The following is a 288,358-nucleotide window of genomic DNA, read 5'->3' as shown; positions in this document are numbered from 1 at the left end:
CTATTTCATTTGGAATTAAGCGATTGATGGATTCCATCATCCTAAATGACCATTAGACCAGTCTATAATCCAGCATCAATTCCCTTAGCGTCATAGCATTTTTCAAGGACAGGGATAGGGTCTGAATTTGTGACTTCATTTATGTAGGAATTTCCTACTGAGGAACTCCTCTTCCCATGCAGGTTGATCTCTGAGAAAAGTTGCTTGGGAGTACAGAGGTTAAGTGACTTACCCAGCATCACACAACTAGTATGTGTCAGAAGCAGGACCAATATTCCCCAAACTCATGGGATACCTGACTTTTGCCTCATAATACAAACTCACTATGTCCTTAATAACAAAAGATCAGAATCTTCCAATACTGTCTAGATACCTTAAAATTTTCTGGCACCCAAATGGGATAGCCATAATAAATAAAAATATAAAATGCCTATATCTCTCCTACTGTTGGTGTCACTTTAAGATAGTAACACAAAACCTGTATTATTGCTCCAAACAATGAACCTAACAACTTTAAATCATCAGTGAGTATCCCACTCTTGTTTATCACATAGCCATCACCATCCAGGTTTCTGTTAAAAGCCTATCTCCTGTGTTCTCCAGGGTCTGGTGTAAATGTGTTCCCAATTTTCTCCAGGGGTTCTAGCACTGTCTTCTCAAGCCCAAAAAAGGTGGGAAACCAAATAAGGTTCAGTCCACCTGAGCTGCTCTGAACTAATATGTCCCAGGGATTTCTCTGACATACTGCCTTACTCATTTTTTATCTTCTGCCATTTTTTTTTATGCCGCTGCCCTCTTTAAATTTCCATGCATATATTCTCTAGTAGTTTTGTTAAGTCTCATGATTCATTCCATTGGTTATAATTCTTCTTTACAACTGGACTATTATGTAAATAAGTTCAATGTGAAGGTAAATGTAGAACCTATGTTGGATTACATGCTGTCTTGGCGGGGAGGGGGTAGGAGAGCAAGGGAGACAAAATTTAGAATTCAAAAACCTGTGGAAGTGGATGTTGTAAGCTAAAAATAAAAAAAATAAATTTATATTTTAAAAAAGACTTAATCTTTAAGAAAAGATTTTAAAATACAAATCACACACACATACACACACTCATTCATTCATGGCCAGTAACTTGATTATTGCTATGCAACAAACAACATTACTTTCTACAACAAACAATTACAACAAACAATATGGCTTTCTAAAAACAGTTGGCTTTATTTGACTAAGATGAGAAAGAAATATTTAATGAGGATTTGCAAGCACATGGAAACGCTTGGTGGAAAATTTCTAGCCCACTGTAAGTAGACAAATCCATCAAATATAACTTCTAGAAGTTACAAATAAAATAATAAACATTAAATCTAAAGATACAAATCCAGATGTATTCCTGGATGAAATCAGATTACGTCTCAGGGGCATAACTTGATACATGGCCATGTAGATTTTCTGGCTCCTAACCAAGAAGGGAGAAAGGGAAAAAAGACAAGGAAAAAATAGAGATTAGGAGAGAGAGAGATTGAGAAATAGATATATTTCTCTTTGTTCCTTTTCTTGTCAGGAAAAAGAGACAACGGTGCTGTTGTCTATTGTTTTGCCTACAGGAAGCAGAATCTAAAGATGCTTTTTTTCAAAGTCCTCTTGCGTCTGAGCCATTTCTACTGCTACCAAGGTCTAGTCAGTTGAGTGTAATTTTCTTCCTTTTTGATAGTCTCTTATGCCCTATTCCATAGTTTTCCCTGAGGATTGAGGTGGCATCTCATATTTTGATTTTTAAGTTCTTTGCCAGATCTGAGATAAGTGTTGTCCCTTTTTATGGGCCAAATTAATTTTGAACCCAAGGTCCATCACTGTTGACAATGGAAAAGCTGTCTTCTCAATCTAATCAGATGGCTCTTTGGGGCCCAATTTTTCAAGGCCAATTATAAGCTTAGGGAAACATGAATCATTGTGCCTCCATCTACATACTCTCACAATACAGATAGCTACAAGGTAAAACATCATTGTTAGTGTAAGTAAGGTGGATTTTAGTGTAAGTTGGATTTTAGTGTGTGTGAAGTGGATTTTTGTTATTCTTTCTTAGAGTTCAGTTTCCCAGTATCCATAGCCATAAACAATCTCTTGTTCCCAGGTATTAGATGTGAGTTCTCATGATTATGGTTCAAAACATCTCCACCATGCTTGCGCAGCATTATATAATGATAAATAATATAAACATTTGTGCTTAAATTGTAAATATCTACTGCAACTACACAGTGAGATATAGGGATGAGGTGATGTAAACTTGTGAGGCTATTGCTGGCAATATGCCTTCTTTGTCTGTTGCCCTAGAAAGCAGGTAGGTACTGTTCAAGGAGTGGGGAACCCTTAGGGTTAAATGTACAAGCTAGAATGCTATGTGTGCCTTGATTGGCCCCTTTCAAGGCTTGGGGGAATCTGTGTTTGCCTCAACTGCCCCCCATTGAAGCTTGAAGGGATTTAGGGGAGTGCACAAGCTGTGCCTGTCTCAATTGACCCCATCTAGACATAGGGGTAGTTGCCCCCTGCTTGTCACCAGCCCCTGCAAGAAGGGTGATTAGATAATGCTATAGGAGTGCTCCCATTATCAGCAACCCTTGTGAGAAGACTAGACTAGAAAAAGTAAGATTATTAACCCTTTCAAAGCTGTCTTCCTGTCTGACCAGATCAAGAGTGAACTAGTGCTAGCAGCGCTCCTGTGTGCTAGTGTTATCTGTCTTACAGTTGGTAATTATAGTATTGGCAAGGCTAGATGAGTAGGCAGGTTCCTAACAGTAATAATTTTTGGAATGATAGATTCAGGATGGCATGATACAATAAGAAGACTGTTGGGTTTAGAGCCAAGATTCAAACCCAGGTCACCTGACTACAACAACTGTGTTACCGTGAATAATTTAAGAATTTAACATCACTGAACCTAAGTTCCCACCTTAGCAGAATAAAACTGATAGTATTTGTATTACCTATCTGATAGGCAATGAGCTATTATGAAGAAACCATATTAAAGCACTATTTAAGCATGAGCCTTGAGAACTTCAGTTTCCTCATTTGCCAAATGGAAATATCATCCTTAGTGACAGGGCACTTAAGAGAGCTAGGTAGGTCTCAAGATTCTTACCTAGAGCATCCCAAGAAGGTCAACCCAGTTCCAGGTCATCCCTAATCCTGAGTTCTAACTCCATTTCAAGAATTTGTGATGGGCCTTGAGGGAATTGTGATCACGTTTCACTCAGTCTTCTCCATAAGTCAAGCAAAATTGACTTGAAGTTTTGGCATGACTCATTATCAATGCAGCTATCTGAGATTCTCTGACATGGGAAATATAAGGAGACAGAAGTGACCATCTAAGCTGCTGAGATCCCACCAAATCTTTGTTTTTAGACAGGATTATACCAAGGAATTTTTATGCCTCTGGAAAATCTCCTTCTCAAGGAAGATATAGATTCTTGATGTCTTCCTAATACCAGCAGGAGGCTCAGCCTCTAAGGAGAAAAAGAAGTATAGACAATCTAATTCCATTGGAAGGGTCAAGAGAGGGCCTGGAGGAGACATGTTTCCATGTATGTTGCTGTCATCATTATATTCCTTCCTTGTTGTCTTGTCAAGGGTGTAGAGAAGTTAATGCACAGCCAAGGTGTAGATGAAGTGGGAACAAGTATTAATTAAGCATTTTCTATGTACCAGGTTAAGCACTTCACAATTACTTGATCTTCACAACAACCCTGGGAGATAGGTACTATTTTTACCTCCATTTTACAATTGAGAAACCTGTGGCAAACAGGTTAAATGAGTTTGTGGGCTCACATAGCTAGTGAGTGTCTGAGACTGGATTTAAACTCAGGTCTTTCTGACTCTAGGCCTAGCACTTGAGAGAATGAGCCACCTCACTTGCCTGCTAACAAGGTTCTAGATCACAGAATGCTAGAACCAATTTGAAAGTTGGAAGGGACTTCAGTAACCATTAATTGCCAACCCATGCAAAGGGAGAAATGTCACTATAACAACCTGACAAATAGTCCTCTATCTTGTTTGAAGATCCCTAGGGAAAAGGATTCAATCAGCTCTTGAGTCAGACCATTCTACCTCTGGGTAGCTTTAAATGTTAGGCAGTTTCTCCTGAAGTCAAGCTTGAATTTGCTACTTCGAATCTTCTATACTACCCTTAGTTGTGCCCTCTGGATCCAAACAGAATAAATCTAATCCTCTTTTCACATGCCATCCCTTCAAATACTTCTTGGGTCCTCCTCTCCAAGCTAAACATATTCACTTCCTTTAACTGATGCCCATAAGACATGAACTCAAGGTCCTTCACCATCCTTTTTGCCATCATCTGGATGGTCTACAGTTTATCAGTGTTCTTGAACCATGGGGCCCAGAACTGAGCACAATACTCAAAATTAGGTATTATGAAGGCAGACTATAGTGGGACTATTACTTTTCTATTATGGAAGTTATGCCTCTAGCATTCTTAGGGGCCATATCATACCACTTACTCTTTTTGTAACTCATTACTTAGTTTGTTCCTAGAGGGCAGCTAGGTGGTGTAGTGGTAGAGCACTCGGCCTAGAATCTGAAAGGTTCATCTTCCTGAGTTCAAATCTGACCTTAGACACTTACTATCTGTATAACCCTGGGCAAATCATTTCACCCTGTTTGCCTCAGTTCTCTAAGCTGTAAAAATGAGCTGGTAAAAGAAATGGCAAACCACTCTGGTACCAAGAAAACCCCAAATGGAGTCATGAAGAGTTGGATTTGATGGAGCAACAACAACAGAAATCCCCAGATATTTTTTCAAAACAACTGCTGTCTAATGATGCTTCCCCCATCTTGCACAGAAGTCTTTGGTACCCAAGTGCAAGGCCTTGCATTTATTTCTATTGAATTTCCTCTTATTAGATTCAGCCCGGTATTCTAGCTTATCACTATATTTCTGGATCCTGACTCTTTCATTCAACATGTCAGTCATCCCTTCCTGCTTTGTGTCATCTTCAAATTTGGTTAACATGTCATCTATGCCTTCATCAAAGTCATGGATAAAATTATTAAATAGAATAGAGCCAAGCATGGATCCCTAGAGTACTCCACTGGAGACTGACTACCGTGTTGGTACTGCACCTTTAGAAATGATTTTTTGAGTTCAGCCATCCAAACCAGTTCTGAATACATCTGTCTATTACTGTCTAGTTCATATCTTTACCTTTTCTCCCCAAGAATAATATACTGAAATATTTAAACAAAAACTTTTTTGAAGTCTAAGTAAACTATATTCACAACATTCCTCTCATCTACTAATTTAGTAATCTTTTAAAAAAGGAAATTAGGTTAGTGTGGGATGACCTGTTCTTGATGAAACCATACTAGCTTTCAAAAATGCCCTTTCTATGTGTTCATCAACCATATCTTTAATGATTTGCTATAGAATTTTCCCAAGAATTAAGTTTGCTGGCCTATAGTTTTCTTATTCCAGAAGATCTTGGTACCTCAATCATTTCTACAGTCTTTTAACTGCTGTTGATGGTGGCTTAACAATCATATCTGCCAGTTCTTGTCTGAAATGAATGCCACAAATCTTCAGCTGTCATTGTTGTTGAGCCCAAACCAAGTAAGTCAGGGTTGAGAGATGCAGAGTGTTGATCAAAACAAGTGAGTAATTTTTGCTGTCTGGTTTAATGATAAGCTGAGATGGGGAGGACAAAAAAGGGCAAGGGAAAAAACAGGGAACCACTTTATTTATTTACTTCAAAATTTTTCATTTAAAAATTCTTAATTTAGTGAAAATCAAACAAAATTGTGAATTTCCATCATATACAGCTTGCTTTTCTTTTTAAGTGCATAATGAATTCAACACATAATTTTCAAAACTATTCTGTTCATCTTGATTTCTTCTGGTCTTCTTTCATTCTCTTTTGGTAGCTCGCCTTTTTTTCCAACTTGCCCCCAAATTGAAAAAAAAAGAAAAACTATAGTGGCTAACAAAACCATATAGTGAAACAAAACAAATTCCCATGTTGTGCATATAAAACGTATCTATATACATATATATGTATATATGTATGTATACATACATGCATGCATAGAAAACATATCTATACACATACACACGTATGTATGTACATATATACACGTATACATACATAAAATACATAAAAATTTTACATCTGGAATCCATCGTCATTGTCATGATCATCTCTCTGTCTCTGGAGGTGGGTAACATGCTTCATCACTTCTTCTCTGAAATTGTAGTTGGTCATCATCCATCAGAGTTATTGTCTTTCAAAACTGATTTTAAAATGTTGTCATTGTATAAATTGTTCTCCTGCTTCTGATCGCTTCACTTTGTATCAGTTCACACAAATCTTCCTAGGTTTCTCCAAAACTTTTTTTGTCATTTTTTATGGCACAATAATATTCTGTTACATTTATTAATACATAATTTGTTCAACCATTTCCCAATTGATGGGCACTCCTTTAGTTTCCAATTCTTTTGTGTGTGTGTGTGTGTGTGTGTGTGTGTGTGTGTGTGTGGTATGTCTTTTATCTCTTTGTGATAATTCTGTGTTGAAGTTTAGTGATACACAGTTCCAGATTGCTTTCCAAAATGGCTGGACCAATTCACAGGTTCACTAAAAGTGCATTCATGAGCTAGAAAACCACTTTTGGATATTATGTCAGAAGACGATTACTGCAACAACTGAGTGGCAGGATTTGGAGGTGGTATTTTCTTTCAACCCTCATGTTTTCATGAAAGAAGTAAATAAAGAAACAGAAGAAAATAAACAAATAAAGCCTCGTTTGTTGGGCTCACAAATAAGCAATCTTTTCCTACAGGATTTATATGACAGGATCTTATGTCTCAGACCAAGAGACCTTCTCTCTGCCCCCAGTGTTTGCCATAAGGCTTACAATCATGAAAATGAAATGAATGGCAGTGCCCTTTACTGGTGTCCAAGCTAAGGACTATAAAAGCTTTCCTATCAATACACACTGATTTAAGGGTAACATAGAAAGAATAAATGAGAAGGTATTTGGAGAGTGAGTGATGAACCAGGATGAAATAGTGAGAATGGGTATGTGTGTATATGTGCTTTATATCACTAATTAAAGCATTGATAGAAGGGATGTTCTTTATCTGTGGCATACAGGGGAAGCTATTGATGCAATAGTGCTTCCCTGATTTATAGATAACTATTGTGACTTTAGTCACAGACACACAAAAACTAATTGTTTTCTAAATCATTCATTATAGTGATCTTTGAAAATGCACTAGTCATGTTGGCCTTCTGGGATTCAAGTGCATGTGAATAAACAAGTTTTTTTTATTTTTTACTCAAAGACAGTGATGGGAAAAGAGTCAGAGTGCTGAAAATTAATATCAAGTTGTCATATAAGAAAATGGGAAAAAACTAGCTAATAATTTGTTTTTTTTAAAAAAACCACAAATTTCAGAACACAGGCCATCTTTTACATAGAACTTCTTTTACGGTCACATGAATCATAACATTGCTACTTTAAGCTTGACAGTGATAAAAACTACCAATGGCAAAAAGGTTTAGAATCATCTGAGCCCTTTCTAGAATTGCAAGTTAGCAGGAAAGTGTGCCAAGTTTTTAGCTAGGCATTGTGGGAGTCGGCAAAATTTGCTTCTTTTGCTTCCTAATATGCAGCCATTGCATTGCACCTTGCTTTTTGGATTGTATTATTAATAGTCAGTGTAATCATGGCGCTCCATTTGATAAAACCAAACCAAAAAAATAATTGCATTCTCTGTCCTGTCTGATAATTTGGGTTTTTCTTTTTCAAATGTAACTGAGAATGGGCCTAGGGAAAGCATTGTCTTATTTGAAAGAAAGCTTTTATTTAAGAGCTCTTGAGATTTCTATGAGATAATGGAGAATCTTTGCCTGAAACTAAAATTCAATGAGATTAGTACATTAGTCTGGAGGCTCTCAACCATGCTTTGAATTAACTTTCATTTACCTGTTCCCTACTCATCTTGGTGTCTTTTTGTTGTTATTATTGTAGTTGTTGTGTTGTTGTTAGTGTGTGTGTATGTGTGTATGTGTGTGTGTGTGTGAGAGAGAGAGACAGAGAGAGAGACAGAGAGAGAGGTGGTGGTGTGTGGTGAGCATATGAGTGTTTAATGACTTTGTGTATAATTCTTCTGGTTGATAGTGATGGGCTCTGACATCCTCACTTAGGAATCGGGACACTGTGCTCCAATACATTATGCAATCCTGGTTTGCGGACTTTCTTCCTTGCCCCAGCAGAATAGGCACTCATTCCTTCTGGCTGACATATGACAATACAGAACTTGCATTCGTAGCACTTTTCATGTAAAGTTTGATTGGCAGAACTGGGAAACAAGTTGTGCTTTCTCAGTGCCATAGTTCTTCAAGCAAACCACCATTAGCCCTAAGTCTTTAAGATGACATAAGTCTGTGTGAATGCTGGTTTTGCTTACTTTTCAGTCATGGCTTTGGGGATGCAAGGTCCTGTTTGCTGACCCCCTGAGATTTTCCTTTGCTAGTTTTTGTTGTTGTTGTTGTTTAGTTGAATAGTCATGTCTGACTATAAGTCCATTTGGGGTTTTCTTGGCAAAGATACTGGAATGGTTTGTCATTTCCTTTCCCAGCTCGTTTTACAGATGAGGAAACTGAAGCAAACAGGGTTAAGTGACTTGCCCAGGGTCAATCAGCTAGTAAGCATTGTTACTTAGCTTCTCTTTTGCTAACTTTATGAAAACTAAATTCTTTGTTAATAAACTAAGCTCCTTTTTTGAAAACTAGATGAAGGAAAATGCTTCTTTTCCTTAGACTGAGAGTTTCCTCTTTGTCTCAAAAGAGGAAGCATAGCAAAATGACAGAGTGAATGGGGAGCTGGTATTCAAACTTGAGTTCTAGTTCTGATTGGGCTCTATTAAAACCATGTTCAAAACCTTGGTTCTTCAGTTTCCTACCAGGAAAAAAATGGCCTTAATAATATTTACTCATAAAATGCTTGGTGAACATTAGATAATGTCAAAGGAAATTTAGTATTAGGCAGTATTCTCTTGCTATTTTAAGTAGCAGATGAATATGGAAAGGAGAAGTGTCATGTACCTCATGCAGGCTGTTAAATGGCATTTCCTTTGGTACTTGGATTTGGTTTGCATAAAACTTGCCTTTTAACATAGCTGAAGGTCAAGTTTGGATTCTTTATTTTGAGTTTACAGGCTAGAGATATGTTAAATGAGATCAATGTAACTTTACTTAGCAGATACATGATTGCTGCCTTCAAATATTTAAAGGGCAGCCATATGGAAAAGGGATTAGACTGTTCTGCTGAACCCCAGAGGATAGGACTAAGAACAGGAAGTAGAAGATATTGTGAGGAAAATTTCAACTCAACATAAGCAAGAAATTCCCAGCAATCTGAGCTGCTGTGGAATGGGCTGCCTTCATAAGCCTGTGAGTTGTCCTTTGCAGTTAAGAGTATAGCTTTCCACTGAGAATGAATGACCCCTTGTCAAGCTTGTCAGGGGGGAATGCATTCTTCAAATAGAAGTTGGACTATTGCTATCCTTCGCAAACCCTCCATTCCATTCCATTGTTAATTCCCTATATATAATGTTCTTCCTCCCACCTCTCTGCCTTTGCGTAAGTGGTCCACCATTTTGGATCACATCTTCACCTCTACCTCATGGAATTCCAAGCTTTCTTTAAAACACAGCTCAAGTGCTGCCTCCTGCAGGAGACCTTTCCTTATTCCCTGTATTTATTATACCTCTCCCCCTCTGCCCTCTCTCTTTCTCTGTCTCTCCTCCTTCTCCTCTCCCTCTCCCTCCCCTCCTCTTTTTTTCAAAAAAAAATTATTGGCATCTTTTCTTTTTATATCATTTTCATTTTCCAATGTATCACTTCTCATTCTTTCTCACATAGAGCAATCCCTTATAACAACAAAAAAAAAAATTAAAAGAGGGAAAGAAGTTCAAGAAAATGAATCAACTTATTTAAAAAGTCTGACATTATCAAAATGTTCCAAGTCAGAGTTCTGTACCTCTGTAAAGAAAACAGGGGAAGTACTTTCTCATATATCTTCTTTGGGACCAAGTTGGGTCATTATACTTTCTCAGAATTCAGTTTTGGTTATCTTGTTGATATCATGGGTCTTTCCATTTCCATTGTGGTAGTCATTGTGTGTACTGTTTTTCTGGCCCTGCCTACTTCACTTTATATGAAAAATATAAAAAAACGTGGGCAGACTTATACTGAATATTCTGTGAAGCAGTATCTTATTTACTTACTAACGTATGTCTCATATCTTCCCAGTATAACGTGAGCTCCTTGAGGGCAGGGACTGTTTCATTGGCTTTTTTTGTCTTTGAATTCCCACTGCCTAGCACCATGCCTGGTATACAGGAATACGGACTGGGCCTGTAATTTCATTGTTATAGGTAACTCCAGTTTTTTAGGAGAAAACTCTCTCCACCAATGTAGGTCAATCAATCAATTAATAAACATTTATTAAGCACCTGCTATGTACTAGGCTGAGACAGCTAGATGGCTCAGTGGATAGAACACTGAGCCTGGCGTCAGGAAGACCTGAGTTCAGATTTGACCCCAAACACTATCTGCATGACCCAGGGCAAGTCACTTAACTTGTTTGCCTTAATCCATTGGAGAAGCAAATGGCAAACCGCTTTATTATCTTTGTCAAGAAAACCCCGTGGACAATATGGTCCATGGGGTCATGAAGAGTCAGACACAAGTGAATGGCTGAATAACAACAACATATATAGCAGACACTGTGCTCAGTGTTGGAGATACAAAAAGAGGCAAAAGACAATACCTACCCTCGAGGGGTTGTATTGGCAACCAAAAATGGGCTCCTTAGCACTTAGTCAACAAGTGCCCTTGACTAGTTTGGCTTTTTCCCCTGAACTGAATGCTGTTTGTATCTTGGACTGGAGTAAGCTTGTCGGCCCCTTCACCTTGCTTCCCTTGCTTAAGCTGATGGAAAGAACCTGTGCTTTCCTGGTCAACCCCTTCACCTTGCTTAAGCAGATTGAAAGAACCTGTGCTTTCCCCGGCGTACCTTACACCCCCGCAGAAGCTGGATGGTTAAAAGCAGCTCCCGTTGGAGCCAGAGGCTGCTATAGCTACAGCCACAGCCACAGCCACAGCTGAAGCAGGAGCTGCCAGTAGCAGAGCTGACCTACGGGAGGAAGCTGAACAAAGACTTCAGGCCAGTGGGTAATCTTTTTACCATAGAGGGGGAAGCATGATTTTGCTTTATGCAATCATGCTTCTCTGTAGCCTCCTGGTTACTCTTTCAAGGCGTACTTATTGGGCCTGGAAGCTTTTGATCAATATATCGAAATGGGGTTGCTGGTTCATGGGTTGGTTACTGTGGAGCCTAAATATATGTTTTGATTCTTCTGCCTTCTACTTTGAGAGTTTCTTATATCCGGCGGTTCCGAACCTTTCAGACATGTTTATGATCCTCTTTGAGATTATAAACTCTGCCCTCCTAATACAGGGGTTTACAATCTAATGGGGGAGAGCTCAGCACTTTCTTTGTAACTTAACGTCTTAAGGAGTCGCCCAGAGAGCTAAGAGGTTAAGGGATTTGCTCAGGGTGATAGTCAGTATGTTATAGGCAGGTCTTCCTGGCTCCAAGGCCAGCTCTGTAACGACTATACCACACTTCCTCTCCATGGCAGATACTGAATTGCATGTGATCTTTTTCCCTCCAAAATTGAGATGCTATGACTCTGATATATTTAAAGTGACCACGTACATGCCTGATTTGTTCCTACCTGGGAACATTTGTTGTTTCGGAAGGATCTTTTCCACTGTGGTCTAAAGGAGTTACTGAATTCTTTTTAGCCTGAAACAAAGAAGGTTACAGAACTATTTACTTTCTGCAATCGAGTTCACCAAGGATTTTTATTGGGGTGACTAGCTCTTCTCTGAGAAGATAACTGGAAAATCTTGGTTAAAACCAAGAGAGATTTCAGATAGATACAAGAAAAACCCTATTACAACAACATCCATAGAGTATCTAAATTATTTTGTTGTAAAGAAATTTTATTAAAAATTGATCTATTCCTAAAAGTCATATTCCATGCTGCAGGACCTAGATATGAAATGATACTGATGAAAAGAGCAATCAATCAAGTACTCATCGGATTTAGCACTGGAAGAAACCTTAGAGATCATTTAATCCATTCCATCAATCAACAAGTATTTATTAAACATTATGTGTCAGACATGGCACTATGGAAAGAAGTGGCATCAAACTAGAATACATAAAGTCGTGGAAAGTCAGTGATTTTGTTTTGTTTAATAATCCCCTGCATCTAATACAGTATCTTGTTCATTAGTAGGCACTCAGTAAATGCTTTTTGAATTGAATTAAACAGTATTACCCCCATTCCTTTCTTCCTCATAGTTGTACTTTTGTGGGGAATAATTTGGGCATTTAGTTGGGAGTTAGTTGGGTGAGGGACAGGATCTTTTAATCAGAGAGAAATTGCTCCTCAATGCAAGGGTAAAATTGTACTAAACTTCATTGGCTACAGCTCAACTCCCCTTTCATGCCTATGAGATCAATAGTTATCATTCAAATTCTTTTCCGATTGTGATTTCACTTGGGCAAGGACCAGGGAAAGTACTTTTAAAGGATAAATCATGCCCTGTAGGTAGATCAACAAAATATGCCATGGACCATCTTTTGAGATGTGGAAATAGCTTTCTGCATAGAATAATTCTTTGCAATGTTATTTATTCATTGCAATGCAATTTTATCTGTATAACAAGTTGTACATCTAGGACGTTCATTCTTAAAAACTGAAACAAAGTACTGAGGACAGTTGGGTATTCTATGATGAGCTTTGAGATCCATTTACCTGTGATGATTAATACATATTTGTCCAGTCAAATTGGCCTGCTCAGTGTAGTGTTCTCATCCTACCTACTTCCCTCTCTATGATCTCCCTTACATTGTGTTCTATTTTTGGAATGGACTCCCTATCTCCCATTATGCACCTACTCCATTTCTGTTTTTTAAAATCTTCCATTCCTTCAATGCCCTTGGGTTCTACCTTCTCAATGAGCCTGCCCACCCCCCACCAAAATTAATCTTTTCCTTCTTAAATTTCTCTTTTGGCTTTTGTCCAGACCTCTTTTTTGCACTTAATTAAATGTTGTTTTATACCATAATTACCTACCTACTCATTCTTTTTATTAGATTGCAAGTCTCTTGAAAGCAGACTCTATGCCTTATTTGACTTTTGAGCCCCCAGTACCCAGAATATTGTATTACAAATAATGGGTACTTAATAATTGTTTATTGCATTGAGATCTGGGGAACTTGGCCTCTGAAGGATTTTTCTTTTGTTTTGTTTTTTAGTACTATTGTTCTTTGATTATACTTTTTAATTTTTTAGAATTTCAAAGACCTAATTTTATTAATATTGGGATTGAGTAGACTGTCCTGGGAGGTAGTGTTTGAAAGTAGCTATGAACAAAAAAATGCATTGCCCTGGAGCCAATATAATGATGAGCCTCTCCTCACTTAGCTAGTCTGGTTTTCAGTCAGGCCTCTCCTCTAGCTTAGTAGTGCCTTTCAGAGTTTGTTGAATTCGAGATCTGCACCATGATGAGGTATTGCAATAAGACTTTCATGAAGGTAAGACATTTAAGGTTTGCAAATTATTCATACTCATATCCAGTAGAAATCTGAATTTTTAGAATAGCTATTTGTTTTTCACTGGCTCAGCTCAGAATTTATAGAATTGCCTTTTGTTGTAGCACCAGGTGTGTTATTCCACTCCCATTTTGTGATAACACCCGTCATTAAAAACATATTAAATAGTGATGCATGAAATTCAGAAATCTATAACAAATGATAATTTACATTGCTAAAATATTTAGTGAGTGGTTTAAGAGGAGCTATGTACCTGCTAACCTTTGATTTATTATTTATCATCTGCTGTTTGGTTTCCATGTCTTTTTTAGTTACTGAAATGCAAAATGGACTCAGTACAGTGGAATTTCCTTATGTTAGCTAAATTTAACCACATATCCATCTCCTACAAACATTAACTTATTTTAATGAGAATAAAACAAATTTTTATAAGATGAAATATTTAAACCATAGTCTGATGCTGAACTTTCCATGAGCTATTAATAATATTCTCTTTTTAAATAAAACACACACACACACACACACACTCACACATACAAATCTGTGTATTATCATAATACCAAAAATGTAGAAAATCCTTTTCCTTCGACATTGGGCAGTGAGTTTGGAGAAGAATAAAACATGATCCATTTATCAAATGATAGATGATCCACAGGGTCCAGTTCTTTCCTCTTCCCTTGTGTTTTCACTGGCTTTAGGTAGTTTGTACATTTCCCTCTTTCCAATGGTCAGAGTTCTGGGGCTTCTTTAAATACAAAATGGGGTGCTTTTCTTCCACTATCCTTTCTGGAAAATGTTTGGCTCTTCATATTCACTGAATCACCCTTCCTTAGTTTCACTCATACAAATGGAAATAAAACTATTTGAGACAGATGGAGAGAGGGACACAGAGACAAAGACACAAGCAAAGACAGAGAAATACAAGATAGAACAGAGAAAGCTGGGGACAGAGATGATGATAGAGATTGAGAGAGGCAGACAAGAGGAGAGAGAGTGAGACAGAGGCAGAAGGAGAGAGACAGAGAGACAAAGGCAGGAGAGAAAGAGAGAGAGAGAGAGAGAGAGAGAGAGAGAGAGAGAGAGAGAGAGAGATTGATTAACCAAGATTACTTTTTTCCAGGAGGTTTTGTTTGTTCTCTGTCAACTTAACTGCTTTTTCTAATCAACAGCGTAGTCCTTACCTTCATCATCAAGAAACACAGTCTTAGACTAGGTTAGATGTTGTACAAAGCAATGTCATCATTCTTTGGTGTTTAGTTTCACCAGTTATTTGTACTATAATTGCAATTAATTGAAAGTTTTTTTGAGTTTTTATCATTGTCACTATGACTGAGGAAGTTCTTCTAGACTTTGGGAGGCGGGAGGAATAGATTTTGCAAAGATGAATAACTCATTTAGAAGAAGCAGAAATGAAATTACTAGATACACAGAGTACATAGTACAAAGAGATCAGCTCTCTGTAATTTCTTGCTCAGCTAAATTAGATTAATGACCTGTCTTGTATTGATTTATTAGTATGCATTCTTCTTTTTTAGTATCTCCTTTTATCTATTGCAGACACACATAAGTGTACACCAAGTACTTTCTGGGTTGCCTGTTATTATCTATTGCACTTATGTGATGGCTAATTTCTATGAAAGAATAGCAATTTATTTTTTTAATATTTTTTTATTTTTAGTTTACCACATTGAGTTCCAGATTTTCTCCCCTCCCTCCCTCCTCCCTCCCCAAGATGGCATGGAATGTCATATAACTACCATGTATAACTTCGCATTGAATTAATTTATACACTAGTCAAGTTGCGGAGAAGAATTATGACCAATGGAATGAATCATGAGAAAGAAGAGACAGAACCAAAAAAAAAACCCAAAAACAAAAGAGAAGAAAAAAGGCGAGCATGTAGTGTGCCTCAATCTGCATTCAAACTTCATAGTTCTTTCTCTGGATGAAGATAGCATTCTCCATCGTGAGTCCCCTGGAGTTGTCCTTGCACCTTGCGTTGCTGAGAAGAGCGAAGTCTGTCAGGGTTAGTCCTCACGGAATCCATATATCTGTGGTTGTGTACAATGTTCTCCTGGCTCTGCTCCGCTCACTCAGCGTTATGTCATGTAGGTTTTTCCAGGTTGTTACGAAGTCCGTATCATCCCTATTTCTTGTGGCACAATAGTATTCCATTACCTTCATATACCACAAGCTGTTCAGCTGTTCAACCATTCCGAAATTGATGGGCATCCCTTTGATTTCCAATTCTTGGCTACCACAAAGAGAGCCGCTATAAATATCTTTGTACATATGGGTCCCTTTCCCTCTTGTGTGATTTCTTTGGGATACAACCCTAGAAGTGGTATTGCTGGGTCAAAGGGTATGAACATTCCTATGGCCCTTTGGGCATAGTTCCAAATTACTCTCCAAAATGGCTGGATCATCTCACAAGAATAGCAATTTATAGGTTCCAAATAAATAGCTTTCTGTGAGGGACAACTGAAACATTTCCTTCTTTCTTACCTTTCTTCCTTCCAACTAATTTTACTATAAATATTTTCAACATAGAACTCTAGTAGATACCGTCTTCCTATAAATCTTTGTATGATGTTGTTCAGTGCAATTGTCTAATTATATTAATGTCAAAAGCAAACTGTTATATTGAAACACAAATAAATAATAAATATTACAGAATAAAATTCTCATGTATTCACAGCATCAAATTCAATTACAATAAATATGTAGTATGGTGAAACAAGCACTGGACTGGGAGTATGAAGAATTGTGCGCTTGTCTTGGCTTCATTACTAGCCAGTTGTGCCTCTTTGGTCAAGTTACTTTTCTGAGCCTTCATTTTCTCATCTATTGTTGTTGTTTAGTCAATTAGTCATGTCTGATTCTTCATGACCCCATTTGAGGTTTTCTTGGCAAATATACTGGAGTGATTTGCCATTTCTTTCTTCCGGTGATTTTACAGATAAGGAAATTGAAGCAAACAAGATTAAGTGACTTGCCATGGTCACACAGCTAGTATCTAAGGCTGAATTTGAACTCAGGTCCTCCTGATTCTAGGGCTGGCACTCTATTCGCTGTACCAGCTTTATGCCCCTATTTTTCATCTGTGGATGGTGTAATAGCACTAGTGCTGCATCATAAAGTTGTGGTAAGAGAAGAATGCTGTAAACCACTGTAGGCATATGACTTCATCAGAGTATTCTCAGAATAAGATGCAGAGGTAACTGCCCAAGGTGCTGAAACTAGGACCAGTTACTAAAGGAAGCCTAAAATAATAGGAGGGAAAAATCCTAAAAAAATTTTCACTTTCATGATTTTGAAATGTAAATATTCTCTATATTTGGCAATTGAGGACTGTGGGGAAAATTCACTAACAATGTTTTCAAAGGCCTTTACAAGTATAAGGAAGCAATCTTGTTTTTCCTCTTTAGGTGGTACAGTGCATAGAGCACTGGACCTGGAATTAGAAAGACTTGAATTCAAATCTAGCCTCAGATACTTACAAGGCACGTGACCCTGACCAAGTCACTTAACCTCTGTCTACCTCAGTTTCCTCAACTGAAAATGGGGATGATAATAGCACCTGCCTCCCAGGGTAGTTGTCAGGATCCGATGAAATATTTTATAAGATGCTCTGCAAACTTCAAAGCACTACTTAAATGCTATTATGATTATAGTTATTATTAAGCATGTGCTTAAGATCCTAATAATTTTTAAAATGTTTGTAAGCTTGAATTTCATGAAACTTCTAGATTCTTTTAAACTTTACACTTAACTACACATAGGAAAAGGTCAGTCATATTCAGTCTAGTAATTTACACAACATGCAGTAGACTAATATTGAAGATCCTTTTCTTTTTTCTTCCAATTTTTAAAATTTTAAACAAATATTAAAACTCAAATACATAACAAGAAAAGAAAAAGAAACGTTATATACTTAAATATAAAAATAAAAAAGCAAAAAAAACCATGTCATGTTCACAGCAGAACATAGAAGAGGATTCAGAATATATAGCAATAACTTATCATTTCGAGAAAGCCTATATATTAAATACTGTGTGCTGTGTTGAAAGCTGTCCATCTTTTCTTTGCTTCCTTATAGGTTTTCTTTTGTTTTCTGCTGTACACTTTTTACTTTGCTCTTTTTCCCCCCTTCCTTCCCCCTACTCAACACCCTAAGGCTACAATTGAGCATGGCTATATTTATATATAGATATATACATACATATATACTTATATATATAGTACTTTTCTTAAGAGATTCTACTCCTTATCTTGTTTTTATGTTTGTGCTTGTCTCTTTTTTCCTATCTCTCCTAACTCCTCTATTTTACCCTCCTATTACTTAACCTAGCCCCTCTCCACCAATCCCTCCCTTATTCTCCCATTCCCCTAAATCTAAAAACCTTTTACGCATCCCTTTGACCTATTCTGTCTGCTTCCCCTCTAAAACTCACTCCCTTATCTTCCCATTCTCCTAAATCTAAAGACATTCTATATCCCCCTTTTAACCTATTCCCTCACCCACCCCTCTAAAGATTGCTCCTTTATCTTCTTCCCTCTCCCTATCCCTGTAGAGTTTTATTTCTTTCTAAATTTAGAAGACTTTTATACTCTTCTAAATCTATATGTATTTCCCCTCTCAAACCCATTCCCAATGAAAGTAGGTTTCTGGAACTAACAGCCCCTCTCCCCCATCTAATTCTTCTTTATTGGTTTTTCCTCTTGCACCTCATTTGTATAAGATAATTACTCTTTTAGCTGTTCTTGAATAGTTTTACTTTTTGAAGTCATATCATACTCAGGTCTATCCAGTATTTCTTATAAGTTACCTAATTATTAGTAACAATCTTAGACATAGGTTTTATATTCTCCATACATAAAAGGTAAACATTCTAACCTTATTTAGTCTCTTGTAATTTGTCATTATTTTTCTTGGCTCTTGTATGTCAAATCTTCTATTGAGTTCAGGGTTTTTTTTAAGAGAGTCCCAAAAATCTGACAGTTCAGAATTATGCTTAGCTTTGCTAGGTATGATATTTTCAGCTGGAGGCCCAGTTCTTTTGCTCTTCAATATATAGTGTTCCAAGACCTGTGATCTTTTAAGAGTGCTAATGCTAGATCTCATGTGATTCTAATTGTGGTACTATCATATACAAATTGTTTTTCCTTGTTGCTCATAATATTTTGTCCTTGATCTAGGGATTTCAGAATTTAAGTATAATATTTCTGTGAGTTTTCCTTGTAGGATCTCTTTTAGGTGGTGATCATTGATTTTTTTTTTCTATTTCTACTTTCTCCTCTTGTTCTAATACTTCAGGACAATTTTCTCTAATTATTTCTTGTATTATTGTATCAAGATTGTTTTATGATGAGAACTTTCAGGTAGTCCAATTATTGTTATGTTTTCTCTTCTTGATCTGTTCTCTGGATCTGTTGTTTTTCTTATGAGATGTTTCACATCCTCTTCTATTTTTTTCATTCTTTACATTTTGTTTTTTTTTTTATTTCTTCATCTCATAACTTTGCTGGCTTTCCTTGCCCAATTCTGATTTTCAAGGAGTCATTTTCTTCCTTAAGATTCTGGATCCCCTTTTCTAATAGATTGACTTTCTTGTCATAATCTTCTTGTTTTTCTTTTATTATTCTTATTTTTCTTTTTAATTTTTCCTCCATCTCATTTGATTTTTAAAGTCTTTTTTAAGTTCTTCAATGAATTCTTTTTGGGCAGGTGACCATTTGACATTACTCTTTGGAGTAGAATAGGGTTTCTTTGCTTCAGTATCTTCCTCTGAAGATGAACTCCAGTGTTCTCTATTCCCATAGTAGCTGTCTATGGTTGGATTCTTTCTTTTTTGCTTGCGCATTTTTAAAAATAATTTAGTTTTTATAATAACCTCTAGTCCTCTGGTAAGGGAGAATGGTGCCTTTGGCCTCTGTTCCTTCAGTTTTCCCCTCTGACCTTGAACTCAAACCAAGACTTCCAGCCTCCTGTAAGTGCCCAGAGCCAGTGGAGTCCCTGCCCCACAGCTTCTGCACTCATTAGGTAGTGCTGGTTCTTTCTCATCTCCACCACACTTCACAGCACAGCTGGGTCTGGCATTCCTTGTCAGCAGAGGTTCTCTTGACCGGGCTCAGACACCTAACTCCCCTTATTGTCCCAGGGGTAAAAGTTCCTGTGGCTGGGGCAGAGGCAGCCTTTCAACCCAGCTAACCCCAGGGCTTGCCACTAGTTGTTTAAGCAGCTTGCTTAAAGTGGACCCTAGCCTGAAGGTGTTTACTCTTCACAGGGAGGAAATCTTGTCTTGGGATTTTTTTTTCAGGTCTTCTCTGATTGTCCCAAGAGAAGTCCTGTTCAGCCCCTAGTCTTGTTTGTTTTCTCAGCTCTATGTTTGCCCAGAATGGCTATTTTATCTCTTTTGTGGAAGAAAATCTTGAGAGCTTGAAATTTTCTGAGCCACTCTGCCATCTTCCCAGAATCTTCTCCCAAAGATCCTTTTCTTTTAGTGTGCTTTTTATTATAGTGTTGGAATGAGGATCAAAGGATCTTTTTATATGAAAAGCCATAGACCTATATTAAAGAAAAAGCAGTAACAGTGAAGGATCATATATGCTAAAAATTGACTCAAGAAATTTTTAAAAGATAAAAAAGAAATACATAATGTTTCATTAATTGTTTTGTAAATTAAGAAGTTGACACATAAATAATAATGTCCCTATCATACTCTCGTACTGAAACTTTTGGATTGTTTTACTAGATTCACTGAGAGCTTTCACTTTATCAATTACATAAACCACTTCTCCAAATCTCAACAAATATAACACTTTATCCACAGACCAAGCAAAAGGCAAAATTCCAATAGCGAAATACTTAATTAAGACATAAAAATAATGTAGATAAGAGAAAAATAAGTAGTAGACACATTCACTGCTTCCACACACAAATGGCTGCAGTCTCCTAAAAATCAGTACTTAGTAAAATGCTTAGCACAGTACCTAACACATAACAGATACTTAATAAATGTTTATTGGTTGATCGATTGATTGAAATCCCAAGGTATTGGAGTAGGAGGGAGTGGCAAAAATCTTATAGATAACCAACACTTATAGATAGTTTCTGTATGTGAGTAGATCAGGTGAGGAAATTGTCAGTCTTTTTCCTTTCTCTTCTAAGCATTTTCACACTGACTCTCATGGAGATTTGCTATAGCCCCTTGGTATAGGTTTCAACTTGACTCTCCTGGATTCTTGCTTGCCATATTTAGAATTATTTCTTTAAAAAGGTCTTCTCTCCATGAAACTCTCCATCTTCTCTCCGGTTTATACATCTGTACACAATCTGTTTTCTAGACACAAGTCTCCTGGTATTCTGATGTCCTAGAGCTTCTTTCAGTGAATAGCATCTCCTTTGCCTTAGTCATTACTTTGCTTTGAAGCCAGGAAGAAGTTTTCCTTTGGAGACAATACAACAAACCCCTATAAAATATAAAACTCTTTGAGAGATTCTACAAATAATAAAATAAATGTGGTTTATGTAGTCATGCTAATTCAAGAGATATAAGGGGAACAAGAAAGGAAACACAGAGATCAAGAGACACAGAAAAAGTAACAAAATCAGAGATTCTAAACATCGAATGAGATATCATAGATGTTCTAATAAACTTATACTTGCTCAAAAATCCTTTCTAGAAATTGTCAATAAGTGCTTATCCTGCTTCTGTTTGAAGACCTCTAGTGAGGAGAAAGCTGTTACCTGTCTCCAAAGGTGGCTTATTCTGCTTTTAAGAAAACTGTAATTGTTAGAAATATTTTATTTCTGCACAACTCAAATCTGCCTTTCTACAACTTACCCTCAGTGTTCCTAGTTCTGCCTTCTGAGTCCAAGCAGAAAGAAGTCTAATCCTATTTCTACACTTTTGGATGACAGCCCTAAAGTTCTTGAAGATTATTTTCATGTTCCCTCATGTCTCTTCTTCCCCAATTCTGTCAATTGATCATCATATAACATGTCTTTCATTTCTCTTGTCATCTTGTTTGCCTTCTACTGAACAAATTTTGTATGTTTATGGCCTTCCTAAGATGTGGCACTCATGAGGGACTGGCCAGGTAGACAGGGCTTAGCAGAACTGGAATTTTCTATATTCTAGCCTCTTCTATATACAGGATATTCTTAAAGTCTGGACACATAGCAATTGAATGCAATGTGGAGTTATTGCATGGAGTTCACATGAATCTTGCAAAACCCATCAACCTTTAGATCACAAATGATGGAAATCATATTGAAGATGTTATTTGTTAATATTCCAATTAAATAAAAATTTCATTGATTGCATTTCTTGAAAATATGCATCTTTGCCTATGCAAAAATATTTATATTTTATGCCTCTTTTATTTTTATTTTATTGTTAACATTTAAAAAATGTTGAGTTCCAAATTCTTTTCCTCCTTTCCATGCCTTCCTCACCCACTGAGAATATGATATCAATTATACATGTGAAATCATGCAGAGCATATTTCCATATTACTTCAAGCTGTCCTCAGAGTTCATCAGTTCTCTCTTTGGAGGTGGATAGCATTTTTCATCATGAGTCTTTTGGAATTGTCTTGATCCTATGCCCTTCTTAATGCAGCCTAGGATAGCATTAGCTTCTTTGGCTACCATATTGCCCTATTAATTCAAAATGTACCTACACTAAAACTACTACATAATTTTTTTCCTAGAACATCACTGTAAAGTATAAAAATGTAAAATTCAACATTTAGATTTTTAAAAATAATCTTTACAAGTAGAATATTGAGGAGTTGTGACTAGGCTTAATTGGACTTCCTTGATTTGTTTCATAGTTCTAGGCTATTATAATTTATGATTATGAGTGAGTTAGCTATCCCTCCAACATTCATGCCACTTGAAAATCTGAACACTGTAGTTTCTTCCAATCCATAGATAAAAATGTTAAATAACAAGTCAAAAGATTGATCTCTGGTATGCCAGACTACCTTTTGAACTGAAATGGCTCCATTAACATCTGCTCTTTCATTATAGTCATTTAACCAATTCTTAATCTACCTAACTTTCCTATGATGTCAGCCACATTTCTCCAAATTTTCCACAAAGATAGAATGAGAGACTTTGTCCTACGCTTTGCTGAAATTCAATCCTATTAAGTCTATAGCTTTTCTTTGATTTACTATTCTTATTACCCTGTCAAAAAAGAAAATGAAACTTTTTTAAGAATTACCTCTTAGTGATACCATGACAGCTTTTAATAACCAGAATTCCCTTTTCCAAATACTCAAAACCATCCCTTTAGTAATATATGATGGAATTTTTTTAGGAATATAATTCAAGCTCACTACCCGAGAATTTGCAGACTCTATCCTCTCCCTTTTTTGAATATGGAGACACTTGTTCTTTTATCAGACCAGTCCCAGTCCTATAATACCTGTTCTGTTCTTCAAGATCTTTCAAATATTACTGGCAATGTCTCAACAATCACAAATACTATTTATTTCACTATTTATTTCAGTACCTTAAGATGTAGTTTGGGCAGAGTGATTTGAACTGGAAGGCAGCTAAATATTGTCTCACCATTTCATCATTGACCCCTTTCCCCCCAGATATTCTCTTTGGACAGAAAAGTAGAAAAAAGTGTTGAGGACTCAGTCTCCTTATCACTGTCCATTATTGTCATCCCATCTACCCCTAGTTACAATCTTTTTCTTTCTTTGATTTTCCTCGACATCATTTTTTTTTAAAAAGCTGTCTTCATTAACATTCATCCCCAGCCTAAGGTCATTCATTATTCTTAGAGGACCATACTCCTCTTTTGTTTTCATCCTCAGCTATCTAGAGTTGCTCTTATTCTCTATGTAAAATAATGAAAATATAAGTTGGTTGATGAGTTTGCTGTGCAGCCATATTCATCTCTTTAGACAGATTTTCTCTTCTGCTTCATTGTAATAATTTCTGCTGGTATCTAAAAAGTCTTCCACCCTTCAACTCAACTGATTTCCCCTGTGGAATATTAGGCCACAGGATTCCACAGGATTACACTTATCCTTTCTCAAATTTTTGAAATCGATTAACCCAAAATTCAGAATGAGTATTAGAGTACAGCTGGATTTCAACTCCTCTTCACAAACTCCATGATGAAAAAGTCACTCGCCTCCAATATTCCCACCATTTTGACTTCGGCAATCAGTTCTTTGTTCATCAGAATCAGGCCCAGGACAGCAATTTCCTTTATTATTTTGAAGGATAAAATTATTATTGGGTCAAGTCACAAATTTTTGGTTGCTCTGCTTTTGGCAGAGACTATGCTCCCTTAAATTCCAAATTTGAATTTCTGTGCCAAGTTTGTGATCTGTTTCCCAATATGATTCCTCCTCTTGTATTGGTGGTCAATTGTATATTCCAAACTCAATATAATTTCTGTTTCTCCCTCAGCTGACCTGCATCCTAATTTTTTTCTCCATATTTCCCCTTCACATTTTTGGATGTTTTTCGCGCAAGGAAATTTGATCAATGTACAATGATCCTCCATTATACCTTCTGTTTATTCAGTTTCTTTTTCAAAAGGTCTGAATCTACCTAATTCTTTCTATTTTGTCCAGAAAGATAGTAAAAGAGACTTTATCACTGCAGCCAAGTTGCTCAATGGATAGAGTTTTGGGCCTGGAGTCAGAAAGACTCATCTTCCTGGTTTCAAATCTGACCTCGGCACTTAACTGGCTGTGTGACCCTGGGCAAGTCACTTAAACCTGTCTGCTTCTGTTTCCTCATCTGTCAAATGAGCTGGAGAAGGAAATGGCCAACCACGCAAGAATCTTTGCCAGGAAAAGCCCAAATGGGGTCATGAAGAGTTAGACAAGACTAATTGATTAAAAAACAACATTGTTATATGCTTCCAAAACCATTTTCTGGTCATGAGTCTTACCCCATGTAGTGGTAATCAGGGCAGGATTTTTTGCTGTTCTTCTCTTAAGTGCCTTTAATGAGTCCAGCCTCTGTTTGAATGGGGCAGGTAAAGTAGGATCTTTTTTGTCTTGGAATATTTCTCAGCACTAAGACAATCGAGAGTCATTGAATTATAAATAATGTGGTGCTGGTGGTTGGAGCTTTCTCACACTCTGGTTTTAGTGATTTCGCACATCCTGAATGGTGAGCCTTGAGCCCTCTGGGTGCTGAACAGGGTATATGTACTGGAAGGTTAGTGTTTGACTTTTGGGGGTACACTCATTGAAAGAGCATGGGAGATGAGACTCTGGGCAAGCCTTTGAAATAGAGCACCCCCCCTGCCACTGGCTTTGATAACCCAGACAGATTTTGGTGCTTCTCTGGTAACTACGTATTACTATGGATAGACTGGATTGTGTTTTTTGATCTGTTTATATAATGTATGTGATTTGTAATTTCTGTTTGCCCTAAAGTTCAGGGGACTGATCTTTTCCCCCTGAACTAAGTGAATGATATATGTATGTTTAATTAAACTGAGATTGTTAACCCCTTAAAGTTGCTTTCCTTAGAAAAGCAGATCAAGGAACCTGTGTTGGCAGCCCTTCCTATGTGCTGTTGTTGTTGGTCTTACACCTCCACAGCAGCTGCTAGCAACATTGTTGTTTCACCCCACTAACTGTCTCAGGAGAAAGGAGCTTCTTGTGTTTCAAGGCATAATGAAGTAGAGCCACCAGTACATAAGGTGAGAAGTTGTCCAATACAGGCAGAGTAGCAAAAAATGAGTAGTGGAGGTTAGTGACTTCCTGCTACAGACTACCAAGGTGAGTATTTGGCAGTCTGACTTAAACAATAAAGAGGTCTCAGACTTTGGTGGGATAAGACTCATGACCGAAAATGTTTCAACTCCTACACAGGAAGTACTTCATACCTACTATCTAGTTCCAGATCGTGAGTGGTCCTCATTCTTCCCTTTCTTCTCTATGTCACATTCTTCCAACATCCACCAACATCCTTAATAACTTACATAAAAAAACTGGTTCTTTCTATCTTGTACAGGCTGAGTGTATAGCAGCAAAACTTAGGCCTGACCCCACTGCTGACTGGCAAGGAAGCTTTTATCAGTTCCATTTCTGACTTGGGTCAGTCTGCCCCTCCCTACACAGCCTGGTGGCCCCCTTCTTCCAGGCGACACATCATATTGGTGCTGGACTTCATGTAGCCACTACAGCTCAGAACTCCTGAACTCAAGTGATCTACTGGCCTCAGACTCCTCAATAGTAAGGGTTATAGGTGGACACCACCACACTGTATTTTACATTACATCTCCCCTATGGTATATATCCCCTTTATATCCTTTTTCTTTTTTGTTTCTTCTTTGAAATATTTATTCCATTCTTTCATGGACTGCTCCATTCTCCCAATAACCTTGAGGGTAAAGATGTGTTTCTCCAGTCCTTTTACCTTCTTCTCTAGGTAGAAGACCATTGGGTATTTTGTATGTATACAGAAACATAAGCATTTCATACTCTTTGCAGGTCCCTGAAAAATTTTCACTTGCTTTCCATATTTGCTTGGAACAATGTACTCAATCCTTTGTCTTTTTGGTAATTTCCTTAGCTAACCCTTGTGGCACACTGCTGTGAAAACTGCATATTTGCCATGTCTGCCCATGTGCTAAGGATTAAGTTGCTATGGACTTCTGGCAAGACATTCAATTTACATCAGACTTTCCATACTTTTTGGTGATAGGATAATGCAATCCACTCTTAAATAACAGCACATGCTTACCCTGCCCTAATGCAGACAGAAGAGAACAAAAGCTGATCCATCCAGAAAAATCCAATTCTGTAATTCATCTACCCAATCTCTATATATTTCCCCTATATTTTCTTGTCTCCATCATTACTAGAAAGGGAGGCTTAATATACTTAACACAGAGAAGAAAAGACAAAACAGAAACATGAAAGGCCTAAGACACAAGCATATGGAAACCAATCCACATGAGGAATCTAATGATACAATTAGGTCTTTTTACCTTCTTTCCCCTTGATATAGATCTCAAGATATCTCACTGTACTTCCTTGGATCCTTGGCTGTCTGTTCCCACTTAGGGACAAGGCTTAATTGTTTAGCAGGGGGAATCAAACACAAAATAGGCAGAGGCAAACACAAGAGACAAGCTCACAAGATACAAAATATAAATAGACTCAAGTAGTCGGAAGCAAACAGATAATATAATAGTGGAAGGTCATGTTCTTAAAAAAGGCTCTGATGTCTACTTTTCTTAATAGAAATTGCCACAAAACAGTATTTAATGAACAATACATGACATTATAGAGTATAAAGGTTTTTAAGTCTACAAAAGACAACTGAATGGAACAACGTAGTAATTACTTACATAAAATAAAATTATATTTCACGTGGCAGAGTATCATTCTATACTGCACAAAGCTCTTATCTTTCAGCTTTATAATATTTACTTTATTTTTACCGTAATAGATCAGAAGAAGAAAGAACACCAGCAGGGCCATAGAATTTGTAAGGATTTTTGGGGTCAATTTTAAGATTTAGGTTGTGAAACAGGGCCGCTTGAAGGCTTTTTTAAAAAAGAAATTTGCCTAAGCTGTCTTTTTGATGCTTTTTGTTGTTGTTGTTAACTTTGGTAGAAGGCAAGGGTGTTAGAGATCAGTTGTGGTTCTTGCTATATTTGAAAGCATCAAGTTCCTGCTTTCTTAATCTCCCATTTCAGCAGTGCTGGCACCCTGGACCTGCCTGCTATGATCATGCTGTGAACATCGGCCTTTAAAGATTATATAGTACATATCTGTAGGGGCCAGTTCTCATTGGTACCAAATTTTCCCTTCTTTCATGCCTTATCACCTTGAAACTTCCTATTGTAAAGGAACTTTAGTTAGAATAGTGGCCAAATGAGACACATAACACAGTTTGATTTCAAATATGCAAAAACCACCTACAAATCCTGTTACTTTGGCTTATAATACTGTATTGCAACCAGCACTAGGGGGCTGTTTTCCCCCCTTCTCAGCCTTTTAAAAGGGCAAAAATTCAGGCATGCCTTTCAAGTTAAAAGACTAAACATTTTTGCAATCATTGCAGAATTTATGTATCTATGGGAATTTTGTCTTCAAAGTAGTTAACTTGCTCCAAACATCTTTGGTTGCTGTCTGACATTGCCAGTTTACAAAAAAATCAGTTGTTTCATTACTTTCCAGTTACAGAACATTCACCATTGGTCTTACAATAAGAATGAGTCACATTTACATGGCATTTTAAGGATTACAAAGTACTTTCCTCATAACAATTCTATGGGCTGTCATAGTATAGGTATTACTGAATGTATCTTACAGAAGAGAAAATTGGAAACACAGGCAAGTGACTTGCTCAGGGCCACACAGCTTGTGAATGTCAGAATTGGAACTCAGGTTTAAGTCTCCTCACTCAAAGACCTGTAATCTTTTAAATATTTCTACCAAAATACCTTTTCTTCCTTTCTTATTTGTCCCTTACATTTATTGTAATGAACTCAATTTCTTCTCTCTGACCATTTCCAGAATGGTCATTTCAGTCCCATTGGAAAGCTAAGAGGTCATTGTCTCGCCTCTGTGCTGATTTGGCCAGAGTAGCTGAGCCAATAGTTCCAAGACTCTCAAGAGGGTTTGTGTTGCTACTGACCAAGAGCTAAGTAACCCCAAGCAGAGGAGTAACAGGGGCTAACTAAGGCTAGGAGCTCTGGAAAAGTCTTATGTGGAACATGTCAGAAAGCAGACTGACCAACAGTTTCATGCAGTACAGGCATGACCATGTTCCCTCCCTACCCAATAAACTCTATTAGCTCTATATTACCTCCAAGATCAACCACAAAATCCTATGTTAGGCATTTAAAGCCCTTCACAGCCTGGCTTTTTACCTTCTGGCCTTGTTGAACCCTGCTTCCCTCCATGTGCTCTATGCTCTAGCTCCCATGGCCTCTTTGCCCTTCCTTGCACACAGCCCTCCCTGTCCTCACTCTGTCTTTGCACTGGCTGTTTCACATCCTTGAAAAACTCTTCCTTCCCACCTCTGCCTTCTGGCTTCCTTAGGGACTCAGTTCAAATCCTACCTTCTGCAGGAGGTCATTCCTAGTCATCTCAGCTGCTGGTGCCTCTCTTTGAGATTACCTTCCATTTACACTTTATTTATCTTGCATCTACACAGTTATTTACATGTTGTTCCCCACCTTAGAACGTGAGATCCTTGACAGCAGGGTCTGTGATTGTTTACTTTCTTTGTTTTCCTAGCATAGTAACTGCCACATAGTGCTTAAGTAATGCTCATTGACTGATTGACATCAAAAATCCCTTCCTGCTCTAAATCTATACTTCTTTGATTATGTTATGATAGCAGCAGAAAAAGTAGGTTTCTTGAAAGGATTGATATTGGCCTTTTTATGAGGGTTTGGAACCACTATGTGTGAATTTTGAAAGGGGCTGGGGAATTGAATAGAGCCTACTGACAATGTTTTGAGTAATAAGTTTGTTTTTTCTCTTACCCTCCCACACTGAAAATTTCCATCAAAGTAATTCCTTTCTATGGAAATGTTCTAATTAAGCTTCATCACTCTTGATGGATCTAAGAAGAAAGAGAAAAACATCTTTATATAGACCATTATAGGCAATGGCAGGAAGAGTTTACATCTCAGAGATAACATCATACTAATTTACCTTCCCAGAATCAGACTGAAGAACATCAAACTAATTGGTTTTTCTGGCATCAAACTAAGAGCAGGGTAGTAACTTCTTCCATTTTGTCCCTTCTACCATATGAATCCAAGTATTCTGCTATATGTCTCATAAAATGTTTCATTGTTTGACGAGTATTCTCCCCTAAATGAATTCAGTCTTAGGAACATGTTTTCATCTTTGAATCTCTCTCAGGGAGTCAGCTGTCAACATTGTCATTTCATCCTTTGGATATTCTGAGGCTTTCTGCCCAGACCTGCACTGAATTATTCTATACTCTCTTCCCTGGTGTATGGGATGTTCAGGAAGACCAGCACCTCTGGTGTGAGGGCTTGCCGAGACCTTTTCAGGGCTGCTCATCCACCTTTGGTGTCCACCTGCCACTCCACTCTCACCTGTGGCTCCAAGAAGTTGTAGCATATGCAGTAGCTCTACTTTGGTAAACTATCTCGGCAGACAGGCTAAAACAAGATGAGGGTAACTGATGGGCCTCAAACCTGTCAGTGAGTTGGTGGGGATGGGGTGTCTAGTCCAAGCACATGAAGACTTCCTCTGGTTGGATGGGTGAATTAGAACTATTTGTTCCAATGACCAAATGCAGAAGCAGGTGCTGTGGATTACTTGGAGCTTGGTCAGACATCAAAGACACCAAGGTCATCACTGCAATCCAGGCCATTGCCCGTTGTCTTGACCTTTGTTTTACCACTGGACTTTGATGACTTCGGAAGAGAGAGAGTGAGGTTGATGACTTTGTGCAGCTCTGACTCATGTAAATCCAATTTACTGGCAAGTCAAGACCTCACCCCATGATGTCATTGATCCTCTTTGAAAACAAAGGACAAACAACAACCTTCTTTCCTATTGCAGATTGATAGTAGGGACTGGGGGCAGAAACAGAACAAACAAAGGAATTGTTTTATTATCACAAATATAGTCATGATTAAATCTTGTAGTTGGGCCTAGAAGTGCTGTGCTACCAGAGAGTAGGAGAGAAGATGTTGGTTTTATCATAACACTACCTTGAGGGATGAAACCATCTTATTTTTATCTTTTTCCCTTTATTGATTTCAATGGGGAAGAATAAGTTGAGTTGATATTATCAAGGAATTGTATGACAAAAATTTTTAAATCTTGCTGTTTCTCTGGGGTTCTTTAATCCAGTATAATAATAAAAAATAAAAACCATGCTCAACTGGGAGTTAGGAGGCCTGAGTTCTAGTTTTGACTCTATCATTAATTAGCTTTGTAATCTGAGATGAGTCACAATTTCTCTATTTCTGAGCTCTCTTTCCATCAGGCACTTATTCCTTATTGTATTTTTGATACAACAGCTCAGAGGTTACTAAGCAGGAAAGTTGAGAGATTATGAAAACAGTAGGTCTTTCTGGGCATCAGTTTCCTTGTCTTTTAAATGGGGGAAGGGAAGAGAAATAAACTCCAAATTGCTAGTAATAGAATTAATGCAAATTAAAGCAATTCTGTAGTTTTACCCCACACCAAGATCATAGATCTAGAGCTGGAAGAGATCCCAGGGACCATCTAGTCCAGTTCCTTCATTTTATACATGAAGGAATTGTGGCTCATGGGGGTCAAGTGACTTGCCTAACGTTGCACAAGTGATAAATATTGGGGGTAAAATTTGAATCCAAGTCTTCTGATTCTAGTGCAAAAGAGATTAGAACAATGTTGGTGGGAGTATAGGAATAGAGGCATATTGATAATTTGTTGGTGGATATGTGAATTAGCCCAGCATTTAAGGATTTTAATTTTGATTTTTGCAAAAAAAAAAATGACCAATCTGTGTATACCCTCAGAAAAACTCATTACATTATTGGGAATATATCCTAAGAAAATCCAAGACAGAAACAAAGGTCTAATATATACCAAAATATTTAGCACTTGGTAGTAGCAAAGAACTAGAAACAGCGTATGTCACCATCAGTTGGAGAATGGCTGAAAAAACCCAATTTTAGCGTATGACTATAATGAAATATTATTGTGCAATAAGAAGCAATGAATATGAGGAATTCAAAGAATCATGAAAAGATATACACAAACCAGTACAGAGTGAAATGAACGGAACCAATGCAAGAATACATACAAAAACTATAAGCAAATGAACGAAAAGATCATAAAAGGAAGTTAAATTCTGAGTGATTGAAAAACTAGTGAAGGTCCTGAAGAAGAGATACTGAAGCATGCCTTCTTCGTCGTGGCAGGGAGGTAAAGGTCTACTAGGACAGACTAATGTATACAGTGGTAGACAGGGTCTCTATGAGAGACATTATTGCTTAATTCTTTTTCTTTATTACAAGGACAGTTCAGTCTTAAGAAAGGGAGGGAAATGACTGTGATTCAAAGATAAAAGGTATCAGTAAAATATAATTTATAAAATAAAACAAAAAACAAAAAAATGAGACTGCTAGATAATATGATCCCTCAGGTACCTGCCAGCTATAAGCATGCAATAGAGCATGGGGTGGGTATATGTAGCAGCATGCCAGCACTTCTTGTCCTGCTTTATAAATGTCGATGCTACTTTTTTCTTTTTTTGTTTTGAATTTTGTCATTTTTATTTAATATTTTAGTTTTCAACATTAATTTCCACAAGATTTTGAGTTACAAATTTTCTCCCCATTTCTACCCTCCCCCCATTCCAAGATGGCATATATTCTGATTGCCTCATTCCCCAGTCAGCCCTCCCTTCTGTCACCCCACTCCACCCCTCCACCCCCTTTCCCCTTACTTTCTCATAGGGCAGGATAGATTTCTATGTCCCATTCCCTATATATCTTGTTTCCCAGCTGCATGCAAAAACAACTTTTTTTGATCATCTTCTTTTAAAACTTTGAGTTCCAAATTCTCTCTCCTCTTCCCTCCCCACCCACCCTCCCTAGGAAGGCAAGCAATTCGACATAGGTCACACATGTATCATTATGTAAAACACTTCCACAATACTCATGTTGTGAAAGGCTAACTATATTTCCTTCCATCCTATCCTGTCTCCCTTTATTCAATTTTCTCCCTTGACCTTGTCCCTTTTCAAAAGTGTTTGCTTTTGATTACCCTCCTCCCCCTATCTGTCCCTCCTTCTATCATCCCCCCTTTTTATCCCCATCCCCTTACTTTCCTCTGGAGTAAGATACCCAATTGAGTGTGTATGAATCCTCCTCAAGTCAAATCTGATGAGAGCAAGAGTCACTCATTCCCCCTCACCTGCTCCCTCTTCACTTCCAACAGAACTGCTTTTTCTTCCCACTTTTATGTGAGATAATTTACCCTATCCTATCTTTCCCTTTCTCCCTCTCTTAATATATTCCTCTCTCACCCCTTAATTTAATTTTATTTTTTTAAATATCATCCCTTCATATTCAACTCACCCTGTGCCCTCTGTCTCTGTATATGTATATTCCCTTCAACCACCCTAATACTGAGAAAGGTCCCATGAATTACACACATCATCTTTCCATATAGGAATGTAAATAAAACAGTTCAACTTTAGTAAGTCCCTTATGAATTCTCTTTCTTGTTTACCTTTTCATGCTTCTCTTGATTCTTGTGTTTGAAAGTCAAATTTTCTATTCCGCTCTGGTCTTTTCACTGAGAAAGCTTGAAAGTCCTCTATTTTATTGAAAATCCTTATTTTGCCTTGGAGCATTATACTCAGTTTTGCTGGGTAGGTGATTCTTGGTTTTAATCCTAGCTCCATTGACCTCCAGAATATCATATTCCAAGCCCTTCAATCCCTTAATGTAGAAGCTGCTAGATCTTGTATTATGCTGATTATGTTTCCACAATATTCAAATTGTTTCTTTCTGGCTGCTTGCAATATTTTCCCCTTGACCTGGAAACTCTGGAATTTGGCAACAATATTCCTAGGAGATTTCTTTTTGGGATCTTTTTCAGGAGGTGATTGGTGGATTCTTTCAATTTCTATTTTACCCTCTGGCTCTAGGATATGAGGGCAGTTTTCCTTGATGATATCTTGAAAGATGATATCTAGGCCCTTTTTTTGATCACTGCTTTCAGGTAGTCCAAAAATTTTTAAATTATCTCTCCTGGATCTATTCTCCAGGTCAGTGGTTTTTCCAATGAGATATTTCACATTGTCTTCCATTTTTTCATTCTTTTCATTCTGTTTTACAATATCTTGATTTCTCATCAAGTCACTAGCTTCCACTTGCTCCAATCTAATTTTTAAGGTAGTATTTTCTTCAGTGGTCTTTTGGACCTCCTTTTCCATTTGGCTAATTCTGCCTTTCAAGGCATTCTTTTCCTCATTGGCTTTTTGGAGCTCTTTTGACATTTAGGTTAGTCTATTCTTTAAGGTATTATTTTCTTCAGTATTTTTTTGGGTCTCCTTTAGCCAGTCATTGACTTCTTTTTCATGGTTTTCTCACATCACTCTCATTTCTCTTCCCGATTTTTCCTCTACTTCTCTTACTTGCTTTTCCAAATCCTTTTTGAGCTCTTCCCTGGCCTGAGACCAATTCATATTTTTCTTGGAGGATTTTGATGTAGGCTCTTTGACTTTGTTGACTTCTGGCTGTATGTTTTGTTCTTCTTTGTCACCAAAAAAGGAATCTAGAGTTTGAGTTGGAGTCTGAGTTTGAGTCTGAGTTCATTTTCACTGCCTGTTCATGTTCCCAGCCAACTACTTGACCCTTGAGCTTTTTGTCAGGGTATGACTGCTTGTAGAGTAGAGAGTACTTTGTCCTGAGCTTTAGGGTCCAAGCACTGCTGTTTTCAGAGCTGCTTCTACTCCATTGTCACTGTAAGCTCTGCCACAGCAGTGCTCCTCCTCCCCCAAGAACCTCCAACCAGGACCGCAATCCAGCTCCAAGCAGGGCACAGTAGGAGAACCAGCCTCTGTGCCCACAAAGCGCTCCTTGCACTCCTGCTCTAATCCACTGCTAGATTCCTCCCACTGTGTGAGCCAGGGACTGGGGAAGCAGCTGATGCTGGAACTCTGGAAGCAGCCTCAAGAGCTTCCTGCTGCTGCCACCACCACCACCACTGCTCCACCACTTTCGCCACCCCCAGGGATGGGGCCAGATCCCTCTCACCTCCATCCTGCAGTTTCCCACTAACCTGATCTTTGGCATTTGTGGGTTACGAAGTCTGGTAACTGCCACAGCTCAATGATTCATGGCCCTAAGGCCTGTCCCTGCCAGCTAACTCCAGGTCTGGTCTGTCCTGGTGTGGCCCACGCTGGGCTGCTTTCCGCTACCAGCACCATGCAATAGACCCTTCCCAGTGACCATCCAGACTCTCCTGGGCTGGACACCTGCTTCCCTCTGCTATTTTGTGGGTTCTGCAGCTCTAGAATTTGTTCAGAGCCATTTTTACAGGTGTTTGGAGTGATTTGGGGGAGAGCTTAAGCAAGCCCTTGCTTTCCAGTTGCCATCTTGGCTCTGCCCAATGATACTAGTTTTTTCACTTCATTTTCTTGGGGTTTTTTGTGTGTGTATCTTTTCTTTTACAACATGGCTAAAACGGAAATGTGTGTTGTATGACCACATAGATTTATGATATTTGCTTGCCTTCTCAAGATGGGGAGAAGTGGGATGGAGGGAGAGAATTTGGTACTCAACATTTAAAAAAATGAATGTTAATAAATTTTTTAAAATGTAATTGGGAAGCATTTAATGAAATAAAAACATATTTTTAAAAGATAGGAACTCAGTGTGTGTGTATATATATATATATATGTATATATACATACATACACATACATATGTCCATGCTTCCAATTCTTATGTTCTACACTTCTGTGGCTTTTTTTCATAGTAGAAGTCACCATGTGGAATAAGAAAGAATCTATATGGCAAAGGAGGGAGATATGGAGGAGTTGCTATTGAAGATAAACTTTCCCTACTTTGTAAATTTATCCAGGGCCAGCCATGCTTGGGGTCTATTCCTCCTTCAGCTCTTCTTGCTTAGATCCACTTTAACATCCTTTTCCTCTCTCCACAAACAAAAATTAGAATCTAGTTAAGATACACAGTCAGCTTCTTCTAACTATTCATCTAAACCATTTTCCATAGATGGAAAGCCTTTGTTCTCTCTTCTCTCCCCCTTGCTACCTTTCGCTGTTTTATTCTTCAGTGATTCCTTGATTTCTTCTCAGATTTCTGAAGTGTTCAAGAACTCTCTCTCTCCCCCTCCTTATTTCCCTCCCTCCTTCCCTCCTTCTCTCCCTCCTTCCTTCTCTTCCACCTCTCCCCCCTCTCCTCCCCCTCTCTCCCTCTCTCCCCTCCCCATTTCTCTCTCTTCCTCTCCCTCTCTCCTCCCTTCTTTCTACCTTCATTCCTCTCCTTCTGCCCCCCCCCCACACACCCTTGCCTCTTTCACTCCATTCCCACAAAACATTAGTTTTGTAGCAGGAAAGATTATCTTTGAATTCAATGAAAATTGTAATTTTTTCTTATTCTGTTTTATGTTCAAATGTGGTAAATAAATTCACACCTTAATTCTTTTGTTTTTCAAATCTTTCCTTGAGAACTTTGTTTTGTGAGGTGGTAGAATGCCCTGGCCTCTAGGACTCACATACACTTGCAGCTTCCGGGTCTGTTGGAAAGCTTTAATGAAGTCTCTGGTGTGCCATGTAATACAGAGGAAGCAAGCCCTGGGCCCTGATAATAAAAAGAAAACAATGAATGGGGAGCATTGCTTGGTTACCAAGGCCCAGTGGATATCATCTGTGCTATCAACGTGCAGAAGAAAGCAAGGGCAGCTGTTTTTGCAGCTCTCATTCGAGGAACTCTAAAAAATGACATATTTGCTAAGTGAAGAATGGGGGGAATGGGGAGAGGGTATATTTAATTTTCAGGCTTAAAGGAGAACCCTGCAAACAATGGGGGGTCTGCTCCTTTCCTTCTGTTGACATCAGTGGAAGCGAATGTCGTGCAGAGAATTGTGACTAAGAGCTAGGCAGAAATGTCCCTTTTTCTTTTGGTAAAAAACAGGTAAATGAAGGGCTTTAAAAATATGGCTATCCATATTTTTAATTTCATTTAAAACTGTAAGTATAGAAGTCCTAGTCAAATTGCTCATTTCCTCTATAGAAGAGAGTAGCTTTCCCCACTCCCACCTCACAAAAAAGAAAGAAAGAAAGACTCTCCTATGAGTTTTGGTCATGTGCCTGGACAATTCTACAGGAAGAAAAGGTCTACTTTCTCAAGTCATTTAGAGGCTCCCCATCTCTTTGGTTGTGGTGGCAAGCTAGGTAAATGAGCAGATAGACTTCATAGTCATTTTTCAGTATAAAAATTTTTTCAGCATCACATTTCTAAATAATGAATGTTAATATTCACAAATTATAATCACAACATTCATTGTGCTCCTGATTTAATTGGATGGAAGAGTTTCTACATAATCTGATAATATTTCTATTTTCTTTCCAGACTGCACAGATCTTTCCAATATGTCATATAAGGCAAAAATCTAGACTTTGAATCTTAAATTGAAAAAGTACAGTAAAAACCTTTTGATTTTACTCCCCAGTGGCACCTGGGAATCTCTGCTTTGCATATACAAAGCTTAATATTACCTTCAGATTCATTTAGCAGGTCTAAGACACCTATTGACCTAAGATTGTTATGGTGTCTTGTTTATCAGAGATAGGGTGGGATGGACATGTGCCAGCTAGGTGGCACAGTGGATAGAGTGTGGGGCCTAGAGTCAGGAAGACTCATTTTTCTGAGTTCAAATCTAGCCTCAGACACTTACTAGCTATGTGTCCTTGAGCAAGTCATTTAACCCTGTTTACCTCAGTTCCTGTAAAATGAGCTGGAGAAGGAAATGGCAAATCACTCCAGTGTCTCTGCCAAGAAAACCCCAAATAGGGTCATGAACACGACTGAACGACAAGAAGACATGCACCTGTCTGAAATAACTGAGTTCTGCCTAGAGATAGAGAAAGGTATTAGATTATTTCATAGAGATTATCTCACTACTGTGGTTCTCTAATCCCTTCAGGGTTGGGGAACCTACCCGTGTGACCCTCTAGGTCCTCAGCTATGACACTTTGAGTGAATACAAACTTCCTAGAACAAATCTCTAAAAGAAGTCTGGATTCAGGGGCCTCAAGGCCACAGGTTCCTGACCCCTGCCTTAGGCATTTAATATTTAAAATAATTCGAAGAGGTAATAATCCTCCTTCTAGATTATGTAATCCATCTCTTTCTGTGCAATTTTTGGGCATTTTAGTATTTATTAGCAGTGATGAGCAAGCAACTAAAACTCAAACTAGTCTGATTTTGCTGCTTAGCAACAGATGTGTGGGGAAGATTCAGTAAAGATGGAGGTGAAAAATATTAATCAAAAAATATTTGTTGAATATCCACTGTGTGTGAGGCACTCCACTAACCTTAGCATAGAATGTTTTTGGATTATATAGATTTTACGTATGTAATCTTTTTCACTTGTTCTAGTAGATAGTGACTGAGTTAATAGTTTATAGCATTTTTTATCTCATCATATTCTTTCTTGCCTGCAACCCAGAATTTACTATCTTATTCTTGATTTGTCTTGATTCATGCATGAATCCTAGCCTCAAATGCCACCCTGTTCAATTCAAGAAATATTTGTCAAGGAACTATTGTAAATTCAGCATGGAAGGCAATATAGCTGAACTGTGGGGGAAGGAAGGCAGCAGTCTCAGAAGATGGTCCAGAGTAATGGTTCTGCATTTTACATGTAGGTGCTACCTGCATCCTACACACATAAGCAGAAGGAAGCAAGGTTTCTATGACTGGTAGACATCAAACCTTTAACATTCCATTCGTGTACTCATTTAATATTTGGAATGAGAGAGGGATGGAGACCAGATGGACCTTATCATAGCAGAGTAGCACAACTTTAAAAGGGATACAACTTATATAGTTATTGCTATATATAAACTATACCCCCTAAAATACTAGATAATTTGGGGGGATGGGTACTTGTAGCTGTGAAGATCAGGAAAGGTCCTACCTCATGTGGGAAGAGTCATTTGAGCTCTACTTTGAAGGAAACCAGGGATTCTAAGACAAAAAGTTATGAAGGAAGTGTATCTCAAAGCAACCTCTTGGGCAGTGGAGATGGTAGATGGAATAGAGGCATTATAGGAGGAATAAAAAGAAATCCAGTTGGATTGTGCTAAAGAGTCGATGTATAATATACCTACAAAGGTAGGTTGGAACCTGATTGTAGAAGACTTTAAAAGCAGTATCCCATAAAAGAAGGATGACAGAGAATCTTGAAGATTCTTCAGGCTGTTCGTCCTTGGGGAAAGGAAGAGACCCTGTTATGCCTGTTTTTATTTTATTACATTGTGATTTACGTTTAAACATCATATATGTCCAATGTCAATCTATCAAAGAAATTCTATGATGGCTGGCTATGGTCCTTCCTTTTAATTTCCATCCCAGTGTTTCCTGAAGGTGAACCCTTTAGCTGTAAGGTACGTTTACTTATAATCTCCTGGAGCTCATCGTATGAAAGTGAACCTTCTGTGTTCCTAACTTTATGCCAAATCACCAGATCATCATATGCTTATGAGTTTGGCCAGCTGGGATCCAAATAGTCTTGCCATTTCACAAATGGAAAGTTACCCCTTTGATCAAGTAGTGTTGCCTAGTGTTTCAACCACTCTAAAACTTTTTGCTACTTTAGCTGCCACCTAAAGGTGAGTCATCAGTTAGCTGAAATGTAATAAGGTATTAGCAGTTTTAGGAGTGTGAGGTTAATAGTCTCTAGGTAGGAAGCCTTATAACATAATTCAATAGCCCTCTGTGGTGCAACCAGGGGTATGCTGGTAAATATTTAGCAATCAGCTCTATGGAAAAAAATGTACACTGAATACACTTTTAAATTTAATCTGCATTATTAACATTTTCTTCATCTCTTTCTTAGGTCTAAACAACCAATAAAACAATAAATCAAGCTCTGATTTGTTGCATCTGCCAATTTCTGAGATATAAATGCTCACACTGAAAATTTAATGATCAATTCTATTGAACACATTCAAGATGGCCCCAGCAAACCCCTAGAAGCAATGCATCATAATCCTAGAAATAAAAATGGGGAATTCCCTCCAGGACTATGCCTTTAATGGCATTTTGTAAATCGCTAGGGACTTTTCCACATTTAAAATTAAAATCCTTTGCTTGTTCTTCAATTTTTTCAATGCCCATAAATTTGCATATGCAAATTTAGACATACATTTCACTAATGCACAACTTCCAGGCATGTGAAACTAACAAATTACTTCTCTGAGGGCAACATGTAACGGCTGTGTACAGGATCATATGCACCATAGATTACTTCAATTCAATTCAATGACATTGGGATGGATAATCTATACTCTGTAGGAAGGTACCGTATTCAGCAGTTTACTTTAGGCTGTTTGAATAATGAGACTGATTTTGTACAGATGCATATTGTCAGTCAGCTCCATCTTGGAGAATTTATGCCTGTGAATCAAATTTCTTGGACAGAAAAAAAGTCCATTCCTTATGACGAATTTGAAAAGTACAATTACCAGACATATACTCTGTCCAGATGACTAGATAATATGCAGCACACATGCCAATCCACCCTGTGAGGTACTCTGGTAAATGCCAAGCAGCTCAGCAAAATCTTCAGCTTAGTGGAAACTAAGTGTAACATTAATTCCTTACCACTAGAGGGTGGACATACAAATAGCTGGCTTAGCCTTAAAATGTACAGAATTGACTAAAAACATTTTTAAGAAATGCCTGCTGTGTGCCGAGCACCATACTGCTGTTATTGTTGTGGAGAATTACAAAATGTTCATTCTTTGTTGTTGTTGTTGTCTGTCCTTTGTTCTCAAAGAGGACCATGACATCAGGAAGGTGATGCCATGATTTGCAAATGAACTGGATTTAAGTGAGGGAGGGCTGTGCAAAGTCACCAGCCTCACTTTTTTCCTCCCGAGCCATCTGGGTCCAGTGGCCAGATATAGATCAGGATGAATGGAGATGATCCCTTCTCTGTGATATCAAGAACTGGGAAAGAAGTCCTTATGGGTAGTGGCAAAGGGGCAGAAGCTGCAGCAAGTGGGAAGCTTGAGGTGCTATGTCTAATGTAGCAATGAATAGGAGTACTCACTACTGTGGATAGCTTTACTAAGGTGTGTGAGAGAGGACAAAGGTACTCCAGGCAGGTCTCATCAGGGAGCAGAAGAAGGGATTCGAATCCTGCTAGCAGCAGCAGCAGCAGCAGCAGCAAAAGGTTGAGAGGAAGTGTGCCCTCCATTTTTCTGTAGTGAGCACAGTGAAAAGGGTAATGTCCCCTGAAGTAGGCCAGCACAAGAGACAGGATTGATGGGACTACCCAGGGATAAAAAGGGCTCATTTAGAGGAAGGGCACTGGGGCACAAGCGTGACAGTAAGAGCTGCTGACCAGTCTCAGAGAAGTAATTGTTTCTGCTTATTCCCCAGAGTTACTCATTAAGAATGGGGCTATTTAAGGCAGTGTTAAAGCCAAGGCTGACCTTGGTGACCACAGTCCTGGAGAAGCTACAGCGATTTTATTATACCAAAATGAACCATTATATATCACATTGACTTGGAGTTAGAGGGAACCTCAGAAAACACCTACTCCTCATTTTAGATGAGAAAATAAACCCAGAGAGGTAGGGTGACTTGCCCATGGACACCTAGGTGTCTAATGACAGAGTCAGAATATTCCACATTCATATTCCACAAACATTTTAGTTTACTTTAATGGGCATTTTGCAAATCCACAGGGGCTTTTCCATATTTGAAATTAAAGTCCTTTGCTTGTACTTCAATTTTTTCAATGCCCCATAAATTTGCAAATGCCAATTTAGACATATGTTTCACTAATGCACCACTTCCAGGCATCTAGGGTATTTGTAAAGAAAATAAGTGCAAAAATCAAGATGGGGTAACTGTTAACATTTTCACAATATTCAGTGAGATGTAAGTTTCATTGAAGAGAAAGACAATGAGGGAAGGTCCAGTGGGAATGGTAGAAAGTGTAAAGTAAGGACTATTTAAAAAGAACCATTTGATTAAAGTCACTCACATAGAATAACTAATTGTATTAATCCTCGTCCCCTGACTCTAAAGTCAATGCTACTTCCTTTGAATCTCCATGTCTTTCACACAGCATACTGAAGGGATCATAGATCAAAGACAGAAATAACATGAATATCAGACTGGGGCAGAACCTTCTTATTGTAGTCTTTTCAGTTTACTAGTGACCACATAAATTGGCACTAAGACCATAACTTCTTTTTATAACTTGCCCTTTTTCATATACTCACATTGCACAAAATGCTAATTCATCTTTTATGTAAGTAAACTGGGCTCTGCAAAGCTGTCACATCAACATTTCTTGCTGATAGGACATGATGCTTTGGATACATGATTTAAAATTAGATATGGAACCATAGACTTTTCCCTGGACAGTCCTGATTATATTACTTTATTATGTAATAATATACTTTATATTTCAAGTACTTTTCTCAGGACTTGTAAAAAATACACACGTAGGTGTACTGTATTATGCACATATTTATATAAATAAAGAAACTCAAGCATAAAAAAGTAAATCCACTCTTACATTCATGGTGGTCTGAGGAGTCCATCTTTCTTTGTGCTTATCTGAGAGTTGCATCTTCTGTCAAGATTTCCTTCTTTGGGGTTCAAAGCTGAGGGGGTTTGTTCTGTGAATTAGTGCTGTAAGAAATAAGCTTTCTAGTGGGGAAAAAATCTATATATCAAATTTCTCTGATAAGGGTTTGGTATCCAAGATATAGAAGCAATTAGTAAATATATATTTATAAATTTATAACAATAAATACATATGATAAACATATAATAATATAAATAATAAGCAAGTACATATAATAAGTGCGTATAATTGCCCCATTATACATGGATAAATGGTCAAAGATATGAACAAGCAGTTCTCAAAAGAACTAATCACTAATAACAAGAGAAATGCAAATCAGAACAGCCCTGAATCTTCATTTCATGCATTGTAAATTGACAAAAATGTCAAAAAATGGCACCAGGCAGTGTTGGAGGGGTTGTGGAAAGATAGGCACACTAAAACATTGTTGGTGTAGCTGTGAAATGGTACAGTCATTTTGGAAAACAATTGGGAATTATTCAGACAAAGTGACTAAAATGTCCATCTCCTTTGAACCAGAGACTCCATTACTGAGCTTATACCTCAAGGAAGCCATTAGTAAGAAAAAAAGTCCCCATGTACTCCAAAATATTTATAGCAGCACTTTTTGTGAAAGCTAAGAATTGGAAACAAAGTAGATACCCATCAATTCAGGATTGGCTACACAAATTGTGGTACATGAAGGTATTGGAATATTACTGTACTGCAAGAAATGATATGTTTGAAGTATGCATAGAAGCATGTAAAGATCTTATGAATTAATGCCGAGTGAAGTAAGGAAAGACAAGAAAATTATATACACAGTAACTGTAATAATGTGAAAGGAAAGAATAATAACCAAAAAAATCAAAAGTAAATGTAACAAGATTATAGAGATCAAGCAGGACTCAAATGAAGAGACATGAGAAGACACCCCCAACCAACCCCTTGGTGGAGGTGGGAGGTCCACAGGTGTTACACATTTGGACGTGTTTCTGGACTTTTTCAATATATCAATCCGCTATACTGACTCTTTTTCCTCTCCAAAAAAATAGTTTTTGTCCCATGGATGGCTCTCAGAAAGTGGGGAGCAGGAAAGATGCATGGGATGCTATGGTGATATAAGAAAAAGAAAATATCAATAAAAATCTATTTATAAAAAAAGAAACTATGAAAGGGACCTTTTCCACTTCATCTTCCTTGGGCTATAGTAGTAGTCCAGGGTCACTCTGCCATCTCAGGTGGCAGAGAAAACATTTTGTGATGTAGATTTGGCCCTAGGCCTTGTTAATCAGTGAGTGTTCTCCATATGTCAGGCTTTCCCTACTATTAGTAGAATTAAAATAAGTCTCTCTAGATATAGAATCAGTATGTTTCAGGAAAATTATTGTAAAGTAGAATGTAAATTTTTTGAGGACAGGGACTGATTTGATGTTTTCCTTTGTATCCTTACGTATAGTATAGCACAGGTTGTAGGGCTATTATCCTAAGCTCTCTTTTGTACTGGCAGACTGAGTCCACAGAGGGAGACAGATTACTCCTCCCTTTAGGTTTCTAGGGGCAAACCTGAGGGTTTGGGGGTAGTTTTCTAACACTTTAGTTCATAAACTCTCACTAGTATACTTTTCTCCATTAATTGTTCAACTAATTAATTAACTGTTCAGTTAGCTAGCCAGACTTAATGAGCTTTTAGAAATGTTTGCTTGTGGGGTACTAGGTGGCACAGTGGATAGAGCACTAGCTCTAGAGTCTGGAGGACCTGAGTTGAAATCCAGCCTCAGACACTTACTAGCTGTGTGAACCTGGGCAAGTCCCTTAACCCTGATTGACCTTAAAAAATTGGTTATTTACTAATGGTATAACAGTTTGGTACAACAAATGGATAATGGTTTGGTACAAACATTCCCCTCCAAGCTGGAGGCCCACTCTCCCACTAGTGCATACAAAATCCAGGGGAAGGAAGGCTCAAACCTTAAGAGCATATGTGGCAAAGGGTGAGTTCCCAGCTCCTGGTTGCTGGCAATCATTTCTCCCTTTTGTCAAGCACTCATAACATCTCCCTTAAACATGGCATAGCTTTTTTTCTAGGTTCCTTGTAGAATCCTGGACCTGCCTTTCTTCACTCTAATTTGTCTTTGTCTCTTAATGTAGACACCACCGCCAGCCACTACTTTTCCAAGGATGCTGCTAGGATGTTGATGAGAAGTCCAAAACTTCCGATACTTCAAAGTTCACAAAGTCATACTCTCATCAAGAGTGGGGAGTGGGCTAGGAGGAAGAGACAAAGGGCTCTTCTACCTCTCTAGCAGTTCTCTCACAGGGTCTTGGCTGCAATTGCTTTCAAGCATACTTGCTATTTTATTTGAGCCCCACAGGGCATGACTCCTCAGCCAATTCCAAATATACTTCCTGTGTATTGTCTTTTAATTTCATATGATGGCTTTCAGCTACTTCCAAACTGATCGAATACTTTTTGCACTTAGTTGAAAGTCTGATTAATTCAATAGAGGTGTTCTTACCTGATTAGGGAGGTAGGGTGATTGATTGTTTCAATTCCACTCTTATGCTACACTGGCACATTATATTTCATAGAGTAAATGCTTAATAAATATTTCGTGAATTGAATTTGATTGAATTGAATACCATTTTCCACTGTTTTATATTGGGAGGTGAGTCTTGGAAGAACCTTGGAAGACTTTTTGCCTTGTTAACTACCATTCATTACTGATATTCATTCTCGAAGCCCTGGTTAATTAACTTCACTGGATTCTCAATGTAATCAATGTTAGACATTCTGTTATTGGGAGAGATTACTGGTTGCTTGGCATTTCTCAAGCTGACTCACAGAAAAGGTTTAGACTTAACAGAAATCATTGAGAATTTTATTATGGATTTGGTCATATAGATCTGTTGCTAAGTTATCAAAATGTGTTTCAGCTTTACATGTTTCTTTATATGGAAAATTCTGCATTTTTCCTTCCAATTATTTGGTATTTAAAAACTAGTGATGGTGTTTTACCATTGGCTATTTTTACCCTGGATGTTTCTTCCAGTTCTTTGATCAGTAGTGTTGTTAGCATGTATCATTAGCAATTCTGAGATCAACACGTTAATTGTGTTTAGGAGCCAAAGGAGAGAATGTGCAAGTTAGTATAAAATCACAATTCAATCTTGAGATGGGCTTAAGTGTTTCGATTCGCCAAAACAAGAAATGAAGGAAAGGGAAGTTTTAAAACTTAAGAAAGATTAGACAACTGAAATATAATTCTAGACAATAAATGCAATGAATAAAAAATTATTTCAAATATTACACACAATGGAAACATGTGTGCGCATACAGAAGCAGGAGAATGGAATTGGTTTTTTTCTCTTTCTCCTCCCTTCATTATTATGGCCTTAATTGGCCATAATATAGAAATGAAGTATGTTTTTTTAAATTATTTGTGAGTATCTGGGTGGATAGCTTCCTGATGTTAGGGTCAGGCAGAGCTAAGTACATGTTCTTTTAACTTCTCCATACCCCCAAGAAACTCTCTGAGACCAAGTTAAATGAAAGTTGATCTGGATCAGTGAAAAGAATTTCCACTCTAGGTATTCCCTCCACCAAAGAAATCGCGGATCAGGATTATAAGAGACCATTTTCAACTAGGTGAGTTTTCTTGTCAAACATCTTAAAATTTATAATGATCTAGCTTCTGTCTACATAACTCTTCTGAAATTGTTCTCCCCAAGGTTACCAATAGCTTTCTTATTTCCAAGTCTAAGGGCCTTTTCCCACTTCTCATCTTTGAACTTCGTGTATCCTTTGATGCTTTTGTGTACCCTCCCCATCTTCTGGATAATCTCTCTTTCTTGAGTTTTCTTGGCCCTGCACTTTGATGGTTTTCTTTGACCTCTCTGACTGCTTTTCCTTTTTTACCTCCTACTTCTAAGTGTTTGGTTCCATACTGAGTTTTCTTCTGTCCCTTGGCAGTCTCATTAGCTCTCAATGATTAACTAAATACTTTATCTTCCCTGAGATCCAGACTTCTATTTCCAATTTCTAGCTAGATAGAATTGCTTGCCTGTATGCAGGTGATATAAAATTAATTTCTCTATTTTTCTTAGTGGGGCCACCATTTGCTGAGGCAACTAGGCTTGAAGTCATCTCTTGCTCCTTTTTTTCTCACCCCTCCACACAGTAGACTATGAAAGGATATAAGGAAGCACTGAATTTAAAATCAGAGGACCTAAGGTTTAAATCTTAGCTCTGTAACCAACTCCCTGTATGAGTTAGAACAAGTCTAGGTCTCTTTTTTCCCTTTGTAAAATAAGAGTATTAGAATAAGTCAGGAGTTCTTAATCTGGAGGCTATGAACTTTAAAAATATTTTGATAACTGTATTTCAATATAATTAGTTTCCTTTGTAATCTTTTATAGTTTTATGCATTTATAGAACGTTATTCTGAGGAATTCATAGACTTCACCAGACTGTCAATGGCACTTATGCCTTTAAAAAAAGATTTAGCACCTTTGACTAGATGGTACCTAAGATCTTTTCTAACTATAGATTCTTTCCTTTCTTTTTCTTCCCTTTTTCTTTCCTTTCCTTTCCTCTCCTTTCCCTTTCTTTCTCTTTCTTGTTCCTCCCCTCCCCTCCCCTGCCTTTCCCTTTCCTTTCCTCTCCTCCCTTTCCCTCCCCTCCCCTCTCTTCCTTTTCCCTCTTTCTTTTTCCTCCTCTCCCCTTCCCTGCCTTTCCCTTCCCTTCCTTTTTGTTCCCTTCCCTTCCTCTTTTCCTTTCCTCCCTGAAGTGTATACGAGTCATTATCATGAGCCTAACACCAGACCAGAGGGAAAAGACAAATAGAAAAGCCAGCTGTCCAGCAGTTTACCAACCAAGCTGGATCCTCTAATCCTGGATGCAAATTATTTTCTCTACACGAGAGTTCTCATACCTAGATTCTTCTCTACATCCACTCTGTCTTAAATTTCATATTCCAGGGATTATTTTAAAAGTTTAAGAATCCCATTACAAATACTTTTTATAACAGTGGATATATCTAAATGACCAAATTAGTGGTTGATTTATGGGGTTTGAATTATAATCTAGTTTTCCCAATGTAATTATCTATTAAAATAGCATGCCTGTGGGTACTGTATGGAGATAGCTCTAGTGTTAACAAACCTATCCTTGGAATAAGGCACATTTAAACTATGTGAAAAGATGTGTGGCTATAAAGAAAATAATTACTCATTACTATGCATTCATTTTTAAGTTTAAGAGGAAAAAGCTATTGAAAAAAATTTTAGTTACTAAAATTATGTTGCCTTTCATGCTGTACATGAGTTACTGTGGCTTAGGCATGGCTTTTGCTGTCATTAGTCTTGGCTTCCTACTTCATAGTATTTGGTTGTTGATATGTTTGTCACAGGACACAGTCAATGTACAAGTGAGTTACATGCCGAGTACCTGTTTTGAGGGTAGCATAGGAGATGGCACCTTTTATTCCATTGTCCTATTTTATTACATGTTACTGGGAAATCCTTTCCCGTCCCACTAACACACTTATATATAATATTCAATTAGATTCCACAATCATTTATTTAGTGCTTACTATGTGTCAAATGCTGGGGATACAAAGGCAAAAATGAGACAATTCCTGCCCTTGATGAGCTTACATTCAGTTGTAGCTGTTGCAGTCCCCTTCCCCTATTAGTCAACTTTTCTTTCCCTTAACCTTTGTTTTTGCTCATCTATCCAACATCCCCTTCCTTTCTTGGTCTTTCTCCTCCTCTTCTTACTAGTCTTTTCTCTTTTTCTTTTTTCTCCTTCCTTTTATTCCTCTTTACTTTCCTGAAATGAGTAGGAAGAGGAAAAAGAAAAGCACATTAATTATAGTATTAAATTCTGATTGGGTGACCCATTGTTCCTAGATCTGCTTGTTGATCAGTGTTGGGGGAGGCATAATCTGATCTGCAGCTTTTATACTACTTGCTGTTCCTCATGTAGCAGGTTACCCACTAGCTGTCCATATTCAATAAGCATCATATACAGGCAGTGGGGGAGGAACTGAGTTGTAATGGCTCATTCCCTTTTGCTGACTTGGATGTGTCTGACTTGTCTTTATCTCATTATGAAAGTTATCAATAAAAGCTGGCTCTATCTTGAATCCCTTGCTGATCTCTGCTGCTCAGTCCATCAACATGTTGTTACCTTGATATATTCTTAATAAACTCCTCTTAATTCTCTTTTTCTTGAGTTTTGCCTCATTAATCAAGGAGAAAGACTGAATAAAGAATTTTCCTAAAGCTATCCACATCCAGAGAAAGAATTACAGAGACTGAATGCAAACTGAAGCCAACTATTTGATCTCTTTCTTTTTTTGTTTCTTTCTTCTCATGGTTCATTCCATTTGTTCTAATGTTTCTTTTTTTGCACTTTTATTTTTAAAAAATTGTCTATTTAATATTTTTAGTTTTCAGCATTGATTTCCACAAGAGTTTGAATCACAAATTTTCTCCCCATTTCTACCCTCCTCCCCACTCCAAGATGACATATATTCTGATTGCTCTTTTCCCCAATCAGCCCTCCCTTCTGTCACCCCACTCCCCCCCATCCCCTTTCCCCTTACTTTCTTATAGGGCAAGATAGATTTCTATGCTCCATTGCCTGTATATATTATTTCCTAGTTGCATGCAAAAACTTTTTTTTTGAACATCTGCTTTTAAAACTTTGAGTTCCAAATTCTGTCCCCTCTTCCCTCCCCGCCCACCCTCCCTAAGAAGGCAAGCAATTCAACATAGGCCACATGTGTATCATTATGCAAAACCCTTCCACAATACTCATGTTGTGAAAGACTAACTATATTTTGCTCCTTCCTATCCTATCCCCCTTTATTCAATTTTCTCCCTTGACCCTGTCCCTTTTCAAAAATGTTTGCTTTTGATTACCTCCTCCCCCATCTGCCCTCCCTTCTGTCATTCCCCCTTTTTAATTTTCTTTCTCCTTCTTTCCTCTGGGGTAAGATACCCAATTGAGTGTGTATGTTATTCTCTCCTCAGGTCAAATCTGATGAGAGCAAGATTCACTCATTCCCCTTCACCTGCCCCCTCTTCCCTTCCAACAGAATTGCTTTATCTTGCCACTTCAGTGGGATATAGTTTACCCCATTCTATCTCTCCCTTTCTTCCTCATTGACTTGTTTTTCGTGGTTTTTTCACATCACTCTCATTTCTCTTCCCAATTTTTCCTCTACTTCTTCTCTAACTTGCTTTTCCAAATCCTCTTTGAGCTCTTACATGGCCTGAGACCAGTTCATGTTTTTCTTGCAGGCTTTTGATGTAGGCTCTTTGACTTTGTTGACTTCTTCTAGCTGTATGTTTTGGTCTTCTTTGTCACCAAAGAAAGATTCCAAAGTCTGAGTCTGAATCCGAGTCCGTTTTTGCTGCCTGGCCGTGTTCCCAGCCAACTACTTGACCCTTGAGTTTTTCGTGGGGGTATGACTGCTTGTAGAGTAGAAAGTACTTTGTCCCAAGCTTGAGGGGCTGTGCTGTTGTTTTCAGAGCTATTTCTACACAGCAAGCTCTGCCACACCAGTGCTCCTCTTCCCCCAAGAACCACCAACCTGGACCATGACTCAGATCTTCAGCAGGCTCTGCAGTCCTGCTCTGATCTGCCACTTAATTCTTCCCACCAGGTGGGCCTGGGGCCTGAAGCAACTGCAGCTGTAGTTCCTCAGAGCTGCACCACCTCCCCTGCCCCAAGGCAGTGGCTGAACCAGAAACTCTTTTCACTCTGTCCCTGCAGTTTTTCCCACTAACCTTCTCTGTTGTCTTTGGTGTTGGTGGGTGGAGAAGTCTGGTAACTGCCACAGCTCACTGATCCAGGGTGCTAGGGCCTGTTCAGCCTGGCTCCCAGTCTGGTTGGTCCTGGCACGGCCCACACTGGGCTCTGCTCTGCTCCGCTCCCAGCAGGGTGAGATAGACCTTACCCAGCAACCATCCAGGCTGTCCTGGGCTGGAGCCCTGCTTTCCTCTGCTATTTTGTGGGTTCTGCAGTTCTAGAATTTGTTCAGAGCCATTTTTATAGGTGTTTGGAGGGTCCTGGGAGAGAGCTTTAGGCAGGTCCCTGCTTTTCAGCTGCCATCTTGGTTCCACTCCCCTAATGCTTCTTTACAACATAACTACTGTGAAAATATGTTTAATGTGAAGGTATATGTAGAAACTATATTGGAATGCAACCCATCTTGGGGGGAGTGGGGAGGAGAGAGAGGGGGAGAAAATTTGGAACTCAAAAGCTTGTGGAACTGAACATCATAAACCAAAAATTACTTAATTTAAAAGGAAAAAAAAAACAATAGCCAAGCCCTGGGGAAAAAAAGAATTTTCCTTTCAACAATAGCATTAAGGAAATCCCCCCCCCACCACCACATGCACACACATTAAGCCTTGTGTTAATTTTGTCAGCTTTTAAGCTATAAGCCTATTCAAGACAGGCCACATTAGTGGCACCATGGGATATTACAACTGAAAGGAGCCTTAGATATCATCTAATTCAATGTTTTCATTTTACAATTCAGGAAATTGAGGCCAAGAAAGAGAAAAGACTTGGCTGAGGTACGGCAGAACCAGAATTATCATCAAGGATTCTTGACTTGCTGTCAAGACATCTTCCTTTTGTGCCAGGTAGTGCAGCTGTGTTACATACTGGGAACTTATTTGGTGTTCAGAGAAGAGAAAATATTTTTGCATCATAAGATGAGAATGTAGATTCATCTTTTTATTGTGCTTGCTTTAAGACTGATTTGTATATTGTTGTTTGAACATTTTTAAATTGATGTTTTAATAGTGGTAACTGCAAAAAGTAGAAAATGCTGTTATATCTTTGGATTGTTTCATATTTTTAATTTGGTTAGAACTAGATGACTTGAAAAATTAATAATGGGAAAGAGATTCTTTCCCCTCTAGATGCGTTATGACAATCAGTTTCCTCACCCAGAATAAGAGGATAATAATAAATGCATTGCCTGACATGCTGGGTTGTTATGGGAAAAGTTCTTTGGGAACCTTTAAATATTATTTAATTGTGAATTATCATCATTAAAAAAGAAAAAGATAAAGAATATAGAACATAGAATATTACGGCCAAAGGCTGATCAATAGCTTGTGTCAAATCAGCTGAAGATTTGTGTCCATTTCCTTCTAAGCAGACAATGATGCCCCCAAAACAAGTCAATGTGAGCTCTGAGCTGTGTCAGCAGAAAGGGCAAAGATGGAATGGGTAGAAAGAACAGCCTGTCTATTTCTCCTGCCTTAGTCGCAAAACACCTGGGATAGGAAGAGGGGAAAATCTGCTGGGAACAGAAAGTAGTTTGATTATGAGAATAAATATGTATATTGATATAAGCCATAATTATTTTCATGTTTCTTTATCAATTATTTCTATGTGGAAATAACCTCTCTGTGAGAACTGATCTTTCATCACCAGCTACCTGGTGGCCATCTCTTTCAGGATGGCCCACTAATATTTCAAACTTAATGTGCCCACAATGGAACTCATCATCTTCCCAATTAAACTCATCCTTCTTCCAAACTTCCCTGTTTCTGTTGAGAACCTTTTTCATCTTTGAGTCATCTTTGATTCTCTCATTCATTTCCATATCCAACTTGTTGCTGTCACAATTGGAATTTAACAAAAGGATAAACTGAGACAAATCTTTGGGCAAGATAATGTTTATTAACAGGGGCATGCTGCCTGCCAGTAAATGGATCAGTGGTTTACCTCCATTAATGCCAAAGACTCCAAGCAAAAGAACACTTCCCCTGATATGGGTTTGGGGGAGCACAGAGAAAAGAACAGAAAAGGGTAGATGACATGGGGTTTTGGGGTAACATGATTATCACTGAGCTGAGGTTCAAGGAAAAACATGATTGATTGGAAGTTTGGTAATGGGGGCTAGCAACAACCCCCCTTCTTTTTTCATGAGACTTCTTAAAGAGGTCTATTCACTGAATGGGCATTACCTCACTCAAAGTGAGAAGCTGAAAAGACCTTAGCCTGAAAGGGCCAGGGTCTCCCATTGCATCCTGGGCCATCTCCAGTCATCCTGGTGGATATCAGGTCACTGGACCCAGATGGCTCTGGAGGAAAAAGTGAGGCTGGTGAACTTGCACAGCTCTCCCCCACTCAAATCCAAGTCAACTGCAAGTCATGTCATCATTTCCCTGATGTCACAGTCCTCTTCAATAACCAAGGGAAAAAAGAAGAAGTGCTCATGGTTTGAGTTCAGGTGCAAGATAGCAGCCCAGCTTTCAGACAGCAAACCAGACATCCCTGAAGGATAGCTTAGTGGAGAAGATATCAGGCCTAATCCCTTTCTTTCACACACATTCCCAAAGGTTAACAAAATTTCTTGAAGCAAACCCATTATAGATCCCTGAACTATGAGTTCAGAGACAAAGAACCATGACTTAAACAATTACAGGACAAACACAGTTACAGCACAGAATTAATTACTTGGGTTTTTTTTTGTTTTTTTTAAATTTAAATTTATTTATTTAACATATTTGGTTTTCAACATTGATTTTCACAACAGTTTGAATTACAAATTTTCTCCCCATTTCTACCCTCCCCCCCACTCCAAGATGGCATATATTCTGGTTGCCCTGTTCCCCAGTCAGCCCTCCCCTCTATCACCCCCCTCCCCTCTCATCCCCTTTTCCCTTCCTTTCTTGTAGGGGCAAGATAAATTTCTATGCCCCATTGCCTGTGTATCTTATTTTTTAGTTGCATGCAAAAACTTTTTTTTTTTGAACATCTGTTTTTAAAACTTTGAGTTCCAAATTCTCTCCCCTCTTCCCTTCCCACCCACCCTCCTTAAGAAGTCGAGCAATTCAACCTAGGCCACACGTGTATCATTATGTATAACCCTTCCACAATACTCATGTTGTGAAAGGCTAACTGCATTTTGCTCCTTCCCAACCCATCCCGCTTTATTGAATTTTCTCCCTTGACCCTGTCCCCTTTCCAAAGTGTTTGTTTTGATTACCTCCACCCCCATCTGCCCTCCCCTCCATCATCCCCTCCCCTTTTATTTTTTTTTATCTTCCTCCCTCTTCTTTCCTGTGGGGTAAGATACCCAACTGAGTATGTATGGTATTCCCTCTTCAGGCCAAATCTGATGAGAGCAAGGTTCACTCATTCCCCCCTCACCTGCCCTCTCCCCTCCTCCCACAGAGCTGCTTCCCCTTGCCACCTTTATGCGAGATAATCCACCCCATTCTATCTTTCCCTATCTCCCTCTCTCAGTATGATGCTCTCTCATTCCTTAATTTCATTTTATTTCTTTTAGATATCTTCCCTTCATCTTCAACTTACCCTGTGTCTACTCTCTCTCTTTTACATATATGTATATATATATATATATATATATATATATATACACACACACACACATATATATATACACATACATACACATACATATACACATAGATATATACATACATACACATTCACTTATATATAATATACATAAACATATATATACATATATATGCATATTCCCTTCAACTACCCTAATACTGAGGTCTCATGAATCATACACATCATCTTTCCATGTAGGAATGTAAACAAAACAGTTCAACTTTAGTAAGTCCCTTGCAATTTCTGTTTCTTGATTACCTTTTCATTCTTCTCTTGATTCTTGTGTTTGAAAGTCAAATTTTCTATTCAGTTCTGGTCTTTTCACTGAGAAAGCTTGAAAGTCCTCTATTTTATTGAAAGTCCATATTTTGCCTTGGAACATGATACTCAGTTTTGCTGGGTAGGTGATTCTAGGTTTTAATCCTAGCTCCATTGACCTCCAGAATATCGCATTCCAAGCCCTTCGATCTCTTAATGTAGAAGCTGCCAGATCTTGGGTTAGTCTGATTGTGTTTCCACAGTACTCAAATTGTTTCTTTCTGGCTGCTTGCAGTATTTTCTCCTTGATCTGGGAGCTCTGGAATTTGGCGGCAATATTCCTAGGAGATTTCTTTTTGGGATCTATTTGAGGAGGCGATCGATGGATTCTTTCAATTTCTATTTTGCCCTGTGGCTCTAGAATATCAGGGCAATTCTCCTTGGTAATTTCTTGAAAGATGGTATCTAGGCTCTTTTTTTGATCATGGCTTTCAGGTAGTCCAATAATTTTAAAATTATCTCTCCTGGATCTATTTTCCAGGTCAGTGGTTTTTCCAATGAGATATTTCACATTGTCTTCCATTTTTTCATTCCTTTGGTTCTGTTTTATAATATCCTGATTTCTCATCAAGTCACTAGCTTCCACTTGCTCCAATCTAATTTTTAAAGTAGTATTTTCTTCAGTGGTCTTTTGGACCTCCTTTTCCATTTGGCTAATTCTGCCTTTCAAGGCATTCTTCTCCTCATTGGCTTTTTGGAGCTCTTTTGCCATTTGAGTTAGTCTGTTTTTTAAGGTGTTATTTTCTTCAGGTATTTTTCAGTATTTGGGGGTCTCCTTTAGCAAGTCATTGACTTGTTTTTCATGGTTTTCTCACATCACTTCTCATTTCTCTTCCCAATTTTTCCTCTACTTCTCTAACTTGCTTTTCCAAATCCTTTTTGAGCTCTTCCATGGCCTGGGACCACTTCATGTTTTTCTTGCAGGCTTTTGGTGTAGGCTTTTGCACTATATTGACTTCTTTAGGCTGTATGTTTTGGTCTTCTTTGTCAGCAAAGAAAGGATGCAAAGTCTGAGACTGAATCTTGGTGCGTTTTTGCTGCCTGGCCATATTCCCAGCCAACTAACTTGACCTTTGAGTTTTTCAGTGGGGTATGACTGCTTGTAGACTACAGAGTTCTATGTTCCACGTTTGGGGGGGAGGTGCCAGCTCTGCCACACCAGCACTGCTCCTTCCCCAACCCCCAACCCGAACTGGGCTAAGATCTTTGGCAGGCTGTGCACCCCTGCTCTGATCCGCCACTTAATTCCTCCCACCAGGTGGGCCTGGAGCCGGAAGTAACAACAGCTGTAGCTGCCCCACCTCCGCTGCCCCAGGGGATGGAAGCTGAACCACGAACTCCTTCTACTCCCGCAGCTTTTCCCACTAACCTTCTCCGCAGTCTTTGGTGTTTGTGGGTCGAGGGGTCTGGTAACTGCCGCAGCTCACTGATCCAGGGCGCTAGGGCCCCCTCCGCTCGGCTTCTGGTCTGGATGGTCCACGCCGTTCAGACTGGGTACTGCTCCACTCTGTTCCCAGCTCCCAGCTCCGTGTGGGATAGACCTCACCCAGAGACCATCCAGGCTGTCCTGGGCTGGAGCCCTGCTTCCCTCTGCTGTTCTGTGGGTTCTGCCGTTCTAGAATTGGTTCAGAGCCATTCTTTATAGGTTTTTGGAGAGACTCGGGTATGGAGCTCACTCCAGTCTCTGCTGACCAGCCGCCGAGAATTAATTACTTGTAAAAGAAAAAATGAAAAAATGATACGGGATTGATCTTAATCTTTGTCACATTCTGTTGATTCTATCTCCACAGTCTCTCCTATTCTCCTCTTTCTCTCCATTTATTCAGCTAACAGCCAAGTTTGGGTCCTAGTTGGTTTGTTTGATTCCTTCTCTCCTTTCTCCTATCCATCTTTCATACTGTTGCAGTGATACTCATCCTAAGGCACTGATCTGGCCATGTTACTTTCTGCTCAAAATCCTTCAGTGTTTCCTCCATTTCTAGATAGTTTGGCATTTAAAGTAACTTACAATGTAGTTCCTACTTGCTTTTCCAGGCTTTCACTGTGCTCTTCACATATTCTACATTTCGGTCAAACTAAACTCCTGTTTCCTAAGTTTGACATTCTTTATCCCACTTTCCTGCATTCATCCACTTTGTCCTCCATAGGCAGAGTGTACGGCCTACTCATCTTACCTCTTTTCACTCTGATCTTCCTTTAAGACATCATTTTCTCTGTGATCCATCCTCCGATTTGCCCAGTCACTACGGCTTTCTTGCTTTTATTCCCCCAGGAGAATCCAAGCTCCTTTAGGGCAGATATGATTTTGTTTTTATTTTGTATCACTACTATCTAACAATGTACCTGGCACATAGAAAATGCCTAATAGGATTACAGATTTAGAACTGAAAGAAGCCTTAGAGGCTATCTATTCTGACCCCCAGATGTTGATGTTGTTGTTGATGATTTTGATGCTGATGATGATGGTGGTGGTGGTGATGACACCACCACCACCACCAACAACTAGCATTTGTGTAGTGCTTTAAGGTTACAAAGTGTTTTACATATATTAGCTAAGGAATGAGACTATGTGACTTGCCCAAAATCACACAGGTAGGAATTGAACCCAGCTCCTGCGACTCTGAGCTCAGCTTTCTTTGCACTACACTAGGCTTAAAGTGAATCATGAAAAAGCAGGCAGAGACCTTGAGCTTATACACTCTGCCTGTGGTACATCTTTTCCATCTGTGAATGGTGCCCTTTTTCCTCTCCTTAGGTATAATTTGAAGTGTTTCAGAATTTGTTAGATTCACTTGAAAAGTGTAATATGACTTCTTCTATTTCAAGGGATAATCCCTTGAGTAAGATTGAAAGCACTTTAGGTAAAAAAGAATAACAAACCCCACACCTCTAGCTACAAACTGAGCTTTGTGAAGAATCCAAAACAATGTTCGTCTAAGCAAATTTCACCCAAAGGTGAAATTTGAAGATGATTGCTTGACTTCTTGCTGTTGTTGTTGTTCAGTCATGTCTGACTCTTTGTGACCAATTTGGGGTTTTCCTGGCAAAGATGTTGGATTAATTTGCCATTTTCTTCTCCAGCTCATTTTCCAGATGAAGAAACTGAGGCAAACAAGGTTAAGTGACTTGCCCAAGGTCACACAGCTAGGAAATGTCCGAGGCCAAATATTAACTCAGGAAGAAGAGTCTTCTTAACTCTAGGCCTAGTGCTCTCTCCACTCCACCACCTAGCTGCCCAATTGCTTGACTACTAAAATTAAAAAGGATTTATTTCTATGATGTTCAACTTTTTTGGTTGTAGTCAATCAGTCAACAAGCATTTATTAAGCACTTAATTTGTGCCATTTGTGCTAAGTACTGGGACTACAAATACAGTAGCAGTAGCAGAAATAAACACAGTTCTGCCCTCAAGGAAAAGACATTCCTATGGGGAAAGATAACACATAAAAGGAAGCAGAAAAGGGGTGGTGAAAGGGAGACATGCAGGGAGTGGCATGATAGAGTAAGAGAGGGATGAAACATGGTCAGCCTGGATAACCTCCTTAAATAGAAAGAGTCATCAAACCAGAGGGAGAAGCCACAGTGCAATCAATGTGTGAATTCCAGAGCTTCCAAAGGGCAGATGGGAGGGTTGGGGCATCCATGTTCAGGAACAGTAGACATATAAAAGAATAATAATTATGTTTTCTCTTGATTATTCTTCTCTTGCAGTTTTGTTTTTGAACCTAAAGGGGACCATGCTTTCTGTACACCCCAACTGACATCAGGCCTGGGCCAGATTGTGTTCCACGATCAGTCTACATCTTCTTACCTGCCACAGGTCACCAGAAGATGGAAGACTCCAGCAGGGATAGGACATCCTTAGTGAAAGGGGCTAAGGACATTGCCAAGGAGGTGAAGAAACAAACTGTGAAAAAGGTGAATCAAGCAGTGGACCGGGCCCAGGACGGCTACACACAGAGGTCCTATAGCCGATTCCAAGATGAAGAAGACGATGATGATTATTATCCAGCAGGAGAAACCTATGATGGGGAAGCCAACGATGATGAAGGGTCAAGTGAAGCAACAGAAGGCCATGATGAAGATGATGAAATTTATGAAGGCGAATATCAGGGCATTCCCAACCTAAACCAAGGGAAAGACAGCATCGTGTCTATAGGGCAGCCCAAAGGTGAGGAGTACAAGGACCGGACTGAATTGGAATCCGAAAGAAAAGCTGATGAGGAAGAATTAGCCCAGCAGTATGAGCTAATCATTCAAGAATGTGGTCATGGACGTTTTCAGTGGGCCCTTTTCTTTGTCCTGGGGATGGCGCTCATGGCAGATGGCGTGGAAGTGTTTGTGGTGGGCTTCGTACTGCCAAGTGCTGAGACAGACATGTGCATACCAAATTCTGGATCTGGATGGCTAGGTGAGACAAGGCTATATTTAAATTTATTTTGGTGACCATGGTTATTAATCTAGTGACACTAATTCTTTTAATTGAATCTCTGTGTGTGTATACATATATATATATATATAAAACATATATATATAACATATATATACATACACACACATAATATATAGAAGGAATATGCATTTAGAGTGGGCGTACTTTAAGTGGGATCCATGAACTTTTAAAAAAATATTTTGGTAACTGCATTTCAATATGATCAGTTTCCTTTGTGATCCCAGAGGGTTTTAAAAAACAAAATACATTTAAAAACATTATTCTGAGAAGTGGTCTATAGGTATGCTAATAAATGTTTAACAACCAGCTTTCTGCCCCCCAAAATGTACACAGGACACATTTAATTTGCATTATTAACATTTTCTCCATCACTTTCTTAAGTCTCAACAATCGACAAAACAATAAAGCAAGTCCTGATTTGTAATGTTTGCTTACATGGAATATTAACAATCATCTTTGAGCTGTAAGAGCTGTTTTGTGCATACCATTGTAATAGGCTTCCCTCTACTGAGGAAAGGGTCTGTGAAAAAAAAAGGTTAAGAATCCTTGATTTGGAGCAATATTTTTTTATATATATTATTATAATACTTGGATTTTTTTTCTTCACCAACAATGAGAGGGCATAATTACTATATGAAAATAATATGGTAGGATTTTTTTTCTCCAGAAAGACAAATAATTACCAAGCAGGTGAATCAAATCTGATTTTCAAATACTATATTTAATTTGCATGTTATAATAAGCAAATTGTTCAGTATCTCTGAGATTCTGCAACTTTCAGCATTGACCACATGACTATATGGTTTTATTCCCCTCATAATCTCTTATTTCTTTAGTTTAAAAAAATTCTCTTAAAGATTTCACTTTTGTTCCTAAATAGGTGTTGTAGAGCATACCTTACTTAGGCCAGTCTGGGAATTCAGGTTCAAGATTTGAATAAAATGAGACATCTGTAGATCATGTAACAGTTAACGAAAGGAGACTTACTTAATCATGTCATAGAAAGAATAGTTAGTCAATTAATCACAGGCCAGGCACTGTGCTAAGTGCTGGGGATACAAAGAAAGGTAAAAGTCCCCGCTCTCAAGACTCTCACAATCTAATGAGGGAGACAACATGCAAACTGCAACGTACAAACAAGCTACATGCAGGATGAATCTGAAATCATTCAGGAGAGGGAAGACACTAGAATTGAAAGTGTTTGGGAAAGACTTCATGCAGAAGGGAAGAATGTAGCTGAGTCTTGAAGGAAACCAGAGAAACCAAGAGACAGAGATGAGGAGGAGGAGCATTCCAGGCATGGGGGACAGTCAGAAAAAGTGCCTGGAGTTGGGAGATGTGGTTTCTTGCAAGGAGGGTGTTGTCATTGGATTGCAGAGTACCAGGAAGTGTAAAAGGTGTAAGGCGTAAGAGGACTGGAAAGATTGGGTAGGCAAGAGGTTATAAATGACTTTGAATGCTGAACAGAAGATTTTATATTTCATCCAGGAGGTAATAGGAAGCCATTAGAGTTTCTCATGATCAGTCCTGCGCTTTAGGAAGATCACTTTGACATGTGAATGAAAGATAGACTGGAGAGGGGAGTTATTTGTGCCTGGAAGACCCACCAGAAGGCTGTTGCAATAGTCCAGGCACGTGGTGATGAGAGCCTACACCAAGGTGAAAGTAGTATTGGGAGAGAGAAGGGAGACATATATGAAAGATATTACAAAGATAAAATCAATAAGCCTTGGCAACAGATTAGGCACTCAGCAAAGATAAAGCACCTGTTCCAATAGAGGTGGCCTCCCTCATCTCCCTATAGAAATTAGTCTGGTCAGCAGGGAAGAATGTGATGACTCTCTTGCCAAGTCTGAGGGTCACTGACTTCTCCTGGGTTGGTCACTTTTATACCTTTCATCAACCAGGAAGCTGAATCAATGGCTCAAGTCCCTTTGGACCAATTAAGTCTTGAGGACAGTTTCAATACTTTTTAAGGAGAACTAAGCCTAGCTTGCATGAGGTAGGATCCCAGAAAGAGCTATCTCAGCTCACATGGTAGGGCCCTAGGAAATGTTGTTCCTACTAGAACAGGATAATACATTATATTGTATGTATATTCTCTCTAGTCATTTTTCAAATTCATTTCAATCCTTATTAGAATTTTGGAGTATCCTGGCTAGGCTTGACTATTTCTCTATCAGGTCAGCAGTGATAGATGACTGGTAGAACCACAAGGTAGAGACACACAATGACAGAGACACCATTAACCAGAATGTACCTTTTTCTGGCTTGAATATAAACAGTACATTTGTGCAAACCCTGAAATATCTTTATGCCAGACTGGTGACTTGGTGGTCCAGAGTACCAGCCTCTTTCTGACTACCTTGTGACAAGACTGCATAGTTCCTGGCTCCAAATAGGGCTATGGAACAATATGCGGTTTCAATTCCACAGAGGCAGACTAAGGTCAGAAATTAAAGTGGGGTGGGGTTATGTAAGTGCATGTCTCCATATGTCCTTTTTATTTGAGTGTTCAGGGGTACTTTTGTGCAATTAATAAAGTCAGTTATAAGCTTAGCAATCAGTATAACAGTATTTCTGTACCTTAATTCCTAGACTGGACTGGTGGCCTTAATTTTGGACAAGTACATATTTAAAATATATGAGGCAATGTGACATAACAGATAGAGAGATGAGCCATCTCACAACCAGAAAGACTTGGATTTTAGTCAACGTCTGATACATACTGGATATGTGACTCTGGGCAAGTCACTCAAATTCTCATTGCACTAGACACTCTTTCAAAATAGAAGTTACAAAACAGGTGTCAGTCTGAATCAGAAGAGGTGGAAGAGAGAGTTACCCTCCCCAAAAGTTCTCTGTACCAATGAAGTATGTGTGTGTATGCGTATATATACATATATATACATGTACACACATATACATACTGTGTATAACTGTAACTGTATGCATATGTATATGTACATAAACATACTCACAAAAACACATACACATATAATCTGTATATATCTATAGAATATATATTACATATACATACATATATACATGCATATACGTATATACACATACATATACACATATACACAATACACACACACATATATATGGAGGAAGAGAGAGAAATAATTCCAGGAACTTTATAACAGTTGTGTGTGTTACATATCAGTGCCATAAACTCAAGGCGTGTATTTTTATCTGGGCAAAGTGGTGTACACTTGGAATCCCTGCTACTTGAGAGGCTAAGGCTGATTGATTGAGCTCAGGAGTTCTGACATGCAGTATGCTAAGCCAATTGGGTGCCTTACTGGGTCCAATACCAGTATGGTGAGCTCCTAAGGTCAGTGGACCACCATTCTGACTAAAGGGGGCAAACTGGTCAAGGTCAGAAACAGAGCAGGTTAAAGCAGTTGGATTGAGTCCATGAGCAGCTGCTACATTATCAGTCTGGACAAGATAGGGCTACCCAGTCTCTATAAAAAGTGTATTTTTAGCAACGTTCTTAAAGGCCGTTGAGCGTATGTGTGTGAAAATGTTAATCTTGTATGTAAGCAACGTATTTATGGTTCTTGCATATTATGCTCTATTACTGGCATGTGTGTATACATACATACAAATATTATATTAGGAAAGTTCATTGAGCCATCTGAGGAATGTATAACATGGGAGCCTTTGGAGGAGGGTTGTCCGATTATATTTTCTCATGCTGGGCACCTTCTAAAGTACAGGTTTCACTGATGGGGGCTGCCCCTGAGATTTATTGTCTGGCTTACACTGTTGGGGGACAGACTGTTGAGAGAAACCACTCCATTGCGCTGTCTTACAAGGGGAGATGACAAGCTCTTTTCCCTTTTGTTCTTTCACTTTTTGGCTGAGTAGGATCAGATTGAAGTCCTAGGGAGCTCACCTCCAGAAGCCTTTAATGATTGTTTGGAACAAGGCATATGGGAGCCACATATCTTCACCACATAGTAGACGTATAAAGGGGAACCATGTGGTCATGTGCACCAAAGATGGTAGCCTTTTGGCCATAGAGAAGGCAATAACCAAGGCAGAACACCTTGGCCCAAACTTGAAGAGACATTATAAATGGCACATATCCTCTCAACTATGGAGAAGGGAGCAATATGTTCTGAATGGTGAGAGTTCCCCAACTCCTACTTCTGGAAGGTGAGAGTTCCTCCTCAGGGGTTTGGCTCTCTAACAATCCTAACTCCAAGAGTTCCAGAAAACCTGCCTTCTATCAAGCAAGGGGGAGCCAGTTTCTGACTAGAACCTGATGCTGGAATTTAGCCTTCTAACAAAAGAAGTTCATAGAATCATTGCTATAGAGATGGACGTAACATTAAGAGTCATCTAGTCCGGTTACCACCTTTTACAAACGAGAAAACAGAGGCCCAGAGAAGTAATATGGCTTAAAACCACACAGGTGGGATGTGGCAGTCAAAATTCAGACTCATGATCTGACTCCAAATTCTTAATCCTACTGAGCCTAAGTATTGCCGCATCTATGCACACAAATATTATCTACAGCAATAAATACACACCAACTCATACACACACATACACAGAATACATATGTATATTATGTGAGTTTATGTATATTTAATACTATAGATAATATTTGCGTATATATAGTACTATAGATGTATTAACATCTAGCTCTCTGAAAAATCAAAATGTACACAACACATTTTAAAGTTTAATCTTCATTATTAATATTTTCTCCTTAACTTTCTTAGGTCTAGACAATCAACAAAGCAAATAAACCAAACACTAATTTTTATACGTATATGCATGTGTTTGTGTGTATATAGTACTGTAGATAATGTGGAAAACATTTCCAAAGTACTTTCCTTTTGAATTAATTCATAGATTCAATCAACAAACATTTATTGAGCACCAACTGTGGACAAAATACTGTGCTAGATGTATTGTAAAACATATGGTTCCATTACAGATGAGGAAGTGGAGCCTGAGATAGGTTAATTGACTTGCCTAGGGTCACAAAAGTAATAAATGTTAGAGGCAGGACTCAAACCCAAATCTTTCTCTCCCAAAGTCCAGCAATCTGTTCCAGAGGCTCTAGTGTCTTTTTAATACATTCACCCAAACCTCACCTCTAAAATCTTTTTCTCTTTGGTGAGAGTCTATTCATTGCAAAGCCTTGGATAAAAGCCTTTATCACAATGATAAAAAAGAAACATTTCAGCAGAACATTTTAAGTGAAGAGAACCAAGACTACTTAGAATCTCATCTGAGCAGTTTAGTATCTTCAGACAAATTGTGGAATAAATATCTTTCCACATTGGTAATGCTGGTGAATATATTGCAATGTATTAAATTCCAAATTCAGTATTAAAAGATTAACACACAAAAGGAAAGAGGAATCTGAGCTAAGCTCTGCCACTGCCTCCTTATCTCCTTCAAGCTGTACCAAAGCATTGTAACACATGAGGTTCTCTTATCAGCAGGTCCCACAAAACCTAACGATATTACCCACCCCCAGGTGATATTCCAAAAGTGTAGATAACACTGCAGAACAATCGGTACAGAAATATTTCCATCCATCCATAAATGTTGTTTGCTTTAGTGAAATAAATGTGTGTCCCCAGGAATGTGTAGTTTGCTCCATGTTGTGAGAGTCCCTGATAGAAACACTTAAATTGCATCATAACTAGGCCTTCCAGACTTGCATTTCAATTATTTTTTCCATTGTAATTTCACTCATAATTGCATCCTAACTGAGTCTTTTTAGACAGGCATTTAAATTGTTTTTCCATTTCCATTTCATCACATAATAGCTTTGTAATATAATTACCACACTGAGCCATTGCTATGGGACCAAGACTTTAAGAAAGAAAAAAAAGAGGCATGGCCTACATTTAGACAATTTGGAAAACAGATTTCCAAAGTACTTTCCGTTTGAATTAATTAATTCATAGATTCAATCAATCAACAAACATTTATTGAGCACCAACTGTGGACAAAATACTGTGCTAGATGTATTGTAAAACATATGGTTCCCTTATCAACAGATCTCACAAAACCTAATGATATTACACCTCCCCAGGTGATATTCTAAAAGTGTAAATAATATTGCAGAATACCTGTTAAGTAAAACTAGGCCCTGGGGCTGGGGGATTTGTAATCTAGAAGGACAGGGGAAGTGAGGGTGGGTGGGAAAGTAATACATAGTAACTAGTACTAATAAGATACATACTAATAATAATAAGTTTAAAAGAGATGCAAGCACCATGGTGAGTGCCTATAAAGATACCCAGTGCAGAATAGTCTCAATGAAAAAGTATGCATCTTTGTCACTTTCTTCCTCTCTTGGTCTAGCAGAGACAAATTAGTATGTGCTCTGAGACTCAGCTTTAATAGGGAGGCCTGAACTCTTTGGAGAAGTGGGTTAATGCTGCTGTCCTGGACAGGGCCCAATTTCTAACCTAGTAATTTTCTTTCCAGAAATCAAATAAGAAGTTCAATTTTCAGATGACCAAGCCATCTCTTTATTTGCTTCTTTAAAGCGCAATTTATTTTGAAGTATCTTGAGACTAATAGCAACATAATTGGAGAGGTCACAGAAAACCCTTCCAGAGCTGACTATGAAAAGTTTCAATACAGTCCATTGTATTATTACCTTTGAGATTTTCCCAGAAAATCAGTTAGCTCCCACTTTTTATGTTCACACTTCCTTCTCAGGTGACCTATAGCCCGAAAGAAAACAAAAGAAAAAAAAGATTTCAGAAAGATATACCACTTTCTCTAACCTTAGTCAGTCTTAATTTTCATCATCTAATTATATAATCTTCTATTTCCATTTTGTGGGAGGTGTGGCCCCCAAAGTAGCCATTTAGGGGACAGAGAACAGTACTGCTTGAGGAGGAGCAGAGCCCCAAAAGATAGTATGTTTTATCCCTAGTGTTGAATGGAAAATGAGGGGGTAAAGGAAGGAGCATAAAATAAGAAACTGGACAGATGGGTGATAATTGCAAAGGAGCAAATTTATCCTTCATGTAAGAAAAAACTTCATCCTGATCAACTAAAACTATTTTTAAAAATGAGAAATAGGCTGCCTCAGGACCTAGGGGATCCCCACTGCTGGAAATATCTAAGCAAAGTTTGTATAACTACTTCTCAGGTGTATTGGAGAAAAGATTCTTTTCAGCTAAATAGTTGTAAGTTCCCTTCCAATTCTGGAATTCCATGATTTGGCAAAATATTCTCCTGAGTGGCCCTTCATAGAGTTGCTTCATCCCCACCCATATTCCAATGTAAATAATAAAATACATGGTCCCACAGACAGTGTCTGAGTCTGAGTTCACAGCTGGCTTATTTTAGAGAAGCTTATTCTCAGTAGGTTAGTCATTAGGTGATAATTTCTCTAACTATGGCAAGCCATGAAACAGGCAAAAATACAATATGCTCCTTTGTTCTTTATGGCTGCCTTCTACTTCCTTAGTTACTTTGGCAGAATGATTGAAAAGGAGCACAAAGTGGTAAGAATCACAAGTCCATCTATTAACATTAACTTAGCTCTTGGCCGTTTGTATGTGATACCTTCATCCTATGACAATATTAAAGCAGGGATTCTTAACTTGTGGTCCCTGGACATTTCAAGGTGTTCTGTGGATAAACTTTAGGGGGTCCATGAATGTGGATATGAAAATATATATATATGCACATATATATCTTTATTTTTACTTAAGTCCAATTGAAATTTCACGACTCCTCCAATTAGTTAAAAACAGGATTCTGAGAATGGGCCCAGAGGCTTCCACATATTGCCAAGGTGAGGTCCATGATAAACAAAAGGGTTAAGAGACACATATTAGGGAAAAACTAAACTATATCAAAATTGACATTTTCACCCTAAACGAAACCAGAAGGCTTAGGAAAGTTTATACTTAATGTCAGGATGTCACACTTCAGAGCACACATGTCAAACTCAAATATCCTGGGCTGCATGAAGTGGTAAAACTCTCTTGTGCGGCTCAAACCGGACTAAAATATAATTAGAGAATTGTTTAACAAAGTAAAGAAAAATACAGTACAACATAGATAATGTTAATTTGTGGTTTTCTAAGTCAATATGTGGTGGCAAGGATGATTTCTATTTGAGTTTTACATCTCTGCCATTAAGCAAATAAAAGAAGTTGAGTAAACTGTACAATAAAATAAAAGAAGTTGAACAAGAAGAAAATAAAGGAGTTGGTAGATTTGGTTCCTTTGTATACCCAATGAACATGAGTTTGTGGTACCCTGAGTCATGTTGGCAGATGAGTATGAGTGTTCTTATTATCTCTGTTTTACAGATGAAGAAACTGGGGTAAATTGAGATGACTTGCACAGGGTCATATTGCTAATAGTATTTGAGGTGGGATTTGAATTTGTACCTTCCTCACTTCAGGCCTAGAACTCTGTCTCCTGTGCCATCTAGTATTTGTTTTTGTTTTGGAGGGGGGAAGGCAGGGCAATTGGGGTTAGGTGACTTGCCCAAGGTCACACAGGTAGTGAGTTAAGTGTCTGAGGCCGGACTTGAACTCAGGTCCTTCTGACTCCAGGGTCGGTGCTCTACTCACTGTGCCACTTAGCTGCCCCAGTGCCATTTAGTATTAAAGAGTTCACAGCTTGATCTAAGTCAACTTAGATAATATAGGTTAAAAAAATCAATTTGGGGACACCTATCTCTGCCTCTCTTCATGTTTTCACAGACCTGACTTTATCTGCTTTGCTATCTGTGTGTGTGTGTGTGTGTGTGTGTGTGTGTGTGTGTGTGTTAGTGTCAGTTGTCTGAGTAGGTCTTAGAGTCTGGTTTCCTGCTAATACATGGCTTTGAAGAGCAGCTTGCCCGTGAGGGAAGATGCGTCCAGAGATCTATTGCTAAATTGTTGGCAGAAATAAACCCAGTGAATGTAAGACAATTTTACCAAGTGTTCAAAGAATCCATTAACACAGTGACATTTTCTAACAGCCTGACACATTATCACTACCCTGGGTGGTGGTCCTGATTGCCAAAGATTTGATAAATCTGATCCCATCAGTCATTTAGAAGTCCAGCATGGGGCCTGTAGGTCAAAATTTGAATTTTTCTCTATCCAACAAACTTTTATTAAATGTCTGCTACATGTATTAGACCACTAGGTGACTCAGTGGATAGAGCACTGGGCCCAAAATGAGAAAGACCTGAGTTCAAATCCAACTTCAGACACTTACTAATTGTGTGACCCTAGGCAAATCACTTAACCTGTTTGACTTAGTTCCCTTGTCTGTAAAATGGAAATAATAATAACATCTCCCTCCCATGGTTGTTGTGAGGACAAAAGTAGATATTTATATTATTATATTATTCGTAATATTCAGCACGATTCCTGGCATGTAGTAAGTACTATAAAATGATCGTTATTATTATCATGCATGGCATATGATGTCTGGGGCAGCGAGGTGGTGCGGTGGATAGAATGCTGGGCCTGGAGTCAGGAAGACTCATCTTCCTCCGTTCAAATCTGACTTCAGACATGTACTAGCTATGTGACCCTGCATGAGTCACTTAACCCTGTTTGCCTCAGTTTCCTCATCTGTAAGATAAACTGTCAATGGCAACTGGAAATGACAAACCACTCCGCTATCGGTGCCAAAAAAAAAAAAAACCAAATAGGGTCACAAAGAGTCAGACATGACTAAAATGACTGAACTGGAAAAATGATGCCTAGATGAATTAAAAGGTACTTGTCTTAAAGGAAAATCCAATGTTGTTAGAACCGAAAGAATCTAGCCTCCTCATTTTTATGGGTGAGGCTCAGATAGGGTACATACGTAACTTGCCCAAATCACACCTAGCTGGCTGAGAGATGGGATGTCCTAACTCCCAGTTCAGTCCTAGCTGCACATATTGCATTAGCTCTCCATTTATAGTCTAGTAAAAGAGATAAGAACATAGACTGTTTGCTGTAGGGTATTATAGTGAGAAAAAAAAGTGAATTTAGAATCTTAAGATGTGGCTTCAAACTTTGGCTAAAGCCAAATGTCTGTGACCTAGAGAAAGTCATCTCACCTTTATGGACCTCAGGTCTCTAGTCTGGTAAATGAGAGGATTGGACCAGGTGACCTCAAAAATGTGAGTTACGAGACAAAGCCATAGGCGGTAAGTGCTGTAAGTGAGAGTCAGATGAGAGCTGGAGGAATGAAGAGATGGAGGAATAACTTGTGGCAGGAGAAACTTCTAATAATTTTCAACTGTATTTTCCAAGCCTCATTTCTTTTAGAGGCAAGATTAACATATTCCAGGCAGCAAATCAATGGGATGAATTTGTATGACTGGCGACTCTTAGACAGAGAGAAAATGATTGAGGATCCCTAAGCTGGGAATGAAATGTTGTATAACTTGCACTCTATTGTATGCCTGATAAATTCTCCAGGGGATCTTGAAAAACAGCTTGGTTGTTACTCACATTTGGTCATCAATTACCTGAATGTCCTGTGAATGTGAGCTGTAAAAAAAGTAGGAGAAGGGCATTCCCCTTTCTTTCTTTCTCTGTTAAATATCAGTGTCACCTTGGCCTTAAGCAAAAGTGGAAAATTGAGGGTGTGCCCAAAAGTTGTTTGAAGCCAGGAGCTGTTCTCCCCAGTAATCATTGTCCTAGCAACCAACGGCATGTAGCAGAAGGGGCCACAGCCACCATATTTCATAGGTCCTACTCGTTAGATTTGGGACAGTAAGGGACCTCAGAGACTATCTATAATTGTAATTTGGATTTGAAGATCTTTCCCACCCATTAATAGGCTGTGTGACCTGCTTATGTCACAGGAAGCCTAAGTCACATGTGATAGGATATATACATATATATATATATATGTATATACACACATACACATACATATACATATACACATATTTTAAGCACTAGTCACCATGCATGCTAAGTGCAGGTCAGTATACACAAATAAGTTTGAGATGCATTCTCCTCCAGGAACACTTAATTTATTTGCTTTTTGTGAATGATTGTGTTTTGTTTGCAAAGGCTAACCCTAAAGTTCTAAGAAAAGCAAGAGTAAACACCAAGGTTATCCAAGCTGATTGACCCAAAGATGAGTCTTGATAAAATAAAATAGATATTAAAGGTGCTTGGAGATGCAAAATAATTAATTAGGAAGAGAAAGACTATAAAAAATAGGTTTATCAGCCAAGGGTGGTATTTTAAAGAGGACAGAGAGAAATAGTAGAAGAGAATGAAATAGCTAAGAAGCTAAATAAACAGATTATGTCAGCTTTACATCTCAAAGATGATTTATTGTTCAGTCATTTTTCAGTCATGGATAACTTTTCATGAGCCCATTTGAGATTTTCTTGGTACTTCCCAAAGTTCTTTGCCATTTCTTTCTCCAGCTCATTTTACATATGAGGAAACTGAGGCAAACAGAGTAAAGTGACTTGCCCTGGGTCACATATCTAGTAAATGTCTGAGGCCAGATTTGAACTTGGGAAGATGAATCGTCCTGACTCCAGGCCTGGCACTCTATCCACTACACTACCTAGCTGCTCAAAGATGATAGAGACCTTATAATTACACAGATGCTTTGTCTGGCGGATAATTGTATAGCTTATGCAAAGATGGGCATCTATGATACAATTTAAGAATAACTTAAGAAATGCAAAGCCATCATAGTGAATCATCACAAGTCTCTATTGTATTGATCTGAATTTCTGAAGATATATCCTTTGAGGCTTCAGACAAATTAAGATGAGACGGAAAAGACCTGGTATTTTAAGCTATAATAGTCATTCAGTAAGCATCAGATAGAAACATTTCACTAAGCCATCATTTTTGAAATATCACCTTATTAGTCCTTTGAGTAATACATTTCATTTTATATTTTAAAATGCTAGCTGATCTGTAGCAATTTATTTGTTGACACTTTGAATATCAAGTTGATAGATCTGCGAACTCCTTAGCATTGATACTCTACCCTCCTCCAGCAGTACATATTGAAGCCTCTTCATGCAACTTTATTTCTTAGCATTTTATACAGATGAAAGAAATATACTTTAGTTAAGTAGCTGGGTGGCACAGTGGAAAAAGCTTTGGGTTTGGAGTTAGGAAGACCTGAATTCAAATCTATCCTCAGATACTTGTTAGCTCTGTGACTGTTGACAAGTCAGGTAAACTGTTTGCTTCAATTTCCTCAGCTGGGAAATAGAGATCTCTCAGGGTTATTGTGAGGATCAAATGAGATAATATTTGTAAAACACTTAGTACAGTGCTGGCATATGCTTGTTTCTTTGCTTAGAAAATTTAAGCAATGAAAATCTAGAATTAGAGAAAAATTAACTGGGGAGAAGGCTGTGCATTATTTAATTCATTAATAAATGTTTATTATGTTCCTACTATGTGTCAGGCACCATGCTAAGCTCTGTGGATACAAAAAGAGTCAAAAGACAGCCCTTGCCCTCAAGGAGTTTATTATCTATCGGGGGAGACAATATATAAACAAATATATACAAAGCAAGCTACACATAGGATAAATAGAAAATAATTAATAGAGGGAAAGTACTAGAATTAAGAGGGGTTGGGAAAAGTTTCCTGTAGAAGGTGGGATTTAAGATGGGATGTAAGGGAATCCAGAGATGGCAGTGGGCAGAGTAGAGGAGAGAGAACATTCTGGGCATGGAGAACAGTCAGAGAAGATGCCTAGAGCTGAGAGGTGGAATATTTTGTTTGTGAAACAGCCAGGAGGCAATGTTGTGTCATGGGATTGAAGAGCACATGTTGGTGAGTAAGGTGGAAGAAAGTCAATTAAGTAGGAGGGTGCTAGATTGTGAAAGACTTTGGATGCCAAACCTCTAGAGATTTTGTATTTGATTCTAAGGTTGATAGGGAGCCACTGGACTTTATTGAGTAAGGGAGTGACATAGTTGGACTTGCGCTTTAGGAAAATCACTTTGGTGACTAAAAGGAGGATGGATTGAAGTGAGGAGAGACTTGAGGCAGGCAGACCCACCAGTAGGCTATTATAATAGTCTAGGAGTACGGTGATGAGGGCCTACACTAGAATGGTAGCAGTGTCAGAGGAGAGAAGTGGAGAGATGTTGCAAAGCTGAACTCAATAGCCCTTGACAACAGATTAGATATGGAGACTGGGGCATGAGAGATACTGAAAAGTCTAAGATAACTCCTAGGTCATAAGCCTGAGGGATTTTGAGAATGGTGTTGCCCTCTATAGTAATAGGGAAGGGAGAGGAGAGAGAGTTTAGGGGAAAAGATAAATGAGTTCTGTTTTGAACATACTGAGTTCAAGATGACTACTGGATGTCCAGTTTGAGATGTTTGAAAGACAGCTAGAGATGTGTGATTGGAGATCAGCAGATTTTGGATCAGGTTAGGTAGATTTGAGAATCATAAGCATAGAGATAGTAATTAAAGCCATGGGAGCTGATGAGATCACCAAGTGAAATAGTATAGAGGGAGAAGAGAAGAGGAGCCAGGGCAGAACCCTGAAGGACACCTATGTTTAGAGGTGTGATCTGGAGGAGGATCCAGTAAAGGAAACCAAGAAGGTGTGGTCAGATAGGTAGTAAGAGAACCAGGAGAGCCTTGCATCCTGAAAACCTAGAAAGAAGAGAGTATCAAGGAGGAGAAAGTGATAACAGAGTCAAAGGCTGCAGAGACATTGAAGAGAATGAGAACTGAGAAAAGGTCATTGGATTTGGCAACTAAAAGATCATTAATAACTTTGGAGAGAGCAGTTTCAATGGTTTAAGGTCAGAAGCCTGATTGCAAAGGGCTAAGAAGAGAGGCACCTATTGTCAATGGCCTTTACAAGGAGTTTAGCTCAATGAACAGAAGAGACATATGATTATAGGGGGGATGGAAGGGTCAAATGATGGTTTTTTCAGGATGGAAAAGATATGGGCATGTTTGTCAGCAATAGGAAAGGAGTCAAGTAGAGAGTGAGAGGTTGAAAATAAATGAAAGAATGGGGATGTTGGAAGAGAGGGGATGGAATGGGGTCACTTAAAGAAGTAGCCTTGGTAAGGGGTAAGGACACTTTTTCATGTGAGACAGGGACAAAGGAGGAGAGAGTGGCAGAAGGCATCTGAGTGATGGGAGATGAAGAAGGGCAAAGAGAGAATGGCCTTATGGTGAATGGCCTTATTTTTTCCAGTAAAATATGAGAAAATATCCTCAGCTGAGAGAGTGGGGGAGAGGAACAATGGAAGGTTGGAGGAAGAATGAGAAGACGTGCAAGAGCCACTGTGGAGAGTGTGATGGTGAGCTGATAAGGGAGGTACAGTAGGATTGCCTAGCAGCAGTGATGGACCCAGTCGAGGTCATGTAACATAAATTTGTGATGGACCCAGGCAGAATAGTTGCCTGATTCTGCTTTACAAAAGAATTCACAGTGGCATTTACTTTAAGTAACAAACTCTACTAATGCATTTAAAGTGCAGTTAAAATCAACTAAGTGGTAGAGTGGGTAGAATGCTGGACTTGAAGTCAGAAAGTTGAGTTCAAATCCTGCCTTATGTACTACTTAGTAGCATGAACCTAGGCAAGTCATATTACCTCCCTCATCCACAATTTCATCATCTGTAAAATGGGGATAATAGCACCTCCCCCACAGGGTTGTTTTGAGAATAAATAAAATAATGTAAAGCATTTTGTGAGCCTTAAAATTGTATACACACACATTAGCTATTTTTATTATTATTCAACCATTTTTCAAGGAAAAATTAGTTTCCATATAACTTCACAGGAACATACCTATTATACATAAAATTAGCTACAACAACATTTTGTATAAAAACAAACATATTCACTAATTTGGAGTACTTGAAATGAAGACTAATTTGAATGAGAGGCCCTTTCATATGATTAGTAAAAAATAATAACCAATATTTATATAGTGCTTCCCATGTGCCACATACTATATCAAGCACTTTACAATTATTATCTTACTTTATCCTCACAACAATTCTCAGAAGTAGGTATTATTACTATCCCCCCCTTTTACAGATGAGGAAATTGAGGCAAACAAGGGTTAAGATTAGCTGCCTAAGGTCACACAGCTAGTAAGTGTCTGAGGCCAGATTTGAACTTAGGTCTTCCTGACTCCAGGCCTGGCACTCTATCTGCTGCATCACCTAATTGCCTCTGGTTGAAAAGGCTTTAAATTTAAAAGGATGCAGAAGGGGAAAAGACTGCTTATGTATATTCCCTAAGTTAGATACTATACAGAGTAGCCGTAAGGAAGAAGTGGAAATAGCACTAAGATACCTAGAAATTCAAAGGAAACAAAAATACAAGAAAAGAGTAGTAAAATCCACAGCCTCCCATGCTTACGTAAAACTATCCAAAGTTTAAACAGTAAGCAAGAGAGACTAGAGGTCCTAATGCAAGAAGGCAAATTTGACTTTATTGGTGTCACTGGGAATTAGTGGGCTGAAGGCCATGACTGGACCATGGTTCTGGATGGGTATATTTTATTCAAAAGAAACAGGATAGACAAAACATGACTGGAGGTTGATGGTATGTTGAGAAGGTCTATGAAAAAAGGTATAAGAGGAAAACCTGAAACCAGAGGGGTAAAGCATTTTTGCGTGAAGGTCAAATGAGGAAGAGACATAAGTGAGTTGTCTCTGAAGTATACTACAGACCGCCTGGACAAAAGGAAGATGTAGATATAGAGTCTAGGAAACTGCTAAGAAGCTGCCACAGAAGCATGCCACAGAAGTGATGGGTGACTCCAGTCATCTTCTGGAGCTCTTTATCTCTGCCAAAGGAAGAACAGCTGGTAAGTTCTTGATTTGTGTCAGTGATCATTACTTCCTTCAAAAGGTGGAGGAACCAATGAGGAAGAATTCTATTCTGAATCTGATTCTCATTAATAGGAAAGCAATGCCTGCCAGTAGAGAAATTATAGTCCAACTGAACAAGGATTAGGGGGATGAATTAGAATGTAGCCATATGAGTAGAGAGAAGAGGACAGATATGACATTATGAGGCATATTTAGATTTAATGTCAGGTAACATTTCTTAACAATGAGACCTGTCCAAAAGTGGAAAGTAGTACTTGGGAGGTAGTGGGTTCTCCTTCATTAGAGTTCTTCAAACAGACACTAGATGATCATTTGTTAGGTTGTGTTGTAGTGGGGACTCCTTTTCCAGGATGGGTTGTTCTAAACAGGTCTAAAATCCTCTGATTCTATGTTGTTAGGGATAAAAATGCTAAACCTCACCATAATGGGAAAGTTATTAGAGTAGTGTTTTATGGAGACTATGTTTAGCTTTCTATTGTCACTTATGATAATTTATTTATTTAAAGATTAATCTCCTTAATTGATTAACAGTGTTTTTCAATAAAGTTTAGCCTTCTTAAGTTTCATGAGCATGGGTGAATTGAATGTTGTAGCAGGAGTCTGTTCTGAGTCAATATTTTCAGAGAAATAATAGTTTCAGTAAGACATGAAGTTTTGTCTCAACCAAGAATTGATTCATGCATCATAATATAGCTACAATAAGACCCCAATAAATTAATTCATGGTAGACTCACTGTCATGTTCTTGAATTGTATTTCTTTGAGCCCCCTGTAGGAAAGCTGCATTATGCTGATCTCTTTGTATTGTACCATTGCTTGTATCATCAGATCACCATGGGCAGCCATGCTGAAAACATGAACCCTGGTAGGCCCAATATGATTTTACCCTTGGAATCAAGGCCTCTGACTGACCTCTAGTCACCTATTTCTTGGTTTTTTCCTTATTTCTTTTCTCTTGTCCTGGGCCTGGGGCTACCAACATTGCCACGCCGGATGCTATGCTAGAAACACATACCCTTATAGACCTTTCATGGCCTATTCACCAGCACCTCCCTCTACTCTCTGTCTGACACAGAGCATCCATCACTTGGAATGGCTCCTCCAAGCTTAGCATTGTCCCTTTCAGAGAGTTTAACATGTCAAGGTTACAATTCCATTGTAAGCAGGCATAGCTGTTTCTTTCCAATCTTGCTTCCTGCTTTCTTCCCTGGGGATGATGAGAAGGAAGTGGACTGAGCTGGTGTGATCAGATCAACAGCCCCAAGCTGAATCTGATGCTTGCTGTTAGCATCAGGCTCTTGAGCCACCCAGAACACCTGGCCCCACATGGACACCTGGAAACACTCACACAGACCCTAAAGAAGGCACAAGGATAGAAAAACCAGGACCTCCAACCCTATGGAACATGTAGACAACTCATCTGAGCCTCACCTGGCCTTTAGACCCATGTTCTCCCCAATTATCTCTATTCACCGTCACAGATAGACAAATCCAATAAAAGATGTACTCACTGGATCCTCTGGCTCAGGATGACACCTGTTTATCCTCTAGCTAACTAGATGAAGAAACTGAGATAGGGAGCAGTTAAGTGACTTGCCCAGGATCACACAGCTAGTAAGAGTCTGAGGCTGGATTTGAACTCAGGTTTTCCTGTTTTCAGCCCAGTACTCCTTACAGTGTGCCACCTAACTGCTCCATTCAAGACCCTTGAGGGCAAGGACTGTTTCTATTCATATGTGTATTTCTCACACTTAGCTCAGTTCCTGGCATGTAGCAAGCATTTAATAAATGTTTGTTGACTTGCTGTTGACTCTGCTATATTGGCATGCAGTTTTGATGGGGGTAGAGGACAGCGAGTGCAACTGATGGGCTGGCCACCTTGTTTGAATGCCAAACGTATGCTTGCCAAAAAGACTATTTTATGGAGAACTCACACAGGGCAAGTGCTCACGTGTGGTCAGAAGAAGTGATAAAAGGACACTCTCAAGGTCTTTCTTAAGAACTTTGGAAGTGATTGTGTGATATGGGAGACATCAGCACAGCATGGTGTGCCTTCATTAGAGAAGCTGCTGTGTTCTATGAGCAAAGCAGAATTGAAGTAGCTCAAAAGAAATGCAAGATGTGCAAATTTAGAGGATCCATCCCAAATGTTCACATGAACTATTTGTGCCTGACCTGTGTAGAACATTCCAAGCTCATAATGGTCTGATCAACCACAGGCAGACACACAATAACTTGACCCTAGCATAGTGATATCATTTTGGTTCTCTTCGAGAATGAAGAACAACAACCAAGCAGGGGGCTGAGTGAGATAGATAAATCAGGGGTAGATGCCAGAGAAAGGACCATCACACATTAGTATCTCAAGTGTCCCATATTCTGCTGGGTAATAGCAGGAGAGAGGGAAGATAGTTTCAGGAGTGTCTAGATGCAATACGCTTCATCTTTAGTATTCTTCAGAAATAAGCAGCTTTGGTGGTCCTTAAGTTCACCAGCCGGGTTCTTTGCCTGAATGCTGTTTGCTAGGCTTGGGAGGTGGGGGTGGGGTAGGGTGTGTAATGGCTCCTAATGGTCCCACTATTTTATGGTCCTGTCAGCCCAGGCGAGCAGTTGTATGTTAATGAATTAAGCAGTAGTTGGGGATTCTATTACAGCTTTGTCCTTGGTGCTTCCCGGATTATAAATGTGCGCTCTGGATTTCAGGATCAAAGACTTCACTCCTAACCAGTTTTCCTATGGTCTTGACACTTGTCTTATTATCTCTGATAAAAAGATGCTTTGGGGAAGACTGGGGGGTGTGAGGGGAGGAACTGTATTCATTCACCCAGGTTCTGTTTAGCAGTTTGTGTGTGACAGTGATACTATTTAGCATTAAAAGGTCTATTGTCTTAGAGAGTATATATCCTGCCCACAGACACTAGCAACATATCATTTGGATTCAGCACTGCCACACTGGAAAAGAAGATTCAATAACTTATTGCCATCAGAATTCGTGGTGTCTTCTTTCCTCTCAATTTTCACATTCTTGTTCCCAGTTCAGGAAGGTGGGAGAAGAACCCTAGTGTTCTCATGACTGAAATCTACCATAAATGAGTGTCCAGGCACTGCGTGAACACACTCATATTTCCACTGTTGTGAAATGTAGGGAGCAGACAGGTCTCCTCCATAGCGTGGTGTGAACTTCTTGAGATCAGTGGCTATTTTTAGGTTGTTGCCTTTGTGTCCCTAGCACCTAGCATAATGCCTTGCATATATCAAGTGCTTAATAAATACCTGTTGAAACATTTATTGAGCACTTATAATGCATGAAGTATTGTGTTAAGCCATGGGGATTTAAACAAGCCAGTTCATATCTCAAAGAACTCATTATAATAGGGAGAGACAACACATTTAGGAGGCTTCAGGGGCAGGTCAGATGGAAAGATCCAGTTGCCATGAGCATGAGAGTTCTTGATCCCAAAGAACTCTAATATTAGGGGTGCTTTTGAGCCCCTTTGCACTTCTAATTCTCTTATTGTTAACAGAAGTTAGTCTTGGTCCAGTGTAAGACTGACCTTACAGTCACCAGGGGGCTGATCATTTGATTAGGTTTATTAACTTTAGGGATTTGGCAATTAGGGGATTTGGACTAAATAAAGCACTTAGTATGCATAGTCTGTTGAATAATGTGTGTGAGTCAAGCAGCCACAGTACAAATATTATAGTAAATTATGGCATTTGAAATTTAATTTTTGAGGTATAGAGAAACACACACATGGATTCTGTTGTGAAAAGCCTGCCATTTCCCAAGCATGCCCAGTAAATTGGTAGAAATTAACATATCGGGGCTGTGTGACCCTGGATAAATCACTTAATCCAGAGGTGGAGAAGCTGCAGCCTCGAGGCCACATGTGGTCTTCTAGGTCCTCAAGTGCAGCCCTTTGACTGAATCCAAACTTCACAGAACAAATCTCCTTGATAAAAGGATTTGTTCTATAAAACTTGAACTCAGTCAAAAGGTCACACCCAAGGACCTAGAAGGCCACATGTGGCCTAAAGGCAGCAAGTTCCTCACCTCTAACTTAACCTCTTAGTACCCCAAGCAATTTCCTAAGACTAAATTGCAGAGCAGGTGATGACCTACATTGGCAGAAGGAATTTCATCACTGGTACTTCCCTATCCCAATGAAATCACCAGTTCAGTTTCCTCTCCCTTGCCAAAATGTTTCTTAACAAGAACATCACAAAACAGAGCAAATATCCTATTAAGATTTTTTTGAACGAATGAATACAGTTGATGACAATGTGTTTAATAACCCCACAGGTTAGTCAATTCAGAATTTTGACTGTCCTGTGAAAAGCTGCACTCTGGCTCCGGGATTGTGCTGGGAAAGTTGAAAGTGGAATCCTTCCACAAGCATTTATTTTGTTTTCACTTTTGTTTTCATTTATTTATTTACTTATTACAAATCTTGAGTTCTAATTTCTCTCCTCCTTCTCACCCCTCCCTCACCTACTGAGAAGGCAAGCAATATGATATCAATTATACTTATGAAATCATGCAAGAAGTATTTTGATATTAACCACTATAAGCATTTATTAAATACCTATTATGTATAAAGCACTGTTCTAAGTGCTAGGATTCAGAGGACAAATTATACAAAAACCCCCCACCAAACTCACTGTCCTTAAAGAGTTTTTTTACTGTGCTGAAAAAGCTTCAAAGCATTTTGTATACATTCTCTCATTTGATCCCCAAAATAATGCTGTGAAGAAAGTCCTATAGATATTCTTCTCCATTCACAGATGAAGGAACTGAGGCTCAGAAAAGTTAAGTGACTTGCTAGTTAGAAGTAGTAAGATTTGAACCCTTGCCTTCATAACTGTAAGTACAGCACTCTCTTCACTATGCCACAATGCCTCTCCTGACTTATGATTTCAATACAAATTTCAAAATGGTGGATTCAGGTTCTATATTAACTGATGGTAAAATCAGTTTTTAAAAGCACCTCTTCAGTGAGCTCAGAGCACAACACAGATATAATAGCTGGCATTTATAGAGTATGCTCAAGTTTGTAAAATATTTAATAAAGATGATCTCATTTGACCCTTAAAACAACCTTGGGAAGTAGGTACTAGTATTATCCCCATATTACAAATGAGGAAACTGAAGCAGACAGTTATTAAATGACTTGCCCAAGGTCATACAGGTAGTGAATTCTGAAGTAGAATTTGGACTCAGGATTTCTATGCCATACTGTTTTTCTTTATATTTTAGATACAACAAAATTGGAAACTGGTAGTATTTGGTACTTCTGCAGGCCAATGAAGGATAGGGGCCAACGAAGTATTTATTGAGCAAATACTGTAAGCTCAGCACTGACATAGTTCCAATGAAGGCTGCTGAAGACGTATGAGATGTGTCCTCAAGAAGTTTAAAATCAAGTTGGCAAATTAGGATGAACAAGCATGAAATATTCAAGCAGCCTAAGTGATCATTTGTATGGTAGTAAATACTAGAGCTTCTAGCAGTTCACTGGAACTAGGAGTTCACAGGAAATGAGGAGCAGGCTCAGGTGGCATGGGCAGAAGATTTCTTGAAGGAGGTAAGACTTGAGGTGAGCCTCAAAGAATGGGTAATGGGATTGGGAAAAGCAAAGTAGGGATAGAGCATGTGCCAGACAAAGGAAGTAGAGGCCCCAAAGTAAAAATGACCCTAAATTTCTTTTTTGGAGTAATAAGCATAGTTAACTAAAACAGAAACTACTGAGGAGTAGTGGTGGATAATATTGAATAGATAAGGTTAAAGCCAAATGATTGGATATTAGGCAGAGCTGTTTAAACTTGAGAATGTAGGAAGTAACTACTAAAGGGTTTTTTTTTTATCAGAGCACCATCACTCTTCCAGTTCTTTCATAATTTAGTATTTATCCATGACTCTTCACTCTCACTCACCCTTCATATTGAATCAGTTACCAATTCCTCAACATTCCTCACATCTTTCCTCTTGTCTCTAATCACGCCACAGTAAATCCTTGTCCAAGTCCTAGTCCTGTCCCCTAGGCACCTGGCTCATTGTTGTTGTTCACTTGTATCTGATTCTTCATGACCCCATTTGGGTTGTTTTGGGCAAAGATATTGGAGCAGTTTGCCATTTCCTTCTCCAGCTCATTTGACAGATGAGGAAACTGAGGCAAACAGGGTTAAGTGATTTGCCCAGGAGTCACACAGCTAGTAAGTGTCCGAGACTGGATTTGAATTCAGGAAGATGAGTCTTTCTAACTCCAGGCCCAGCACTCTATCCACTGTGTCACCTAGATGCCCAAAATGAGAATGTAAATGATTCCTCCAAGGTCATGTGTGGTAGGGCTAAGATTAGCACATCTGTCTATAAATCCACTGAATTTTTTTTTCTCACTCCAAGTCTGATCATGTCTCCTTCCCCATCCCCTTTCAATCAATGCTAGTGGCTATTGCCTCCATATGAAATCATCTGATTGATTTTTAAAGTCCTTCATAACCTTTCCAGTCTTCTTTCATCTTATTCCTCACTATCCTCCAGTGCCACTGGCCTCTTTGCTATTCCTGCCAGATTACACTCATCTCTCAACTCCTGGCATTTTCACTGACTGTCTCTCATGCCCAGACTGCTATCCCTTCTCATCTCTGCCTCCTGACTTCCCTTCAAGTCTCAGATAAAGCCTCACCTTCTTTAAGAAGCCTTTCCTTCTTAATCTGCTTACTCTTAGTGCCTTCCCCCAGTCTAAGACTATCCCCAATTTATCCTCCCCCTCCTCTCTCATTCTCTCTCTCTCTCTCTTCTTTCTCCTCTCTCTCCTTATAATGTCTCTCTCTATACATACATATATGTGTATATAGATGTATGTATATACATGTATATCCTTGTATCGCCAATTCTTAGCACAGTGCTTGGCACATAGTACATATGTAATAAATGCTTATTTACTTGACTTGACCCAACCAAACCTTCTGTGCATGTATGCAAATTGTTTAAGTTGGTAAGCAATATACAATTAAGCTATTAAAAGGTTTTTGAGTTTGCAGGGGTGAATAAAGTGGCTGCTTAACATTAAGCATACATTTTCTGACTTGAGCAAGATGAATCATGGAACCTTAGTGTGGAATATCAATGAGGAATTTAAGTGTAGCTTTTCTTTCTTCTATAATAGTCTAAATTGATGTAATGGGGGAGGGTGCTGCATAAATAGCATGCTTGGAAGATCTCTGTAGCTGCTCAATTTCTTGAGATCAATACCAGAAATAAATTACATCCTTAATGGTTTTATGTATTTGAATTAAGGTCATTGTAATCGCCAAAGTGAGAAAAGAGCATCAGGGAGAGAGCCTGAAGTGATAGTGTTTCCAGGAAAATCTTAGTTACTGGGAATGATTTGCATGAATTAAAGTGACAGTGAGATTTGTGCCTTTCTCTTCTGCTGAAAGGGGGCTTATATTTCATAACACAAAGTTAGCATTTTATTTTGGAGGAGCATCTTTTTTTAACCTCAATTAACATTCATGACTTGCTTAACCCTTGCCTAGGAAATTGGTTGGAAGTGCTGGTACTCAAATAGACTCCTGATTCCCACTCATGTTGGCATTATCTACAGAGATGCAAATAATCTCATCTACACCTGTTCATCCTAGGTGACTCTCCTTCATGGGCCCCATAAGCTCTCCAAAGAGGTCCACTGAAAGTATTGAGGGGCCTTCTTTGCTTGCTCTTCCAGTTGAGAGGATACCAGTGCAATATCTGAGCTGGCTGTCAATTATCCGCCCACTTGCCACATATAAACAGCCCATTTTCCCCCTCTAATATGGTTCTTTGATGATATCCTTTACCCCAATTCTCTTTTGTAAATCCTTCATTGGCAACATGATGTAGCATGCTCACCCCAACTTTGGGCTTCTCCATTGCCTTCTGGGGGAGGGTCTTTTCAAGTCTTCAGAGACTTTTGTGTTCCATGACTCACCACCATAAAACAACTCTGATAGAATACTGGTATTATAGTATGAATTTCTCTTTCAGGGGAAAGCTTGAAGCCATTAAAAGGACAATTATTCGATAAATTTAAGGAGAAGGGTTAAATATTTTATGAAACCCGAATAGAATGGAATGGGGTCATAGAGGTGGAGTGTACCTTGGAGAGCTCCTAGTCTAACCATAATGAAATTAAGAACGACAAACAGAAGGAAAACAAAGAAATTTGGAAAGACCTTAATGAATTAATGCAAAGTGGGGACCCCAGAATTTCCAGAAATTCCAGAAAAATTCCAGAAATGGTTCCTTACCTTTTATTCACTGCAGAAAAATAGCTCATCTAGGTATAGATACCACCACCTGGAATGTGATGGCTGCTTAGACCTCTTATGGATAAAGGTGTGAAACTTGAAAATAGATGTATTCAGTGAGTACTATTTGAGGTACATTCAAATGTAATCTTGTTTGAATGCCATGTGGACCTCTATACCCTCCATTTGCTAGGGATTAAGACTGAACAAACAGGTACTGATTCCATAGCCCTCCTTAATAGAAATCCTAATCAGGCCTAATCAAAGAAAGTTAGGGCCTCCTTCCACTGAGTGATATTGGCTAGGGCAGCCAGAACCTTAGTTTTGCCATTCCTTTTCTCCTCAGTCAGTCTCTCAGCAGCAGGATGATCTCCTCCCCACTCGTCTTATATATTTATTTTTTAGTCAAATGTTTTATTCAGAATTTGACCTTGAGAATAAATATAACCAAAGCTGTTCAATAATTATTTCATCCTAACTACTATTATTTTTTTCAACCTCACTACCAATTTTAATGTGTAACATATAACTTTTCAGTCTTACCACCTAAGGCCCTGTCAGGATTCTTTATTCAATTCTCATTTACTTTTCCTCTTATACTGCACAGTCTTGGAGCATTCTCCAGTCCTCTGGTTCTGTTTTTTCCCCCTGTTTTGCATTAATTCATAAAGGTATTTCCAAATTTCTTTGTTTTCCTTCTGTTTGTCATTCTTTTTATTATGGTTAGACTAGGAGCTCTCCAAGGTACGCTCCACCTCTATAACCCTATTCCATTCCATTCATGTTCCATAACATATTTAACCCTTCCCTTGTTGTCAGATATTTAGATTGCTTCCAGTCTTTGCCATTACATATAATGAAGTTTTGAAAGTACTTGAATAAGTAGTTCCCCCACCCTTTTAAAAAAATGACATTCTTCTTACATATTTCCAAGGATTTTGAAAGGAAAAGATCACAGTCAAAGGTTAGCTGAAATAATTTTCTGGGCACCCACTAAAGACCAGAATCATAGGATCAAACAACAATGAGCTGCCATACTATTGAACTTAAAGACAGAAAGACCTGAGTTCAAATTCTGCCTCTGATACCTACAAGTTATGTAACGGTGGCAAGTCATTTAATGTCACTCAGCCTCAGTTTTGCCACCTCTAAAATGTGAATAATGCTAGTACCTACATATCTTATATGGTCAAACAACATATAAAAACCTTGTAAATGTTAAAGTGCTATATAAATGCTGAATACTATTGTTATTCCTAGGAGTTTTCTTTTTGGGATCTTTTTCGAGAGGTGATCGGTGGATTCTTTTGATTTCTATTTTACCCTCTGGCTCTAGAATATCAGGGCAATTTTCCTTGATAATCTTGAAAGATGATGTCTAGGTTCTTTTTTTGATCATGGCTTTCAGGTAGGCCAATAATTTTAAAATTATCTCTCCTGGATCTATTTTCTAGGTCAGTGGTTTTTCCAATGAGATATTTCACATTGTCTTCCATTTTTTCTGAATACTATTATTATTAATAATTATTAATCATTATAGAGCTATATGGAATGTTAGAGACCATTGAGTCCAGTCTCCTCACTTTTTAGATGAGGAAACTGAGGCATAGAAAGAAAGGAGAAAGAGAAACAACTATTTATGAAGCACCTACTACTACAAGGCACTGGATTAAGTTCTTTATAAATATCTCATTTGATCTTCTCAACAACCCTGGAGGGTAGGTGCAATTATTATCCTCATGTTACACTTGAGGAAACTGAGACACAGAGAGATTATACATCTGGATTTGAACTCAGGTTATCCTGACTCTAGCAACTGTGCTCCACCCACTGTATCACATAGTTGCCTCTCCTCATTCAAATCTGAATGATTTTAGTAAGCCAGAACCAAATGCCAGCCATTGGACAAATATTTTGGACTCAGAACTTGCTGACAAACCAATCTGTCTTCTTTGCTCTGTCATTTATCAAGATGTCTTGATTTCCACGCTGAGTTACATGAGAGCCAATGTATAGTTGTGGCCCCCAAAACATGGTGGCATCCCCTTACATTGGCACTTTGCCATTCACATTCTCTGGACAGCATTATTGTATGCTTTCATCCTTGGTTTCCAAGGCCTGAGTCAGTCTAGTATAGCAAAAATATTCTTACCACAAGGCATAGCCTTTTCTTGGGAATTGAGGTGAAGCATGAAAGTACAATATGTTCCCACTCGATGTCTGGAGAGAGTGGAGAAAAAAAAGCAGCTGTCACTTTCTAGCACAGTGCTTCCTGACAATAATTGAGCAAAATGACAATGAAAATGCCCCTCTCAGAGATTAAGTCAGAGGTCTGTGGTCTCCCCAGGCAAAGCAGGAAATGTGTCCCATTGTACCCTGTGAATGAAGGTGAGCAAACTAGGAGATATCTCAGCAGCTTTCAAGGTTGGAATGTTGTTATTCCAGAGATAGCCATATCTATCTGGAGCACATTTGATGATTGGGCTACATATCTTAGTATTTCAGGGATGCTAGAATTGGTGGATCTGTACATTTCAGCAACAAGAGGTAGACATAGCTATAGCAGCGAGCGCACTCTGCCTTGGTGTTGTGGTTTTATCTGCACTAGAGGGCATATCTCTTTGTTGGTCTTATTCCCTACCATAGCTTCATATGGGCTTCAAGACATCTCTAGGCAAAGGATCATAGATTTAAATCTGGGAGGGACCTTAGAAGTCATTTATTCTAACCTTTGTAAATGAGTGCTTCCTTGAACTCCCCTCCCTAGTCTGCTAGTACTTTCTCCTCAAATTATCCTGCATTTATATACTCTTCATTTTGTCTTTACTCACATGTACATGTTTTCTCTTTGATTAGACTATGAGTTTCTTGAAGGCAGGAGCTGCTTCATCTTTGTTTCCCTAGCCCATCGTTCAATCATTTCCATCATGTCTAACTCTTTTTGACCCCATTTGGGGTTTGGGGATTTGTTGGTTTCTTGGAGTTTTTTTGGCAAAGATAGTGGAGTGGTTCACCATTTCCGTCTGTAGCTCATTTTACAGATGAGGAAACTGAGGCAAACAGGGTTAAGTGACTTGCCCAGAGTCACACAGCTAGTAAGTATCTGAGGCCAGATTTAAATTCAGAAAGATGAGTCTTCCTAACTCCAGGGCTGGCACTCTATCCATTTTGCCCCCTAGCTGCCTGGCCCATTCCTGGTGCTTAATAAATGCTTACTTAATTGATTGCTTAATTACAAATGAGGAAACCAAAGCCCAGAATAGGGAAGTGACCTTTCCACAGTCACACAGGTAATAAGTAGCAGAGCCAGGATTTGAACCTAGATCCTTTGACTCCAAATTCAGGACTCTTTATTTTTAACTCTATCTCATTGCCTAAAATTTGTTAGGTTAGTGGACCGTAGATTGATTCTAGGTTGTGGATGAGCCATTGCGAATAGGATTTTTAAAGGATGGAAAGGAAGAAGCCGATAGAGTGAATGCTTTCTCTGGCAAGAGTTTCAGGACTCATGGAATTTCAGCAGTGAATGATTCAGAAAAAAAAATGTATTATCACCTTGTTTATCAATCAATCAAGAAGCATCCATGAAGTACCTACTATGTGCCAGGCACTGTGCTACGCTACTCTCTAAGATAGTTGAGAAATGTGTTCTTTCTCATCAGTGAACTTTTCAGAGTCCCAAAACCTACCCTCTCAATTGTCAAAATTACACTTATTTTAGCCATTTCTAATGAATCAGTTCAGTTCTGTGTGACTCTTCATGATTGCATTGGGGGTTTTCTTGGCAAAGATACTGGAATGACTTCCTAGTTCCTTCTCCATCTCTTTTTATAGATGAAGAAACTGAGGGAAACAGGATGAAGTGACTTGCCCAGGGTTATACGGCTAGTAAATCTCTGAACTTGAATTTGAAATCAGGAAAATGATTCTTCCTGACTCCTGCCCCAGCACTCTGTCCACCATGGCACCACCTAGCTGCTCAGAGCATTATATCCAGAGAAGGAAGAAGAGGAAGAGGACCTGGCCTTACATCCCAGCCTTGCTAACTCTGTCACCTTGAGCAAGTCACATTCTTTCACAGGGCCTAAGTTTCCTCATGTATCAAATGAAGAAGTTGGACCAGGCAGTCTGGAAGGTCCCTTCCAGCTATAAATCTTTGATCTTGTGAAATAAACTATAATGTCAGCCAGTCCCTAGAAGCTATTTTCTCTGAATGATAAACTTTGCATCCCACTGCCCAGTTATTGTTTCCACTCCATTGAAAGGTTAATGTAATTCATAAATAACCTCGTTACTTTGGCTTAAAGGTTAATTATCCTTCAATTGATGTGATAGATGAATTTAAATTTTTCCCTAATGAGAAATTATTTTTAAGCATTTTTGTGCCCTTTCTATTCCCAAACCCATGGAAAACTCTTTTCTGGTATAGTTATAAAAGGACAATAGCCAGTATACAGGGATACTTAATGACAACTTTTTTAGAGATAAGTTTTTTGTAAGGGTAAATGTCCTAGGTCAAGACATCCCCCATGATATCATTGATCCTCTTTGTAAATGAAGGATGATGGGGCAGCTAGGTGGTGCAGTTGTTGGAGTACCAGCCCTAGAGTCAGGAAGATCTGAGTTCAAATCTAGCCTCAGACACTAACTAGCTGTGTGACACTGGGTAAGTTCCTTAACCCTGATTTCTTCCCTTCTCCCAACCCCCCCCCCTCAAAAAAAGAAAAGTAAAGTAATTACCACTGGGTCACACAAGATCTTATGAATATTCTCCCTTACACTCTCTCTTTTGACCTGATTATTTAGAGAGTTATCATGTAATGCAGAGGTATCAAACTTGCAACTGCCAATACTCCCCAATGTAGCCTGAACCATACCCTTATCTGTAAAATGGGGATAATAATAGAACTTCCCTCAAAGGGTTATTGTGAGGCTAAAATGAGATAATATTTTAAAGGACTTTGCAAACTTTAAAGGACTATATAAATTACAGCTTTTATTATATTATATTATTATAAATTGTGGATATTATATATCCATTATATACATAATGAATCATAGATATTGTTATTATCTTCAACACATAGCACAATGCCTGGCATAGAGTAAGCACTTAATAGGTGCTCTACCTGTCTATCTGCGGAGAAATCCCAGTAAATAAATTTTCTCTATGAATACTAGCAATTATGAAACATGTAGTCATAAAGAATTACTTAGGACACTGAGAGTTTAAATAGCTTCTCTGGGGTCACACAGCCAATATGGTGACTCTAAGACCCCATCTACTATGTAATGATGCCTCTTAGGAAACACTCTTAAAGGTATTTAAGGGAGGAGGTGGGGCTAGTTATGTGGCAAAAGTAAGAGATAGCCAGTGGATGATAGCCCATGTGTTCCAAGTGAAAAGAGATCTAATCCCCAGCACATTGTATCAGTCAGTCAGTAAATAAGCATTTATTAAATACCTTCTATGTGCCAGGTAGACAGTTAGGTGGCACCATAGTGCATAGAGTGCTGAGCCTGGAGTCAGGAAGACTCATCTTCCTGAGTTCAAATCTGGCCTCAGACACTAGTCATGTGGCCCTGGGCAAGTCACTTCACCCTGTTTGCCATAGTTTCCTCATCCATTGTTGTTGTTAGTCCTTTGTTCTTGAAGAGGAATATGACATCAGGAAGATGATGCCATGACTTGCAAGTGAATCGGATTTAAGTGAGGGAGGGTTGTGCAAGGTCACCAGCCTCACTTTCTCCTCTGGAGCCATTTGGGTACAGTGGCAAGATAGAGATCAGGATAACTAGAGATGCCCCCCATCCCCCCCTCATCCTGTCATCTGTGAAATGAGCTGCAGAAGGAAATGGTGAAACTGTTCCAGTATCTTTGCCAAGAAAACCCCAAATGGGGTCACAAAGAATTGGACATGACTGAAACAGTTAAATGACAATAAATCAACAAATATGTGCCAGGCACTGTGCTAGGTTCTGGGGATACAAAGAGGGCAAAAGGCAGTCCCTGACCTTGAGGAGCTCATAATCTAATGGGTGGATCCCCTGTGGAGGATTTAAGGGAGTTACATAGGCTAGGAAGATATGATTGAAAGTTTGTCATCTTTGCTTTTGGAGAGAGTTCTCTCATCAATGATATCCTGAGACAGGTAGATGAGATAGCTGATTTGGGGGATTTTCAGTGGCAGCTTGCTCTTTTGCCCCCAAGACTATAATAAATAGCTTGGTTTGTGTTTTTGTGTATGTACACACATGTACATGTCTTTGTGTCAGTGTATATAAATTGCTGTGCCAAAAATTACCTGTTTCAAGTATGAAATCGCATTTCCAAAAATGAACGTGCATTGTTTTCTACATGTCTTGTCCCTTTCCCTCTCTCTAAAATGACTGAAACCTGAGTCAACCTCCATTCTTCTTTAGCTAGTTTCTAAGAGTATCTTCATATGAGATAGACAATGTAAATTAAATATTTTCTGGTCAGAAAGTGACTAAAATATTTACAAACCCAGTTCTTTCTATATTAAGCCAAGAATTGTAAGACATTTTAAAAAAGGAGGGGGGAAGTATTTTGCTAGTAAATGGGAAACTTACTATGTTTGTATATAATCAGTAATAGAGGGGAGGAAATGACTTTACTAATTGAAAGGATAGGAGAGAGATAAGAAATTATTTTCTATGACCCACCATTAACAAATCTAATAATCACAGGTTTAATGTCTAATTGCTAAACTAAATCTCAATCTGTATTTTTTTCTAATAAGGAAAATATAGTTGTTACTTAATATAGTTGTTATTTAATATAGTTGTTACTTAAAACTGATCACAGGACATCTGTAAGTATATTTGTATGAATACTGTATCCTAATAACATAACAGAGGTTGGAGAAGGATGTAGTTTGCATTTTCTACGAGGAAAAAGAAAACATACATTTGTGGTTAATATTGAGTAGTTTTCCATCATGACCAACTAACGTGATAGCAAAAATATATAGGAGGCAGTTTGGGAAAGCAAGAGAGTGAAACCAGTTGCTTCTATGTTGCTTTTATTTTTTTCTGAATTGAAAACTATCCCCTTTACTCAGACCTCAAGATATAAAGACAACAAAAGGATTTTTATTAAAATATTTCAACTGATTTAAAAACATCAAATCAAAGAGGTAAAATATAGTACAAGATTATTAGAAAATAAAATTAGCCATTAATTATAAGATATTTATCCATAGGAGATTATTTTAGGAGATTAATTGTATCTTAAGGATAAATTGACTTAAACTGATGTATCAAACAATGCCCCCTTCAATTTAGTAAACCGGGCATCTATTGGATCAGTCAAAGGCGGCGCCGTAATGGATGATATCATGTTCCTTGAAGTATAAGTCTGAGAGTTCCAGGCATAAGCATCATAGAAACAGAGAATGGAAAATTATTTGCTAGGTTAGAGGTTCAGTCCCTTCTAGACTAGGTAGCAAGACATACTTTTCCACCTAAAATGTGAAGGGATTGGACTTTGATGATTTGCAAGGTCTTTTCCAGCTGGAAGATCCTCTTATTCTCTAGCTATCATCTGTAGGGTGTAGAGTTGAGCATCTTGGTTAAGATTTGCTTGGATTTGGAATTTTGTGAGAGAAGCCTCTGAATTTTCACACCTTTTAACCCAGCAATACCACTACTAACCATATGCCCCCAAGGAATTAGAAAAACAGAAAAGCTTTCTGTGTACCAAAACCAGCTCCATACAAAATAGGTGCCCATTAACTGGAAAGTGGCTGAACAGATTGTAGTATATGAATGCTATAGAATATGATTGTACCATAAGAAAGGACAAATATGGGACAGCTAGGTGGCACAGTGAGTAGAGCACCAGCCCTGGAGTCAGGAGGTCCTGAATTCAAATCCAGCCCCAGACACTTGACATACTTACTAGCTGTGTGATCTTGGGCAAGTCATTTAACCCCAACTCCCCTGCCTTTCCCCCTCCAAAAAAAATAATAAATAAAAATTTTTTAAAAGGCTGGAAAATTTCCACTTACTAGCTGTGTGACCTTGAGCAAGTCACTTAACCCCAATTGCCCTGCCTTCCCCCCTCGAATAAAAAAAAAGATTAAAAAATAGATTAAAAAAAGAAAGGACAAATATGAGAAATTCAGAGAATTATGGGAACATTTATATGCACTGGTGAAGTATAAAAAATGTAGAACCAAAGATCAATATAGACAGTGACTACAATAATGTAAACAGCATTAAAAGCCATTAGAAGTGAGATGAATGAAATGACTAATCCCCAACTGCAGAGAGCTAGTGATGAACATTCTTTGTTTCTCACAGAAGTGACATAGAATGCTACTATGTTGGTTTGGCTTGGGCAGGGGGAGTGGGGTGGACAGTATGATTGACAAGTGACAAGGATTTGGAAAAGCAAAAAGGGCTATCAGATTGTAGAGCTAGAATGAACCTCAGAGGCCATCTGGTCCAAGTCCTTCATTTTATAGACGAGGTCCATGGAAGCTAACTGACTTGCCCAAGGTAAAATACATCACAAAATCAGATATAGGAACTGAACCTAGCTCCTCCCATTCTAGAGGCAGAGCTCTTCCACGCTGGACCACACTAACTCCAATAAAACCTTAAACACATAAAATATCTTATTTGGCTTCAAAATCAGGTGTCAAAGAATGGAATAAGAATAACCCTATAAACAACTTAGAAACAAAGGATGTAATGCCTGTGAAGGTCATCACAGATCATGCACAAGAAGACTATGAAAACGTAGAAAGAATGCCCAGAACCATTTAGGTATGTACAGTGGCAGGAATTGTGTGTGTCCTAAGGCAAGTCATTCATAAAGTGTTCCCCATTTAGTAGGAGAGTGGCATATATTGTTGACTTGCTAACTTCCATAAACAGGGAAAGCACATGCCCAGATGAGTCAGATACAAATTTGCTCCCTCCCATGAGTCACAAAGCCAGTATTTCTCCTGAGTAGTCATATATCAATCCATTGCTTTCGCACAAATTTCTGGTGTGTACAGTTCATTTATATAAGTATGTAATTAAATGTCAATTACATAATTAGAAAACAAAAATAAATACTATTTCTTTAAGTACACAACATAAATATTTAAATCACCCAGATTATAAGGCCCTTACTCCAAAGCACCAGAACTATTTTACACCTTCTTTTCTGAGTGTCAAAATTCACAGATATTTTGCTGTTTGAAAGTCTATTAATGTCCAGTGATTTTAGAAATTGCCAACCCCCTTTTCCTGTCTCTCAGAATTCTTGCAAATTTTGGACTCCACCATGAATATCAACAGACAGATACAAACTGTACAAAAGAAGAGAAACACATCAAAGGAAACAGCTGAAAAAAATGTTCTGGACTTGGGGGATTTGACATTTAATTTGGGTGCCACTTCTGTTTCGTATCCCCATAGTCTGAGTTCTCTTAGCTGAAGAGGAATCAGTTTAAATCATTGTGTCAAATTGAGGTTTTTATATCATATGATAGTAGTTTTGATGAAAATGTTGTTTTCTCTGGAACATTCACTTGGTGTCAATTCCATGCTGTAAGTAAGTCATGGTTTCAGCAACCATTATATTGTTTGTTGCTATTCTCTGTTGTTTATGGATGGGGATAGCACTCTTTCTGTTGAGTCAGTGTGGCCCAGTAAAATCCAAGGTCAAAAATAAGGGCACCATGAATCACCAGGCAAGTGGGCAACCACGAGTTGTCTGTGGGCAGAAAAAAAACCCAAAAGAGCAGGCAATCAGTTTAATGGAAAGAGTGTTGCACTGGGAGGCACAGGACTTGGATTCAAATCCCACCTTGAAACTTTACCACCTCTGTGATGTTGGTAAAGTAATTTCTCCTCAGGGTCTAAGTTTTCTCCACTATAAAATAAGGTGTTTGGACCCTGAGGTTCCTTCTAGCTCTAGATCTATGTTACTATGACCCTGTTGTTGTTATTCAGTCATTTTAGTTGTGCCTGACTCTTCATGGTCCATTTGGGGTTTTCTTGGCAAAAATATTGGAAGGGTTTGTCATTTCCTTCTCCAGCTCTTTATATATGAGGAAACTGAGGCAAACAGGTTTAAGTGATCTGCCCAGAGTCATACAGCTAATAAGTATCTGAAGTCAGATTTGAACTCAGAAAGATGGGTCTTCCTGACTCCAGGCCCAGCACTCTATCCACTGTGCCAACTTGCTGCCCTATGACCCTATAATCTGTAAATTGATATGTGAATGATATGGTCTTCAAGGTCCTTTCCAATTCAAAAACCTGTGGCATTCAACCTAGAAGAAATCAGAGGATGCAAACAGCAAGCAAAGTCAAGAACAAAGGTTATCTGAGTCAGAAACACAAGAGAACAGAGTCAAGGGGAGTTGGAAAGTATTCAAGAGTGATCAAGTTAACTTGTCAGAAAGAGAGAGAGAGAGATCACCAGCAGGGCAACGAAGGCTCACATGGACGCCAGATCCTGTTCTTCACCCAACTCTAGGGATCTCCCATATATACTGTCAGCCTTACCTCTTTCCTAGAATAGTTCTGACATTGATTCTGCTCCATTTGTCCTTGCGTTTGTACCCAACACTGAATTTCAAGTTGACAAGAGATAAGAGTAAAGAAATTCCACCGCAGGTAAGATGAGGGCACTTTCCCCAAGCAAAAGAAACACTCCCTCGGTGGATTAACACAGAGACTGATTCTATCTCTGTGAAGGGAGTAAATAAATCTTCCATTAGAGGCAAGTCAGCCTCTAGCTGCATATCCAAGCGACCTGAAAAAGCTAATTTGCTTCTAAGAGATGAGAGACGTTGTTTATTAACACGGAAGAATTTGTGGATAATTCTAAGGTGAATGGAAACTCTTGGTGAAAATGACCACATAGCAATAGCACTCAGGAATCTCAGATAAGGAAAGGGAAGAGTCAATAAGATTAATAATAATAACAAGAACAAACAAACAAAACTTTAAAGTTTGCAAAGTGCTTTACAAATATTATCTCATTCAATCCTCATGACAACCCTAGGAGATAGTCCATAAGCATTTATTAAGCACCTACTATGTTCCAGGCACTGTGCTAAGCAGTGATAGGTAGGTGATGTAATTATCCCCATTTTACAGATGAGGTAACTGAAGTAGGCAGCAGTTCAGTGGCTTGCCCAGGGTCACACAGCTAATAAGTGTCTGAGGTCCGTTTGAACTCCAGGCTTCCTGACTCCAGGTTCAGCAAGCTATCCCAGAGTGCTAGGTGATGCAGTGGATAGAACGCTGGGCCTCAAGTAAAGAAGACCTGAGTCCAAATCTGCTCTCAAACACTACTAGCTGTATGACCCTGGACAAACTACTTAATCTCTGTCTGCCTCAGTTTCCTCACTTGTAAAATGGGGATAGCACCAAACCCTAAACCCCTGTTGTTGTGAGCATCAAATGAAATTACAATTGTAAGAATGTAATGTAATATAATGTAAATGATAACTGTATCACAGTGTCTGGAACATAGGTAAATGTTCTATAAATGCTAGTTGTTACTGTTATTCACTTTGCCATTTAGTTACAGATAATGAACTTGAAAAAAACAGTTTCAACAAGCAGAGGTCACTGGTGAAAAGGACCTAATGAGAGTCTTAGAAAAGAAGTCCAGAAAAGCTAGATTCTCCTCCAGTGTAAAATTCTGTTGTCCCTGCAGCAAAGGAAATTAGTGCCAATGGAGGGCAGGAAGGGAACAGGATGTTTACAATTTTAAAGGAAAGAAATTGATCCAAATACATGGTTCAGCTTTTTTCATCAACAACTGTGTGGAGCATAGATTAACTGCCACCTAAGCAAGCCCTGAAATCAATTTAAAAGTAATCTTGATTCAGTAAATCTTTTTTTGTTGATTTATTTAATTTATTTAGTATTTTTAGTTTTCAGCATTGATTTTCACAAGAGTTTGAATTACAAATTTTCTCCCCATTTCTACCCTCCCCCCCCACTCCAAGATGGCATATATTATGGTTGCCCCATTCCCCAGTCAGCCCTCCCTTCTGTCAACCCACTCCGCCCCCCATCCTCTTTTCTGTTACTTTCTTGTAGGGCAAGATAAGTTTCTATGCCCCATTGCCTGTATATCTTGTTTGCTAGTTGCATGCAAAAACTTTTTTTTTGAACATCTGTTTTGAGTTTGAGTTCCAAATTCTCTCCCCTCTTCCCTTCCCACCCACCCTCCCTAAGAAGGCAAGCAATTCAACATAGGCCACATGTGTATCATTATGTAAAACCCTTCCACAATACTCATGTTGTGAAAGACTATATTTTGCTCCTTCCTATCTTATCCCCCTTTATTCAACCTTGACCCTGTCCCTTTTCAAAAAGTGTTTGCTTGATTACCTCCTCCCCCTATCTGCCCTCCCTTCTATCGTCCCTCCTTTTTTATCTTCTTCCTTCTTTCCTGTGGGGGAAGATACCCAATTCAGTGTGTATGTTATTCCCTCCTCGTGTCAAATCTGATGAGAGCAAGATTCACTCATTCCCCCTCACCTGCCCCCTCTTCCCTTCCTTACAGAACTGCTTTTTCTTGCCACTTTTATGTGAGATAATTTACCCTATTCTATCTCTCCCTTTCTCCCTCTCTCAATATATTCCTCTCTCATCCCTTAATTTTATTTTTTTAGATATCATCCCTTCATACTCAACTCACCCTGTGCCCTCTGTCTATATATATATATATATGTGTGTATATATATATATACATATATGTATATATATATATATATATACGTACGTACACACATATACATATATACACACATATATATATATATGTATATTCCCTTCAGCTACCCTAATACTTAGTTCTTATGAATTATGCACATCATCTTTCCATGCAGGAATGTAAACAAAACAGTTCAACTTTAGTAAGTCCCTTATGATTTCTCTTTCTTGTTTACCTTTTCATGCTTCTCTTGATTCTTGTGTTTGAAAGTCAAATTTTCTATTCAGCTCTGGTCTTTTTACTGAGAAAGCTTGAAAGTCTTCTATTTTACTGAAAATCCATATTTTGCCTTGGAGCATTATACTCAGTTTTGCTGAAGTCAGATTTGAACTCAGAAAGATGGGTCTTCCTGACTCCAGGCCCAGCACTGATTCTTGGTTTTAATCCTAGCTCCATTGACCTCCAGAATATCATATTCCAAGCCCTTTGATCCCTTAATGTAGAAGCTGCTAGATCTTGTATTATCTTGATTGTGTTTCCACAATACTCAAATTGTTTCTTTCTGGCTGCTTGCAATATTTTCTCCTTGATCTGGGAGCTCTGGAATTTGGCAACAATATTCCTAGGAGTTTTCTTTTTGGGATCTATTTGAGGAGGTGATCTGTGGATTCTTTCAATTTCTCTTTTGCCCTCTAGTTCTAGAATATCAGGGCAGTTCTCCTTGATAATTTCTTGAAAGATGATATCTAGGCTCTTTTTACGATCATGGCTTTCAGGTAGTCCAATCATTTTTAAATTATCTCTCCTGGATCTATTTTCCAGGTTAGTGATTTTTCCAATGAGATATTTGACATTGTCTTCCATTTTTTCATTCCTTTGGTTCTGTTTTATAATATCTTGATTTCTCATAAAGTCTCTAACTTCTATTTCCTCCAATCTAATTTTTAAGGTAGTATTTTCTTCAGTGGTCTTTTGGACCTCCTTTTCCATTTGGCTAATTCTGCCTTTCAAGGCATTCTTCTCCTCATTGGCTTTTTGGAGCTCTTTTGCTATTTGAGTTAGTGTATTTTTTAAGGTGTTATTTTCTTCAGTATTTTTTTTTGGGGTCTCCTGTAGCCAGTCATTGACTTGTTTTTCATGGTTTTCTCACATCACTCTCATTTCTCTTCCCAATTTTTCCTCTACTTCTCTAGCTTGCTTTTCCAAATCCCTTTTGATCTCTTCCATGGCCTGAGACGAGTTCATGTTTTTCTTGGAGGCTTTTGATGTAGGCTCTTTGACTTTGTTGACTTCTGGCTGTATGTTTTGGTCTTCTTTGTCACCAAAGAAAGATTCCAAAGTCTGGGTCTAAATGTGAGTCCGTTTGTGCTGCCTGGCCATGTTCCCAGACAACTACTTGACCCTTGAGTTTTTCGTTGGAGTATGACAGCTTGTAGAATAAAGAGTACTTTGTCCCAAGCTTGAAGGGCTGCGCTGTTGTTTTCAGAGCTATTTCTACACAGCAAGCTCTGCCACACCAGCGCTCGTCCTCCCCCAAGAACTGCCAACCCAGACCAGACTCAGATCTAAGCTGGCTCTGCACTCCCGCTCAGATCTGCCACTTAATTCCTCCCACCCAGGTGGGCCTGGGGTGGGAAGCAACTGCAGCTATAACTCTGTAAGCACCCTCAGAGCTGCATCACCTCTGCTGCCCCTGGGGCGGTGGCCAACTTCGAACTCCTTTCACTCTGTCCCAGTAGCTTCTCCCACTAACCTTCTCTGTTGTCTTTGGTGTTTGTGGGTTGAGAAGTCTGGTAACTGCCATAGCTCACTGACTCAGGGCCCTAGGGCCTGCTCTGCCTGGCTCCCAGTCTGGTTGGTCCAGGCACAGCCCAGGCTGGGCTCTGCTCCGCTCCCAGCTCCATGTGGTAGACCCCTCCAAGTGACTATCCAGGCCATCCTGGGCTGGAGCCCTGCTTCCCTCTGCTATTTTGTGGGTTCTGCAGTTCTAGAACTTGTTCAGAGCCATTTTTCATCGATTTTTGGAGGGACTTGGAAGAAACTCATGCAAGTCCCTGCTTTCCAGCCCTCATCTTGGCTCTGCCCCAATTCAGTAAATCTTTAAGTACCTACTATGTGCATGATGTTATACTTGGTTGTACAGAGGCTGAATTGACACCAATTGACATCTAGGGTCCTAAAGAACAGAGAATTGCTGCCCTGGGGCTTTGGGGCCACTCTGAGCTTCTTGGAAACCCATGCCAGGATACTTTGTTGTTGTTGTTCAGTTGTTTTTCAGTCGTGTCCAACTCTTGTGACCTCATTTGGGGTTTTCTTGGCAAAGATACTGGACTGGTCTGTCATTTTGTTCTCCAGCTGATTTCACAGATGAGGAAACTGAGGCAAATAGTGACTTGTCCTGGGCCACACAGCTAGTAAGTGTCTGAGGCCAGATTTGAACTTAGCTTATGAGTCTTCCTGACTTTAGGCTCCCTTGTCCTAGTCATTGCACCACCTTGCTGTCCAACCAGGATACCTACTTGGTATTATCAGAGATCCCCAAGGCTCCAGAAAACACTGCATTTCTCTGGAGTCAACCAGAAGATCCTTTAGAAAACCAATTACTAAGTGTAACTATTTTACTTAATTTACATGTAACTCTTGCTTGCACTAGAAACAAAATGCTACGGTCAGAAAAAAAAGAAACTTGATTCCCTAGTGAAGGAAGAAGCTAGGCTTCCTTCAGACCAAAACAAATAACTCCTATTTAGAACATTCATACATTCAAGATGATATAAAATACAAAACGGTATAAATAAAGACAAGGCACAACAGAGACCATCTAGCAGCTGCTTCCTCTCTCTCTCTCTCTCTCTCTCTCTCTCTCTCTCTCTCTCTCTCTCTCTCTGTTTCTGTCTCTCTCTCTCTCTCTCTGTTTCTGTCTCTCTCTCTCTTTCTCTGTCTCTCCTCTGTCTCTCTCTGTCTCCGTCTCTGTCTCTAGCTCTGTCTCTCTGTCTCTCTCTGTCTCTCTGTCTCTCTCTCTCTCTCTCTCCCTAATAGCCTCTGTGGGGGAATAAAAATCTCTTTATTTTGTAAAGGGTAAGGCAGCATTTTATGAAACATTTGCAGAGGGCCCCAAACTTCCAGTATTTAAGTAAAGAGCGATCAAGGAAGCAAAACAGTAATGGAAATATAGCGAGAGTCAGAAAAGGTAACTGCAAAATATTTTTCATTTTATGAGGCTAAAAAAAATAGAACCAAGAAAAAATGCTATGCTTGACATGGTTAAGAAAAGGCACTATCTTGTCCTTATTTTGTTTCTTCCCACTTCCCTCTATACAAAAAAACCGAAATCTAACTGATTACAGTTAAGTACAGCAATAATGATACTAATAGCCATTAATATTTACATAATGCTTATTGTACACCAGGCACTATGCTAATCCCTTTATGTTTATTCTCTCATTTGATCCCACAACCACTCTGGGAGGTAGGTGCTATTATTTTCCCAATTTTACAGATAAAGAAATTAAGGCAAACAGAAGTTAAATAACTTGCCCACAGTCACACAGCTCATAAGTGTGAACTCAGGTCTTCCTGACTCCAGGCCCAGAACTCTATCCACTTTCTCAACTAACTCTAGTAATTGGTGTTAATAGGGCAACTGGGCGGTGCAGTGGATAGAGTGCTCATCCTAGAGTCAGGAAGACCTGATTTCAAAGCCAGCCTCAGACACTTACTAGCTGTGTGACCCCGGGCAAGTCATTTAGCCCTGTTTGCCTCAGTTTCCTCATCTGTAAAATGAGCTGGAGAAGGAAATGGCAAACCACTCCAGGATCTTTGCCCAAGAAGACCCCAAAGGGGATCCCAGAGAGTCAGATAAGACTAAAAGGAACCAAAGGACCACATTATTAACTACTATTATTAGGCCAGCTCCAGATGAAGAGAAGCTCACCAGCAGATCAGCCGTCAGTTCATGAATGTTTCGAGCATAGACTCTCACTCAGTCAGCAGTTACAGCACCGAGGAGCCTCTCCCAGATGAGTAGAAAGCATACCTACCTGGATGAAACCATAGATGATCAGAACCATTGGCCATTACTTTTTCCTAAAACTCATAGACAATTGAAGTACTGGATGACTGGAAAAAAGCAGATGTGACTCTCTTTTCAAAGGTAAATGGTAAGTATGATTTCCCCTCCCCACCCCAATCTGGACCTCCATCAAAGAAGAAAACTGCCTCATCTGGAACTTACAGTTTTAAAAAACAGAGAGTCTTTACATCAAGCAGTTGTGACCTGCATAGCATCACAGATCCAGAGGTAGGGATTGATCCCTTGGGATTTTCTTGATTCTCAGACTGGATCCTATTCATATATACCAGCTTCCATTTATGTATTGTTTTCCCCTATTACAATATAAGCTCCAAGATGGTAGGGACCGTCGTATTTGTTTGTATTTGTATCCCTAGAACATCGCACAGTGCCTGGAACATAAGAAGTGCTTAATAAATGCTCTATCAGCTGCTATCCTCTAACTATATGTGTTGTTGTTCAGTCATTTTAGTCACTTCCAATTCTTCATGACACCATTTGGGGTTTTCTTGGCAAAGATACTGGAGTGGTTTGCCATTTTCTCCAGCTCATTTTACAGATGAGGAAATTAAAGCAAACGGTGAAGTGACTTGTGACCAGGGTCACACAGCTAGTAAGCGTCTGAGGCCAGATTTGAACTCAGGAAGTTAAGTCTTCCTGACTCTAGTCCTGGCGCTCTATCCACTGCACCACCTAGCTGCCCCTAACTAGATATGTTAGATTAACTTCAATGTTGATTCATTCCTTCAACAAACATTTATTAAGCACCTAATTCACAGAGCATGGAATCTGAGAAGGTGAAAGAAATCATTCAATAGTCAATGTGCAAATGGGGATATGATTGTAAGCAGCAATTAACTTAGACTCATAGATTGTTAGAGGAAGAAGGAACTTGAGAGATCATTTAGTCTAACCCGTTCATTTTTCAGACAAAGAAATGGGCACCCAGAGAACTTCAGTGACTTTCCATCTCCTAGCAGAGCCAGTACCTGAACCTGAGTCCATGTAGGTGGGCTGTGGCCAAGGAGGTGGCCTAGACTTTGACCCCTGACCTTAATTATGAGGTGCTATTCTATGAAAATGCATCCTGTTAGACATCAGTGTTCTAAGGGCATTTGTCAACAACTCACCATCACCTTTTGGAAATGTATGAAATGGTATCCATCCTTAAGGTCAGTCTTGGGACCTAGCCAAATAAAGTGAAAATAAATTGACTTTTAACCATAAATTGTAAGTCTGGAGTCCTGTGCTCTCTGTATAAACATGAGCTAAGTAGCACAGTGGATAGAATGTTGGACCAACTGGCAGGAAGACTGAAGTTCAAATTCTGCCTGAAATACTAACTAGCTATGTGACCTTGGGAAAGTCACTTCACTTCTCTGAAACTCAATTCCCTCATCTACAAAATGAGGATAATAATAGCACATACCTCCCAGAGTTGTTATGAGGATCTAAGGAGATAATATATGCAAAATGCTTAGCAGACCTTGAGGCCCTATATCAATGCTTCCTCTTAGTTTTTATACAGCAGATCATGCCAGGCCAAGATCATTTCTTTCTCTGATATAATAATAAAGATAGTCTATTTAGGCAAGAGAGAAATAATCCATGAAACTTATTGAGAGCCTTGAATAAAGGTATTTATCCAAGCCCATGTACTTTTGAATCAACCAGCTAAGAAGTGTGATATACTTGGTCGGCAACTTACTTAGCTCAGAATATCACCATATATTCTGTTAAATTATTGTTATGCTATTAAATGAAAATAAAACCTACTGGCAAGGAATATTCTATGGGAATTTGTCAAAAACTCACTATCAATATTTGGAAACATTTGAAATAGTGTCTATACTCCAAAGGTCAGCCTCTAAGACCTAGGTGAAAAAATTGAAAATAAATTGATTTTAACTGCAAATGGCAACAAGTACTTATACATAGTTACTTGACTTTGGGATTTAATTATACTCATTCACTGACAAGATCACCCTCCTCTAGGCCTAGATTGGAGTCAGAAAGACCTGGGTTCAAATTCCATCTCACTTACTGGCTATATGACTCTGAGCAAATGACAATCTCTCAGTCCCCAACAACTCTCTAAGTCAAAGAGAAGGTACCGACCTGCAATGATAAAAGGAATTTCCTCTTCTGGAAGTTCCCTATACTAATAAAACCTCAGTAGGGCTAGTCCCAATCTCTATGTTCGTCTCTCTCCTTGATAGAAGGGGTTGTCTTTTGCCTTTCTTGTTATCCTTAGCTCTCAACACAGTTCTTGGCACATACTAGGCACTTAAAAAATGTTTATTGACTGACTGACAAAACCATGCAGAAGACATGCTACTGCTTCCCCTGTGTTTTCGTATACTCTTAGGAGGCCTTGCATTCGGGTCATTCTTTCCTGACCTACGTCATAGTACGAAAGGACACAGTGTGACTCAACATTCTGGCAATGGGGAATCTGAGATGACTTGTTCCAAATCTCACCACACATCTTAATGGAAAAAAAGATCCGGTAGAACTCTGGCTTCCTAGTTCTAATTTATAATCTCTAATCATTAAACCAATGTTTGATCAGCTGAGCATCACTGCTTAGCCCAGATAAAATTATAATGTAGTAAAAGGAATAAGCCTAATAGTTGGTAAGAACAAATAGATCCTTTGTCAAATGTTTATAAATGTGATGCAAGGTGAGATATATATTATTTTAGAGGTGTGTAAATCAATTCAAAGCAAATATCTATTAGATTAAGGAGGGAGGGGAAGAAAGCAAGGCAAATATCTCTTAGATTGGGAGTGAGGGGAAGGACTTGAGTTGGGAGAGAAGGGTTTGAATCACTTCCTGTACTCACTGCTCTGTGATCATAGAGGAGTCAGTTTCTCAGCCTGAATCTCAATTTCCTCATTTCCAAAAGAAGATAATACCATAAGTCACATTTATATAGGGCTCTCAGGTTTGCAATCTGCTTTCTTCACAACAACCTTGTGAGCTTGGTAGTCCAATCATTATTATCTCCATCTAAAAATGAGGAAAATAAAATCTTGATAGGTTGGCTTGTCTAAAACAGAACTTACTGTCTTTCCCCCTCAAACCCAACCTTATTCTGTATGCCCTTGCTGCTTTGAATTTTTTTTTCAATCAGCAAAAATCCACCTTTTCTCCTTCCCACTCCCCTCAACTGGAAAAGATAGAAAAAGAAAACCTGTCTACTTCTTCCTGATATTCCACCATCTTGGCTTCACCTCAATTTTCTTGTGTCTATTTAGAATATACAACCATTCTTCCAGTAACCAAAGTCTATAACCTCAATTGTTCATTCTCTTTTATTTCATACTTCCATGAAATTGCCAAGTCTTGCTGATTCTACCTCCTAAACATCTCTCCTGTCTATCCCCTTCTCTCTATTCACATGACTATGTGATGTTTTAAAAGTTCAGAAGGCACAATTTCTGAGTAATTAATCATTTTATTAATAATGCTAGCAGATAACCAATAAAAAGGGTCAGTGACACTCTTGAATGCCAAAGAACTCTCATGGCAGTGGGCTTACAGTTTATATGCCCTTGGAAGAGTGGGTGTTCCTGTGGGTAGCAATCAACTCTGATTGGTTCACAATTAATGAGAGAATGCATATTACATTTAGAAGTGGACCTATTCTGGTGGATGTAATTTTGATTATGTCATTTACTTCTAAATTACCCCCAACCTTGGACAATCTAATCAAAGAATTTATTCCTACCAAAACCTGTGTAGAGTACAATGGGCTTCCCTATTTGGGTGGGGTCTGAACCAGATGGAGGAGAAAGTTAACTCAATCTCATTATTGGCAATGTCCTTCAGAGACTGAGCAACCTACAGGCTTCTGAAAATGTCCTGGTCCTAATTCATTAATTGATTATTGATATGAGAGAGAAATAATCATTTCTCTCAATTACCATTTTATTTTGGATTCTTATCGCCTCTCAATTGGACTATGACAAGAGCCTCTTATTTGATCTTGACGATGAGACATCAAGCCACTGCCCTTGTCAATCTGGTTTCCATACAGCTGTCAAAGTGATGTCCCTAAAGCACGGGCCTGACCATGTCACTCCAGAAGCTCCCTGTTAACTTTCCAGCTAAACGCACAAGCCTCTGCTTGGCATTTAAAGCCCTTCACAAGACTGACTTACCTTCCTAACTTTATTATATATCATTCCTTTTTATACATTCTTTGGGTCAATCAAATTGGCCTTTTTTCTGTTCTTCCTTCATGACATTCCATTTTTTTCATCTTTCTAACTCTGTACATGTCTCCCATGCCAAGCATGCATCTCTTCTACCTCTTAGAATTCCTTGTTTCCTTCAGAGTGCTCTTCAGCCAGCGCCTAAATGAGGCCTTTCCTGATACCCACTGGTCCATTGATGTTTCCCCCATAAAATAAGATACACGCACACACACACACACACACACACACACACATATTACATACACAGTACTTAAACGCATACATGTCATCTCTCTCTCTCTCTCTCTCTCTCTCTCTGAATATATGAGCTCCTTGAGGGCAGAGACTGTTTCATTTATTGCCTTTGTAGGCCCAATACCTAACACAGTACCTGGAACTTAGTAGATGTTTAATCAGTGCTCGTTGATTCATATTTTGATATATAATCATTCAGCTAGTGAGTATCTGAGGGCATGATTTTAACTCATTCCCCCTACTGTGGGTTTAGCAATCTACCATGATGCTTCGTAGCCCACTTTGCCATGTTGTTGTGAAGATCAAATGAAATATTTTGGTTAAAGGAGTTGCAAATTTATCCAAATTACAGCTATGTTTATTTTCAGCAAAATGTAAACTATTTGAAGGCACAGACTTTGGTTTCTGTCTTCGTATCTCCAGCTACTAATGCAATGCTTTATATATAGTAGGTGTTTAATGAGTGCTTACTGAATTGAATTCTACAAAATGAATTCTGCCTTGTGCTTTCTTCACTTTCCCCTCATTCTTTATACTGTAGCTAGTTTGTGAATGTGGGGACTGATTTTCCATCTCCTTGAAGTGCTCAAGAATGGGCAGCAATGATTCCAATTTTAATAGCTCCTAATAGATGACCTCATCTGAGCAGCTCATGCATCAGCATAAACCATGCCTTGAGCTCCAGCACTTTATGCTATGCTGAGTATTGACCTTTTCTGGAGCTTTCAAAAACACAGTCATGTTCCTATTTGGATGGAATCCAGTATTCAAGGTTAATTCTGAAATTGCTAAAGGCCATTCTTCTCTGTGAGCATCAGTCACTGGCGAGCTGAAGAATATGGTTAGCTCCATCCAGCATACTTAATTTAGAAAGCACAGAACTGCTTATTAGCACCTCCATGGTTATGGCATAACCCAAGCTTTGTTTTCCTTGAATTCATGGGATTTGAAGTCTAAGTTAGAGATGGTGAGGAACAGTGTTTTAAGGATGTAGCCCTGTTCACTTCCTTACAGTTAAGCTTTCATCCATTAACAGCTCCACCATGTGTAGTGCATTGTGTAAGGTGCTGGGAACAAAGATGAAAAATAACATTGGCAATAACGTTTGAAGGCAGTCCTTCAAAGAGCAACTTAGTGTGACACTGTAGTGTATAAGAAAACTAGATGGAGTAGTGGAGAGAGCACCAGACTTGGTGTCAGGAAGACCTAAGTTCAAATATGGATTAGACTAGTAGCCATGAAGTTTAACCTTCTCACCTTTTTCCTCATCTGGTAATCCAGTCACTCTTCATGGCCTCATTTGGGGTTTTCTCAGCAGAGATACTGGAATGGTCTGCTATTTCCTTCTCCATTTCATTTTACAGGTGAGGAACTGAGGCAAACAGGGTTAAGTGACTTGCCCAGTGTCACACAACTAGTAATAGCTGAGGCCAGATTTGAACTCAGCAAGATGAGTTGACTTCAGGCTCATCACTGAATAAACCACTGTGCCACCTAGCTGCCCATCTAGTTGTGAGAGACCAGGGCAAAAACAATGGGTCTTCTGAGGGAGAAGGATACATTTTCACAATGAAACAAGTAGGTAGGGGCTAGGGAGGAGCACAGAGTTGCTTATCATTCAGCCTTCCTGGTAATGAGCAATGAGAAGCTAAAAGCAAGAGACACATCCATCATCGGGTTGTATCATGCAGAAACATTGTGATTCAAAGGCCGAATCAGCCAAGGGTGATCTGAGGTCAGGCAAGAACCCAAGAAGCTAAGTATACAAATGTACTGGACCTCACATGATAGGTAGCTGCTGTGCTGCTGGCCTATTGAGCCCTGGCATTTGAAGCTTCCCCCTTCTCCCCTTGATCCTTTAGATAAACTTCAGCCGTGGACATCTCCCACCATGGCTAGCATTTCTCCCTTGGGAAGTAGCTGTGAGTTAGTAGTGTAGGAGACAGGGTCCCACAGGGTTTTCCTGGTCTAAGTGTAACATTTAGTAAATTTGTGGAACTCTTTATGTCCAAAAAGTTGATATAAGATGAAAATAAAAATAGAAGATAGAGATAGGATCCATGATTTCATTGGTAGAGGGAACTCCCAGATGAGGAAGCTTCCTCCACCAATGTAGGTAGGGACCTTTTCTAACATTTATAATCTTAGAGAGTTGCCTAGAGCACTGAAAGGTTAATTGACTTGCCCAGAGTCACACAGTCAATATGTGTCAGAAGCAAGATTTAAACCCAGGTTTTCTTGACTCCCAAACCAACTTCATCCACTACACCAGTGGTGACAAGTTCAGATGGAAACTGGGGTCACTAAAACATATGTAAGAACCCTGTAGGCCACATATTGACTTAGGAGACCATATATTAATATTATTTATGTTTTGATATATTTATTTATTTGTTAAATACTTCCCAATTATATTTTAATCTTGTGGGCTGCATGTATCCTATGGGCTACATATTTAATACCTTGGACTTATCTCATGCTGCCCCTCATAAATAGGTTAGAAAATATATAGTTTCTAAAAGGGTATAGGCATATAGCTGCATATACATATGAGTACATATATGTGTGTATATACACACACACACACACACACACACACACACACACACACATATCTATGTATCAAGCAACATGTCCCAAAAAAATCTTAGTTCAGTTTTAAGCTTTAGTAGCTGAGACCCAGGGACATTAAATTAAATGTCCTACTTAAGCTTTAGTACCTGAAAACTGCACTAAGAGTTTTGAGACATCCTGTATATATACATTCATAAAGGACAGACCCACACTTACTTTGATATTTCAGTGTACTGATGGATATATGATCTCATCAATGCAGTCATTCTTTTCAGTAATGTAGATCCATATCTTCCTGTACCGGGTGAACCTTGTCCACAGCCTCCCATAAATGTGCCACAGGCAATCTACCCAAAGTGCTGGGGTGGGGTGGGGGCAGGGATCTTCCCTCCATATCTCTTGACATAGATTGATTCACAATGGGTTATTAAATTAAGGTGTATTTAGAGTGCATTTTTAGTCTTTTGAAGTTGACATTCTGTTTAATCATAGGGTCTTAGATTTAAAGCTAGGAGGACTCTTAGAGGTTGCCTGGTCCAACCCACTCATTTTATAGATAAGAAAACTGAGACCCAGAGAAGTTACTAGAATTGCCCAAGGTCACCTGTGTAGGAAGTAGCAGCTCTGGGATCCAAGTTCTTTGTCTCTAAGCTCAGCCCTCTTCCCACTGCACCATATTGACATCATGGAGGCAGTCATGTTTTCCCATTCTGAAACCCATGATGCCTTATCAGAGGCTGACGGTAGGGCTAGAGACATGATCCTGTTCTCTGAGAAAGGATTGCACATGGCTGTGTTACTTTTTTAAGATTCGTATCCTTTAAGAGAGCTATTTGCTTTCATAACACAGTTCACCTTTCTGTTCTCATTTCTCACTTCTACTCCAATTCTGTTCTCAATTACACTTTAAAAATCCATATTTTTCTAAAGTCGCAGGGAGGTAAAGTTAAGCAGATGTCATCACCAAATTTTCACAGGTCAAGAAAAATGCTAAAATGCTTTCCTTTTTTAAAAAGCGTTGGCCACAGGAAAGAAGGAAGGAAAATATTTTGTTAAGTCCTTTGTTCTAAGCATTGTGTTAAAGACTGAAGATACACATACAAAAGTAAGATGGTCCTCACCCTCAAAGATCTTACGTTCTAATGAGGGAAACAACACACAGAGAGGAGTAGTGGCTAAGGAAGGAGATTTAGTCTGAGAAAACACAGAGATAGTGAGTAGACCAATGGGACAATCAATTCCAACATCCTTTTGAGAAGCAATGCAAGTGCCGGTTTGATTACTCTTCCCAGAGTCAGAGATGAAAAAGGTAGGGAAGATTCCTATACATCATGGCATGAAGATGGCCCTAAAGGAGTGTGGTTGGGCTTCTGGGGATGGCTAGACATAGTGGGTTATCTGAGCACTCACTAGTCAGGCCCCTGGAAGAAAGCCCTGCAAATAAAGTCTGACTAGCTGCACAGTTGATTCTTCCATACTCCCATTATCCCAAAGAAGCTGGGACATTCTATGGGCTCCATGGATGGGCATGATATTTTATTATAGGTCTACATATTCATTGGCCACATTGCAGTTACGAAATGGTTCTCACACTCCTGGGTATGTACCTACTTCATTTCCTTGCCTATTCTGATGTACACTAGGACAGTGCAAGGAAAAATCTAACGGCTGACTTAACCCTAGGGGAAAAATAATCTGCTAATGTTTTTTATTGCTTTCCATATTATATGACTGCTCTATATGCACTTGCCTAATTAATTTTGTTGGCATAATAACATTAATCGTGATGAACTCATTTGGTGCTAATGTAGCTACGTTAAAGGCTTTCTAACAGGACTTTCTCTAGATTTTGGCACTAATTAATGGACTAAGATTTACAATATTGCTCTTTTAATTGAGTTTCATTTTCAGGTAGGACCAAACAAGTGAGTATTCACCTAGCAAGCAATGGAAAGATGACTATAATGTGTCTTAGTACATAAAGTGAAATAAATATGAGTGTAGGCAATCATATACTGAAAGCTTTGGGGAAGAATGTTGGATATGTGCCCAGATGGAATGAATCCTGGAATGGGGTAATCACTTAATGGTCTGTGGACTTTAATCAGCTACGTCATTTGTAGTCCTCCTGATTCGCACTATCATTATAGTACCCCATCTTACGTGGCTAAGTCACACCAACGTAGAGGCCAGCAAAGACCAGGGCCCAGCAGGGTAATTAGGGAACTGGATTTACCATTAAACACCCAAAGGAAACTTCTAAAGAAGGATTGAGAGAAATTTTAACAGCTTAGATATCTATATGTTTTCCTGGACTTGTCATGATTTTCTTCTTCAATCCAGGAATCTCCAAATTAAAAGAAAAGATAGTTTAAAAATTATAGGCCCTGTAAGAGCAATAAGAGAAGCCTTCAAGAGAAGCTGCTTCGAGATACTCTTCTGGATGAATGAAAGTTTTATAAAATCCTGCTGAATATTAGAAACAGATATTTCTTTCTTAGTTGTTGCATTCATATTGGGAACTAACTAACTGGGCACAGTTGATTCTTCCTGGAGACCAACCATAATAATGTTATCATCTGGACAGAATATGGACAGAAGTGATATATAGATGGGATTATGATCTCTACCAATGGAGTGAATTTTCACTTTAAGGTGATCATCACCTCCCTGAAATATCAAAGGACATGGAAGAAATAGAGAAAAATTGTGCCAGTTCACTCAGATTGCTTGCAGCATAGTTGACTAGACTAAGGAAAATATTGAATAGTGCCAATCAATGAATGAATATTTATGAAGCACCTACTGCATGTCAAGCACTATGTTAAGCACTGGGGATACAAAGACGCACAAAATAGTCCCTGCCGTCAAGGAGTTCACTGTCTGATTGGTGAGACAACACGCCAACAAATATAAACAAACAAGCTATATACAGGATAAATAAGAAAATAATTAACAGATTGAAGGTGCTGGAATTAAGAGGGTTTGGGAGCAGAACCAGGAGATCATTATACACGATTACAGACACACGGTATCTGTAAGGACTAACTTTGATAGACTTGGCTCCTCTCCTCAATGCAAGGTTCAAAGACAGCTCCAAAAGACTCATGATGGAAAAAGCTATGTACATCCAGAGAAAGAATTATGGAGCCCGATTGCAGATTGAGGAAAACTATTTGCTCTCTCTTTTTTCCTTCTTTTTTGGTTTTGTTTCTTCTTTCTCATGATTCATTCCATCGGTTATAATTCTTTACAACTGGACTACGATGTAAATAAGTGCAATGTGAAGGTATATGTAGAACCTACATTGGATTACATGGGGGGGGGGGAGGAGAGGGAAGGAGAGAAAATTTGGAACCCCAAAACTTGTGGAACTGAATGTTGTAAACTAAAAATAAAAAATAAACTTATAATTTTAAAAAAAGAGGGGTTGGGAAAGGCTTCCTGTAGAAAATGAGATTTTAATTGGGACTTAAAGGAAACCAGGAAAGTCAATAAGCAAAGTTGAGAAGGAAGAGCATTCCAGGCATGAGGAACAGCCAGAGAAAATGGCCAGAGCTGAGAGATGGGGTGTCTTGTTTGTGGACCAGCTAGGGGCCCAGTGTTACTGGATCAAAGAGTATCTGTTGAGGAGTAATGTATGAGATACTGGAACAGTAGGAAGAGACATGCCCTGGTGTCAAATGGGGCAATATTTTGGGTAAGAGTGAAGGAATTAGTGGAGCATTTGGTTTCTAAGAAGGTCCTAGAGTTGCTTTCAAGAGGGCTGGGTGGCAGCTGGTGAAGCTGTAGAGAACCAGGGAACCTTTTGCCCAGGAGAATATTGATGTTGAAATTGGTCCTTATCCTTAGTCAAACTGACCTGAGTATACATGTATTGGAGGAGGGGGTAGAGAATGCAGGGAAATGGCAGAGTAGGAGATGGAAGGAAATAGCTCTCCCACATCTCTGCCACATAAACTTAATGCCAGTTTGCAGTATCCAGGTTTAATTTGGCCACAATATTATTCATTCTTGACATGGACTCACTCACTCATTAACCAAAACAGTTCTCTCTTGCCATTAATTGTGCTTACATCTGAATTCTGGTCCATCGGCTTCTCATCAAGTGTTGTCTTTCACCCCATCCAGCTGTCCACTCTGGCAGGCACCTTGGCATCTTCCCTGCTACTGCCCTGCTTCTCTCCAAACTGGATTTCAAAGATCATGAGATCTCCAAGTCTCAGGGGAAATTAATCCACTCAGCTTTGGAACTCTCCACTCTGAGGGTGAATGATAATTGAGAGGGTGAATGATAATTGAGAGGGTGAATGATAATTGAGAGGGTGAATGAGTAAATGAAAGCAAAGTCACCTAGCTCATTATATTTAGCCATCCCCAGAGCAGACCATGCTTCACAGCCTATCCAGGCACACACAGAAGTAGGAATCTTGCCATCTGTCCTACTGTCACACATATCCCACCCCTTTATCCCACCCCCATCCTGGACACCATGACTATTCCTTTCTACCTCTAGTTCTGAGAAAAGTAAATAAATCAATACTTGCTTTTGGAAATGGTGAGTTGATTAACTTCCTTATGTCTCCATTCACCATCCTGGTGACTCCTTAGACTCAAACTTTCTTGTCTAGCCACCACTTCTCTATATGCGTTGTTTCCCTCTATTAGCATGTAGACTCCTTGAGGGCAGGAACTGGCTTGCTTTTATATTTGTATCTTAAGCACATAGCACAGTGTGTAACACAAAATATTTAATATATTATATATATATAATATTTAATAAATGTTTACTCTGACATCCTACCATCTGTCAAGGTTGGTCATCACTGTCCCTAAATCCTGGAACTCCCTCAAGGCTGTACAACTTCTCTGGCCTCCTAAACAGAGTGTTCTGTGGCTTGCCTTTGTCTCAACCTAGAGCAGGAGTCTATGGCTATATTTTGAATTGGGGGGTACGGTCTGTGAACTTGGTCTCTCCCCTTGCAGGTTAGATTAGTTTTTCCTTAAAAAGTATTGAGACATTCACTAAGTGGCTCAGGAAACAAAGCTCAGACTTAAGGTCATTTCTTCATCTCCTGAGAGTACAAAGCGGCCTCAAGGACCTGACTTGGGATTGGCTCTTAAAGATTTGATCATGGAAAAGAACTCGGCTTAGGTGAATCAACTTGATGTCTTCAATGCTTATTCTTGTCAAATACCATTCTCTTGCTATGGCTAAGTAAATATCTTTTTGTTAACTGTTGACTTTGAAGCATTTTATTTTGCTCCAGAATTGAAACTAAAGAACTGGAGGAATGATTTGAGTTGAACCCAGCCTAGTACAAATGGGGAAAAAAATTACACCTTTATTTTAATATCATTAGTTTCCTTTGTAATTCTACGTATTTTATTTTATCCACTTAAAAATATCATTCTGACATGAGATCCATAGGTTTCACTAGACTTCCGAAAAGGTTTATGATTCAAAAAAGGTTGGGAACTCCTTGACTAGAGGTTATTCTCCCCCCTCACCTATAGTGTCACTCTGTGTGTGAATGTCCTTCCCCTCTTCATGCCACTCCCCAACATTCTAACCATGCTCTAACTCCATATGCTCAAAAACTATTCTGTGTTCCACTACAAACATAACCAGGGGCTCAACCTGATGTTACCACAACCAACCAGGATTACTCTTAAGGAATTCTCTTAAACCTCTCTTCTGTAGCCTACAGGGCAATGACAAGGCATCTTCCCTGCACTACACAGTGTTTGCCTTCTTCCAAGAGTTAGCCCTGGCAGTGCCCATCAGCACCATTCCAAAAGGCCCAGGTTGAATTCTCTTGCTGCTCTTGACTAAAGAAGATGGGGGCAGGTACTTGGTTTTAAGCTTTACCCAAAGGCCAGTGGTTTTGTTGTGAGTGTGTTTCATATAAACTGGATTTTTTCGTAAAATTACCATGGGCAAGGTGGGTTTTTTCCTTTTTTGAAGAGAGAGTGTGATTGTAATCCAGTCATAGAGAATCACTGCTTACAGTTCAGAGAGGAAATGGGCTCTAGGATCAGAAGTTTAATAATGGCTAATTTTTATAGAACACTTAATGTTCAAAATATTCTACATCCGTTATCTCATGTGATCTTCCCAATAGCCCTGAGACATAGCTGTTATGGGTACAACTATCCCTATTTTACAGTAAGGAAAATTGAAGTCAGAAGCTGGCAAGGATAGAGATGTGGCTTAAACACAGGTTTTCCTGGATCCAACTCCTACACTGTACTACATCATGACCACTATGATCACAGCTTCAAATAGCATGAAGTTAACAAACAAGAAGAAGAAACCATGTCTGGTCTATAGATAACTCCCTAATCACAGTCTTTTTGGTTCTCTTGATCAGTTAAGTCCTTGCCCTGCATATATTGTGCTTTGGAAAAATTGTCAAATGTATTCTTATTCTATTTAAATGTGGAAGCAAAAATCAATCATTTCTAGTTGTTGTGCACACTTTGAAAAATTAAATTATCACAGAAATAAATTTTAAAATTAGAATTTATAATTGTTTCAATGAAATATTAACTCTCCTTAGAAATTCTAGGGGCATGGTGTAGTTGAAAGTGAGAGGGACTTGTGGTCAAGAGTTACTTGGATTCAGATCCTTCTTCTTCCACTTACTTCATGGCTACTCTAGACAAGTCACTGAAGTCTGGGACTCAAGTTTCTTCATCTTGAGAAGTGGAGAAGTCTGTCTGTAGTCCCTACCATGAAGGAGGCTTCAATGAAATAACATATATGACATTCTTTACAAACCTTAGCAATAAAGTTCCACTGTTATTTTTCAGTAAAGTTGATTCATCTTTTTTAGCTTTAGAAAATGAGGTTGAGGGGCAGTGAGGTGGTGCAGTGAGTAGAGCACTGGCCCTGGAGTCAGGAGGACCTGAGTTCAAATCTGGCCTCAGAGACTTGACACACTTACTAGCTATGTGACCTTGGGCAAGTCACTTAACCCCAATTGCCCTGCCTTCCCCCCTCCAAAAAAAAATTAAGGTTGGAAAGTCATGTTATAGGGAGACAGAAAAAGTATCATTAATGAGTCCTGTTTGCGGTGCCCCAAACAGAAAGGGTATCAAGTACAGTTGGCAACATCACTTCCATCCATATCCCATCAGTTTAGATTGGTCAGGTAACTGAGGATGGAGACATTTTATAAAATGGTGTTCTATCTAGGACATTGAAATGGGGTCCGAAAGACCTTGAGTAAGTCACAGAGCCTCAGTCTCCTCACCTATAAAATGAGGTTAGTAAGAGTCCCCCAGTGGCAGGCTTGTTGTGAGGACCAAATGAGATAATGTATGTAAAGTGCTTTGCAAACCTTAACAAAGAAATGTTAACCTTTGTTACGCTATATAAATGTCAGTTTTAATTATTATTATTTTAAGTTAATGTGAAAATCTTCCACCTGGCTTACTTATTGACCTCATGACATGCTTTTTATCAGAACAATTGCAAAAAATGCCAAGCCTGATCCCACCCAGCAACCTGTTCTCTGTGAAAACCCTAAGGAAGTTGCCTTACTTCTTTCCATATCAGCATAGGGACTGGAGCTGTGTTTTTGATGATATAGGGAACTCTCAGATGAGGAAATTCCCTCTACCAAGTTAAAAACTGGCACCATCTCTGCAACTTACCATCTAAGAGAGCACAGAGAGATTAAGGGACTTCTCCAAAGTCACACAGCCAGGATATATGCCAGAAAAGAGACTGGAACTCAGGTCTTCCTGGCTTTGCAGGCCACCTCACTGCCTCATAACAGAAGGGAAAATAGCCCTATCCTTATGTTTTTTTTTTATTTTTTAAAAATGATTCCTGGAGGCAGCTACATGGTGCAGTGAGTAGAGCACTGGTTCTGGAGTCAGGAGGACCTGAGTTCAAATCCGGCTTCAGACATTTGACACGTTTACTAGCTGTGTAACCTTGGGCAAGTCACTTAACCCCAATTGCCCTACCTTCCCCCTCCAAAAAAACCCCAAAAAACAAAAAAAAAGATTCCTGGTTTTGTTTTGTTTTGTTTTGAACACTACCTCATTCTTCTGGAATAGTAAAAACAGAGGAATGTGTGTGGGGTGGGGCTGGGGGCGATCTGGAATCTTCTTAGCTATTTCTGAAGTAGAATATATCAAGGCAGGGTGATGGGATCTTTCTCTCCCCAAAGCAGTTGTTAGATAACACCTTTTAGCCATCAGGTTAGAATTTGTTCATCACCCACATAGTGACTACTTTACAGAATAAATAAAATATGTAGTTCTTGTTCTCTGTCCTCAAGGACTTTATTAATGTACTCTTATTGGTTTGAGAGAGGCCCTACAGCAACCTAAGTGCTTTCTAAAGTGTGGATTGAGGGAATAATTGATGGACAAATAAGACATACCCATTTTTCTCTGGTTAGTTGGTTTTCAGTGCGGTTGGATAAAGTAGTATCAGGCCTAATTGCCAGGCAAGCAGCAACTAAAAAAAGAAAAAGAAGAGGTGTTTTTTCTTCTTGTAGATTTGACAACTTACCTCTACAAAGCTGTGAGAATAGGAAGATGCTGAAAAGGGGCATTCTTTTCCTCCATAATTATTTCACTGTGCCAGCTCTTCTTTTCCTTCATAACTCTTCTGTGTTTTTGTCTTTCTTTGTGTCCCCAGCACTTAGCACCCAGCCTGGCATATAATAAGCACTTAATAAATGCTTGTTAGCTGACTGACTACTAGCTTTTAGGAAGTTTTCAACCTCCCCCACATCCCTCCCCACACAGCCATAAAGTGTGAGGGATGATAATGAAGGCAGTCAGAAGCAGACTATAAATTATCTGAGAGTTCCAGGGAGTCCCAGACAGAAGGGCAACCCATTTTGCTGCTGTTTTATTCTTACCCCTTCTCAGAGGATAGTATTCCACAGTTGCAGGGGAGCCAAAGGCCATTGATACATCCTTTACAGAAAGAAATGGTGGCATGGATTTGATTATTGTTCACAGACTCAGAGATGAAAAGGGCAGGACAGATGCTTCCATTTCTTTGTGGTAGATAGTCTGGGAGAAGCACGATTGGAAGTCTGGGACTGGCTAGGTATAGTAACCTATGTTTGCCTCAGTTTCATCATTTGTGAAATGAACTGGAGAAGGAAATGGTAAACCACTCCAGCATCTTTGCCAAAAAACCCCAAATGGGGTCATAGAGAGTTGGACACGACTGAACAATGACATGTAAGCCCTTGCTAATAGGGCTCTGGAGGGAAGCTCTGCAGAGAGGGCACAGATGCGGCTTAGCTGGGTAGCCATCCTCCACCATGCCTCCTTAGAAGCCAAATAGTGTGATGTTTTATCAAGAGTTTCTGTATTTGTTGGCTCTGTTGCATTAATAAACAGGCAGCTAAGTGGTGCAGTGGAAAGAACAGCCCTACCTGGAGTCAGGAACACTCATCTTCCCAAGTCGAATCTAGCCTCTCATATTTCCTAGCTGTGTGACCCTGGGCAAGTCACTTAGCCTTGTTTGCCTCAGTTTCTTCATCTGTAAAATGAGATGGAGCAGGAAATGGTAAATCAGATCACAGTTGGACATGACTAAAATAATCTCCCAGAGTTGTTGTGGGGATCAAATAAGATAATTGTAAAGTGGTTAGTACAGTGCCTGGCACACAGTAAGTGCTACATAAACACTAGCTATTATTATTTGAATTATTATTGAAATTATTGAAATATTATCAAAATAATTGTTCTTTACCTGCTGAGTCTATACTCACTTCATCCATCTTCCTGCTGATGTTCATTAGAAAAGCTAAGCAGCATAGTCTGCTGCTTTGGCAATCCTTGCATGGAATCCTTGTCAGCCTTAACTCTTTAAAATTCCCTGAAATCTGCTGGAGAATACTGCGGCAGGCAAGTGGCAGAACACTTTTCCTAGTCTTGCCCACTGCAATACTTAATGCTTTTCAAGGGGAGAAAAAAAAAAGGAGTGCCATATTATATAAATGGAAATTAGCACACGATGTTGTTCTCCCAAAGAGAAAGGGTTTTGAATTTTGAAACTACTCAGGCAGTGAAGAGGTGGCATAATATGTGGACGGAAGGCTGGTCTTGAAATCAGGAAGACCTGGGATCTGTCTCCAATCTGACGCCTACTAGCTTTGTAATCATTAGTAATTCACTTAACCTCTCAATACCCTGGTCGGTTCTCTACGACTATAAATTATAAAACTGCATTGGTGGAGGGAGTTTCCTTGCTGGGAGTTCCCTTGAGGAATGAAATAATAGGTCTGAGAAAACAAAACAAAACAAGAAAAAAGCGTTCCTTCCATTCACACCATTTCTACCTCAAACGTGAAAATAAAAACTAGTTAAAATTACTCTATGACAATAGTTGTTGTCCCTTCCTTGAAGAGGACCAATGACATCAGGAGGGTGGTGTCTTGACTTGCACGTGAATTGGATTTAAGTGAGGCAGGGCTGCTCAAAGTCAGTTCCTCCAGTGGCAGGGCAAAAGTCGAGACTGTGGATGGCCTGGGATCAAAACAATGGTTAAGACTATCAAGAGTGTGAATAATATAGTATACCTTCTATTCAAGCTATCTTCTAAGCAATCTACTCCTAGGTATTTGGCATCATAAAATCAAAGATTTTCCATCCATAGTTGGAAGGGACTTTAGGAACTATCTTCTCCAATTCATTTATTTTATAGATGTGATGCCTGCAGCCCAGAGAAACTTAGTGATTTTCCCAAGTCCATATAGATAGTAGATGACAGAAGTAGGCTTTGAACTTGGGTCCTCTGACTGTAAAAAGGAAATGGGCTTTCACTCTATCACATTACCCTGCTCCCCTCCCCCGCCCCAGATCCTTCTGGCAGAATGGACTGAAGTCATTGTCTGCCCCATTAGACTTTAGTAACGCCTTAGGATTGCCTTGTAGAGAATGAAGAAGCCCTCTTTTAAGTATTATAAACAGGTTTTATCAAAGCTGAGTAACTTCTCTCAAAAGCTTACATTTCTTTAATGATTTTTCACAGTGAATCATTTCCTAAATTGGGGACTTCTGATGTTCGGGAAGCCTAGGCTCCATTCAATTGTTTCCATCATATCCCACTTTCCGTAACCCTATTTGAGGTTTTCTTGTTGGAGATATTGGAGTGGTTTGCCATTTCCTTCTCCAGCTCATTTAGAAGATGAGAAGACTAAGGCAAGCAGGGTTAAATGTCTTGCCTGGGGTCAAACAGCCAGTAAGTGTCTGATGCTGGATTTGAACTGGGGTTTTCCTGATTCCAGGTCCAGCTTTCTACTCACTGTGCTACCTACCTGCCTTCTGAATATCTAAAGATGGAATATTATTAATCTCAATTTTATTAAATTTGCAACTCCATACTGTCAATTATTAGATTTTCTTGCTCTATTTGGATAATTTTTTTCTTGCATAAGAAAGAGACAAGTCTTCAAGGATCATAGGATCATAGATTTAGAAAAGAAGAGTACCTTAGAAATCTCATAGTCAATTGGTTCTCAAAGTGTGGTTCCAGAGACCCTTTCAGGGAATCCTCAAGGGTAAAGCTATTTTTAAAATACCTTGGGGCAGCTAGGTGGCACAGTGGATGGAGCACTAGATTGGAGTCAGGAGGACCTGAGTTCAAATACAGCTTCAGACACTGACTAGCTGTGTGACCTTAGGCAAGTCACTTAACCTTAATTGCCTCAAAAAAAATAAAGTTAAAAACATATGTTTATTTAAAAAATAATTAATACCTTTTAGTTAATAGTTAACACCTTTTTGTTTCTTATCCAGCAAATATCAATAGATTTAACTCATCTAAACAAAAGCTCTTTGAGGTCTCAAAAAAACTTTAAGATTGTAAAGGGGTCCTTAGAACAACAAGTTTTAGGATCACAGATCTAGTCTATTTTTTTCAGTATACAGGGGAAGAAACTGAAGTTTAGAAAAGTTAAGTGACTTGCCCAATGTCATACAAGTCATAAGTAGCATTGTTATTATGGTTGTTTAGTCAGACTGTGTTTGACCCTTTGGGACCCCATGAACTATCCTGTCCATGGGGTTTTCTTGGCAAAGATACTGGAGCAGTTTGCCATTTCTTTTTCCAACTCATTTTGCAGATGAGGAAACTGAGGCAAGCAGGGTTAAATGACTTACCCCGGATCACACAGCTAGTAAGTGTTTGAGGCCAGATTGGAACTCAGAGTACTGGACCCAGAGTCAGCAAGACTCATTTTCCTGAGTTTAAATCCAGCCTCAGATACTTGCTAGCTGTGTGACCCTGGGTAAGTCACTTAACCCTGTTTGTCTCAGTTTCCTCATCTGCAAAATGAGTTGGAGAAGGAAATGGCAAACTGTTCCAGTATCTTTGCCAAGAAAACTCCAAATGGGATCATGAAAATTTAAGCACGACTGAAAAACAATAATAGCAACAACTTCCTGATTCCAGGCAGCACTTTATCCCCATTCACTTAGCTACCTCCTAGGTGAACAGAGGTTAAGTGACTTGCCCAAGAACACACACAGCTAGTAAGTATCTGAGGCTGGACTTGAACTCAGGTCTTCCTGACTCCAGGCCCAGTGTTCTATCTACTGAGCCTAACATACCCAGAATTTAAGCCCAGATTTCTGATACCAAAACAGACAACCTTACTATTACACTATGCTGTTATTGCAGTTGAGAAAGTTGGCAAATTTCTTAGGTCTCTGTAACAACAATGCTGCTGCTTGCTGCTGTTGTGGCTGTGTATGACCAATAACACCAGCACACAGGAGGGCTGCTACCATAGGTTCTTTGATCTGCTTTTCTAAGGAAAGCAACTTTAAGGGGTTAACAATCTCACTTTAATTAAACATACATATATCATTCACTTAGTTAAGGGGGAAAAGCCAGCACCCTGAACTTCAGAGATAATACAAACAGAAATCACAAGCAGAAATTATACAAACAGAGCAAATAAATACAGATCAACAGACAAAACCACAACATTTAGGTTTTCAAAGCAGGGGGGTGGGGGTGGGGGTGGGGGGCTCCTTAACAATGGCTACTCAGAGTCTTGTCTGGTCAAATGGCATGACACTCTTCCAGTGAGTGACAGCCTCAAAACAAAATGCCAACCTCAGATCATATATACCCTTCTCAGGGCCCTGGGGCTTAGTACCTACTTAACAAAAAGGTGTGGGGCATGGGGCCTGGGGCTTTCTTTTTTCTTAAGCAGGTCATCAAAGACTCTTAATTCAATCAGAGACTCTGAATGAAACAAAGGCAAGACTCATCAAAGGCACTTGATTGCCTCAGTGCTGAGAATCATTCCAGAACAAAAGACAACAAAAATTCCCACTTTGCTTGCCATTACATTCAAAAGGCAAGACTCATCAAAGGTACTTGACTGCCTTAGTGTTGAGAAGCACTCCTAAAAAAAAAAAAAAGGCAAAATCCTACCCAGCTTGCCATCACAGTCTCTTTCACACATTTTTGGGGAATGAGACAAAACGCCATTCTTCCTAAATAAAGTCTTACATTTAGATCTGCAAGAGATTTTATCCTTCAGTCTGATCCCCTCCTTTTGCAAATGAAGAAATTAGGTACCATTGAGCTATTTGCCCAAGGTCAACACATTTCTTCTACTCCTAGAACTCTCACTAGTCACATGATGGCACTTTTTCCTTTTAGCTTTCATTTCCATGGCTAGATAAGCAATGCCTTTGATGGACCTACATCTCACCTTTTTTCTTCCACTTTAATTTTCATTTTGGTCTTCTGTGGGTCATAAGGAAAAAAAACAACCTAAGTAGCCTAATCCACAGTGATATTTCTCTTCTTGAGAGTCTTTTGCATTTTTAGCTTAGGAGAGCCAGTGTGGAGCAATAGAAAGATAAGACTTTCAATAGGGAGACCTTGCTTGAGTTTTTGAAATGTCAGAGTCATCTTTTACTACATCTTTCTTCTGCTATTCACATTCAGTCACCAAGTTCTACAGCTGACTTCTGGCTTCTTTTCCCACATTAAAGATCTCCCTTCTCCAATCCAAACTCTCTGCCAGATTAACCTTCATAAAATATATCTTTAATCATAGTATTGCCCTGCTCTTCAACTGGCAAGTGGCTCCTCATTACTTAGAGGATTAAGTCCAAATGCTCTAGTTTGGGGGACACATGCTCTAGATAGAGACCTTAGAGATCATTTAATTCAATTATTTCATTTTTGCAGATGAAAAAACTCCAGCAAAAAGACATTGTGATTTCCCCAAGGTCAGAGGACTAATTAGTGACTAATCATGTTCCATATAATTCTTAGTTCCCTTCTTTCTGCATTCTGCTTTACTTGATGAACTGATCCCACTTGTTCAGTCCTTTTTCAGTGGTGTCTCACTGTTAGCCACCCCATTTGGGGTTTTCTTGGCAAAGATACTGGAGGAGTTTGCCATTTCCTTCTCTAGTTCATTTTGCAGTTGGGGAAACTGAGGCAAGCAGGGTTAAATGACTTATCCAGGACTACACAGCTAGTAAGTGTCTGAGGCTAAATTTGAATTCAGGAAGATGAGTCCCTGACTTCTATCCACTGTGCCCCAAGCTGCGAACACCTATTCACTCAGTCATTCAACTAATAAGCACTTAGTCAACACCTACTTTATACCAGGCACTTTGAGGACAAAAATGAAACAGTCTCTGCCCTCAACAAGTTTATATTCTGTCAGGTGACAAAAAAAATGTACATAGATAAGAATATACTAAATTAATTTATTGATCGATTAGATAATTATTTAATTCATTCATTGGATGAAAAGCACCATGTTCTCATAAAGCTAACATTCTAATGTGCAAAAAGTTATTAATTATTCACATCATATGACCCAGAAATCCCACTCCTGGGACTATATCCTATAGGCATTATCAATGACAGGAAAAGATCTATGTGCACAAAAAAATTGTAAAGTGTGTTATTTGTGATAATGAAAATCTGTAAATAAAATCTATGCCCAATGATTAGGGGACGGACTGAACTAATTATGACATGTGAATCTAATGGACTCTCATTACACCATAATGAATGATGAATATGAAGAACTCAGAGAAATATGGGAAGAATTGCCATGAAGCGATGCCAGATATACAGTACTACAATGGTGTAAGTAAAGTCAACATAGACAGGCAGAGAGAGATGTGCCAAAGTGGCACATTGTCAGAAAGACTTAGATTTAAGGTCCAGTGGGCTACATATTGGCTATGTTACCTTGAGTAAATCACTTAACTTTTCAGTTCCCCAAGACAACCCTAAGACAATAAATTACAAGAAAATGCTGATCGACAAGAGGGAGGTCATTACTAGAAGCTCACTACATCTATGAAATCACAGGTCCAGTTGATTGCTTTTTTTAAAGAGAGACAATAAAACTCTTGTCGTAAGTTCAATAGTCAGAATTGGTACCATATTTTCAAAGTTAAAGGACACACCCCTACTTTCAGTTAATGATAAATATTTAATTATTTGAATGAGAGCCAAGTTTTGTGAAGGGGTTGGTTTGTTGGAAAGAATCTTGTGTCAAAAAAGTTATTGGTTTTTTTATTAACAGAAAACTTACATGGAATTTTATACTTATTCAACCCAATAGAAGACTCTTTCATCTTTAGTCTCAGTCAAATGTAAACTCTGGAGCCCATGAACTATCTTAGGTTTTGTCTTTCTATTCCCTTAACTGAGGATAGTGTTCCTGAGCATAAAAGGAACATTAAAATGTTTGTTGAATTGATTATCTGGTATTGGTATATAGGTTTAGAATAATAGAGGGTTTTGTGTTCAGACAAAATTTTAAAGAAAAAACCAGTTATTTTTGCTTAATATGGAATTGTACAACTATATAAATGGCTAGAGAAGTTTTGGTCCTGATTTAATATCAGAGTTTCTAAATATAAAATCCAGGAATGTGTGAGAAGCTTCATCAAATATACATAAGACCTTACCGGGAAGGGTGAGTTGTTTTTGATAGGACATTTTTTCCAATGCAAACTGGAGGGAGACTATCTGGATTCCCTTTCCACATAAATTTACCTTTAAAATTATTACTTTGCTTGGTTTTATTTGACTATGTAGCTGTGGGAAGATATGTCCTGAATGGCTTCTAATCTATAGCTTCTAAATATTATCTGAGAAAATGTTCTGCTGGTTTTTTAAGTAGAGAAGCTTGTTAGCTAGTCATTAAAACATCCCAAACCAACAAAAAGAAAATACCAGAATTTGAATGATGATAAAGAAAAAAGTGGTAGATCTTCTGTGCAGTGCTTATATTACTTTTATTTTAGGACTTGACTTATAGGGAAGGAAGGCCATAGAACGTTTATCTTTTTTTGGTAGCTTTAATTACACTTTTCCCCTTCTGAATGGGTATAAACTACTCTTAAGTCTTCCTCTCTTCTTACTTGCTTTTCTTTCACCCCTCCTTCCTCTTCTCTTTTCCATCCTCTTCCTCTCCTGGACAATAACAATAACAAAGTCATCATCTTCATCATCATCATCGTCATCATCATCAATATTATCTGTGTATTTGTGTGCCCTAGCTGAAGTTCACCCCAATGGATTTTGTCCTAGGAAGGCATGTTTTATATGCTTCTAGGTTTATGGAAAGCCAGAATAGGAGTATTCTATTGACCTGTATTTGACCATGGGTATCAGAAAGGACCTAGGGATCCCCTTGAGTTAGTCAAGGTGCTTAATGAGGCAGATGGGGATGAATTGTAGATTCAGACTAGGCTAATTAAACTTACGATTGAGGGCACGTCCTATGACTGCCCTTGTTTCTGTTTCCTGGGAATTACACATGAGAAAGAGTTCTCCACATAACTTTCTCTTTGTGTCCTCTCTTTCTCTCTCTCACTCTTTGTCTCTTGTTCTCTTTCTCATTCTCTCTCTCTTGATTTGTCTCTCTCATTTTCTCTCTCTTTGCTCTCTCTCTTTCTCTCTGCACCTCGCACCTCTCTCTCTCTCTCTCTCTCTCTCTCTCTCTCCTCTCCCTCTCCCTCTCTCCTCTCCCTCTCTCTCTCTCCTCTCCCTCTCTCTCTCTCCTCTCCCTCTCTCTCTCCTCTCCCTCTCTCTCTCTCTCTCTCTCTCTCCCCCTCCCCTCTCTTTCTCTCTCTCTCTCCCTGGAAAAAGAGTTAAACAGAGTTAAGTAGTGATACAAGCTAGTCTCTGACATGTGTGGCATCCCTCCTGAACCAGAAAAGCCGGGGGAATTGTTACCTCTTTGGAACAGCAGGAGGGAATATTCCTTTTAGCATGGGGCTTAGTTTCTTTCTCTATTACCATTGAGCTGTTTTCAATAACTCTCTTTCTCTAGAGGATTGAGAACGTGCCAGGCCTGCATAGCAGCTCATTGAGCTAATCTCAATGCGCAGTTCTCTTAGCTTCTACTGAGCAAGACAAGGTATCTTCCTGCTCCGTTCCAAGCGTCAGCAGTACCTGGGAAGTGTTTTATGTTTCCTGCGTTACCAGAGTGACCAGTGTCATCCTTTGCCAGAGAGAAAGAATATCTTAGAAACACTTGAGTTTTCCAGAGACTCAGACAGCCATGAAGATTATAGAGATGACAAAGTGTGAGACTGAGTGTGAAAATAAATTAAATTATCGGCAAGCAGGAATTTTAATAAGAAAGAAAATGTGACACCCAGTGTTAATGGTCTGATTCTTTAGCCTGCTGGTAACTTCTTACCATTCTATGCATCATGGCTGTAGGTGGAAAATGTGAAAGAAATTATTAACATCCTCAGATTTTCCTGTTAGAATACAAACTCTTTGAGGACAAGGACTGTTTCACTTTTGTCTTTGAATTCAAATTTGGTAGAACAGCGCCTAATGCAGAACAGAGTATTTACTAATGAATGCTTGTCAAGTGAGTTATTCCTAAATCATTTTGTCTCAGTCTCTCCAGTGCCCTCATCATACTTCTCCCTTGTACTACACTGATCTATGAACATACCATATTCTCTCCAGTAGATTTAATCTCCCTGAAGGCAAATATTGTGTCAGTTTTTATCCTCAGTTCTGAACACACAGGTACTTAGTCAGTGTTTGCTTGGTACAGCCCCTACTGCATTGAAGTATTTAATAAATGCTTATTGATTAACTGAATTGAATCAAATGAGAAGTGGAGAAATGCATTTGCAGGATAGTTTAAAATGTTTATGAAATTATAGATCTTTTTTTAACACCTCTGCAAAGGTAGATTGAAAATGAAAGTTTTCTTCCTGAACACTCTCTTCAGGGGATAAAGCTAATTGATTAGGGCTTGGAAATTTGTTTCCTAGAAAGTTTTAGGGAGTATTTCTTCTGCTATTTAGTACATCTTCAAGACAAAGAGAAAGAAAGAACGAAGAGCAGGAAGTTGCCACTAAGGTCTCCATGAGCATTTTGTTGTTGTTAATCTTTTCCTTTTTAAGACCATGACAATGGATGTTATCTTGTGAATTGATATGTATATGACTTGTAAACCATGTAATGATAATTTATTGTTACTAAGAGGCCTCTCAGTTTCCCCAAGAGAGTATTCAATGGCTTTTTGGTCCCCTTTTATGTGTTTTCTTCCTCTCTCTCTCTCTCTCTCTCTCTCTCTCTCTCTGTGTATAAATATATAATATATATTATATTACATATTATAATATATAATATAATATATATTATATTACATATTATAATATATAATACAATATATAATAGAATATAAACTCTTTGAAGGAAAGGATTGTCTGGCTTTCTGCTTGCATTCATATGCCCAGTCCTTAGCACAATACCTGGCACATAGGAAGCTCTTAAATGTTTGTTGACTTGAATTTGTATTTAGAGAGCAATAAAAACTTTGTAATCAGGTGTCTAGTGTTGGTGAAAATAAGGAAAGATAAGAAAAGAAGAAGATATGAAGAACAGATTCCTCAGATTAGAAGAATATCTGAAAGGTCAGACTAAATGGCATAGAGAGTCTTAATCAGTTATCTAACATTTATTAATTGCCTACTGTATGCCAGGCACTGTGCTAAGTGCTGGATCCCTGACACTTAGGCAAGAAATGGTCCCTTCTTGCAAAAGATGGGACATTAGCCGAGAATTGAAGGAACCCAAAGAAGCTAGGAGGGCAGATGATGAGGGAGAGAATTCCAGGCTAGGAGACAGCCAATGGAAGTGCTGTTCAGGAGATAGGTTTTAAACTAAGGAACAGTTGGAATTTAGAAGCTGGAGATTGAGGTCTCCAGACCCAGAAGAACCTGTAAATATGATGTCCAGTGCTGAGAACTCTGGATCCTTTAGGTATTCTACATTATCTGTGATCTCATTACCTGTCAATCATTTTTTCAGTTGTGTCCAACTCTTTGTGACCCCATTTAGGGTTTTTCTTGGTAGAGATACTAGAATGATTTCACCATTTCCTTCTCCAACTCATTTTACAAATGAGGAAACTGAAACAAGCAGGGTTAAGTAACTTGCCCAGGGTCACACAGCCAGTAAGTATCTGATTCAGGATTTGAACTTAGATCTTCCTGACTCTAGGCCCAACATTCTGCCCACTATACCACCTAGTCTTGCTTTGAAGCAGGCTGTAGAATCTACTTTGGTATATGAATTCTGAGTCTAGGGCTCTCCTGACCCTATCCTAGATCTGAACTGGAACAGTCCCAGTATATGTTAGGACCTTTAGACCCAAGATGACCTGTGCCTAGACTGGATCCTAGAACCAGTACTCATTAGATTGTAAACTCCTTGGGGGCAGGGATTGTCTTTTGCCACTTTTTGTATTCTCAGCACTTAGCACAATGCCTGGAACATGATAAGAATTTAGTAAATGTTTTTGATTGATTGATAATAAATTAACCATCCAAGGCCCACCCTTTTGTAAACCCATATCCATGTATATTGGGCTAGATCCAGTTTTGTATTAAACATTTCTGGCATTGTCTTCCCTTTTGAATGCTGAATAAGTGAGAATGGGAGGTATTCATTTTGATTTTGGAATAACAGGAGAACTATAGACACACAATGCACCTTTGTTGGGGTTTTGACAGATGTTGACAGGTATGTTGCCCATTCATTGTGCTCCTGTATCAGCAAGGCAATAATCACAACATTGACAATAATTGTGAATATGACTGTGTAGTTCTGTATGGCAAAATATAAGAGACTCTCCATATAGAAGGTGGAAGAAGTAAAACATTTATTCAGACACCAGAGAACCAAATCCCAAAACCAGTAAGCCCACTTCATCATAACAGCAAGGAACTTAAGACACGATATCACAGCATGGAGCCTCGCTATCCCATTACCCTTCCCCCCTGCTGGGGCCTTCCCACAAACACTCACAAATCCTAGCTTACTCCTTGTCTATGTCTTTCTCCTCCCTTGGGTTCTAACTCACTCTGAGCATTTCCTACTCTACCCTTCCAGTTCCATTCCTTCAGCAAGCTCCTCCCACCACATGTGACTTAGGCTTCCTGTGATGTAAGCAGGTCGCATGGGCCTATTAATGGGTGGGAAAGATCTTCAAATTTACATTACCATTATAGTTCCTCAAATGGACATTTGCTCCTACAATGAGTTACACCCAATAAGTTAAATAGATATGATCCTTCCTACTGACCTCATTATATTTTCTCTTATCTCTGGCCTTTATTACTAGAAAGATGTAAAAGAAGTGACTTTTTCCTCCAACAGCTTATTATAAACTCAAAAATAAACATCAACATAGCAAATGCTGTGTAACTGTTTACATTTAAATAAATTTTGATGCATAAAATATTAAATCATTATTGCATTTTAAAATGTAATACCTTTCGGACCCTCAGTATAGGTCTCTCCCAGGCTTCTTTTTCCATTCCTTCTCCATCACTTATCCTCTATGTGGTTATAATTAGTTTCTACTCTGTTCTTCTGGTTCTAATTTTTTTTTTGCATTATTTAATAAAGGTCACTTCAGACTTCTTTGTATTTCTTATACTTGTGAGTCTAAGATAATATAGTTTGTTAACTAATGGATCCCTATGTTTACTATGCATCCCCTCCAACTTAAAACCTAGGATCATTATATTGATATCCAAAATTTATCTAACCATACCTACCGTTGTCAGACATCTAAGTATTTCCATTTTTAAAATTACAAATAATGCTGCTATAAGAATCTGTGAACAAAGAGCATCTTTTGGTTTGTTTTTGATGGCCTAGCAACTTTTGAAAAAAATTTCCTGATGTATGAGGCCATAATTTTATTGTTGGTTTATGATCTAAACTAGTAAAGTAGAACAAGATCTGAAAAAAAAAATAATGACCATTTGGGCTCATGTGTTGATTCACACCAGATAAATATTTCTGTGAGTAGGCTGACTCTTTTTGTATTAAGAATAGTCTAGTTTATTGTTATTATCCTTGCCAGTGGATGCATGCAAAACTGAGAGGTACAATATTTATCAATGTTCTTTTGTATTCTAATCAAGTATTGGGCATGTTAAGAAAGCTCCCAAATGCCACAGCTTGAATTGAAATGTTCCAGGGCAAAATCTTAAATCTGTTTTGCCCACTGCTCTTTCTTGTGACATTTGCAAAGTAATACCTCCAATCCATGTTATGTTTCCTTTTTTCTGTGTGTTGCAGGTAGCATAGTGTACCTCGGGATGATGGTGGGGTCATTCTTCTGGGGCGGATTGGCCGACAAAGTGGGAAGGAGACAATCTCTTCTGATCTGCATGTCTGTCAATGGATTCTTTGCCTTTCTTTCATCATTTGTCCAGGGTTATGGCTTCTTTCTCTTCTGTCGCTTACTTTCTGGATTTGGGTAAGGTTTTTTCTTTTCCTTTTTATATTTTATAGCAATATGTATGGTCTAATAATTATACATTTCCAATTTTAATTGCCTGTCTCCAAGACAACAGGACCACTGAACACTTTTGGCACCATTACAACAGAAGCCTATGAACATTAACTTAGTGCCAAGATCCAAAAGTTTAATCTGAGGAAAAGATTTCAATTCAGTGGAGTGAGTGAGGAGACACAAGCCTCAGTCTCTTATGGAGGAGGACTGAACTGGTGTTTTCTTCTAGGGAAGGAATCTTAGCTTACCCTGAATACATTTTTTGTAATAGAATTTACTTGCAAAAATATACAATTATTTTTCTTGGAAAAATTGAATATAAAGAACTAAAGGTTTCCAGGAACATAAAGGAATTCCAGGTCCACATAGATCACACCCTAACTATTGAGCAGAACTGCTTAGAAACTCTGAATTCTAGGACTGGTTAGACCTTCCCAAGTAGACATTCCTTTGTTCCTCAGTGATCTCTTTTGTCAACCTAGCAATGGTAGAAAGCCTACTTCTTAGATCACAATTACAGTAGCTTCAGATGAAAATGACAGAGTTTTGATCTGGGAAACAAGATACAAAAAAGAATTCTCACTTTTGGTAAGAGAAGCTTTCTGGAATAGCTAGCTTATGGAAATTCATGTGGGAATTCACATGGGACAACAAATATATGATGAAATAGCAATCAAAGAATTAGAAGTCCTCAAAGGGTCTGGAGTGTGTGTGTGTGTGTGTGTGTGTGTGTGCGTGTGTGTGTCTGTGTCTGTGTGTGTGTCTGTGTGTGTCTGTGTGTCTGTGTGTCTGCGTTACTGGGTGTCCTAGCAAATGAGACAGAAGAGAATAGATATCCCGTCAGTGATAATAGCACATCAGTGGATAGTATACATTTCAGTGAAAAACAACGGAAAGCAAACAGCAATGTGTCTTAACTAGATGGTTTTTCCAAGATCCAAAGGTAAAAATAAAGAGAGGAAAGGAAAGCATCAAAGAGTGTCAGTTCCTTTTAGAATTCTTTGTGGTTTTCTTCTTATCGATATCAGTTTTCTGTTAACATCTATAATCCATACAAGATGACTTCTTTCAGTATTTGTGGTAGTACACATGGGCAAATGATACCCAACAATACATAACTTTATACTTAATGTTTGAGCTCCTAAGCCTTTGCAAAGTGGTGGTGGCTACTGCTACTGCTACTTGTGTTTGTATGCTACAATGCAGAATGAGGCGGTAGAAAGGACCAAATTTCAAGAATCTAGAAGAGGAAGCATTAAGTAGAAACATTAGCAGAAAATAGATCCAATGAACAAGGTGAGTCCTGGGAAAAATTATGAAATGGCTACTTTGGTGCTGCCCATTTAACCCTTTAATAACCTTTATTCCTCTATGTGTGCCCTATTCCATCAGGCACCCACTTCCTAAATATCTCAGATTGGTTGCTCAGAACTCTGTCATGTTTCAGTTGTATATCTCTTCTGGTAGTACTGTGTAGTAGGAAGTCCAATCAAAAAAATCTATCAAGCACCTACTATGTGCCAGGTACTTTAGACCTGGAGTTAGACTATATGGGTTTGAATCTTGACTCTGCCACTTGCTACCTTTATTGCTTCAGATAAGTCAATTATCCTCTCTGAGCCTGAATGTCCTCATCTGTAAAATGGAAGTGTTAGACTAAAATATTTTTAAGATCTCTTCTGGCTCTAAATTCTATACCCAAACTAGTAATGTCTCACTCTATACTCCCCTTATTGTGATTTGCTCTCAGTTAGATGGGTATGACTTTTTAAAGAAGTTGATCTACTAAGTTTAAGTCAAGGTGTTAATAGCTGACAATAAATAGTTAACATTTAATAAAATAAAATAAAATTTTAATAAAATTTAGGCATAATGTTTTCAGAGACACAAGATGGTTTCCAGAATGTTGACACTTTAAGGAAATGTTAGATTAGGTAAGATCATGAATGCATTTGGGAAACAAGGCTGTTATATGTCAATGTATTTTTTTTAAAAAAAATAGCTTTTAATAGAGTTCTAACATTAGTTTATTTAGAAAGTTTGTCTATGTGCAAGGTAGTATGTTAGATTTGGAGGATCCTAAGATGAAAAGGGTAGTCAGTTTCTGACCTCAAATAGCTTATACTCAAATGGGTGGTGGGAATGGAGGACAGAGTGGGGTTGGTTTTACAACATGAATACATGATAAAAGCATAATGTGATAGGAGTAAAAAAGAGAGACAAAATGATCTAGGACAATGTAAAGAAGTTCTGACTGAACTGATGGGGTGTGTATGGCAGTGTCAACAAAGGCTTCGAGGAAGAGTTGGCAATTGAGGACCTGGTTTCACCGCTGTTCCTTGAGAGCAGGTACTGCTTTTTGCCTCTCTGTGTCTCCAGAACTTAGCATCATGCCAAGCACATGGTAACTGCTTAATAAATGCTGATTGACTTACTAGCTATATTCCTCCTCCCAAAGGTATTTGATAGTTTAAAATGGGATGATTCCTAAACCCAAAGACTTAAATCTCTAGTAGGATTTTAGATATCAGCAATAAGCAGGTGAAGGAATGTATCTTAAGTCTGGGGAGCTTTCCCAGCACATAGAGGTCATACTAAGTAACATGACCTGTCTACTGCCTATCAATAAGGCAGAACCTATAAGATGGGAATCCATATACATTAAAAAATTTAAACATAATGTTTTCAGAGACACAAGACAGTTTACAGAATGATAACATTTTATGGAAGTATTAGATAAGGTAAGATCATGAATGTATTTGGGAAACAAGGCTCTTACATGTCAACCTTAGTTTATTTAGAAAGTTTATCTAATTTATTATTTACAGTTACATTTAGAACTTTAAAGAGAATCCAAAATATGAATGAAGAATCCAATTCTCTTTCAGAGTACCTTTGATAGGCCATTCATCAATTTGAGTCAGCGTATTACTGTTGTTTTTAAAACACAGATGTATTCATGTACAAAAAGTAGTACCCTGAAAGTCTTGTCGAAAATGAATAGAATGATAATGTTTTACATGATTGTATGTGTATAACCTATTTTGGATTGCTTGCCATCTCAGGTAGGGGGAAGGAAGGGAAGAGGAAAGGATAGAATTTAGAACTCAAAATTTGAAAAAAGTACAAATGTTAAAAATTGTTTTAACATGTAACTGGGTAAAAAATATAAAATGTTATTAAAATTTTTTTAAAGAGTAGCACACTTTCTAATTTATTTACTGAAAACTAAATCACATTCGAAACATGAAGTGGGCTGATATTTATGATCATAGATCATAGATCTACAAGGTGTTCTTACAGTCTGGACACATAGGCAAAAATGCATATCTTCAAGAAGTGAAATGAATGAAATTTTCAACAACATTTTATTTAATTGGATTAACAAATAACATCTTCAATATGATTTTCATCATTTGTGGTGCAAAGGTTGATGCACTTTGCACGATTCACATGAACTCGATACAGTAACTCCACTTTGCCACTAATTTTAGCACATTCACTCTTTATGCATTCAATCAAGTGTGTTGCATCTGTGATTTTCATTGAGTACACCTTCTCCTTTAGCATACCCCAGAAAAAGAAGTCAAGGGGGCTAAGGTCTATTAATATGCCAAATATTTCAAAATATGCATTTTTGCCTATGTGTCCAGACTTTAGGGACACTGTAGAGGTAAAGAGCCCTCACAATCACCAATCCACCCCTCTCATTTTATGGATGAGGAAATGAAAACCCATGGACACAGTGACCTGCCCAAAATCACGTAGGTGGTATCAGTGTCTTGGCAGCCTCAGCTTCACTGCACATTTGAGGATGGTTTTGCCTTTTAGTATAGTAGTTAGGGTTTTTTAAAATTCTTTTTCAAGTGTAACATGGTGTCTAAGTAAGCAATCTCTTTTTAATGTCAATTTTCCACAGTTGAATACCAGATGAAGACAGCTTTTAACTGTAGCTTGTAACCGTTCTAGCCAATTAGAGGATAAAACCCTTGACATTGTGTCTTCTGTCTCTTTCCATAAATATCTAACTTAGAAAACTTAGAACCAACATATGCATTTTAACTTCTCCTTAGATTGGAAATTACATGAAAAAAGATGCAGGGGGCTTTTTCATCAACTTTGTAGTCATCCTTGAAAGTACCTAAGTTTTGAAGAAAAGCCAACAAGCCCAGAGTGTACAGATGCAATCCTCTATATCTGCCCTTCACTTCTCATTTCCTGGTTATTTTTCCTCTACTCTGCTATCAGTTTAAACCTAGGATCACTATATTTGCATCAGAGTTGTGTTGGAGCCTGCTAGAATCGTCTCAGGAGAGTCGATTGTTAAAGTCTCAACCTGGGTATTTATATTAGAGAAATCATCAAATGCTACAAATTAGGCCTTGACTTATTATTTTGTTGATTGTCAAGACTTAAGAAAGTGGTGAGGAAAATGTTATTAATGCAGATTCAACTTAAAAATGTGTCCTGCGTACATCCCCCCTGCCTCCAAAGCCAGTTGTTAAATATTTACCAGTACACTACTGGAACTCCAGCTCTAGATCATAAAACACCCTTCCCTCCAAGTAGGTAAATGAGTTCAGCTTACATTACAGTATGTACACTCTCCCATGCTGTCCTCGGGAAGCAGGAGGGTACAACGGAAAGTGTGCTGGTGCATCCAGAGGTCCTCATTTTGAATCTTGGCTCTGGCATTTTCCTGTCTCTAAGACCTTGGGCAAGTCATTTCAGTTTACTAGGACTTAGTTTCCCTATCTGTAAAATGAGATGATTGGATATTAGATATCACTACAGACTAGATAATCACCTTTTTAAGCTCTAAAACAAAGATCCTATAAGCCTTCTTTAAAAGTCAAACCTGCCAGCAGGAAGACTGGCTGAATTGCCTCACCAAGCTACAGAGTGTGGCAGTTGATACCACTGTGTAGTATCATCTGTGTGTATCTGCACTTGAGAACCACATCTCAACCAATTCACTCAACATAGTCCATTTGGAATGGTTTTTAAAAAGTCATCTTCATGGATAAATTTTTATATAGTAATTAAAAATGGCCAAAATAACTAGACTTCACTTGGCTTATTTTGATTGTAGAAATATAATTTAAGTTTCCTAGAAGGGAATATGAAACCTTGAGCTAAAGAAACTAGTGCACTTTCAAGAATTTGACCATTTCTCATGGTCAAATGGTATTAGATTAAGTACGAAGTGCAATGGAAAATGAAACTTTTAACAATCTGTCTCAACAATACGGTGCCAGAAATTCAAGAATGCTTGGCTCCACTTGTTACTCTGTCACTGAACTGCTTTGCAACATTGGCCATCCATCCATCCATCCATCCATTCACCAAGCACTTATTAAGTACTAATTATATGCTAGGAAATAGGGATGCAAAGCAAAAAAAAAAAATGAAGTGATAATTAACTCTCAAGGATCTTGCATTCCATTGGGGAAAAGCTACATGTACATAGAAATACAAAATAAATACAAAATGAATTCAAAGTATATGAAGAAAGGGTTCTAGTAAGTGGGGAGAATCAGGGTCTTCTCTAGGGGATTCTAATTGACGAGAGCTTTGAGGGAAACAAGGGTTTCTATCAGACAGAGGTTAAGAATGCTTTCAGACACGAGGGACAGCATAAAGAGGGAGGGAGAGTCTACTGGGAACAGCAAGAAAGCCACTTTGGCTGAAACATCAAGTATATAAAGGAGAGTTATATACAATAAGCCAGGAAAGGTAGTCTGTCAGTCAATCAACATGCATTTATTAAGCATTTCGGTCATGTTAGACATTGCACTAAGTGCTAAGGATACAGAAAAAGGCAAAAACCATGGTCCCTGCTTTCAGGAAGTTCACATTCAGATGGGGGAGACAATATATACATAACTAGGTACATATGAGATATATGCACAGTAGATAGAAAGTAATATCAGAGAAAAGGCTTTTAGAGGGGTACAGGGGAAAGATGGTTGGGAAAGGCCTCCTGGAGAAACTGAGTCCTGAAAAAAGTCAAGGTAGCTAAGAGATGCGGATGAGGAGAGAGAGCATTCCAGGTATGGGGAACAGCCTTTGTACTCAAAGGCATGAAGATGGTATATGTAATATTGTGTGTGTGTGTGTGGAGAAATGAATGGAGAGGAGGAAGGGGGAGACCAACATGTAGACCAGAGTGGAAATATGGAGGGGAGTAAGGGAAAACATGGAGAGGAGTAAGAAAACTAGAGAGCTTGAAAGAAAATTTGTTGTGATGGGCTTTAAACACCAAACAGAGTAATTTATATTTTATTGTGAAGGTAAGAGAATCCGGAGTCTTTTGTGTAAGCAGTATGACATTGCAAGATTGGTGCTTTAGATGCTTTGATAGAATCCCTTTAGCAGCTCAGATGAGGCAACACTTAAGGAAAGGAAGACCTTCCTTTTTTAAGCTATTGCAATAAACCAGAGAAGTGATAAGGAACTGTGGTAGAATGGTACCTATGTGCCTAGAGAGTGTCACATGCGAGAGATATTGTGAAGGTAGAAATGACAAGATTTGGCAACAGACTGGAGATGTGAGGGTGTGTGTGAGAGAGTAGAAGATGAAACTGAGGGTCCGAGCATGGGTGTTCGGGAAAATGGCAGCAATAGAAAAATTGGGAAGAAGAAAGGTTTTGGGAATAAAGGTGACAAATTCTGTTTTGGACATGTTGAGTTTGAGATAATTAAACCCAAGAATTTTATAAAGAGAATGTAGAGAGAGAGGAAAAATGGGGCCTGGACACAGCTTTGGGGTACAGCCACAGTGAGGGGGTGCAATGAGCCAACAAAAGAAACAGAAAGGGAGTGGCCATATAGGCATAAAGGGAACTAGGAGAGGAGTGTGCTCCAAGAACTTAAAGAAAGACAACACAGGAGGCGATAATCAGCATGGCGATTGACTGCAGGGAAGTCAAGAAGGGTGAGACTTGAGAAGAGGCCACTAGGTCTAGCAACTAAGAGATCACCGGCAACTTTGGGAGAGGGAAATTTCAGTTGAATGATAAGGTTACAAGCCAGTTTGGAAGTGAGTAAGAGAGGAAGTAGAGCCATCAAGAGTAGATGTTCTTTCTAGAGTAGATTGCAGGCAGATTGTGAAGTGTTTTAAAAACCAAATGAGAATTCGTATTTTATCCCTAAGGAAAGTGGAAGTGACCGCAATTTCCTTGTCTTCTGGAGTGTGTGAACATAGAGAATAGTGCTCTGCCTAAATTGGACAAGCCATTCAAAGGGCCTTATTTTTTTCTTGTATTTTAAATTAATCTTGCCAGGCCACATATTCCCCTCCATCATCTATCTCTGATATTTCTATACCTAATAAAATATGCAAGAGAAATTTCTCACTATTTCATTATTTTCCCCTGCTTTGCTCTGCTATTAATGCTTCAGCTCTGATATTGTTACAATCTTCCTAAAAGCCCTAAACAGAGCAAATCATGCTATTATGTCTGCTTATCTAGGCAATTTTCTCTGCCCAGACGTGATCCACTTTGAGAATAGAAGAAAACTAGATTGGCTAGGAAAATAAGATTGTATAACCTTATGAATTTTAATATTGTAGGCCTTTAGCTCTCTGATATTTTCATTCTTCTGCATGTTCAGAGAATATCAGAGCTGGAAGAGACCTAAGAGATCATTATAGTACAGAGAATGAAAGTTCCTTGAGGGCAGGAACTATTTTCTCTTTATTCTTTGTCTCTATATCCCCAGTGCCTAGGACAGTACCTGGTACAGAACATGTATTTAATAAATGCTTGTGATTGATTAATTGATCCACTCCCAATCCTCTCATTTTATAGATTAGGAAACCAAAGCACAGAGTAGAGTAGTTAAGTGACTTGCCAAAGGTCACATAACTAGTTAGTGGCAGAGCCTGAAACTTCAAGCCTTTGAAGTTTTAAACCCCTTTAGTTCATAAGTTTATTACATCTGCCATTGTCTCCCTATTGCTACAGTTTCTCTCAGTCCTAAAGACAGAGTAGCAGCACTGTACATATAATCTGGTGGCTGAATACAATTATATGTTTGATGTGTGTGTTTTAGTCTGGAAAAAAAATTTACTTTATAGGAATAAGGATCTAGAGAGAGAAGGGATATCAGAAGTCTATCAACCACCTCCTTTTACAGATCAGGAAACTGAGGCCTAGCTAGAATTAGCTATTTGCCCAAGGTCACTTAGGTAACAAATATCAGAGGCATCTTTGAACCCCAAAGCTTTGATTCAAAGTCCAATCCTATTTCCACTATATTATGTTCTTCCTCTTTAGAGAGTTCTTTCTTTGTCTTCGTATCTATCTTTTAATCTGTCAAGCCAAGTAATGATCCTTAGCTTCTTCGAAACACGAAAATGTCCAGCTATTATATACTGTGTGACTTTAAATATTAATTTAGTTCAAAGAATGTTCTTAGCAGGGTCAACATTGCTTTGAGGGGATGAGGAATAGGACATAATCAATTACTCATCTGTCTCTCACTTTCATAAGTGAATTTTACACTGAGTAATGTTCACTTCCCTCCCTTCTTTTGTTATATGAAATTAGAAGGATGGGAAATGGAGTTGGCACCACTGATTCATTTTCATTTACCCCCAAATTAAATTATTTGCTTCCAGTCACTGCTAATTACTGGCATGATAATGCTTTTTACTGCTGGACCACTGTGTCAGGCTAGGAAACTCTGTCTGGGGGTCTGGCTCTATTACAAAGGAGGGTCAGCTACATAGAAACAGAAAAGCAACAATTAAAATAAAACAATTTTCATTATTATCTGTCTAGCATCTAGTAAAAGGACAATATGTACTTCCTAGGGACGGGGGCTGACAAATTTTGGACCAGGATTGTTTCTGATATGTTCTTAATTGCATCAAATTATAGCAATGGAGTTGGATTCAATTTATAACTGTAATTATTGTTTTTGGGAGCTCAAAATACATTTAATTTATTAATGTAAATAGAGATGGATTTGGAGTTGGAGGACCTTCCATCTAAGTTCCCCACTACAGTTTGCATGACCTTGGGCAAGTCCTTTCTTTTGCTGAGCTTTCATCAGTGAATTGAGGGGAGTGGACTAGATGATATCTAAGGTCCTTTCTCCAGTACAAAATCTATGGACATATGATTTACCCATAATAACTTGGTGTCACAAAGGTACCTTGTGACCTCTGGCAATCATATAACTCCATTGAGCCTCAACGTAAATGTAAACGTAAATCTCAAATGTAAAATATTGGGAGGGAGATCCCTCCCAGCTCCCAATCTATGATTATAGGTGTATATCCACTTTAATAGATGAGGAAATAAGGGACAAAGAAAGGACAATGACTTAACAAATACCTCAAAGACCCTAGGCCTGATTTTGATTCCAGTTCTAAGCTTCACTGCTTCTTTCTCAGAGTACCCTTTCTCATCAGCTTATTTTTGTTTCTCCCATAATAAAGGATGTACCAAAAGTCTTGGTACAGTAAGCTATATAGCTTAAAACTGCACCAAGACTTTTGGTACATCCTGTATTCAAGAAATGCAGCTTGGCATTTAAATTTTAAAAAGGAACCTCCAATAATCAACAACTTCAGAAAATTGCAGGATGTAAAATAAACCCACATGAATCATTAGCATTTCTAGATATTACCAACAAAGTCTAGCAGCAAGAGATAGAGAAATTCCATTTAAAATAATTGCAAATAACATAAAATATTTGGGGGTTTACCTGCCAAGACAAACCCAGGAACTATATGAACACAATGACAAAACTTTTCAAACAAATGAAGTCAGATCTAAACAATTGGAATAATACCAATTACTCATAGCTAGTTTGAGCCAATATAATAAAAATGACAATTTTACCTAGATTAATTTGCTAACTCAGTGCCATGCCAATCAAACTACCAAAAAATTATTTATAGATCTAGAAGAAAAATAACAAAATTCATCCAGAAGAACAAAAGGTCAAGAATATCAAGAGAATTAATGAAAAAAAATGTGAAAGAAGGAACCAGAGCTGAAACTGCACTATAAAGTGGTAATCATTCAAACAATCTGGTACTTACTAAAAAAGAGAGTAACGGATAAGTGGAATAGATGAGGTACACACTATACAGTCGTAGATGACCATAATAATCTAATATTTGATAAACGCAAAGAGCTAAGCGTTTGGGACAAGAACTCGCTATTTGACACAAACTGCTTGGAAAACAAGAAAATAGTATGGCAGAAACTGAGCATAGACTAACATCTTACACTGTGTACCAAGATAAGGTCAAAATGGGTATATGATTTAAACACAAAGGATGATACCATAAACAAATTCAGGGACCAAGGAATCATTTACCTGTCAGATCTATGGAGAAAGGAAGAATATATGAACAAATGAGATAGAGAGCACTACAAGATGTAAATTAGGTAATTTTGATTATATTAAATTAAAAGGTTTTTTGCACAAACCAAACCAATGCAACCAAGATTAGAAAGAAAGCAGAAAGATAGGAAACAATTTTTATAACAAGTGTCTGATAAAGATCTCATTTCTCAAATATATAGAAAACTGGGTCAAATTTATAAGAATACAAGTCGTACCTCAAATGGTCAAAGGAGATGAACAGACAGTTTTCAGAAGAGGAAATCAAAACTATGTGTAGTCATATGAAAAAATGCTCTAAATTGCTGTTGATTAGACAAATGCAAATTAAAATAACCCTTTTGTACCACCTCATACCTATCAGATGGGCTAATGTGACAGAAAAGGGAAACGATAAATGTTAGCAAGGATTGGGAAAATAGAGACACTAATGCACTGTGAACTGATCCAACCATTCTTTTTTTGGAGGGGGGGGGGAAGGCAGGGCAATTGGGGTTAAGCGACTTGCCCAAGGTCACACAGCTAGTTAGTGTGTCAAGTATCTGAGGCCAGATTTGAACTCAGGTCCTCCTGACTCCAGGACTGATGCTCTACTCACTGTGCCACCTAGCAGCCCCTGATTCAACCATTCTTGAGAGGAATTTGGAACTATGCCCAAAGGGCTATAAAACTGTGCATACCCTTTGATCCAGCAATACCAGTACTAGGTTTGTATTCCAAAAGGATCAAAGAAAAAGGAAAGGAACCTATGTGTACAAAAATATTCATAGCAGCTCTTTTTATGGTGGCAAAGAATTGGAAATCAAGGGGATGCCCACCATTTGGGGAATGGCTGAACAAGTTGTGGTATATGAATGTAATAGAATATTGTTGGGTGATAAGAAATGACCAGTGGGATGATTTCAGAAACATCTCAAAAGACTTATATGAACTGATGTTGTGAAGTGAGCAGAACCAGGATAACATTATACACAGTAATAGCAATGTTGTGCAATGAGGAACTGTGAATAACTTAGCTATTCTTAGCAATACAATGATCCAAGACAATTCCAAAGGATGATGATGAAAAATTCTATCCAATTCCAAAGAAAGAACTGATAGAGTCTGAATGATGATTATAACATACTATTTTTTACTTTATTTGGGGGAAGGGCCTTGGGGGGTGTCTTTCACAATATAACTAATATGGAAATATGTTTTGCATAACTGCACATTATATATCAAATTGCTTACCATCTTGGGGGAGGGAAGAAGAGAATTTGAATCTCAAATTTTTAAAAATGAATGTTAAGAATTATTTTTACATGTAATGGGAAAAAATAAAATATTATTAAAGTTTAAAGAAAAAGGAACCTCCAGATCTGGAATGTTCCGAGGCTTCAGAGTTTGTTTAGGTCCTAAAATATTTGCTCATCCTTGATGGTTTTTTGTTATAGAGACCAGCAGGAGAATAGAATCCAGAGAGTCTTAAACTCAAAATTTAACCAGTGCTGAAGTTTCAAGGTCCTCTAAGAACATATCTTGCTAAATTTGACATAGTTGCTTGCATTTTGTCTCTTCCATTAGATTGAGCCTTCAAGAGCAAAGACTATTTTCTGTCTTTATTTGTATCCCCAGCACTTAACACAGTGTCTAGCACATAGTAGGTACTTAATATATGTTTATTAACTGACTGACTTAACTTTTCAGTGCCCCAGGTAACTCTAAGACAATGTTGAGAGTTAGAGAATTTTGTCTTATTCATTGGCTCTTGTTCAGAATTTCTCTACCCTCTTATTATATCAGAAAGATGTTGGCATATAAATAACAATTATCTTCATGGTGATCTCCGGAAATACTTACTGTGGGCACCATAAGACAAGGTGACCAAGAGTCCCATAAAACAATGTTTCTTGTTGCTTTTGCATATTCCCACAGATTCCTGGATTTGCCTCTCCAACATCTTGTAAGTCAGCCTTCCAGAGGCAGCTAAGTGGTACAGGGAATACAGTGCTGGAGCTGGCATCTGGAACACCTGAGTTTAAGTTCCCCCTGAGACATTTACCAGCTGTGTGACCCTGGGTAAATTGCTTCATTTCTGTCTGTCACAATTTACTCATCTGTAAAGTGGGGATAATAATAGCAATAAGTCACTCAGACAAAGAAAACTGTCCACCTCTCATGGTTATTGTGAGGATCAAATGAGAAAATATTAGAAAAGAACTTGGTACAATGTCTGACTTGTAGCAGATGCTTGTTTTTAATCATTTCAGTCACGTCTGACTCTTTGTGACCTGATTTGGGGATATCTAGGCAAAGATACTGGAGTGGTTAGCATTTCCTTCTCCAGCTTATTTTTTATAGATGAGAAAACTAAGGCAAACAGAGCTAAGTGACTTGCCCAGGGTCACAGAGCTAATAAGTGTCGGAGGCCAGATTTGAACTCAAGAAGATGAGTTTTCCTGACTTGAGGCCTGGCATTCTATCCATTGTACCACCTAGCTTTCCTTCCTTCCAGTTAGGTGCAACTCCCATTTGCCTTCTGGTTTTATTTATAGTGAGCATATAAAGATGAAAAGAATGAAGTTCCTCCAACAATCTGTCCATTTAATGTGGATTTCCACATTCGGACTACCAACAGCTAAGTTAATGTTTTTTAGACAGTCTAAAAATGGAATGAATTTTAGTACCTTCTCCCTCCTTTCCCACTACTCTACCATGGTCTCTGACACTGCATTGGATGAAGTGCCATTTTCTGGTTTTCTTTGTGTCATGAGTTACCATGGCCAAAGAATTTTTCACTAAGTGACCAGTCTCCTCTATGAGTCTCTCCAGACTTAGGCTGATCCTTGGAAAGTGGACAGCATCTATTGCCAAGCATTTTCAGTATCACAGAAACTGCCACACCTTGTATTTTGTTAGTGTAGTATTTAAGAACCCAACTTATCAGAAATTTAGGGCTATGGTCTGGGTTATTTTTATACGGGGGCAGCTAAGTGGCATAGTAGATCAAGTGCTGGGCCCGAAGTAAGAAAGACTCATCTTCCTGTGTTCAAATCTGGCCTTAGACACTTACTAGCTATGTGACCCTAGGTAAGTCACTTAACTCTGTTGGCCTCAGTTTCCTCATCTGTAAAATGAACTGAAGAAAGAAGTAGCAAAATACTTCAGTATCTTTGCCAAGAAAACCCCAAATGAGGTCACCAAGAGTAGGCTGCAACTGAAGAACAACAAAAATTCTAATATAATCAACTGGCTCTGAAATTGCCTTTACATTTATCTAACAGCCCTCTTTCCTTCTTCCCTCATTTGCTGATTTCCAAGCAAAGATGAAGAGGGGTTTTCCATTCCAGTAGTTTCCCTTTGGGAGTACTCTTGCTAGGCACCAAACACATTCCCTGAGGCCAAATGACCAGATCACTTTTCTTACAATAATAATAATAGTCATCATCTACATGGCACTTACTGTGTACCAAATGCTTTTAAATTATCTCATTTGATCCACAAAATAACCTGAAAGATGGGTGCTACTATTATTCCTATTTAACCAATAAGGAAACAGACAAACAGAAGTGACTCAGCCAGGGTCACACAGTTAAGTGTCCAAGACTGGATCTGAATTCAGGTCATCCTGATTCCAGGGCCATTGTTCTACCCAGTCCACTATCTGGCTGCCTCTTACTACAAAGCCACAGTCTTAGCCTATTCAAGTCAGTTTTGAATGAGTGGGATTTTGCTTCTGATTTTTGACCCATAGGAGAGGAATGATCTTCAGTTGATTGCTTCCTATTCCCAAGTTATTCAGATGCATTCTAATATAATGCAATACTTTCAGTAATTGAGCTCTAACTGCAAGCAAAAGGTTGAGTAACCTGACACAGTGAGATTACACTGATACTGTAAAAAGGAAGAATCAAAGTGATAATAAGTGCTCCTTAGAAAATAAGAAAGATAAATTTACAAGGTAAAGCCACTTCTGGAAAAGAAATAATCAGATACTATATTTTATCTCCTTCGTTTTAAAAAATAGGAATGCGATGAATGGTTTCCCCTTTATTTTTTCCTTATAATAGACTGTCGATGGCTTTCTTCACATCTGTAGACTACCTCTATATATTACCAGAAAATCAACCTTTCTCTTTAACCCGCCCACCTCCACCTGATTCCTTCTGCTCCCACCTCAAGGTAGCATGCATAAGCCTCCCAAAAAGAAGAGAGAGGACGTAAAGATGGTACTGCTGAGATCATTTTCTGGATTGGAATGTGTCTATTAAATTTGCTGGGTTCTGGACAGTTAGAGCTCTCAGTAAGGTTCCCTGTGAGATTTGGTTAGACAATGATATCTGGCATCTTCCTTTATCCTGCTATGTATGCTAAGCTGATTTAGCTCCTGTATTCTCGTGTTTAGCATGAAAGGATAAGAGTGTTGGTAGGAGAGCAGCACAATGTCTCACTCACAAAGTATCCTACTCATGTGAATCATGTGAATTATGTGAATCAGTATTACATTATTGGGGAAAGCAGGACATGCTTGAAATTGCTGATAGATACCTTTTTTTATTATCCTATAAAGGCAAAGGGTAAATTATATTACAGAAACATATCCAACTTCATTATATTTGGGGGATCCCAGGGTTGTTCTGCAGATATGTGTTTGATTTCCACTGTCTTTTTACGTTGAAAACATTGACATTATTTAAGGAATTGGGCAAAATCCTGAAATCATTTGATTTCTGTTAGCTTGTTTCAAGATCATATTATTTCATTCTTGAGTCAGTCTTTTGAATATATAATTGTTTTAAAATTGTTCAGTATTGAAATATATACAAACTAAATCCTGTCCAACTCACACTATACCAATAAGTTTATCATTTTATCTCTATCTTCCATTACCAAGGATAATTAAGATTTGGCCCTTTTTTATTAACTGTCAAAGTAGACTTAATAGCCTACCCTGTGAAAAGTCCTTCATTAACTACTCTGTTCTGATTAGTTCATTTACTTCTATATCCCTTCAGCACTAACGATGAACTCTAGCTAATCTCAACATTAGCCAATTTGTGGTACATTTTTTGAAGAACAAAAAGAGAAGTTTCCAGGTTAATTGAGCTTAGAGAGGAGTCCCTCCAACACCAAAAGTTCCAATTATTAGTTGGTCTTTAGTGGAGCTAACATTCTTAATAGTGTTTCCAATTTGTTTGCTATTTTTAGATATCTCTGGCCAATGTTAAGATTAAGCAAATAATGTTGGCATGAGTACTTTGGGACTTGAGCCATAAAGTAACATAACATTATAATTTTATTCACTTATATATGTTTGTATCTGTTCTTTAGTATTTATATGTCTCTCCTATCTTCACCACTATAGTGTAAATTCCTCAAGGCCAGGAACTCTGGATACTGTTATGTGGTGTTATGTGCTTTACTTTAGTAGATAATAAATATGATGAATAGTCTGACTGTTTAACTTAAGGATTTTGCAATAGAAATAACAATTCAACTTCATAAAAGGAAAAAAATCTGTAAATGCACTGTATTGTGTCAGTTGAGATTTCTAGTAGATAAATTCTTGACATACAATCCAAAAGCTCTGTGTGATTTTCCTGTGATTCTATTATGGTTTTGAGGAATCCCTGGAACACCAAACATTGTAGTAGTGAGATAGAATTTCTCCCACTACAGTCAGCTAATCTTCAATCCCCAATACAAGTAATTTCTTGCAAGGTCCTCTGCCCTTTGTTGGACTCTACATTGGAAAGGCAGGTCACATGAATTAGAGGAGGGTGATAGACATCAGGATGACTGGTCTGTTTTTATTTGCTTGCTTGCTTCCTGAAAACTGGCTTCTTCTAAAGACTTATGACTTTCTCTTTTTTTATTCTATATGTATTCAAGATTTTTATACATTACCAACTTCCAATGTAGAGGCAGCTAGGTGATGCAGCAGATAGAGTGCTGGGCCTGGAGCCAGGAAGACTCTTCTTCCTGAGTTCATATTTGGCCTCAGACACTTCCTAGCTGTGTGACCCTGGGCAAGTCACTTAACCCTGTTTGCCTCAGTTTCCTCATCTGTAAAATAATCTGGAGAAGGAAATGGGAAACTGCTCCAGTATCTTTGCCAAGAAAATTCTGACTGTGGTCACAAAGAGTCAGACACGACTGAAATAATTGAACAACTTCCAAAAGGCAACCTAAGATTTGAAGGCAATTTAAGCATTAATATACAGCACAAAGGTAAAATAAAATGTTTGAACATAAAATAAGACAACACCAGCTAAAATCAGCAAGGAGTAAATGCTTTCACAGTTTTCCTATGCTTAAAACCTGAGTCATCTTGGAGTTTTTTCTCTTCCTTATCCCCATGTCCCCAGACTGTCAAATCCCGATAGTTCTATTTCTACATCTTTCAAATCCTTTTTCATTCCTATTGCCTCCATTCCCATTGAGCTCGCCTTTTTCCCCTCAAATATTGTAATACTCTGATAACTGGTTCTCTGGACTTTGGACTCCAGCCTATCCCCCATCCCCATTCCATTCTTCACACCCCTTCAAGACTAAATTTCCTATTGCACAATTTTGATTTTGTCACTGCCTTGAACAAAAGCCTTAAATGATGACTGGGTGCTTAGTGAATAATGGTCAGATGTCTTATCCCAGCATTCAAGACTCCCTAGTATCTATGTGCATCCTGCCTTCTCAACCGTACCCCACATGACTCCCCTTCAGCTACTATTCACCATTCCCAAACTCTACCTGCCCTTACTCATCTTTGTGCCTTTTCTTACATTGTTACCTACTCATATCACAACAAAATCTAATATGTGCCTATTGAAACTATTCATTTTGAAGTTTTTCTTTTTTTTCTGCTGTGCACTTTTCATGTTCTGGCTTATGTTATATTCTTCTCTTACCACTTGGATTTGTAACTCTTTGTAGACAGGGATCACATTTTAATCCTTCAGAACCGGTACAGTGGCTTTCACATATTAAAGACTTAATAAATGTTTGTTGAATCAATTTGTTTATTTTGGGCACCAGTGTTGAAGTGGATTAATATGCTCAAGCAAAAAATTTAGCTCTTTGATTTCCTAGCTAATAACTTGAAATTTGTCCTGGATTTTTTTCAAAAGCTCTTAATATCCACATATAGACTTTATTTCTTTTCTGACTTACCAGGAAATGTACAGTACAGGAATGAGGGGTGGCTGTGCAGGCGATCCTAGGGAGTAGAGCAGACATTTCAGGGAGAAATGGGTAACAGTGAACACTAAGTAAAAGGGAAGAAATCAGCCTTCATTTACCCAACTTCATCTTTTTTTTCTATTTCTTAATTCACCCCCATTCCATTTTTATTTTTCCTATCATATACCTCTTTCTCATAAAATCCTGTTATCTTCAAAGTAATCCAACTATCTTTCTCTCATGATTGCCCTCCCTATTAGGCTTGCTTCAGTCCCAAGCCTGTCTTTTGTTGCCTTCAGTCCTGTGCCACACAGTGTGACCTACAGATAAAAGATATTAAAGAAGAACACAAAAAAGTCCAAAGTTTGGTGAAGACAAATATAAGAGTAAGCATGATTTGTTTCATGCTGTTCTTGATACTTTGCCCTGTCTAAATATACTGTTCAATCTGTGTGGAAGTCCCAAAAATGGTTAAACCAGAAACCCAAAGCCAGCATCTCCCCAGAATGCAGCCAGCTTTTCACCTTTTATTCTATGTTGAAATGTGATTGGTTTCATAACATATTTCATGTCCATGTCAAAATTAATTGCACTTTTTATGCTATAGATAATGGATTTTTTGACAATTGATAAATGAGCTTCTATACTTAATCCATATTCTGGCACCTATCATTTTAACCTCCTTTTTTTTTCCAATTTAAGTGCTCTGAGAAAGTGGCAACTTAATAAATCCAGCAGAACAAAAAGACAAATGATACCCTACCTATCCACAATCCCACCCAAGGAAATAATAGTTGAGAATCAATACAACAAACTTCATTTTTGCTTTTAAAAATGCTTTGCAAAATAGCAGCTTTCTATATACTGTCAACACTTGTCTTGGGAAGTATAACTGTTAGTTTCCTTGAGTCACTTAAACACTTCCTTTGTCTCATGTCTGAATGTTTTAAGTTGATTATAATTACAACTTTTCTTCACTGGCAGGTGGATGTTTAGAGATGGAAAGAAATTAGTGTCTTCAATTTCTCATTGTTGATCAAATCCAGAGCCACTAACTAGATTAGGAGTGTAGAGGAAAGAAGGCGAGCAGGGCATCTGGTCAGAGAGCTGACCAAGGTGCTGACTAAAATGGACATTGTAATATATGGGAGGGTGGGGCTGGAGTGAGCAAGCAGGGGCAGGGTACAAACTGGGTGATTTGGTTATCACTAGAGATTTTTTAAAACTATAAACATAATCATCAACAAAAACAAACACAAAAATAAGAATTAGAAATAAAAATATTCATATTAATAATAGCTAACATTGATATGGGGCATCTAGGTGGCACAAAGGACAGAGGGCTGGGCCTGAAGTCAGGAAAACTCATCTTCCTGAGTTCAAATATGGCCTCAGACACATATTAACTGTGTGACCCTGGATAAGCCACTTAATCCTGTTTGCCTCAGTTTCCTCATCTGTCAAATTAGTTGGAGAAGGAAATGGCAAACCACTGCAGTATCTTTGCCAAGAAAAATGGGATCACAAAGGGTTGGACACAGTTGAAAAATGATTAAATGACAACAAAAACTTTTATATAGTGCTTTAAGGTTTATAAAGAACTCTACAAAGATGGCCTCATTTGATCCTCGCAACAACCTTGTGAGGTAGATTACTATTATTATCCTCATTTTACAGGTTAGGAAACTGAGACCAAGATTTAAAGGACTTGGCCAGGGTCATGCAGTTAAGTGTCTGAGGCAGGATTCTAACTGACTTCCAGGTCTAGTCCCCTATTTACTACAGCACCTAGCTCCCTCTTCTACATAGCTTCTTTCATATGATCTTCATGATAGTCCTCCATGCTAGACACTTGCAGAAATTAATTTCCACATCTTATAAAGAAGGAACTTAGTTAAGTGATTGTGGTCATTTATCTAGTAAGTCCCTGATGCAGGGTATGAAGCTAGGTCTCTACTGACTCCAAGGCTAATGATCATTCCATTAAATTGCGTTGCCTCCCTTATATATAAAACCCTAAGCATATTACAATATTCATTTTGGGGGGGGAGGCAATCAGGGTTAAGTGACTTGCCCAGGGTTACATGGCTGGTAATTATCAGAGGCAGGATTCGAACTCCAGTCCTCCTGACTCCAGGGCCAGTAAACAATACTCATTTTTCACAGTAGAACTAAACAAATTAAGAAACCAATAAGAGTCTAATCAAAATATATAACTTGCCTTGGAGTTGAGAGACTTAAGTTTGAATTTCCACTCTGCTACTTAATAAATGTGGAATCATAACCCCTTTGGGTTTTAGTTTCTTTGCCAATGCAATGGGTATAGTGATACCTGTAGTGTACACCTTATAAGGTAGTAATAATTAGTAATAATTATAGCATTTGTGTAATACTTTAAGGTTCACCAAGTGCTTTGCACCACTGATCCTCATAACAATCTTAGGAAGGAAGTGTTATCATTGTCTTCACTTTACAGATGAGGAACTGAAGCACACAGAGGCTAAGTGTCTTGCCCAGGGTTGCACAGCTACTAAGTATCTGAGGCCAAATTTGAACTCAGATCTTCCTGACTGCAGGCTCAGTGCTCCATCCACTGTACCACCAGGTGTTTCTTATCAGAGGGAAGAAATCCAGAAGAGGAATTAGAGATTATTCAATCCTACTGTAATTTTACAGATAATGAATCTAAGGTTTAATAAAATAAAAAGCATGTTCAAGTTCCCACAGGCCATAAAAAATAGCCTGGGAATTCATACCTAGGACTTTGGTATCCAAATCTGGTGTTTTTCCACCCCACTATGCACTCAGAATCCAGGGACAGAGTATATAGAAAATGTTTTGCAAGCCATAAAGCACCATGTAAATATCATCTATATTTGTTTTGGGTGTTTTAAATTTTTAGAATTGCAAATAAAGCCAGCTATGAATATTTTTGTACAGCTAGATTCACTTCCCCTTTGCATGGTATTTTAATTAGATATGATTTTCTTTTATCCTTCCTCTTTTCCTTGCATTACTATTAGTACTTATACTGGGCAGATCCTATCCTTTTCCCCGAATTTCGAACGGAGGGCACACACTCAAGCCTATAATCTGCTTCTGCCCAGGTGTTCAGACACATAAGAATTTCTCTGGTACAGCTAATCCAGAAGGGATTAATATGCAGTAGGTGAATGTGTCTTGAGGCTATCCTATACTTTCTTAATATCACAATTGAATAAGAGAGAAAGGAAATGCCAGGATAAGAACTTCTGAGCTAAGAGTTAGGCTCCCTTACCCCCAGGAAAGTAGAGGACTATCTGGGAATGACAATAGATTCTTAGGTGTGCGCTAATTATTACACTGTGCTTAATGGGCAATGGGGAAGAAAATGAACAATGTATTCTAAAAACATATGACTGTACACAGCAGTAAGAATGAATGTTGAGGTTATTTTACGAATGTATGAAATTGAAGAACTTTGCAGGGAATTTAAACATTAAAAAATAAGCCACTAATTCCTAGTTTTTAAGAATTCCTTGCAGTTTGCTTTGCAAATAGATGCTTTTAGAGACTCTCATACAAGAATCTTTAGCTGAAACATGATGTTGCTTATGAGTCACTATTCTAGTCGATTAATGACTGTTTAAAACTGTCTAGAAATCCAACTTCTGTGTTGGCTTCTTGCAAATGTAACCCTATGGAGTACATTCATTGTTATTTAGTGGGGCTCAGTATATCCTGACATTTGTCAGTACCTTCACTAAATGTGAGTTATAGCTGTTACAGGACAGAGGCTCCAGAAACTGTAATGAAATTTCAATCGGGACATATAAGTAATAACCAAAGTTTTTTTAGAAACTGGGAACTATGAAATCTGCTTGTGCTACCCACTTCCCTTCCTTGGTCCTAGCCATCTACTAAAATCCAAGTCATTATCCCAATGCTTTCAATTATTTTACTACCTGGTTTGCTTTTTTCTCACCACTCTACCCTCTGTTATTTCCCCAGGGATGTCTTATTGACAGCATATCTGTTAACTAGATCATAGTTTCTCAACCTCCATAAAAATAACTGACATTTCTATAGCATTTTGTATGATTTGTCTCATTTAATACACATAACAACCCTGTGAGATAAGTGCTATAGATATTATTACCATCTTACAGATGAGCAAAATTAAGTCAAGATTTATTGTGACTTACCCAAGATAACACAGCTAGTAAATTGAGGTGCAGTTTGAACCCAGCTCTTCTTAATAGACATCGCTGCCATGTCATGGAATTTCAGGTCTGTCTACTATGCCACATTCCAACTGCTTCCCTAACCTACTCAAATTAAGTCACACAGCATCACATGTCTCACCTGAGATTTTGTTGTCTCTTACAGTTGTAATGCTCCAAAATTCAGAAGTTTGGTATTCTACTCTCTGACCACAACCTCATATCCTTCTGCCCCTCACATTCTCTCACAAGCTAAACCCTTATTCCTTTGGCCAGCCCTATTCTCCTGGTCCATCTCCACCAGAATGGAGTACTGTTTCACTTAGCTCCATAGAAATCTTAATCCCATGATCTGTCAATGTAATGTTTCACTAGCTAGTACCCTGGAATCCTTTGACCCCCCTACCCTTCTATCACCCTTAACCTATGAATTATTACTTTTTGTTAACCCTCACTATCCAATTTTTCTACCCCTGCTTCAGAATTGGTGATTATCAGTTAAAAAAGTTGTAAAATTTAAAAAATTTCACCCCCACAAGTTTTTAGAACATAACCAAAGATAGACCCTCATTGCTGCTTGACAATTCTGTTTATTCTAGCCCTATCAACACCTTTGTGCAGCTAGGTAGCCCAGTGGATAGAGTATTGGGCCTGGAGTCAAGAAGACTCATTTTTCTGAGTTCAAATCCAGTCTCAGATATCTACTAGCTATGTGACCCTGGAAAAAAATAACTTAATCCTGTTTGCCTCAGTTTCCTCATCTGTAAAAAGAGCTAGAGAAGGAAATGTGAAACTACTCCAGTATCTTTGCCAATGAAACCCTGAACAGCAATCAATAACCTTGCTGATTCTCCACAGTGACGGTTCTAAACCATTTACTCTCTCCTAGAGAGCCCCCTTAACTCTGCCACTTATTTCTAATCACCCATCCTCATTCTTCAATGAGATTAAAGTCAGTAAATATGAATTCCTTCAGGTCCCCTGAATCCCCCCCCAAAACTTCTCACTATCATTACCTTCTGTCTCACATCCATTCATGGAAGAGATAGCCTAACTACTCACTAAAGCTAATCATTCAACCTCATTTTCATTTAGCTGTTGGTCTCTATTATTGTAGTCACTGAGTGTATTGTTTTGTGCCATGAACTTCCTAAATTTACAATCTGGAAACAATACTGTAATGAAGCCACTTTAAATCCATACACAAAGATCTTACTTAAATTTTGTTCAAACTTTCTTGTGCCTATAAGGAATAAAAGCCCCTTAAACTGAGGCCATGTATACTTAAACCACTAGGATCAAGATGCTGAAGAGGAATTCATCCAGACAAAGTAGTGTATGACTTTATTGTTATATTCAAATCAGGATTATATACATTTATACTGCTAAGTTGAAATAGGAAAAGTCAAAATAAAGTAAATATTCATGAGCTAACTAGCAGAGAAATTTATTGGGAGGAAATGGAATTTTTCTCTCTATCTCTGCATATCACTTGTTTCTCTTTCTCATTGACTTCCTTTTAATGGAAAAAGGATGGAGAAGTGTTGAATTCAAGGAGACTGAACAGAAAAACTAAAAGTTTTCCCTTTAATTAGCTCAAATGTTCAGGAAGGACACAAATTCTCCACTAACTTTTTGTTATATCAAAAGATGTCAAAAACTAGGCCCTGATTAAACAATCAAGCAGATCTCTTTGCAACATTAGGTATATATGTCAAATATGGATATTGCTGACTTTCTAAAAATCCACTCATAGCCAAATGAATGCATCCTTTTTCAATTGAATTCAAAAGGTACCTGCTAAGAGTAAGGCACGCTGTTAAGACACAGGATACAAAGACAAAATGAGATGCAATCCCTGTCTTCAAGGAGATTTCATTTTATTTGAGGATACGACATGTAAACAGACAAGTAAATACAATATAATTTAGAGGGACAGACAGAGACAGAGGCGTAGAAGGACAGAGACAGAGACAGAGAGAGAAATGGAGACAGAGAGACAGAGAAACAGAGGGAGAGAGAGACAGAGAGAGAGAGACAGAGACAGAGACAGAGAGACAGAGACAGAGGCAGAGACAGAGAGAAAGAGACAGAGGCAGAGACAGAGACTAATCAATCAGAGGAATCAGGAGACTTCTCTTAGGGGATGGCACTGGATTTTAGCCTTGAAGGTAACTAAGGATTCTACTAGGACAGCACTTCTCAAGTGTGATCCAGGGGCCCTTGGGGGTCCTTGAGACCCTTACAGGAGGTCTACCAAGACAAAACTATTTTTAGAATAATACTAAATTGTTTTACAGTCAATATCATTAGAAATAATTCACCTAAACAAAACCTTTTGTCACATTCTCAATAACTTTGAAGAGTAAAGGGGTCCTAAGACTAAAAAGTTTGAGAAGTGCTACTATATTAGGGCAAGGTGAGGAGAGACCATTCCAGGCATGGCAGGCTGCCTTTGCCAACACTTAGAGGTTAGATATGGAATATAGTAAAGAGGGAACACCAAGTAATCCAGTTTGCCTGGAAGAGAGAGTTCATAAAAGGGAGTGATGCAAAATGAACCTGGAAGAGTGAATTGCAGCCAGACTGTAAAGGACTTTAAATACCATATTGAAGAATTGATATTTTATCCTCTAGCGATGGAGCAGTGTGGTCAGACCAGAGTTTTAACAAGATCATTTTCATGGCTATACCGGAGGATGGATTAAGGGAAGAGACTAGAAGCAAGGAGTCAGTTTAGGAATTTTTTTCAACATTATCATTAGGGTGAAAATTGGAATGTCATAGTATATTAATATATGGTTTTCAGTCAGAAAGATGGGTTTAAGTTCTGTGTGTGGCCCATAGTGTCTGTGTGACCCTAGGAAAGGCAAACAGAACACTGGATAGAGCGCTGAGCCTAGAGTCAGGAAGATCTGAGTTTACATATGACCTTAGACACTTACTAGTTGTGTGACCCTGGGCAAGTTGCTCAACCTCCAGTTGCCTCAGTTTCCTCATATGTAAAATGGTGATAATAATAGCACCTACCTCACAGGGTTTTGTGAGGATCAGATGAGGTTATATTTGTAAAGTGCTGTAGAAACAGTAGCTATTATCATCCTCATCATTAGTTTAACTCTCAGTGTTTCAAGCAACTTTTTAAGGTTGTAAGTTGAAAGGATTTACTAACATGTATCGGTATAGGGAATTTCTTCATTGGGAGTTTCCTAAGGCAATGCAATCATAGGCACAGACCAAACTAACAAACCACTAGAGACCTTTCTCATGGACTGAAAGACAGTTCTATCACACTTTTGGGAAAAAAACATGCCAGAGCCTGTTGCCAAGAGCCTTCCATGGAATAAACTTCAAAAAAGGGCCCTTTTCTCTAATAACAATTCTAGTATTGGGCAGCCCAAAGCAGAGGAGGCATGTCCAAGCACAAGAATGAAGGATCAACATTTCACATGAGATTATCTCCAATTTTTCCTCTTTATCTTGTGTGTGGTTTTTTTGTATGTTGTATCTCTCAATTGTGAGCACCTTAAGGGGAGAAACTGGGTTTTGCTTTGTTTTTTTTTAAATCCTCATTGCTTAGCACAGTACCTGGTACATACCAGACCTTTAATAAATTCTTGTTGACTCGACTTGAATGTGCAGAAGCATCAGGATCCAAAGGACAAAAGACACAGGGGAAATATCTGGTCAGCAGGAATCCAAGGAACTGTTTATCCAAATGAGTCTGAGCTCATACTACTGTTCTAATTCTTAGCCTCACTCACTTCCAAGACTTAGGATTTGAGGTTCACTCCTTGGTCTTCTGCGTGAACTGTAGCTACAGACAGATTACTGTTTCCAATATTATAATATCGATGTGGCTAAATTGATGTGGCAGTCAGCTCTCTTTTGTGTGTGGCCTTCTCCCATTAGAGTGTAAGCTCTTTGAGGGCAGGAACTAGCTTTCATTTTGCTTGTATTTGTATCCCCCAGCACTCTACACAATTCCTGGCACATAGAAAGTGCTTAATGAATGCTTGTTACCTGCCAATGGTTATCCTATGGTGCAGGAGTGTTTCTACAAGTGTTGTGTCCCAGACTATCCTGTAAGGTCTTCCTGTTCCTAGTAAGGCCTAGTAAGGCCATGGAGCCTTTCTCAATGTCCATACCTTTATGCCCATGAATAAATTATGGATGTCATAGGACATTGAATGAGAAGGAGGTCTTAGGCTACTCTCTCCTTACCCTGTCTTCTCTCTCGGTTATTGCTGAAATGTAGAGAATGAAGAGAAAGAAGGGTAGGCACATACAATATAAATACTTTAGGCTAAATCCCTGCTTCTTTCCTCTCCATATTTTCTCAGCTTAGGTATTTTTTAACCATCTTTTAGGGCCTCCAAGACAGTTCCTTATCTTCCCCTTTTCTCAGTTCTTTGCAGGACCAAATAGGTTATCTCTCCCATGGGGTCCCCTAACTAGTTTCCTGCTCAGAAGGGGTCCCATCTTATGAGACTCCTTAGTTTACTTTTCAGGGGCCACTGCCGCTGACATTCTCCACCAGTGGAATCAATCTCACCTGGCATCCTGGGGAAACCTGTTCTAGTGATAGAACCCTCAGAAGCAAATGGTCTCTATCTGTTCCTGTGGAGTTTTTCCCCTAAATCCTTGAGCATTTGGGTGGCATAGTGTACTGCAGGGGGTTGAGAGAAAGGAACAAGTGGGTTAACCCTTCCTGGATCTTCCTGGAGGAAACAAGATCCGGAAATCAGAAGCTATATTTGATATTCTTAGTATTGATATTGTGGTTAGTTAATGTCATTATATTAAATCTATTTCATTAAGGAACCATATTTGTACAAAGAGTTCATGGTATATTCATCATTATAAATGGTATGGTATTAATTATAATACCATAATATCATTATAAGTGGTATTCATCATTATAAATCTATGGAGACTGGGACAAAGACTGGGACTATCTGAACCCAAGGCTAAATTTTTCATTCAAACCCAGCTCCTGGTACATCACTGCTAGCCAGTGTTATAGCTCCAGTTTTCAGAAGCTGTAAATTATAAAATTAAAGTCACTAAAGGACAACAAATGTCAGAGATCACAGGATATACACGTTGATCAATATCAAGTTTCTGAAGAGAAATTTTAGAGGCAGGTAGGTGGCATAGTTTACAGCATGCTGCTAGATTTGGAGTCAAGAAGGCCAGAGTTCAAAGCCTGCCTCAGACAGTCACTACTTGTGTGACCCTAGGAAGGTTACTTAACCTCTATCGGCTCTATCTATTAAAAAAATGATTAGCACTTACCTCAAAGGATTATAGATAGAGGAGTCCAGAAGACCTAGGGTCATGTCCTGCCTCTACTATACAATCACAAACAAATTGCTTAACATCTCAGTGCCTCATCCCCAGACTCTAATATGATAAGTTGCCGAGGAATAATCCATCTATATTGGTGAAGGGAGTTTCCACACCAGGAGATCCCCCACACCAATGAAATTATACATCTGGGGGAGAAATTAATCTGATTTAATCCTTTGTAATCTGGTGGTGCAATGCATAGAGCACCAGGCCTAGAGTCAGGAAGACTCATCTCCTTGAGTTTAAATATAGCCTCAGATACTTACTATGTGACTGGGCAAGTCACTTAACCCTGTCTGCCTCTGTTTCCTCATCTGTAAAATGAGCTGGAGAAGGAAATGGCAACTATTCCAGTATCTCTGCTAAGAAAACTCCAAATGGAGTCATGAAGAGCTGGACATGAATAACTGAGCTGGACTGAATAACAAGAAGTCTGGCATTTGAGAAAACATGAGCACTTAGAGGTAAACTGACTTAGCCAAGGTCAAGCCCAGAATTGGCAGAGCAGGAATGGGCCCATAGCTGCTGACTGTCATTCCTCTTTCCACCGGATTATATGCTGCTCAATAGTAATCCTCTGTTGTCTATTCGGTAAAGCTCCTGTTAATAGCTGTGTTAATAAGAAATATTACTTCAATCATAGTAGATTGAGTTCCTTGAAAGTCTCATGGGAGACCCTATCTTTCTATTTCATATTAAGCACTGCATGAATGAATGAATAATGAATGAATGAATGAAAGACATTTATTAGTTGCTTACTATGTGGCAAGTATATAGTTCCTGTATCTCCATTCTTTTCTTGTACCCCTAGCCTTCTAATGCTTGTTTATTTGCATGTTAAGTGAAATTGGGATGCATAAATGAAGAATTTATTCAAAACTTGAAGAAAAGCCATAACAAGATTCTCCTTCTCAGAAATTAGCATCAGTGGCAGACAAAAGGCTTCCAGACACATTGCTACTTTGGAGCTGAAGCTTTGTCAAATCTTAGACCAATTCGAGGTTTGATGTTCTATTGACTCCAGACCGCAGAACCATAGATGTAGGGCAAAGATTCTTCCCCTTTTGTTGAGTTTTGGATCCATTTGGCAGTCTGATGAAGCCTATGGACCCCTTCTCAGAAAAATGTTTTTAATGCGTAGAATAAAATGCATAGACTCACACATGAAACAAATTATGGGAATATGGTTATCAAAATATCTTTTCCATCTGAGTCCACAGACCTTTCAAAATGTATCTTTGGACTCCAGGTTAAGAGTCCTTGATCTAGAGGGAAAAGGGACCTCAGAGGTCATCTACTCTAGACCTCTAATTTTTCAGATGAGGAAACTGAAGGCCATGGAGATTAAATGTCCTCCTCAGTTTCACGTAAGTAGTAAGCCTCAGAGGCTGGATTTGAACCCAAGTCCTCTGACTCCAAAGCCAGTGTTCTCTCCAGTGCTTCCTCACTGTAGAACCTTTTCCCAACAAGCATGCTTCTTTGACCTTTCTTGTCTTCGTGTTTCTATGATTGTGTGTGTGTGTGTGTGTGTGTGTGTGTGTGTGAGAGAGAGAGAGAGAGAGAGAGAGAGAGAGAGAGAGAGAGAGCGAGCTTAGTAAAAAGACTAACTCAAATCTCTGCCAGGGTATCATTTCCCACTAGGCCAGGCCGAAGACACCCCAATGACCTTAATCTGTCACCAAGTAGGGAAAATTGTTCAAGACTTTCATTTTACATGTGGTCTACGTTTCCTGCATTAGTTTTCATGTTCGTCCCTTGTCTCTTGGCAGGATTGGAGGATCTGTGCCAACCGTCTTTTCCTATTTTGCTGAAGTGCTTGCGCGGGAGAAACGAGGGGAACACCTGAGCTGGCTCTGCATGTTCTGGATGATTGGGGGCATCTATGCCTCAGCCATGGCTTGGGCCATTATCCCTCACTATGGTAAGAAACTTGCTTTTCACTGGATTATATACAAGTTATGGATTTTTTTCAACCTATTCCTCACTACCGTGAGATGCCAACCTAAGAATAGGGGCATGTGCAAATTTCTCCATCTTATCTGTTTCAGTTCTTTAGCTCATTTCCATAAGATCTGAACAATCTAAGAACTGATCAACAGTGATGTGAACTGCATTTTGTTCTTGTTTAAAATTATTGCTTTGGTTCTTTTCCCTCTCCTCCATGAAGCCCACATTGGTGGAGTGAAGAGACACGTAGATTACCCAAAACAACTTTAATGGTGACATCATTTGTATTTGCTCTGTAAATTCTGTCATATACCTCAGAGACAAATGAGGTGTGTACACACACACACACACACACACACACACACACACACATTCATCCTCTCTGAACATAGGTTCAGCCCTCAGTGTGGGGTCTACCCAATGGTTGACAACTCAGGACTCAGCTGAAAATCTGGAAGGAAGTCAGAATTTCCACAGATAATTTACCAAAAGGATAATCCACTCACAGATAACTGAGAATCGACTGGTTCTGTTTTCCCATCTGGTCATTCTCGTGTTCCTACCTTGGTTCTTTATGTCAAGGTAATGAAGACTTGCCCCATTCACTACCAAGTACGTAGTGTCCCTGATTAGTAGTTAGACTCTATCACATATGAAAAAATGGTTCTACTCAGGTGAAACTGAAAACCCCATCATAGTCTTCAGGAGACACACAAAGGAAGCTCATTCTGATTATGTTTGAACAGCTAAGCAGATAAAATTGAACTATTATTTGCAAAAAAAAATTAAAAATCAAATAAAAATTCTTAATTGTGAAGTCACATAGAAACACATTTGATTTTTCTGAATTTCTCCACATTTAATGCTACACCTAATAAAAAGTCAGTTTGTGTTCTTGAACCACAATATTAGCTCACTTTTATCTAGCACTTTATCATTGACAGAGCATTTTCCTTACAACAGAGAGGTAAGTAGACCAAATCCTTACTGTTTTCCAGATAAAGAAATTGAGGCTCAGAGCAGGTAACTCACCATTAGCTGTGTGATAAACACAGCTAATGAAGAGCAAAAGCAGGACTCATAAGTAAAGATCCTCTAACTCCAGATGAAGTATTCTTTCCACCTTGAATAAAATATGCTCTTTATTATAGAACATGGTTCTGTATTAGAATTCCTTTTATAAAATTTGATTTCATGACACAAATCACATAAATCATGACACATTGCAAATTGTTGCATCTTAGGTTGTGAAATATATATTGCTATTTTTATTCCATTTTTAATTCTGATAAATTAGAGGAGAACAGACATCAAAAAAGGAACAAACAAAGCCCAAAAGACTTGCATTCCTGGTCAGTGTAGATAAAAAGGAAAGCAATTTTCCAATTTTTAAGATGAGTTTGGAGTATAGAGGGAAAATATTGGGGTTTTGCCCCTGGGGTACATTAGCATCTTTGTGTCAAAATGTCAGAGATAATTCCAAACAAAAGATTAAACATGTTCACTACTCTTTTTTGTTGTTGCCACCACCAGACAAATTTAAGGAGGTTCTTCAGTTTGATTGTGACCCTAAAACCTCAGTTTTTATTCCCATTCAACTTTACTTCTCTGAAGTGAGAGATCAAAAGTTGTCACAGCTTTACCTGGCCACGTAGAGTAAGAGGACTACAGTTACCCCTTCCACGTCACAAATTTCCCCACCATAGTTTTGATAGGTCGTAGGTCAGCATAAGAAATTAAATGGGAATTTTGCAGAAGCCATAGACAACCCACAAAGGCCAACAGATGACACAGAAAAAGTTTAGAAACTCAGAAATGCATAAATATGTATACAGTATTGTATAATATTGACATATTTAATCTTTTAATACCATAATAATTTAGACTTCTTCTCTAATAAGAAGGGAGGGCCAAAAATTTTGCCTACATTTTCCAGCTCATGGAGGCACCATGTCCCTAACCTCCACAATGTGGAAAGGATAACTGTACTTTTGGCCTATAGCAGACATCTTGTAAGATATTATTTCTTAGTCCTGAACCATATTTTCCACTACTCCCTTATTCTACCTTTATATTAAAATCACTAACTGTCAAGGCAGATATTGACCTAAGCTAGATAATCCTGTCAAGGTCTTCACAGGATTTTTCTCTACATTCCCTGAAACACATATTGGCATATAAGCTGCAATCATCTTCATGGTGGTCTTTTTTGCTTGTGCTCTTTGTAACCACTACAAGGTGAAGTGACTGACTGCCTCATTAAATTATTTTTCTTGTAGCTTTTGGGTGTATGATTAACTCAACTCCTTTCTACACTTCTTAGAAGAGCACTTCCAAGCTGGTTTTCTTTTTCCATTTAGCTTCAATTTCCTTGTGTTTGGGTTTCATTTATAGAGAAAAGGGCAAGATGGATGTGACTTGGTTTCTCCAGCAGTGTGGCAGTTGGGACAAATGCCAGTTCTAGGTGCAAAACTTAGTTAAAAGTAGAAATTTACTTCACTTAGACATAGCTATCATCCCATCTTAGTCTGCCCCTAGACTGTTGCTTTCATTCCCTGGTCCTTAGTAGAATAAGGTCTTTTCTGAAGGGCACCAGCTACAACCCGATTTAGGCTAAAATTGGTCTCTCCTTAATCTCCTAACATCTCAAGCTTGTTGCTGTGTCTTTTTGGTTCTAAAACCCAGAATCTCTTCCATTTGTTTTCCTACGTATCTGACCTAGGCCAAGCTGAACAAGCTGATGCCCTATTCTGATCCTGCCATATTGATTCTATATGGAAACAAGATCGCTTTGTTTCTTTTTTCTCTACTTTTTGGCTCAACTTTTCAGTTACTTTTTTTTTGGTTCAGTGCATACTTATCATGTTAATCCAATCCCAGCTTGGCCATCCTAACATTTTTATGGCCCTTTAAGTCATTCTTTTCCAGATTCTTAGCACTGGAAGGACCCTTGAAATCATGTAATCCAACCTTCTTCTTTTTCAGATGAGGAAACTGAGGTCCAGAAATGAAGAATTACCCACATTCATGGTCACATGAATACTGTTAAAGCCAGGACTAGAATTCATGTCTCCTGACTAAGTCAATGAACTTTTCCCCTATATCATACTGCTTAAGTATGTCTTTTAGATAGCACATACATTTGGCTAGGAGAGAGAGTCCTATTACTCATCACAATTTTTTATGAAAAATAACTAATATAATCATAACATAATGAATGCATGGAGTAGGTGATGTAGAAGGAAGTTTACATGGATGTATTTAGGGTCTTAATGATTCATCAATAGATCCTCGAAAAATATTCTTTTTCATGGTTTCTTATGTGATATTTTTCTATCCTACTTTGTATATGGAAATCTCTCCCTCTGCTTCTCTTCCTCTCATTCTTTCTCCCTCCTATCCCTTCTCTCTGTGTCTTACTCTCTGTCTCTTTCTGTTGATGTCTCTCTCCATATCTCTGTCTCTATCTCTCTATGTCTCTTTCTCTTATTTGTTAAAAAAAGACATTTTTTTTTAATCAAACACCCCAGACATAACAATCCAGTTTCAGACTTTAACTAGGTTCCAGTCTTCCTTCTTCCACTACCTAGCTGTGTGACCTTGGGCAAGTTACTCCACCTTTCATTAACTTGTCAGTTACATAACTGTAACACCATGTGCCTTTCTTGGCCAACATGATTATTGGTAGCATCACAAGAGATAATAGATATAAAAGTACTTTATACACCATAAAGTACAAAAAATAAGGCATTGCTATTGCTTCCGATGCTGTTGTTAGGTTGGCTGCCTTTCCAATTCTGAGAGTGGTTCTGGAGCAACAAATTTGTGGATAATCCAGGTTCTCCTTGGATCTCTGTGGCAATTTCCACTTCTGAATTATCCCTAGTTGATGTCCCTAAGAAATGCCTCTCAAGACAGCCTTTCAATGTCTGTGGAGAGTGCTGGAAGGAGAAGTGAAGAGGAGAGCTCGGGAATCCAGTTCAGTTTCATAAATTTTATTTTCTCTTTAACCCCTATTTGAGATCCAGTAACTCAGCTAGGGCTCTTTGTACCACAAACAAAAACATATTCCAACCTATGGGGCTTAGAATCCTACTCAAATGTTACTTTTAGAAGATCTCAGATGCGTGGCAAGTCTCTCACTTTCTCTGCTGTCGCTTTCATCTGCCTTAAAATGGATGACTGCTTGGCTAAAAACTTGTTTAGTTTCATTGCAGTGCTCCCCAAATTTTTTTTCCTTTGAAATGCTGCAATGTCAACTATACAGCAGCTCTTGGAAAATAACAAGAAATATCCCAATAGCATCTCCAATCACTACACTTTTGGAGACTTTATCCAGTATATAGAAGTTTATTCTAGGAGGAAAAGAACATAAATAGGAGCTGTTCACACACAACAACACACACAGAATCACAGGCCCTCCGTACATTGGTATTGAGACTGATTTCCCATGTGCCTCCTAGTCACTAATGAATGATTGCTAACTATTTGACAACTGTAGAACATATTGAAAATTATGGATTGTTATAAACAGTTTTGGAATATTTCTGTTGTGGCTGTTCTGCATCTGTGGCAGCTCGGTGGGTCAAGGGGTAAAATAGAATGTTTGAAATAATAAAATTTGAATTTTGCTACCAGGCATACCCTTGATGCTGGACAGTCACTTCCCATTTTAGTAGAAACTGGAATTTTTTAAGCCATCAGAGGGTTATTTGTCTCAAATTTTGGCCTCACTTTATTAGAATTGCTCACTTGTGGGGCTTAGTTAAAACATGAGCTATGTCCAAAGCAGTCTCATCAATGTGGGGTTAAATTGAAAATGCCAGATATCTTCTATTTATCAAATGTTTGTTGTTCAAGGCACTGTGTTTGGTACTGTTGATACAATAATAGATAGGCCATACCTCCTGCTCTCAAGAGTTTACACTCTCATGGACAAGTATATGAATAATTATACCATAGGAGAGAAATAAATAAATGAAGACAGAGAGGTCTAAACAAAATAGTATCAGAAATTTGAAGTTATTTTCACCTGGGGTGGAGAGTCAGGAAACATTTCATGGAGAAGAAGCCATCTAACTTGTACCTTAATGGGAAGGACTTCAACATAGAAAGTAGGAACAAGAGTGTAGACATTCCAGGTATGGCACCAGTATGAGCAAGGGCATAGAGATAGGAAAGGACAGGACAACAGAGGAAAGGGAATGATCTGGTTTGATTGGACCATAAAACATTTTAAATGGATGAATTAATGGTGGACAGTGTAAACTTTTGAAGGCTTTAAATTCCAGGGTCAGGATTTTATACTTTATTTAGTAAACAAATGAGTAAAGGAATGAAATGACCATAGCAAGGCATTAAGAATACTCAGGCAGCAGTGTAGAAGATGGATTAGAAAAGGGACAGCTTAGATACACAAAAATTCATTAGGATACTACTCTGTTACTATAGGGTAGAATGGGACAGCTAGATGACACAGTGGATAGAGTGCCCAGCTTGGAGTCAGAAGACCCCTCTTTGTGGGTTCAAATCTAGCTTCAGACACTTACTAGCTGTGTGACCTTTGGCAAGTCACTTAACCCTATTTGCTTCAGTTTTTTCATCTATAAAATGAGCTAGAAAAAGAAATGGCAAACCCCTCTAGTACCTCTGCCTAGAAAACCCTAAATGGGGTCATGAAGAGTTAGACATGACTGAAAAATGACTGAACTGATAGGACAGAAAAAAATGAAAGCCTCAATAAAAGTAGTTTTGACAAGATTGGAGGAGGCAGAGACTGGCTGTAAGGGATATTATAAAGATCGAAATAATAGAACTTAGCAACTAATCAGACATGTGGAGTGAGAGAGAAGGAAGAGTCAAAGGCGACTCAGTGGTTTTGATCCTGACAAACCGATTTGAAGAGGAAGTGAGAGTTTAGCAGGGAAATTATGAGTTCAGTTTTAGACATGCTGAATTTTCAGGGACAGCAAAATACTCTGGTGGTAATACCTACAAAGTAGTTGGAAATATGAGAGGAAATCTGAAGAGATGAGGATAGAGATATAGATTAATTGATAATAATCTAGAGGTGATAATTTAAGCTGTGTGAAAGAATGCTATTAATGAGAGCAGAGAGGAGAGGTAAGGAGAGGAAAAGAAAGGAGAGGAGGAGAAATGAAAAGAGAGAAGAGGAGGGGAAAGCCTAGGGAACAGAAACTTAGAGAACAACAACATTCAAAGGGTGGGCCAAATATAAGAAACCAACAAAAGAGAAGTTGGAAAGATAGAACCATAAGGGACCAGTGTCATGGAAGCCAAGAAAAGATATGAGAACAGCCCACAGTGTCAGATGACAGATAGACCCAGAAGGATAAGGACAACAAAAGCCCATTGGACTAAATGATAAGGAGATTATATCATGACCTTGGAGTAAACTGGTAAGGACAGAAGCCAGATTGTAAATAGATGTCAGAATAAATTGGTAATGAGGAAGTAGATACAGTCGGTATAGATTACCCTTTCTAAGAGATTGGAAATGGGGTAGGGGAGGGAGGGGAAAGGAGAGGGAAGAGGAGAGGATGAGTATGACAGTTTAACAATAGCTTAAATAGATGGGAACTAAAGTAAGAATAAGGAAACCTGAGCATGTTTTTAGGCTGGAAGCATGTGAGAGAAAGGACAGCTTATATATCTAGAGTTGGGAGGGACTTCAGGGGCCATCTGGTCCAACCCCTTCATTTTACAGATGAAACTGAGGGCCAGGGAGGTTAAGTGACTTTCCCAAGGTAACATGAGTCGTAAGTGTCAGAGTTAGGATTTGAACCCAAGTGCTCAGACTCAAGAGTCAGTGCTTTTTCGATTGACCAGGAATGATTGACAGAACAAGGCTACGGGGGCAGATTGAAAGAATGAGATCAAGGATATTAATGGAGGGGTTAGCTTTAACAAGGTGAAGAACCATCTCCTCCTTTTATAGAATGCATAGAATTTAGAGCTGCAAGTGACCTTAGGGACAGTCTAATCCAAACCCTTCATTTTGCGCATGAGGAAAAAGGGGACAAGAAGTGTTAAATGACTTACCCAAAGTCACACAGACAATAAATAGGATAGCCAGGATTCTCACCCAGGTCCTCTGAATGCTTTTTCTACTATAGGATAGGAACTCTGAGCCTAGAGGCAAAAAGGGAGAAGATAGAAGGGATTGGAAGGAATAAACATTGGATTAGAAGCAGCTAGATGGCTCAATGGATAGAGGGTGGCCTGGAGTCAGGATGACCTGAGTTTGAATCTAGCCTCAGACACTTACTAGCTATAAGATCTGTTTGCTTTTAATCTGCCGGAGAAGGAAATGACCCACCACTCCTGTATCTTTGCCAAGAAAACCCTACAGACAATATGGTCTATGGGATCATGAAGAATCAGACCTGACTGAACAACAACAAACACTGGATGGCCTTGGTATTCTCATCGACATAGGTGATATCACATGCTGAGATTGAGCCAGGGTCCAGCTAAGGACAGGGAGCATGCATTTGTAGGAAATGTGATTTGGAGATTTTTCTCCAGAAGCATTTGACCATTCCAGATTAAGGATATTTTTAGGAATAGACAAGTTATCATGTGTAACTGATAGTAGAGTTATACAGGATTGAGGGTCAGCAGGGCAAAAGCAGGAGGTCATTCCCTTCCAGGAATTAATCACTAAAATACATTTACTAATCACCTAGAGTATACCAGGCACTGGGTTGGGGTGAGAGGGGGGCGGTAACACAGGTGAAGGGAAAGGCAAATACTAACAACCTGCAAATGAGTTCCAAGGAAGCTGGCTTAGAATTCTTGGTGACAGGAAGTTTCAGGGTGTAGCTATCACAGCTGATCCTAAAGTTTCCCTGTGCACACCAGAGGTAAACCCACATCACCCTCCAAATGTAATTTTAGAGGCAGACTTGACTGTTGACCCTGGGGAAAAGTTGCATTATTTTTAAAAAGGATAAGGGAGCACTTATAGAGCCACTTGGAACCCAGCATGAAATTAAAGCCTTGGCATTATTACCAGTTAGCAACAAGGAGATCAGACAGGAGAAGGACTAGGAAACATCTATTCTACTGCAGAACTGAATAGAATTGTATTTCATCCAATTCTAATCCAGTTCCAGTCCCCTTTAGTATTGTTGCTGTGGTTCATTTGGGGAATAGCTGCTCCATTAAATCCAATGTTGTCGTTTTTACCCTGAAAGTTTCTTGCGCATCAAATGAGGTGTCCTCTTCCACTCCTCTGCCAGAATGGTAGTATGCATTATGTTATATAACCAGGGCATCCGATTAGCTACGTAGGAAGGTTCTCTTTTTAGCCTGTCCCTAGCACAGACAGCCCTCAGCTCCTAAATCACAGGGCTCACACTGCCGCATGCAGCTTGATGCTGCTGCATTTCATTAGCTTTCCTTTTACTGCATCTCCACTCAGGGCCAAGATGAAGAAGCACACAGGGACAGAGTCAGCATCCGTGGAAAATGAGAATGAGTGACTATTTATTTTTAGAAGTTTTCTTGCATTAAAGGGATGGGAACATGGAAAAGTAAAGAAAGAAAATAAGTGCATATACATATTCATATACCGGAAAAGGACAAAAGAAGCAAATGTTTGTGAGTAGTTTGCTTATAAGATCATGGAAAGATCTCCAAGGACGTGACAGAGGCTTAAAATAAAAGCCATACCTATATCATTGTTGTCCCTCCTTCTTTCCAGTGCCATGGAAACCTCAGCTCAGAAAGTATGGAACTTTGCTCAGGCCACATCCCTTTGGGAGCAAATGCCTGATTAGGGGCTACAACCCTATAGCACCAGCACTGCAAAGTTCTGTACTGCTGGTGCTGGGGAAAACAACACTACAAAGCTCTGAACTACCAGTGCAAGACCAGAGAACTGAGGAACAGAGGGAATGGGACCAGTCACTGCACTCCATCAAGCCTAAGGGAAAGAGTACAACATCCATCTAGGGGCAGTTCTAACAATCCAGAAGTTACTTGGGGCAAAAACCTACACTGGTGAATTGTAAATTGTTCTGTGTGGGAAGAGACTAACATGCTTTAAGATCCAGCTCCAAAGGAAACCACAATAGAGGGGAGGGAGGTAGAAAGTAAGTGATAGGGAAAACAAGGGGAGGAAAAGGAATTACTCAAACTAGAAGAAAATGAAGTCAGTGCCTAAAGAAACAGATATCTTCTGCACAAGGAACTCATTTACTAACAAAGATTTTTTTATTGTTAACTATCTTTTGCTTTTAAATTGCCTTCATTTCCACATATATCCCCATCCTTTCTATCTCCAGAGAGCCATCCATTGTAATAAAGAAGAACAGGGAAACTAATCAACATATCAACCAAATGTGACAGCCATAAATTCCATTTGCCATCCACAGATTCCCCACATCTACAAACAGGGATTGTGCATTTTCTCATCTCTTCCTCAGGGCCAGGCTTGATGATTATAATTGTGAAGTAGTCATTTTCTTTTGTTCTTTCAACTTATATTGCGGGCATTGCATATTTTGTTTTCCTGGTTCTGCTTATTTTACTTCATATCTATTCATATGTTTTCCCTGACTCTTCAGTATTCTTCATATTCATCATTTTTTATGTTGCAGTACTATTTCGCTGCATTCGCATACCACAATTTGTGTAGCCACTCTCTAGTCAACTGCGTATCTGTCATGTTGCTGGTTCTTTATATTACAAAAAGTGCTACTATGAATATTTTGGTGTATAAGAGATCTTTTCTTCTATCTCTAACCTCCTTGAAGTATATGTCTACTGGTGGCATCTCTGGGTCAAAGGGTATGGACATTTTAGCCACTTTCTTAGCTTTATTCCAGATCTCTTTCTAGAATGGCTGGACCAACTCATAGCTCTGCCAGTTCTGTTAGTGTGCCTGTCATTCCACAACTGTTGAATTCTTGGTCTTATCCTTTGACCACTTAACCTTGACCACCATTACAGAATGACTTACTGGTCTTGTGTGTTTCATTCCTTAGATATTTGGTATATTTTTAGCCTAGATTAAAAAAAGATATCTATAGGTTATGAAATAATGACAATTTATGATTTTGCAAAGAATTCCCTTTTTGTGGTATGGTATATGGAATAATTTACTTTTTCTGTTTTAAGGTCAGATTAAATTTTTTCAATAATAAAATTTAAAAAGCTTTTGTGGAAGAAGTTGAAGAAAAAGATTTTTTAATGTGCACAAGATGTGGGCAAAAGAATGCAACTAAGGATAAATACAAAATAACATAGCAAAAATAGTTTCAGAAATATTAAAGCCCATGATGAACTGAGAATAGTCACGAATGCTAAGAACAAGGGTCTTTGTGAAATTGTATTGAGTTCAAGAGGAGACTCAAAAAAAGATAGGATGATGAATAAGATGATGATAATGACTGACTGTGTGAAGGCCAAACTATTTGATTCATTTTGTTTCTCATTTCATTTCTAAGACAAATGATCTTTGTATCATTTGGTGATTTCAGTTGTGTCCTGACTCTTCATGACCCCATTTGGGGTTTTTTGGGCAAAGATACTAAAATGGTTTGTCATTTCCTTCTCCAGCTTGTTTTACAGATGAGGAAACTGAGGCAAACAGGGTTAACTGACTTGTCCATAGTCACACAGTTAGCAAGCCAGATTTAAACTTGGAAAGATGAGTCTTCCTGACTCCAGGCCCTGCACTCTATGTACTGTGCCATCTACATGCCTAATCTTTGTATTAGGAAGGATAAAACAAAGATACTTAATCAGAAGCTAAAATAAAAGATAGAGGTAATGGCAAAAAGCACCTAAATGCTCTCAATGCATTGGGGCTTGAAGAAACTATATCCTCAGGTACTAAAATAACTGGCAGATGGTGATTAATGAGTTACTATCATTGCTCTTTGAAATATCTTGGATGATAGGCGAGGTGCCTCAGGACTATCTATCAATCAATAAACTTTTATTAAGTGCTACTATGTGCCAGACACTGTGTTAAGTGTTGGAATTTGAGAAAGAGAGATGTCTTGATTTAAAAAGGGAGGGGGAAGAGAGGAGGGGAGGATATCATTATAGTTCAGTTGTCTTAAATTATATCCCTGATCAATTCTAGATCACATTATGAAGGAAATAGTTAGCATTTAGAAAGTGAAGAAGTAATCACTAAAATCCAAAATAGAGTGTCAAGAAGTCATGCCAGACTAAGTTAGTTTCTTCTTTTTTCTTTGTCATAGTTATTAGAATGGTAGATTATGGGAATGCTATGGATATAACATTCTTAGATGTGCACAAAAGCATTTGAAAATGTTTCTCATGTTATCCTTGTGGACATTATGGAGAAACAGGGACTAGATGATTGTACATTTATATGAATTCAGACCTGGATGAATGAATGGACCTAGAGAATTAAAGGTGTGATTTCAACCTGGAGGAATGTCTCTAGGGGAATCCATCCTTGGCCCTATGATGTTTAAAATAAAATTGAGGACTGCTAAATATCCGAATGACACAAAGCTTGGAGGGATAACTAAGATATTAGATAATATTCATAATTCAAAAATATCTCAACAGACGAGAATTATGGGCCAAATAAAATGAGATGAGATTCAATAAGGATAAGTTAAATGTTTTTTTAATGACCTTACAAGATTGAGAAAGCCATGGCTAGACAACAATTCCCATGAAAAAGATCTGAGGAGTTAAGTGGGCCACAAGATAATATGAGGCAACAGAGTCACATGACAGGCAAAAATAATTAATTGTAATATACATATTAAGAGAGGTTTATTGTCCAAAATTATGGAGATGATTATTTGCTATACTCTGCCCCAGGCTTATCATCTCTAGAATACCGTCTTCAGTTCTGGGCACAATTTTAGGAAAGACATTAATAAGCTGGATATTGATCATCTAGAGGAGAGCAAGAAGAATGGCAAGAGGACTTGAGACCATACTCTGTAAGAGTTACTTGAAGAGGGGCAGCTAGGTGGTGCAGTGAGTAGTGCACCACCCCTGGAGTCAGGAGGACCTGAGTTCAAATCCAGCCTCCGACACTTGACACACTAGCTGTGTGTACCTTGGGCAAGTCACTTAACCTCAATTGCCCTGCCTTCCCTCCTCCCCCCAAAAAAAGAGTTACTTGAAGGAACTCAGGATATTTAGTCTAGAGAAGAAAACTGTGGTTAAGTATTTGAAGGGCTGTCAAGAGGGAATAGATTTATTCAGTCCTAAACTGAGAAACAACAAAGGGAAGTTGCAAAGAGGTAGATCTAGGCTTGACATCAAAACACCTAGCAATGCTGCCTCAGGAAATAATGGGTTCCCCCATCACTAGAGGTGTTCTAATGAGGACTGGATAAGGATTTGTTGAGAATGTTGAAAGGTTACTCTTGATCACATACAGGTTGGGCAAATCAGACTCTACAATACCTTCCAATTTTTACCATCTGAGACTGTCTGAAGTAAATACCATAGAAGTTCGTCTTCCCTTGTATGTATGATTGGAAAAGGAGATAAACCAGTCCTCCCTCACAAGATTGGCAGTTCAAAAGTTGTCCTTAAAATCCACAAATAAAGAACTCCTGCATACAAGATCTTCTGTGGAGGATCTATATAGAAGGACAAGGACAGGAATAGCACAGGTTAAGAAGGCATAGATAGATTGCAATCTCTGCTAGTGGAGGAGGTAACCTCATTGATTAGATTATGGATCCATCAAAGTATCAAAGCAATGGTGAATAGCCCTGAGGACCTCTGGGATCCTGAATGTTTAAAGTAAAAAATCAATTATGTTCAATATGCTCTCTTTCTTATGGCAGGAAAAATAGAGCAACATTATTTTTAAAACATTTCTGAAAAGAAAGAGTGAAGCCATGGTAGTTCTCTGATTAACTTTAGTAAAATCAGAAAATTTAATAATTATAACATGACTTCTTACATACTGATTTGTCAAGGTTGTGCTTTGTGAAGGACTATAGAGGAAGCCCTTTAAGGAGTAACTGACTGTGGAAAAAATATTTCCACAGAAATGTGTGGTTATTTTCAATCTCTGGAAAATAGTGCTGGCTGACTATTAAGCAGGTAGAAAAAAGCAGAATTCCATAAATGAATTTTGCTTTTAGGGAGAAGGAAAGCCAAGATATCTGCTTCCCCTCCCAGGTAGATTTAAGACAATAGCATCTCAGGGAAGAGTCACTACCTTTATCAAATAACTACTATTTGCAAGTATGAGGCCCTGAGGTACAAAAGTACAGAGGTACATAGTTTCTGCCCACAAGGACATAATAGTCTAGTGTAACAGAAATGCACTGCATAGCAAGAAGTCTGCAACACCAAGAGCCATCATATGTTCACTTTCAGAGCAGACCATGACAGTCAGTTATTGTGAACAGAGGAGTGAATGGAGAGTATTTAGGGTGAAGAAAGAAAACATAATTACTTTTCTTACCTCACCAATGTCTTGCTGGGCCTCCCCTCATGCTAGCTGTGGTTTCCTTAGTTTTCTGCCTTTCACTAGTTTAAGAACAGCAAGGAGAGCAGCAAGCATGAGGAGAAGAGTACATAAAGGATAAAGAACTGAGGGAAGGAGAAGTGATCTAAGTTTTGTTTTGTATCCCAATGGTCTCCAAAGTGATGACTGTGGCCCCTGCAAGGTTGTGACTTTACTGTAAGGGTTAAATGATCAGCCTATCAGAAGGTGAGAAGATGGGTCACATCCTCATGATCACCAGTCTTGTCTCCAACACAACTATAGGACACCCTTTAACACTGCCTAACTCTGCCTCCTCCCATGGCTAAATATCTGTGCCTCTAACAAGACTTGGCTCAGAGGACAAAGGATATATCCCAAATAGACCCGAGCATTGGCAGTAGCTGTGAAGGTAAATTTCCATCGTTCCCTAAATTCCTCACACCCTGGCTCCCAGCCTTTATCAACCACCGTGGACTATTGCCTCTGGAGCAGTAACTATTCTCTCTGTCTCTGCCTCTTCCTACTCCTTCCTGCCTTCCCCTCACCTCTCTCTCTCTCTCTCTCTCTGTCTCTCGCTCTCTCTCTCTCCTTTTCTCTCTCCTCAATTTCTCTCTCCCTCCCTCCCTCCCTCTTCCTCCCTCCTTCCCTCCCTCACTCCCTCTCTCTCTCCCTCCCCCCACTCTCTCTCTCCCCCCCCTCCCCCTCTCCCACATACACACACACACACACACACACACACACACACATGAACACACACAAACAAACACACAACCACACACTATCTATTTTTTGTTGGGAGAGACATGTGCATGGATTGGTTATAATAATATTATCCCCCCCAAAAAAAAACCTCTTCCCATTTCTGTGGAGGGGATCACCATCCTTTATCTCTCAGGTTCTCAGTCTCTTCTTTATCCTTGACTTCTTACTGAATCAAAGTTGCCGTCTTAAAAGTTGCCAGTGCTCTCTTAGTTGTCCAATCCAATGGAATTTTCTCAATCCTTCTTCTTGACTTCTCTACAACATTTGACATTGTTAATTACTCTCTTCCTGATTATGCTCTTTTCTCTAGGTTGCCATGATACTGTTCTCTCTTGGTTCTCCTCCTACCTGTGTGACCACTCCTTAGCTGGCTCAATGTCTATGACTCCCCTAACTGTGGCTGTACCCCAAGTCTCTGGCCTTGATCCTTTTTCTCTTCTCTCACTATTCTTCCTCGATTGATGACTTCATCAGCTCCCATGGGCAACTAGATCTATATATCTATACCTAAAATCTCTATCCTGCATACTAGCTCCACATCATGAAATACCTATTGGACATTTAGAATGGGATGTCTTGTAGGGTAGGTCTACAGTCCTATAGTATAATAAACACAGGAGGCATTACAGCCCCAGAATTCCTGTGTCTATTACTAACAATCTGAATGTCTAGTGCCAATATGTAATGCTAAGAAAAAGTTTGGTACTTCAGTATTCACTTATGTAACTTCTATATTTACTTAGCTTGGGAGGAAATCCATGTTTTCTTGTGTTGCACCAAACCCTAGGCACTCTGCCTAGAATCAGATGAACTGAGTTCAAATCTTGAATGTGATGCTATCTGTACGTTCTTGAACAAGTCACTTAAACTCTGGTCCTCAATTTCCTTTACTATTAAATGAGAGCATTGACTACATAGCCTCTAATGTCTTTTCCATTTCTAGATCTAAGACAGCATTTTCTGTCACGGCAACTTATTTTCACTGTTCTTCTCTTTTTAGCCTAAGAGCAAATTAGTCTGAGAAACAATAATGATAAAATTTTTAAAGGGTTTTGAAGCATAACGACAGGATAGCCATTTCCTTTAGTGAATGGCTCTAGTTTATGTCTCAGAAGTAGTTCTCCCATGAGGGGCTCCAAAGTAAGTCTTAGTGAAGTATTCATAATGATAAATATAGCTACAAGAGCTTAGTCATCATCATTTCTCCCATCTCAGCACAGTTTTCAAAGTGCATTATCTCTCTATTTAGGTAGGATGGGGCTGATATAACATCATCCAGACACTAAAGACATCCATTTTACTGCCCTCGCCACATCTAAGGGATTCTGTGGTCTGCAAAATTACAGGAAGTGCTCAACACCTGCCCTCTTCCCCTTGGAGATCTGTTTAGTGATGACAAATAAATGCTACCTTCTCATTGGAAATGTAAGCTAATTACCTAAGGGTTTGGGCCACGGCCCTTTGCGTTCACATCCACCAGAGAGAAGGTACCAAAGTAGCTCAGTGACAATGGAAAGGGCTAAGGAGTCAAGACTAGTCTGAATTATACTACTGCTACAAAAATCTCACTGTAGATTGTAAGTTCTTCCAATCTTTTGATAATCTGGTTTTGGTCTTTTCCTAAAACCCCATACCTCATTGCATGTCATGGCATTACCTCCCTGATGTCATGGTCCTCTTCCAGAATGAAGCACAAACAACAACAATACCTCGTCCTCCACCCTGGCATTCTTTCTTATGTAATTAGAGATACAGACTTGCTCTGCATGCCAGGGAAAAGGTCTAAAACCTAACAGTGAATTCTGGAAATTGTAGTCTTCCACAGATGACTTTTTCTTCCTACACAGAGAGGGACTGAAATTATTAAGAGCTCTGAGCTGGGGACAGACACGTGATAAAAATTAAAGGGTTTTTTTTGATTTCTCTGTATCTACAATGCTTAGCACATTGCCTAGCACATAGTAAGCATCTGATAAATGCCTGTTGACTGGCGGCCAGGGAGCAGGGCAGTTGATTGCAAAAGATGCTGAGGATGAAGTTCCAATGAACTTCCAACAGTCAAGCAAGACAAATAGGAAGACAGCATACCTGTTTGAATGGGGATAAAGATTAGGGTACTGATGTGGGAGCCAGAAGATACAAACTACAAACAACTCAGGGGAAGCTTCAGACTCCAAAGTCCAGGAGGTAGTTAGGTTGTAAATCAAAGGAAGCTCACTCTCCCCCAATTCTCACCCCCTTGGGAAGAGAAAGAGCCTATAAAGGACCTGCTCTGCCCCATTCCTAAGAGGAAAGGGAACCACAAGAGACAGTGTCTTCATTTTTCTTGTTCTGTCCATTCTAGCCCTCCAAACCTTGCCTGGTGGAGAGAGCTGCTTCTAAAGGCCTTCTTTGGATTTGTATGCTTTACATACCTCCCACCCCTTCTCTTCTAGTTCTGACTTAATTTGTCTAACCTGGATTGGGGGGGGGGCAATAGAAGAGACTGGAATTCAAATGTTAAACTCTATTATTACTTCTGACACTGAGTCCAAATTGAGATGAGCTGCCTCATATTTTGGACTACTTTAGTCTGGATTTTGACTGACTGAACTTGGATACATTTGATTCCATATATTAGAATTCTCATGATATGTTAATGTGTATTATAAAAAAAAGAACAGAAAATCAGCATTAGGTCCCTCCCTTTGAGAAGGGACACATTCCAGGTCAGGAAGGTTTCAGTGAGGGTGAGGATTTTGGGGCACACCAGCCTTTGATTGGGCATGCATTAGCCTGATCTGAGATATTTGGCCCAGAATGTCCAAGATCTATACCTATGGTCACAGTTCATGTGGCCAGCATATTATTCCCATTAAAAACAACATAATCTCAAACTTATCTGTCTTGGAGATCTGTTACTCACTTTTCATTCTCTTATCTAAAGAGTACCATGAAGAAGTGATTGGAAATAATTGTCACAATCTCTACAAATCAAATATGTGTAATTTATATACCTAATTTTTTTAAAGTGAATTTTATTCCAAACATAAAATGAGGTCTTAGGACACCCTCACAATGTAGGAATTTTGTCCCACTTTTCTGTTCATTTTGATTTTCTGATCACAAGAGAAATAATATTTTCTTGTGTAGTTCATTTGATCCATTAAATAGAATTGATTTGAGAATAACTTGGCTGGGTTAAGTTCATCATTAACCTAATTAGATCCTTTATCTGAGACTTCTAATTAACACAATTACCAAAACCTTAGTAACTAACTGCTGTGCTTTTAAATTAACTTTCACCTAGAGGAACATAAAAATAGTCTATGCCTTCTATAAATTTACCTTGTTCTTTGTTCAAGCATCATGATCATTCCCAAAGGTTGTAATATTTGGTACTGCACTGGCTTCACTCCCCAGACAAGATGTTATTTGCCTCACTTTTTGGAGAGCTTTCTGTAATCTCAGGACTCATTCTGTTGGGCCCCAAAGCACTCTTTTCATATTATGCCTGGCATGTCTGCCAAGACAAATGATCTCTCCCCTTGCCCAAAACAGCCCTATCAGAGATTGCCAAAATGAAAGGTGATTGTGTTCCCACCTGCTTTTTTTTAACAAGGGTAACTGTTCTTTGGTATTCAAGAAAGAAGGAAAGCAAAGCTAAATTCTAAGTTCCATTCACAAAGGTACAATAAACTGGCCTTCCCAGGACATTGCTATTAAGTGACATTAGCCTCTTTTACTTTAAATTCCCTCACTCACTTGTGTACTAGTGTTGGATGTTTTTTAATGTAGCCAATGTTTCTGCTGTGGTTTTTATTTTTGTGGGTCCCTCATAAGATTTCAGAAAATTCCACAGAGGGAAATAGAATTTGGGAGACAGTTAGAAGCAATATGTCCTTTCAACCCGTTTTCAATCATGTCTGACTCTATGACCCATTTGGGGTTTTCTTGGCAAAAATAGTGGAGTGATTTGCCTTTTCCTTCTCCAGATCATTTTACAGATAAGGAAACTGAGGCAAACATGGTTAAGCGAATCCTCTCTAAAACAGAGAGGACAGAGGTAACAACACTGCCCCAGATTTGCTGTAGGACAGGAAGTTTTATTGCTAGCATTAGAGATACAAGATCTTTACACTAGCATACAGAATTGATTTCATTCCTCCCTTCTAGTGCTCTTGAAATTTCACCTTCCTGATTGCTTTCTGGGCAATGGATTGTGGTTTCTATGATCTGAGGCTCTATTAGTCAGTGAGGCTACTGGTCACCTATGCTTTGTACTGGAAATTGATACTGGAAGAAAGACAGACCTTGGAGCCTCAACAAGAGAGAATCCTGCCTGCCCACCCAAAGACCTATTGTGATGTTCAAATGGCTGCTGATCTGGGGAAGACCTATTTCTCTTACCAGCCCTGGACACACATATACCTTCCCTTATTCCTTTTCCTTTGGCTATACAGGTGTTGTGGGAATTTCCAATTATTTATCCAAGAAGAGTCACAAATATCACAGATGAATTCTTGCAGATTCCTAATTGGGAGGACTTTACTTAATGAGATTTGAAGTATGGACCTGTGTCCACTAGGTTATAATGGACACCATTATGGAGTGAGCAGGCCCCCCATCTGAGCCCCAGGGAATTGCTTGGATTTCATGGTCCTTTTCTCAGTTCTTGCTCTCAGAATTGCTCTTGTTCCTTAAAAATGAGCAGGCTGGTGTTCTATAAATGTATTATAAATCATGGTTTCATTTTCAGGGGAAAGATCATTGATTTGCTTCTTTTTTCACCCTCTCCCTTTGTTCTAGTCCCTAGTGAGGGATTCAAGCTTTTCATGTACCATACATTCAACCAATCAAAAAGCCAGACACACTTCCCTGATTGATATTTAAAAGTGAACTATGTGAATGATTTCACACCCTAACACTCCAGTGACTGTAATCACAGATGCAAGCAAGGACTACTCTGCCTGAAGTGGAGGGGGAGTAGGCTGGGTTGGCTATACCAGATTATTTACTGTGTGACACCTGATGGGTTTAGACAGTGGAGCTAACTCAGTTATTCTGTGGTAGGTGTGGATATTTCATTTTGTTTTTCAAAACTTATATACGTTGGAATTAGGCTGTCCTTAATCTAGCATTTTGGGGTTACACCTAAAAGTAATTCTGGTTAGGTTGTATTTTAAGTAGTCAGAGGAGGAAGAAATAAAGATACTATTTCTGGAGGGAAGGGGTAAACAACAAAAATTTTAAAATAATTTGATAGGTCTATAAGCTTATCAATGTGGGTGCCATCTTCACCAATGGAGATCACAACCCATCCAAGCTAACTCATCCTGTAGTACTATTATCCATGCCCTTGCATAAACCTTCTAGAAAATGTCTGTTTCACGTGCTGAGGACATATTTTAGAATTCTTGACATTGTGTGAAAACCAGTGGAATATTCATATTGACTGTTGCTTATCCCCCACTCTTATTAAGTGACTAGAGCATTTTTCCCTTGTCACATAGCTCTCAGATGGCACCCTTTTTACTACTTCCCTTGCTCAAATCTTTAGTGGTAATGGCTTGTGCCTTTTCATGTGGACCAGGCACTTCTCCCTTGCCCTTTCAGGGACATTGAACTTTGGTTCTACAGAAATTATGAGACTCCGTGACAGTACCACCAGAACAACATCTTTAAAAAGTAGGGCTTTTGTTTCAGAGAGAAGCTTAGAGCCACCAACAGCACTGAGCAATTTCCCCCAAAGCAATCTAACACCCTCTACTTCTCTTGGTTAATTCTGGGCCAAACTTATTGCTCACCTGCATTGTCTCTCCCAGATATGTGTAGTAATAGATCATCTCTGTGGGCACAGAGACATGATGAGAGATGTAAACTCATCAAAAATGTTTGTCACTGTCATGGAAAATATCCAATGCAGAATCCAAAAGGGAAGAAAGGGTCCCTATAGGCAATGAAGTTCCCCAAAGATATCTGTTTTCAGTTGACACTGTGCTAATTGCATTAAACCCTGGAATATAGGATTTCTTAAGTGAGATTCATAATTACTTAAAGAGTTTAGGCTAACTATCCACTTGGGAAAAACCAAGTAGATGAAGATTGTCCATTGACCAGACAATGATGTGCCATTTTAAAATATTTTGTGGTTGTTTGTCCCTTGTTCTTGAAAAGGATCAATGACATCATGAGGGTGATGTCTTGACTTGCTTCTGAATTAGATTTAAGTGAGGCAGAGTTTTGCAAAGTCCTCAGCCTCATTCTCTCCTCTAGGGTTATTGAAGTCCATTGGCAAGACAAAGTCAACACTACTGGCAAAGGCCTGCAAAGCAGTGGATGAAACTGGACTTTCTAAATTAAGATCTTTTTAAAATATTTTAATTTTTAAATGGATTAAGCAGATGGACAAATTTTTAAATAGATTAGAAATTCCACGAAACTGCAAAAAGAGAAAGACATAACATTAAGGAATCAAAACTATACAGAGGTGTTTCCATTTTAAAGGACCCAGGCCATCTTTGTTTATTCCTCTCCAGACTTGTCTCAACTCTCTGGATTTCTTTCTCCAGTCATGCTCCTTTTTAGGAAACTTCTTCCTCACCCCCTCTTCCCACCTCCCTCTTTTGAGCTTCTCTTTATTTGTTGGCTTCCCCCATTTGAATGTAAGCTTCTTGAGTGCAGGGACTACCTTTATTTTTGCTTGTATTTGTATTCTTGGTGCTTAGCATGGTGACTGGCACATAGTAAGCCCTTAATAAATGTTGTTACTTGCATCACTCAACATCTGAGTGTTAGCATAAGCTTCGACACATTCTCCTTCCTGCAACCCTTTAAATTATTCTTAATGTAATTTTTAAACTATTATTTCACAGTGCTGTTGTGAGGATTAAATAAAACCATAATTGTATAGTGCTTAGAATAGTTCCTGGCACATAGTAAGTGCTATATAAATGCTAGCTATTATCATCATTATTAATATTCTAAGGCATGATATGGAACTCCTGAAAAGGGGACATACAAAGCAAGTCTTTCTCTGCCCTATGCTAAGAAAAAAATAGAAACAAAATCATTCAGCAATATGGTTATATAGACAAAGATTAATTATGGAACCAGGAATAATAATAGCAGCTAGCATTTATATAGCCCTTCTATGTGCCAGGCGTTTTTGCTAAGTGTGTTACTAATATTATATAATATTTATGATATAAAATAATAATTGTATTGCATTTATTAGATTAGATATTTGTAATATATCTCCACAACAACCCTGGGAGGTAAGTCCTATTATTATTTCCATTTTACAGTTGAGGAAACTGAGGCAAACATGATGAAATGATTTGCCCTAAGTTCATATTGCTAGTAAATATCTGAAGCTGGATTTGAACTCAGGTCTTCCCAACTCCAGTCCCAGTTCCTTTATCCAGTACACCACCTAGCTGCCCAAGTTATAAACATAAAACATGTATTAGAAATTGAATCAAAATATGTAGATTTGGTCCTAGTAAAATTTGTCCCAGTCCCATGTTATGTGAATGCAACAATAATAAGTTACTTATATTGTTCTCTAAGATTCACAACAACCTCACTAGATAGGTCATGCAAGTCATGGTCATGCTGCTGCCCATTTTAAAGATGAGGAGATTGAGGCTCATAGAAATAAAGTGACTTTCCTAAGGTCAGGCAGTTAGTAAGTATAGGAGCTCAGTCATGAAACTAAGTCTTCAAGAACCACTACCTAGCATTACCTCTAGTAATCCAGTGTGTGGCTATCAACACTGACTAGGCTGATAGTAATAATCCAAAGGGCTTTTATGATGCCATGAAGGCTATTTATGGGCCAAAGACCTATGGTGCATCTCTACCACTCAGTGCTGATGGAGCCACATTGATTAGTGATACGGACATGCTCCTGGAGAGATGGACTGAACACTTCCATAGTGTTCCCAACAGACCATCGTCAATCAATGCTGAAGCCATTGACCATTTACCTCAGGTTGAAGTCAATCCCTCCCTAGCTGAAGCTCCAACTGAAGAAGATATTTTGAATGCCATTAGGCTCCTTTCATGCAGCAAAGCACCTGGTGCTGATTCCATTCCAGCTGAGATTTACAAGGTAGGGGGTCCATTGCTTATACAAAAGTTGACTGAAACTTTCCAGGTTATATGGCAAGAGGAGGTTATCCCCCAGGAGTTCAAGGACGCCTCCATTGTCCATCTCTATAAAGGTAAAGGAAATAGATTGTCCTGTGACAATCACAGGGGGGTCTCTCTGTTAGTCACTGCTGACAAGACTCTTGCCAGAGTCCTCCTTAATAGGCTGATCCTTCACCTGGAAGATGGTCATCTACCTGAGAACCAATGTGGCTTCAGAAAGGGCTGAGGAACAGTCGATATGGTGTTTGCTGCCTGACAACTCCAGGAGAAATGCCAGGAGCAGAACAAAGATCTGTATACAGTGTTTGCAGATATGATCAAGGCTTTTGATACTGTTGGTCATGAGGGTTTATGGAAAATTATGTCAAAATTTGGTTGCCCGGAGAAGTTCATCATCATTGTACATCAATTTCATGATGGCATGCTTGCCCAGGTTGTAGGTAACGGACAATGCTCTCATGCCTTCTCAGCCATCAATGGAGTGAAACAAGGCTGTGTGCTTACTCCCATGCTTTTTAGCCATGTTGTCAAATGCTTTCAATGAAGATGAACACAGCATCAAGGTCAGCTACTGCACTGATGGTACATTCTTCAGCTTGAAAAGGCTACAAGCCAAGAACAAAGTGGAGGGAGTGCTGGTGCATGATTTTCAGTTTGCAGTGGATTGCACACTCACTGTAGCCTCTGAAGCTGAGATGCAATGAAATATGGATCAATTTTCTTCTGCTTGTGCTAATTTTGGCCTAACAATTAACACCAAGAAAACAGGTGCTCCATCAGCCACCACCACACCATCCATACATGGAACCATTAGTTACAGCAAATGGAGAAGTTTCCAATGCTGTGGATAAGTTCACTTACTTTAGTAGTGTACTTTCCAGGGAGGTACACATTGATAATGGGGTTGACACACACATTGCCAGAGCTAGCTCAGTGTTTGGGAGACTCCAAAGGAAAGTATGGGAGAGAAGAGACTGACTACCAAATTGAAGGTCTATATAGCCACTGTGGTGACCTCATTGTTGTATGCCTGTGAAACCTGGACAGTCTACCAGCACCATGCCAAGAAACTGAATCACTTCCATTTGAATTGTCTTAGGAAGATTCTGAAGATCACCTGGCAGGATAAGGTACCAGACACTGAGGTCCTTATTCGAACTAAACTGCCTAGCATTCAGACTCTTCTTCAGAGAGCGCAACTCTGATGGGCTGGCCACGTTGTTCAAATTCAAAACATATGCTTGCCAAAAAGACTATTTTATGGATTCTCTGTCACATAAAGCAAGCATTCACATGGAGGTCAGAAGAAGCGATACAATGACACTCTCAAGGTCTCTCTCAAGAACTTTGGAATTGATTGGGTGAAATGGGAGGCATGTCCACTCAGCATGGTGTGCCCACATCAGAGAAGGTGCTGTGCTCTAGAAGCAAAGCAAAATTGAAACAGCTCAAAAGAAATGCAGGAAGCTCAAGTTTGGAGTATTTATCCCAACTGTTCATGCATTCTGAACTCGTATTCGCCTGATCAGCCACAGTAGGACGCAATGAATCTTAACTCAGGCATAGTGATGTCATTTTGGTCCTCTTTGAGAATGAAGGACAACAGGACAACAACCAACCAACCAAACAACACTGACAGTGGCCAAGTCAACACTGAAGCCAAGATCTGCATTACATAATCATGAAAGTGAATCAAGGAACACCTTCCTTCCTATCTCAGGCTAAAGCTCTTAATTTTATCTTCCTTTTCAATGTTGTTTCCCTTTTTTGGAGATTATAATTGTCCAACAAACCAAAAAACCCATTGAGGCAGAGCTCTAAGCCAATAGTACTTTATTAAAGGGTCCGTGGTCCCCTCCAATGACGTGGACCTTACATCTTCTTTCCAAACTGAGATACCCCCTTCTTCCAGTAACTTGTTTTTATAGGGTTCAATACTCAAATATGGCAAAATACAGAATCTCATTGGTTGATAGACCTTGCTCTTGGGGACCAAAAATGACTTATCAGCAGGAGAGTCCCAGGTTAGGTGAAGCATGGGGTACCTCCACTGACCAAGTGGTCATAAGAGAGTCACTTGCTCATGTTGGACAAGAGAGAATGGTCCAGAGGTACAAAAATAAGTTGGGGAACTTTCCAAAGCATCGATGCTAGGTTTGGATGTGGAATTTGAGCAAAACAGCATGGGAATATCTTCTCAGCATTCTTGTGGTTGCAGAAGTGAGCCTCATAACTTGGTAAACAAGTAATGAACATTATATTAAAGTTTGAGGCCCAGTATAAGAACCTATCTTTCCCTAAAGGATTTATGTAAAATATCAAACTGATTAATACTGATTGGAGTAGAGTAGGGGTCCAAATGAATTATTTCTCACATCTTATCTATCCGTCATCCATTATCTGTTCTCATGCTTTGGCTAAAGTAGCACAGAGGAGGAGAAAATCTCAACAGAACTTCTTGTGCCTTTATTATGAAGAAAACAGGAAGCATAAACAGGGAAGCATAATGTAGGACTAAGGCAGAATATTATCAGGCTTAAGGCATCCCTCTAGAACACTCTTCATAGCTAACATTTATGTAACACTTGGATGTTTTGAAAAATCACTTTACATATACTATCGTATTTTATTCTCCCAACAATCCCGATATACAGGTACTATTATTATCCTTATTTCACAGATTAGGAAACTGACGTTTGGGGAAGTTGTTACTTGTTGAGGGGCACACAACGTGTCGGAGGTGAGATTTGAACCTGGGTCATCTCGTCTTAATCCAGGGCTCTCTACCCTGAACTAACCTTGTTTAGCCCAGTGTTTTTATGAATGCTGCCATATTGAATTTTTAAATTCAAAAATCAATTCAGGATCCATGATTGATATGTGTTCTATATAAAACTAAAGATGGAATGAGATTGAAAGCTATCTACTACATAATAAGACCTCTGTTGACTTGCTTTTGGTTCTAGTAAAGGCTATTATCTTTTTTCGCGTGTATATTTTATTCTTTCTGATTGTGCTGGCAGACACATTTGGTATATTTCCATTAATTCTGTTTCCTGTGGATGAACAAAAAGTCCTTTTACATCTGAGTTGATTAAAGTGGTTAAGAAACAGTCGGTGATATGAATTTTCATCCTCTCTCCCACTAAGGGGTTGCTTTTCATACTGGGAAAATCCTATATGAGACTGAATGATGTACATATTATCAGAGAGAGCATGAATTTAATCTCAGCAATGGTGGCTGTTGCATGATTAGACATGGTGTCCATTCTTATCAGAGAGGCCTGTCCAGGTTATTCCTAAGAGAGGACTACATCAATTCCTGGGCTGGCTTAGCTCTACTTCCAGCTGGCATGCTTTCCCTTTCATGTCATCCCTCCCCATGCAGAAATGCCTAAATGTATCTTTCTAGTTGAGAAGCATAAATGCAAAAATACATTTCAGAAGATTTTCTATGGAGAGATCAGGGTTGGAAATAGGCTGATATAAGAACAGCTTAAAGAGAAAATTCTCTCAACTAATGCAGATAGACACCTTCTCTGCAATGTAGAGTCTTAGCAAGTTGCCTGGGGGCACTGAGAGGTTAAAGATTGCCCAGGTTGCCCAGCCAGGATGTGCCAGAAGGACTTGAACCCAGGTCTTCTGGCCCTTCTGCCACTCCACAATGACTTTACTACAGTTGTTGTTGTCTTTGTGTTTATTGCTTTTTTTGGCTATTTCTTAATTTGTCGTCACTCCATACAAGTCTTCCCATGTCTCTGAATTCTTCATATTTGTCATTCATTATGGCACTGTTAGGAATTCATTATATTCATATGCCATAGTTACTAGACCCCTAATCTCTGGGCACTGAGGTCTATCCACTACACGGCACCGCCTCTTGATGCAATTACTGATCTTCCCAGAGATCTAACAAGGCAGCTGGCAAATGTTTGGGGAACAGGGAGAGCAGGGAAGGTGATCTATCTCATTGCCCTTTTCCATCCTTTAAAATGATGGTCCCTCCTGCCAGTCCTTTTGTCTGAAGGAGACAGGAGCCATGAATGTGTGATGAAGAAATGCTATGAAGAAAATGCTCCTTCAAGGGGGAGGAGTAGCTTTCATAGTGAAGGTGATGTAAAACTAGAAGAAACAAGTTTTTAAAAGTTTTAAAATCAACTCCACTTTCCTCCTCCCATGCTAAAGTATCCTTCTTTCTTCCCTCTTACTATTCTCTTTTCTTTCCCCCATCTTTTCATCCTAATTCCTCTTCTTTCTTCTCTCCTGCCCTAAATCTGATAAAGCAGGGGGAGAGAGATAGCATCATTTCTCCAGGTTTCTACAGAATTCTGGGAGCACAAGTGGGATTTTGGGAGGTGGGGAGGAAGGAGGCTGGCAACAGAAGACGATACTTTACATGACATTACCAAACCCAAAGCTCCTCACTCCAACCCTCTCCTCTTCACCATAAGTTAGTCTTCCCTCAAATTGATACACCATTGGTCAGTAGAGTGATATGAGAAAGGAAAAGGAAAAGAATGTGTGTGATGTCTACAGATGCTGAATGGCATGACGCCAACAGCAATGACTGAGGGGTAGCCTGGGGCCCTTTCTTGCAGATGTACGTTATGGGAGGATTTTTGTTGGACCAGTGGATTTATTGGTATAAGCTCCCTCAACCAATACAGATCAGTACCTGTTCTGCAATTTATAATCTTAGAGAGTTTCCTGGGGCACTGAGGGGTGAGGGGACTTGACCAGAGAAAAAGATGTAACAGAGGCCCAGGTCTCCAAATCAAGCTTTCCATCCATAACATGAAGCTGCCTCTCCCTCAGGATGTAATAGACATTAATAAATCCTTGCTGATCGACTGATGGACTGACTGACAGGAGAACATTCCACAGGCTTTAGTCACCAGACCTTTAGTCTCTTAGCCTGTCCGTCATTCTTCTTCCTTCAGAATTCACATACTTTCTGTCTCAGCCATCATCGCAAGCACTGACCCTTTAACGATACCGAATGGCAAGTCTATTGCCAGTAGGGTGGATTAGAAAAAGATTGCACCACTTACACATGTGCTTTTGCTCACATACAGGCATTCTAAGGATTACCATAAACATACCGGTTAAATAATTAAGTAAAAAGAAAATCAGTACTTGTGAAAATAGGACCTTATAAAACTTCCAAGGTCACTGAGAAATATACATTGTAAATGGAAAGTACCAATGATTTAAAGATGTCTACTAGTAACTTTCTTGGCATCACAAACAGATTTCTCGTTTGAGTTCAGTGGAAGGACTAAGTATCTCCATTATCCTTAATCCCTGAAGCTGCAGTCCAAACTGCCCATAAGGAAGAGAGGAGAGTTGTGTTAATTTTCCATAACTATTTATCCTTGGTATATTTTCATTTTATATAAAATAAAAACCATAAATGTATACACACATGTGTCTGTATTGCACTATGTATAGTGCCAAAAGTGTGGTGAAGTAGGAAGTAGGAAGAGCAGAGCCAATCTGAGTGATGAAGCCCCAAATTCAAGTCCTGCTTCTGATATACACTGTCTTGTGGCCCTGGACAATCCCTTAACCTCTTAGTGTCCCATGCAATTCTCTAAATCTTTAAGATAAAGACATTCCAGTCTTCATCAGTGGAAAGAACTCCCTATGCAGATAAACTCATGGGTAGGGTCAAAAAACAAACACACATGCACTATAAAACTGACTAAACAATGAATAAGAAAGTAGGAAAAGGCAGGAGGTTGGAGAAAAAGTGGAGGGAGTATATGAGACCAGAGGGAAGGATGGGTGGCTAGTGCCTTAATAATAAGCAGTGATTACACATCTCTGTTCTCCTATAACCCTATAATATCAATGGGATATAGGAATGGTTTCTTGAATTTCAGTAACTGGAACAAAAGGGAGGTAACTTGCTGAATAGCAGAGATAGAAATATATAAATGCACTCATGATCTCAGAGAAGAAAAAAGCATTAATATTGGTGAATTTCAATTAAGGAAACAATTAAAAGAATATTGAGCATCACGGTACAAATGGCCTTGGGCTATGCCAAGTTTATGATAGGAATAGGGGGTGGATAGTGAACACATCCATGCTAGTAATTAAAAGAAAAAATTAAATTCCATGTTTGTAAATTATGTGGATTAGGCCACCACATTGCAATGAAAGCTAAAATCAGCAATTTCCCTCTGAAGCCCATTTCCCAGTGCTGACTAATTTTTCCTCTAAATGACCTCATTAAGCCGGTATGTCCAGGTCTCTTATTTCTGTTTTTACCATAATATTCCAAAAGTAGTTGGGCTTTGTCATTTTATATTTGTCTGAACTACATTGCCAAACTAGGATTTGCTTATGACTGAGAGGGAGAGGAAGAAAATATAGTTAAGGAAATCTAAATATAGTATCAAGATGGCACCATGTGCCTTATTTCCTCAAATAGAAAATGGTGACATTTTGTAAATATACAATATAGAAAGGCTAAGATGAATATGAGTGAACTAATTCTCTCATTGTAGCTGGCATGTTAAGTAGGAGGAGTACCAATTTTACATCTTCCCCCCACCCCACCTCCAGCTGATTATCTATTATTCCCTTTCATGTGCTCTATGGTGCAGCCAAATTGGTACACTTGCTATTCCTCACACCTAACATCTTATCTCCTACCTCCATACCTTTGCACAGGTTTTTCCCACTGCCTGGAACATACTCCCTCTTCATTGTTACAACTTAGAAACCTGGTTCCTTCAAAGCTCAGCCTAACCACTACTTTCTTTGTGAGGCTTTTCTAATTCCTCCAGTTGCTATTCCCTTCACTTGAAATTATCTTATATTTATTTTCCACATATTTTGCATAAACTTACATGTACATATTTCCCCCTGATAAAATGTAAATTACTCGAAAGCAGGAATTATTTCATTTTAATTTCCGTATCCTCAGCACCAAGGACAGCTCCTGATGCACAGTAGGTGTGGATAGACAAATATATTGATGGATGTATAGATGGATAGTGTTCCCCACACTGATGAAATCACAAATCTGAATGAAGAAAATAGGTGATTTATGCCGTTTATATCCAAATGCCTGGAGAATTTATGTCTAGAAGAAGAGGAAAAGGTTAGGGCAGGGCATATAGTTTTGGTAATCAAGCATCTTCATATAGATGACAGTTGAAGTGAGGAAAATATGAGATCTTGAAGGAAAAGAGTATAGAGAGATAAAAGATGAGGGTCAAATAACCCAAGCTTATGGAACATCCACATTTTAGGCAGACAGATGACAAATGAAGAGGAGCCAAGAAAGCAGTAGAAGGAAAAGTCAGAGAAATTGACCATGGCAGATCCTACAGATAAGTAAAGGAGTAGCAGCTTGGTGGAGTGGATAGAGTGTTGGATTTTTGAGTCAGGAAAACCTGGACTCAAATCCTGCCTCTCATGCTTACTAGTTGCTTGAGTATGGGCAAAACTCTGAGTCTCAGTTTTCTCATCTGTAGAAGTGGGATGATAATACCTACATGGCGCACGGTTATTGTGATAGTAATACATATACTGCACAAGGCTATTGTGAGACTCAAATAAAATAATAAATACAAAGGTTTGGCAAATTTTAAAGTTTATGTAAATGTCAATTATTAAGGAGGATGAAGACTGAGAAAAAGTCAATTGCATTTGGCATTTAGGAGGCCAGAAATCCAGGCATATACATGCATTATGCAAAACCAAACCCAATTATTGTGCATAAGCCTCAGGAAGGGGTTTTAGTAAACAGAATCAGGGTATATTTCTCTTGATTTTAGAGCTTTGGATTTTAACAAATTCCCAGCAGATTATATGCTAAGCCTGCTGCCAGCTCGACCTAAGTGTTTGGCCAGCTGAGACCCTGTCAAGTGGTTGCAGCCACCATTAATGGCAAGCTGTTAAATCGGTATGCTAATTGAAATTGTGAACCAGCTTCATGCTGGCTTGGGGCTGTTGAGTGATTTATGGGTATCTGATCCGAAGATATTTAAGGGATGGAATTGTTGGAGCCAAAAAGAAAGGTGTGATTAATCAAAGAGGACTATCGCTAAATGACTCCCTAAAACACTGCCTGGCTGAAAGTAAGAACATGAATCTAATTCCATCTACTAAAAGCAATTTTTTTCAGGCAAAGCACACACTCAGACTGAGGGTGCATTTGCAGCACACAGCCTACACCGAGATTCCCATTGTGTGACTCAGGGACATACACTTAACGTCTGGCTATGCTGGAGAACAATTCACAACCCTTGAAACTAGTCCCCAGTGCTCTGAGGCTTTGCATCCTGAGAGTTCTAAGGGATCTTGGAATCTATTCTAAAGAAAAAATAATAGCATTGCATGGATTCTTAAAAGCTACAGTGTGAGTCTTATTTTCCTTCCATCCTGAATATTTACTTTCCTTTCACTCTGTGACCTATTGCTCCCCTTTTACTAAAATTGCTATGACTGAGAAATTAGGACAGGATTCAAGCAGTTTCTAGCATTTGCCCAAACAGAAGAGGGTCTTTTTAGTAATTGATGATGGGTGGTTACCTTACAGCATTACTGATCCTGTGTAGTCTTAATGCAATCAGAGCCAGAAAGAGCCTTATAAGGTTTTCCCCAGATTAAAGGGCTGGTTGGAAATGGAACCTCAAGGGGCTATGACAGGCATGTATAAAGATACTCCCCCTTTTATACTGTCTCCCTATTTCACTCAGATGGAAAGTGCAGCAGCATGGGCCTAATCCTCAGAGTGATCATCATGGAAGCTTTAACCTGCTCCATTTTCCCCCTGTCTGGGCTGATTCACCCCTTCTTAGACAACCCTGCTCTCCTGAGGGTTCACCATATTGGTGCTGGATTTAGTGTGGACAATTAATCTTAAACTTTAATCCTACTTAAACTCAGAACTCCCAAACACAAGCGATGCCTCAGCCTTCCTCATTAGCAAGGATTATGACCATGTACCACCTCACAGCAGCTAGGCGGTATAGTGGTTAGAGAACTGGGCTTGTAGTCAGGAACACTCACCTTCCTGAATTCAAATCTGGCCTCAGACACTTACAAGCTGTGTGGCCCTGGACAAGTCCCTTAATGCTGTTTGCCTCAGTTTCCTTATCTGTAAAGTTAGCTGGAAAAGGAAGTGGCAAACCATTCCAGTATCTTTCCCAAGAAAACCCCAAATGGGGTCATGGAGAGTCAGACATGATTGAAATGACTCAACAGCTGCAGAAACACCCCACCCAGCTCAAAGGTGCCTTTCAAAGTAGCATAATTAAAATTCTGTCTTTGCATGCCAAGGCAACCAGTCAATTAGGTGCAAAAGTATGGGAATGGTGGTGGTGAAGAATAGTCAAAGCTCAGATCTTTACCATGATATAAACAGAACATGTGTGTCAAAAAAATACCTCCCTACCAGTGACTCTTCTAATTTTAGGTGAAAAGAGTAAAAAACAACAAAGGAAAGAGAAGAAAAAGGGAAAATAAACTGGAGAAATGGAACAGGAGGGATGGAGAGAATAGAATGGCTGCTCTGTAGTGATTGGTTTGTATCTCCTTAGAAGATGGAAGGAGAGGGTTGGAAAAAAGAGATATCAAATTAAAGATCCAAAAGCTAGAAAGAGCTGTCATTTTGATTCTGACCTCAATTCAATAGCTAGATAGCCTAAAAGAACTAGAACTTGAAGTCAGGAAAACCTGGGTTCAGAATCCAAGACACTTACTGGCCGTGTGACCCTGGGCAAGTTACTTCTTGCAGCTTCAGATTTTCATTTGTAAAATGGGGATAAAAAGAACAACTATTTTACAGATTTATTGTGAGGGAGAAATGAGATCATTATAGGGAAAGCACTTTGAAAACCTTAAACTTATTGTTATTAATTCAGTAACCATTTATGAATCACTTTGGACAAAAGCAGTATATGTGTTAGGCATGGAGATAAGAAAAACAAAAAGACCTCCAGAGGCTTGAATTATACAATCCTTACATCCATCATGAGCATCGAGTCCTAGCTAGAGTCATTAGAAGGAACCTTCAGAAATCATATGGTATAAACCACCCAAATCCACAGCAAGAATCCCATCTAAAACATTACTAATAAATCCTCCTCCAGCTTCTACTCAGAGGCCTTCAGTGACATGGTACCAACACCTCCCAAGGAAGCCCATTCCACTTTTGGTCTACTCTAATTGTGTATCTTCATATGTCAAGTGCTAATCTGAACCTGTGTAACTTCTTTTTTTGGAGGGGGGAAGGCAGGGCAATTGGGGTTAAGTGACTTGCCCAAGGTCACACATCTCATAAGTGTGTCAAGTATCTGGGACTGGATTTGAACTCAGGTCCTCCTGACTACAAGGCTGCTGCTCTACTCACTGCCCCACCTAGCTGCCCCCAACCTGTGTAACTTCTATCCATTGCTTCTAGCTCTGCCTTCTGGGGCCAAGCAAAATTAGTCTCATTCCTTTTCCATGTAACCACTCTATAAATGCTCTAATAAATTATTTATATAATATACATATATCATATTGTGTGTTATATAGCATACAATACAATTATATAATATTTTGTATGTAATATATAATAAAATATAAAATAAATTAGAGTCTAATTCAACTGTGTTGCCTCCATAAATCTCATCCCAGATCATTCAGCTATGTCCGTGAGGATACTATGATAGACCTTGTCAAATGGCTTGCTGGAATACAAACATACTGTGTTCAGCATTCCCTAGATCTGCTAGTCTAGTAACCTTGACCCAAAAAAGGGGAGTGGGGATTAGGTGAACCTGGCCTAACCCCTTCTTATTAAGGTAGATCAACCATTTTATTTTCCTCTGAAGGGTTCAGGTCCTGATCAACAAGTAGTTTTAAAGGGAGTCTAGGAGCCGACCTCTCTGAAGCTTAGAGTTGGAGAAGGGAATCTTTTCATGCCTGATGGCATTGGTTCCTTACCACCTTGAAGCAGATTCTACAACTCACACAATGAACTAGTTTCATATACAGCTTGGGCAGCACATAGGAGGGAAAGACCCTCAGAGATGTGCATAATGGCCATTGCTTCCTCACTGTTTCTAATAAGAAACTTCTTGATAGCTTTGACCTTGGGTATGTAGTGGGCACAGTTGGTAAGGTGAACAGGCTACATGTAGCCCTGCTTAATGGGCCCATTGTCTCTCCTCTTCTTGGTTGTCTTGTGAGGACCTGAGAGAGACGTGACCTGCCCTTGATTAACTCACTCTGACTCTTAGTAACCACTACATTGTTATCATTGGCATTGCTAGCATTTATATTGAACTTCAAGATTTGCAAAGCACTTTACAAATATTATCTCATTTTATCCTCATAACAACCCTGTGAGGTAGATGCTATTATTACCCCATTTATAAATGAGAAAACTGAGGCAGCAAGCAGTTAAGTGACTTGCCCAGGGTCACACAGCTAGTGTCTGAAGCCAGATGTGATCTCAGGTCTTCCCCCCTCCAGGTCCAGCACCCAATCCACTGTACCATCTAGTTGCCTCTTATTTCCCTGAAGGCTCACATATAATCCTTTTAAGAAGGCATTCTAACAATTTTTCAAGGAATTAATATCAAACTCACTGACCCATTCTGTGAATAATATACCTGTTTGAAATTGAGGATAATATACATAGCTGGTAAAAACAACCACAAGATCATGACTAAGAAACCTAGGATGAACATCAGGTAGCACTTTTCCTTGATGAACAGACTTTTTTTCCTCTGAAGCCATCCAGGTGCTTAGAAATATTTTATGCTATGAGTTGGGTATATTGATTACTTTTACAGAATGGGAAGCAAAGATCAAGACCTTGGCAGGGACCTAAAATATTTGAGGCTTTTAAGAAGCATTCCTCTCCTTCCTCATTCTGAAAAGTGGGGATAAGATGCTGATCCAATGCACAGAATGATTCTATCCATCAAGTAATGACCATCCTTTCAAAAAGCACACTATAATATGAATGCTAAAGAATCACAAAAACAAAAGGCAAACTATCCAGAAATGGCTATGAAATAAGATCCAAAATGATCAATTAAATGGTTTTAAACCCCAAAGAGAGAAAATAAAGATATTTGTTTGCTAAGGAAGTGATCTTGCTCTACCAAATAGATATGTTCCTGAAAAAAGGGGATTTTCCTTTACTTGAATCATATTTTCCCACTGATGCACAGTATGATTCCTAAAATGTTTCATCATTTCAGACCAGTCTTCCATCAACGGTGGCTCTTCATATTTTCTATCCCTTTAGGGATCTAGGATAGAGTCTGAGCCTGTGCAGAAGTGAGAGAGAACCACAAGAAAAACCCCACATTTTGAGCCAGCAATCTTCTCCTCCTGTGTAAGGCTGTTATTTGCTGTCTGTGTGTTCACTTCATATTATGAGTTATTACTGTCCGTAATGTCTGTGTTTGCTTCTAATTGCCACACACAGACACACACCAGCTAAGCCATAACAGATTGCTCCGTGCCAAGTACAAGAAAAACAACCAAAAAAAGGTTGATTTAGACAAGTTAATTCAAGGAGAGGAGGAATAGCTCGTAGACCTAAATTTTGATCATCAACTGTAGGAAATGTCTACCAAAGGTGCTATTTTTTTCCTTCGGATAGCACTATTAAAAATAGCTACAGCTATTCAGGACCCCAAGCACCATAATCATGAACTCGGGAGAACATTGATTTGACTGAACTTAAAGTCTCTGTACATGTATGCAAATAACTTTGCCAATCGCTTGTAGCTAGGTGTGTGGTAGATAGAGCAATGGAATTGGAGTCAGGAAGAACTGAGATCAAATCTGGCTTCAGACGCTTACTAACCATGTGACATTGAACAAGACAGTTAACCTCTGCCTGCCTCAGCTTCTTCATCTGTAAAATGGGGATAATAATAGCACCTACATCACATTGTTGTGTGAGGATCAAATGAGATGATACATGTAAAGTGCCTGGCACATAGTAGGTGCTTAATAAATTCCCCTTTCCACTCATACTTTTAAAGACTGTATGATTTTCCAGGAGGGAAGGGACATTTCAAGCCAGTTCCTTCCAGAACAATGATGAATTTGAAGCAGTAAATAACAGGTGTCTTGAAAACCACCACCATTAATGGTGTGTTTTTTAAAAATTTCCCAGAGGATGATTTCAATTCTACTCTGTGACACAGGAAACCAAATTAAATACATTTCTTCTTTGAGGTAAGAATACTGCAGAACCAGGCAGGCATTCAGTAGGGAATGACTCATGTTCAGTTTACATTTCATTCTCGGGACTGTCAACGATGACCCACACCCATGGATTGTGTGTGGGTATGGCAGCCATCTTTAAATATGAAGAAAGCACCAGTGCCAGCCCTAGGAGGGGAATATTGGAATTCAGAGCAGTGGAGGGGCAAAATTGGTGTTGCTGAGAGGTCCCTGAAAGTCATAGCTTGCTCCTTCAAAGGTAATGACATCATTTATCACAAAGTTAAAAAAAGGAAAGTGACAATTCTACATCAACCCAAAGGGAGAGACAGGAACGTAGTGAGCCCAAATACAAAATTAACACCATTAGAAGAGGAGGTATTCTCTCGTTTTATGGAAATTTTTCTAAGAAGAGCTGCTCTGACATTTTGAAAATATTAGGTTTTGCCCTTTATTCCCCTCTTTGCCAAAGCGGAGACTTGGGGTGATGAATATTGCATAAAATATAAGATGGAGCGAATGTGTTCATTGGTTCTACTGTTTCTTTTTCATTGTCTTCTTTGTTGCAAGCAATAGAAGGATGAGTGGGGGGAGAAAGTCAGAAATTGGGGTAATATAAATGCAAAAATATCAGCAGAAATAATGCTTTTAAAACAATAAAAGAATCATAGTTTACTGCTTATTAAATTTTTTTCACTTGCAACAACTTGATTTTGTTGTCCTCCTTACCAATGTGTCCAATTTCATATGCAAACAAAATTCAATGTTATATTCTTCCAAAGTCCAGTATGTAAAGCAGGGTATAATGAAAGGTAAAGTAGAAAGTACAAAATATAGTCCCTTTAAAAGCAATATAATTCATAATAAATTTGATACCATTGTAATTTTAAGCCAATTTGGGGAGTGCTTTAATAAGATTTGGCTTTAATGCCCTATGACTAATTATATTAATTCCAGCAGCTGCCTTTATTTGGCTTATAAAGGTACTTGTTTTTAAAACTAAAAGCATTTTAAAACATAAAATACCCACATAGCCAAAACAAATTCCTCTAAGTTTATTGAGGTAAGAAATGCCTCCTTAGCATAGCAGAAAGGCAAGAGTCCTGGTCTAGAAGTTCAAACACCATCCCTACCCCCCACTAAGTCTACCTTTGGCTACCAACTTGCTAGGCCACTTCAGGCTATCAAGCAATAAGCATCTATTAAGCACCTACTATGTGTTAGGCACAACACTAAGCAATGGGGTTATAAAAAGAGGCAAAAGATTGGCAAGTCACTTAACTATTCTGGGCTTCCCTTACTTCATTTATTTAAATTAGATTGGAGAATTTTAAACTAGAAGTGACCTTAAAAGTTATCTAGCCAGGGGTTCTCATCCTTAGACTCTTTGGACTTTTCATATTTCAATATAATTGGTTTCCTTTGTAATCCTACGTATGTATTTTTATATGTTCTATTGTATTCTTATTGATTAAACATTTCCCAATTATACCTAATCTAATTGGGCCCCACTTGGTAGTTTTTTTTTCTTTTTATTAATTATTTTTTAGTTTTCAACATTCACTTCCACAAGACTTTGAGTTCCAAATTTTCTCCCCATCTCTCCCCTCCTCCCACCCCAAGAGGCATTCATTCTGATTACCCCTTCCCCCAGTCTGCCCTCCCTTCTATCATTCCCTCCCTTCTCTTATCCCCTTCCCTTCTATTTTCCTGTAGGGCAAGATAGATTTCTATACCCAATTGCCTGCATATCTTATTTCCCAGATGCAAGTAAAAACAATTTTTAACATTTGTTTTTAAAACTTTAAGTTCCACATTCTCTCCCTTCCTCCCTCCCTACCCACTATCATTAAGAAGGCAAGTAATTCGATATAGGTTATACATATGTAGTCATGCAAAATACTTCCATAACAGTCATGTTGTGAAAGACTAACTATACTTCCCTCCATCCTATCCCACCCCCCCATTTATTCTATTCTCTCTTTTGACTCTGTCCCTCCTCAAAAGTATTTGCTTCTGATTGCCTCCTCCCACCATTTGTATATGTATTTATTTAAAAGCATTATTTGGGAAAGGAATCCATAGGCTCCACCAGACTGCCAAAAGGGTCCAAGACACACACAAAAAGTTAAGAAGCCCCGATCTAGTCCATTCCCTCCTTTTTACAAGTGAGAAAACTGAAGCATAGAGAGGTAGTGACTTGCTCACAGTTAATGACCTCACATAGATAAAAACCTGCAGAGCTAGGGTTCCAGAGTTCAGATCTGTTAACCCAAAATCAAAAATTCTTTCCCCAGTGCCATATTGTTAATCTCTAAGTGTCAATCCTTCCAGTGTTAAGAGAGCCAACTGTCTATGAGCCTGTCAATAGTGAGGATATCCTTATGTTCCTCTGCTCTTATCACATCATTGCTGGTAAGCTGATTCTCATGGCCTTCTTCATCAGCACAGAACCCTAACCGCGCAGCAGCATCAAGCCAGCGCAATCAAGGACTCTGCAGAACAGCATGGGCATATAAATCTCGGGGGCCGCTGAGTCAGTCAGCCATGCCGGCAGCTCAATTACCTGCCACAATCCTTGTAATGAGATTTTCAACGGTATCAGCTTAACATTAACCCTCACTGGGTGATGATGACATTTCTACACAATTAGAACAATCCCTTCTCAAGGTCTCGGTTTGGTGGATGGTTCCTCAAACCTGCCATGGGTCTCCAGCTAAAAGTGGAGATTTGGTGGAATAATCAAATGGTAAGGATGTTGGTTTTCTTTATTTACTCATTGGTTGACTGTCAAGTCTTGACTCCTTGCTAAATAAATTGTATTGATCACAAGGTGAAGAGGGATACATCCAGAAATCATTAACCATAGACTCAGAGCTGGAAAGAGCCTCAGAAATCATCTAGTCCAATTGCCCTCATTTTAAAAGGAAAATGAAGCCCAGAAAGATCAAATAACTTGTCCAGGGTTACACTGCTGTTAGGCTGTAAGGTTTGCATTTGAACCTTCTCCAATCCAGGTTTCTTTCTGCTACATCACACTGTGGAAACAAAAGGTGTCAATAAAACGAAGGGGAAAAAGAAAAGAAGAAATACTACTTAGTTAGCCATGCTTGCCTTTATAGTACTTTTAGCTATTCTCCTTTCTCTGGTATGTATTTCCTTTGAAGCATACACAGGGAAGTTTCAGACCTAATCAGTATTGACAGTACCATGCTTCATGTGCTGTGGCTTAAGTAGGTTTGGGATCATGATAATGTGGCCAGCCAAAGCGTGTTCCTTTTTCAAAATCTTATGTCAGGGAAGATTTGTCAGCAATTCATTAACCTTTTCTTATAAGTTGTCATTATTTATCTTGTGCCAATTAAAAGATATTCAGCTGTCCCCAAAAGGACTAAAGTCAGGACATTTGCAGTATGATATTTGTCTTCCTTCTCTAGGAGCCCCTGGATTGGTTGGTAGAGTGGTTCGGAAAAAAGATGCCATGTGGCTGCTTTGGAAATAGGCTGTAGGCAGGCATCTTCAGCCTCCTGAGTGAGGCACACTAGTGCTCTATCTTGGCTGCAGGGAAGAAGCAAAACTCTGGGTTAGATTGACATAGTCTGGCAGGGAGAGGTCCAAGGCATCAGCACAACCTTTAGCCATCTTTATGTTTTAGACAGTGAAAGGTGGTGCAAAGAATGGAGGCTGAATAGCTCAAGCTACATGAACAAGGCATTCAGGCAGAAGACTTCTGTTTCCAATGCAAAAGTCTGATTCCTTCTGTCTAGATGGATACAGAGGGCAGCTCGGTGGCACAGTGGATAAAGCACCAGGCCTGAAGTAAGGAAGACTCATCTTCCTGAGTTCAAATTTGGCCTCAGACACTTAGTAGCTGTGTGACCCTGGGCAAGTCACTTACCTTTATTTGCCTCAGTTTCTTCTTGTGTAAAATGAGCTGGAGAAGGAAGTGGCAAAACATTCCAGTATCTTTGCCAAGAAAACCCCAAATGGAGTCATGAATGCTCAGACACAACTGAAACAACTGAACAACAACAAAGATGGATATAGTTTAATGGTCCTTAAGATCTCAATTCAGTTTTTCCTTCTTCGCTGTTTTGGTCTTGCTCCCCTTAACAGGGAAGGCACACAGGATATGTTGTTATTGTCCAAGATACTTTTGTCTCAGTGATAAAGGGTCAGAGTTAGCTCTCATTGTGGAGGTTCTTGCTACCTACGGTGCTTTGCCAGTAACCTCTAAGATTATAGATTTAAAGCTAGAAGGGGGTTTCTCGAAATCAACCCCCTCATTTTATAGGTCAGGAAACCAAGTCCCAGAAAAGTTACATGACTTGCCCAAAGTTACACAGGTAGTAAGGAGTAAAGTTGAGACTTGAACCCAGGTCCTTGGACTCCAAACCAGGTAAATTTTTTGTGCTGATTCACTTTGAGTGCCAAGTCACTACTTAACTTTCCGGGCTTTATATCACCTTACAAAACCTAATGCTTCTAGCCTCATTCAGCAATGATTTTGGTATATAGGCATAGCCCAAAACAAAAGGTTACTTATGATCAACATCATTTTGTAATCACATAATAATTCTTATTTCTAAAGCACTTTAAGGTCTACATAGTACTTGGTCTCACAACCCTGTGATTTGCTGTTGTTGAGAGATATCTGACTCTTCACGACCCCAGGGGTCATGCTGTCCATGGGGTTTTCTTGGCAAAGATTCTGGAGTGGTTTGTCATTTCCTTCTTCAGTGGAATGAGGCAAGCAGGGTTAAGTGACTTGCCCAGAATCACACAGCTAGTAAGTGTCTGAGGATGGATTTGAACTAAGGTCTTCCTGACATCATGCCCAGGGCGCTACCCATTGAGCAATCTAGCTACCCAAACCCTGTGAGCAGGTAGTGTAAGTATTATTGTCTTCTTTTTATATGTTGGGAAACTGAGGCCCAGGGGATTTAAGTGACTTTCCTATAATTATACAGTTAGTATGTATATATAGCTAGTTTATTTATATATATATATATAATATATATATAATGTTTTATAATATATTATATATTTTATATATAAAATTATATAGCTACTAAGCTAGTAAGTTTTAGAGGCAGAACTTGAACCCAGTGCTTCAGGCTCCAAAACCAGTGTTCTTTATACCACAGCACACTGTCTCATAGATCCGTCTCCAACAAATAGGGCCAACAGAGAAGTTCAGGGAATTCAGGGAAACTCAAACTAGTTATCCAGTAGACTTCTTAAACCCAAAATGTCCAAAACAGAACTCATCTTTCCCCCATGCCCTGACACCCTCCTACCTTCCCCATCCTCCCAGTCCCTCAGGCTCACAGCCTATGAGTTATCCCGGACTCCTCACTCTCTCTCACCCCTGTATCTGAGCTGTTGCCTAGGCTCATGGATTCAGCCTTTGCAGCATCTCTCCTGTATTCCCCCTTCCCTCCTCTGACACTGCCATCATTCTGGTGCAGGCCCTTATATTACTGCAATAACCTCCTAGTGGGCCTGCTGGCCTCAGTCTCTCCCCACTTCAATTCATCCTCTATTCAGCTACTAAAGTGATATTCCTAAAGTTCAGGTCCAATCGGATCTTCCTCCTACTCAATAAACTCCAGGGGCTCCCTATTACCTCCAGGAGCAAATATGAAATGTTCTGTTTGACATTCAAAGTCCTTCATAACCTCACCCTTCCTACCTTTCTAGTCTTATTATACCCTAGTCCCTGAGGCAGACTCGGATCCAATTGCACCGGCCTCCTGGTTATCCTATGAACAACACATTCCACCTCTCTGTCTGTCCCCCTTGCCTGGAATCTTCTCCCTCCCCCACTCCTACTACTGACCTCTCTGGCTTCCTATAAGTCCCAACTAAAATCCCACCTTCTACAGGAAGCCTTCTCCAGTGCCTTGGTAATTCCAGTGCCTTCTTTCTGTTTATTATTTCCTATCTATCCTGTATATAGCTTGTTCTGTATATCTTTGCTTGCACGTTGTCTATCCCCCCTCCCCCATTAGATTGTGAGCTCTTTGAGGGCACTGACTGTCATTTGCCTTTTTTGTATTCCCAGCCCTTAGCACAGTGCCCAGCATTTAATAGGTGTCTGATAAATGCTATTGATTAACTCAATTGAGGTGAGAGTTTGGGGCAGGGGTGGGGAACCTGCAGCCTGGAGGCCACACGTGGGCCTCTAGAAGTACAACCTTTGACTGAGAGGGGCACACGGGGGAAACTTGGAGAGAGACTCTACTCATGAGGTAAACGGAAAAACGGAAATAAATGCAAAGTCATGGAGCTCCTCCAGTGGGGGGGAAGAGGAGAAACAACTTTTGAAAAAGGAGCTAGAAATGGAAGACCCCTCCCCCGACTGGTAGCTTCCTGTTTTGGCTGACTATTCTTACTGATGAAATGTTCGCCTTAGGTGCTTCCGCCTATTAAGAGAGTACAGATGTTATTAAAACTCCTAAATTTGAGTGCCCGGGAGCTTCTTGTTGTTCAGTCACATCCAATCTTCATGGCCCCATTGGGAGTTTTCTTGGCAAACATACTGGAGTGGTTTCCCATTTTTTTTCTCCAGCTTATTTTACAGATGAGGAAACTGACGTAAACACAGTTAAATGACTTGCCCAGGGTCACCCAGCTAAGAAGTGTCTGAGGTCGAATTTGAACTCAGGTCTTCCTGACTCCAGGCCTGGCACTTTATCCACTGAACCACCTTACTACTTGGCCTTAAAGCAACCCCCATCCTCTTTAAACCTTTGAGCTGAAAGAGTATTGGTATGGGCCAATCTCTATCATTTTACAGATGAATCAGCTGAGGGAAGCCCAAGAGAGGGTGTGTTCAAAGTCACATAAGAAGTAGATAATAGAACTAGGATTCAGATATAGGTGCTCTACTGCCCCAGCCAGCATTCTTACCAATATATGACCCTACTTTAAAACTAGACCCTACTATAAAACAATGTTATAAATGGCCAAAGACTTATAGCCTGTGGAACAAACTATCTCCCTGCCCCTAACATCTTTGCAACCAGGAGTTCTTAACCTGGAGTCCATGAATTTTTTTTAATTATTTTTAAAAGTGTGTTTCAGCATAATTTTACTTTGTTTATTTTAAAAAATATGATTCTGAGACAGGGTCTGCTGTAGGTTTCATCTGACTAACAAAGGGGCTCATGACAAAAAAAAAAGGATAAGAATTCTAGCTAACTTAGATGGTTTCCTCAGAAATGCTCTTAATTAAGGTATGACCTTAACTGAGGTAATAAGGTGCTTCCCCCACTAGTCTAAAGAATGTAACTATTTATATGGAGGTGGTGGTTCGGATAGTGAGGGGAATAAATGCTTTAGTTCTTTCTTCAAATTTTACAGGATGGGGGTGGGAGGCAAGGAGAGGGAAGATAATCTGCTTTCCTTCTTGTTGTTGTTTGTCCTTCATTCTCAGAGGACCAATGACAACAGACTTGCAAGTGAATTGGATTTATGTGAGGTAGGAGCTGTGCAAAGTCACCAGCCTCACTCTCTCCTCCAGAGCCATGCCTTCCTCATACTGCGTAGGGAAGGCGTTTCTGTGCGTGCTCAAGGGCAGTTGGAGGAGGCCAGAGAGTTGCTACACTTCTTCTACCTAAGCTCTAAGCTGGTGTGCATTTAAGTAGCATCATCCTGCCTGCTTCCTGTTCCCTCCCAACTGTTCTCCACAGCCCTGGGGCACTAGAAAGTTTCCCTGGGCTGTCTGTAGTTCACAGATACACCAGCTCCTCCCTGGCCTCCTCCCTCCTCTTTGCTAGTTTTCTCTTTTAGAAGAAGAAGTAGCCACACACACATAAAATCTGGATTCACCACGCACCAGATATGTGTCTCCACAGTCTGAGAAGAGCTGTGTGGGACTGAGAAGTGCAATATTTGATCCTTACTGAAACAGCTGGTCTCCTAAGGATGGAGCCAATCCCACCTTTGCCATCTCTCCAATTTTCCTGAAAGTCTTCAAGTTTTAATTTGATGAGTGTAGAATCTTCAGAGCAGAATCTTTGAGAATAAGTGTTACTATAATTTCCTCCACTCCATCAGGATCTTTGCCAAGAAAACCCCAAATGGGGTCACAAAGAGTTGGATACCACTAAAATGACTAAACAACAACCTCCAGGCCCACTTCTGAATCCAAAATAATCCTCCCAAGGCTTAACATCTGCATCCCTTCAAATGCTTGCGTAAACCAAAATCTCCATCTACCCCTCTCATCATTCTCCCACTTTCATCCTAGCCAGTCTCTGTGCCAAATAGACTCTTATTATTCCCAGAATAAAAATGATTCTATAAATATTCATAATAAACCTGGCATTATTACAAATGTCCCCAGAGTAGAAATTATTCGATTTTCCCTATGATATATTTTTAAGTTATATTTTAATCCAGGTGAATGTGTGATTAATTTTAGGCACAATATGTCCCGGAAGCTTCCATATATCAAAGTGAGAAGAAAAAATAAATGCTAACTTATTTGGAACTTGAGTGTGAGTTTCTGAAGAACTCCAGATAAAGAAGACTTCTGATTGATTTTTCACATGAGCTGCTTCCCTCATTGGGCTTGGCAAGAGCAGGAAATGGCATGTATTTATAAAGATGTCCAAATGGAACAACTTCAGAGCAGCCTATATTCGTGGGCAGCTTCTTTAGCTTTTAATGCACGGAGAAGATTGGGGAAGGTCAGGGGCTGAAAGCATTGGCTGGAGCCAGACATAATGTAAGCATTACTCAAATCTCAACCTCAGCTTTATTTATGTATGTCTCCTGACCTATGGCCCTTCAGCCTTTTCAGTGAAAATTTCCAGTTACATAAAATTATGGAGGATGATAGTAATAAGGAGAAATGATGGGAATGCCCTTTCCTTAAACATCAAATGAAGAAGAATCTTTTTGCCCCAGACTATTTTGAGGCAAATTGGTGGTCTCAAAAGATTTAGTATGTGAGGTTCCCTGATGGTCTTCCCGAAACCTTCAAATGTCTGTGTCACTTGACAGAATAATAGGCCTAAAAGGGGAATGGAGAGAACATCTTTAATCCTTCTCCCTGAAGGGAGATCACATCTAATCATTCTGGACGAAAACAACTTTCAGACATTTAGAAGTTCCCTAGAGACGGGAATTCACCCCCAATAAGATCAGCAACTCTCACCCTCAAGAAATTCTCTCATTATTCCTTTATTTCGCCTAAATTCCTCATCATGTAGCTTAATACTAAATCCTGCGTTTTGTCATCAGAGTGGTAGATGAACAGCTGGTCACTTTAATTTAAAACTATTACTTAATCTCCCTTGCTCTTCCTCTAATTTGTGGTAAATGAATGTGATTAGAGATCTTTCAAATTCTCAAGAGATAGGTAACATGCTTTATCATATCTCCTCTGGAGTTATTTCTCTGACAAAAAAACCTTAAATCTTTAATGGTTCTCTTTCTTTACAACGTTGGAGTCATTGTATAAATTATTCTCATGTTTCTGTTTCTTTTCCTCTCTTTTTTTATACCACCCAAGATTCTCTGAAATTGTCATGATTCCTTTTTGTTTGTTTGCTTCTTGTTGATTTTTAAATTTTTATTCATTTTTAACTTAAATATATAATCTATTCTGTTTCTTATAGAATGATAATTTTTCATCATATTTATATAATATCATTTCTTAATCCATTTCTTAATTGATGGGCACACCCTCCGTTTCCAGATCTTTTTTCCTTTCCCTTCCATTTCGCTTTTAAGTCCCCTCCCTTTTAGGATCAGGGAGTTTGTTTTGTTTATGATTATTCCTCCTATGTGAGAGAAATAATGATACAGCAATGTTCTGGAAAAGAAGGGAGGGGGTGAGATCAAGGGCATGGGTAGGGAGGTTGAATTTTAGCAAGAAGGAAAACCACCTTTTTCTCAGAGACAGAAGTAAAAGTGAAGATCACTGCAGAGATAGAAAGACAAAGTAAGGAAGAAGAAGGAACATATACTAGATTACCTCTCCGCAGTAAGAAGCAAAACCATCTGCCAGGAGAGAAGGAAGTAATGGCATTTACCACATTAGAAAAACAGAAAAGGAAGTAGAGAACAACCACTGTGAGAATGGGTTAAAGCATTGATGAGAAAAGAGTAAAAAAATTGCCATTCGCCAGCGATGGCCCAGTTGTGACTGAATAACAAAATTTTAGTAGACTCAGCAAGTATAGTTCCTCCAGCAGGGTTCAGCAGCATACGAATGGGAATGGCTTTGGGCACAATCCAGATTTGATGACTAGCAGAGTTTGAATAGGGTTAGGACAAAGGGACAAAGGAGTCAAGGGTGGCAGATAATGTGTAAAAACTATAGGGCCAAGACTGTGAAGAGAGGAAGATGAAACCAGAGCATGGGTAATGGACTGGGAGAACACCAAAGGTTGGAGTATTACAGTGAAGATAGAGATAGTTATAAAGACTGAGGCAGAGGGAGACATGGAAAGATAGGAGATTGTGATTGGAGAAGGAAATTTCAGACTTCAAGATGGCATGGGTATAAGTGATGGGGACAACTTAGTTTCCAGTTCTTTGCTACCATTTTTTTTCCAGCATCTAGTTCTTTGTTAAATACAAGACTTAAACATAATTCAGTTCCCCTGATCTTTTGCTCTTTCCACTACAATACCCTTCCTTCCTGTTCTTTGCTTCGCTATTCTGAGCTATGCTCCTTCAATTTCCATCCTGCTCATTTTCTCCAGTGCCATGGTTGGTGACATTTTTCTGTGTCATGCCACTCCACTAATGGTATTGACCTCTACACCACTCCTGAGTCTTTCCTTTTCTTAAAGCCTTTACTAGTTTCTATTTCTGCAAGCTAGGTGACACAGTAGATAAAAGCAATGGCATGGAATCAGGAGGACTTGAGTTCAAATCTAGCCTCAGATGCTTACCAGCTGTGTGACCCTGAGCAAGTCATTTAACCTCTACCTCAGTGTCCTCAGCTATCAAGTAGGGACAATAATAACACCTATCTCTCAGGGTTGTTGTGAAGATTGAATAAGATAATATTTGTAGAAACGTTTCTATTTACTATTTGTAAAACTGTAATTTGTAAAAACAAATACCAAAGCTGAAGCTTACTTTAGCTACTTAATGAGAAGACAGGACTCATTGGAAAAGACCCTGATGTTAGGAAAAGACTCTGACATTGAGAAGGATTGAAGGCAAAAGGAGAAGGCGACAGCAGAGGATGAGATGGATAGATAGTGTCATGGAAGAAATGAACATGAGCTTGGGCAGAATTCAGGACGTAGTGTGAAGGATAGAAGGGTCTGGCAAACTATGGTCCACAGAGTCATGAAGAGTTGGACACAACTGAAAAACAGCAACAATTTGTAAAATACTTAGCACAATGCCCGGCACATAGTGGGTCCTACATAAAAGCTAGCTGTTATTATTATTAAGCCAAGCATATTTTTGGTTGTTGGTGATAGTTTTATTTAGTTTTTTTCAAATGCAAATGGCATTAACCCCGGGCTCTAGATTCTGGGCTAGTAACAATCAACTTTAAAGTGACAACATTTGATGCCAAGAAGATCCAAAAGTCAACTCTACCCAGAGAAGTCTAGATCAGTGTTTGTATTGTATCTGTTCTCTTCCCTATTGTATGGGGCTTGTGGAGAGTTCAGAGAGGATTAGCACCTCTGGTGTGAGAGCTTGTGAGCCCTTTTCAAGGCTGCTCATCTACCTTTGTCGTCCCCATGTCACGCAACTCTCACCTGTGGCTCCAAGAAGCTGTAGCATGCACAGAGACCACACCCCAGTAAAATCTTCTCAGCGCATGGGCTAAACCAGATTGAGGGTAACTGACAGGCTTCAAACCCGTTGGTGAGTTGGGGGATGTGTACCCCAAACATGTGAAAACCTCCCCCAGCAGAATGGGTGGATGAGAACAATTTGTTGTAACATCCATGAGGGCAGCTGAAGCTGGTGCTATGGAGGGCTTAGAGCTTGGTCAGACACCGAAGATGCCAAGGTCATCTGCTACATGCCAGACCATTACCAGTAGTACTGACTTCTGTCCTGCCACTGGACTTCTATTACTCTGGAAGAGAGAGAGACTTTGCACAGCTCTGCCTCACTTAAATCCAACTCATGCACGAGTCAAGACATCACTCCATGATGTCATTGGTCCTAAAAGGAAGGACAAACAACAATACCTACTCCCTGCTCTGACCCCTCAGCTCTCTTTGTATGCTGCTGGGTCATGAGGGAATAGTGGGAGAGGAAAACATACCTCCTAAACACCACTAGCGTCTCATCAGATACAAAAAATAATTAAATGAAATCCCCAAAATAAATGAAATAACTAAATATGTAGAATCATAAAACAGAAGAAGAGCTTGAGAAGTCATCCAGTCTATCTCCTTACATTCTAGAAGAATTCATATCACCACAGATTTGGAGTTGAGAGGGATCTCAGAGGTCCAACACCCTCATTTTACAGATGAAGAAACTACAACCCAGAGTTTAAGTGACTAGCTCTAAGTCACACATAGAAAAGCCAAGATTTGAACTCTGACTCCAAACCCTGCCCTCTTTCCACTATCACTCAGACCTTAAGCCTATTTTTGATGCTCTTCAGAAAAATAATACTCCCTTTTTCCAGAGTCTAATGACAAGCTTCATTGTTGGGCTTTTCCCTATACCTTATCTAATACCTTCATTTGCACATGTGCTAGGTCGCATGTTTCTTAGGCTAGGAAAAGTGATTCCCAATGAGCCCATCCTAGAAAAGTCTCCACCTCAAAGCTCAGGTGAGATCCAGGTCACATTGACATGCTGGGCCCATTCAAATGCTGTGAGTCCATGAAACCAGCTTCAATGGACCTGTAACATGTTCCAAAAATCCCTCCCAGTTCTGAATCCATAATCTTATGATCCTAACTTTATTCCTTTAGAACAGGTTAGGACTGTGTTGTTTAAAAAATAAATAAATAAATGGAAACTAACAAAAAACACCTTCCCTTCAAGCATCATACTAAATCTGACCAGAGACCCTCACATTTTCCACACCATGGGTATCAAATGTTCCCAGAGTGCCCTCAAGTGTCAATATGAGGTTAGCACAGGAAGATCTTTCTTGATATATCCCCAGAAACTTACTAAATTTTGGTTCAATAATTCCTAATCTTCTAGTCAAACTGCCTCTTGGATTTGTTGTACATAAAGAATCAACATGGCGTGGGGGATTGGGGAAGATGGGGGTGGTAGTAGAGAAGAGGCCCATGACATTATTTTAAAGTCCATTTCTTCCAGGACCTTTGGTGCAACCAGTTAGTCAGTCAATTCGCACCTGGAAACATTTATTAAGGTGTTAGCATTTATTAAGCACCTGCTATGTGCCAGGTACTTTTTGAGGTTCTGTAGATACAAAGGGGCAGCTAGATGGCTCAGTGGATAGAGTTCTGGGCCTAGAGTCAGGAAGACTCACCTTTGTGAGTTCAAATCTAGCCTCAGACATGTACTAAGCAAGTCACTTAACCCCATTTGCCTCAGTTTCCTCGCCTATAAAATGATCTGGAGAAGGAAATGGCAAACTGCTTCAGTATCTCTGCCAAATAAGTCCCAAATGAGGTCACAAAGAGTCAGACGTGACAGAAAAACAACTAAACAACACATCACTTCCCTTCATGGAGTCCACATTAAATGCAATGCATAGGATTCAGTTACGTCTCCCTCATCCACAGGGATTCCAGGTATTGTAGCTGTAGATCTGGAAAGTAGTTTGCAGTTCGTCTATCCCAACTACCTAATTTTACAGATGTGAAAACTGAGTCCCACAGATGTCAAGTGACTTACCCAGTCACCCAGATACTAAGAATCAGAGACAGGATTTAAACTCAGGTCCTCTGACTCAAAAGCCGGTGTTGTTGTTCCCATTCCCCAACGCTGTGTCTCATCTAAATTGTCCTTAAACATAATGATTATTATCTTTCCATTGAAGCATTCACTGCTTGAAAGTTAGAGAGAGATGCATTTCACTTTACCAGGGCTAATAAGTGACCTTTTAGTCAATGGCTCTCCAGGTATCTGCCTTCTGGTACAATTTACCAGAGATCTATTCTGCCCTCCACTGATCCATCTGATCTATTGCTTTGAGCTGCCTGGGTCATTTCTGGTAAGCTAAGCTCCAAAGCTGATGCTGGATGAGAAACTACTGCAGTTGTGTCAGACGCCGTCACTCTGCAGTTTGGTTTTTGTGGTGCCTTGGCCCAAGAAAAATATTCCCAGGATGCCATAGGACCGATTGTTTCCACTGACAGCGGCAACATTTTGGATGTTCTTTCCATTCCAAGATTAATGACTAGAGGAGACAGTTTTTCTAGAGAGCAAAGGTGAAGTTTAACTCTAGGTAGTAGCATGACATTTTAAGGGGAAAAGAAAAAAACAAGGAGAAATAGCATTTGTATCTTTTTTGTGGTATCATAAATCAGGGATGAGTAGATTTGGGCTCCATCCAACAATATGCCTGAACTGGGCTTCAAAGCGGAGCTTTAGAGAATCTGACTGCTGCGTGTTTTGAAGGCCAGTCTTGGAGATCTGCCCTTGTGGTTGAATTAATACCTCGGCTCATTAATTCCCCACTGTGTTTCCATCTTAATTGATATAAAAAAAAACCAAAATCCAGGGTGCAGTGTTTGCATTTGAATTGCACCCTCTTTCACACTGGCAGCCAAAATTGGTCTGCTATCACTGGGGAGGGTTTTGTGTCAGTATTTTCTATTTGGGAAAAGGAATGAGAAAATGCTCTTGGGGAACTCTGGAGAACTGCCCTCCTCCAGTGAACTGACTCCGGGTAAATCATAACAGCAAATGCAGAGAACAAGGGAAGAGATCCAGGTCAGAGCCCAAGAGCATAATCAAGGTGAAACAGAGAACCAGAGAGAGAACATAGAAACAGGGCCCTGGCCATTTGATCGGTACTTCTCTTGACATGATTGGTTACTTCTCACTCACTCTGACCTCAAGTTTCTATGTCAAGAATGGACAATTACTTTAGGACTATTGGTCAACATAAAGACCTATTAGTCATTTAGGATGAGATCAGTTCCTTCCATCTTGGAATACCCTCCCTAGCCTCTACCTTTCACTTCATTATCTTAGCCTGATAAAATTAGACCCATTGCCATTGAGGCACCTTTTTCTAATGCAGAGAACACAAGAAAGGCTAGAATTTTGTTTAAAAGCACAGACAAAAAGGATGGTTTTGAGATCTATAGGTTGAATTTATATTTTCTAAAAATGGAAGCAAGTTATACAGAACAGACATCTGCAGTTTCAAATGCAATCTTCTTTTCTCTCTTCTTCTGTTCATAAGGAATGGCCATGCAGTAGTGACTGTGTGAGTAGAGAACAGGGCATGCACAGGAGATATTGTGAAGCTAGGAATGATAAAGCTGCCCACAGTAATTGGCTGGGTAGGTGGGGTAGGTGAGAGTAAATAGTCAAGGATGGCACTGAGGTTACAAGTCTGGGAGCTGGGAAGGTGGTAGAGCCCTCAACAGTAACAGGGAAGTTTGATAGAGGGGAGAATTTTGGGGGAAAAGAGAATGAGTTCTGTTCTTAGACACGTTGAGTTTGTGGTACCTACAGGTCATACACTTCAAGATTTCTAAAATACAACTGACACTGTGGAACTGTAGCTCAGGAGAGAAATTAAAGCTGGCTCTCTGTGGATAAGTGGCTGGATGGCTCAGTGGATAGAATGCCAGAGTCAGGAAGACCTGAGTTCAAATCTCAGACACTTACTAGCTGTGTGACCCTGGGCAAATCACTTCACCTCTGTTCTCCTTAATCTACTGGAAAAGGAAATGGCAGGGGACTCAAGTATCTTTACTAAGAAAACCCCATGGACAGCATTGGTGTGCCATGGTCCATGGGATCACGAAGAGTCAGACACAACTGAATGACTAGACAACAGGAAGTAAATCTGTGGTTAATCTACACAGAGATAATAACTAAACCTATGGGAGCAGAGGAGATAATCAAGTGAGAGAGTATAGAGAGAAAAGAGAAGATGGAGCCTTGGGGAATACTCACAGTTAATGGGCATAACATGGATAAAGAACTAGTAAAGTAGACAAGGATAATTAAAAGGGAGCAGCATCACAAGAATCTGAAGAGGATATAGTATATAGCAACGTCAAATGCCATAGAGAAGTCAAGAGGGATGACTTGCCCAAGGTCACACACCCAAGTGTCTGAGACTGGATTTGAACTCAGGTCTTTCTGACATGAGGTCCAGTACTCAGTCCATTGAATAGTAGCCTACAGTTGGTTCTTGGGTTTGTAACATATACCTGAGTATATATGTGTATGAGTGTATAGTATATACATATATGTGGGAGAGAATACATACATGTATATTTTGCTATAAATTAAATAATTGATTAATTTGTTTGTGGATTATGGAACGAGACTAACTGCTTTATAGTTACAGCTTGGATATTCTAGAGGATCCTTTGGTAGCACGTATTTCTATGGAAAAATCCTATCCCACAAACGAATGCTTTTTTTCTGACTAGCAATATTGCAATCAGTCTGCCTTGCCATAATACCAGAAATATGACATTCCCTGAAACCTATGCATCTCTGAATACAAAAGAAATTTCCAATAGAGTATAGATTTAAAGTCTACATATTTTTACTGTCTGCTTTTTGCAAATGTTTGAACTTTTTTTTAGTCAGTGGGGCACTGGGAGTTTCATGCTTGGATGGATGTCTCGTATGCTGAAGGTAATAAATAACCCTGAAAAGGTTGCCATCAGTCACTTTTCATCTTCAGTCCCACTTGTTGAAGAAATTTCAGTTCTAAATGACCCAGAAAAATAAGCCAATGTACTTTCTGAATTACAAAAGCATTCAGGAGACCAGAAAATCAAATTGTCCAGACTGTAGATTAAAGATGTTCTTGGGGCTGATGTCTGAGATGAGAAAACCTACTTTGGAGACTGAGAGATGCTGTGATGTTTCCTTGGTTTGTCCCTCATTGCCAATGGTTTGAATGGAATTACTGAAACTGTGGAAATGGAAAATGCAGACCTGTTATATTTTGTGATTTATCAAAAAAAGAAACATTCAAATTGTTGCTGGTTATTTTGCTCCTACTGACAGATGATTAGTGTAATCAGTCTGAGAATTAGCCTTCACCCCCAGAGCTAGGAGTTTGGGTTAGATTGAATCACTAATGAAGGCGTGTTTATTTGGACCAGACAGATTCCCTACCAAGTAAACCCACCTGGGCTGCTCTGTCCAACAATCAGCAATAATTTATATTTTTATATGGTTACTGAGGCTGTTCTTCATAATGCAGAATTTAAACAGGATTGCTATCATAGGCTAAAATTATGTGTAGAAATTTGACCTAGAAACCACCAAAATAGGTTCTAGCACCTAACCACTAATATCCAATGAACCATGATAATCAGAGGGCATAACACTAAGCTATCACAAAGGCAATGAATTAACATTAAATATTGTTACAACTAAAATTCCTTCCATCTTATCTTCAAGTTTTTAAAGTTTCCCTCTATGTTGCAATCTCCCGCAAGGGCTCGATTCATGGTAAAAAGAAAAAAAGATAACCACTGGTTTTCAATGGCTGCCATATATTCTGTGAATTAGAGCAAAAGGCATAAGGAGCCTGCTGGCATCTTCAAAAGAGATTGTACAGCTGTATTTGGTTAAGGCCTGTCCAGATCTCAGACGAGCTGGGTATATTACAGTTCCATTTCTTGCCAAGGATTAATATTTCATGCTGAATGTTTGTAACTACTTTAAGCTACTGATCATGTGGAGAGAAAAGGCTATGTTATTGCTACAAGAAGAAGAAGATCAGAAGTTCCTCTGGTCTCTCTAACTCCCTTAGATGTGTTGATTACTTGAGAACAATAAAAACAGCAAAGGAATCTGTATTAGTTTTCCATGGTGAATTTTGGTTGGCCTGTTGCCTCATGAATGAGGACAATACATGAGTAAGAAATATAGGTGATTCCTCTCCTTGGCTGTTTAAAATGGACTTTCATGTATGACCTTTAAGAGTTTTCTCTAGAATTCTGATCACAAAAGACAAATAATTGAATGATTTATGCTCGAATGGCACATTTCTATTAAAGAGTATTTCATAGGTACCATTATGAATTTTTACCTCATCCTAGTTGTTCTAGGCTGGGTTTCATTCAGGCTTGCCTGATGCTTCAGATTCAGTATGAGGAAAAAAATTAGATGCCTGGGGACTATCTAACACAAATAGATTTACTTAGCCATAGAATGAAAAGGATACTCAGAAAGGAAATAGAATGGTTTAGGCAGAAGTACCCCCCAATCCCTATGTGGAAATGCATTTGGTCAGCAGGGTGTTTGGGGTGTGGTGACAATGTGACATCCACCATGTTGCCTGGACTTTTGTGTCATAGCTTGACCAGAAAGCCACATCACTGAGTCAAGTCTTAGCCTCTTGGACTAACTAAATCCCAGAGACAGCTTCCCTAAATTTAAGGGGAAAAACTAGCCATGCCAGAATGGCAGATATTAACCACATCAGTGAAGCAGATGAAAACTCTTCCTGCCCCGGTTAAATGTGAAGAGTCCCTAAAACTTGAGGCACCAGAAAGTTAGCAATAGGGCCAGAAAGAGACTTCAGAGCCCTTATCATTGAAGCCCACTTTATTTAATAATAACAATCCCTTATTTGTTCTATAATATAAGCAGGCTAGTATTGTGGATAGCGTAATCAATGGAGGAATCAGTCATAATATTTGGTTTTGAGTCTTTCTTCTGGCATTTACTAGCTATGGGAAGTCACCTAACTGCTTGGACTCAGTTTCTTCCTCCATAAAAGAGGGGTCCACAGCCCCTCTATGCCTTCTATATGATAGTCTGTACAGTCTGTACGACAGTTTATACAACAAATATGCCCCTCCACAAAAGCCTTCACTACCTACTTTAAAGGTGGTCCTGAATAAAACATTTTGTCAACACTAATATTATTAATTTGGGTGTTTAACTAGATCTATAATCTCTCCTGCATGGATACCTCACGGGGTTGTTGTGAGAAAAGAGAATGTTAGCCTTAAAGTGCTAAGTAAATGTGAGAAGCATGGTTACTATGCCCTCCCCTGATGCAAATTGCAATCCTTTCATAGCTTCTGTAAATCCACCCAACACACTAGACTTTTGAAATATCTCTACTAGCAATGAATCTTCATAAAGACAGGAATCATATTTTACCCAGAGTGCTATCTGCCCACAGTAGTTATTCAATAAATGTTAAATGAATAAATGATTATATGAACAAATGTCTCCAAGGTACCAGTGTAGTCTGCAGACTTCCCATGTCACATTCTCACCAAAGGTCAACCCCACCTCCTTTACAGGTCATATATGTCCTTGGTGAGTTCACTTGCTTCATTTTTTGAGACAGCTGGGTGGAACAATGGACAGAGATTGCCTCAGGAAAACCTGAGTTCAAATTCAGTCCTAGATACTTATTAAATGTGTGACCTTGGGCAAGTCACTTAACCTCTACCTGCCTCAGTTTATTCAGTTGTAAATGGGAATAATAATAGCACCTACCTTCCAGGATTGTTGTGAGGATCCAGTGAGACAGTATTTGTAAAGTGCTTAGCATGGTGCCTAGCACATAATAGGAATTGTATAAATTTTAACTCCTATCAGAGCAATTATTTCTTTCTTCTATAGTCCCCATAGGTAATATGATGTGGTCTGTTTTCACACAACATACATCTTTCCATTGCCTTATGTGTCATCGGTAATTTTGTTTCTTCCAAGATCATGGTTTTCCCTGATTCAGAGCCATTTCATATCACTGGTAGATCATTGATATTAAAGATACTGATATTGAAGAGATGGGCTTATGCCCACTGAACCGCACTGCATTGACCTACTTCCCTTATCTCTTTGATCCTCCTCCTTCCTCTTGATCCTTGCTCTTTCTCTTCCCTCCATCTTCTTTCTCTTCTTCCTATTTCCTCATCTTATCAGATGAGATTATATGTGTGTATATTGCAAACCTTATAAACAGTGAATTGCTAACCTTAAAACATTTTATAAATGTTAATTCTTCTCCTCTTCCTCCTCCTCCTTCTCTTTTCTTCTTCTTCTCCTCCTCCCCATTCCTCTTCTTCTTCTTCTTCTTCTTCTTCTTCTTCTTCTTTTTCTTCTTCTTTTCTCTAGAGCTTTAAAAGCATTTCCCTATACATTATCTGATATAATCTGATATCATCACAACCACCCTATGACTTGGGCAGAATGAATATTATGCACATTTTACAGAAGAGAAGACTGAGATTTAGACTGAATGCCTTCTCTAAAGTTGCATGGCTAAAATGAATCAAAGGAGGGACCAAGACCCAGGTCTTCTGCCCCCTTCCTCTATTACTTTTATCTTTATACCACATTGACTCGATGCAATAGGAATCTATCAAAGAGGTGAGGGACAATTCTCCTTTATCTATGGAACAAGTTGACTCTAGGTTTAACCCTTTCATTTCATTTAACCCTTTCATTAATGCCAAGTCAATTGGTGAGGATTGATTAATTTCTATAATATTCTACCAAAGGTCCTTCCTTGCATGGAATTCGCATAATTTAGAAAGGAACTACACAAAGTGATGTTTTAGTGATTATTTTAATCATGTAAAAAGGGAAATCAGGCTATCACTAGCAACAGCAGCAAGCCTTTATCAAACACTTACTGTGTTCCAGGTACTCACATAGTCAGCTGCTATGTTGGGTGGCCTTGGTTTCTCTTTCTCAACTGTCCCTTCTTTTTCCTTGTCTTTAATTGTGAAAATTGCATGTCAGTTTTATGATACACAAAAGTCATTTCCTCTTTGTCTCTTACTTCATAGCCCGGTTGAGCATTAAAATGTTTTGGAAAGGTCTTCAGCAACTGAGCACTGGTTGATGGAATGTCTGTCTTATCTACCAGGGGTGCTCAGTGAATATTCCAAGATCTCTCTAACATTAATCCCAATAACCATTCTGGAGCATCATTCAACTCTTTGCTGTGCAGTGTGACCTTCCAAGTCCTAATAGAAATGATTCTTATCCTCTAAGACAGGGTCTCCCACATCATGTTTTGTGACATCCAGTGTATCTCCAGTCAACACAAGGGAAATCATAGAATTTTTGAAATGAAAATAATTTTAATTCACTTGAATGCAAGCATCAAATCCATGCCTCCCTGTAGCCTACCTAACTAGAAAAGGATATAGGTTGAAAACTAGTACCGACTAATGATTCCAGGCGCCATTACATACAGGCTGGAGTTTTTTCTTGACTTTTTAAGCTGTGATCAGTTCTCTCAACCCTACTGATTCAGACCTTCTGGAATTGGGGCAGCAGGAACTTTTTGGACACACCAAGTTGGGATTATTGGACCCAAGCTAACAGCCTAAGAGAAGACAAGAAGATTTGGGGAGTGGTTACTTATTTTATTCTTCATTTAAGTCTGCTGCAAAGCTCTAACCTATAAGCACCAAGAGGCATATTGGCCCAAATTCAGTAATTATGCCAAAGAGTTCTCCAGTGAACTGGAAGAGTAACATGGGCCTCAAGGACGGATGTGAACATTCAAGGAAAACTGGTTCCTTGTGTCTTCTCTGAAAACCCAGGGCTGTTTTTTATAAAGTGTGACCCAATTACTTCTAACATCTTTATAAGGAAGGTGGTCCTGAGAGATGTAGACAGAGGTTTTTATTACTATGCTTCCCAAGACACAAAGCAAATCGTTAAGGGGAAACATCAGCTATAGTTATTTTGGTGTTTCTCTTTGCTACTGACAAGAGGTCGTGTCTGTACATTCTATATAAATGAATGGCTGTGCTTCAGTGTATTGGGAGGCTGAGAGCCACTGCAACATTGGCTAGGAAGGTTGGGGGAGGGAAAGAGCTCATCTGAGACTGAGAACGATTAAACTGCAGGGTGACAAGGGCGTCTCCTTCAGGTAGGGAAGGATCAGCAGTTGCAGCTGACCCCCCCCCCCCCCCGCCCAGGTCTTCAGCATCTTCAGATTTCATCCTTCCAAGAGCTCCATTTCCCCCAATTATTCCTCAGAACAAAGACAGATACTATCACTGCTGCTGTGGCCATCGCCACAATGCCCAGACTTTGACACTCAGCTCGCCTTCTTGATCTAGGTGTAAATAAGATGCTTTCCCCTTTGTTTAGCTAAACCAAGATTGAGATTTTGAGAAGAGTTTTACTGGGCACCCAAATGCAACAAAAAATTGACCTGTGATTTCATTGATGTAGGTTGACTCCCAGATGAGGAAACACTCTCTGCTAATGCAGATGGACATATGCCATACAACTCCCAATCAGGACATTGTCTACTATACTGAGAAGTTAATAAATTACTTCCCCGGAGTGACACAAATAGTATATGTCAGAAGCAGGCCTTGGACCCAGGTGTTCCTGGCTCCAAGGCTAGCTCTAGCTACTGTCCCATGCAAAGCAGAGCAATGGAAAAGATTTAATTAATTTATACTAAAAAATATAAGGTTTAAGCACAATTTGGCCTGGTGGGCATAGCTTATACAATACTCATTCTTATTCACCAACTCAAATATTTCTCAGATGAGTCCTAACCTAAAGTCCCCTTTTTAGCCATTTGGTATTTGATCCTCCTCCTCACCAAGGATGCCTGCCAAGGAAAGCCTAATGGGTCAATAGCAGTTAATGGGACAGTGGTCTATCCCCGCCAAGAAAAAACTCTTCACAGTGCTCTAGGGATATGTTAACCAATCAATATATATCATAGACATTGTCACCCCTCATTGTCACCTCAACTCTCATCCCACCAAGGCTAAAGGGTTTAAGAAGGTAGGTGTGAGAAAGTTGATAAATACTACAGACATCAGCCAGAATGACACCTGGTATGCCACTGTAGACAGAAGTCCCAGGAACACTTGGGCAATGATACACTACTGTTTACATGGACCCAGGCTATAAAAACCAGGAAATCAGACAAAATGAACCTGCTTCAAGCAATGTATGGAAGGATGCTAGCTTCAGTAGACTAAGGATTGAACCAAGGAAATAGATTTCACGAATGGCAGTTGGAATCCTAGAACTGAAGAATTGAAATGGACCCTAGAGGTTATCATGTACAAATTTTTCAGATCACGAGTCCCCACAAGTTGCCATATTAAACCTCTTTCTCTCGTATTCCTTCCACATCTTCTTGCCATCATGGAAACTTCATTTATGCATTCAGTGGTCCAGCCACTGTTGGCTGTTCTCCATGTGTAATTTTCCATCTCCTTCCTCTCTGCTTTTCTCCCATATCCAGAGTGCTCTGCCTCCTTGCTTCCAGCTCTTAAAGCCCTTTAAAGCTCAGCTTAAGGAAAAGGGGAAGAAAATAAGCATTTATATACCACCTACTATGGCAAGTATCATCTCCCTCGATCCTCATAACAACCCTGAAAGATAGGTGTCATTATTACCCCCGTTTTATACTTGAGGATACTGAGGCAAACAGAGGTAAACTGACTTCCCCAGAGTCACAAAGCTATCAAGTATCTGAGATTGGATTTGAGCTCAGGTCTTCCTTACTCTGGGCAGCTAGGTGGTGCAGTAGATAGAATGTCCATCCTGGAATCAGGAAGACCTGAGTTCAAATCCAGCCTGAAATACTTACTAGCTGTATGACCCTGGGCAAGTCATTTCACCCTGCTTGCCTCAGTTTCCTAATCTGTAAAATGAGCTTAAGAAGGAAGTGGAAAACCACCCCAGTATCTCCAAGAAAACCCTAAATGGTGTCACAAACAGTCAGACATGACTGAAGAACAGACCACTTTCTAACTCCAGGCCCAGTGCCTAGCTACCTCTAGTGAGAAGATTTCCTGATTCTCCTAGTTGTTAACACTATCCCTCTCAGTAAATTACCCTGAATTTACTTTAGATAGGTCTTCTATGTATTCATCGATCTATGAACATGGCATATTACCACAAGAGAATATAAACTGTCTGAAAGCAGTTCTTTGTCTTTGTATTCTAAACATTTAGTATAGTGCCTAATACATTATAGTCTCCTAAAAATGCTTATGGACTGATTTACATGCAGTATCTACTTAAAGACCTCTGGTGATGAGAAAGACACTACTTCCTATAATAGACCTTTCCATTTTGAGACAGACTCAATGATTAGGAAGGGTTTTTTTTTCTTTTTTCCCCCCCATATTGAGTCACAATCTTCCTCTTTACAACTTTCACCTATTTGCTCTACAACTCTAATCTTTGTTTTACTGGAAGGTCCTGGAAATACTTATAAGGCTGCCTCTCAGAGCTTGGAGTCAGAAAGACTCACTTTCCTAAGTTCAAATCCAGCCTCAGACACTTACTGGCTGTGTGACCCTGGGCAAGTCATTTAACCTTGCTTGCCTCAGCTTCCTCATCTGTAAAATGAGCTGGAGAAGGAAATGCCAAACTGCTCCAGTATCTTTGCCACAAAAACCCCACGTGGGATCTGGAAGAGTTGGACACAACTTAAAAATGACTAAAACAAAAAATCATGTTGCCTCTAAGTCTTAACTTTCCCCAACTCTTTTAACTGATCCTTATGTGACATAGTTTCAAATCACTTTAACACCTTGGTTGTTATCCTCTGGACACAAATTGGATTGTAAATATCTTTCTCAATATGTGGCAGGTAGGCCCATCAGTTAGGGAATGGCTTAATAAGTTAGGCGTATGAATGTGAACGAATGCCATTTTGCTCTAAGAAATGATGATGGGGATGATTAGAGAAACCTTGGAAGGCTTATATGAACTGATACAGAATGAAGTGAGCAGAACTAAGGGAACAATTTATATAATAGAAAATATTGCAAAGACAATCAACTTTGAAGGATTTGGGAAATCTCATCAATAAATAAGTAGCTAACCATGATGTCAGGGAATTCATGACAAAGCATGTTACCCATTAAGATTTTTTTTTCTGGATGTGACCAATCCAGGAATTTGTTGTCATTAACAATATGTGTTTATAACAAAGGATTTTTTTTCTTGCTTTCTCATTGAGGGAGGCAGGGGAACAAGAGGGGGGGAAACTAACTATATATTTTTTAAAAAGTGGTGCCAATAATTGAACACAATATTTTAGATTTAGTCTGAGTAAGATATAGTACAGTGGTGTTATCAGCTTTATCATTTTGGATACCTCTCTCAGTTACTGTAACCCGAGATGACATTACCTTTTTTTTGGTTGCTGTATCATTCTACTCACATATTGAATCTACATTATACTAAGACCCCAAAGTCTTTTTCATGTATATTTTTTCCAGCCATATTTCCTTCATCCTGTAGTTTTATAGGTGATTTTTAGAACCTAAGAATAGGAGTTTACATTTATTCCTATTAAATTTCATTTTTTTTATTCTGTTATGTTTACTAAGGACAGAATGTTTTAGACTTGGGTGGCCAGACAAAAGGATAGAGAACTGAAGGGACAACTCTTATGCTGGATTTGACTCCAAAAAACTAGTTAGTGCTTTTAGTTGCCTCTCAGAATGTTTTTGAACCATGTGTGACCCTGGACAAGTCACCTTACCATGTTTGCCTTAGTTTCTTCATCTATAAAATGATCTGGAGAAGGAAATGGCAAACCACTCCAGTATCTTTGCCAAGAAAACCCCAACTGGGGTTACAAAGAGTCAGACACAACTGAGCAACAAAGTAATCATTGTCTATAGTGCAGTGATCTCTCTGTAAAAACAAAAAATAAAACAGAATCATGATCCATGTCAGCTTTAACGGAAGGAGAGATATTACATGTGAGAGAGATAATTGAGAAGATTTATACGACCAAAGCCGTAGTTCTTCACGGGGAGCCCCCTTGTCCTTGGGTGGTAGCAGTGAAACTAGAAATCATTAGGAGGTATTTCTTTGTATCGTAGTTGTTGGATTTTCCTCCATCTCTTCATCATCATAATAGTCATCATCACTGACATTAAAACTAGGGCTTTAAAGTTTGAAAATCACTTTACATACATCATCTCATTTGGGCCTCACAAGATCCTTGAGATGTAAGCACTACAGGTCTTATTATCTCCATATTATTGGCAATAAAACTGAGTTTCAAAGAGTTTACGTGATGTGCCTGTGGTCACACAACTAACACAGTCAGAGCTGGGATTGGAACCGAGAGCTTCCTGAATTCAAGTTGAACAATCGAGCTACTGTTATCCTACTGTACCTAATTTTATTTCAGTATAGTATTTTGCTTTGAATAGCTACATCTCCCTTGAATTTTCTTCTCCTTTTCTTCTCTAAACTACATCAATAATTCCATGAGGACAAAATTATTTTCTTCTTTAGGATCATTGTACCCATTGGCCTTATAACAGTTTCAGTAACCCTTTGGGTTCTCAGGAAATTTTGAATGAATGATGAGGTATTTTAGTCACTCTCTATGACATTTGTAAAACTACAAACAGGTCCCTCGCCCTATCCGTTACACAGTACTGCCTTTCTCCTTTCCTTTCACTCCAGATTCTCCCACTGGACATTCTGAACTCTATTTCCACAGGAGGAAGGACATTGTTCTCTTCTTTTGTCTTCACTCTTCCTCTCTGTCCACCCCCTTCCCATCACCTTGTACTTCAAGCCTTCCTGATTAATGATTATGTAATCCACTGTAGCCTGAAATTTAAGACATTAGATTTTCTCAGTTCAGGAAACTCAAGACATTTCTTGTTTATTACTTCTAATAAAAGGGCTATTTTAAGGAGCTCTTTTTTGTGGTGTTCTGGACTTGTCTTTAAATGAGCAAAGAAAATTATCCATAAGACCCTGTGTTCAATCTTGTGATTTCTTCTGGTTTTTAGAAATTGGAGCATAATGACATTTTTGCTTTTTAAAACATTCAGAGCAGTTACTCTTTCCTAAGGTTTGAAGCTGAATTCATTATACTTCAGAATCTTCAGCCAAACAGAATAGAGTCCCATAAAAACTTTGTTTTTACAAGATGAATACATCATGATTCCACTGATGTTTGGACAGCTGTGAAACAATAAATTCCCATCTGGAATAACTGAAATTGAGACCATCTGTAAAACTATAAGGGAAAAATTTTATTTGTAACTCTAACTTGGTGACCTTGAGGAAGTCATGGCACCTCAAGTAACTCTCTTTACTCCTGTAAAACTGAAAATGATTAGATAGATCCCCAGGGATTGTATGTGGATTATTTGGCTTACGTGGCTAAAATGCCATATAAATGTCAAGCATGTCTATTAATTAAGACTTTACCTCATATAATTCATTCATTCCTCTATAAATCTCCGAGCTTCCAGTTAGAGGTGGTATGCCTCTTTAATTCTCATCCAGAACCTTGTCTTACTGTTGCTTTTGTCATTTTCTGGGATAATTCACCAGACTAATGGGCAGCTGGGTGGCTTGGTGGGTAAAGCACTGGTCCTGGAGTCAAATCTGACCTCAGACACCAGTTATATGACCCTGGGTAAGACACTTAACCCTGTTTGCCTCAGTTTCCTCATCTGTAAAATGAGCTGGAGAAGGAAATGGCAAACCATTCCATTATCTTTGCTGAGAAAATTTTAAATGGGGTCATAGAGAGTCAGACACAACTCAACAACAATGGTTTCCTTTTAGGTTCTGAAGGAATTTCTCTTAGTGAGTCCCATTATACATATTGTATTATAAAAAACAAACTATTTATAAATAATAGATCCTACCTGTCTAAATTATATGTGTATATATTTACTTAGCAGAAAAATAAATGCAGATTACACATAACCAAGGAAAAACCCCAAATCAGTTAATAGTTGGCCTTGGGGTATAGTCATTGATACCCATTCACTGGAGACTCATAATCACACCCTCCCTCATTTATGTTGACCAGTCTACATGGGTGGAATTTAGTGGGGGTGAGCCATCGTGAGTAATGTACAAAACAGATCATCAGATCTGAATCTTTGAGCACGTGGTATACTCAGGGGTGTATTTGACTCTGCTCCTAGAAAAACCTCATCACCTGCTGGAGCTTTGACTGTATATCCCTTCATTCCCCGTGCAGATGGTTTCAAGCAAGCCAAGGGAAAACAGTGTCACTCCTCACCTTTTCCTTTCTCCCTTTGCAGGATGGAGCTTTAGCATGGGTTCTGCCTATCAGTTTCACAGCTGGCGGGTCTTCGTGATTGTCTGCGCTCTCCCCTGTGTCTCCTCTGTGGTGGCCCTCACTTTCATGCCGGAAAGTCCCAGGTTCTTGTTGGAGGTAAAACATTACTGTTGTTTCTTGTTGCTGAATATGTTGGATTGCTGTTACTATTACAAGTAGTCGATGTGAAGAAATAGAGTCTGTCCCTAACTAACACAAGTCAGCCATGACCCAAAAGTTCATTTTAATGTTGGTTTGGTAAAAACGGAAAAATGTTTATCCACAGAAACAATGATACTTAGGTTTCAAGGCCCAGCAATGAAAGTCTACTTGTTTGATATCTCTGCTCTTCCCCACTTTGCCCAGGCTAGCATATCTCTCCTGTGTATTCCTCCCAACCTACAGGAGCACATGATGTCCATCATAAAGTTTTACCAACTTAAATGCACACTCCATGCGCCTATCTCCTCCCCATCTCTTACCCTACCTAGTTAAGCCCTACTCTTTCCTGGGCCCTGCAAACCAGTCCCCTATTTCCCTTCTGCTATGTACTTTGGAACTCAAGCTCTATTCTAAACTATTCAATCAACAAGCATTTTAAAACACCCATTATGTGCTAGGTGCTATGCTAGACAGTGGAAATAAAAAGGTTCAAATGATCCAGTCCCTGCCCTCTAGGAGCTTACATTCTAATAAACTCCCCTTTGGGAGTTTCCCTTGTCACCCTCTCCAAAGGAGACTACTCTTCTTCCCACTTACCCTGAATTTCAGGACCAAGAGAAATAGTCACTATATTCCAGTTCCTCACATTTATAACAAATATGCATAGTCAAGGAAAACAAATTTCCATACTGGTTATATCCAAAAATACATCTCATTCTGTATCGTCAGTCTCTCTGTTAAGATCCTTCCTCTGTTGCTATCTTTCAAAAATCTTTTCTCCTTTTAAATTCATGTAATCAGATTATCTCATCTACTCATCTCTAGGTCACTCTCTCACCTTTCCTAATGACTTCTAGCCCAGAATCTTTGTCTTTTAACCTCCTCTTCCCTCATTCACAATTTTCCCTTTTAACCTCCTACTCCATCTCTTACATGCACCCTGCTGCCATCCTCAGGAGGGCCAACATTCTTATCAATTACCCAACTAACAACAAACCTCACAGTTCCTCAGCCTACTCACCTCCACAATGTCTATCTCTGTTCCACTTTCCACCCCTTACACAAACACAACTACACCTTAAGTGTCAGTATTAGCAGAAAGACTTTGGACTTTGATTTGGGAAAGACTCTTTGTCACTACCTGTGTGACAAAGAAGTCATTTAATGTCTCTGATACTGAGTTTACTCATATGTAAAGACCTATAGTTATTTGTAGGATTGTTGTGAGGTTCTGAGATGTGTGTAAAGTACCTTGTAAACTTTAAAGGGTGACATAAGTATCAGCTCCTATTTTTACTCTTTACTCACACTCACTTAGGTCTTTTCATTCGTTCTGGCCGCTCTTTACTTTCTCCACTAGCCCCTCTTCCACTCTCTGACCATTTAATGAAAGTAGTTCTCAAGGTTCTGTACTTAGCCCTCTTCTTGTCTCTGTAACCTTTCTTTCTCTTGGCAATCTTGTTCATTCTGATACCTTCAGCTATCATATCTACATATACTATTGCCCAGTCTATCCAGACAACTTGATGGGGTAGTGGGTAGAGTGCTGGACCTGAAGTGAGGAAAACCTAGGTTCAAATACTGCTTCAGGTACTTACTAGCTGTGGGACTCTGGCCAAGTTATTTTACCTCTTCCAGACTCAGTTTCCACATCTGTAAGATGGAGATAATAATTGAACCTACCTCATAAGGTTGTTGGGAAGATCAAATGATACACTATGTGCAGAGTGCTTCACAAACCTTTAAAATCCTAGCTATTATTACCTCCTTCCCAAGCTTCAGGCCTGCATTTCTAGCTGATTACTAGACATCTCTGCCTTGATGTTCTTGTAGCATCTAACATTCAATAAGTCTAACACAGAAACATATCAGCTTTCCCTCAAAACTAGTAATTCCTTTTGACTTCCCTATGCTGAAAACCTGTTATCTTGACTCTCCCCTCCCCTTTATCTCCCATATCTAATTATTAAATCCTGACAAATCTATATCTGAAACATCTACCAAATATATCCTTTCTATTATCATTGGCACCACTCATTACCACCCATCTCAACAACTGTAACGGCCTCCCAACTGGAACCCCCTCCAGTCTCCCCACCATCTAATTCACCTTTCATGCACCATCAAAATAATATCCCTTATGTACTGATCTGATCATGCCATTTATGGGCTGAAAACACTTTAATAACTTTATATTGCCTACCAAATAAAGTCTAAATTCCTTCACCCCATATTCAAGGCTTTCTACAGCCTTAGACCACTCTAATCTTCCAACTCATCTCACTATTGTTCTCTCCCATGTGCTTCATGCTTTGACCAAATTATACTATTTTTCCTCCCTGACACACATCAGGTGCTTTCCTGCCCTATGACTTTATTCATCCTATGTCTAATTCCTTTAACGCTCCTCCCCCTTCTCTTTTGAAATCCTTCTCATCCTTCAAGGCCTAAATCTGATACTACTATCTTCACGTCATCATCCTGGATCCTACTCATCAGAAATTATTTTTTCCAGCTAGGTAGCACAGTAGAAAGGGTGCTAGGGCTGGATTTGGGAAGACCTGAGTTCAAATATGATCTCAGACACTCTACAAGCTATGTGGCTCTGGGCAAGTCATTTAACCTCTGCTTGCATCAGTTTCTTCAACTGTAAAATGGGGATCATAGCATCTATCCCAAAGGGCTGTTGTGAGGATCAAGTGAGATTTATAAAGTGCCTGGTAAATTTTAAAGCTCTACATAAATACTGGCTATTATTATTAATTATCTAATTTCATCTTACTGGATTTGGCCCATTATCCTGGTCTGCCAAAATCTTTTTGAATCATTATTTTGTCATCCAACATACTTAATAATACTTAGCTTCACGTCAATTGTCCTTTAAATCAAAACCATTTGTGGGGCATATTTGGGGTGGGAGTGGGAAGTGTGACTGTTTTAAAAAACTAGAGTACTATAGTAGTAGTCTTGGAAGGTGGGCTGTAGTTACATAATTGAAGTAGTGTAAGGGGTAAGGGACAGAAGAAAAGACAATACCAAGTACCATGTCCTGGTGACTTGGAGGACACCAATGGGGAGGTGCATGGTAAGGCAAGATCAACATGTTTACAAGAGACTTTTATAAAACAGTCACTCATAAGCCAGAGACTCTCTATAAGCCACAGAAATTAGATTCTTGTCTCCCTAGTGCCCAGGATATGCAGAATTTGTAGAGGCTAATGGGGAGAATGGAGAACATTTACATTCTCTACTAGGGAGTCATTCACCACAGAGCCAGTTGCCTTACAGAAGTATTTCATTCAGTGTTTGCCTCATGACCAAAAAGATCTTCCACACCTCCTTAAACACCCAACTTGCCATTCAATTTGCTACTTAAGAGACTGATTCACAATGTTCTAAAAGTGCATTCTTTTAAAATTTCCAACATGAATGTACTTAATCTTCTTAGTAAAGTTGGAGGCAAAATTTTACATCATGCAGAGCTTCCACAAAACATGAGTATAGTCCCTCAAAGTAATCTCGGCAATTTTCAGGGTGCTCTTCCAGGTAACTAGAACCCTACAATGGGAATTTACTCAATGATATCCAGGTGACTTAGAGGGATTCCTATATAACAGTCATCCCAACACCCTTTGAGGAATCAAGCTCCCAGATGCCCTGGCTCAAGTTAGATCGTCTTCAAGGTTAATGAATGTTGATTAATTGATTGATTTGGGGATCAAGGAAGGCAAGATTGGGTCTTGTATTTCACATATGTGCTTGAACTTCCTAGGTTGGGAAACATGATGAAGCTTGGATGATTTTGAAGCAAATCCATGACACTAATATGAGAGCACGTGGCCAGCCCGAGAAAGTCTTCACTGTAAGTATGGCTCCTCAGTTACTCCTCCTTTCCTACCTAGGCCTCAGGTCCTTAGTAGTCACTAACAAATACTTCATTGTTTTTCCTTCTCCCTCCTGAATAGGCCTGATCTACTCCCTTGTTAGTTCAGAGTAGAGTAGCCTATAGTGTGGTACAGTGGGAAGGGTGCTGAACTTAGAATGAAAGGAGCTGAGTTTGAATCCTGACTTTGCCCCTCTGGGATGCAGTTCATCATCTCTACAATAAGGGGATTAGATTAGATGACGTCTCACATTCATCCTAGCTCTTGGTCTATGACCATGCAAGCCCATGATATATGAGGAGCACTTGTGTTTGTCCTCCATTCTTGAAGAGGACCATGACATCAGGGACATGACTTGCAGTTGACTTTGATTTGAGTGAGGGAGGGCTGTGCAAGGTCACCAGCCTCACTTTCTCCTCCAGAGCCATCTGGGTCCAGTGGCCTGATATTTATCAGGACAACTGGAGACGGCCCATTATGCAATGGGTGACCCTGCTGGAGCTGACCCTAGGGAACAAATTGCAAAGCACATTTTGATGGAACTGAAATCTTACTGGTACTCCATCAATGCAAATAACAAACTGTCCTATGCCTGCTCATCCTGCAAAATCCTTGTCCATGCCCTTCTATAAGTTAACATTTTGAATATAAGGACAATATTTGGGCAGTGCCCCTATTATACCTCCCTTGCTTCTGGTTTTCTTTATAGTGAAAATACCAGGGTAGATATGGTTGAATTGATCTCATAGTGTACCAACTTATTGGTCACTAGACAAAGATCTCAATTTTAGTGTACCAGGAATACAATTAACATTTGTACGTGGTCTCAGAATTGTGGTGGTTAGTACCCCCTCCACTATTTTCTGCCACTTCCCCATTGTCCTTGTGGAAACAGAAGGGAGTCACACAGTACCCAATGCCACTTTGTAATTGTACGTCTTTCATGGGTATGTCATAGCCAAAAATTTCATACCCAGTGGCCAACCCACCGGTAACAACACTCACCATACATAGTTAGGCTGGTCCTTAAAGCATAGGCACTGTCTTTTACTGGGACCACATGTTGAATTATTTTGCCTTGGAAGAACCTGTCAGAGCAGGAAGGATGGGAAAACCACAAAGTTCAATGGCACTAGATTTGGAGTCAGAGGACATGGGTTTGAACCCTGGATTTTCCACCTAGCCCCTGTGTAACCTTAGTCAAGTCATGGGGCCTCAGTTTCCTCATCTGTAAAATAAAGGTATTCTACTAGATAATCTCTAAGGAACCTTTCAACTCTAAAATCTATGGAATTAAACACTGATCTACAAATTTAATTTACTGCATAAAAGCTTGGAACTTAATGAATAAGCCATATATGAGTAATTGAGATCTGATTATGCTTGCAAATGCAAGTTCTGTATTGTAGTTAGAAATGGTATACCTAAGCATAGAGCTAGACCCACGTAGTGTCAGAGGAGGTAACTGCCTGTGTTTGATAGCTGCCAAAAGACCTACCTGTCCCAAAATATCTTGTCTACAAGACTACCAAAGGCCCTTTAATTCTCAGAATTAGTTACTAACTGACTTGGGTTAAAAATCTCATCCTGAGAAGGCTGTTAAAATGCAAATACCCATTCTTGGTTTGCCACATTAGATTGCAATGGAATTTATTACAGGTTAATTCTGATTGGTAATGGAAGATAGGACAGTTCAAGTGTATGGATAGCCATTGTGGCACCCTCCTTTCAATTGTGGAATCTACAAAATAGCCATCCTGGGTTCAAAGTACCCTGTAGGTCTATAGCCACTCAAAACCATAGTTCATGATCTCCCACAACGTGCTAACTCTTTCTCTAGTAAGCCAGAGGATATAATTAGTTGAAAGCAAAGACATTTAGTGAAGTTGCACCATAATATGTGCAATGTAATAGCCTTTCTGAAAATGTAGAGAATACTCTTCCACAAATATGAATATACATATACATGTATATATATGTATGTGTGTATGTGTATATATATATATATATAAAGATAGATAGATAGATAGATCAGCAGCAAAAAGAATGAGTACAAATAAGAGCACAAATAGGGATCACCCATGGTGGGGAGTGGGGAGAGAAACACATAGAGAATACATGTAAAGGGGCAACTTCCACCTTTGATGGTTCAAAATTCCCGATGTGTTCTGATGATAGCTACCCTTGCACTACACTCACCAGGCCTGTTCCTGAATAAGTGTATTCCTACTCTGGGCTCCCTGGACCTAATCCTCCATGGACATGTTCTATTGGGCTTGCTGGGTCTGCTCCTTGCCAAGCTTACTCCTCCCTAAGAAAAGACCCTGTGTTCCACCAGACTCTGTTGGTCTCCACTGGCCCACTATTTGGCTTGTTTCAGAATCTCTCTCTTGGTCATTGCTCCTTGCCAGTATTTTCTTGACTCCTCTTTTTAGGGGTGGTCAAGCCATCTCTTCTTCATTCACCTAGGATTTGGTGACTAGAATCTCTCCCTGATAAAGGCAGGATAACTCTTTAGTCAAAGCCATCATACTCTCTAAAAAAAACTAGACATATTGCCCCCAATCTGGGCACTAAGGTTGATCCTAAGATCAGAGCTTTCCTTTTCTGGACCCTGCATCTGGGGCAGAGACCAAAGCCTTCTGTTATAGATGATTCTCACACTCACAGTTCTCACAAGTTTATACATTCCCAAGATCCTCTATGATTTGACTGAAAATGAATTTGAATCAGAACAAAAGGTAGGCTAAGGGGGCAAAGTCAGTGTTTTCTACCCACCTCACCCAAATTCATGTCTTATTTATGCGAATCTGTCATTAGCAAAGCCTAGATGCTGTGATGCAGCATTTTGCCGCAGTCTCCATACTTCAGGCTCTAAATTGAAAATAAGGTTTTACCTATGTCCTTGTTCCTTTCCCTACCAACTAAATAAAATGACTAGGCCAGTGGTGTTCCTTCCCCAAATAATCTCAGCTTGGTTTGAAAAATCATTTAAGAGGATCAGAGTTGACATTTACTAAAGAAACTAATTCACTTGAGCATCTTCAACCCATGACTATTTGGTCGACACTCAGTGCTCACCTTTTAATGGAACCATTACAATAACAGAAAGTTGGTGAGTAAAGCACCAAAAACCATTTTAATGCAACTAAATTAGACCCAGGGAGGAAAAGATATCTTGGATATTACTTAATGCATTATAAGCCTTGACTATTTGTTCGATGATGTGTACTTTAGGGGGATATTTGCTGAATGGCAGTCTGGATGCATTTAGTTAAGTAGTACAGTGACTTGGAGTCAGGAAGATCTGGTTCTGAAAAAAGAGGCACAAAAAATACAGAAGAAAATAACAACTTAAAAAACAAAGTTGGTCAGATGACAAAAGAGGCACAAAAATCCACTGAAGAGAACTCCTTAAATGGAAATAGAGGCATAAAAGAACTCCAAATGGAAATAGAGGCATAAAATCTCACACATGATTCTTTAAAAATTAGAATTGGGCAAGTGGAAGCTAATGATTCCATGAAACATCAAGAAACAATAAAACGATGTCAAAAGAATGAAAAATAGAAGGAAATGTGAATTATCTCATTGGAAAAATACGACCTGGAAAATAGATCAAGGAGAGACAATTTAAGAATTATTGGATGATTATTGGATGACCTGGTAGTCATGATCATCATGAACAACATATTTCAAGAAATTATGAAACAAAACTGCCCTGCTATATTAGAGTCAGAGAGTCAAATAGAAATGAAAAAAATACACCAATCACCTCTTAAAAGAGATCCTAAAATGAAAACTCCTAGGAATATTATAGCCAAATTCCAGAGCTCCCAGATTAAAGAGAAAATACTTCAAGCCATCAGAAAGAAGCAATTCAAATGTTGTAGAGCCACAGTCAGGATCACACAAGATTTAGAGACTTCCCCATTAAGGAAGCAGAGGGCTTAGAATATATTTCAGAGAGCAAAGGAGTTAGGATTACAACCTAGAATCATCTACTCAGCAAAACTGAGTGTAATTTTTCCTGGGGAAAGTAGTTATTTAATGAAATAGAAGACTTTCAAGCATTCCTGATGAAAAGACCAGAACTAAATAGAAAATTTGAGTTTCAAAACACAAAACTCAAAAGAAGCATAAAAAGGTAAACATAAAAGAGTAGTAATAAGGGACTTAATAAAGTTAAATTGTACATTCCTATATGAGAAGATGATACATGGAACTCCTAAGAACTTTGTCATTATTAAGGCAGTTTAAATGGAGTTTACATAGACAGAGGACATGGGTATGAATTGGTATTGGAATGTGAGAAATAGGGTTGCGTTGGGAGAAGAGGGAAGGAAGAGGTAGAATAGGGGAAATTTTCTCACATAAAAGAGGCACACAAAGAAGAGCTTTTACAATAGAGGGGGACATGGGGGGTGGGCAATGCTTGAACCTCACTTTCATTGAAATTTTTTCAAAGAGGGAAGAATACATATATGTATACACACATACATATGTGTATATATATATGTATATATGTATGTGTGTTCACACACACATACACACAATTGTGTATAGAAATGTAACTTAATCAATAGGGAAATAGGAGGGGAAAGAAATAAGGCAGGGGGGCAGGGATGATAAAAGGGAGGGCAGATTAAGGGAGGCAATGGTTAGATACAAAATGGACTTTTTAGGAGGAACAAAATAAAGAGAGAGAGAGAGAGGAAGAAACTGGGATAGAAGGAAATACACAGTAATCATAACTGTGAATGTGAATGAGATGAGCTCACCCCTAAAACAGAAACAGAGAGCAGAATGGATTAGAAATAAGAATCCAACAATATGTTGTTTACAAGAGACATACTTAAAACAGAAAGACACAGAGATAAATAAAGGGCAGGAGCAGAATCTAATGTGCTTTACTGAAATAGAAAAGGCAAGGGTAACAATCATGATCTCAGACAAAGCAAAAGCAAAAATAGACTTAAAAGAGATTATCAGGGAAACTACATTTTTCTGAAAGGTACCATAGACAATGAAGTAACATTAAAAAAAAGTTTACAGCAAGTTTCTCTGATATACTGAGTATAGAACTGAGTCAAATTCATAAAAATAAGAGCCATTCCAATTGATAAATTGTCAAATGATGTAAACAGGCAGTTTTCAGAAGAAAAAACTCAAAGCTATCTATGGTAATTTGAAAAACTGCCCTAAATCACTATTGATTAGAGAAATGCAAATTAAAACAACTCTGAGATACTATCTCACACCTACCAGAAATGACAAATGCTGGAGGGGATGAAGGAAAAATAGGTATACTAATAAACTACTGATGGAGAAGTAAACTGGTCCAACCATTATGGACAACAATTTGGAACTATGCTCAAAGGTCTATAAAACTGTGTATCTTTGGATCCAGCAATACTACTACTACATCTATATTTCAAAGAGGTCAAAGAAAAAGGAAAAGGATATATATGTACAAACATATTTATGGCAGCTCTTTTTGTGGTGGAAAGAATCAGAAATTGAGGGGATGCTCAGCAATTGGGGAATGGCTGGACAAGTTGTGGTATATGATTGTGATGGAGAACCACTGTGCTATAAGAAATGACAAGAGAGGGGAATTGGTTTCAGAAAAACATGACAAGACCTATATGAACTGATGCAAAGTGAAGTGAGAGGAACTGGGGGATCACTATGCACAATAATACCAGTGTTATGATCACCATAGACTATGAAAGACTTGGCTACTCTGATCAATACAATAATTAAGACAATTCCAAAGGATTCATGATGAAAAAATACCATCTATCTCCAGAGAGAGAACGGATGAACTCTGAGTGCAAATTGAAATATAATTTCCTTACTTTTTGTTTTTCTTGCTTTTTTCAATATGGCTAATATGGAAAGATGTTTTGCATGATTTCATATGTATAACTGATATTTCTCAGTAGGCGAGGGAAGGATTGGTAAAGAAGAGAAAATCTGGAATTCAAATTTTTTTTAAAGTTTTAAAAAATTTTTAAATGAGAATCTTACTTCATGTGATAGTTGTGAGACTATAATAGGATAACCATTTTTTGTTAAAAGAGGTTTATCCCGCATGCCTCACCCAACTCAACATATCCCAAGCATTCTCCAATCCACTGGCCTCGGCAGTTGTTCTTTCCCTTCACCATACTTAACTGCACAAAATGGGACCATCAGTGCTATATATCTCATGAACTTGGGCTCTTCTCCCCTCCATGCCTGAAACTTTAACCTCTATTCCACTTCCGACTTCTCAGAGCAGGTTTGATTTTCACACTTACTTCCAGGTGGTCCTAGATGTCCACACATTATGAAATTCACATATATTTAACATCTGTAAACTTAAACCAGAGAAGAAAAAAAAAATCACACTTTCTGCTCCACTACTCCTTACAGGTGAACAGAATCAAAACTCCAAAGCAGATCGATGAATTAATTGAAATTGAGAGTGACACAGGAACCTGGTACAAGAGGTGCTTTGTTCGAATCCGCACAGAATTGTATGGAGTAAGTAATGAACCCCATCTGGGATGTTTAAGTTATAGATGAATTATCGATCTGTATCTGTAGAGGGAATTTCCACATGAGAAGTTTCCTACATGAATAAAACAATAGGTCCCAACCCCAAAAGAAAAATGAGTAGTAATAGACAGACATAGCAGTGACTCTTAGGGCCATGGACCCTGCTGATACATTACACCTGATTCCAGAAATAGTTTCAGGTAATTGGAGGACCTTGATTCAAAATCCCACTCTGCTAGGTATTACGTGAGTGACCTGGAGTGAGCCATTATCCTTCTTCTCGAACCAGATAAGGTACATTACATTTCCTATGTTCCTAAAATGATGTGATATCCTTGGTACCAGTAGAGACCAGAGAAGGATGAAGATTGGTTCTCACTTTTTTCACCTTTGAAGAAGGTGAGTTTTTCAGCAATGATTTGGGATAGACTGTAATCTTGGGATATCTAAGGAAGAAACCACAGTCTCAAATATTGAAAGCATGAAAACTCATTATCATCCAGTTTCCTGACCTAGGATCCTTTTCCCTTTTAATTTTAACCAAAAAGGATCAAGGAGAGCCCAGTCTTCCCAGACCTACAATCACCCCATTACCTAAGCGCATCACTTTAGGTTTTGTTCATCTGGCTTTTGGTGAACTATTATGTTAAAGAAACTAACTCTCTAATATTTCACAGATCTGGTTGACTTTTATGAGATGTTTTAACTATCCAGTTAAGGAGAATACACTGAAGCTGACAGCAGTTTGGTTCACCTTGTCTTTTGGGTAAGAGTCATTTGGATTCTTAGAGAAAGAAAATGATAAGAATTCTTCCTTCTTAAGCCTTTTCCATTCTGATGGTAACTTTCATATCACTTGGTGTCACAGACACACTCTGTAGCTGTGAATGTTTTATTTTTCTTTTCATTTTAATGTGTGAATGGCTCTAGTTTCAACAAAAGCAACTGTCTGATAATTTCACATATTTCATGTATCATGGTTATGCAAATTGGGAGGGCAAAACCCAGTAACATTTGGAAAATGATCTTTTTGCCACAAAGCTTACCATCTGCTAAATTAGAATGCTGAAGAAAAGGGAAGCAAGGAACAGGGGGAGGAATTTCATCTGCTTTTGAATGAATCCCATTTGTTGTTGGAAAATTGTAAGTTATCATCTTCCCTAATTCGTTGTTTAAATAACTGCAAAACAGATAATATCCTGCATTTGGGGCTGTGCGGTAGAAAACTGCAACAGCCAACCACTGTGCCCCAATTAATGCCCTTCTGTATGTGCCTCACTTATATTTGGCCAGAGCTTACTCAACATCCTGCCCGCCTGAGCCAGAGGACTGGCAAGAGAGTCCTCTCTCCCTGGGACCTAACCAGTATTCTACCCAACAAGATTTAGATAGCAGTAGTCCCACTTTTCTCCCTTCTCTGTCTCAGCTAGCTAATATTTTAACACCTAGCATTTATTTAGTGCTTTGCAGTCAGCTAGGTGGTACAGCGGATAGAGCACTTTGCCTCCAGTCAGGAAGACTCATCTTCATGAGTTTAAACCTAGCCTCAGATACTTACCAGCTGCGTGACCCTAGGCAAGTCACTTAACCCTGTTAGCCTAAGTTTCCTCATCTGTAAAATGAGAACTGGAGAAGGAAATGACAAACCACTCCAGTATCTTTGCCCAGAAACCCACAAATTGGAGTCACAAAGAGTCAGATACTACTGAAACCACTGAACAACAACATAGTGTGTTACAAATATCATCTAATCATATGAGTCTATGAGCTTACATGGCATCCTGAGACACAGGGTTTCATGAGAATCCTTGCCTCTGGCAGAGCACCTGTGACCAGTGTGGAAATATTCCAGGGGGGGCTTCGAAATGCCTTTTGCCCATCAGAATAATCTGTCCTCTGTTCTTTAAAAGGCAAGGGGGTAGCAAGTGACTGAGTAGAGAGCAGAGAGGCAGTTCAGTAGAGTGGAAAGAATGTTGTATTTGGAGTCAGGAGAGACCTGGGTTCAAATCCTACCTCCACCACTACCCTTATGACCATGGACAAGTTGATTCACCAGTCAGTGCCTCAGTTTACTGAACTGTAAAATGGAGACAATAGTACCTGTAGTACCTACCTCACAGGGCTGCTGGGAGAATCAAATAGAAGCACTTTGCAAACCTTTAAAGACCATGTGAATGTCAGTTATTATTTTTATTAGTCATAGAAAGATATAAGCTATATCTCCTTTTTCTGACTCCCTGAAACATCTTTTTGACTCAGAAAATTTTTGTGATTATTAAGAACATGAGAAGATTCAATCATAACCAGAAATCCTTATATGAGTACTCTATATGGTGACAAGTGGGGTACAATGGAAATGGGCTGGGTTTGAAGTCTGAAGGACTGGGTTTGAATCCTGCCTGCTCTGGGCCTCAGTTTTTTATTTCTGAAATGAACAGGCAGGACCCTTCCTTGGGGAATCACTGATCTCATTGACTATGCATATTGGAGGGCTCACTGTCTTGTACTGGAGTCCTTAACAAGAAAGGCTTTCTTTGTCTGCACAGGTACTATGGATTGTCTGTCTGGTTCCCTGATGTCATTAAGCATCTGCAGTCCGATGAATATGCAGCCCAAGTGAGAAATATTGGCAGAGAAAGAGTAGCCAATTTTACTCTCAACTTCACCTTGGAAAATCAGATCCACACCAATATCGAATACGACAATGGCAGGTCAAGAAACGTTTAAGTGCAATCATGTATTACCGATCTAGGAAAGAGAATCATAAGATTGCTAAGGCAATGTGACAGTGAATGCTGAGTATTCCTTTTCAGTTTGTAAATGTTAGCCCTTAGGGTATTCTGTGTTAGAGCTTTTAGATGGTCTCGATAAAACAGATAAAGTTATGTGGGGTATCAATTCTTCTTCCATTTAATTTGTGAAGCACGCGCACGTATGTGTGTGTGTGTGTGTGTGTGTGTGTCTGTGTCTGTGTGTGTTTCTAGAAGTAAGGAGTAGACCAGTCATAGGAGAGCTAAGGAAAATTTAGACAAAATCTAAAAGGGCACAAATAGGGAAGGATGGATGGATGAAGTGACAGTGCAGGTACTGGTATAATTTTGTATGAAGAAGTAAAAAAAAAACAAAACAGAAGGTCACAAAATCAGCCTTATGCATTTATACGTATGCACACATACATACATACATACATACACATATATACATATATATATACATATATTCAGCTGGTGTTTTTCATTCTGTACTAAAGTTAAAAAAAAAGGATGTTGTATTAAGTTATATACAAGAAGTTTAGGTTAGACATTTGGGAGAATTTGCCAGTGAATAGCAAGGGCTGTAAATGTGACACTAATCACCCTGGTCCACTTTACATAAAGTACTATAATTGTCCTCTAGATATTTTTTTCTCTAGATATTTTTAAGACAAAGGTTGAGGAACTATCTTTCTAAGAGAATACAACTTCATTCTGGCCTGGAGGCACAAGCATGTTCAGGATGGTGTCCTGGTTCTAAGTGTACACTATCTATATAACTGCCACAATAACATATTTGCATTCAATCAGCAAAGGCAGGGGACAATTTAAATCTTCTCATTTTAGAAAATGAAAAAGCTGTAAATCTGGGATAGCTAGACAGAGTTCCTATTCTACACCTCAGGACTAAACTAGATTGAAAGGGTAGAAAGGGATTCTAAGCACTCCCTTCTCCAGATCTGTTTCACTATCCCTTGTCTTGAGGACTAGGTGAAAAGAAAGATTACAAATCCGGTACAATGGGTCTAACCTAACTATGTGAGGCAAGGGGACCTAACCATTATCTGCTGAATACAGGGTCAACTTTGTTGTCCAACATCTGGCATTCTTAACATGGTGGTCCACGGATGCCTAAGGAGTCCCTGATAGTTTGCAAGGGGTCTGGGAACCTGAGTGGGAAAAAGAATTATTTTTACTTACTAAGTTATTTTAGCTAGCCAAAAATTTATTTTCACTAACTTTTGTTTCCCTTCTAATCAATCAAGTATTTTCTAGTTTTAAAACACCATTCTGGGCAAGGGTCCATAGGTTTCCCCAGAGTTCCAAAGGGGTGGGTCCATGAAGTGCAGAAAAGGTGAAGAATTCCTGTTCTTTGGGATGTTATTGACCACCACCTGGACTTGCAATCTCTGAGTACCCTAAAAACCATCTTATTTAAGCAGTATGAATTAATAAATGTTGTTTCTAAACCTCATAACCCCATATACTTTATACTCCTTAGATGAGAATTCTAGTTGGTTTTTTTAAACAATTTAAAAAATTGTAACCTGTGTAAAGTACCCAGTCAATGTCTCCATGGAATCTCGTATTCAGTAAGGTCCACGAAGATCGGAAGCAGAACCAAAAAATTGAGATTTTTCAAAAGTAATCCCCAAGATGCTAACATTAATAGTGTTGGAATGCTTTCTTTAAAATATTACACATCTGAAGGTAGATGTCATTATACGATTTTGTGCAATGCAGAGAAATTTAAAATATGACTAGCCCATCTCATTTTTTAAAACAACTTCCCCATTCCAATTCCAATTCCATTTCAAAAGATTGATGCTCTTCTGAAAATTCAGGGCCATTTATGGCCATTCAGTAGTTTGAATCACTATGCCCTCTACCTCTGAAACTAATCACTTCCGAATAAGAATACCTTGGAGAAGTAACAAGGCTCCAGCTTCATTTCTGTGGTTCATTTGTTAGGCTTAAAATATTTTAAGAAGAAAATGAAGCTAGATGATAGGGTGAGAAAGGAATATGCACTGGGTTTGATTTATCTTGAAAAGGAAATGCAAGATGGTAAATGAAGTACTTTTAAGTCAACTGCATTTTTTACCTTTTCTGCTGTCAATAGGAGCAGTGTAGGCTTTTTGGTATTGGCAAGACCTTAACTACTTGCACCCCACTTCCTGCATTTGTAAAGAGGTGGAGAAAGACATCTTCCCCTCAGTAAACCCCTGTGCTTTTGTATCCATTCTGAAAATTAACGAGAAGCGATGTTGATCCCACAGGGCACCTAAGTTTCTATTACCTTGGTGCGAATGAAAGATTCATCCAGAATATTATGATAACATTATTACTACCATCTGTCCAGCATTCCCATCAGTGCTGTCCAAGCATGTTTTCAGTTGGTTTCATCATTCTACTTACTTTTCAAAATGTGCCGAGTTACCACTTTCCTCCTTGATGCACAAGCTAAATCATTCATAGTGAGAAAGAAAATGTAGCTGGAAGTGTTTGTGCCTGCAACACTTCTCAAACCCTGAATCAGTGGTCCCTGATATAGATGGGCAGAATCCATATTTCCTTTCTCCAGGGAAGCCTGAATTCATAAACATGAAACAGTATTCTTTTAAAGACGATAGACCAGGAATGGGTCATGGGACCCTTTAGTAATTTGGTGATGCCTATACTTTTAAATGTATAAAATTTCAAAGGAAAACAATCATATTGAAATGCATTTATAAAAATGTTTTCTGAAACCAGTTCACAGATCCCAGGTTAAAAATCTCTGTTTTAAAAAATAAAAATAAAAAAATAAAAAATAAATAAATAAATAAATAAATAAATAAAAATCTCTGTTTTATGTAGACTCTTTCTATATTGTCCTGTCATTCCATTCAGTGGTCAAAGAACTTCTAACCAGAGTCAAAAAGGAGAGGTAACTGAGTGGTGATGACTCAACCAAATACTGAGTCAGTGCTTGAGTATCCATGGTAAAAGCTTAGCCCAAATGACTGAAATCCAAAGGTAAAACCCAAATATGGATTTTAATCAAGTCCCACAGTCTTCTTTCCAACAAACTCATTTACCAGAGCTGCTGGTGAGAAATGAAATGTTGGTGTCTATGTTTTATCTTTATCTTCTTATAGAAGAATATACTGTTGAATAGTGACAAGGTCATAAAGCAGGCAAAGGAGGAAGGAAAGGACCTAGGGAAATCTCCAAATTGAGTATCTTGTATCCTGAACAATCAGGCATTAAGTTTCTGTCCCACCTGAATGTCTTTGACCTGCCTTTATCTCCCATGGGCCAAGATCAGCGATGCAATCTGGGGCCAAGATCAGTGATGCAATCTCTTTTGTGTCCCAACAGGTTCATGGGGATGAAGTTCAAATCTGTGACTTTTAAAGACTCTGTTTTTAAGAGCTGCATCTTTGAGGATGTGACCTCCCTGAACACCTACTTCAGGAACTGTACATTTATTGACACAGTTTTTGACAACACAGGTATGTCATTCACCACCACCATCAAAGGCAGGTCATTTGGGCAGGTCTACAGTAATCATTATGAGCTTTCAGCATATGACCGGTGTAGGAATAAGGGATCTGTGTAAGGTAATGATAACACCTAAAACAAATTCATTGGTTGACTCTTAAAGAGCAGACTGGGGTAAGGTTCCAATCTTACTGCCAAAGTTGGTATAAGTATATTTGCCTTACAGTTGTATCACACTTTACCTAATGGGTGTGTTCCCGAAAAGTTGAATGTGAATTGATTTTTCATAAATGATTCTACATATTGTTGGAGCGCTCAATACTTAAAAGTCATTGTATGAATCCTTTTGTAAAGCAGAGAATTTGTCAATAATTTACCTGCTTTTATAAACCCAGGTTTTCTTAGCCTGGGTTTGCTTAAAGTGAAATACATTTTTCTTCCTCTGTAGCAAAAGTGGACAGAATAATTTAGGGAAAAAACTTGGAATCAGAGAGCCAGTTCAAATACCAGATCATAATTACTATATATGTGACCATGGATGAGCCACTTTCATTTTTTATTCTCCATTTCCTCATCTATAAAATGAGGGGGTTGTACTAAGTGGCTTTTAAAGCCCCTTCCATCTCTACCTCCATGATTGTATGGAAATGTGGGTGTTACCTGCCCTTTTTGTTTGTTTGTTTTTAACCAAAGCCTCTGGGGAGCCAGAAAAAAACATCTGGGATGGAATCTAGCAGGAATAACTCCTATGTGGCATCCCCAATCTAGAGGGAAATCTAGAGCAGACTGCTGCACAACAGATTGTTTTCCACTTACTGTTTATACTCCCAGGAAGAGAAAGGGAAGAGCCCACTGTGGGTTAACAATGCAGGAAAATGAGTCCGGCTTTGTGACTATTCCTTCCTACCTACCCCCTTCCCAGTTAGCAGGATACAGGCCAAATCTGAGCAACTAATGGGAGGTGCCCAAGGTCACAGTAACAGGACTAGGGACTAGCGGTACTTGACAGCTGTTAAATGCTTGACGCATAGGCTGCTTGGGAAGAAGAATTGTTTTTGTGGAATTTGTATTTGTAGGCCCACAAAAGGCTGCTGGGTGGTGCAGTGGATAAAGTGCTAGGCCAGGAGTCAGGAAGACCTGAATGCAAATCTGGACTCAGACATTTATTAGCTGTGTGACTCTGAGCAAGTCACTTAACCCTGTTTGCCTCAGTTTCCTCGTCTGTAAAATGAGCTGGAGAAGGAAATAGTAAACCACTCCAATGTCTTTGCCAAGAAAACCCCAAATGGAGTCATGGAGACTCAGACACAACTGAAACAACTGAACAACAACAAAACATCCCACAGAATGGGTGTTTAATAACTGTATGTTGATTAATTGATAAACAGAGCTTTCTGGAGAATCCAAGGATACATTGAGCTCTAGATTCACCTAATTTCACCTAATATTTCTAAAGTACTTATCACAGTGCCTTTCATAGAGTAAGTATTTAATAAATGCTTGTTCCCTCCCTGATTAAATTCATTCACTTAGTCAAAATGTGTATGTTTGAAATCCAGTTGGTTGGGCAAGCTAACCTTTCTTCCTGATGACTAATCCTACTAGGTCAGGGCAGTGGGGCATGGAGTATAATAGGAAGTCCTCCAGGAGTCAGAAACTTGGATTCCAGGCCCCAGGTCTGACATTTTACTAGGTGTTAGAATAATCCTGGGACAAGTATCTGACCCTCTCTGGACCTCAGTTACCTCATCTGTCCAATGAGGAGATTGAGTTAAAAGATGTCTGAGATCACTTCCTGCTCTGAATTTGTGATCCTGTGCCCACTAGGGGCAGTTAGGTAACACAGTGGATGGAGTGCTGGGCTTGGACTCAGGGATGTATTCTTTGCCTACTATGTATAATGAAATGTGCTAGATAGTGAAGAAGTTACAAAAAATCAATAGATAGTAAATTCTAGTTCAAGTGCCACCTGGGACTCATTGTGTGATTAGGAAAATCTGGCCGCTAGATGGCACCATAGTGTATAGAGTGCTGGACCTGGATTCAGGAACACCCAGTTCAAATCCAGCATCAGACCCTTACTAGCTGTGTGTAACCCTGGCCGTGTACTTTTTGAGTCTATGTGTGTGTGTGTGTGTGTGTGTGTGTATGTGTGTGTGTATATATATACACACATATATACATATATACGTATATATGTGTGTATGTATATATGTATGTATATATGTATATATGTGTGTATATGTATATGTATATATTTATGTATGTATGCTTATATACACATACATATGTACATGTATATGTACATATATGTATGTATATACACATATACACACATATATATATAAAAATTGGGGAATAATAGTAACAGTATTGTGTTATACTATATTATAACCTCTCAGAGTTATGATGATAAAATGAGATATTTGTATAAAGTACTTTGTAAACTCTAAAGTGTTATATCAATGCGTGTTTTTATTATTATGCAACTTCTCTATGTCTCAAGTTTCCACAAAATGACAACTATAACTCACAATCTTACATTCGGAAATAAATTGTAGACTTCAGAGCTAGATGGGTGCTATTAGAAATGCAGTATCGACATGATTCAAATAGAATAAAACTGTCAGGAAAAAATAAAAATAGCATCAGTTGTCCACCATAAAAGAAGAGGCAAGTAGCCTCCCTAAGTTCATTTATTCAGTCAATAAATATTGGCAACAGCATGGTTGATTGGACAGAATTGTGGGGTTGGAGGTAGGAAACCTGAATTTGATTCTGGTCTGTGACACTTATTAGCCATGTGACTTGAGAAATCATTTAACCTCTCTGTGAATTAGTTTCCTTATCTATAAAATGGAGACAATATATCTACTTCAATCAATCAGCAAGTAATCGTTAAGCACGTACTTTGTGCTAGACACACTAGACACTGAGGACACAAACAATAAAGAAAAATTTCCTGCTCTCGAGAAGCTTACAATCTATGGGGGAGGTAACATGTATACAGATAAGTATATAAAAATATGTTTCTCAAGTTGTGAGGAAAACACTTTGTAATCCTATCCTTAAAGTCCTGTGCAAATATGAGTTATTACTTTCAAATGTCTCCTGTGTGCAAGGCACTATGGGAAATAAAAATACATAAAATGTGATCCCTACCCTCATTGGGCTTGGAATCAGGAAGACTCATCTTCATGAGTTCAAATCCAGCCTCAGCCTAGCTGTGTGACCCTGGGCAAGTGCTTTAACCTTGTATACCTCAGTTTCCTCATCTGTAAAATAAACTGGAGAAGGAAATGGCAAACCACTCTAGTGTCTTTGCCAAGAAAACCCCAAATGGGGTCATGAAGAGTCAGACATGACTGACAAGCAACTGAACAATGACTACCCTCAGAAGGCTTATAACCCTGATATTCTTAATAATTCTTGGCATATTTACTAATCACTCCACAATCAGGTAATATCTAATCACCTCTGTGCTCTCTTCCACAGATTTTGAGCCATTTAAATTCATTGACAGCGAATTTAAAAACTGCACGTTTTTGCGTAATAAAACCGGATGTCAGATCAGCTTTGATGACGACTATAGCGCCTACTGGATTTACTTTGTTAACTTCCTGGGTACCCTGGCAGTGTTGCCAGGGAACATCGTATCTGCACTGTTGATGGACAGGATTGGACGTTTAACCATGCTAGGTAAATACGTGTTTCCTGGATCATGTAAAATGAAGCAACTGCTCTTATATTCTAGTTGATGTCCAGTTTTTTCTTTGGGGATTTGCAATTCTTGGAGGTAAGAAGACATCCCTTCTACAGACCTGTCCTTTATGCTTTATTGTAGCCTAACATCATATTTAACTCCATTTCACAGGAGCAGTTCCCACGAATTCATTACCAGATTTGAAAAATAATTACATAGAACCGACGTGTAGAAATTAATAATGTTCATTTCATAGTCTCTATGTTCGAAATGCAGTTAGTTGGGCAAGCTAACCTTTCTTTCTGATGACTAATCCTACTAGGTCAGGGCATTGGGGCATGGAGTATAATAGGAAACCCTCTAGGAGTCAGAAACTTGGATTCTAGGCCCCAAGTCTGACATTTTACTAGGTGTTAGAATAATCGTGGGACAAGTATCTGACCCTCTCTGGACCTCAGTTACCTCATCTGTCCAATGAGGAGATTGAGTTAAAAGATGTCTGAGATCACTTCCTGCTCTGAATTTGTGATCCTGTGCCCACTAGGAGCAGTTAGGTAACACAGTGGATGGAGCACTGGGCTTAGACTCAGGGAGACTCCTCTTCCTGAGTTCAAATCCAGCCTCAGATACTTACTAGCTGTGTGACGCTGAGCAAGTCACTTAACTGTGTTTGCCTCAGTTTACTCATCTGTAAAATGAGTCAGAGAAGGAAATGACAAACCACTCCAGTATGTCTGCCAAGAAAACCCCAAATAGGATCACAAGGAATCAGACATGACTGAATAAGACCTCTCTGAACCCCAGGTTCCCTCTTAAAATAGAGATAATAATATCTATGTGTAGTAAAGAGAGATATAGTACTATGGTAAGTAGATAGAGTGTAGGGATTGAAGTCGGGGATTCAAATGCTGCCTCTGACACTGAGGAACTATGTGACCCTTGACAAATCCTTCAATCTCTTTGTGTCTCAGGTGACTCCCTGGGACTTACCTATGAAGTCACAGCATGCTCTGTGTTGATGGAGGGAGTTCCTGTGTTGAAATATACATATATACATACATATATATATATTCATTACTACCTACCTTACAGGTTCATTGTAAGGGAAGCTCTTTGTTCAACCTAAGGCACAATATAAATGTGAGCTATTGGTGATGGTTGTTGTCGTGGTACAACTACAGTCCTCATCTTCAAAGGCTAAAAAGCTTCTCCTTGAACTTAACAGGGATTCAATTAGTCAGTTAGCATTTATCAAGAGCTTATTATGCTGTGCTCTAAGAAATGATGAACAGGCTGATTTCAGAAAAATCAGAAAGACTTACATGAACTGATACAAAGTAAAGTGAGAAGAACCAAGAGTACACTGTATACAGTAACAGCAATATTGTATGATGATCAACTAGGAATGACTTAGCTATTTGCAGCAACACAATGACTCGAGACAATTCCAAAGGACTCATGATGAAAAGTACTCTCCACCTCCAGAGAAAGAACCAATGGAGTCTGAATGCAGATCAAGTACACTATTTTTCATTTTCTTTATTTTTTTCATGCTTTTTTTTCTTTTTTGGTCTCTGTCTTCTTTCACAGCATGACTAATATGGAAATATGTTTTGTATGATATATCAAATTGCTGGTGGTCTCATAGAGCGGAAGGGAGAGAAGGAGAGAATTTGGAACTCAAAATTTTTTTTAATGTAAAAATTTTCCTTACCTTTATTGGGGGAAAATAAAATATTATTTAAAATAAACAAAAAATCAAATAGCTTTCAAAGACAAAATAACTAAAAGAAGTTAGCATTGCTGAGGTTCTAAGGAGGACTTGCTTTATGGAAGAGATACAAGTATTTATTTTATTGTTACTACAATTATTTAAAATAATATATTTATAAATAGATAAAATTATTTAATTGTTATTACATAAGTGGCTGGTTGTAAGGGGCTAAAAAATGCTAAAATCATTTGGATCAATTCAATGAATGTTTGTTGAATGCCTGTCAAACAATGCCTCTTTGACCATTTAAGGCACTCATCTTATTTTAAGCTATCTTATTTTAACCCATTTTGAATTTCTTTTTTTTCATGCATTTTTTCTTTTTTGGTGTCTGTCTTCTTACACAACATGACTGATGTGGAAATATGTTTTCTATGATATATCAAATTACTTGCTGTCTCATGTAGGGGAAGAGAAGGGAGAGGAGAGAATTGGCAACTCAAAATTTAACGAAGAATGTCAAATTTTCTTTACATTTATTAGGGGAAAAATAAAATATTATTTAAAATAAACAAAAAAGAGCCTACTGTGTGCCAAGTACTGGGCTAAGTGTTGGGGATTTGCTGGTGGTGGTTATCGAATGCTAAGTACACCTGCTCCGAGAAAACAAACATGACTGCTTTTGTGTGGTTTCTCATCAGGTGGCTCCATGGTACTTTCTGGGATTAGCTGCTTTTTCCTGTGGTTTGGTACCAGTGAATCCATGATGATAGGCATGCTATGTCTGTATAATGGCCTGACCATTTCGGCCTGGAACTCCCTGGATGTGGTCACCGTGGAACTCTACCCAACGGACAGAAGGTATGTTCCAACCAGCCAGTATGCTTAGGAGGAACCGGTCCCACAGGAATGGTGGAGAGGTGTCAGCACTAGCCAAATAGACCACCGTCTCCAGAAACTACCTGGAAACATCTGGCTTGTGAGCTGCAGGTTCCAGAGGAGTCTCAGAAAACAATAATAAAGCCAGAATGTGTAAATGGTAGCAAAAACAAATATGGCAGTGAAACTGAAAGAAGAAGTTAATTAGAAATATGAATTTGTTTACTGGCTGAGGATATGTGGAGGCCATAAAAAGACAGCAGGCACTGGGATTTAATAGCTTCTTTTGGACCAGCTAATGAGTGTGGGCAAAAATTTGAACAGCTAATCAGTCCCAAGAGAGGGCCTATATTGGGTCAGCAGGTGTCTGCGTGATGTCTGTATTAATCAACCACAAAGAAGGCGTCTAGAACCCAGACTTGGATTTTTCAGAGTGTTTGGAGGAAGGCTCACTGCATTTCCAATTTCTGTAAGGATTGCTATTGAAAGAAAATTATTCATCTTTCCCCAAAGGTGGAGACATTCAGACCTCCAACCTCATGTCAGAGAAAAGGGTCTGAAGGATGGGGCTTTTAGTTAGGAAATGGAATGAATTCTGCAATGGAATAATTGATTTAAAGAAAAGGAGACCATTTTCTTAGGTTATTTGGCATGTGTGAAGAGAAGAGTCCTTTTTTCTTGTCTCAGTCTCAAATGACTCTTCTGTTTTCTCCCTATGAAGACTGAATTGGCCTTTGGATAGAGTCAGCATTACTCTCTGTGCTTTGATTGAGAGTGTAGTAGGGAGGAAGGATTTTTCCTGGGTTGCAGTTAAAATGTTTTCACTCCTGAGTAGGAATGTTCCTCCACCTCACCATCCTGACCTTTCTCTTCCACTTTTCAAGTCTTTCTTTTCTTTTGCCCTTCTGTTTCAACAATTCGGCTAGCAGCTGCTGTGGATGGGTAAAACCAACAACAACCAGTTCACAGAACGCTGCAAGCCCGAGTTCTTTTGATCTGCTTTACTAAGGAAATCAACTTTAAGGGGTTAACAATCTTACTTTAATCCAGCCTACAAACATTATTCACTTAGTTCAGGGGAAAAGCCAGCACCCTGAACTTCAGAGCAAATACAAACAAACTACAAACATACATTTATAAACAGACCAAATACAATTCATAGTTACCAACATCTGAGTTCAGCCGGGGGCTCGACAATGGCTGACTCAGAGTCACGAGTCATTACTGCTGCAGCTCAGAGCTCCGAAAAAAAGAAAGCCAACCCCTGGTTTTATGTATCTTGTTCAGGGTCAAAGGTGAATCACACATGCGACTCACCCACATGACCTAAAATCACCACAAAAATGCAACTTAAACCCACGTGGTCTAAAAGCCTCAAACTCACGTAAACTAGGCTTTCCCTTGAAACAAGGAGGCTATCAAAGACTCCTAATTTAATCAAGGAAACAAAGGCCAAACTCTTCAAGGGCACTTGGTTGAACGAGCGCTAAGAGCCTATCTTGGTTCCCAATACACCTTCTCACCTCCAGTTCACTCTGTTACCTCTGGTTACAGTCTTAATTTCTTTTTTTTCATTTTCTTTTATATTATGAACATAATTATCCTGAACAAACAAAACCATTTCAGTGCACAAAGCAAAAAAGGATTGTCTGTGAAGACTATGAACTCCTATTATATATATTTTACCAAAATAATCATTCTAAAATACCACTTTCTTCATGACCCTAACCTTCCTTCTCAAAATCTTCCACAATTCCCCATTACCAACAGAATAAAATCCAAATCCCTTAGTTTGGTATTTATCTTAGTGCCTACAAAACCTCCCAGAACAAATGAATAGGGTGGGATGAGAAGGTAAGAGAATTAATGTGGTTCAGTGGGAAGACCATCACAGGGTCTGAGTTCCAATTCTGCCTCTAATAATTACTACCTATTCATTCTTGAGAAGTTATTTCCTCTCTAGTAGCCCCAGTTTTAGCTATAAAATGAAAGGGTCGGCCTAGGAGATCTTTATGGTCTCTCCTAGCCCTAAAATGGTGATCCTAGGAAGCCCAGGATTTCTGATTGGCTCTCACACTGGGCAATAGGCTATTTCAAAGTTTTTATTGTTGGTTAGTCTTTTTCAATCATGTCTAACTCTTCATGATTCCTTTTGGGTTTGTTTGGGTTTGGGGTTGTTTTTTGGCAAAGATACTGGAGTGGTCTGCCATTTGCTTCCTTAGCTCATTTTGCAACTGAGACAAGCATGGTTAAGTGACTTGCCCAGGGTCACACAGTAAGCATCTACTCAGGTTTTCCTGACTCCAGGCTTAGGACTCTAGACACTGTGCCACCTGGCTGCCCCTGTATGACCTGGCTGTGGATTTTAGGAGCTACTGCTTAGGGGGTAGGAGAATGGAATTACATCATCAAAGACTTATAGCTCATCATTACCGGATATTTTAGTCCAGGCCTGGAAAATGGAAGCTTTCCAGAAATGTAATGATCTAGTCCTCACTAATAACGCAATTAAGTCACCTTCCAGTTTGCTGGTGGAAATTGGCATTCATTAGAACCTAATAAAGCCAATGCATTCTATTTTTTGCTACCGGGCCTATTCCATCCTTACAGCTTATTTCTGGTCTCAGCTCAGTGCCCATTGTTCTCTCTAGAGAATTTAGCTCAAGGAATCAACATCCAAACCTTCTGAGTTGGAGATCAAAACAAAAAGTTGATGGGCTTTTAGAGCTTGGGTCACCTGAAAGTTCAAAGCTAGTACCTCTGAGTCTTGAGGACACCGAGGCAAACAGGGTTGTGACCTACCCAGGGTCACCCAGCTAGTGAGTGTCTGAGGCTAGATTTGAACTCAGCTCTTCCCAACTCCAGGCCTGGTGCTCTCACCACTGAGCCACCCGGCTGCCCCAGACACTTAAGCTCTGTCTGCCTCAGTTTTCTCATCTTTCAAATGTAGATAATAATAGCACCTACATCCTGGGGTTGTTGTAAACATCGAATGAGATAATATTTGAGAATTGCTTGGCACATAGTAGGCTCGTAACAAATACTTATTTCCTTCCTTTGTGATACTAAATATCAGATAAAATACAGAACTGGACTTAATTGAGCTTGAGGTCAGAGAGGTTGGTGTCAAGGACTGAATGTAGTATAGATCTTGAACTCGAAGGGAGCTCCGATTGAGGCCATCCGGTCAACCCTCTCCTTTTGTAAAGAATAAAGTGAGTCTGAGAGCGTTTAAGGTCATTTAGGTTCAGGTTTGCTGTCGCGTCTGACTCTCTGTGGCCCCTTTTGGGGTTTTTCTTGGCATAGATACCAGAGTGGTTTTCTATTTTCTTCTTCATCTTCTTTTACAGATAAGGAAACTGAGGCAAATAGGGTTAAGTGACTTGCCCAGGGTCACAGGCCTGATACTCTATCCACTGCACCACGTACCTGTCATCTAGGTAGTCAGCATTACAAGCAGGATTTGAACCCAGAACCCCTGACTCCAGAGCTAGTACCTCTTTCCACTGTACCACCCAGCCTCTTAAAGTAATTGAAGCTCTCAGAGACTTGCCCAATGTCACACAAGAAGTTAAGTATCAAAGGCAGGATTTGAATCTAGGTCCTCTTGATTCCAAGTCCCGCACTCTTCCTACTATGCCATGGAACTGAGTCAGTGCACGTGCTCAATGGGTGGGGGGGCAGGGGGGTGCTGTTCATTTCAAACCTTCAGATGCAAGATACTTAGAAGATCCAGGATGTCTTTTGGGGTGAAACTCAACTTAGGGAACATGGGTGAGGGTGATTTGGAAAGGAAGGTATTGTATGGAAGGAGGAAACTCCTATTTCTGTCTAGCCGGTGAGACTGGGGTCTGGTGCACCCTGATGCTGAGTCCCATAAAGCTATTCCAACATATGAGAGTTGTGGTGACAGGTACAACATTTGACTGGCACAATTTACTCTTAGCGCAGTGTCTGGCACATAGTAGGTACTTAATAAATGTTGATTAATTGACTGAGTCTACAGGAGTTCCCCTTATGGGAAAAGAATGCAGAAAAGGGTGGGGGGATGATTGAACAGACCCGGTTCTTGGTGAGTGGATGATCTTGGAAATGTTTGTGTCCCCCCATAACTGAAAGAACACTCCTTCCTCACCTCTACTTCTTAGAACCCCCAGCTTCCTTCAAAACTCAGCTCAAACACCATCACCCACAACAGTCATTTATTGATACCTACTACGTGCCAGGCATTGTGTGGAGCACTAGGGTTATCAAGACAGACAAAATCCGTCCTTCCCCTCAAGGAGTTGACAGTCTAATGAGACAACGTGCAAAGAACTATGTACAAACGAGGTATGCAGAATACCATATTTCCCCATGTATAAGACGCACCTTAATTTGGGGGCCCAAAATTTGAAAAAAAAAATGTATTCCATAAGGTTATTGAACTCAAGTTTTATTCATCATAAAATTCATACAACTCCTCATCACTGTCAAAACTCCCATCCATTAGCTTGTCCTCATCTGTGTTTGATGACGAATCACTGTCTTCACATATTGCCTCGTCCTCAGTTCCATCTATGGCATTTGAAATGCCACGCTTCTTAAATGACTTGACAACGATCTCAATCTTGATATTATCCCAGGATCTTTTCACCCTGGTACAAACTTCTCCTACAGTTGGTTTCTTCACTCTTGCCTCTCATGGCCTTCTTCTGCTATGGCGTTTTCAATAGGGTTTCTTCTTCCTGTAGCCAGTCTTGGATGGTTTTCTCAGTTGGAGGAGGACCAAACTTATGTTCAGCAGCACGATTTCCATTCGCTTTTGCAAACTGGATCACTTTTAACTTGAATTCAGCACTGTACGAAAATCTTTTCTGAGCCATTTCTGGGCAGAACGTGGCAAAATGTAACCTAATATACCGGTAACAAATGCGAAACAATGAGCACAAACACAACAAGCGTGAAAAAGCGGGAAATGCAAGTAAAAAAAATCTACAACAATGAGTGCAAAAATAAGTGCAAAAAAGCGGGAAATGCAAGCAAAAAAAAAAAAACTACAACCACTGTATAAGATGCGCCCAGTTTTTAGACCCCAAATTTTTTGGAAAATGGTGCATCTTATACATGGGGAAATAACAGTAAATTGTAGATAATCTCAGAAGAAAGGCATTAAGGGCGAACCAGGAAAAGCTTCCTACAGAATGTAGAATCTTAGCTGAGTTTTTAAGGAAGCCAGTGGAGCCAGGAGGTGGAAATGGGGAAGGGGGGAGAGTTCCAGACAGGAGGGACAGCCATGGGGGAAAATTCTCAGAGGCCAGAGATGGAGTGTCTTGTGCTAAGGGATCCTAGAGCATGTGGAGGGAAGACCTCAAAGGTGGGAGGGAGCCAGCTTATGGATGGCTTTAAAAACCAAACTGAGGATTTTATATTTGATCCTTGAGGTGATGCGGAGCCACTGGAGTTTAATTTAGAAAAATCACTTTGATAGCTGAGTGAAGGATGGAGTGGAGTGAGCAAGCTTCCACATGAAGTCTTCTAAAAAGAGATGATGGTCTCTTCCTCCAAGTGGCCATCTCTTAAGTGAGCTTCCAACTGGCCCTGCCCTGTTCCCTACTTCCACCTCAAAAACAGACTCACAGTTTCTGGGGTCTCTGCCACTCATACTCACCACCTCAATTAAGAGTGTATTTTGTGCTTCTTGCCTGGAGTGCAAAAATGGATAGTTATAGTGCTGCTTTAAAAAAAAATAGTGAAATGGATTCAATTCATCATGGCCCAGGGATGGCTCTAAAAGGAGGCACTAATGCTGTGATTATCACCATTCTGACTGATACAAGTCTGTGTAATATTACAATAACCAGATTCTAAACTCAGCCAATTGGCTGAGAGCTGAGCCATGTGACCTGAACCAGCCATTCCAGTTACCAAATAGTCATTACAATACCTATATCACCAGAAAATTATAAAGAAAAATGAGAATAATATGGGCTCTTTGGAAGGAATGTGCTATGTAGATTCGAGGTCTTCTTGTTATTATCTAGAATCTAATTTTAGGAGATGAGGAGAATGCCACAGATGATGTGTTTTCTCCATTTGTGTCTGTTGTGAATTATTCTGTTCTCTCCACTCATTCATTCATCTCTTTGCTTTTATTCAGCCTAAATCAATTGACCTTTATTGAGTTTCTACTATTTTCAAGCCATTTGTATAAGGGTCATAGCTTTCCAAAAGATGCATAATTAAATATTTGGTGTTCCTATGTGCAGTAGGGAAAACAACCCTTCCTTACTGGGTGGAAGGTTGTATAATAGAGAGACCTCTGGCTTCCATGTGTGTTCCTTGGACATACCTCATCAGAAGACATGGGTTCGAATCCCGACTTTGTCATGTACATGTGTGACCTTGGACATGTCACAACCTTTCTGAATCTCAGTTTCCTCATCTGTAAAATGGAATAGATAACCTCTAAGGTTCCTTCCAGGTTTAAATCTAGGCTCCTATTACATTTTCTCTCTCCTTTACTTCCCATGAACAGGCATTTGACTGTTTTACTCTAAGCATTACCCTTAGCAAAAGAAGAACCTATATGCCCCCAAATATCCCATTCTTGGGGTGACAGCATTGTAAAGCACAGGCAATTCATTATACCATTTGCCATGTGCTCATTTCACTCCAAATTGGGAAGAACTGCATTCCCACTGAGAAATTTGCACACGCATATGCGGGCATGCACGCATGCACCCACACACGCACACATGCACACACATGCACACACATGCACGATTGCACGCACACACACACACACACACACACACACCCTTTCAACATGCCATTTTCTCCTCTAGGATCTGTATCTAAGTTTCACAGTCATACCCTGACCCTTCTGGGGCAGATGAGTCCCAGAGCTTCCACTCTGCTTTTCCCAATAAAATTTAGTGGAAAGAGTATTGACTGGGCTAGGAATCACACATAACTAGGTCTAGTCTTGGCTGTTCCACAAACTGATCATGAGACCCTGGATAAATGGTTTAACTTTTTTAAAATAGTATTTTATCATTTCCCCAATTACATGTAAAGACAATTTTTCATTTTTTTAAACAATTTTGAGTTCCAAATTTTCTCTCTCCTCCCCACAAAGACAACAAGCAATTTGATATCGGTTATATATGTGCAGTTATGTAAAACATATTTCCCTATTAGTCATATTGTGAAAGAAGAAACAGATCAAAAGAAAAAAAAAACATGAAAAGTAGCATGCTTCGGTCTGCATTGAGACTAATGGTTTAGTTAACTTATATAGACCTTTGTTTTCTCATCTGGAAAATGGGGTTTCTGGACTGGAGGTTTTCAAAATACCCTTCCAGCTTAAATGCTTTGCCAACAGGGAGAAATATTTGGTGAGACTCATTAAAGAAGTACAAGCATTTATTTCCCTATCCCATGTATCACCCCATATAGGGATGTCAAATGTTTACTTTTCTTGGGATTTGAGGAGTTATTTTTGGTTTATTCATTTATAGAAAATTCAGCATAATGACTTCATTGAAATGTAGCTCCTAATTCTTTGGATTCAGATTATTGTGGAACAAATTAATGTTCCCTAAAATTCTATACTGATTATGTCTTTGACCCAGGTGTTCACTGGCTGCTGATAAGAGCTTTCTGAGGGAGGGCTTCAATCTTTGGAAAGGGTTCCTCCAGTAGACTGTAATAATTTTGCAGTGGGTTAAGTCTGATGCTTAAAAGTTTCCATAGGGGCAGTTAGGTGGTGCAGTGAGTAGAGCACCAGCCCTGGAGTTAGGAGGACCTGAGTTCAAATCTGGCCTCAAACATTTGACACACTTACTAGCTCTGTGACCTTGGGCAAGTCACTTAACCCCAATTGCCCTGCCTTCCCCCCTCCAAAAATAAGTTTCCACAAAGGATTTAAGAGCAGTAAAATACTTTCTGGCTACTGAATTCTAATTTATTTGCTTGTATTTGGGGAATATATTTGTGTATGGAATGTTTTGCAATTCATTTCAGTATGTTATGGAATAATAGTACTGCAAATATGTCAGTCATTGGAAATTCATGATCTCCAAGGTCGGTCAGAAGTGCTGGTTTCTATAATTGACCATTATGGTTTCTATGGAACTGCTGTGGTCTGCTTGGTAAATATCTTTTTTTATTAATAGTGTCTGGAAAGACCACTGATCTTAGATGAAGAAGATTTGGTTTAAAGTCTAGTTCTGCCACTGTTGAGGAAAAAATTCTTGATTCTATGCTCTTCATTTTAGACATATCTACTAGAAACAGTTTAATTTAAGTTGATCTTAATCTAAATCCAAGTGATCTCTAGTTTAGAGATAGATATGCTGAAATTGGCATGGTTCTACCATATTTTTGGACATCTCTCCCCCTCTTTGATGTAACATTTACAGGAAGCTCGAACAAGGAGAAGGTTATGTTGAAATGCAGTTTGGGATTAACATTCCAGAACGATAATCACTAATAGATTTCTTCCTTAGCTACTCCCCCAAGGATGGAAAAGATCTCTTCCCTTTCTGAATAAATAAGAATGGCTCATAGACCAATAGTTTCAGGGGATGGAGAAGGCAGCGATCTCAATAATAACAATAGCTAATATATTATATTAGATTCTTTGGGGTTTACGAAGCACTTAAAATCCTCATTTTTATCTTCCCAACAATTCTGTGAAGTAGGTGCTATCCCCATTTCCCTCAGGGGAAACTGAGGCAAATAGAGGTTAATTGACTTGTCCAGGGTCATGCAATCAGTAGGTAAGTTTCTAAGGTGGGATTTGAACTTAGGTCTTCCTGATTTCAGGTCCAGTACCCTTTCCACTGAGCTGCATTATCTAACTGCAAGTGCCTCTTTGTTAAACTTTGTTTTCTACCATTACTCCATTTCGTAAGAAAACTCTTTGGCCTTCAACGCACCTTTGAGGGAGGCAGGAAGAGGCAAGTTTGGAAAGGGCTTTTAGACCAGAGAAATATTATATCGATATTTCTGGTCAAACTGAAAAAGGAGGTTTTAATATGCTTCTACGACAACTGAGCCACGATGTAATTTGGAACAAATCAGTTCTTTGAGTCTCAGTTTTCTCATCTGGAAGACGAAGATAATATTGTTAATATAGAAGAGAGGATGGGGCACTATGCGGCAAAAAGGTGGAAGAAAATATGGATAGACTTATATGTACACAACTATTTCTAGCAGCTCTTGTGTAGAGTCAAAGAACTGGAAACTATAGCAGTGCTCACCAACTGGGGAATGGCTGAACAAAGATCATATTGTGATGGGTGGAATCCGAAAAAAGTGTAAGCTTTAGAGCATATCTATTTATTAAGCAATGCATGGCAAATGCATAACAAATCAGGATTGGATCTCCTCAGCTTGGCGCTGGACCCTGAAAACAGAGGGAGACAGATATTTTTATGCATTAAAAGATAACGATAAGCAGGATACAAAACAGGACGTATAATTTGGTAATCTGATTTCTAGTTAGAGGAAAGATTAGGGGCTTTCCAAATCAGGGAGGGGAGAGCAAACAAGGGCAATTTCCTGAAATCAGAAAAGGAGGTGTCTCACTGCCAAGTGTCTATATTCAATCAAAGGAACATGGAAACAAAAACTGGTTGACCAATATAGAACCAGTTTTCAGATAAGACATATTGGTCACTTGAGCTATTTAATTGTGAGAAAACTCCTTGTGTCAATCTTTGGATCTGCCTGAGTTTCTGGTCCGCATAACCTAGGTCCTTAGTTAAGGGTCTCTAAACTACAGGTAGAGGTGACCCAGCTTCCTGGCCATGCAGGGTTCGGTTCAAGCAATGTAATAAAGTTTTCTCAAAATTTCCATCATTGAATAAAGTTTTCTCACAAGACAGAAATTGGATTAGACCCATAATTGAATAGAAAAGGAACTGAGCTAGCTCCAGAATTGAGTCACAAGATGGAGTCAGTATAGTTCACTCAATTCCTCCCTTTGGATTTATGAGAGAGGAGCCAGCCCACTCCTTGCATTGATCATTTATTTATAAGCCAAATCTATAGATTTTCATACATTCATAGCCAGAATTATGCAAATCAGGCTACAGATCAAACTACTTAGAGGACTCACAATGGATTAGTTTTGAGAGGAGAGATTTACATGTCACCAAGGTAACTAAGAAAACTCAGCAAACATAAACACCATGAAACAAACAGCCAAAGCAATGCAAAGATGATCATCAATATTAAATAACATCAAATTTTGTATCTTAGTAGCCCACTCCCAATGTTCGTTTAATCATCAGTTTTTGTCTTGAGTCCCAGATGTCCCATGTAGTTGTCTGGTCCCTGGAAATATCTTCTCTTGGACATTCTGGAATAGGACTCATCCTCAGGGTATCTCTGAGAGGGACTCTGCTTCACTGCTTATAAGTCACTTGTAGAAATTCCCAGCTAATTTTGCTAAAATCTGCCAGTAATAAGACTTAATTCAATTTAGTATAATCTCTTAAATTTGGTTTTCCAAACCTGAAACTTCAGAGAATTTCAGTTTTTATATACCACTTGTTGTTTCTCTCTTTACTTAAACCCTGTACCCGCAATAAGAATTTTAAAAAAGCATGAAGATCTAACTTGTAAAATGAACCCTTCTGTCTTTTAAAATTATCATACAGATAATTTAAATTGGGAAAAAATTTCCCTTTTTTTTATAATTACCAATACAATATTTATATGTAAAATCCTTAATCCAATTTTGAGAACTTATTACTCAAACATATTCAAAGCCTGAATCTCCCTGCTAAATAGTTTTGGTAGTCAATCATATACATATATATATATATAATATATATATACACACATATATATATAATATATATACACACATATATATATATTTCTTACAAAAAATAGTCTAATCTTAATTGCTTTCTCAAAGTTTACTATTCCATTAATTAAAAAACTTTTACATTACATCTGTATCTTGTTACTTTGTCTAATTCACCCTTTAGGAGGATATCATTCCTTTATTATAATCTGAAACAAATACAGATTAAAATTGTAAGATTTTTCATACTTGCATGCTATTATAGTAACTCAGATGTTACAGTATTAATTAATTAATAGATTAGGTGTTGCACGTACAAAATTTCTGTTGCTCACCACCCTGATAATAGAGATTTGCTATGGAAGGAAAAGGGGAGACCTAATTATTATAATATCAAGAATCATCCCCTCAAGGGCACAAACTGATCTGTCATATACCACAACAGGGAAAAACTACCTTAGCTCTGTTTGATTCCAGACATGAGTCATAACTGACAAGCATGTATAATATTAATTAAGGTGGGACTTTTTTACTGTTTTCTCTTTTAGAGTACTTATTTAATCAAGTGCCCTTGATGAGTCCAGCCTTTCTTTCTTTGATTAAATTAGGAGTCTTTGATGACCTCCTTGCATCAAAGGAAAGCCTGGTTTGCATTTAAGTGGCATGTTTGTGATGCCAGTGGCTTTTAGGCCACGTGGGTTTCAGTCCCAGGTTTGTGACGCTTTCAGGTCACATGGGTTTGAGTCGCACATTGTGACACCCTTTGACCCTGAATAAGATATGTAAACCCAGAGGTTGGCGTTCTCCCTTGGGGCTCTCAATCAATGGAAGAGTGGCGTGGGACTCTGGGCAGCTGTTTCAAGAGCCCGCCCCCAACTTGTAAACCCACATGTAGATGCTTTCCTGGTAACCAGGAATTGTGATTTGGTCTGTTTATATTATGCGTGTTTGTAATTTGTTTGTATTTACTCTGAAGTTCAGGTTGCTGGCTTTTCCTCTTGAACTAAGTGAATGATATTTGTATGTTGGATTAAAGTAAGATTGTTAACCCCTTAATGTTGCTTTCCTTAGTAAAGCAGATGAAAGAACCTGTGTTAGCCACCTTCTGTGTGCTAGTTGTTGTTGGTTTTGCACAGCTACAGCTGCTGCTAGCGAATTGTTGCTACAGCATGAGACACATTTGACATATCTGACATGTATTAAAGCTCCAGAAGGTATCAAAGACAGGCTCAGGATTAACCCGGTGGGGAAATTTTCTGTCCAGAAAGGAAATAGCACAATGGAGAAACTGAGTCAAGAAGCTCCTACTATAGCCCATGCCAAGGATATCCCCTCTTTCTCAATCTCCTCTACTGTTTCTTTTCCCCCCTCTCTTCCCCCTTAACATAAGGTATTCCACAAGACTTAACTGAATCCGCTTCTCTTCTGTCCACACCCTCTCCATTGTTGATCTCCTGTATCCCTATGGTTTTAGTTATGTCCTTCATGAGGATAACTTCCAAAATTCTTCCCAGATCTAGGTCTATGATTCTGTGACCAGTTGAGTCCATTTCTCCTCTCTCTCAGTAGATGGATAACATTCTTCACCACTGATACTCTGGAATCATGGCTTCTCATTGTGTTGATTAGAGACCCTTTCAAAATTGTTCTGTTGTTACCGTGTAAATTGTTCCCTTGGTTCTGCTCACTTCACTTTGCATCCATTTTCAGGCTCCTCTGAAACTGTCCCTCTAATGATTTCATATGATATAATAGTGAGTAAGCATTATTAAGCACCTACTATGTGCCAGCCACTGTGCTAAGCACTGAAAATACAAAGGAAGGCAAAGATAGTGCCTGCCCTCAAGGAGCTCACAGTCTAATAGGGAAGATAACAAGTAAACAGCTACATACAAACAAGATATAGACAGGATAAATTGAAAGTGATCAGCAGAGGGAAGGCACTAGAATTAAAGGAGATAAGGAAGGCTTCTTGCAGAAGGCAGGATTTTAGTTGGGATTTGAAGGAAGCCAGGACATGGAGACAAGGAAGGAGAATGTTCCAGACATGGGGGACAGCCAATGAAAATGTACAGAGTCTAAAAAAAGAAATATGAGAAGACATTCCCATACCCCAGCCCTTTCCAGAGGTGGGAGGTTCACTGGTATTACACATTATACATATTTCAGATTTTTTTTCTATTTATTGATAAATTATACTGATTTTTTCTCTCCCTTTTTTCTTTTTTTATCTTAAATACTATTTGTTATATGGAATGGTTCTCTGAGAGGGGGAGAGAGAGAAGCAAAAGGGGGAAACTATGGTGATATAAAAAAAATACATCAATAAAGCTTATTTTAAAAAAACTCAGTATCAAGGACATGGAATATCTTGTACAAAGAACAGCAAGCAAGCCATTGTCACTGGATGGTAGGTAGTATGTGGAAGATTAGAAAGGTATGAGGAGGCTGGGTTATGAAGGGCTTTAAAAAGAGGGTTTTATATCTGATCCTGAAGGTATAATGAAGGATTAACTGGAGTTTATTTTTTTCTGGGTAATTCTTCATTTTATTAATGATGGCTAGTGAGTAATTGATAAAAGGATGGTCATTTGGCCATCTCTGAAAAATCAAAGATGGATGTAGCAGTCTACTGATGTTTATATGCCTTTGGAATATCATATATAGATATATATACATATACATATATAATATATGGAATTATATATATATATATATATATATAATGTATACACCCATAGGGTGTGTTCAGGGAAGACTAGTACCTCTGGTGTGATGGCTGCCGAGTCCTTTCCAGTGGAGTTTATTGAATAGGGGAAGGACATGGTCAGACCTGCATTTTAGGAAGATCACTTTGATAGCTAAGTACAGGATGGACTGGAGTGAAGAGAGATTTAAGAGTCAGAGACCATCCAAAATGCCACTGCAATGGCATGCTCTCCCCTTTGATTTTTGACTATTGAAATTTGTCCCCTCTTTCAAGTTCCAACTCATCCTCCACGAAACCTGAAATGATTCCCTCCCTTCGTCCCCAGTGGAAGTTATCTCTCACTCTCAGTGAATGTTTTTTGGGCCTCTCCTTTATATAAACCACACTTTCCTGGGTGCTATCATTATTTGTGCACATATTATTTCTTTGAGAGGAGGTCTTATTTTACCTTTAGAGTCAGGGTTTAATACATGTTCTTGTATTGACTCTAAGTCAAAAATCAATCATTGCTACCATATTTCCCCATATATAAGATGCACCTTAATTTTGGGACCTGAAATTTGAAAAAAAAAATGTATTACATAAAGTTATTGACCTCAAGTTTTATTCATCTGCTCATAGCTTTCAGGCATCTTTTGGGCAAGTCCGGTGCATGTACACATGCTTAGTCCATTCCGTTTCATTAACCTGAAGCACCAGTTGTGCCCTCCTTTGAAATCAGTAACTTCTTTTTCATCAGCAATTCTTCTTGCCTCATGCTGAACCACCTTTGTGGACACAGGAATTCCAATTGCCCTTTGCTCTTCAATCCACATCTTCAGTTCCCTCTCTAAATCGGGCCATTTTGCTGACTTGCCTCTCATGGCCTTCTTCTGCTGTGGCGTTTTCAGTAGGGGTTCTTCTTCACGTAGCCGGTCTTGGATTGTTTTCTCAGTTGCAGGAGGACCAAACTTACGTTCAGCAGCACGATTTCCATTCACTTTTGCAAACTGGATCACTCTTAACTTGAATTCAGCACTGTATGAAAATCTTTTCTGAGCCATTTCTGGGCAGAATGTGGCAAAACGTAACCCAAAATACTGGTAACGAACGCGAAACAACGAGCACAAAGACAACAAGCGTGAAAAAGCGGGACATGCAAGCAAAAAAAATCTACAACCACTGTATAAGACACACCCAGCTTTTAGACCCCAAATTTTTCGAAAAGGGTGCGTCTTATACATGGGGAAATATGGTATACACTTAATCAAGTCCTATGAAACACTCTGTAGCAGATGGGTAGGACAGTCTTAAACACAAACAGTCCAGTTACACACTAATTGGGGGACAGTGAACTAAGCCACAAGGTTTTCATTTAACCTCTGTCTGCCTCAGTTTCCCCAACTATAAAATGGGAGTAACAATAGCACCTAACTCTCAGGATTGTTGTGAGGATCAAACGGGTTAATAATAGTTAATATTAGTTTATTTATTTATTATTCTTTTATTATTCATTACTATATTATTTCACTCATTAGTATATTAATATTAGTTAATATTAATAATATTAGTAGCACAGTCCCTGGCACATAGTAGGCACTATATAAATATTTATTCCCTCCATCCCTGTAATGGATATTCTCTCCATAAGCATCTCAAACTTCTCCTCCCTTTGCCCCCAAATATTTATTTACTTTCCTTCCATGAGGGGAGCAGGGGAATCAGGGAAGTTCTACTTCCTTGATCCTCATGTAATGAATGAGTGGGATGGCAGATCTCCTGTAACTAAACTGAGAAAATGGAAAGGTCTTTCCTGCTTGTATGCTGGACCTCTTTGTGGAAAGAATACAGCATTACTAGTGAAATCATAGTAAAAATATGAGCTCACATTTATATAAAGCTTTATTCTTCATCTGAATGCAGGGTCTAGAGTCAAGAGAACCTTGGTTCCTATCCCACTTCTAATGCTGACTACCTGTGTTATCCTGGCCAGGTCACTTAACCTTGTTGGGCTTCAGTTTCCTCATCTGTAACATGAAGGGGTTTGGGCTCAAACAGGGCCTTGGAGATCCATTCCAGTTCTGTATCTGTGCTCCTCTGACCTCACAACAACCCTCTTCATGCCTCTCCCAGGGCAAGATCTACCCAAACCCTCCTCCATAGCAGGACTTCTGTCAAACATCCTTGAAACTATAGGTACATGTTATGACTTAGTTCATTGTTTTCCTATCAGTGTGTGACTGAACCATGTTTGTGTTTAAAACTGTCCTACCTATCTGTTACAAAGTTAGTATAAAATTTAATCTCCCTACTTCATAAATGAGGAACCTGAAGGCCATGAACATTGTGACTTGGTTAAGTTTGTTTGTTGTTGTTGAGTCATTTTTCAATCATGTCTGACTCTTCATGACCCTATTTGGGGTTTTCTTGGTGAAGATCTTCTCCAGTTCATTTTACAGATGAGGAAACTGAGGCAAGGTGGGTTAAGTGACTTGCCCAGGGTCACACATCTAGGCTGTGTCTGAGGCCAGATTTGAACTCATGAAGATGAGTTTTCCTGACTCCAGGCCTGACACTGTATCCACTACATCACTGTAAGTTGGCTAAGTTTTCTACCTAATAAGTAAATGCCAGAGCTGGGATTCAAATCCAAGTTGACTCCAGATTGAGTACTCCTTCCAAAACACTATGCTGCTTCTGGGAAAGGAACCAAGATACCTGCTTCTCACTGCCTTCATCCTTCCTCACCTGCTCCTTCTGAGACCTATGCTAATTCACTAAAGAAAATCCTTTTTCTTTAAGTCATGGGAATTAAGAGGGTTTTGGTTTGGTTTGGTTTTAAGTCTTAGGGCTTAAGGCTGTCATCAGAAGAATCTAGACTCTAGATTCTATACTTTCTACTTGCCCTGGTCATGGTTTTGCCAATGCAAGCATCAACTTTCCAATAGTGATTTTCTGCTGCCACCTAGTGGATATGTAGATTCTTCTCTCCTGGCACAGACTGATTTGTCATCCATCCAAAGCAATTCCTCCAAGTCCAATGACTGCTTTGTGTGCTCTGTTGCTACCGATGGCTCCTCTTTTTTGAGTGTAATGCTGGTGTCCTCACACAAGTCAACCCCTACATTCTAACAGTGATGAAATCCAGACTGTCGTTGGTCTCAGACTGTGGCCAGATTCTTTCTGTCCAATCAGGCAAGTCTCATGAGTATTTGTAAAGCCAGAGTTTATGCTCTTCTTCTGGTCACTGAGCTCCTTCCTCTCCTCTTATTGTGAGGCTGCTGCTGTATGTTTGGTTTCAGACATGATCTCAGAAAAGGATTTGAATGTAATAACCTTGATCATTCACGTCTGCTATCTTTATCTAGTCCTAACCAAGCATCTGCTTTCAGAGAAATTCAGCTGGGATATTATCCCCCGCAACCCCAACCCCCTGACATAAGCATTAAACACCTGGGCATATATAAATAATTAAGTCCTAATCTAAGAGTTTTGAAGTGTGTGTGTGTGTTGGTGAGAGGGATCAGTGTTGTTTAGGGGTGGTAGGAGCTTTATCACGAGGTCAGTCAAATAGCATTTTGATGTTAATTGATGTATTTTATTGTTACAACACATTCATTTCTAAATATATCATTGCCCTCTCCGCTATGCAGCCACCAGTCATGTAGCCCTTGCAATAAAAATATTAAAAGAAAAAAAAAAGCAGCTTAGCATTACCGAGAATGTTGATCATGTCTGATAGTATAAACAACATTTCACACCAATAGTCCAGAGATGTATCATTTTTTTTGAGATTTTTTTATTTTTAGTTTACAACACTCAGTTCCACATAATTTTGAGTTCCAGATTTTCTTCCCCTCCCTCTGCTACATATAACTTCTCATTGAACCTATTTACACAATAGTCAAGTTGTAAAGAAGAATTATGACCAATGGAATGAATCATGAGAAAGAAGAAACAAAACCAAAAAAAATGGCAAAAGAAAAAAAACAAATGAAAAAAAAAAAGGCGAGCATAAAGTGTGCTTCAATCTGCATTCAGACTCCATAGTTCTTTCTCTGGATGTAGATAGGTCTCTCCATCATGAGTCCTTTGGAGTTGTCTTTGAACCTTGTATTGCTGAGAAGAGTCCTTTTCTCAAGGGGATTTGTTCTGTGAAGTTTGGATTCAGTCAAAGGGCTGCACTTGAGGACCTAGAGGGCCACAGGTGGCCTTGGGGCTCCCCACTCCTAAGACTTTGTCAACAGGATCTTCCCCAGCAAAAGTTATAGATCTGAAAGAACAGAATGTTACCTAGTCCTCAGTCTGCCAAAGAAGCAACCTGATGGGTGACAGTCAGGCAATAAGCATTTAATAAGCACTTACTATGTACCAGTCAATATGTTAAGCACTGGGGGTTACAAATACAAACAAAAAGAAAGAAGGATGGTCCCTGCCCTCGAGGAACTTACATTCTTTTTTTTTTTTTACACAGCATAAATAAGACAGAATTTATGTTATTGGTTTAGATAATGATACATAACTTTGATATATTCCACATAGGTTCTAATGGATGGAAAGTGATTTGGGGGATTGTTTTTAGTTGCTTATATCTGAAAATCTCATTTTAGTCATTAACATCATTTTCAGTATTCTACTAGTTCCTCCTGGGGCAGATACGTAGAGGTCCAGAAGGGCTTTTCCCCTTTGTGCAGCAAAGAAAGAAGACAGGGCAAAGAGGCCCTTGAAAAACATCATTTGGTTGACTGTAGATCAGAGTTCCATCTGTAGCATTATAGAATGCTACATGCCCTCTTTCATAATCAAGGAAAATACCCACCTTATGAATAGGTCGGTCTACAAAAACAGATTTAGTATATGAATACCAGGAGAAAAAGTAATTTTTGAATCCCCAGGATACAAGGGTACATCTATCCCTAGAAAAGTCATGGACATTGCCCTTCCTTCTGATTGATTCTTTAAAGATGCCCAGTTCCCACCCTGATTTATTCCCTACTTCAACTTCCCAATAGTGTTTCCCCGAGGTGAAGCTCTGAGTAGCCAAGACACAGGGAGAAAAATTAAATCTTTCTGAGTCGTCAGGCACATCCTGTGGGACAGAAACATATTCGACACTCTTCAAATCATCAGACACGATGAGATGAGGATTGGCTGTTTCAGGATCCAGAGTTATTTCCCTGTGGAAAGTCAGCAGCATTTCTGCCATGCCAGGGATAGGGTAGGTGGACCATCTGGGTGAAGAGACCATTGGAATATGAAGAAGTAGCTCATCATTCCTTTCCAATATGCCTTTCGCATCCAGGAGCATTTCAATGGGAAGTTTCTCAAATTTTTTCTCTGTTTCTGACAAGGCCATTTGCAGATTATGGAGGTGTTGGGTGATTTTTGCCTTGTTCTCCTCAAACTTTACCAAGCTGTCTTTTACTTGCTGGTCTAGTCTTTGCAAATGGAGCTGTTTTTGCTCTGACAAGAACTGGTGCTTTTTCTCAAATTCAGACTTAATGGACTGTTTCATAGCCTGGCCTTCCAACTTGAGCATTTCCACAGGCTGCTGCTCTAGCTTTATTGGCAGATTGAGGTCCTCTTGGGACTGGCTGGCCTTGCTCTCCTCAGCTGCCAAGTTGTCTCCTGCTTCCTTGTCCAGTCTTTGCAATTGTAACTGTTCTTCCTCCAAGAAGAACCGGTGCATTTTCTCATATTCATAGAGAACCATGTCTTTGAGATTCGGGCTCTCTACCTGCCACAATATTTCTTTCTCTTTCTCACCTTTCAATTGTGATTGAAATTCCTCCTTCTTCCTCTTTAAAATGTTCCAAGTTGCCTGGAGCTTCTCCATGCACTGACCAGCAGCCTTTTCCAAGGGAAGAACTGTGTGCTCCTTGTGCTCTCCGGTTAAAAAGCAAGGCCCACACAAGAGTCTGTTGTCCTCCTCACAGAACAAGGTCTCTTCTTTCCTGTGTTTCTCACAGGTAGTCAGGTCTCTGATGCTCTGCAGTAAGTAAGGTCTAAGCATCTTGCCAATGATAGCTAGACTCTGCAGCTTCCTGTCGTAGGAAAAGTCTCCAAATGCAATGATCGCCTTGCAAGTCGGGCAGGTTCGTGGATGGTCTTTCTCCCAGTAACTGAGAAGACACTCTTTGCAGAAGGTGTGGCCACATTTGACAATCACTGGGTCAGTGAAATAGCCTGAGCATATGAAACAGGTGAGATCCACTTTGAAGCTTTCAATCAAGTTTTTTGCATCCATGTTCCTCGGCCTTTCTTCAAAGATAGTCAACTCAGGAAAGGTAACTGTACCTCTTTCCTAGGAGTTCTGGCAGCAAACAAGATTACAGGACTGAATTATTGAGTGCTTTTATAGGGCTTCTCTTGTTCTAGTCCTTTCTTCAAAGATAGTCAACTCAGGAAAGGTACCTCTTTCCTCGGAGTTCTGGCAGCAAACAAGAGTACGGGACTGAATTGTTGAGTGCTTTTATAGGGCTTCCCTTGTTTAGCCCCTCCCCTCATTCCATCACCAAAGTGTGAACTCTGATGACCTGATAGTGCTTCTGGTCTCTGCTTTGGGGGAGTTCTCAACTATGGGAGTTCTCACATTTGCACTCAACCTAGTAATGGGTTTGAGGGTTCAAAATGGCATTCACACCTGGGCAATTTAGGACAGAACTGCTCTGTTACAACAGGAACAATGGAGGAAATTTTTATATTGGGAGCCATTTATGGCTCAGAGAGTTGCAATGACTCTTCTAAGGTCATACAGCTAGTGACTGTCACTGTTTCTCTCTTTTAAAGTGTTTTTTCCCTGAAATTGTCATGAGCAATTGATTAACAATTTCACCATTTTTTTTTCCTGTTCATTTTCTTTTTAAAAATGTATTATTGGAGGGGAGCTTGCCTCTGCCCCCTGAGACCATGGCACTTTGCCAAGGAACTTATATTCTAATGGTGAGAAATAACAGAGAAATAAATGGAACTGAAAAGCTGGGAGGGGAATATCCATGGAGAAATGGTGATTAAGTCCAAAGAATGGCCATCCCTAGCCCCTCCCCAAAATGGAAACCCCCAAGAGAATCTCAACAAAGAGAAAATGGGGCCAGAGGTTTGGAAGGATGTTCCAGGGGGAGAAGTCCCCAGGTACTAAGGAAAGTTCCTTGGTGAGAAGGCAGACAAGGCATGGCGGTAAAGTCTAAAGAATTAGAAGTAGAATGGGGGGCGGGGGAGGGGAATGAAGTATGGGCTGACCTGAATCCCCTCTCCAAAATAGAGGCCCTGGGAAACACTCACCATTGGGTGAAGGGGGGACTCAGGGTTAGAGAGATGTTCTAGTGTGAGAAGGCCCCAGGTACTGAGGGCTCCTGGAAAGTGGAACGGCCTGAGTAGAGAGAAATGGCTACAGTCTATTACTTGCTTTAAGCTATATGGAAAGTCTTTTTTACTTTGTGACAGCTGCTTCCTTGCAACAGACTCGAAGCCTGGGCTGCCTCCAGCCCTCTACCCCCACCCCAGTAAATGCTGCCCTAACTAATCTCAAGTCTCTTTCCTTCAGGGTGATATTGGATGTCCCAATTGTCAAAGACTAGGATGATCAATAGCTACTCTTCTGCCTGCACTGAGAGCTAAACAGAAAGAGGAGAAAATTCTAAGGCTGGAAGAGATTGAGAAAAAGCCACCTTGTCCAATTCCTTGTTCAGTGTAGGGGACAGAGAAAAATCTACCTTGTTTTTCAAAATCTCCAGAGAAGGCGTTTGCACAACTTCTTTAAGAACCCGTATTTTGATGCTCCATGATTTTCACCTTCAGGCATCTTTTCATTTTGGGATCTCTTCAAGGAAGTGATCAGTAGCTTCTTTCAATTTCTATTTTACCCTCTGGTTCTAGAATATCGGGGTAGCTTTCCTTGATAATATCTTGAAATGTGATATCTTGGCACTTTTTTTGATTATGGCTTTCAGGAATCTTTTCTTCATAACTCAATTAAAACCTGTTTAGAAGCCATTTTTTTCTTCTTTTCTTCCCATAGTAGAAATTCAGAATTGATGCTCACCATGGCCTCCCCCAGAAATTGAATCAATTTTTGCTGATGACTGAATCAAAGTATATCATAAGTCACAACAAACACTGCTGTATTGTAAGAGCAGTGATCATCATAAATTTTCCTTTTGCTAAATGGAAACTATTACCAGGAGCTAAGTGCGCATGTGCCCAGTCAGACCACATGCCTGTTTATGAAGGACAGGTTATCAGTGTCTACACCTGCCAGCTTATAGATTTTGGTGAATTTAGTGCAAAGTCCAGGACATTTACTTTCACAGAAATCCTGGTTTGCTGCTTTATAGCCAGCAATCAGGATACTGGCAATTCTTTAAGACTATGAATTGCAGAGCAGGTGCTGATCTGTCTTGATAAAAGGAGTTTCCTTATAAAAAGTTCCCTAGGTGAGTGAAATGACAAATCCAGTTTAAAAAAAAAGTATTTCCTAGAGTTTCCTGAGACATTTCTACATCTTCTCCAGTTTCATCCATGCTTCAGAAAGTGTCTGGTTTGTTGTTGGTTTTTTATCTCCACCAGGAATAGTGGTGGACAGAAGGGCAGAGAATTGTCATTGCTTTATGACTCCCTAATCACATATCGATCTGGATTAAATTCTGACCAATGAGATTCTCTTGGTTTTCCTAATGTACAAGACAAGACGAAGTTCCGCCTAAGGGCATCTCAGGGAAAGTCAGCTGTGAATGGGGAGTTAGGAAAAGGGAGTGGGAGACAAAAGTAAATGAACACAGAAAAATAGTAGAATAAGGGAAAATGAGAGAAAGACAAGAAATAGGGAGTGAAAGGACAATAAAATGTGACATTCTCAACCCATTCTTCAGAATCAATCTATTGTATCTTCTCTACTCACTGAATTGTCCCCTAAAGCAGCCTTATCACCATTTACAATGAGGGGGTGCAGTGGATAGAACTCTGGATCTTGAGTCAGAAAGACCTGAGTAGTTGTGTGATCATGGCCAAGTCACTCAACCTCTGTTTGCCTCAGTTTCTTCAACTGTAAAATGGGGATAATAATAGCATCTACCTCCCAGGGTTGTTGTGAGAATCAAATGAGATATTTGTAAAGTGCCCGGCACAATACCTGGCACTTAATAAGTGCGGGTTTCTGTCCTTCTTTCCTTGGCTATACCTGGGTGAAGGCAGGCAACTGACTCGAGCCAACCCATGTGTTCCCTGATTCTTTTCCTTGCCCTTGAAGGGCAACTACTGACCACTCTACCTTTCCTCAGTGGAGGAAATCCGGGTCAATCCAGGTTCCTTTTCTCACCCCACTTGGCTATCAGTTGATATACTTGATCTCCTGGGAAAGAAAAGAATAGAAGTTAAGACTGAGGACTTCAAGTACACCTTTTTTTTTTTTTGCAGGGGGAAGGCAGGGCAATTAGGGTTAAGTGACTTGCCCAAGGTCACACAACTAGTAAGTGTGTCAAGTGTCTGAGGCCGGATTTGAACTCAGGTCCTCCTGACTCCAGGGCCGGTGCTCTACTCACTGTGCCACCTAGTTGCCCCCAAGTCCACCATTTTCGAGGGATAATGTAAGCAGACAGGGGATGGTCCCTGTGAGAGGTCAAGGCTAAGGCAGACACCTCTGCTCAGTCAGTCAACAAGCATTAATTAAGTGCTTACTTCGTCCCAGGTACTGTGCCAAATACAGGTGTTAGGGACACAAAGACAAAAAGGACACAGATTTTGTCCTCAAAGAGCTTACAGTCTTTCAAGGAAGACAACATATACCCATTTAAGTATATTCAAAATATATACAAAGTAAATACAAGGGAATATTTTGGCAGTATGAGATGATGTAAAATCCCATCCACATCCAGAGGAAAAACTATGGAGTCTGAATGCAGAGTGAAGCAGACTATTTTCTTTTTTGTTGTCTTTCTGTTTTGTTTTTTCTTTCTCATGGTTTCTTCCATTCATTCTAATTCTTCCATACAACGTGACTAATGTGAAAATATGTTTAATAGAAATGTATATGTAGAGCCTATTTCATAAAGCAGGCCATCTTGGTGAGGGAGGGGGAAAAAATTTAAAACTGATGGAAGTGGGGGGTGGAGCCAAGATGGAGGCTGGAAAGCAGGAACTTGCGTAAGCTCTCACCCAGGTCCCTCCAAACACCTATAAAAATGGCTCTGAACAAATTCTAGAACTGAAGAACCCACAGAATAGCAGAGGGAAGCAGGGTTCCAGCCCAGGACAGCCTGGATGGTCACTGGGCAAGGTCTGTCACACGGACCTGGGAACTGAGCAGAGCAGAGCCCAGCATGGCTCCCAACCAGACCAGGAGCTGGGTCGAACAGGCCCTAGTGCCCTGAATCAGTGAGCTGTGGCAGTTACCAGACTTCTCAACCCACAAACACCAAAGACAACAGAGAAGGTTAGTGGGAAAAGCTGCAAGGGACAGAGTGAAAGGAGTTGGAGGTTCGGCCACCACCCCAGGGGCAGCAGAGGTGGGGCAGCTACAGAACTACAGCTGCAGTTGCTTCAGGCCCCAGGCCCACCTACTGGGAGGAATTAAGTGGTGGATCAGAGCAGGACTGAAGAGACAGCTTAGATCAGAGTCCAGTCAGGTTGGCGGTTCTCGGGGGAAAAGTATTGCTGGTGTGGCAGAGTTTGAGGGACAAAGTACTCTCTACTCTACAAGCAGTCATACCCCAATGAAAAACTCAAGGGTCAAATAAGTAGGCTGGGAACATGGCCAGGCAGCAAAAATGGACTCAGATTCAGACTCAGATTTTGGAATCTTTCTTTGGTGACAAAGAAGACCAAAACATACAGCCAGAAGAAGTCAACAAAGTCAAAGAGCCTACAACAAAAGCCTCCAAGAAAAACACGAACTGGTCTCAGGCCATAGAAGAGCTCAAAAAGGATTTGGAAAAGCAAGTTAGAGAAGTAGAGGAAAAATTGGGGAGAGAAATGAGAATGATGTGAGAAAATCATGGAAAACAAGTCAATGACTTGCTACAGGAGACCCAAAAAAATACTGAAGAAAATAACACCTTAAAAATAGACTAACTCAAATGGCAAAAGAGCTCCAAAAAGCCAATGAGGAGAAGAATGCCTTGAAAGGCAGAATTAGCCAAATGGAAAAGGAGGTCCAAAAGACCACTGAAGAAAATACGACTTTAAGAATTAGATTGGAGCAAGTGGAAGCTAGTGACTTTATGAGAAATCAAGATATTATAAAACAGAACCAAAGGAATGAGAAAATGGAAGACAATGTGAAATATCTCATTGGGAAAACAACTAACCTGGAAAATAGATCCAGGAGAGATAATTTAAAAATGATTGGACTACCTGAAAGCCATAATCAAAAAAAGAGCCTAGATATCATCTTTCAAGAAATTATCAAGGAGAACTGCCCTGATATTCTAGAACTAGAGGGTAAAATAGAAATTGAAAGAATCCACCGATCGCCTCCTCAAAAAGATCCCAAAAAGAAAACTCCTAGGAATATTGTCCCCCAATTCCAGAGCTCCCAGATCAAGGAGAAAATACTGCAAGCAGCCAGAAAGAAACAATTTGAGTATTGTGGAAACACAATCAGGATAACACAAGATCTAGCAGCTTCTACATTAAGGGATTGAAGGGCTTGGAATATGATATTCTGGAGGTCAATGGAGCTAGGATTAAAACCAAGAATCACGTACCCAGCAAAACTGAGTATCATGCTCCAAGGCAAAATATGGATTTTCAATAAAATAGAGGACTTTCCAGCTTTCTCAGTGAAAAGACCAGAGCTGAATAGAAAATTTGACTTTCAAAGACAAGAATCAAGAGAAGCATGAAAAGGTAAACACGAAAGAGAAATCCCAAGGGACTTACTAAAGTTGAACTGTTTTGTTTACATTCCTACATTGAAAGATGATGTTTATAATTTATGAGACCTCAGTATTAGGGTAGTTGAAGGGAATATACATATATAGAGAGACAGAGGGCACAGGGTGAGTTGAATATGAAGGGATGATATCTAAAAAATAAAATCAAATTAAGGGATGAGAGAGGAATATATTGAGAGAGGTAGAAAGGAAGAGATAGAATGGAGTAAACTATCTCACATAAAAGTGGCAAGAAAAAGCAGTTCTGTAGAAAGGGAAGAGGGGGCAGGTGAGGGGGAATGAGTGAATCTTGCTCCCATCAGATTTGACCTGAGGAGGGAATACCATACACACTCAATTGGGTATCTTACCCCACAGGAAAGAAGGAGGAAGGAGATAAAAAAGGGGGGACAATAGAAGGGAGGGCAGCTAGGGGGAGGAGGTAATCAAAAGTGAACACTTTTGAAAAGGGACAGAGTCAAGGGAGAAAATTCAATAAAGGGGGATAGGATAGGAAGGAGGAAAATATAGTTAGTCTTTAACAACATGAGTATTGTGGAAGGGTTTTACATAATGATATACATACATGTGACCTATGTGGAATCTCTTGCCTTCTTAGGGAGGGTGGGTGGGGAGGGAAGAGGAGAGAGAATTTGGAACTCAAAGTTTTAAAAACAGATGTTAAAAAAAAAAGTTTTGCTTGCAACTAGGAAATAAGATATACAGGGAATGGGGCATAGAAATCTATCTTGCCCTATAAGAAAGTAAGGGAAAAAGGGATGGGGAGGAGTGGGGTGACAGAAGGGAGGGCTGACTGGGGAACAGGACAACCAGAATATATGTCATCTTGGAGTGGGGGGGAGGGTAGAAATGGAGAGAAATTCTGTATTTGAAACCCTTGTGGAAATCAATGCTGAAAACAAAAAAATATCAAATAAATAGAAAAACTGATGGAAGTGAATGTTGAAGACTAAAAATAAATAAACTAACTAATAAAAAACTTTTTTAAATTTTAATTTTTTTAAAAAAAAGAAGTGGTATGATAGCTGAAATCTGAAGGAAACTAAGGATTCTAAGAAGCAGAGGTAAGGAGGATGTACATTTCAGGAATGGAGGGCCACCTGGGCAAAGGCATAGAGATGGAAAATGAAATGTCATGTATGAATAACAGCAAGAATAACAGTTTGACTAGCCAGGAGAATACATGAAGGAGAGTAACATATAATAAATTTATATAATATATTTTATATGTATTATGTAATAATACATATAAATTTGGGGGAGAGGGAGTGAAGGTAGCTACCCATCCTACCCATTTTTTAGTCTCCTATCAATGACTGCCAGTTAAAATGAGAGAATTAGTTCACATGTATTTCTTCCTGGCCTCCACAAGAGCATAGTTCCCAAATTGTGCCATGCTAGGCTCTGCAGTCCCTGTGTAGAGAACTGTAGGCTTGGAACTGGGTAACATCCCCAAAATTCAAAGACCAGATCAATAAATATTACCCTCTGAAACTAATGATAATAAGAATCCACATAACATGAATGAAATTATCCTGATGTAGCTGTGACCCACCCTCAGAGGTACTGTGAGGTATGTTGCTGATAAAACAAAGGTACTTTCTGAACCTCAGCAAGTGTTAAGGTCCCATATCTATGACACTGAGAAGCCCTTGAGAGGAAAAAACAAGAGAAGATACTGTCAAAACTCTGCTTTCACTGATCTCATGAATGCTAAATCCTTCTAGTGTTCTCTGTATCTAGGGATGTTCTGGACTCAACTCCTACCAGTGATCTTATTGTTAAATTTTCTGTGTGAGCATTTATACTCTAGAAATTGGCAAACAGTGCATAAAATCAGGGCATGACTCTGCATTTGTTAGAAGTGTTTGTGGTGTTAATGTGATTAAAGATCTTCCCTGCCCATTCAATAGGCCTCAGGTGGAGCTAGTTAAGGGAAGCTTCTCAGGTGGAGCCAGTTAAGGGATTAGGAGGGAGCTTGATTGTAGGCAGGTTTACACCCTTTACTTACTAGGTGGGAAGCCCCAGGCCCACCCTTTTGCTAATTAGGTCACAAGAGGTATGAAGCCCTTGTGCCCTAAAAAGATAGTCATTGAGGAGTGAGAATTTGGAAGTCAAAAGAGAAGCCTGGATTCAGCCCAAGGAGAAAAAGTAAGAACTCCAAGTTGAGAGAGTGCAGAGCAAAGATTGAACCAGTATGCTTTGGAGACCAGAAAACTGAGTGGGGAGATGACACAGGCAAGCAGACAATCAGGATTTGTGAGTGTTTACAGGGAGGCCCCATCAGGGGGGAAAGTTACAGGATAACTTGAGTCCCTGCTGTGATTTTGTGCTTTAAGTTCGTTGCTGTTATGGATGAAGTGGACTTACTGGTTTTGGGATTTAATTGCTATGTTGAATTGGAGTCGTTGGTTTTGGGACTTGATCCTCTGCATTTGAATACATGTTTTACTTCTTCTGCCTTCTATATGGAGAGTCTCTTATATCCTGTGATACAGAACTATACAGGCATAATCACAAACATCATAGGTGTTGTGTTTATTGCTGTAATGATTTGTGTTTTGTCTGCCTTCTTTTTTCCTTTTTGAAGATTAGGAGGAATTTTTTGATTTAGGAGGAAGGGAGTTGGGAGAAAAAAAATAAATTCTTGTTAATTGGGGAAAAAAAATGCATGAATATTCTGCCATTAGTCCACACCTTGACCTATACCATTTTAGTACTTGTAAATGGTGCAGAGTTTGGAACCTTTGGCTTATTCTTTGTTGACTTAAGGAACTGCAGCTAGAACTACAAGGAGGGGGGTTAGGAAAGGAATGCAAAAGAATGAAAAATCTTAACAAGTGGGAATTTTGGCGGGGGGGGGGGGGGGGGGGGGGGCCGGGGAGGGGAGTCTTTTTTGTCACCATTTTCAAAAGTAAAATCAAAAAAATGGAGTCCTGCCTGTTCAGTGAAAAGGGCCAAGGGATAAGTAGGCCTGGTCCAGCCACAGTATCCCTGGTTGATATTTTACCCAGGGCTACTCAGACAATCCTGTAGCAAACTTACTACATATAACCAAGTTCATGCTTGTCAGACAATGGGGACTAATGACAAGAGAGAGAGACAGAAGATGGGGGGAGAGAAGAAGGAGGAGGGAAGAAGAAAGGGAAGAGAAAAAGAGAGAGGGAAAAGCCACTGCTGCTACTTAGTCACAACGTGCCATCAATTGAGAGGGTGGGGGGTGGGAGAGGAGGAATTAATGTTCAAAAGATTCGGATAAATAGATCAGAATAGGAACAAGAAGAGGAACTAACTAGGTCTAATGTTTCTTCTCTTTCCACACTTTTGTTCATTGGTAGTTATTAGATAGGAAAGGTTCATTATCATATGTAAAATGCTACAGCAGCCAGCCGCAGCTTCCTAGAAACCAGCCAACAGCCACAGATTCCATGCCACCAGGGTCTCTGTAGTAGCTTTGTTTTATGCATTTCTCCTAAGTACAAGGGACAACTTAACTGAGCTCTGCTCACCTCATGTGCAAAGAACTTTCAAAGAGACTTTTCCTTCTGTGAACGACCTTTCTAAAACCGTCTGATGACTTGCCTCTACCACAAAGAATTGGAAAGTAACCACTATTTCCAGATGCAAGTGTTCCCCAAGGAAAGGGAAATGAATTCTTTCGTATGTTGCCACTATTTTAAGTCTGTCATAGGTGTCAAACCTCCTGCAAATTGTCCTCCTCAAAGACTGTCTTTGCTTTAGAAATGAAAATGCAGATTCCTGGGAAATCAAGACAGTGGAATCTTCCTTAGAATCCCATGGATACCAAACAATCAGTATGTTTGCTTGCCTTTGAGCACTGAATAGAAAAATCGAGTTCCAGAATGCTCAGGAAATTTTATGCAAGCCTTTGTTACTGTTAGAATGTCATAAAGGGGTAGTCTGTAACGTTTTCTCAGTAGTATAAAATAAGATTTTTTTTTGTATTGGGGAAATATTATGTTACATCCCCTACCCTACTATCATTTGCCTAGTGATTTTAATGCCAGATATAAATTCTTTATTGGTCATTTTATTAACCCTTGAAGGAAATTCACTGAGAAGCACTTTTTTTTTAAAGTTGTGATCCCTTCTTCTTCTCCCCTATCTACAACATACAAAGACAGTGCCTTTTTAATGAAATAAACTGAATTTGATATTTCCTTGGAGTCCTAGAGTAAACCCTCGAGACCTCTGCCCAGCCCTGACACTTAGAGCCAGTAACTATAGACAAATCTTTTCACTTCTCAGAGACTGTTTCCTCAAGATTAAGTGGAAATAACACCACTTGTTCTTTCCCAACCTCACAAAACTGCTGGGAGGAAAACTGCCTTGTAAACCTTAAAGTGCTAAAGTTTATAAACAGAAGTTGTTTTTTCCAAGAAAGAAAAAGATTAAGTTGTTAGACAATTTTTAAAATAATTTTTGCTGACAGAGGACAACTTCACAATCCTGGCATCATCTCCAGATCCCCTCCTAGGAGGAAATGTCTTTATACTCTCTTCTGAAGAACACTTATTATTCAATCTTCTAATACTTAAAAAGCATACTTAAATTACTTTATTTTTTTAATTGTCTTCTGTGTAAGCAATCTCTATTATCTTTGGACTTGGTGCTGACATTACTAATCTCTTCATTTTAAAAAAGGAGAATATAAAATTAGCATGATCTTGTGACTGATTTCATGTGTTTCTCTAGTTCCCCCATTCTCCTCAGAAGTTCCCATTTTTTCCTTCATAAGAGATCATGTTACATATCCTCCACATTCCACACTACTGCCAGCTGCCAAACTGAAAGAATCAACTTACTCTGTGGTTTGACAAAAAAAGTTCTTTTCTATTGCTGGTTACCAAGTTCCTTGCAAGTGGTGAAAGGATTACCATCACCTTTAGCCATAGATTCAGCTTACAAAGTACAAAGAAGAAAATTTTGTTCCCTCTTTCTTTGATACATTTTCTATGATATGTTTTCTATGATGTCCCACTAATGTCATTCCTACCCCCACAGAGGGCAGGTAGGTGTCACAGTGGATAGAGCACTGTGTCTGCAGTCAAAAAGACTCAAGTTCAAATCTGGCCTCAGACACTTACTAGCTGCATGGCCCTAGGCAAGTCACTTAACCCTGTTTGCCTCAGTTTTCTCATCTGTAAAATGACCTGGAGAAGAAAATGGCAAACCACTCCAGTATCTTTGCCAGGAAAATCCCCAAAAGAGGTCACAAAAAGTTGGACGCACCTGAAAAAATGAGCAAATAACAACCCTCATGGAACTGTTCCTTCTAACAAAAAATTAAGCAAACCAGTACATTGGCCAGGTAGAATAATATATTCCTTATTCCATACCTATAGTCCACTGGTTGGTTGTCCTTCATTCTTGAAGAGGACCTAAACGACATCACTGTGCTTGAGTCAAGATTCAGTGTTTCCGACTGTGGCTGATCAGACCAATACGAGTTTGGAATTCTCTACCACAGGTCGGGCACAAATAGTCCGTGTGAAAATTTGGGGTGGATACTCCAAATTTGTGCATCCTGCTGAAAGAAAGGAGGCATCCTTTATGTGTGGAAGATTTATCAGTGTCAACAGCAAATGTCTTAAAAGATATGAAAAGTACAAAATGTAGAGGCAATACTATTGACCTATTATTATTTTAATCCTTCAATGACCTTGTTCTGTCATTTCAGTCATGTCCAATTCTTTGTGACTCTATTTGGGATTTTCTTGGCAAAGATGCTAGGGTAGTTTGCCATTTCCTTCTCCAGCTCATTTTACAGATAAGGAAACTGATGCAAACAGGGATAAGTGACTTGCCCAGGGTCACACAGCTAGTAAGTGCCTGAGGTCAGATCTGAATTCCTGAAGATGAGTCTTTCTGTCTCTGGGCTCAGAGCTCTATTTACTGTTCCACCTAGCTGCCCATCAATGGCCTTAGATTTCACCAATATGGGTATTTCTTTCACTCATGCAGATACCAATCTTAGTAGCAGGTCTTTGGAAGTTGCTGTAGCTGACAAATTAATCACCCTGGGATCAACACTTAGCTGGTCCTCAAATGGTAAATATAGTCTCCTGCTAGCCCACAGTTAAAATCTTCTCAACTTAGCAGGTCTGGTACAATAGGCATAGCCTTTGAGACCCTGGCATCACCGTCACTTAGCAATGAGGCATCCAAGTCAGACTTTAACAGAGGAATAATGAGTAGCAATTCTAGTTAACAGGGATTTAGCAAATATCCAATAAAATATAAATTCCTTGAGAGTAGGACTATTTTATTTTTGTCTTTTTATTATCAGAACCTAGCACGGTACCTTACACATACACAGTAAGCACTTAAGAAATGTTTGCTGGAAAGCAGAAAACTGGGGAAGAATTTTTACAGCCAGTGTTTCTGATAAAGACCTCATTGCTAAAATATATAGAGTGGAGTCAAATTTATAAGAATACAAGTCATTCCTCAATTGATAAATGGTCAGAGGATATTAACAAGCAGTTTTCAGATGAAGAAATTAAAGCTATCTATAGTCATATGAAAAAATTCTCTAAATCACTATTGATTAGAAAAATGCCTTCTTCCATATTTAGCTAGATTTAGTTTTCCCACAAGGAAACGTGTTATGAAAATGAGAAGTGGTAATCAGTTCAGGCCAATATTTGTCTCTGAAAGTTGAAAGAAAGGAGATGGTAGTAGCTGTCCTCAGAGCATTAACTAAGTCAGGGTATCTGGAACTTTCCAGGGCACAGAAATGTAGAGAGACATTTTTCCTCCCCTACCAGGGGAGACTGCCACCTCCATACCTCATGGTCCTCAACTGAGGACACATTCCCCTCCCCTCCTGCCCTCATCTCAGTAACACAACTGCTCCCCCTCTCTTACCTGGGGCCCAGGGACACGCCCACTCCTTGCCACTGCTTGGACATCCTGGTCTCCTTTAATGGTTGAAAGAGATGATTACTATTCCTTCTTCATCAAAATGCCCTCTGCCTCTTGCTAGGGTTTAGGGGATCTGGGACTTTGTTGCTCTTCAGAGACACAGAAGAAATGGACATTCCCTCTCCCGTGTAACTAGACCAGATCAGGTAACTAGTGTGAGTCAGAGAGCCACACAAAAGCCATCCATGGTACACTGGAGGTTCAGAATCCTCAGACCTTCCTCAGTCCCAGGTGAGCTCTTGCCCGAGGAGCAGCTTCCTCAGCATCTGTCTCAGCCTTGGTCTTCACCCTCTCCTTCCTCCCCTCTCCCAATCTTGTTCTTTATCACTTGCCCCAGGCATAGTTACCACTCTGGTTGCCTTTCATAGCTGTATCCAGAGAAGTTACCTAACAACTTGTTCCCTAGGTCAATTCCTGACAATCTAAACTGAAGGAAGGACGTACTAAAGACACAAAACCCCAAATGTCTTATAATTAAATATTTGTGCCTGCTTTGACAATGAAATTTTATACCTTCATTTGAATATAGTAATATAGTTGTGTGAAATGACATTTTGATAAAACATTAAATTCCATGCTGCAAAGACCCAATTTGAAAAGAGCCAAGCCTCCTTTTTGTCCACCCCGGGGTCCGGGGTCCAGGCTCTCTTGTGATGATGGAAGGTATCGCCTCCCAGACTGCGCTCCAGCTGCCTTCCCTTTCTCAAATCTACCTGTTGGGCAGCATAATCGATGAGGTGATTTAGGTGTTCATTTAGTAAGCTTTTCTGGTTAGTTGAATCGAGCTGAATGGCAAGGGCCAGGACTCCCTCAGCTTCTTCACACCTTCTTGCCCTTCGGACTCTCAAAGCTACAGGAACAGCTCAAATGGAGATAGTGAGTCAACAGAGGGTTGGAAGCAAAGCACCAGCTGCCTTGGCTTTTGTCCCAGTTTTTTTGCTTTTGAGGGTTTAATTATTTGTCCCAGTAATATGCAGAACTCACTTGCAAAGAATTTAAGCTTTATTATAACGGGTATTTATTATAAGTGGTGTTGAAGTATGTCTTGGTATCAGAGTGCAGGCATATGTATGTTGGAAGCACAGAAACCACTTTCTTCACGTTTTTCATTTTGCTTTGCCTTTTTTTTTTTTCAGGTCAACAGGTTTTGGCTTCTTGAATGCTCTATGCAAAGCAGCAGCTGTGCTTGGAAACTTAATATTCGGCTCCCTCGTTGGTATCACCAAAGCCATCCCTATTCTACTAGCTTCTACTGTGCTCGTGTGTGGAGGCTTGGTGGGACTCCGGCTGCCTGACACAAGAACCCAGGTTTTGATGTAACTGGCAGGGAGGAAAAAGCCATTTGTCATTTCGTTTCTCTGTCTTTTCCAAGTGTCAATTTCGTTGATTGGTGCAAAGGCTTTAGATATTTCATGCCAAGAAAGGTGGGTCAGATATTATCATAACTCAACCTCTTGTGGTGACTGATGCTTAGCTGTGTGAGTCTTTTCCCCCAGATACAATTTTTGCACACCTCGCTTTGCCATGCATCATTTCTTTCCAAACTGTAAAGAAAGCTACCTCCTCCTAAAGCGGGCAAGAGGAAGACAATGTATGCTGAAAGCCCTCTCTTTTCATCAATGTAAACCTTTCTAAAAATGGCACTAAAATTGTCAGAATAGTTTCAGATTTTGCTGAGTCAGAGCTAGAAAGCTTAAAAGGGAATAGTGATGGTGTAAATAAGTGCTAATGTTAATGCAGTAATATGCAGGAAATATAGGTTGGCTTATTACAACATTCATGCTGAGAAAAGAGATTCTATTTTTTTCCAACAATATATTTCCTGTTTACTTAGAAAAGAGCAACGTATAATTTGGGTTGTAACAATAATATCTTTTGAAGGAAACCATGTGGTATAGAGCAGATGGGGTGGGGCACTTTCAGAGGGTGAAGGAGAAAAATCATGACAAGGCAGCTGACAGCAAAAAGTGTGGTAAGCGATCTCTGCAAGAAAAGTCCATGGAGGGACTCATTTTCTGACTTCTGAGAGATGGAGAGATGTGAGGAAATACTAGTGAGACAGTGTACGTGGTTACTGTTTTGTGAATATTTGAAAACTAAAGGGAGACCCTCTGCTCATATGCAGCCATCACAGACAGAAAGGTTAAGGAAGGAAACCTCCTAAAAGGTATCTGTTCTCTCTTCTACCCTGGTTTGTTCTACTGCTCTATTCTTCCTCAGTAGAACAGTGATATCAGGCGCAGTCAACCGACTTTGAGTATTTTAATCTTGCAAATTAGTTTTGATTTAACAAAGTGAAATTTAGTAGAAAAATGGTCCCTCCATCTCATCAGTTCTGATCTCCAAGAGGAGATGCAATGGCTGTTGACAAAGTACTCACATGTGACGCCTTCTGCTGCTGCCCTGCAACAGATCACTCAACCTAAAAATACTGTTTTAAAATTTGCCCCCCAAACAATTTTGAAATGATTCCCTGAGGCATTACAGGTACAGTGTATTATTGGGGTTGCAGTATTTGCCTTGAGCTTGTGTGTCAGTCACAGCCATACATACATCTACTGAAGGTGGCCGTGGGGGGTATACTACAGCATAACAGTTGGTTACTTGATTGTAATTTTTCATTGAGAATTTGCTTGAGAATAGGAAAGGAAAGGATAGCAAAGAATTCCCATGGGCCAGCTGTCAGCCAGATGACCCCCTCACCTCTCCCACATGCCTCAGCCTTAGTCTTTTGCTATGTGTAAAGACACATCTTTCTTTGAAATCTGAAGCCTCTGTACATACTTGGAATAATAGCCCACAGCCAGCAGTAAATCATCTTTTGTGCCACACACACTGTCAGTTTAAATGATATATGTTTTTGAGCTTGGTACAGCTCATTAGAAGATTGTCAATGTTAGCTATTATGTGAGACAACATGACCAAAAGAGCCAGGGCTCAGGAGCCATCGGAAAGTGAGGACTGGCTAAAAAAGGCTCTAGCTCCGGACCTTCCTTTCCAATAATCAATGAATTATAGGTTTGTCCTTATAGGGGCAACTCTACCTCTCCCTGTCACATGACCACTGTGATCTGAACTATACTCAGTTCAGACTGTGTATGAAAGCTTCTTTCAGTAATACAAGCCCAGGACATGGACTGTCCCTCATTGTTGTTCAGGTCCATAGCACTAGAATGTCCTGCCTGTGGAAGGGCAGGAAGGGCATCTGTCTATACAGAGAAAATGTTCAGGTCCAGGCGCATCAAGAAAACTATAACTAGAAAGGGGAGAGAATGGAGAAAAGCAGGAAGACTATAGAAATCAAGGAAACAGGAAAGAGGGGCCAAAAAATGGAAAACTAAAGCAAATAAACAAGTGAATCTGCTATCACCAAGGAGCAAAGATATTGGCCATACTAATAGGCTTAGTCTTATGTTCCTTTGAAATTTTCTCACTCTCTTCCTCCTCTCTCCCCTTCACTTTTTTCCCCCTTCTCTTTAAAGGAAACATTCTCGAATGAGAAATATGTGAACAGCAAGAGTCAGTCAGTTAATTAGCATCTACTATGTGCCAGGCACTATGCTAAGTGCTAGGGATAGAAAGATACAAAAAATAGTCTTTCTCTCGAGAGCAATGTTTCTGAATCCTATGTATTCTGAATCTCTAAGTCCTCCTTACTGATTAAACAAAAGAAAAGTGTATGAGCCTATACATCTGTACCGGGGGTTCATGACTTCTAGTGTACTAGACACCTCTGATAGTCTGGGGAAGCCCATGGACCCTATATCAGAATAATGTTTTTAAATGCATAAAATAAAATACAAAGGATTAAAAAGGAAAACAATTATGTTGAAATAGTTATCAAAATACAAAAACAAGTTCCTTAGATGCCAGGTTAAGAAGCCCTCATCTAGACTCAAAAAACTTAATTTTTCTTACAGTCTTACTGGGTCCTCCATTCCTATGGTATATGGCTCTTATTTATGTTGTGTTAGCACATATGATAGGTCTACAGAGGAGGTATTTCAGTATATATTTACTGTATTTCAGTATAAATCAAGTCAGCAAAGCCATAAAGAAAAGTTAAAAGCTGAACCCCACCTCCTTCTCTGAATTCATCTCTTTCTTTCTTTTGCCAACAAGTAGGGTTCCAGGGAATTCCACCTCTAGAAATTCACTAAGAACCTTCTTATCATTTGGTCCAAAATCTAAGCAAATGGGCTTTTCTAAGAGGGAATCTTTCTAATGCCTCCATTTATAAACAACCAGTGTTCTTTTTGCCAGTCCCTTACTATTTCACTCAGGTTCCTCACAATTGCTTTCCTCTTCCGGAGATTCTCCCTAGAAGAGATCATGTTGTTTCTAAGGTATGTCGCAAAGCCTGTCTAGCTTGTTCTGGGCTTGATATTTAGCTGCAGATTAAGATATAACCATGAGACGAGCATGAACCTGCGAATCTATCCAGTCATTGGGTCACTCACGGACACAGGAAAAGTATGGGTGACATGTCTTTTCATCCAAAATGAAGAAGAAAATAAGAAGAAACTTGGATATGAAAGCCCAGAAGAAAAACAGTCACACTCAACTGCTCAATTTCTTGCTCCTTTGTGCCATCTGTCAATGCTTTTGAAGTTTCCCCAGAATCCAACTGGAACTGTCCCTGTCCCCTCGGGGGAACAGAGTATCTTCCCTAAATGCAAGTTCTGTATGCCAAGTTGTGCTTCTATTTAATATGTTTCAGTGACCAGACTCACGTTTAGCATTGCTGCCTTGTAGGCCAAGCACAGCAGGCAGGAGGGATCTTGGTTTATCCTGTTGTCCCAAGAGCCATCCCAGGCAACAACATGATGGGGATTCTCTACCTATTAAAAGTCAGCTGAATTCAGCTCCTTCTATTCTGCACTAATCAAGAGCTTGCATTCTGGAGGATTACCTACTGATAGTATTTCTACAAGCATTTGATACACCCAATTTATAAATGGAAACATTAGGGAACAGAATAGAATGAGCAGAGAGAGGATGGGCACCAATTGGGACACACCTATGGAAGTGTCAAAGGACAGAGCTCCAATTTTGTTTACCTTGACAACCTCTTTAAAATCAAAAGTTCAACACCACCCCTTCCCAGCAGGGTACCCACCTTTCCAGATTGATAAATTTGTCAAAAGACTCACTAGTTTTTAAAAATTCACAAAGGTCACATCCGTTGGCTCTCCTACACATGTTTGTCCCATAACATGTACACTTGTAAAGGCTCCTGGAATATAGGGTTCTATTGTATTTTCTTTTAGTTGACAGTTGCACCACCACAAATGTACTATATCAAACTACAGTTCTGGTTCTTATCAAAAAGAATTTTGCTCTTCATTCATAGAAAGGATAAGAGGGTAAAGGGGGAGTGGGAAGGGTGGTGGAGGGTCAGAAATGCCAGTGCAAAAGATTATAGTGAAAAAGTGAAGAGTTTAAGGAAGGGACTTTTCTGAACTATGGGATTCAATTAGGTAGCATGCCAAGGGAATGCCATCTGCTCCTTTCTGCTAACCAAAATAGAATTGGATATCTGCTAACCAAAATAGAACTGAGGATTTTCAACATTTATTCTTTTCAATTCTTTTCAATGATAAAAAGGATTTTGTTATTTCTTTCTTTAATAAAAACACTTTACCTATTCATGTATTAAAGGCTTTAGATTTCAGGACAAAAATGTTTGAGTTTGGCACTCGCTTGGCATCATATGGAGCCAGCTAGTCCTTAAAGGCTATAGGTCCAAATTTCCTTTCAATTTTTTTTTAAATCCCTCTTCTATGCCAAGCTCGTCTCAGTAACCAGAGGGGGGGAAAGCACCATTCATGTTGCAACAACAGAAGGAAATGTTACCAATCTGCACCGTAAGTTACACTGAAATTAAACCTAAACTCACATAGTTTTTCCTTCTTTCAGGCAATATATGTTTTCTGTCATGTTTCCCATGTTATTCAACAAGTTAAATCTATACAGTATGGGAACAAAAACGTCACTGTTTCTTGTGTGCACTATCTGTCCACTTACTGTTTCCCTGTGAACATTTACAGTTGCTTTTGTACTGTTGTTGGCCCCGTCTTGACACATGGTTTATGTCTGCTCTCCTCAACAATCTTTACCCAACCTCAAGAAAAAGCCATTGCTGTAGTTTCCTGCAACTCACTGTTGACCTGAGAAAGATCTCATTCATTTTTTAGTGACTTACTTTCATTCAAGAGTCCAGTCTGCAAGATGGCAGCACACATTGGGAACAAATGGGGCAGAGAAGGGGAGCCAGATGGCTAGAGAGCTTCTCTAGTGCTGGGACATTCCCTGCTCTCTTCTCTGACAGATGATTCATTCTTTGCAGCACCTTTGGAGAAGGAGAGAGAGGACCCAGAGTTAGTAGTGTCTGTCATTGAAAGGCAAAGAGCAAAACATCACATTGACCACAGAAGCAATGATTTTTTTTAACGGGGGAGAGAGAGGAATTTGGAGATTAAAGTCATCAGCCAGGCTTAGCCAGCAGGGCAAAAACCTGGTGCCAATACATGCCCAAGAGGTAGAGCTGCCTATTCACAAAGTGGCATTGTTACCACGGGCATCCTTGTAGAAGCTGTACAACCAGCACTCAGGGTAAAAAAGGAGAAATGGACAAATCTTCTGTTCCTTTCAATGTTATTATGGAAAGAAATTTCACCCAGAGATATTATTGTAAGGTACAAGATGCAAAACAAAAGCAGCCACATTTTGAAAGAGAAATTATTTGATTTTTTTTTTAAATAAGAAATGCTTTTTGAAACTGTTTCTCTTTATTTTCAGGAGTCTTTTCTAAGGCTTGTAACTAAAATGTGATGGAAACTCTCTTCCTAATCCAGCAGCCTTGGAATCTTCTCCCTGGAAAGCATAGAAAACAAATCTTATTGCTTCTCATATTTCCCTTGAATTGGCCTTCTGGGGGTAAATTTTCCCTTCTGATTTCAAAAATTTCCCCACCAAAGGCTTCCCTTATTCTTTCTTTCCCTTTCTCTCTATCTTTCCTTCAAAGTTAGGGTAAAGCAATAAGGACTTCCCTCCCCCACCCCGGAAGAGCATTATGATTTAGAGGGCATATTTTAATATAGGCACATAGAAACAGCAGAACTTAGCACCTAGTGAGTAAGAATAATTAATTAAAAGATGTAGCTACTAAACGCACCCACATCTGAGCTAACAGTAACTGATTAAAACAGAATCAATTCTGATTACTTCTTGTATCATTTTCACATCACTAATTACAAATCTACTCACCCTAAGTGTGCTGCTTGCCCCAGGCACTAAGATTGGTAGTTATGACTTCACTGTCCTTTCTTTCTCTTTATCCGCTTTTTCACTCCTCCTTTTCCTCCCCTTATATCTTTCTTACTTGTTTCCTTCTCCACTGCCTGTGCCTTAGAGGAGCTCAGAAGCATAGCTTGATCACACAGTGATCCTCAGAGATAAAGAAGCAGTTAACCACTTTTCTGGCAATGTGAGGATAGATAATACATGGATAGTGAATGTAAAATATATTAGTTGTGAATATATTGCCTGATACAGAGCTGATACTCAATAGGTCCTCAATGCCTCTGATGTACAATGATAAAGATGATATTAAAGTATGGTTTGGCAAGAGTTTCCATTTGCTGAGAAGCCATATACAGTAGCCTAATCACTCTCCTGTCTCAAATTCTTAAGACCCACACATATAATCATACATTTAAAGATAATCACGTACACTTACTTGTATTTGAGATAGGACTATATGAAACATTGAAAGTTATAGTGCCTTCCTTCCAACCCAAATGCTAAAATTGCAATGGTTGATCTTCCCCTTTTTTCCCTTATAACAGAATCATGGCACTACAGAAGGTAACTCTCTGCCCATACTCCTTCTTCATCCTCCAATCAAGTTGGATTTAATCTAAAAGTTAGAACTAAGAGTAAAAAAAATGCCCACCTGGACAATGAGGCAAAGTCTTTAGCTAACAACTAATGTAACATTGTTAAGAAAGTTTGGGGAACAGGGATGACCTCTCTTGCTGAAGTTGTTGCATACCTTACAGGAGTGATTCTCAAGTGTGGTCCTTTCAGAGGGTGCACCAGGTAAAAATATTTTTATAATAATACTAAGACATTTTAGTTTCTAATAAGGTAAATACCAACATATATAACCCACATAAGCAAAAGCTCTGGGGTGGGATCCTCAATAATTTTTAAGAATGTAAAAGGGTCCTGAGACCAAAAAGTTTGAGAACTGCTGCCTTAGAGAATATTTGGCTGCTCACCATGCCCAAGATGTGATTGTGACTGCCATATTGGTCTTGTAGAAGGCAAGGTAGTGAAGAGGAGGGGGAGAGGTCTTCTCTATGCCCCACTCTCACAGAAATTTGCAGGGGGCTTTCCACCCTGAGTTTATGGGAGTTTATCCTTCAACCCATAGAGTAGTGAATCAAGCTCCTTGTTCATTACATTTGCTTCACCCTCAAAGGGAGAAATTCTGACAAATCAGAAGGGAGGCCAAATACCCTATTTTTAGATGCGAAGTAAATCAAACCAACAGAGTTCCCTTTCCATTCGTATGAAGTCTGTCTCCAGTCCCACACATGCACAGGTAGAAGGCCCTAGGCTGAAACTCCCACCTCCACCTGCCTTTGAAGTTCACCAGTAATGCCTAGGTGCTGGTTGACATATTGTTCTAATTTCCTCTCCACCACAATTGTTATAAATTTATGGTGCCTAATCCGTATACTAAATCAAAAAGATTAAAGGGTAAAGAAGTGTTCTTTCTTGATTTAGGCCCTCTCCACATTCAAAAAAATCATTTTGCATCTTTAATTCTGACCTGGAAACATACTGCCCAGGTCTCATGTCTCATGCTCTTTTCTCATCTGTACATAATGTATATAAGGCACTAAGCTATTTTTTAAGTTAGATTTCCATTTTGGACACACTTTCAGATCAACTCTTTTTGCAAAAGAGATGTTGGCAATGGTCTTGACCTTGTTTTTGGTTTCTATATTTCCTGCTCTGTGTGCTCTCCTGTCACGTGCATCCCAGTCACCACTATTGTATATATGTGTTTGCATGTGCATACCCCCAATAAATCTTCACTTGCAGGTTTCTGGATGTTTTCATCCTGAGTCCAGCTGGTCCAATTGTGAATTCATCCCTCTGGAATGCACCTCTGTATCAGATTGCTGACTGCCAAAATGTTTGACTAAGTGTGTTTTTACCAAAAGCCTTGGAGGAAGTTGTCTTTATCTTGGTGGAAGGGCATGCTCTGTGTAGAATGACTGTACATAAAGTATAAATTTATCAACTGTGGAAGTGTATGTAAATTTATCTGCCAGATACCTGACATTCATGTAACAAACACAAAGATATTTAATGTACATCAGATTAATAAATGGGCATTTTTGCTCCATTATATTCAAATAAAGAATTTTTCTTCATCAAGAATAAGGGTTCATTGGTTATTGTCCTTCATTCTTGAAGAGGACCAAAATGACATCACTATGTTAGAGTCAAGTTACAGTGTGTCTGACTGTGGCTGGATTGCTCTACCACAGGTGGGGCACAAATTGTCCATATGCAAATTTGGGGTGGATTCTCTAAATTTGTACATCTTACGTTTCTCTTGAGCTATTTCAATTCTGCTTTGCTCATAGAACAGAGTACCTTCTTTGATGAGGACACGCCATGCTGGGCAGTCCTATGCCAGTGTCTCCCATGTCATTCAATCAATTACAAAGTTCTTCAGAGAGACCTTGAGAGTATCCTTGTGTTGCTTCTTCCTACCACCCTATGAGCACTTACTTTGTGTGAGTCCTCTGTAAAACAGTCTCTTAAGCAAGCTTATTTTTGGCATTCGAACAACGTGGCCAGCCCATCAGTAGAATTTGAATGTTTGGCAGTTTAGTGTGAGAAAAGACCTCAGTGTCTGGTACCTTATCTTGCCGGGTGATCTTCAACACCTGCCAAGTGTTGTATGAAACAAGAAAAGGTTAGCACTCCCCTTGATAAGAAAGGAAGAGGTCCTAATGGCCTTTACAACACATATATGGTTAAGGCATTGCCACCTACCCTCTGGCATCTAACCATCAAGAATGTCAGTATTAACTATCCTTTGAAAATGGGTTCTTTGTCCACCTGCTACTGGAGAGGCTGAGCCTGCTGGATTGCTCAAGTTTGGAAATTCTGTGCTACTGTGGGCTAAGGCAGCTGGTGTCCATATTAGGCCCAGCACCAATATGGTGTGCTCCTAGGAGCAGGGTGGCAGGGAGGTGGAGGAGGGGTGAGGAACAAGGCTGACAAGCAGGCCCAAGTCTGAAACAGAGCAAGTCAAAGTTACCATGATGGTCAATAGAAGGTTCATTATCATGTGAGTTATCATTATGTATTCAGGATGTAATCAGGATGTATTTCAAACTAGGGAAGATAGGGAAACAGGAAAAAAAGAAGGAAGGAAGAAGGAAGGGGAAGGGAGAAAGGAAGAATGAAGGAATGAGGGAATGAAGGAAAGAAAATAGGTTTTTTAACGTGTCTGCAGCCTTAAATAAAATATGCTTTCCTTGATCCAGGAATTATTTTTTTCTTCTTTCAATGGACTGGTACATCTTAAGTATTGATATGTTTCATGAGAAATCTCTCTGATGGCTATGAGGGACATTAAAAATAAAATTCGTTTGTAAGGAAAATCAGATTCTTTTTCCCCAACAGATGCTCCTGATCTCTTAGTCCACAACAGCATTTCTCCAATTGGGATAGGAAGAAAAGTCATGAAAGAAGTTGTAAAAGGAGAATAAAAGTTGATTCCCATACATTCTACTTTTGAGGCCCAGATTGGGTCCCTTTCTGGTTTAACCAGTGATACAGTAGAGAGCAACCTCAATTTGAATGAATGCATAAGGACTCACTATGTGCTAAGCATTGTACTTGAAGTAAAAAACAGAGGCAAGACAATCCCTTGCTCCCTGTTCTCCAAGAGCTCACATTCTAATTGGAGGAGACAAAAAATGTGTTGAAGAGTTTATCTACAAAGAAGATGGAAATACCTGGAGGTCTTCAGAATCTACTGACTGGCAGATGGCTCTGCCTGTAGGTCTGGAGGGCCCAGTCAGAGAGCAAATAGGGTATATAGCATGGCAAGGCACAATGGAAAGGTGTACCAGAGGGATTTTAGATAATGAATCTTGTTTCATCCAAATGATATGGGCAACCATAGCCACCCCACAGTGGGAGGGGAAGGAGGAGAAGTTAGTGGGCACTGGATCACTAATTAGGAAAAGAGAAGTGGGCCCAAGAATCAAAGCATAGTAGGACCCCTGGATTCCTACCCAAAGTGATGTGGATGGGAGTTCAAGTGAGAGGGAAAAGGTGGGGAAGGGTGAGAAAATTTGGAAATAAAATTGAATTTTTAAAAATCAAGTGGGAGAAGGAAAGGGGAAGGGGACATTGAGAGGAAAGTTGAGAAGTAAAATCTTCCCATAGTACTTCCTCCTTCTGAGCCCTCCAGTGCCCAGGGGATTATGAGTGGTGGGTGGGCTAGGCAGGGCAGGGAAGGAAAGGGAAGAGAAAAAGAAGGTTCTAATTGTATTATAAAGCAGCACTCATCAAAACTACTTGGTACTGGCTAACAAATAGAGGGACAGATCAGTGGAATAGGTTGGGTACACAAGACACAGTAGTCAACGGTTGTAGTAATCTACTATTTGATAAATCCAAAGACCACAGCTTCTGGGATAAGAAATCACTATTTGACAAAAACTGCTGGGAAAACTGGAAAATAGTGTGGCAGAAACTGGGCATAGACCAACATCTGACACCATATACCAAAATAAAGTCCAAATGGGTACCCAATTTAGATATAAAGGATGACACTATAAACAAATTACGGGAGCAAGGAACAGTTTATCTGTCAGATTTATGGAGAATGCAGGAATTTATGAACAAACAAGAGATAGAGAACATTATAAAGTGCAAAATTGATAGTTTTGATTATCCATTGATTAAATTGAAAAGTTTTTGCACAAACAAAGCCAATACAACCAAGATTATGAGGGAAGCAGAAAACTGGGAAAGAATTTTTACAACTAGTGTCTCTGATAAAATCCTCATTTGTAAAATATATAGAGAACTGAGTCAATTTTACAGG

The 288,358-nt window shown here is 39.2% G+C and overlaps 1 protein-coding gene and 1 non-coding gene across 2 annotated transcripts; both read left to right on the top strand.

The window, feature by feature from the left end:
- Nucleotides 1-57,602: 57,602 nt before the first annotated feature.
- On the top strand, nucleotides 57,603-277,524 carry SV2C (synaptic vesicle glycoprotein 2C). The gene is made up of 12 exons (XM_036747087.1): nucleotides 57,603-58,182; nucleotides 127,759-127,939; nucleotides 156,828-156,979; nucleotides 220,732-220,865; nucleotides 224,683-224,772; nucleotides 231,215-231,325; nucleotides 232,018-232,106; nucleotides 233,887-234,051; nucleotides 237,457-237,590; nucleotides 241,075-241,278; nucleotides 243,698-243,857; nucleotides 277,341-277,524. Exons 1-12 carry the CDS (start codon nucleotides 57,603-57,605, stop codon nucleotides 277,522-277,524), a joined length of 2,184 nt encoding a protein of 727 aa, XP_036602982.1.
- Nucleotides 277,525-286,185: 8,661 nt separating this feature from the next.
- LOC118835106 lies at nucleotides 286,186-286,314 on the top strand. Its single transcript, XR_005009454.1, has one exon. It is a non-coding gene; the product is annotated as a U6atac minor spliceosomal RNA (small nuclear RNA).
- The last annotated feature ends 2,044 nt before the right edge of the window (nucleotides 286,315-288,358 follow it).

The sequence above is a fragment of the Trichosurus vulpecula genome, chromosome 1, assembly GCF_011100635.1.
Source record: "Trichosurus vulpecula isolate mTriVul1 chromosome 1, mTriVul1.pri, whole genome shotgun sequence".
Taxonomy (NCBI): Eukaryota; Metazoa; Chordata; class Mammalia; order Diprotodontia; family Phalangeridae; genus Trichosurus; species Trichosurus vulpecula.
Note: the sequence above shows the minus strand (reverse complement) of the source record. Positions and strands in the feature narration are given on the sequence as shown.

Excerpts from the sequence above, each read along its gene's own strand:
- SV2C (XM_036747087.1), top strand. The coding sequence starts at position 57,603 with ATGGAAGACTCCAGCAGGGATAGGACATCCTTAGTGAAAGGGGCTAAG. Across the intron at positions 234,052-237,456 it reads ATCGAATACGACAATGGCAG|GTTCATGGGGATGAAGTTCA; the intron begins GTCAAGAAACGT and ends GTGTCCCAACAG. Across the intron at positions 241,279-243,697 it reads TGGACGTTTAACCATGCTAG|GTGGCTCCATGGTACTTTCT; the intron begins GTAAATACGTGT and ends GTTTCTCATCAG.